Genomic DNA, 227632 nt, shown 5'->3' on the forward strand with positions numbered 1-227632 from the left:
TTGCAGATGCTGAAGGAGCACGCTTCAAAGTTTGGATGTTCCAAATGAGATGTAAGATGTAGAGGTAATTCAATTGCCAAAAACTACAAGCCAAATAAATCTGTCAATGATCCCTATGGGAAAAGGGTGGGTGAGTGTATATCTGGGTGATGGGGAAAATATTTTCAATACAGATCAGAGCCTGGAAGAATTATGTTCTGCAACAAATGTTCATTCCATCTCAGATCCAAATATTTTGGGGGTGGGGGAGAAACGCTTGAGAAATAACTTCTAGTTCAACTGTATTTGAACAAAAACAGATTAGGTGTTTTATTTAGGTTGCTGTTTCATTTATGCCCGGTGGCCCCATTTAATCCACAAATAATGTCTGTGTGAATAAGGGCAGCATTAATTAATTTGAAATTTTCTCTGCAATGGTTTCCAGTCGTGGAGATGCAAAGTATGTTGAAAACTAAAACCACACATTTAACCTTTTATTAAGCAAAAGCAAACTGCAATAAGTTTTAACAGATATTTTAAAATATCAAACATTCTGTAAAAGTCTCTAAGTTGCATTCAATGGGTTTTGCATTTTGTTTTCCACTGTCATTTTCACAGGACATGCTCCTTTTAGAAGATGTAAACTGCTGTTGGTTTCCAATATGGATGTGCTTAAGTCCTAAGATTCTCAGTGCAATCCTAAACAGAGTTCCAGTCTAATCCCATGGAAAACAATGGATTTAGAGTGGAGTAACTGTTTAGGATTGCACTGTCGCTGAAGTGCGAGCAGGCTTTGTTCTTTTTCTGATTCTGTCAGAGGAAACAAATTTTAATATAGAGAGCGTGGAAGTGGTTATGTAAGTAACGCTCAGTTTCAGAGGAGGGCAGATTTGCATAGGAAACAAGAATACACTATTCCCTTCCAGGATTGTTCCTAGATGGAAACAATTTCCTAAGGAAGCCTTAAGGATATTCTTTTACTGAAGTATGTTCTATGAAAGCAGCCTACCCCTTCCTGCAGCAAGCCACAAGCTTCTGCAGAAAGAGTTGAGTTTTGGATTTTATGCACCGGTGCCCTGCTGGATGTCTAGTTTCTGGCTGCCTTTCCTCCGTGGGTGGGATTGGGTTTTTTAAAAACCTTTCCTGCTGGGCTTCATTCAGTCTGCAGTTGGGAAGTCCTCTTTTTCCGTATCCTGGCTTTCCACTAAACCAGCTTCGACCGTCTGGCTCTCCGAAGTCTGGGAGGGCTTCTTCATACTTGTAACGCTCGGGGGTTCGGCGCCTCCCTGCCTCGGCTCTTCCTGCTCAGCCTCCTCCCGCCCCTGCTTCCTTGTCTGCGTTTTGGGCAGCGCGAGTCCTTGCAGAATGCCTGTGCGCGGCAAGTGCTCGGGCTCGCAGTGCTGCTCCGTGGCTCTCCCCTCTTCCGCTCGGAGAGCGCTTTGCTGCGGGGACGGCTGCCTCCTCCACAGGCGCTCCTTCGGGGGTCTCTGCGCCAGGTCCCGCTTGAGGTAGTTGTACCATCCCGCTCCCCCAAAGCGCTCGTCGTCGCTGCTCTCGAAGTCCAGAGAGCCGCCAAAGCGGTCGTCTTGCCAGGGGAAGTACTCGGCAGAGGTGGCGGGAGACTCTTCGCTGTCCGTCTGGCTGGGGGTGCGCCGCCGGGAAGGCCGCCCCAGGTCCCGCGAGGAGCGCGCCGGCGCCACCAGGGCTGGCGAGGAGCAGCTCAAGCCGGTGGCGGTGGAGGCCAAGGCGCAGGCCAGGAAAGACAAGAAGAGGCTCTGCCCGGGGGAGGCGGTGAAGCCCAGCGGCAGCAGCTCCGGCACGATCCGGGTCCGGCCGCGCACCAGCCCCAGGAGGCTGGACCCCAACGCCGCCGTGCAGGTGATGAGCAGCGCCGTGAGGCAGTGGAGCAGCGGGCCCAGCGCCCGGCACTGCCGCCGCCCCAGGAAATCCCACCCGATGGCCGACGAGCCGGTCACTACGCTGCAGAGGCAGCAGAAGGCGATGGCCAGCATGAGGGGGCCCCCGGTCGGGCCCAGCAGCGGCGAGTCCCGAGGGGGGTCGGCCTGGTTGATGGCCCATGAGGCGCCCAGCACCACCTGCCGCCGCGAGTTGGTCACCAGCACCCAGCTGGGATAGGCGCCCGCCGTGCTGATCACCGCCAGCGCCATGCTCTGGACCAGGGCCGCCGCCAGGCTCCCCTCTCGCCGGTTGACGTTGTGCCTCAGCAGGAGGAGACGGAGGTTCTTGTTCTCCAGAAGGCCGGCCGGCGCCTGCCGGACAAACTTCGGGCTTCTCGTCTGGTCCATCGGAGCGGCAGCTTAGGCCTGGCCTCTCGACAGCTTCAGCTCTCTGAGGGAACTCGGCCCCGAGAGTCTTGAAGCCGAACAGGATTGTGGACCCCTCGAGCGACAGGGGGCGAAGGCGTGAAACGGGCGCCTCGCTTCTCCCGCCCCCCCCCCCCAACAGAGCGGGAGTCGCTGTCTTTGTCACCGTAAAATGATGTTTCCATTAATAGTAAAAGTGTCCTAGAAACGGACTTCGTTTTAGATGGGAAATGGATTTTCTTAATTCATTTTATATTTACTAAAATATTAATTTATTAAAGTTTATTAAAATATTTTACCCCTCCTCTCAACTTGGCTCAAGGTAGCTTTATATTAAATATTATATTAAATAACTGAAACCCAAAAACAGCAGACCTCGTGATAACAGTAATGCACAGACTCTGACCAATGCAGTTAAAGACGACTCTAGTGTCCAACATTAAAGAAATGGGCAGTGTCTCATTTTAAACTTATTTAAGCAGATGTACAAAATGATGGCCTCTGTGACATATTGGTTTAATTTTTGGAGGGCCTAGGAAAGGTGAGCCATAAGATAACATACTAAAGGGAAAAAATGAAGCTTCTTTATAGATTTAATATAAATATTTGCATTTTGTTGACAATATAACAATTTAGGTACAATACTTTGCTTCTGCTTTATGTTTGGGGAGGGGAGAGACCTCAGGTATAATGCCATAGCATTCACCCTTCAGAGCAGCCAGTTTCTCCAGGGGAATTGGTCTCTTGCTTGAAGATCAGTTGCAATTCGGGAGAACTCCAGCTACCACCTGCAGGCTGGCAACCCTATCTATGTCACACCATTGTCCCTGACTTTGTCACAGAAGGGATACATTTTACAGGAGGTCTTTTGCTTATACCGATACGTCAATTACTAGCTTTTTTTAAAAGCCTCCAGTAGGATGGGGGACATAGAAGACTGAAGAGGCTGTAGTACGGAGGGGCATTGGGCAAGATTATGGCAATTTCTGCCCCAGATTCAATGCTACCAGGAAGCAGTTCTTTCTCCTCTGCTTCTCCTCAGCATTGTTGTTCTTTTGTGCACATCCTAGGGTTTTTCCTGGCTTTTCTCTGATCTTTCTCAAACCTGCTTTGCTCTGAAATTTTGGGAATGATTGTAGTAAAGCCTGGATGGCTACTGTGTGGATTTTCTGCCCAAATCTGTGGCAGCCATTTCCTCCCTCTGCCCTGGGTGTGTGTGTGTTAATTTTTAATCAGTACCATACTATTATCTCAATATACAGGTAACAATAGGCGTAACGTTCTAGGCATTCTCAGCTTTCTTTGTTTTTTAAAGTAAGGTTCTAGCACCTTTTAAAAAACGAGCTTGGAATTCACAGAATACATATTATGCTTTTTTAAACCACAAATACCCCAGAGGCCTAAGGGGGCACTGCTTGGGGATTGGGCCAGGGAAACTGCATAGAAATCTGCTGTGTTGAAGCCCCGTTGCAGCTGTGCTTTAACTGCAGCTATATCAACTGGGGAAACCACCTGTGTTTAAAAGGTAGCTGGATCCAGGTGAAAAATGGCAACTGACAGCATAGTAGAATTAGAATCAAACTTTTACACATTTATCAATAGATGCGGATCCTGTCCAAGACTTTATTAAGGACTGCATAGTAATTCCACTGGCAGTGGTGACTAGATAAAGAAATAATCTTTTCTGAACTTCACAGGGGATCTATGTGCTATGCAATGACAAGCCCATTTTTAGTACATTATGAGAACAGCAGTTATGAATAGCTGGGCTCCAAACAGCCAAATCACACCAACTCCACCTGCCAATTTTAAACAGAATTCAAATGAAGATAGTTTCAGCCATTATATACAGTTTTAGATTTTGTCCTTTTATGGTCTACTTGCACTGCTGGTAAGTGTTGAATAAATAATTCATTTAAAACCAGAAGGAAAAAAAACATGCTTAGGAATAAAAAAATACACAACTATTGTAGTGTATAAATAAAACTACAATTTGTGAGAACAAATACATGTAACAGTGGTTATTTTAATGTTACAAACCTTGTGTTAGGACCACCTAAAATATTGGTTAAACTAAAGCTAATGGGCAAGCTTTTTGAGTTTCATAAAAACTTAGTAAAAAAATATATAGAGTGCAGAAAGTGTAATGTGGATGTGACCCCTATGAGGTAATTGGTTTAGCCCTGCAGGGCGAAGTCAGTAGTTAGAGCCAGGCAGCTGAGGAAGAAACTAGTTGCTGGGGAGCTGAATAATAATTCCTATGCTATTATCCCCTTGAATGAGGTAATCAAATGTTGTATGTGAACAATATGATAAAGTGTTTGTGTATTGTGTTTGGATGGTGTTGCTGGGATTATATTATTTTTGCAGGGCTGTAATTTCCCAAGAAGACAGAAGCCTGGGCTACAGTTGCTTCGAATTGGAAGGATAGTGCAAAAAGGACTCTTACCATTTGTCTAATTCCACTAAGTTGAACTGTTTACCTTTTCAAAGTTGTATGGTTGCACTTAAGAGTTAAAGAAAAAACAGTCGTATTGTATTAATTGTTAAAAGGGTTTTAAAAGATTTTTTCCCTTAAATTTGTATGAAAGTTTGCTTCCTAAGCCCCATAGAAACCATACCAGGAGAAGTTACACAGACACAGGCTGCAATCCTACAAACATTTTCCCTGAAGGAAGCCCCACTGAATAAAATGGCACTTCCTTCCAAGCAGACCTGCTTAACATAGCCCTTCCTTAAGTTAAGCCATGGCCTGTGGGAGAAAAAAACCCCTCTCAGGTTGCATCGCAGAGATCATGCTTTACTCAAGGCCCTCAACTAATTTCAAGGCCACAGCCCCTTGTATGGTTACCAACTGCCTGGAGTCCTGCCACTCTTAACCACTACACCAAACAGGCTCTCAGTTCAAGCCTTCTCATCTCTTGCTACAAAAAAATAAGGTATTTGGGAGGGTTCTGTGTCAAGAACAATGAGTTACCTGAATGTGAAGTCTGCAAACACTGCACATATACAGAGTACTTTTTCTTCATTACACAATAACCACAATCATCTACCTACCAAAGACGTGCTACACATTGAAGAATAAACACATAAATATTGGCGTGTCTAGGTTGGAGAAAGTGATTTGCAGGCAGATGTAACTTTAAAATCTCCCATTTTAGTAATTAAGGCACTGATTAACTGCCTTCTTCTCCACCCACCCCCAGCCTTTGACTCTTAACCCACAGTCTTATACATTACAATATCCCTTGAGAATTACATCAACAAAGGACTCCTAGTAAGTAAATCATTTTTCCTTGGAGAGCTGGTGGTGTCTTACATTGCAGATAGAGAACGGCTTTGTAATGACTTAAGTGTGTCCGTGTCTTTAAATGCTTGATGTGATACAGATGGAGAATGGGAGTATAAAAGAGGGATGAGTGAGTGATAGGGGTGCCAGACCCCTGGTGGGGGCGGGGGATCCCCCGCCCTCACCCCCACACCTCGTCCCAACTTACCTGGCCAGCGGGGGGGGGGGGGCGCACCCTCCGTGTGTGCTCCCGTGGATTGGGCCCGTTTTGAGGCGCTTTGGATCTCCTGCGCTCTGCAGCGCCTTAAAAACGGCCCCGTATCCACACAACAACCTAATGAGGTAGATTAATAACATTAATAATAATAACAGATGAGTTCATGCCTCTCATTGCTATGGGCTGGGGCTGCTTGGCTTGGCTTGCTCCTGTCATAACACATTATCATCCAGGGCTTTTTTGTGACAGCACTCACTGGCACTGAGTACTGGCATTTTTGGGAGGGCTCTCCTAAGTCCTGAAGGGGAAATTGGTGCAACCTTATATATGAGAACTGTCAACTTTAAAAAAACACTGTTATAATCTAAACTGGGACACCCATAAAATTCTTGCGTCTAAAATTAATTCACAACACCACTGTAATCACTAACTGCTGTGAGATGGATATTTTATGAAGACACTGCAACAATTGGTATTAAATATTAGAGAAAAGTTAAAATAGAGTAGGAGCCAAAACCCTATTCTTTTTTTCTACAGAGGTGTACTTAGTTATTTACAATGTGATTCACAATCCTCTTAAAGAGGTTAACATTTTAGTGCCAATGTTTGACTATATGTAGATCGGGGTCCCCAACACAATGCCTGCCAACACTTTTCCTGCTGCCCACCAAATGTTTTTAGAAAATCACTGGGACTTTTGCCCAGAAGGGCTTCTGAATGGCTGTACAATGTTAATTTTTAAAGGCATCCTGTTAAAGAAAGCTTCTACCTGAAATGTTGAAGAGTTACTATTAGAGTTATGCATGACCTCACTCCTTGCATTTTTTATTGGCTCTGCTTCTTGTAGCAGCCATTTTGTGGTTGAGTCTGCCACTCTGTGTCAGAATTTCAAAGGTGCCCAAAAGCTCGAAAAGACTGAGGGCCTCTGATGTAGGTAGTTTGTGAAACAACCTTGTAGTTTACCTTATCCAAGGATTCAGGACAAATAACAGTATTGTACAATTCTATAAATATGCTATCACTAGAAAGAACAGCATAGTAGAGCCAGTGCAGTGTACTTGGTAGAATGCTGGACTTGGAAAAATAGGTTCAGATCCCTAGTTTATCCTGTTGATCTCATCTTCAGCCTAGCCCACAGCTGTTGTGATGATTAAATAGGATAATTTCATGTACAGGTTCCTCGGAAAGAGGGCAGAACACAAATATGACAAATATATTTGTTTTTAAGTCTGAAAGTGCAATCCTAAACATTCTAAGCCCATTCACTAAGATAGGTATAATTCTGCTTTAGGATTGTACTGTAGTAGAGGAAATGGCATGTGGAACCACAGCAAACTGTAAGCAAGATGCTTTGAACATAAGAATAAAGCAGGTCCCAAAATTTTAGACTGAATTAAAATTAAATTAAAGATCATCCTGTTTTGTAGAAAACAAAAAACAAATTGAATATGCAAACTTTTTCCATTTAAAGATAAAACTCAGATTATACAGTGTCAGACAACAACACCAGATAGAGGAAACATGGGTTTATACTGTTAACATTTTCATACGGATTTTATCTTTCCAGACATAATTCCAGACATTTCCCAGATGTTTACATGACAGGCTTTAAAATATAAATTTAATTTTATCAGGATAGACAGATGCTTATGTCTTCTGGAAGATAAGCATATGTTATTTATGGCACAGTGGCAAATTTATATCATTATTTGCTTGTTTAAGATTACTTCACCAGACATCTCTCAGTAAGTTAGAATTTTTTCTTGTGTTTGATTCAATAAATTAAAAATAATCTTGTTCATATGATACACATGAAAATATACACGAGATCTTTTACTTATGAAATCTTGAGGATTACCTTGTAACAGATGGTAGGTCACATTGTCAGTGAATGAAAGCTATATAATTTATCTTCTGCTTTTTCTGAGACATATTTTCCCTAATATGTCCAGGAGGGGGTGTACTCTGCATTCTTTACTTTCATCTTCCTTTCAGGACAGTGGAACTGATAGGAACCCTTGTAAAGATAGAAGGGGAAACGTGCATCCTTCTCAATGGAAGGGACTAGAGATGTTTTTTAAAAAACGAGCTCACAGAATACATATTATACTTTTTTAAACCACAAATACCCCAGAGGCCTAAGGGGGCACTGCTTGGGGATTGGGCCAGGGAAACTGCATAGAAATCTGCTGTGTTGAAGCCCCGTTGCAGCTGTGCTTTAACTGCAGCTATATCAACTGGGGAAACCACCTGTGTTTAAAAGGTAGCTGGATCCAGGTGAAAAATGGCAACTGACAGCATAGTAGAATTAGAATCAAACTTTTACACATTTATCAATAGATGCGGATCCTGTCCAAGACTTTATTAAGGACTGCATAGTAATTCCACTGGCAGTGGTGACTAGATAAAGAAATAATCTTTTCTGAACTTCACAGGGGATCTATGTGCTATGCAATGACAAGCCCATTTTTAGTACATTATGAGAACAGCAGTTATGAATAGCTGGGCTCCAAACAGCCAAATCACACCAACTCCACCTGCCAATTTTAAACAGAATTCAAATGAAGATAGTTTCAGCCATTATATACAGTTTTAGATTTTGTCCTTTTATGGTCTACTTGCACTGCTGGTAAGTGTTGAATAAATAATTCATTTAAAACTAATATGTCCAGGAGGGGGTGTACTCTGCATTCTTTACTTTCATCTTCCTATCAGGACAGTGGAACTGAACAGATTCAGAGTTATATTGTCGAAGGCTTTCACTGCTGGATTCAGGGTTGCTTGTGAGAACTCAACCGAGAATCTCTATAGCCACTTGAAAAGAGTGACAACTGGTTAAGCATATATGATATGGTTAGTCTGTACTGAGGTGGAACCACAGACTGAGACCCAATGTATGCTTACTTGGGAGCAGGTCCTGTTGTGGTTTTTTTTCCAGTGAGATGTACTATCAAGTTATTTATTACATTTCTATTTCATGTTCCTCCCATTATGGCACTCAAGGGGACATGGGGTTCTCATCCAAATAGTGATTGAACCCCACCCTGCTAGCTTCAGCAAGTTTGCTGTTTTGTGTGCCTTTATATCATACATACCAGATAGGTAATAGAACACTGGATAACATTAAATAATAGAGCATGGTGTGACAGACTCAGCTTAAAATGCTGGGATTGCTGGACACTGAAACTGCAGAAAAGAGAGGAGGAAGACTGACATGCCCCCTCCCGCTTCTGTGGCTAGCCTGATATGGCAGTTGTTGTTAGAATTTTGAGATGACAGTTGGTGCTACCAAAGGGAGGGGTTGACAGTTGGAGTAAACTGAAGAGTGAGGAGAGTTGAAGTCTGGCTTCTGACCAGAGAGGGTCAGCCAGAGAGTCCTCGGTGTGAGGAAGGAAGGGGAATGTGTACCCTTAAAGGAAAAAAAAATTACGTTCATGAAGCACCTTTAGTCCTTGGACTGAAATGGGAAAGACAGCACTAACTTCTGCGTAGACACAAGATCTGGGAATTATAGTGGGCCAAGGAAGTGGCTAGAAAGGAGTCTCCCCTTTGGCCAAAGGAATAAGGTTATAGCTTGGGCCTAACTATAACTCCTGCCCAGTATCTAGAAAGGTTGTTGACTCAGTGGAGTACCCTAAAGTCTGCAGAAGAGGGTCGTGCTGTGTGTGCGTTAAAAGTGGATCACTTAACTTGTGAAGGAGTGCCAACCTCAGAAAGAACTCACTTTCTGAAAACACCAGTCTAAAAACACCAACATCTCTCATCCAAGCCAGCAACTTAAGAACTATACCAAGTATTTTGTGCCTCACACCAGTGTTCAGTTCAAAAACCTCTAAGTTACGTCAGTTTTAAATACCTACCTGCATGCCTATTTATCCAACCTACTTGTAAAATAAATCTTGTTTCCATTTGAATCTCCATAAGGCTTGTGTGTCAGTTTCTTTCTCATGGAAGCGCAAACCCCTGATCTTTCCCTCTGCTTAGACTTGGCTGGGTAACTACACCACTTATAGGTTTCTTAAGGGTGGGACAAGAAAGAAAGTTGAGCTAAACCTCAACCACGCTACTAAAGACTTCCCAGCCCAGTATTCAGCTTCATACGCTTGGTGAGAGGAGAAATTTTCTCAGGGTACAGGAAGGTCAGCCCAAGCCTGACATATAACCTACAGAACTTTGTTTTTCCTGTTCTGTTTAAACAAATACTGTCTGTTCTGCGGAAGGCTACAAAAGGGGGCTCACTGCACGCAGGTATATCCTCCACTATGTGCCAATGTTTAATAATACACACTTAAAGGTCCCATCCCTTGGTCAAGAATGAAACAGATCTTGCCTTTTGCAGTGTAGAGCCCTTTGTTTAGCCTCTTGTACAATATCCGCTGGATATTCTCGATTAATTACTGCTTTAATTAAACTGTGAGCATTAGTTAAAAAAATCTTCCTGCTTGGTGGAATTTCTCTCCAGCCTGAGAAATTGCTATAGGGGAGATTCCTCCTAATGTGCCCTGGGCGGAATGAACAAAAGTGCAAATAAGAATTGTGATCAGTTGGCTTTTTAAAAAGGCGGACTGCCAGTTGATTGTTCTGTGTTCTAAAGACTGTAACGCCCAAAAAATTTATTTCCCTACTGCTGACCTGTCAGGTAAATTTTATGTTCGCTAATTCCATTTAACCAGTGGCAAAAATGTTCTGTCTGCGCTGGAGTTTTAAAGACAAAGATCAGATAATAAAGGGTCTGAAGGCAAGGATTTTATTGAAAAGGGGATTATTGATTGGACGGTTAATAAAATCCTTTTCTAACTTGCTCATATAGAGGTTTGCTATGCTGGGCGCCACAGTGCAGCTCCTAGCTACTCCTTTTACTCTGGTTAAAATAAAAGTCTGTACAACATATTGGTCAAGCTGTATGCTAATTGTTTAAAAAACTAATACAACAAGGCCTGGATCCACTGGGTATTTCCAAAGATGGAAATGATTTCTGCCCTGGGAGCACCATTTTGTCTCCTCCTCTCCTGTTTGCTTCTCAACACACGCAGGCATTCCTGCTTCTACGGGACAGGGACTTCCCATGAACAGCATCGGGAGGGAGTTGCAGTGCCGGAATAAAGAATTGATGCAAATCCCTTCAGTCTATGGAAATCCCCAGTGTTTAGGGGGAAACGTCTGGAGCTGGAACATCCCAGACGGGAAGTTACCAATATGCACATACCCTGCCGCAGATTTCGCTCAGGACTTGTGTGCAATCACTGGGCTTCATTGGTTTTATTGAACCCTCCTCATGAAAAAGGGCACACAGTATCAGCGCAATCCTAAAGATACTTTCCTGGGAATAAGCTCCGCTGAGTAGGATTCTGAGTAGATCTGCTTGAGATTGTACTGCAGTAGACAAGAAATTAGTGATCAAACTGAAACAATGCCATGATCAGATGGTATGTTTAAATTTGACTACCTATCTTCCCAAAGGAGTTGGACCAGTTAGGATAAGTCAGCAATCTGGAAATGTTGGGTCCTTCAGCATTACACAATATGGAAACTTGTCTGTGAAATTTATTGAGAACACCAAACCCCGCTCCGTAGTGGGCTGCTTGGTATTCTACTCTGAAAAACGTTGGTGTTAGAGGCACGTAAGGGGAGGGAAGGGGCTGGGCGACAAACCAAACGGCCACCCCGCCGAAGCAGTTTGCAGCGGTTTGACTAACCCTCCTCCCCCACACCGTTCCGTTTACTTTTGAACAAAAACGTTCGGTTGCTTCTGATTGGTTCGAGGCTGATCGGGTCGCCGTGCGCGCATGCGCAGCACAGAGGTTCCGCAAGCTCCTTTTCTTTCTCTTCCACAGCAGCTCTGATTGGAGGAGGGAAGAAGCTCGCCGCCGGAGCTGAGGGGTTGAGGGGGGGGGGAGGAGTTGGTGTTGCCTCAACGCGACGGTTGTCTGAGGTGAGCCAGGAATGGGAGAGGCGGGTGCCTTGGAGGGATGGGGTCAAGGGGGGCGGTGAGAGGTGAGAGGCTGTGGGGAAGGGACTTGTTGCCTCGTTTTAATGTGTACCCTAGCCCTTGTGACAGGTTGTTCGGTGTTATGTTTCATTCTTACCCTTCCACCCCCACCCCCACCCCCCCAATATGTACCCCTTTCCTAGTGAGTATTGTGGTTCATTATCTTTCACCTGATTATGTAACATCAGTCCGATTGATCACTCGGGGAGCAACTGACCAGAGAAATTATTTAAGGAAAATTTATTATATTCCACCTTTCCGCCCTCACAAGGGCCACCATCAAGGAAAAGCGGCTAACGATTTTTAAACATATAATAAAATCATATTTTAAAAACACCCCAAAAGAACAACAAAGGATTATTAAAACAACTAAAACCAGAATTGTGCTAGGGGCCATTCATACTAATGCTTGTCCTTCACAGGTTTAATCAGACCCCTTCGTTTTGAGGTGGAAACCCAATTCAGCATAAGTGGGTCACATAGGTAGCTCTTACTTGTTTTCTTTATAGCCTGCTTTTCTCTAAGAGACGGCAACGAGTGGTGTTGATTACTGTTAAAAAGGCTTCTTTAAGGTTGCTTGAAAATTTTAAAATAGTTAAAACTAGCCTCATCTAGAATTTGGTTTTGTATTTCCTCTTGTGCATCTGGTAATGTTTCTTGATATTTATAAGCAGTTCTACTGGACTGAACATTTGCCATATGCCAGTTCATTAAAATACAATCTAAGTTTGTTTTGTTAACTTAAGCCTTGGCATGCATTACTTCAGCTTATAGTTGCAGCACTTCGTGAAATGGAAGAGGATGAGTACTTGAGAAGAAGGCTTATTCTTTGTACAAAGGGTACAGGAATTGTGACTATGGGCACAATCCCCAGGGGAACATAGACAGTAAAATACTCCTTCACAGGCATCTTCTAAACATTTAGTTCTAGGATACTTTCTAACAAACATCCATGAGCCAAAATCGTGTTTTTAAGTTTCACTGAAATTGGAATTCATAATAATGAACAAATGATACCCCCTCCCCCATTCTACCTGCAGAGGGAGATAACTAGTTAACAGTAAGGCAGAAGAAGAAGGAATCAGTTTTTCTTCTACATAATTACTTCCATCAACTGAGTGGCAAATTGATGAAAGTTTAGAAGCAAACCTTTCTTGTAATACCAACTTCTTTCACCCAAGCTGGATCAGCCTGTTTGTGAATAAATAAGGGTTCTCAAAACCTATAGATAAGAAAATGAGCCCTACTTCTCATGGCTTCTGCTTTAAATACCTTATCTCAGAAAATTGAGATTCATGTCTAATTCTTCGTCTTTTTTTCCAGATAAATAGAGATCCTTTATTTGTGTAAGATACTTGATCCTTTAGCTGATCCTTTACAAATTCACTGTCTTTTCAGTGGTGAGTGTCCAAAGTCTTGTTACTTGTTTTATTACATGTCTTCTCAATTATTTAAAGTAGATTTTTCATCAGGGCTCAGCTACCATTTGTGTTTTGTTTTTAATGTACGTTTTGTTGCTTGTGTAGTTGTGCATCTTGAAAATCTAGATGCTGTATTATAATAGCAATTTTTGGGCATAATTACCAAAGCATCGTGTCTCCTCAGAAGTTAGAAATTACAAATATATTGTATTGTCGAAGGCTTTCACAGCCGGAAAACGATGGTTGTTGTGGGTTTTCCGGGCTGTATTGCCGTGGTCTTGGCATTGTAGGTTATGCTTTTTCATAAGCTTTCTCAATGAGCCGCACTTTCTCAATGAGGAAATTAATCATCTAAACCACGCACTTCAGGCAAATGGCTACTCCAGAAATGAAATCCGAAGAGCAATCAAACCCAGGATGAATCAAACAACCAAGGAAAAACAAGTCTCCTACAGGAAAAGTGTTTTTGCCATATATCAAAGGAATTACTGATCAGATGGGAAAGCTTATGAAAAAGCATAACCTTCAAGCAGTATTCAGACCCACCCGAAAAATACAACAGATGCTACGATCAGCAAAAGACAGTAGAGACCCCCTCACCTCTGCAGGAGTATACCGTATACCCTGCAGCTGTGGACAAGTTTACATCGGGACCACAAAGCGTAGCATCCAGACAAGAATAAAAAAACATGAAAGACACTGCAGACTTGGACAACCTGAAAAATCAGCAGTGGCTGAACATAGCCTAACTCAAACAGGGCACAGTATCTTATTCCAGGACAACAAAATACTGGACAACACTTCCAACTACTTTGTCAGACTGCACTGGGAAGCCATTGAAATTCACAAGCATAAGCAAAACTTCAACAGGAAAGAAAAAACCTTAAGAATGAACAGAGCATGGTTTCCAGTTCTGAAAAACACCAGGCTAACAAAACACTCTACACCCGACAATAGCCCTGCAGAGAAGATTAGCACATCAAGCACCAATCCATATGCAAAAGAACCTCCTCAGGATACAGTGAAGCCTCCCGCCATTAGCATTCCACACCCTGGGAAACTCTTACAGGATGACTCAGCTCAACCCCACCCCTCCTGAGTAGATATAAATGACCTGCCAACACCTTTTCCACACTGTGACACTGAGAGATCTGTCTTTTGGTGCTACACCTCTGAAGATGCCAGCCACAGCTGCTGGCGAAACGTCAGGAACTACAATGCCAAGACCACGGCAATACAGCCCGGAAAACCCACAACAACCATACAAATATATTGTTGTAAACAGTATATTACAAACAATATACATTGTAAACCTTCATGAGAGCTTTGACAGAAAAGTGGTACATAGTGAATTTGATAAACAAGTAACTGTCTTGCTTCAAGAAATTAAATGTGGTGCTAAAAGAAACTCTTTAAGTATACAATATTTTGAAAGTGTCAGACTCTAGAACTATAAAGCATATGGTTGAATCTGAAGATAATTTTCCACCAATGGAAATGGGGATAGTTTTTATTGATCTGCTCTCCATCTTTGGAGTCCTATTTTGTTCTTTAAAATTTTCTGTCCTCCATAGGCTACAGCAGCCAGGTAGAGGTGAGTGTTTTGTTGGCAGAAGTAGCTTTGGATTCAATTTATACATTGTAATGCTGTTGTTGTGGCAAATATCACACATTTGAAAATGCAGCTTTTCTTTGGGGGATGCAGATTGAATCAAGATTTTATTATATGTAGAAAAGTAGAGATAGTGTTTTTTTTTTAATACTGGTTTTTTTATACTTTCTGGAATGGGCTTAGTTAACTGAAAAAATTAGTTACCATGCATTCTATTCATACATCTTGGCTGCAGCATTCTGTACCAATTTATTGTTATTGTTATTTATAGTCTACCTTCTTCACTGAGATCCAAGGCGGATTACATATTGCAAGTGAATACAATATAATCAGTAACTAGGACACTCAGAGCAAAAATACACTATGATCAGCATTTGGGATTTTCTGTGACAAACAGAATACGATAGGGTATGGTAGCTGAAATTTTAGAAGTAGCATAAATCCAAAGCTGCTGTGGCACAGTGGTTAAATGGTTTGGCTGTGAATCAGCACTCTACTGGTTCAAATCCCACTACTGCCATGAGCTCAGTTAGGTTGCCTTGGGTAAGTCACTCCTCTCAGCTCCAGCTCCCCAGCTGTATTGTGGGGATGATAATAACACTAACTTGTTCACTGCTCTGGGTGAGGCACTAATTTGTCTAGAAGAGCAGTATATATGCGCAGTTGTTATTGTTGTTATTGATGTTATTATTAAAACACTTATATGAAACCTTGCCAAATTAAAGCATAAGTGATTAACGTGACATCTTTGGCAACATCAAATTACCTAGTAAGAGAGTGTCTACATCAGCAGATAGTACCCAGTGTGTGATAGTGTACAGTCCCTGTCCCTTACAAAGTATCTCTGAGCTGTTTCTTATGACACAGCCCTAAAATCTGGGTAGAAAGCCCTCCTGAATAATTCAGACTTGCATAGTTTGTGGAAAGCCAGGAGAGTGGGAGCTTTTCTGATCTCCTCAGGCAAGCCATTACACAAGGTTGGGGCTACCACAGAGAAAGTGCATATACAGGCAGTTGTTGATTGAGCCTAGCTGTGTGGGGTGATGTCTGCAGATGGCCCTGTTCAGATGAGTGAAGCTGCTCTGGCAGAACATAAGGAGAGAAGCAGTTCTGCAGATATGAGAGGACTAGGCCATGAAGGGTTTTGAATATAATAGTCGTGACATTGAATTGAGCCCTGTAACTGACGGGAAGCCAAAGAGTTAATTACAGAATGGGAGTGATATGCATGCAGTGCCTAGCTCCTGAAAGTAAACAAGCTGCAGCATTTTGCACCAGCTGGAGTCTCTGAATTGACTTTGAGGGGAGACCTATGCAGAGCTACATACAGTAGTCTAGTCTTGATGTTACTGTGGCTTGAATCCAGGTGGTCAGATTAGCTGTTCAGGGTAGGGGGGCATTGGCCAGGCTAGTCTAAGTTGGGAGAAGGCCTTTTTTGTCACTGCATTTACTTGCTTCTCTAGCAGCAGTGTTGGATCCAATATAACCCCTAGGCTTTTCACTGAGTCAGCTAATTGAAGTTTTATCAGGTTATTTCACTAAAATGTACTACCTTATCATTTTCACATCCCTTATTTCTGAAGCCAGCATCTCTGATTCAGCATCTCTGAATCTTAAAAGAATGATAAATCTTCAACATGTGTGATGGGATTTTTTTCTTAATGGGTTATGGAATTAGCAATGGGTTTATTTCCATCCTGGAAATTGGCTTATTTTCTGTTAATCCCTTTTCTAGCAGGGTATTCTTTTGTTTGCCTATTCATTTTTAATTGGAGCTATAATTATCTTAATCCTTTCCCCTTTATTAATTCTGCTGAGCCAGGAAATTGGAACACTGGGTGGAATCTAGTGGAAGAGTTCACAGAAGTTGGTGGAATTCCTGTTTTCCCACCTTCCATAAGCAGCCTCAAACTGAGAATTGGGAAACAAGCAAAATGCACAACAGGATGGGGCACTGCAGTGATAAGTGGGAATTGGGTTATTTGCTGTTGCTTCAGCAGAAACGCAAGAAAAGCAATTTTACCTCATTGCCCCTCGTTTCTGTAGCACCTGAAGTGGATTTTGCTTGGGAGTTCCCCAGTCCTCAGAGGAATTTCTAGACAAATGGCAGGGTGCTTTGGGAAAGCAGGAAAAGTTCGAAGCACCAGACAAGTAGTTGAAAAGTTGCAGATGTGCAGATTTGAAACTTGACATGGCGTTAAGTGGAGCCATTTACATGTATGAATGTTTTTAGAAGTAAGACACACCAAACAAGATTGGCTTGAGGGGTGGTTTCATATAACCAAGGAGTATATATTTTTTTCATTCCTGCCAAGTGAATGAACCCTTGGGTTTCTTAACACTGCTGCCAAGGAATCTCTGTGCTACTGGTGGAACTAAGAGCAATGTTAATGGTTGTGCAGTAGAAAAGAGTAAGTCCAGTAGCACCTATAAGACTAACAAAATTTGTGGTGAGGTATGAGCTCTTGTGAGCCACAGCTCACTTCTTCAAATACAGCTAGAATGTCAATGGTTGTGCAAAAGATAAGAAAAACAGTGAGTTAGAGCCAATGTATCTGTTGATGTGTGGAAGGCTCTTCCACTTACGCAAGGAGTTCTGCTTTTTCTGTGGATTTCCCTCTCAAGCTGCAGCCCCTGTGTTGCATTCCATATTGTTTCTGAGAGTCCACCAATCTTCATGAATGACTTTTCTAATGATGAAGGGGGCGTTAAAGTTTCATTCCACAGAGGCAAGCTTTTCTTATGGTTCACTGGATCAGTCACTGGAAACTCAGGAACCAAACCCATACAAGTGTTGAGTTGTTTGTCTGAAGACACAACATGGAGTTTCCTCTTAGGCAAGTAATTCTGCTGTATCTCAATCAGAATTGAGTGAATGAGGCAGTCATTTCCAGTACAGAAGAGACTGATTTTTTGTGGGCATCTTTGTACTTTGGACCAGAGCCTGTAATTATTTAACATCTTAGGGCATACTTGTCAGGCTATGGATGACAGGGTATGGTAGACACATCCCTGGAGCATTGCAGCAAGACACAGGTTCTTGGTTAAATGGCTTTTACTCAGAAATCAGATCATTTCCATATATATGTCCATAGAACTACTCAGAAGCAAGGTAAGCATCTAAGCAGCAAGAGTAAAAGTTGACAGGAATGACATCATGTGAGAGAGACTTCTCTTTTAACATTCAAGTCTGCTCCTTTCCCCCTCCCAATCATAAACAAAATTTTAGTGCTCTTCTTGTGTGAGAACGTTCCACATATTTGTAATACCAAGTTGAGTCACTAGAAAACAAAACAGCAAAGTCTGAGAGGGAGTAGCATACAAGGTCAGAAACACTGGAAGCTGTTGCAGTTCGTTAGATAAACACCTGTGAAAGAAATCGTTATGGCATTGGTAAAATGACTTCAAGTTACAGCAGGATACATTGGTTCAGAACAAAAAGATCATTAAAATTGGCATGGATGGGGCTCAGACATGACAATACTAGCAGTTATTGTTTTTATATTATTGTTGTTATTATTTCACAGATTATCTTTGGGAATGGGTATGCAAAGCAAAAATAAAAGTAAAACGTACTCGTTTGATCTCTCTGCATCACATTAGGGTTTGCACCTTGTGCTTGCTTCAGTTTGGAGACTTTTAGAACTAGCTTTTAGGTGCAGAAAAATCCTACCCTTCAGAGGCATAACACCACCAACTGTACATGCTCAAGATGAAGGAATCATGACTTCCTGCTCAGCAGCATTTTGTGAACACTCCTCTGTGAGCTGGTTTTCCTCTGTATCTTGCATTCACACCAACACAGTTCATTGTCTGTTTCTTCTTCTCTTGAATGCTGGCAGCAGAATCTGCTCAGTATTAGTGCTCCCCTTTTGCCTTTTTGCTGTTAAGACCACACTTGGGGGCGGGGGGGGGGAGCCATCCACAGGGTAGTAATGGTGCCACTCAATTTTCCTTTGATGTTCCCTGGGATGAGGTTTGGCAGGTCACTGTGACAGCTGGCTAAGTGTCAAATCAAGGATGTTTGGTTCAGCTAAGATCCTGCATATAGCATGACACCCCCCTCCCATAAAATGTCTTCATAATACTCTTAAGACTTTACACTTCAGTCTTAATGGTTAAAATGAGTTTAAATACACTTTTATATGCCCCATTACTATTACTAATAATTTATTTGTTTAGTTTTTGCTTTAAAAATCATACCAGAGCATATGTAGACATACCATGTTACTAAATGACAACAACATTTAATTTATATACTGCCCTTCAGGACAACTTAATGCCCATTCAGAGTGGTTTACAAAGTGTTGTTATTACCCTCATTACAATCACTTTGTGAGGTGGGTGGGGCTGAGAGAGCTCTGAGAGAGTTGTGACTGACCCAAGGTCACCCAGCTGGCTTTAAGGAGCAGGGAACCAAACCTGGTTCTCCTGATTTGAGTCCTGCTGCTCTTAAACATTATACCAAACTGGCTCTCTGATTTTCTTTAAATGATTTACGATAATACCTCTCTATAAATGAACCATTTTTTTTCTCCTTAGGAAATGCACCATTTTGAAGAGGAACTCACTTGTTCCATTTGTTATAGTATATATGAAGATCCCCGTGTATTGCCCTGTTCACATACATTTTGTAGAAACTGTTTGGAAAGTGTTATTCAATTATCAAGCAACTTTTCCATATGGAGACCTTTACGACTTCCGCTGAAGTGTCCCAACTGTAGAAGCATTGTTGAAATCCCTCCGTCTGGTACAGACTCGTTACCTATAAACTTCGCACTAAAGGCTATCATCGAAAAGTACCAGCAAGAAGATTGTCCAGATGTGGCTACATGTAGTGAACATTATAGGCAGCCGTTAAATGTTTATTGTCTTTTAGACAAAAAATTGGTGTGTGGCCATTGCCTTACAATAGGAAAACATCATGGCCATCCTATAGATGACCTTCAGAGTGCCTACCTGAAAGAAAAGGAAACTCCAAGCAAACTCCTTGAGCAGTTGACTGATAAACATTGGAGTAAAGTATGTTTGCTTATTGAAAACTTAGAGGAGCAGAAAGCCCAATGTGAAATCATTGTTCAGGAGGATAAGAAAACTGTGCTGCAGTATTTTAAGAGACTGAACGATGCGCTAGATCATAAAAAACAAGCTTTGCTTACAGCGTTAGATGGTCTGAACACACAGATTGCTGAAGAATATGAGCCACTCATTGAAAGGATGAAGGGAATACGAGAAGAACAGCTTGAATTAATGTCTCTGAATACATCAGTTCAGGAGGAAGAGTCTCCCCTTCTTTTTCTAGAAAAGATTGAGGATGTTCGTCAGCGTGTCAAAACTTTGAAGGAAAAGCCATTACCAAGTATTAAGCCTGTTGAAATCTATCCTCGAATAGGGCAGGTGTTAAAAGATGTATGGACTAAAACTGAAATTAGTCAAATTAATAAGATTGTCACTCCTCAGATAAAGCTGATTCCAAAAGGAAAAGTGTGTCATGGCTGTGAAAAGGAAAACAGTCAGCATAAAGAATTCTGGCCCTTAAACATTCTAGCACTTATAATAATTTCATTGGTTTTCGCCATTTGTTTCTTTTTTAACACACACTTCTTTTCAGTTGTAAATAATGTTACTTTTTCCTGTGTTCTGGATGCCTTACAAAATGTTTATCAAGGCTCAAGTAATAGGCTACAGGCTGCGGTGGAAGTTGTGTGCCACAGCTGTAACCTGTTTGAATACCTATGTAAAGTAGTTTCTTCTTCCATATGAATATTTCTCATCACAACAGCTGCTTTGTGAAGATCAGGACAAGAAATGGCATGGATTATACTAAAGGTTTTTGCAGATTCTTACAGCCTAAGACTAACGTTATTTTCATAGGAAATAAAGACATAGATTGCATTGGCAGCTAGGTCACAAACTACCCCAGCATTTCTAAACAGATACACCAGCAACAATGGTTTTTGTTGGGGTGAATGTTCTACTAAAAATTAAATTAGTTCCTCAGATTTGCTGTTACAATACATGTACAGGATGCTACCTCTTCCAGAGATGCTTACACAGAGAAATTAGACATGTAAGGGCAGGCCAGGAAGCGAGAAACTTTGCTAATGAGACTCCTGTTGTTTCTAAACTGCATAGTTTTTATAAGTATTACATCTTGCTGAGCAGCATTCCACACATATGGAACTGGAATGGAAATTCTAGCATTTTAGAGTATATAATCTTTTTACTAAATTCCTTAGATTTTCTTTAGTTATTGGTGCTTAATGGAGAAAAAGACCAAAGATTGCAAAATGGAATTTTCAACAAAAAAAACCTTGAACCACTTTTTTAAAAAAGAGTGGACAGTGAATCTTAAAACTTCATTTAGGGATAAGGAATTGTTTAGTTTTAGACTTAGTGACTTCTTTTATAAAAATTAAACCTTAGAAATCTTATCTGATGTATTCTCATGATTGCATTAAGCATATTTGCAGAAGGCTTCTAAGTTTAGTCTTTTCAGAATTTCATCTTGACTGCTTGAGATTGGTAGATTGTTTTGTTTGAATGTTTTCACATGTTCACTGTATATGTTAGTGTAAGTTGTCCAAATCAGATATTGTTGTATGCTGTACTAAACAGACCTACCAATGTACAGACCATGTAGCTTTTCTCACAGACTTCACAATTCTAACCACCTATAATGAATCACTGCCATGGAGCTTAACTGCTGCATGTTAGGGACTGCAGCCTGATCTTTGTAGCAATCATTTAGGTTAGGAACTTTATGGAATTTGAACCTGCCATTTCTAATATATTTGGAAATACAATTTTCCCAGTGCTTGTGTCATAAGAGCCTTCTGTATCTGCCCATTGGGTTCACTGTATCTTGCATTTTTGAGATTGGGGAGTAATAACTAGTAACAAGGGAGATGATTAAGGATATGTCTGTAATCACACTGACAATTCTGACTCTTGGCATGACAGTTCATCTAAAGTTTTTGTTATATGCTTCAGGGAGGAAACTTGTCTTCTTTTGAACTAGTGGACATTGATTATGGTTAGCACTGTACTGGAAGTTGTCATTGCAAAGTAGATGTGCCCTATGTGTGCTGAAATTGGCACTGCTACTGTAGATGCATCTTAATTTACCAGATGCCACTCCCTTAAAATCTCATTCAATGCTAGATCTGATTTGTTTCCATTTTGTACTGGAAGGAACATCTACCAGGTGCCCAGCTGTCAGATAAAATAGCAGAATGGGTTGTGCTAAGTATATCTTTTGCATGAGTTAATTCAGTGTCATATCTTTTTCTAACACCGCTGTCCCATTACTATTAGCCTCCACCCAGCTGATGTGAAATCTAAAGTGGGCCAGATGGTTTGTCACCTATGGTGAAATCTGCTTGGCGGGCAGCTTGCCAAGTAAAATAGCTTCCATAATATTTGGGTTGCAGTTGGCTACCATGCAGTTAATTGTGTGGCTGTGGTCCTTAGTGTAAGCCCTCAGGTGTGGGGGCTCCCTCCTCCTTTCTAGCAGTGCACTTGGCTTCATGGCATAAATTTGAAAAACTTATAACAAGTTGGTTTTATAAGATTTGTTGTTTTTGAAAGCTATTCCAAAATTTTTGAATTTGTAATTTTTAATAAACTTTTAGCTAGTTTCTGTGAACTACTGTGTTGTTTACCTTTATTCTAGAATTCCTCTTAAAAGTATTTTCTTAAAAGTGACATCTTTTTTTAAGGATGGCTAATTGATGTTTTCTTGAGGGACACTTTATTTTCCAGACTGGGGTTTATTAGTTTTATCACTGAGTTTAAACAGAACACAAGAACTTCAGAACTGAAAACCTTGTACATTTCAGGTTTCTTCAAACCACTCCTCCCAAACCACAGTTGACTAGAAGTAGACAAACATACAACTAGTATAACTTGTGCAAGAGCAAGATGTAAATGATCCACCCAGTGACAGATATAAGCAAAGATCTTCAAAGAAATTTGTCTTTGGTGTTTTCATGTACATTTATGGTAGCTGTCTGTGAGAGATGCAGAGTTTTGTGTCTAACATCACATGGATTCAAGGACAACTTTGAAGTAAGCAGTCTTGCTATATGAGTGGCTCTGAAGCTCAGTGTGAGATCAGCTAACACCCCGCTTAGCTCTCCTTCAGCATATGTAATGGCAAGGGCAAGCCAGTTCCCCAAATGGAGATTTTATTTAAAGGCCCACTGAATTTCAGGTACGCTCAAGCAATAAGACTGCTCACTTCAAAGTGTCTCTGAAGCACAGAACAAAATGAGAAGGTTTGGTACTAAGCTACAAAGTGATGGCTCCCTGGACAGAGAGGTTTTGAGAGGTTATCCTGCTCATGGTATGGTGGTCTTTCTTGGACAGAACTTCAGCCAAGGCAGTTTTGTCTGGTAACAGCAGAAGCCTGTGATGGCTGTTGATCTAACTTAGCGTCCTTGTCTGGGAATGATGGTGTAAAAGGGTGTGTGCGTGTGCGGGGGGTATGACTGTTCTCCCTCTGAGGTGGAGGACATCTTGATGGGTGATTCCCACCCTCTAGTCAGGGAGGCAGGAACAAGTTTTCTACTTTCTGCATTCCTAGTGGGAGTCACCCTTTCAGTGTCATTCCTGCCTCAACAGGGAGAGCAGCTTCATCCGTGCGCTGCCTTGCCTTTCTACTGTTTTTCTTCCTTCGCTTCTGCTTTTCAGAACCTGATTCTTGCCTTGTTTACTCCTTTCTACTCTACCTCCTTGCTATTCTCTTTCTTCCTGCGCGCCTGGTAGAAGGCCTGCAGGGGAAGCTTTCTCCTTCCTTCTTTTTGCTGTGGCAGCCATTTCATGGCAAGACAGAATCAGAAGCCCCCCTCACAGCTGCTTCCTGGCAACCTGAGACAGTGGGGCAAACCATGATGAAGCCGCAGCTGTGGCCGCTCAGATCGCAAAGAGACCAGAAGCGCAAAAGGTGCTATTCCTCCCTGGGCAAAGGAAACATGGCAGCCATTTCTAGCCTCGCAAATGAGAGCAACATTGCCCACCAACTGGGAGGCGGCTATGGAGTGGATTTCTCCACATCCGTAAGCCAGTCTAATGGCGTAAGACCCAGTGCAGGGCAGCCAAGCTGGTCTGTGATACAGAGTTTATAGAACAACCTTTAATTTTTGTTCCTCACATGTATTTCTCATTTCGTCACACAAAGCTGGCAACCTTGCCAACAGACCAGGAGGGGGCTGTGGAGTGGTTTCCCACATCCAAAGCAGTCAATAGGCGCAAGACCCAGTGAGAGCACCAAATAGCAATGGCCCAGTGCTGCTGATGGTCTATTTGTGAGTAAAGCAATTGGGTCAGGCACTGCAATGCTATTCCCAGATTTCCTAAACTTGATTACATAAAGTGAGACTGCCAATTTTTGTCAGAGTGCTGAGGGAAGAGACAGGCCTCCCTCTGGTCCTTCCTCCAGGCCTTCCACCCTGCCCCCAAATAGAACTGTGGAAGAGGCCATTTTTGACAAAGAGAATCCTAGCAGGCCCTCTGAGGCAGCTAGAAAGGAAACCTGTACCAGAAAAAGAAAGGGAAGTGAAACTTACGCAGAGAGTGAAGTCCCCCCCCCCCCGGCGTTGGTTCCATATATGCCTACACGCCCTTTTTTCCTCCAGGGAATGGGGCCTGCTCTCCCCAGGGTTCCCAATCTCTTAATCATCACAGAGTAACTTTATTCTGTAGAAACAAAGAAAAGAGCACAAGGCCTAGCTGGCCTTCAGCCAGCTAATGCAGACAAGAGTAAACCCTGGACTGGAGTGAAACTGCTCGTTTTTAGTATCCTGGGACCAACATAAAACATGAAACAGACTCCACAGCATTTCAATTGGCTATGCTGAGAGAATTCTTGCTGCAATTGTGTTCATCCTGTCTCTGGCATCTTCCTGTATGACATCATTTTCAACAAGAGACAGTTTGGTGTTATAGCTGGAGTGTTGGGCTGGGATCTAGGAGATCCAGATTCTCATGCCATTCTCCTTGGAAGATCTGCCTGTGGCCTTGGGCCTGTGGCATTCTCTAGGCCTGGCTCACCTTTGGGTTTCTTGTGTGGCTAGAATGGAAAGATATGAAATGTTGTATACACCTTGGAGCCCCCACTGGGGCTGAAAGCTGGGATTAGATAAACACAACCATCTTTATACTCAGAAAGGTGCCCCAGGGCAAGAAGTCCTTGATGAATAAACTTTCATTGAATTGGCTACTGGCAGGGCCTTTGCTGTAACCCTTAGCAAATATATTCTTAGTTCCAGTGGTCATTATTATTATTGGTGACGATCTACAGATTAAACCGCACCTCATCTCTTATTTCACTCTGTAGACAGCAAATGCTATAAACTGTTAGTCTGTGTGAGAACCAGAATTCTCTGTTGCAATTTTTCCTTTAAGCTACTGATGAACAGGCCATCATGATCTCTCTGCCATCCCCTTGAAGGGAGCATGAAACGTGTTTAATCCTATCCTAGGGCATAAAGGGTATGGGCCAAAGTGCTTTGAATTGAAGCCATTGATCATCTCTAATAGCAGATTGCATCCTTGTAGGAAAAGATAAAAGCCCAGTGGCTCCCTAAGAACGAATGTTTATTTGCTATGTGTTTTTGTGAGTTCAGTTTACCTTTTCAGATATCTGCGTGTTTCATAGTGACTGTTGCTGTGACCTTACAGAGACTCTGAATTCTTTGGTCCAAATAGACAGCACTCTTGTTACAGGTAAGTGCATCTCTCCTTTCTCACACCTCCACTCCTCCAGGACAAGAGGAAAGGGTGTGTATACTGTATTCTTCATAGTGCCAAAAAAGACCGGAGATTGGAGGGTGATAACTAGGCTTAAAATATTCAACAAGTTCATAAGACTTAGGCATCTCAGTTTGGAGACAATGAGATCCATCACAGAATCCTTACCCATAGTACAGTGGCAGATCACCTGCCTTGCATACAGAAGGACCCAGGTTCAGATCCTGGCGTTAGTTGTTCATGGATCTCAGGGCCGAACTACACCAAAGGACTAGATCTAATGGATCTTGTCCAGACACCAAAGACTCCTCCATTTCTGCACAACGGGGCTCCATCTACAGTTCAGAGTACTTCCATTTGGCCTCTCTAGGGCACCGAGGGCCTTCACAAAGAATTTGATCAATGCGGTGTAAAGCTAAGGGAGGAAAAGCATTAATCTACACACTTACCTGGATGACTTGCTGATCAGGTTAAGCTCTGCATGCCTACAAGCTTACAGTTCCTGATCAATTTACAGACAAGTTCTTTATAATCCAAACAGTGACTAGAATATCTCGAAGCCCTATTAGAACAACACACAATTGTTTGTTCCTAATTGAAGCAGTGGCAAAGAAGAGATAGGAGATGTCACAAGGGATCGCCAAGGCCAGGTATTTATCAATGACATTTGCAAAACTGATGGGTCTACTGATTACGAGTATCGACACCATCCAGTGAGGTCGACTACATACAAGATTCTTACAGACTTCTGAGACCCTTCCAACTACAAATTATGAACAAGAAAGGTCTTTGCATTCAGTTCTTCACAGTAAAAATAAATATAGTAGTAATAATAATGTAATAAATAAATAAATAAAGCTTCGTATGGTGGATGACTATGACCAGCCTTCTACAAAGAAAGCAACACTGCATTCCAGTAATGGAACAGATTCCACAGACGCCAGCCTGTCCGGATGGGGAGCTGCACTAGAAGATCCACCACTGCAAGGTTGGTAGTCCAGCAGTGAGATGAGACCATCTACCAACCTACTGGAACTTTGGGCAATTTATCTAGACCTACTACACTTCAGACCACAAATACTAGACAAACACATTCTAATCAGAACAGAGGGCATGTCGACCAATTTCACCAGGTGTTTCCATCCCAAGGTCAAAGTAACCGAAGCGTTGACATCGCAGTGGCCAAGCATTCTGCTGTTTGCCTTCCAACCACTCCGATTCTCTTGAAGCCAATAGGAAGATAAGCGAACAAAAACAAACAAAAGGCAGAAATCATATTGGTAGCACCCTACTGCCCTCAGATTCCACAGCTCTCTGCTCTTCAACAGCTGTCAACACTTCCACCACTGACTTCTCCAATATCTCTGGATATGCTCCAGCGATGCCAAGTTCCACGTCCACATCTGGAATAGCTACATTTAACTGCATGGAGAGTGAGCGAGACTCTCTCGGCTAGGTTACTCTCAAGAAGTAACCAACATGCGACTGGCCTGTAGGAGACAGTCCACTAACAGGATATATATAAAGCATCATAAAAAACTTTCAGAGGAGATGCAAAAGAAAAAGAGGTTAATGTCATGAAACCCAAAACCAGATCCATTCTATACTTCCTACAGTTGGTCATGCAAGCAGTCTCAGAGCCTCATTCTTAAGATGTCAGGTCACAGTTTTAACAACAGTACTGCCACGGTACTAGAGTCTGTCCATCCTACAATAAAGTTGGTTAGTCTTAAAGGTGCTACTGGACTGTTTTTGATTTTGCTACTACAGACTAACACGGCTAACTCCTCTGGATCTATGAGTCTGTCCAGACACCTCATGTATGTAGCTCCCTCTAGTGTGATACTTTGAAGGATCCGCCACAGGTTCACCAATTTCTGACTTGGAAAATGCATATGGTTCTGTATGCTGTTACTGGACACCTCTTTGAGAGCCTGTCAGGGAAACTCCTCTTATGTGCTTGAGGACCTTATCCTTCTCCGCAGTTACATCTGCAAGAAGGGTATTGGAACTGGGTACCCTGTTAATTAGCTTGAGCTACGTATCTTACACAAGGACAAAGTGATCCTGAGAACAGATCCTACCTTCATACCAAAAGTGATCTCTCCCACAGATCACTGGAATTATGTCTACTATCAGTTGACCAAATCCTTTTCATCCCAAAGAAGAAATATGGCATACTCTGGACATAAGACTTATTCTAAAAGCATTTCTTTATAGAACAGAGCAAATCTGGAAAACCACTTCCTTATTTATCTCTATATCTTCACCAAATAAAGGAATGAGGATGTCTAAATCTGCCATTAGCAGTAACTTCAAGGCATGCATTATCGAAGCAAATAAAATTCAAAAACTAGACACACCAGCTATGATTAGTACTCACTCAATATGAAGTGCTGCACCAGTGCAGCATTTGTCAGACATGCTACCGTTAAGAGATTTGCAAGGCAGCTACTTGGTCATCTGTATCTACCTTTGTATTGTCGAAGGCTTTCACGGCCGGAGAACGATGGTTGTTGTGGGTTTTCCAGGCTGTCTTGCCGTGGTCTTGGCATTGTAGTTCCTGACGTTTTGCCAGCGATCTCCGTCTTTTGGTGCTACACCTCTGAAGATGCCAGTCACAGCTGCTGGCGAAACGTCAGGAACTACAATGCCAAGACCACGGCAATACAGCCCGGAAAACCCACAACAACCATCGTTCTCTGGCCGTGAAAGCCTTCAACAATATACTACAAGGTTGATAAATTGCTGCCTGGAGATCTCAAGATACCTTTATATCCCTTTGCCAAAGAGCTGTTGTAATTTCCTATGTTGCAATGGGGGTGGGGGGAGGACGAAAGTGCGAGGAGGAAAACGGAGAAGTTGATCCATAATGAGTTAATTTTATTACACATGTAAATAAAAACACAGTATAAAATGTAAAAAACAATCTACCATGATACCCCCTCAAATAAATCTACTGCTATTGAACTGAATTGTGATTCTTAAACCACAAGAATTATTTTCATGCAGTTACATTTTAAGCAATAAATCAGAGTTGAAGGATTTATCTTTACAGAACAGCAGTTTTTCACGAAGATTTTACACTTTAAAACATTTAAAAATACGGAAATGGTGAAAGTTGTGTAGTGGAAAATGTCTGTAGAAAAACCTACTTATTAAAACAGAAGCGGTTTCCACTTTCACGAGCAGCCAACAGAACCAAGTTCATCAAGTCCTTTCAGTGCAATTACTTTTGGATTAGTTGCAACACTTTTTGTTGTGTTGTAAGTCTTGTAGATGCCTATTAATCTATCTGCAATTTCAAACATATTGTTCCTCAGAGAAATAATGATGAATTGTGCATTTTTTGTTTGTTCCTGGAAGATGAAATATATTGTGTTAGTTTTGATTATCATACATTGAGACATAAAAACTTCATCTACTGGCTTATAAGTAAAAGGCAGAAGCTCTCAACTGACTTCTCCCTAGAGGGAAGGATGAGAAGAGCTATACTGTCTATGTTGGTTAGCAGCTCCTCACCTCAGCCCAGAAGATACAAGCAAAATAGGACCTAGATAAATTTTATCACTTGGTGCAAACACTGTCCATTTCAAGTGATATGATTCTGGGAGGAGACCCAGTTTGGTGTAGTGGTTTAGAGCGTGGGACTCTAATCTGGAGAACCAGGTTTGATTCCCCATGCCTCCACTTGAAGCCAGCTGGGTGACCTTGGGTCAGTCACAGCTTTTTCAGAGCTCTCTCAGCCCCATCCACCTCACAGGTTGATTGTTGTAGGGATAATAACAACATACTTTGTAAACTGCTCTGAGTGGGCATTAAGTTGTCCTGAAGGCTGGTATATAAATTGAATGTTGTTGTTATTAATTTAACGATAAATTAATTTAACAATAAATCTGGATACAACCAGTTTTTCAGTTTCAGAAAATGGGAGGAGTCCTCTTTGACCATCAAAAAGGCTATGCTGGAGATGACTGGAACTGCATAGATGGGGTTTTAGTAAGGAGAGGAATTGGGCAGTATTGAGAGAAAAAGCTGGCTGGATCTAACCCACTGTATTCCCCAGGTTATTAAATGCTTGGGAAATGTCACTACACTACAATCATAACACCACCTTTTTTTGGAGTAATACCATAAAATTATACATCAATGGAAAGATAATTTAATCAAGAATATAATGTAACAAAGTTTGTTCACTTATCTGTATTCTGTCAAATGTTATAGCCAAATAACCAGGAAAAGGAAGCACAACTTGCTTAGGTTGATATGAAGTAGCTTTCCTTCATTTGAATGTAGCCAATGAGCATGAGTCTTTAGAGAGCCAATCAGGTGTCATCTTGTTTTGGCAATGAGCCAATCAGGTCACAGTAGGATTCAGCTATTGATGTCATGTATTGGAGCTGAGAGGAGGTCATTTGTCAGTGTGTTATATGATTGCTATCAAGTTGGTTGGTTTGCTTTGTGTTCTTTCATTTAGTGAGCTTGTAAAACGTAATAAAATTAAAGAAATGGCACAAAGAGTTGACTGGTCACCCAGAAAGCGATGTAAAATAGTACTATTACGTGAACAAGGCTACAGTTATGAAGAAATTAGAAGAAAAATTGGTGGAAACTTAACCAAAGGTAGCATTTCTAAATTTTTGAAGAGGTATAAGGCAACTCAGTCACTACAAAACCAGACTGGTAAAGGCAGGAAAAGGTGCACACAAGCAAGGAGTGATAGAAGAACTGAGAGACTGAGCCTAGGTGACAGAAGAAAATCATCGGGGTGTATACAGAAAGAAATAGTGCAATTCAACGTGAAGTTGAGTGCAAGGACTGTTCGGCGCAGACTGGAGGAATTTGGTCTTAATGCTAGAATTCCACGAAAAAAACCATTGTTATCTCTCAAACAAAGGTTGAAAAGATTAAACTGGGCTAAAACCCATGTTAACTGGACAGTGGAACAATGGGACAGTGTTATTTGGAGTGATGAGACCCAAATCTCCCTGTTTGGTAGCGATGGCATAAAATACGTGAGAAGAAGAATCGTAAAAGATTTGCATCCTGATTGCATTACACCTACCGTGAAACTCCCAGTTAGTGTTATGATATGGGGTTGTATGACATCAAAAGGTGTGGGCAGAATTTGCGTGATAAATGGCAATATAAATGCCCAAAAATACATAAATGAAATACTTGAGCCCAAATTGAAGCCTTCCACATGTGATCTTTTCCAAGATAATGAAGCATTTATATTTCAACAAGATTCAGCTCCATGTCATGTTGCTGCTGTGTGCAAAAAGTGGTTTCAAGATCATCATATTCCCTAACCGTAACCCATCGAAAATCTATGGAGCCGATCTTGGTTTCGTTTTCCCGGCCATGTCGGACGCTCCTCTCCGCAGGTCCGGGAGGAAACGTCCGAGCAGCCTGACTGGGTGGTTGACCTGCGAGGGTTAACCCCCAGGACTCCCAGTGAGGGGGTCAGGGTCCGGAGCGCTGCGAGAAGAACCCCCTGAAAGCAATGCGGGTGGCAAACAGTTCACTTGCTCCTACGGAGGCCGGCAGACTTGCGCAGCACATCGTGTGCCGCCGGGCCATGGAGAACTGCAATAAGCAGATTTAAGGTGAAAACCTGTAAGTAAGCGAATCCCCTCTAATTTCTAAGCGTATGCGAAGGATTGGTGGGAGTTGAAGCTAAGAAGGCGCGGATTTCTTCCCCTTCAGGGAGTTTCGGAACTTAGCTGGCGCCCCCCCCCCCCAAGATGGCGACGAAAAAACAGAGCCCTGTGATGAGTAAACCGGTGATGGCGATGTTACAGGGGAAGGGGGAAACTCTGGAAGAGATGGTCAGACGAGCGGTCTTTGAAGCTATGCAGCCCTTTGTAGCGAAGTTAAATGAAATGGGGCAAAAGGTTGATTTAGTGGAAAGCGAAGTGAAAACCATTAAAGAAACAGCGTCTGGAGCAGAGCAGTCTGCATGCGAAAACGTAGTACTCATGAAAGCAACAAGCAAAGAAGTAAAATTTTTGGAGAATCAAATAATAGGATTACAAGTGGACCGTGCCCAAACGGTACTGCGTCTTCAGAATGTAAAAGAGGAGCAAAGCGAAAATTTAAAGGATTTGGTGTTGGATCTTTTGGCGTCATTCGCAAAGGCAACTAAAGAAGAGTTAAAGAGCGATATTCTGGAAGTCCGTCGGACATCTTCAAAATATGCAACGAAGCGTCAGCTGCCTCGTGAGATTATTATTGACTTTTCATCTAAGAAGACTCGGGACACCATCTTATATAATTCGTATAATGTGGACTTGGACTATCTGGGCAACAAGGTTAAGATATTGAAGGATGTTCCATTTTTGGCTCGTAAAAGAAGATTTAAATATAAAAGACTTGCGGCTTTCCTGAGGAAATGTGAAGTAAAATATAAATGGTTGTTTCCGGAAGGCATCTGGTTCAGATACAAGGATCAAACCTACAGGATTACATCGGAAGTACAGCTGAGGGACTTTTTGCTTAACCATCAGGAGTTTCAGCAAGAAGAAAGTCCAAAGTCTGAAGGGGAGAGTGGGGGGGGGGGGAGGAGGGAACGAGCACAGCTATTGTAGCTGCACAGAGAGAACTGAGACTGAGACGCAGGGGGGGGGGGAGAAGATCTGATCCTGAATGTAGTCTGTATTTTATAAGATCTACCAATCTGATAGCACATTAGAAAGTTAACTTTAAAGAAAAATTGCAGTATGAAGGGAATACAAGACATGTAGATGTACTGTGCGTTTTCTGTTTATATGTTGTTCTTTCCCTTTGCCCCAGTCCCCTTTTTTCCTTTATATTTTTGTAGTTTTTTGTAGTTTTCTATGTTAGAAATATATATATATATATATATATATATATATATATATATAAAGAAAATCTATGGAGCCAACTAAAGAAACTGGTTAGTGAGAAGCAACCCAGCAATAAACCGCAATTAATAGAAGCAATAACTCAGTCGTGGTTTCACATTATAACAGCTGCAGAACTAAAAAACTTGGTTCACTCCATGGGAAGGCATTGTAAGGCCATAATTAAAGCAAAAGGTTACCCAACTAAGTATTAACCATGGTGAGAATTGTTGTATAACTCATTTTTTCTGTGTTTCAATTTTTTTTCTTTATAACTACTGTTCTAAAAAAATTTCCTTCATAAAAGTTATTGCATTACATTCTTGATTAAATTATCTTTCCATTGATATATAATTTTATGGTATTACTCCAAAAAAAGTGGTGTTATGAGCCATCAAACCTCAAAAATATACTTTTCCCAAAAGGTTTCCACAATTTTGGCCACTAGTGTATATTTAATAGTAAACTGACTTCTAATGTAGTATTTGCCCAAATATTTGACAGATCTATTTTTAAATGTATTTTGATTTTACTCTACTTTTCTCCCCAATGGGGACTCAAAGTGGCTTTGGCTTACATCATTGTCCTCCTCCATTTTATTCTTACAACAACCTTGAGGGGTGGGTTAGGCTAAGAGTTTGTAACTCTTAGCCTAACCTAGCAAGCTTCATGGCAAAGTAGGCATTTGAACCTGGGTCTCTGTCTCTATTACACCACACTGGCTCTCAAGGATCTCCTTGGATCACTTTTTCCCCATATGAATCCTACCAATTTCTCACAGGGTTAAACTGTTCTTTCAAAAGGTTCAACTTATATCAGTCTAATTATCAACATGGCCAAATCTGTGGATACTTAAATCCAGAGACTGGAGCTGTTAACTAAGATGATGGATGCATCTACAAACGTTTAAAAAAGTCCCAGGTTTGCAGAAAAACCAATAATCTTAAAAGAAAAATAGGGAGATTAACACCCTCGCCTCCCCAGTGATAGAAACAGCAACTGTAGCATTACAAAAGAAAATGCCGTCAGTGGCCATTGTCTAAGCAACCACAGCATTATTGTAAACCTTGAAGCATTCGTTTCTATCAGTAAAATGGAAGGGAAGGGGCAGGGCCCTTTCCAGGGCTGCTTTGGCCTTTGAGGGAGTACTCAGAGGAACCAGTCCTAGCAAGAACCATGGGGAACTTGCACTATGCAACTTCCATGATTTACTGAAGCCTGGTTGCTTGTTATTATTCAACAATGTAGTGGTTAGAGTTTCAGATTAGAATCTGGGAGATCCAGGTTCAAATCCTCACTCTGCTGCTTAAGGTCACAGGTGACTTCGCGCCAGTCACACATTCTCAGCCTAATCTACCTCACAAGGTTGCTGTGAGGATAAAATGGAGGAGAAATATGTAAAGGATTATTAGGATAGGGATTATTAGGATAGGGATTATAAAGCAAGGTGGGAATATAAAATGACCAAAACTGCAATGCTTTTATATATTCTATAATATAATTGTATGTGGAATATTGTGTACAGTTTTCATTCTCCCAATTCAAAAATCATACTGTAGGGCTGGAAAATGAAGCACCTTCCCTCACAAAAAGGTAATACATTTAGGGCTTTTGACAAAGTGGTTATTGTTTTTAATTGCTCATAATACAGGTTTTTAAACTTATGCCCATTCCATCCCATCCAGAAGAGAGAAAATTTTTCATATAGCACTAAAACATGGCATTACTCACTGAAACTGATTGTCAAAAGATTAATGACAGCCAAAAGAAAATCTTCACCCAATGCATAATTAACATATGGGATTTAAAAAGAGTAAGAAATACCTATTGGTTTAGACAATTTTAAAAGGGGATTAGACAATCCCATGGTCTCTCAACAGCTTTTAAGTCATGAGAGCTAAATGGAACCTTGGAAGATACAAAGTGGGCAAAGAATAGTAAGACTGTTGCCTTCTTGTGGCATGCTAGACTATATGAGACCTCATAACCCTTCTGCTCTTTCCATAAAAGTATCTACAACAAAGAAGGATAACTGGTGAGTAAAGCATGAAAAGGTTTTTGAATCTTTACAGAGGGGTGGATCCAACCTTCTTCAAGGAGTCTTTCTCCAACTTAAGTAGCCCTTCTGTTGGGAAAAGAACTACTTAAGGTGGAAGAAGACTTCAAACTTGAGCCAAAAGGAGAGCTTGGGTATAAATATTTCAATATGCTGTGTAATCCATCTTGAATCTCCACAAGAAAGACAGACTTTAAGGAACATAAATTTTTTAAAAAATCAATAAACTTTGATCAATGGACTGGTAGGATGGAGTAAGATCCATTCCAATCTTTAGATCTTTTCTTATGCCAAACTAGCACTAGTTTAATATTAATCAACAGATCAGAATGGGTGATCCAGATTTCTAAACAGTACTTACATATATGTAAAATGCTATAATTGATACATTCTTAAAGTCAAGGGCTGCATCAATTTCATCCATAAAATACAAAGGAGTTGGCTTGTAATGATGAAGAGCAAAAACCAGAGCCAGTGAGCTAAGTGTCTTCTCTCCACCAGACAAGTTAAATATTTTCTTCCAGCTTTTCTTTGGTGGCCGAACACTGAAAGAAAAAAAAAAGGAAAATATTGATGAGTATAACTGTTTCCCTTTATTAATCATGACAACGAAAACTACAACTAGTATTTACACCAATTTCTAATTTTTTATCTTGTCCTTCCTCTAAGGAGCTCAGGGCAATGAACATGACCCTCATCCTTAGTTTATATCCCACAACAGCCTTGTGAAGTAGGTTAGGGAAAGAGTGTTACTGGCCCAGAGTTTCAGGTAGGTGGCCGTGTTGATCTGCAGTAGAACAGTAGGATTTGAGACCAGTGGCACCTTGGAGACCAATAAGATTTTCAGGGTATAAGCTTTTGAGAGTCCTACCCAAGGTCACCCAGTGAGCTTCATGGTGGAAGCTTTCAAAATGTGAAAAAAGCCACTCCAAACATTTTGTAGATTTGGAGGGGAGGTTGATTTTTGGTGTGGGTTTTTTTAGGTCTCTTTGCAGATTTATTATGTTGCTGCTTCAGCACCACTGTTAATTGTTTTGTTCTTCTTTGCAATATTCAGCTGGGACATTTATAGGGAGATGAGAAAAGGAGACCGAGGTGGGGGTGCAGATTCTTCTTTCCCTACAAGACAAATAAAACATCAACAATTCTAACTGATGGGGTCTAACTCCTCACAAGCCCTATTCTCTATGCCTTCAATGGTGAGGTGGATAGTGACAGACGCAGGGTGCTTTTTGGAGGGGGCACCTCATCTGTGGAATGACCTGACACTTGCCCTCCTTCTCTTATGGGCCAAAATACTTACTTTTATCCAGGGTTTTAATTTTGGGCTAATCTTTGATTGTAATAAAGAATGATGCCGATAAGGATTTTAATCAAGGGGTTGATCTCTTAATAATAACAGCAATAACAACTGCGCTTATATACCGCTCTTCTAGACAGATTAGTGCCTCACCCAGAGTGGTGAACAAGTTAGTGTTATTATCTCCACAATACAGCTGGGGCTGAAAGGAGTGGCTTACCCAAGGCCACCTGCTGAGCTCATGGCAGCAGTAGGATTCAAACCAGTAGTGCTGATTTGCAGCCAAACCATTTAACCACTGTACTACAACAACTCTTAAAATGGTTTTTGCAGTCTATCTCTAGACTGAAAACTGTTGCCTGCTAAGTGTTTTATGTAGTTTTTATGCTCTGGCTGTTTTAACAGTTTGCTAGTTTTAAAAGTCTTTTTATGCTGTGTTATGATTTTATCATGTAAGCCACCTCAAGCAGGTTCTCTGGAGAGACAGATTATAAAATATCAAAAGAACTTTTAGCAAGGTGCACTTCCCATACACTCAAAAATCTGTTTTGTAAAGTATGACACCACCATACTACATATTGGGAGCAGAGGCTCAGTGAGTGACAGAGGCTACCTAGCTAGCCACAACAGAACCCAGGAATTATAGGCTTGCTGTCGTGGTTCACTTTACTGCACTAGTTCTCACTTTAAATATAGCTGAACATAAGAAGCTGCCTTTGATCTATCTAGCCCTGTCTATTCATTCTTATTGTCAGCAGTTCTCCAAGGTCTCAAACAGAGGTCTTTCCCAGTGCTTCTACCCAAAGCCTTCATCAGGAACGGAGACTGGAACTTTCTGCATGCAAACCTTGTGCTCTACCACTTGCGCTGTAGATCCCAGTGAATGTGCAATGATGAAAAGTAAATCATCAAAATTCAATTTTAAATATTGATAATTTCACTTTGGAACACTGCTGTCAGATCTATGATTCTGAGTTCGGTTGGCAGTATGAAAGAGCACTCAAATTTCAGACACCAGATACGTATGCCCTGTAAAGCTACTATCTAGTATTAACATTTTATAACAGGATTGCAAATGAAAGGGAGAGCTAGTAGAAGTCTCCAGACACGAGACTTCTGTACCCACACTAGCAGAAACTATTTTAGATGCCAACTCAGTGAACATACTCATAAGAAGGAAGTACCTCAGTGCGGCACAGCTATGCCAAGACACTAATAAAAGGCTCGTCTTTGATCTTCTGCCATTAACAGCAAAAGACAGTAGGGTTTGTTCTGCAGTAAACGTTTAATGAATGCATTACATAGAGGATGTAAAAGAGGAGAGTCCTTTAAAATGGCTTCAGTTTAAGTTGAGAAAGTTATAGGCAACACCAACCTGAACATGATTCCTTCAGAGAAAGGATCCAGACTGTCTACAAGCTCCAGCTCTGCATCTCCTCCCAATGTAAGCATTTGATAGTTTTCCTTCAGTTTATTTGTTATTATATTAAATCCTGCCATAAACTCATTAAGCCTTTGCTTTCTAAGATCTTCATAAGCTTGTCTAAAATTGTCTCTCTCACTGGTAATTTCATCCAGCTCAGCAACACGTTTCAAGTATAACTCTTCCTGGAAATGTAAAAAAGCAAAATATGAAACTAAGCATGTATCTTTATTTGTTACTTGCTGGGAATTTTGTTTAAATATTCCTATGTAACCTTTTTTTAAACCAAGGTGATTTACACAAGAAATAACCATATAAACACTTACAATACAGCCCCAAAATTCCAATAGTCCTATGCTTTGAAAGTCAATAAAAAGCTAACCACCTAAAACCAGCACATTAACAAACATCAAATTATAGCAAGGCAATATCATTGCAAACAGCAATTACTACTACTTATTTTAAAATTTATACATTTTCTGTTGGCAAATATTATACTTATAAAATTCAGTAATTTGATGTTATATTTAATTATCAATGACAGAGGTAAATATTACCATAAATGAAAGCACTATTCCTTTCCAATACATTTTTATTTTTAATAGCTTGTATACCATCTGTAGGACCTTCCCCTTTCATACAATGAAACTCCTGATTCTCCTTCCTGTTAGAGCTCATTGAACATGCCAAAATTTTGTTCTTGGTCAGCAGACCATTGACATGGAAATCAGTGGAACTCACTGTCTCCTCTTTTGAGATGGAAGTCCCTTCCTGTCTTTGGAATTGAGAAGCTGGCTACAAGTCATTGTGTCCGTACTCTGTAGGACTCTTAAGTGTTCCCATTAAGGTTCAGATTGAGCTTTTTTGACATTTGAGTAAGATTTACTAATAAATATTCAAGTTACAAGTAACAAACACAAACAACAGGAACTCAAAAACAGTTCTTATACATACAGAGATCTGATAGGTCAAAAAAGTTTCTATCCCTCATAACAGTCTGAAGCACTCTTAATCCTTTAATTATTGTATCTTTACAAGGCTAGCAGAACTATATTACCTCAGTTCTACAAATAATCATTAAAAAAAAATAAACTTTCACTAGAATGCAATACTTTGCAATGTTAGAAACAAAAATACTAGCTTCAGAGTACATAATACTTGAAAAGTCGCATGATCCTAATATCATAGACCAATAGACCACTTTCTTCATCAATGGTTCTGAATTCCAGTTGCCCCATAACATTTTTTCCCACAGTCATTATCAAAACGGTCAACTAATGCTGTGATGTCACATATATCTGAGCTCTAGATGTTTTGCTTCTTTCTTTTATTTGGGGAGTCTTGAAGCATAGCAAGATAACTAATTCTCTTTTAGCTGTGACCTCTAAGAATCACTTTGAAAGGACCAGTTAAAGCATAAAAGGCTTCCATGTGACCTGAAAAACATTTCTGTATAATGGCATTCCACTGATAAATTGTCTACAGTTCACTTCCTGTGGATATGGTATAGATAACAGTATGGATATACTTAATCGAATTCACCCCAAGTTCATGACAAGTTAACAAATATTATGTCTTCATTAGGAATTTGGTGCCTCACAAACTGTCTCTGAGGAGACTCAGCATCAAGCAGCAAACATGAAAAACATAAAAAGACTAATCTTGACATATTTGATTTTAAATATGCTGTGCCAACTGCAGTATATAATCAATGCTTACCTTTTTATTAAATTCCGCAATAGCACCTAAATTTGGTTTCATTTCATGACACTGAGCTTCCAAAAGAGCTATCTGACTAGTTATGATATTTGGGTTATTAATTGCCGCAAGCTCTTCTTGGCTGAGCACTGGAAGTTCTTCTACTTGGTCATCTTCCACAGAATGCAGAGCAATTTTTGATATCTAAAATACATTTTAAGCAGTGAGTACACAAGTCCTGTCCACATATGCATAGTTATAATCCTGGGTGGTGAACAGGTTATGTGAGAACAAATTAGGAATCTTACAATGCAATCCTATGCAGCTGAAAATAATGGACCCAAGAGTACAGTAGGTCTGCGTAAGGTTGCACTGTTCATCACTCCCTTCTACTGCTGCTATTCAACATGTACAGAATTCAACAAATTTTGTCAGGCACTAGTAAGTTTTAACCCTAAGAAAGCCAGAAACAGGATAATAAAATACTTGATAATGTGGGATTTGATTACATTGAATGGACATTGCAGTGACCCATCAGACAAAAGACTCCCTTCCCTAAAGTTAACAGAAGCCTTTCCAGAGCGACAAGAGAGATATTTTTAGAGATATCTTTAGACATAGGAACATTGGCAGCAAGAGTATTCATTCTTTTCAGTGGAAAGAACACACTAAACTGGGAACATCCACTTTCAATACGGTTAAAATTCTAACCAAAAATTCCTGTGGTATAAGGAAAATGTCACAGTTTCAGGAAAAACCACAGAAAGAGCTAGTCTTGTATAGTGGTTAAAGCACTGGACTAGGTTCTGGGAGGTTTGAATCCTGACTAGGGCTGGTTGCTTTGGGTTTCGCTTCGGGTAAAGTTACCCGGAGCTACCCGCTTCGTGTAGCTTTGGAATTTCCCGAAGTGGGGCCAGCAAGATGGCCTCGCTTCGGAAATACCGAAGGTAAGCAACCCGAAGCGATTTGTATCGCTTGGGCTCTGAGCGCCATTTTTTTTTTAGCACGGAAAGCTTTTTGCTTGCTGCTGCTGATCTCTATTGCCGGCTGCTTGCAATTGCAAGCAGCCGGCAATGGAGATCAGCAGCAGCAAGCAAAAAGCTTCCCCTGCTTTAAAAAAAAAAAAAGGCAACATTTTGAAGCCTATTCAAGGCTTCCAGCTCCGGCTTTGGAGAGGGGAGGGGGAGGAGTAGTGAGTGACTCACTCTAACCTCCTCCTTCCCCCTCCCATCCCTGAAAAAGTGGCGGGAGTTTTTGCTTGCTGCTTGATCTCCATTGCCAACGCAAGCAGCAAGCAAAGTCTGCAAACATTGCAAACCTGCACATTTGGAGAGATTCTTTGCACTGTTTGCAGACTTTGCAATGAGTGCAAGGGGGAGGAGGGGTTAGGAGTGGCCAATCCTGCAGTAGCATTCTCCTTCCAGCCCAGCCAATGGGGATTCTCTGAAAGTAGAGTGCCTTTTTTAAAATGCTGCAGCGCAGGGCTATAAATTGGAGGCTTCCCTTTAGGAATCTTCCAATTTACCCTGACATTGACAGAGCGGCTTGCCTGGACAGAAATTGGAAGAGGAGGACCCTGCTGCGGAGCGCTGCTGACTGGCCCTGCATCTCACTGGTAAGTGAGTCCCACTGACTCACAAGATTCTTTGATCTTTGGGGGAGGGGGTGGTTGGGGGGCAATGGGTTTGGGAAAGGATTTGTATTAAGTTTGCATTTTATTTTTTAAATTTAACAGTGGCTTCCCAGGGGCAGACTCATGCCAAGTCCTGGTGTGTGCCAAGGCTTTGGCCTAGGTGGTGGTGGTGGTGGGGGGTTAACTTGAAGCTGGCCCACTGCTGCTCTGTTTAAAGTTTTTTTTAGTATGCCCACCTTTCATTTCTACAGTTGGTGGCTTCCCTGGTGTGTGCCAAGGCTTTGGCCTAGTTTTTTACTCTGGCTTCCACACTTTGGGACTGAGGGGTTAGAATTTAGAAGTAGTTTTTAAAGAGTTAATATACTTATTTAATAACCAGTTTCCATTCTGCTCTTTCCTAGACTGAGAGACTTGAGAGACTTCCGCTGCTGCTGTGGCTGGTCGAGCATCTCGTCTCTGCAGTCTTGCTGTGGAGGACTTTCCCTGTTGAATTCCTGCCTGTTGCCTGACCATCACTGGACTGCAGGAGTGGTGAGCGAGTCAGTGACTCACAGGGTTTTCTCAGAGGGGTCGTCTTTGTGGGTGTGGGGAGGGGAGGATTAAGGACTTGACTGGGTGGGAGTGAATTTTTTTTAAAAAAAAATCTACATTTTTTTCAGAATTTTTTCTTGATTCATTTTTACTGTTGTTGGTTGGGGGAGGGGGTTTGTACCTGTTTAAAGTATTTTAAGTTTTATTGGGGGGTTGTCTTGGTGGGTGTGGGAAGGGGAGGATTAGGGGCTTGACTGGGTGGGAGTGAATTTTTTAAAAAAAAATTAATTTTTTTTCTACATTTGGTGTGTGTGTGGTTAGAGGGGGGAGGAGTGTTTCCTGGTGTGTGTGTGTGTGTGTGTGTCTGCCCCAAGCTAAGATTTTAAAGGGTTGGGGGGGGGGAAGAGGAGTGTTTCCTGGTGTGTGTGTGTGTGTGTGTGTGTCTGCCCCAAGCTAAGATTTTAAAGGGTTGGGAGGGGGAGAAGGAGTGTTTCCTGGTGTGTGTGTGTGTGTGTCTGCCCCAAGCTAAAATTTTTGAGGGTTGGAGGGGAGGAGGGGTGTTTCCTGGTGTGTGTGTGTGTCTGCCCCAAGCTAAGATTTTAAAGGGTTAGGGGGGGGGGCGGGGAGGAGTGTTTTCTGGTGTGTGTGTGAGTGTCTGTATGTCTGCCCCAAGCTAAGATTTTAAAGGGTTGGGAGGGGAAGGACGGGTGTTTCCTGGTGTGTGTGTGTGTCTGTGTGTCTGCCCCAAGCTAAGATTTTAAAGGGTTGGGAGGGGGAGGATGGGTGTTTCCTGGTGTGTATTGAGTTGTGTTCCTTTGGGGTGGGGGTGGGGCGGCTGCAATGCCCTTGGTGTTGTGTTCTTGCTGCGTAACTTGAATCACAACAGGAAATAAAGATTTTTTTGCATGCAACTGTGTTTTTCAGATTCTCTGGTGTGTAGTGAGTTGTGTTCCTTTGGGGTGGCGGAGCGGCTGTGATGCCCTCGGTGTTGTGTTCTTGCTGTGTAACTTGAATCACAACAGGAAATATTTTTTGCATGTAACTGTGTTTTTCAGATTCTCTGGTGTGTAGTGAGTTGTGTTCCCTTGGGGTGAGGTGGGGGAATGGTGTGCTGTGTCACACTACTGTGCCTTTTTTCTGTATCTGAAGGTTGAAAAATAAAGATTTTAAACTATTCAGTGTGTGTTTGTGGTTTTGTTCTTTGGTATTAGGTTAGTTCCCCTCATAGGGAACAATGGGGTGGGCTGGCCAGCCCTCTCTTTATGTGGTGAGGGAATTTTGGGGAGGGTGTCTGTGGTTCAGGTGTGCTTTCACAGGGACAAGCTTGCACTCAGGAGTGTGCCCTCCATTATAGCACCCCTGGGATGTGCATAATTGCCCTGGGAAAGAGTTTAAAAGTTCCCATCATAGGAAACAATGTGAAATGGATGGCCAGCCTACTCTTGGGGTAGGGGGAAAGTGTAGGAATGTTGGGGAGGGTGTCTTTGGGGCTGTTGGGGGTTTTGGGTTAGCCCCCCCCCAATGGCCCTCCAAAGTCGGAGCAGGTTGAGCCTTGGTGCGGGGTGGGAGGACAGGTAGGAGGAGGTCCCCTCAGGGCTGGGGGCATTTTGCATGCAAAATGCCACCCCTAGCCTGACAAGCCTCTTCATTTTTTCCTCATAGGATATAATGGAGAAGGCGAGGATAGGGGCACCTTCTTTGAGGGGCCGTAAAATGGCCCCCCAAAGTGGGAGCAGGTTGAGCCTTGGTGGGGGGTGGGAGGAAAGGTAGGAGAAGGGCCTCTGAAAGTTCGGCGCATTTTGCTTGCAAAATGCCACCCCCTAGCAACCTAGAAAGGTCGCCTGTTTTTCCCATAGGGAATAATGGCGAATGGAGGAGGATGGGGGTACAGTCTGGCCCCCCAAAGTCCAACTTTCCGAAACTTGGGGGGTTGTTAGAGAAGAGGTAGGAGAAGGTCTCCACCAAGTTTGGTTTGCCTCGGAAAGAAATTCCCCCCCTCCAGGGCACCCGAAAGGCAGAAGTGAAATTGACACCCGAATCTTTCCGAGGCAAACCCGAAGCTATACGAAGCTGTACATCCGAAGCAGCTTTACCCGAAACTGTTTCCTGGTTCGGTAAACTCGAAGCTGGAAACCCGAAGCGACCAGGGCTTGCACAGCCCTGATCCTGACTCTGTCGTGGAAGCTTGTTAGGTAACCTTGGGTCAGTCACACACTCTCAGCATAATGTTCCTCACATGGTTATTGTGAAGATAAAACAGAAGAGAGGAGGAACACTGCAAGCAGCTTTGAGTCCTCATTGGAAAGACAGGCAAGTTATAAATGAAGTAAATACAATGAATGCTGCTGTTCAAAAGACACTAGAACTAACAACATGGCACAGCAACATTACTAAAAAAAATGTGGTATGGAGGCTCTAATCCAGATAGCTAATCCCAAGGCTGTGTTCAAAAGGCATTCAGTGGAATAGAATGTGCCCTGGCCACTGAGAATGTTCACAGTAATTACTAATGCCCCCCCTCTTCCTCGTGACAAAGACAGCTGAAATCACCATGTTGAAAAGGCTGCACCCAAATACCAGATGGGACCTCAACAAGGAAAGAGCCAAAGTTCTAGAGAACCCTTTGAAGTATCCCTCATCCAAAATTTGGTCAATCCTATACATCCTGCCAAAGGTAGAAATGGATACCCAAGTGGCAGAGCTCACAATATGCTCAGTTGTGAAACAAATGGACAACACAGCTGCCCCTAACTGAATGGGCACTGATGCCTGGAAGGAACGGAAAGAGGCTCTGATTAAAAAAATTCCCTGATCCAAGGAAGATTTAAAAGCCTTTCTCAGAAAAATCTCTCAATGGAGTCCATTTATTAAGGTCTCCTTGTCTACTTGATGTAAATTCTGGGTACCCCATAAAAAGAATGTGTGCCAATCCTCTTTCCTAAAATGGCTCAGTCTGGGCCAGGAGGAAGGCAACAGAGCAGCAGCTCCTGACCCCTCTGAAAACTAGAATTCATTTTAGGTCTGTTAATAAACACTACCCTATCATCATGAATGATGTATAACTCATCTCTGACAAATGGAGTACCTAGTTCTAATACCCTTCTGAGTGAGTGAGGGCCTGTGGCTTCATGGCAAAGAGCATACTTTAGAAGTAGAACATTTTCAGCTCAAATTTTGGACCATCTCCAAATAAAATATCTTAGGTAGCAGGACTAAGAAATGTTGTTCTCTGTTGAAACTTTGGAGAGCCATTGCTTGTCAAAAGATACAACACTGAGGTAAACAGGACCAATCGCATAACTTGGTGCAAAGCAGCTTCAGGTTGGTTGGGAATCCTTCTGCAGCCAGAAACGTTTTTTGCTAAAAATGTCCTGAAGAGGCTTAGAGACGCTTGGCAAAGAACTGGGGAGGGTTCCAGCATTGGACATTGTGAACTGTTGCAAACATGCAACACACATTCCCCTACTTTGACATATAATATGCAGGAGAGTTATTATTGAGGCTCCAAACACAATCAATAATATCACAAGATGTTTGGTGCAGATCCTGATGCAGACTGCAGGAAACTTTATACTGAGTCAGACCACTGGTCCCTCTAGTTTTGTCTGACTCTTCAAGGTGCCAGGCAAGGAAAGATCCTTTCACTTAAGGCAACAGGAACCAAACTTGAGAGCTTTGGCATTCAAAGCATGAGCTCGACCACTGAGCCACAGTCCCTCCATACTGGAGAGATACAGTCAGTGGAGGACTGATATATGACAGAAAGGTAGCTTAAACTTTAGCAGTACAGCCTCCCTCTCTCTAGTATCTATCATCAGGTTCCATATGGCAAGATGGAGCTGCGGGAGGCCTGCCAGGATGGGAGGATAAAAGATCTGTAACTGTTGACTGACTCAGGGTCCGTCTGATCAAATCATTAGGTCTAAAAGCAACAACGTTCTGATCTAATGCAGCATACTTAATAAGTACGCTATCTCCTATTCTAGCCTCATCTTTCTTACTGGCTATTTGTGCCATTGAATAAAAGACAGGAAATCATCTAAACAATAGGCTGAAACATTTGAGAAAAACCAGCCAAGGCTGAGAGATAAAGCAGTCTTCACAGCATGAACTGGCCAAACTCCTGATTGGCTAACAGTCATCCAATCTGCATTTTGAGACAATAAAAGGCACACTAATTATTGCTCAGTATGTGTGTAAAGCTTTTTTGAATGCAGGCAAGAAAACCCACCAAAGTCACAGCAGAACAACAACATTCAATTTATATACCCCCCTTCAGGAAAACTTATCACCCACTCAAACCGGTTTATAAAGTATGTTATCATTATCCCCACTACAATCATCCTGCAAGGTGGGTAGGGCTGAGAGAGCTCCAAGAAGCTGTGACTGACTCAAGGTCACTCAGTTGGCTTAAAGTGAAAGAGTCGAGAATCAAACCCAGTTCCCCAGATTAGAGTCCTGCTGCTCTCAACCATTTAATTGAGAATTCATAAAACAGGAAGCATGCCATAGCAGAAAAAATATCGTGGAAATGTAACCTGAAAGAGAGAGAATGCCCAGACCTGAACAATCCTATTTCAGGATTTGAATAGAATGTTCTCAAGAGCTTGTTGAGATAGGCAGTATCCTTTTTCGAGGACATTAGGGTTGATCACACACACATAATCAAATCTGGTGTAACGTTTGAAATACATAATGATAGTACTGGGGGAAACAGTTATCTAATCAAGCCTTCCTAAAACAAAGATTTACCTTATTTTTAAAAACATTTATATACAAAGAAGTGTTTATTACCTCCTTTTGCCAATACTTAATCTTTGACGCATGCTCAGCAACGTGACTATCAAGCTGTTCAATTTTAAGCCTAATACTCAGAGCTTCTTTTTGAAGTGAATGCTCTTCTTCTTGGATAACTTTGATCTCTTGAAGTACAGATTTGTGATCCTGCTGAATCTCTGGTAAGGAGTCCTAAATAAAGATCATAAATCAATTGCAGCCTTTACTCATAGCTGATCAGAGGGGGCTTGAATTTCTAGTGCTTCCTTTCAACACTGAATTCTAAATTAATACTAACAATACATACATGCAGACAGTGTACATAATCATAGCTATTACTTAGAATTAAGTAACTGCAAAGGTTTGAAACACACCAGTAAACACAACAAAACACAATGCCAGTAAAAACCTTAAAAGGTTTTCAATACTAAGATCTTGTTCCGCTCAGTAAATATGTAACTTATTAACATTAATTTGTTTCACTATCATTGTATCAAAGTGATCAATCATAAGACTTTAAAATTAATCTTGATCACAAATGTGTCATTAATTCATAACCTTTCCAAATCAGTCAACTGATGTGCAGTGTTCCATTCTCTCCCCACAAGAACCTCTTGCATTTTTTCCATCTAGAGTCCACTGTGGCTTCTCTCCCTTTCCTAGTAGAGAAGGTTATTTTCATCTAAAAGAAGGTCTCAAGCTCCACCACAACCATGTGTAAGATCAAAGAATTTGTTTACTTAGTGAATTCTTTTTCTATTTATTCACCTGATAATGGTACAGACAGTTGAGTGCTTTCCTCTCTGTCTACTAGGAGGAAGGTTCTTCATATAAGAAGTGGCTAGCATTGGACTAGAAGGCATCTCCTACTTCCTTCCCAGAACAGTCACTGCTACCTCAGCAATAAGAAAAGGACAACCATGATCCAATGAATGCTGATTATTGTATGTGTCCTGAATCACTGTAAGGTGAAAGAGGAAGAAAATTCACTGGGCAAGCAAGTTCTCCATATGCTTTATTCAGTCATCCAATGGTCCAGACAAATGGGTCTTTTCAGAGCAGTGACAGCAGCCCTGGCAGGGAAGGTAGGCAGAGAAAACCAGACACAAGGCAAACCAACAGACTGGAGCACCTTTCTGAAATTATGTCAGACTCTGTTGATGAACTTGTCTAGCAATCACACTGTACGAAACCTACACAAAATAATGCAAACTTCCTAATCTAGGCCTTTCACCCTTCAGGCATAACACTGAGAAGTTCCAGCTTGGGGCAGAATGGGCCCTAGCTGAGGAGACCAGGATGAATTTCACAGATTCTGCCCTTTAGAAGTTTCTGAAATTCCAGTCAAGCCAGCCGTGTCATCCTCAGCTACAAAAGGTTGATGTTGTAGGAATTTTCTTGGATTGACCACCATACCTCAATCATTAAGTTCAGCAAAAACAGGGTTTCTCACCTGTAACTGTTGATCGTCAAGTCTCTTCTGTGCAGACACACATTGGGACTGCGCAGGCGCAGGCCAGCCGCGGAATAGATTTTTCTAGCTTTTAGAGATGTGAAGGGGACGCTCGGATCCACCGCGCATGAGCGCCAGTGTTCCCACCAATTTTGAATGTATATATATACGAACGTCCCCGGCATTCCCTCAGTTCACCTGAGCCGCCGGAGAACCAACTTAGATAACCAAGCACTCACAGCGGGGTAGGTGGGATGGAATGTGTGTCTGCACAGAAGAGACTCGACGATCAACAGTTACAGGTGAGAAACCCTGTTTATCGTCGTCGTCCTTCTGTGCAGCCCCACATTGGCAGAATAACTAGCATCTCACCAATGGGGGCAGGTGTGAGTGTCTACTTGAACGAAGAATGCAGGACAGCCGTGCCAACAGCTGATTCACGCCGTGCATTCAGGTCCACAGAATAATGTTTGATGAAAGTGTCTGCAGTGGACCACGTTGCAGCTTGCCAGACGTCCCGGAGCGGCACTCCTCGCAGGAAGGCAGCAGAAGCAGCTTGCGCTCAAGTAGAATGAGCGGTAACCAACAAGGGGCACTGGACTCCAGCTTGCTGATAACAAAGTTTGCTGATAACAAAGTTTAATTGTAGACACAATCCAACAAGAGATGGATTGGGCAGAAGCAGGCGAGCCCTTGCAAGGGCCAGAGTAACACAAAAACAGGGCAGGAGATTTCCTAAAACCTTTGGTGTGATGTAAATAAAACAATAAAGCACGTTTCACATCCAATGTGTGTAGCGTCCGTTCCCCTGGGGACGAGGGTGTCGGAAAAAAGGGAGGACCACCTTCTGCTGTAGGTGAAATTTGGAGACTACCTTGGGCAGAAATTCCATGCTAGTGTGGAACATGACCATACCAGGGAAAAACTGCAGGAAGGGAGGGTCACACCTCAGAGCAGACAGCTCCCCTACCCGTCTAGAAGACGTGACTGCCACCAGAAAAGCTACCTTTTGCGTGAGTAAAGGCAAGGGGCAGGTGGACAGGGGCTCAAAGGGCCGGAGCATCAGTTGGGAGAGTACCAGGGACAGACTCCACTGAGGAATTGGAGGGGCCCTAGGAGTGAAGGTCTTGAACAGGCCCTTCAAGAATTGCTTGGAAAGCCAGTGTGTAAAAACGGTCTTCCCATCAATCTGCTCATGGAAAGCAGAGATCGCAGCCATGTGTACCTTAATGCTTGAGAAGGCAAGACCATGCGAGCACAAGTCCAGGAGGTAGTCCAGAATGATAGGTAAGGGACAATCAAAGGGAGAAGTCCCCCTGGGGGCCAACCACCTGGAAAAACGGGACAACTTCCTCTGGTAGGACAATCTGGTGGATAGTTTCCGGGCATTCAGAATAACCTTAAGAACCTTTGAGGAGAGGCCTACTCCGGGGCGCACAGGAGCCAGGCAGCCAGGCTCAAAACCGCCACATTGTGGTGCCTGACCCCGTCCTTGATCAATAGGTCCGGGGCAGGAGGCAGCGCTAGGTATTGTCCCTGTGAAAGGGAGAGTAAGAGAGGAAACCAATCTTGGCGAGGCCACCAAGGGGCAATCAGGATACAGTGTGTGTTGAAGGCCCTGACCCTGGAGAGGACCTTGTGTATGAGCGGGAAGGGCAGGAAGGCATAAAAGAGCCCCGGGGACCAGGGTATCTGAAAGGCATCCCCTAGTGAGCGATGGCCAATCCCGGCCCAGGAGCAGAACAGTGGAGCCTGCTTGTTGTGGGCCGTGGCGAAGAGGTCGATGAGTGGAGTACCCTATGTGTGGAAGACTTGGTGGAGGTAAGCCCTGTTGAGGGACCACTCGTGCTGAGGCAAAAACACCCTGCTCAGAGTGTCTGCTGCGGTGTTGAGCTCCCCGGCAATGTGAACGGCCCTGGGAAGGACATTGTTGACAATGGCCCATTTCCAGAGAGTCGCAGCTTCTCTGCAAAGCTTGAGTGAGACCGTTCCTCCCTGCTTGTTGAGGTAATAGTAGGCCGTGGTATTGTCTGACAGGACCTGAACCCTCTTGTTCCGAATGACATCTGCAAAAGAAGCAAGGGAGTAACGGATCGCTCTAAGCGGTTAATATGCACGTTTGCTTCAGTCGGAGACCAGATGCCCTGGGCTGACAGCTGCCCACAGCGCCCCCCCCCATCCCAAGTTGGAGGCGTCACTAAAGACGGTGACCTCTGCCAGGAAGGGGCCAAAAGGACAACTTTTGGACAAGTTCTCAGGGACAGTCCACCAGGCCAAGGACCGCTGTATCACCCTGGGGATGGAGAACTTCTGATACTGACCCATAGCGAGGGGGTTCAACCTCTGGATGAACCAGTTTTGCAGAGGCCTCATGCGCAGGCGTGTGAAAAAACCACCCCTGTGGAGGAGGCCATAAGGCCTAGCAATGTTTGAATTAAGAGGGCAGTTTGGAACCGGTTGTGCATGAAATGACGGGCTAGGGAAGAAAGCCTGTTCAACCGATCTGGGGGTAAGTAGGCCCTTCCCCGTGGCGAGTCAAAATGGAACCATATAAATCTAATGGCTGAGCCCGGAGATAAGACAGACTTGTCCCAATTAACCACCAAGCCCAACCTAGCTAGTACGGACAAGGTGAGGGCAATATGGTCCCGGAGAGAGTCAGCTGAGGGTCCCACCAGGAGCCAGTCATCCAAGTAGGGGTAGATAAAGCATCCCCTGGATCGTAGATACGCCACCACAGTGGCCATGCTCTTTGTGAAAACCCTGGGTGCCGAGGCCAGCTGATTCTTCTTCATCAGTGAGAGGGACTCATCAGTCTTTTCTGAGAAGAGCTGGGGCCCCTCAAATGGGAAATCCTCCACCTTTGCCTTTTTCTCTGGTGGCAGGGCCGTGGACTGTAGCCAGGCATGCCAACGCAAGACCACCGAAGTTGCCATTGCTCGCGCTGCAGAGTCGGCGGCGTCCTTGCCCGCTGTCATCTGCTGCTTCGACAGCTTCATAGCCTCAGCCTGGAGGGCCTTGACCAGGTGGCGACGATCCTCCGGGAGGTCGCAAAGATAAGAGGACAGCCTTTTCCACAAGAACAAATAGTAGGACCCCATTATAGCTTGGAAATCTGCTATGCGGAATCCCAAGGAAGCGGATGAGTAAAGCTTTCTGCCCATGCCATCCAGTTTCCTGCCCTCCCAGTCTGCCGGAGCCGAAGAGGAACCGTATCGGAACCGAGCCTGATCTTCCTCCGCCACGATGGAAGAGGGCTTAAGGTGAGTGAAAAGGTACGGGCAGTCCTCCTGTTTCAGGCGATAGTACCTTTCGACCTTCTTTGCCGTTGGTGGCAGGGATGCTGGGGTCTGCCAGAGCGCAAGAGCATTATCTACAAAGTCCTCCACAGGAGGGAACGCCACCGAGGCGGGGGATCCCGAATACAACGCCTCCAGCAGCTTGCTTTTAGGCTTGGAGGTCGTGGAGGCAACATCTATCTCCAGCGCCGTGGCCATCCGGACGATCTGCTCGGCGAACATTCTGTAGTCGTCATTTGGGGACGACGAACGGTGTCATCTGGGGAAGGATCAGAAGCCACGTCCGAGGAGTAATTGGACGGGGATGCTAGGCCTTCTTCATCCTCGGATTCTGAAAATTCCGCCGGGGTCTGCATCGGAACCGAAGCCGGGCGTCTGGCTGGAGCCGATGGGCAAGGCCTGGGAACCGAGGGATGCAGTTGCACTCTAGCCGCAGGACAAGCAGGTGCAGGTTGCATGGCTGACTGAGCCGGGGTGGAAGATAGTGGAGCCGATGGATGTTTCAGGAAGGGAACGGATTGCTGAAACCAAGCCACAAAATCCTGCCAGGAGGTCATGTTTCCTAGTCCAGGGACAGGTTGCCAAGAAGGTAGAGGAGCGGGTATCTGAGCAGGCCAGTGGAACGGCGCCGGAACCGATAGGGTAGGCTGCATCGGAACGGAGACCTCAGACGGAGCTGGAGAGGATGGCAGGGAACGCTCAAACGACTGATACGGATCCGAGAGTGGTGGGAACGGAACGTAGTCCTCCGATAGTGCCGGAGGAGGCGTACAGGGAGGCGACGGGGTATGGAGACTCACCACGTCGTCAATCAGAACCAGCCTGGATAGCGAACCGGGTCGCACAGTCGGGGTCGGAGATGGTCTTCGACTTGGACTTGGCATTTTTAGATGGGGGCTCCAAAGAAGCCTCGGCGGCCGAAGTCTTTGACGATGGCTTCGAAGACGATTTCAACGAGGAGCGCTTCTTAGCCTTCCGGCTAGAAGGTCAGTCCATGGAACCGGAGTCAGATCGGCCTTCCGGAACGGGTTGCCCCGTCAGTTCCGAGGGGAGCGGCTCCGGCGATTTCTGAGATGGTGCCGGCGAAGGAGCGGCGGAGCGGGGCTTGTCTCCCGATGAACCCGATGGCTTGGGGGGGAGAAGGTTGGCATCCCACAGGAAAGCCCGTAGCCTGGCCTTCCGATCGCTTCTCGCTTTCGGGGTAAAGGCCATACACACCGCACAACGCTCCACAATATGCCCCTCGCCCAGGCAGATGAGACAGAGCTCATGGCCATCTGAATGGGTCATCTTTGTGCTGCACTTCAGACATTTCTTAAATAAAGCTGTCTGAGACATCCCGGAATGATATTTTCCACAATATGGAACACAGGAAAGCACCGTACAGCACAACCCACGACGAACAAACTCCGAAGAGACACTGAGAGAAACAAGTAACACTAGAATAAGAACCTTTCCGAACGGCGGTGAAAAAGGAACTGAGGGAATGCCGGGGACGTTCGGATATATATACATTCAAAATTGGCGGGAACACCGGCGCGCATGCGCGGTGGATCCGAACGTCCCCTTCACATCTCTAAAAGCTAGAAAAATCTTTTCCGCGGCTGGCCTGCGCTTGCGCAGTCCCAATGTGGGGCTGCACAGAAGGACGACGACGATCTGTTGTTACCATAACCATCTGTGGCTCACATAACTACATTCCAGTCTGAAACCTCCCTTTATTTAGGTACCAGGCTAGGCAGGATCAAAGGCTGTTGCCAGGGTAATGATACCCCCCTCCTGTCCCACTTTGGCTGAGATGAGGTTGATGGAAAGGTCAAGGGAGCCCTTAAAGAATCATTGCAGACATAAGAGTAACAGGTGAGACAGAAAGCTGAAACATATGGGAACTCTGGCTGAGGTATCAGCAACAGGAACCTGAGTCCTCATTCTGCAGTCTCACTTGGGCAGCATCAACAAACATCCCAGATGTTGGATTTGGTGTTACTGGGAGCTATGTGACTTCTCTCAGTTGATAACGAGCTTGTGCTCTTAGAGAGAACCGTTAGATGTGCGTGTCTTCCTGTGTTTCAGCCTGAACCAGAATATCAAGATGGGTCATAACTCCTTTTAAGTGCAGATCTGCATTCACTGCTATCATTGCCTTAAGACAAAGTTTTGGACAATGTGACAGACCCAAATAATAGCATGTAGTACTGATAGCGCTTGCTGCAATATGCACATCTCAGGAACTTGTAGCAGAGGTCCTAACTATTCTGAAGATCAATGGAAGTCATGATCTTCTCAGCAGAGACAGTTGTAAGGATGGGTGCTGTGGTTTTCATCTTAAAGTAACAGACATGGAATCTGTTGATTCTCTGAAAGATAAGACTGGCTCTCACCTGTCCACCCCTTTGGAATCAGGGATAAGACTATTTATCCTGCTATTGTTGGATTGGAAAGTACAGGCCCTACAGCACCAACTTGGAGCAACCTCTGGACTGCATCAGCTATCAGTACATACTTTGGAGTGCTTTTGCCAATCAGGATGAGAACTGAAATCTGTTTCTGTGCACTCTCTGGAACTTCAGACAGTACCCGAGACAGGAGGACCCACTGATTTGATGCTATCAGGCTCCAGACATAAGGAAATTCCTGCAACCAGCCCCCAATTCTGATAGGCAACATCTGCTCTAAAGAAGTCTGGAAGATTTTTTTAGAACTTTCTTTAGATAGGAATGAATTGGAATGTCTGCCAGAAGTCTGTATTTTTGAGTTTAAAAAAATGCCTAGAGGTCTTGAAAGGCCAGAAAGTTCTGGATGTATGTCTATGCAACTGGGATCCATTGGATGCCTGGTGATGGAAGAAACAAAAATGCTCAGATCCTCCTGCTCTGAAGGATGTGGTTGACTGCGAAAAGGAAAAAACATGCCACCATAACTGCCTTATCTAATTATTTACCAAAGTAGTAGTTGTCTTCACATTTCAGAGGCAATGAGGTACTTTTCCTTTTCCCTCCTGTGTTTTGGGTTAGTGCAAAAGGATGGCAAAATTATGTCTTATCCCCCATGGTATGTGGAATTTATCTTAGGTATAAATGAGGGATCTGGCCTTAGTACTACCTTATCATTATGGAATAAACAGAGTTCCTTGTCTACGGATAGGGCCCTATTTCAGATACCCTTCTTGCCGAGGTGATGCCTACTAAGAAGATGGTCTTGAGCGTCAGCTCCTTTGATAGGCATGACGCCATGGGTTTGAAAGGCTCCTTTGTAAGTGCTGATAGTACGACATTAAGAGTCCACATTGGGAACCTGTATATCTGAGGAGGATTTATCAAGGTTGTTGCTCTCAGGAGGCCTTTTTAGTGTCTGGATGTTGAGAAAGGGACACTCCCTTTCTTACTCCTCTTATGGCAGAGACTGCCACTACCTGTCATTTTAATGGGCTAGTACTGAGCCCCTTATCTAGCCCACCCTGGAGAAACAGGAGTATCTCTTTCACCAATGTTAGAGGGATAGCCCCTTTATCCTCACACCAGTCTTGGAATGTCTGCCATGTGTTGTCATAGCTCTTGTTGGTTGAGCGTTTTCTCGATGCCAGCATAGTGCGGATCACTCCCTCTGTGTAACCTAACTCGTTCAACTGCTGGCACTCAGTCTCCAGGTTGTGAGACTTAGTGCTGCTGGATTTGGATACTTTTAACAGAATATCATCAAGGTAGGGGAAAAAGGATATCCCCTGGAGCCTGAAGTATGTGATTAGTGTCACAAGCATCTTGGTGAACACCCCTGGAGATGACTTCACTCCAAAGGGAAGGGCCTTGTATTCATAGTGGGTACCGTTGCATGCAAAGTGGAGATACTTTTGTTGAGTTTTCTTTATGGGAACATGCAAGTAGGCCTCTGATAGATCTATGGAGGCTAGGTAGTCCCCTTTTTGAATAGACCCTATAATAGACTTCATCGTTTCCATCCTGAATTTGCAAGTCTTGATGTAATGATTCAGCCATTTTAGATCCAGAACGGCTCTGATGTCCCCATTCTTCTTCGGTACGATGAAAAACACTGAATACACACCTCTTTTTGTGTATTGTGAGGGAGCCGGTTCTATAAACTTTTATTTCTAATAGTTGCTGAAAGGCTTTCTTTATCATCAGATATTTTTGTTTCACTGGGTTTCTTGGGAGCTGGATGAGTCGAACTCCAGGGAGAACCATTTGTCTGTGATTGTCTGATGCCACTTTGTTGCGTAATCTTGTAAGCAGCCCCAATTTGTACAATCCTTGTGTGATGGTTGTAATCATGCTGAACTTTCTTTCTTCTGTCCCTTGGTTTGCAGGCCTTTCCGAAATGAGAAAGATCTGTTCTCTGTTTGGTTTCTGGGTTGCCAGTGTCCTTTAAATGGTCTGGATACGCTTGAAAGTGGTGGTCACTTGGGATCCTGAAAGGACTGCAGGCTGTGACTGTTTTTTTGATTCTCTCCTTTTTGAGGGTAGGATCTTTTTCTTCTCTTTATCCTCCACCAAGAACTTATCTAGGGTCTCTCCGAATAGTCTGGCTCCTGCAAAAGGTATAGCCACAACCTTGGATTGAGCAGAGGGGTCTACATCCCAGCTTCTCAACCAGGTGTTGCATCTCACTGTGACATTGAAACTCATGGCTCTAGACAACATCTGGAAGGCATCTAGGGTGGCGTCAACTGCAAAGGCCATAGCCAGGGCTATCTTTTAAACCTGGTCTTTAAATTCTTTTGACACCTTGCTGCCTGGTCTGAGGCCCACATATAGGCTGCTCTGGCAAATAGGGAATCTGCAGCTCAGAGAAGCTGCTGAGGCCTCGAAGCCTCCATGCAAGGTTTGTTCAATCTTCTTGTTGGATGGATCCTTGGGAAGCCCTTCTGCTTCCATAGGTAGAACTGAGTTGGTTGCTAGGCTAGTAACTGGGTCGTCCACTGTTGGCAGCTTCATCTTTTTTGCTGCTTCTGGCACTAGAGAATAGAGCTTGTTAAAGACAGATTGATTTGCCTTCTGTTTGGCTGGGTTCTCCCATTTTGCTTTTAACATGCTATGGAACATTGCTAGTAGAGGGATGCCTTTATGGGTGGCTTCCAGCTTGGGTAGAGCTCTCCAAGCCTTAGGGAAAGGCTGGGTCTGTTTCTACCTTCCCTGTGGATGTTAAAGGGATTTCCAATAGCGTTAGTACTTTTGGGAGCAACCGGGAGTAGACCTCATATGGGAAGAGGCTTGCTTGTATTGGGCCTGATGTTTCCTTCTCCTTGTCTGGTAATTCCCCTTCACTAACAGAAGAGATATCTGAGATCTCATAGTCATCTTGAAGGTCCTCTGAGAGGCTAGAATCCCCCTGGTTCCGATTTTCCTCCACCTTCCTTCTTTTAGGTTTAGTGAGAGGGAGGGATTTCTTAGGCCTTTCATTCTTAGAGCCTGTCTGTCTGTTGCCCCCTTTGGTTACTATCCCCTGTTCTTTGATTCCCTTAACAAACTCCTTAAATTCCTTCCTCATTTCTGCTTTAAGTCAAGAGAGAAGATTTGACTTGGCATCCTGGTTACTAAGGTTCAGGTCGTTAGTCATCTGGTTTTCCCTATCTGGGAACTGCAGTGACTGGTTGGAAGCTGGGGAACTTGGTAAATCTAGTTCGCACAGGGCTCCCCCTGCCGCTCTAGAGGCATCCAGGCCTGCCTTTGCTGCCATTCCCGCCAAAAGAGGCTTTCCCCCGTTTGCAAGAATACAAAGAGAAGGGGGGGAGGAGGATTAACAACCCTTACTGATAATGAGCCTAGTGGGGGGGGGGGCAGGGAGGGAAGGAAGAGGCTGTGAGTTTGGCTTCTAGGCTCTCTCTCACTCACAGGGAGTCCCTGCTCCGGTTTTGGCGCCCTTTAAAGGACTGCTTACCCGAGATCAATGATCAGCGTGCTGCTGCCTTGCCTCCATGCTGCTGTGGTCATGAAGGCGGGTTGAGCTCCAGTACGTTGACTGTGCCTCGGTGTCACTCTTGCCTGCTGGAGAGGACTCGACTGCAACCCCAGTGCTGCTCATCTGGTTGGGGTCAGTGGGACTCCCAACTTGTTGGGAGTCTTCACAGAGGCAGGGGCCTAGGAAAACCTAGGACCATCGCTCGCACTGGCACTTTCCACAGTCGTAGGAGGAAAATTCCTTCCTTTTCCCGCAAGCTCCAAAGGTCTGTGCCTTGTAGCAGTCGACATTTTTCTTCCTTGTTTGCCCGGGATTGCTGCTCTCAAGGAGCAGCACCTACCGACGTTCTGCTCAGCTGCAGGACCGGAAAAAACTGGCAAGCTGAGGATGAGCCCCTTCCCTCCCGGATCAAACAACCGACCCTGCTTGAGAGAGGGGGAGCTATTCCCAGACAGTGCCGGACTGTCACACTCCCTTGGACCACCAGAGAATGAACTTTTCTTAATTGTGACTGTGAGAAAGAAGAGGGGGAAAAGAACTGAACAAGAGAGAGACCTATCACCAAGAGGTGAAGGAAACAAAGAGTAATGGTGAAGGGCACCATCTCTAAGTTTTATGCTTCCAGAAGGAAATTAATTCAGGGAAGCAGAGCCTCTTCTTCTTTTGCTTATTTTCTGAAGTGCCAAATTACTCCAAAACCCTTTTTGCCTCACTTATATTTATAGTTTTTTAGTTTTTATTGTGGCTGAACTGGTCTCTGGAGAGGCAGCATATACATTTCCAACAAATATATAATAAAGACGAGCTAAAATAGCACTTAAAATTATTCTCTGCTGCCCCCTTGAGGTGAGCCACATGGCTGCAATTGAAGAGACAAAAAAGTAACTGAGGAATGTCTAATTCTGAGTGAAGGAAAAAAGTCAGCAAGCCCAATGGCAGGCAATGCCTGCCAGGACAGCTGAGGACGGGGGCTGCAAGGCGACCTAAAATACCTAGCCAATAATCCTCCTTTTAAACGTACCATCAAGAGAAACTTCCCCAAAGCTGGAGAGGGAGCAGAGGACATGCCTGTGTACAACATACAAAGGCACTAGCAACAAAGCAACTATCAAAAGCAACTGGTGCCTAGCCCTTAAAAATGGAGGGAGGGGGAGAGGGTCAGCTATTCAGTAGAGCTAGGTGGCTGCCCCAAACCCTTTTCTCAAATGTTAGACTGAGAGGGAAAAGGGAGGTGAAATACAGGTCTGAGGCTGGCGTAGTGTCCTTGCAGCCAACTCTGAACGGCAAAAAACCCTTCTTCCTCTTCTTTCTATAAATATTTCTTTCTTCTTTGACATTCTAGTTTGCAGGCTGATATGCTCTGCCAACTGGCTAAACCAGAGCACATTAGAGGAAACCTGTAGTGATTCATTGTGGAGAGAAGAGAAAGGCTGTCTCTGGAGAGAAATCTCCTAGTCCAGGCTCTAAGAACCTGCTTCTAGTGTACGGAGAGGAAAGTGCTGTCTGAACCACTCAAAGGTGACCTATACAGGCAATAATGTTTTCAGCAAGGACTTAAGAATCTGCTGGCAAGCTTTCAGCACTTCAACACTCCCCAAGGCCTAGTGAATGAAGGACAAGCTACCATTTGACCCAGTGGTACTTTTACAGTGCCAAGATGCGTACAATATGGTTATGCCTGTTTCCACAGGCAAACTGTACTGAACCCCCAGTATTTTAACAAGCAGGAGCATGCTCAAAGACTACTGCTACTCATTCTAAGCAACTCATTCTAAACAAGCAAGTAAATTATATAACCTTGGGGTACCTGATGAGTAGTGTATGGATACTGGCACTCCTGCACTATGTAAGAGCTCTTCTAGCATTAAACACAAACTACAGCCTGAAACGTGGGGAATACTGCTTCTCTATATGCCTGAAAATATTAACATTATGGGCTATGGATAAGTGAATCAAAGCTTCAGTTTTACTTAACAGAATCACCACTTTAACAGACTATGGTTTAAGTTGACTACATGGTACCCAGTATTCTTTTCACAAAGATGTTTTTTACTAATGCTGGAGACTTGCCAACAATCTTGTAACTGCTTGCAGAAAAGCACTAATCTTATACATAACAAGCACATTTAGTGTTTATATACTGTTTTGAATCTCTTAACCCATGTTCCAGTTGAAGAATAGAAGTCAGTAGCGTACATACTTCAGCTTTTTTGCAGCTATTCATAACTTCAGCAGCTATGTTCTCCAGTGTACTCAGTTGTTCCATTAAATCTTGCATTTCCTTTTTATTCTCTTCAACTTCCTTCTCAATGCAAATGACAGCCGACTCAGATTTTTTCAGATTTCTATATGAAGTGCGTATAATATAGTTATGAAAGCTCTTTTCTAACAGCATTATTATAAATTTACTTCATTTATACCTCACCTTTCTCCCCAATAGGGTCTCAAAGTGGCTTACATTATCCTCCTCTCTTCCATTTTATTCTCACAACAACCCTATAAGGTTATTCAGTAAGCTTTCATGGCAGAGCAGGAATTTGAACCTGGGTCTCCCAAATCCTAGCCAGGCACTCACAACTACACCACACTGGCCCTCAGAATAAATAAAATTTTCTCGAGAAAATAACTGAAAATGTGCCAGCATACACATGTCAGCATCCATATTTGATGTCTGACTTATTAAAATCTGGAGAATAATATCAGGTACAAATTTAGGCGATTGAGTACATTTAATGATTTTATTTTCAGACATAAAGGACTGAAATGTAGGCACTTTCTGGAGGAAAAGAGAAAAGCTACAGGTCTAGATTTTTACTTTGTATTATTATATTCTCCATAATTTTCTCTCTCAGTGGATTTATTTCCAGTCCCTTGGGTATTTAAAAATAACACCTCATAAGCATTTAATCTGTTTTTACACACAGAATTAAATCAGTTTGAGTCTTCATTTAAAAAAAAAAACCCTCTTATCTGGCCATAGGAAAACGTTTGCTATAAACCATGTTCCAAAGCCATCAATTCTAGTACTCATTTTGTTTACCAGTATAACATGAAGTGCCATTTTTATGTTCTTATGATGTTGGCACAATAAAGAACATAAAACATTTGCCATACCTGTCTGCCGTCTTGATTGCCACCTGAGCTTTAGTAACAGCAGAAGCACACTGATCTAGTTCCTTATTTATCTTATCAAGATTGTCTTGTGGAGCTTTCAGTTTATTATTATTGATTTCAATTATGAGATTATGTACGCTCTTCACTTCTGTTTCCAATTTAACAGCCTTTGCAGCAACTTTCTCATAATCTGTCAAAAACAAAAGCAGAAAAATGGGGTTGAAGGCTTTGTTTACTAATGAGAAGCTATGGTTTATAAATAGAAATCCAGTTAAGATCCAGAATGGATAAAATTACTAAATTTGTTAGAGGTTCTGGGAGCAGCTATCCAAGGAGAGAAATAACCAGATTTCAACAGCTGTAGTAAACTGGGCAGTAACAAATGTTGAACAGCTGCTTCATCACCCTGGACTTATTGAAACCATCTGTGTTACAAAAACCACCATCCTCTTGTGTTGTGTAGCAAGCTTCTGACGTTCCCCTCCCCAGGTCAATATTCTCCTAAGATGTCCTCTACTCATCTGTAAGTATTAAAAAGATAGACAACAGTTTTCAAGGAGAGGTTTTAAGGCCTACATAACAGTACCATCTAAAGGATCACATCTGCAAACTGCGTGTTAACAATACATTAAGAAAAAATTGTGATGCAAGAAGCAGCAGGCAGATTACAGCAGAAGCAGCAAACCACTTGTTTCTACCATAGCCATCTACAGGATCAGGACCTTTGCTCCAGTCCAGAACTGGGAAGGCTGCAGTGCTGGGGTGTTGTGAGAAGATAACATATCGGAACGCTCATATTTAATCTTGCAGCAATCAAGGTAAGCTGCTAGTGGGTTGATAAGTGCATGTGTACCCAAGCAACCAGTATTAAACAAGCACGGAGGCTCGAAAGGTGAAAAGCACACTTTTTTCCAAGGAGGTTCTGGAATAAAACTGCACTCTTCTACATAAATCAGAATACACAGAAGAATTGAAATACCAAGTGACAGAGGCTGTGAAGAACTCCAAGAACCAGCATTATCTGAAGGCTTTGGGGACATATGAAACTTAGAGGGGTTTTGAGCGGTATGTAGTTGAAAAATTGGGGGGCTAATAAATTACGAATTTAGGAATATTCTCAGGACTGAATGTTAGCAGAAATTAATAGAGCTAAATTGTACTGAATGAAGAATTAGAAGTTAAGATGGCAAATTTTATAGGCTATTGAAATCTGGACTTACTATTAATTGGATGATAGATTTAAAGGAGATTGATATAAGGTCTGAGACTCAGTCCGGAAAAGTTAGAAAGGGAAATAAAACACAATTAGTAAAAAAAAACTATAACAAATTAAAATAATCTTTAAAAGATTCAGTAATTATTGCAGGGGATTGAATAAGTATTTGAAGTTTAGAAAAGGTAAATTTAGAAGCAAGCAAAAAAAGTTTCAAGAACAAGGAATGATAAGTACATTAATATAAATATAAAGCTAAAGGGCTCCAGGAGGAAAATTATGAGAATTCTGAGCTATAGTTGAAGAAAAGAAATCGAACTTCATGCACAATATGCTGATGGAACAAGGCAAGTACTTAGGATAAATACAGCACAAATGGGAAAAGGTTGGACCTTGCATACCTGGTAAAGCCCCTCAGGGTCAGGTAAGATTTTTCAACTTTTATATTGAAGTTTTAAACAGAGTTACAAACTTTTAAGTCCACTGATGTCAATGGGTTTAGGAAAAGTACAGCTCAATTTAGGATTATATTGATATTTGAGTATCTTAAAAAAAAACCAGCAACTTGAACAGTAACTCATAATGCTAGATATTCTCATGAATCAAGTACACTAATCTGAAACAAGTTTAGAAGTTAGAAAATAATTTTTGAAAAGCAGCAGTTTACTACAGCATGTTCATAAATACTATTTTTCAAGTACTAATTTGAAATAAAAAGATGGAATGCACATCATCACGTTGTAGAATGTACATTTCTTATTTAAAGAACATGTGTGCTTCTGTTACTGAAAGAAAAAACACAGTGTATCTGAGGTGGCACACAGTCTTCTAAAATCTTTTTTAAAGGCAAATGTCACAAACAAGCAAAAGATCATAAGATGTCAGAACACTGCTTGAAATTTCAGGTGTGTAGCAGTTGATCTACAATCGAAGAGCAAGATCCAGTCCAATGGTCTTTAAGGTGCTATTGGACCCAGATCTTACTTGAAGGTAGAGAGGATTGATTTTATTGCTTTCACAAGGAAGCTGAAGACAACAGATAATAAGTTAATTTGTGCCTTCAGTGACACACTTCTCAACAATGGAGCACAAAAAAAAGCACCAGTGGCTAATTTAAAGTAATTCTCCATGAAATTCTGCACTTGCTAGAACCCTTTTACTCAAACTAATTGGAAGCCATGCTTGAACAATTTTTTTAACCATGTAATTATCTGTTTTATAACTCTGCAAAACCTTCTTGATATTGTAAACAGGCTACCTCATCAGATATTAAGCCAACATCACTGGTGTACACATGTTAATTGTGAATTCCTCCCATTTCACAGGAGATTTGGCCTACCTTGTTTGTAGCTGTTACATTTTTTCTCCAGGTCTTTCTGCTTTGTTTTATCTGGAGCAGCAGCAATTACATTGGTTTCAGATTCTTTAACCTGGACTTTTAAACGAACTTCTTGTTCCGATAAACTCTAAACCATACAAACAGGCTTGTTAGTTGACTACACAGAATATTTGATTTTTTAAAAGCCCAATCCAAAGTGCTGTAGTGACGTCCCATAAGTGTAGAGGAGCCTTTTAGCCTCAACCTGCAGCAGCAGCAGCCCACAGAAAAGCCTTCCTCCTAAGGTCAAGGAACCTTCTGAAATAGTGCCCCATGAACTGTGAGGGTTGCTATTGTCCTTTGCCTCTCTTCATTGTACACAAGTGGGATACCAATTCTAATTCCTGAATCACCTGCCTATTACCTTTACAGAACAATAATCAGTATCTAGTTTTTACATTATGAAATTAGTTTTCTTGGAAATCACCATAACTGTTTATAGCCTCACAGAAGTGTCCCAGAAGCTTCAGCTGGTACAAAGATGTAACACAGCATCTCTAGATTGGTACTGAGAAACAAACGAAGTCTATAGAAATTGCACTAGCTGTTGATTAGTATCCAGTCCTATTAAACTGTGCATGTGACATTACTGTACAAGATGGGTTGGGAGATAGGCTTTTAAGAACTCTTCTAAAAAAAAAATAAAAAATTAAAGACATTTTAGGGCAGGAAACAAGATGCATATCAAGTACAAGCTCAAACATTAATCACACGATGCTGCTCATTCCTGAAGCACAGTTTATAACACTCTTATAAAGGAAATCCCCTCTGCCTATATAAGAGGACCTGCTCTTTTCTCCAGCGTTTCAAACATTCCAAGTAGAATTCAAATACTAGATGAAAAGAAGCTGACCAGTTGTGTCAATTCTTCCTAGGAGGAAAGTCTCTTTTGTTCACTGTAAGCCCCAGGGTTTACTTCTCTAGAATAAAAAAGCTATAATTCGGTTTTGCATTGTTTGCAGAAAGCCAGGAGAATAGGGGCTTTCCTGACGTCCTCAGGCAGGCTGTTCCACAGGGTAGGGGCCACCACAGAGAAAAACTGTGTACAGGTTGTAAAGGTAATAGGCAGGTGATTCAGGAATTAGGATTGGTATCCAACTTGTGTACAATGAAAAGAGGCAAAGGACAATAGCAACCTACACAGAGATAGCTACTTACAGCTTTTTTATTCAAAAAGGCTTTTTACTCAGATAGGGCTGTATTGTAGGGAAGGGGTCTCGGATGCTTCATTGATGAGTTAGAGTTGGGACTTTAGACTTTACCACTATGTGGCCTTACATATCATCTGTTGCTTTAAATATGCCCTCCTAAGTACTACCTGTGCTTCATGTTGTCTAATGTCAGTACTAAAATTGATTATGTTCTGTTTCAGCATTCAACCCTGTATTGGATCCTTGCTAATGCTGTCTTTATGAACTTGTATTTATTTACCCTATGTCATTGTTTATGGAAATGTCTTTGACACTGTATGGTAATGTCCTGGATACTGATTGTACTAATCTCACACTATGCAAATCCGCCTTGAGCCTCCATGAGAAAGGTGGACTATAAATGGCATAAATAATAAGCCCCTTCCTAATGTGCCATAAGCAAATGGCACTGCCTGGCCAGACAGAACAGATGCCAACCCCAGCTGGACTTGAAATTACCAGGTCAAGCTGACTAATTGCCCCTCCATGCCTCAGAGAAGCACTTAAGTAAAACAAAAGAGGTCTTCCAGGAGTTCCTGCTTATCTCATCAATGTCCTTCTGTACTTTCCTTATCCCTCCTTCCTAATCTGGGTGATGCAGAGACCTGATAGCTCCTGCTATTCGGCCATTGCAGTTTACCAGGCACTTTTTTCACCTATCCTTTCTCCTAGATATGATCCTTTCCCAATTTATTGATACACCTCTGGACAAGCCATCAAGCTATTGTTTCAGGGGCAAGAGACTTAATTCTGCCCCAGGCTAAGTTTTACACTATAATTGGGCTGCCCCCTGCTCTGTGCTGTGTGCGTGTCCTGGGATACTATGCACACACTCTGACATGTGTCTGAGCCTTTTTCTTCCTGCAACAAAGTGCTGGTTGCTCAAGCTCCTACTCTATGGATGTCCTCTATCTTCTAGAAAGGTAAATATCAACCAACCCTGAATCTCTTCCCCCTCTTCCTTTCTTCTCCTTGTGGGGAGGGTGGGTAAGAAATCTAATACATTAAATTTTCTAGTTAGCCTTGAGCAGGGCTTTTTTTTTTTGAGAGGGAACGCTCTGGAACAGTGTTCCAGCAGCTCTAAAATCTGCTGATGTGATTCCTTCCTCCTTTGGCTCTGCAGAGGAGGCTAAGTGGCTTTGAATTCATTCTGCTTTCCTGAGTAAATGAGAGAAAAGCAGACGCTATTTAGGCCTGGCACGGGCTCTGCAGAGGAGGCTAAGCAGCTTTGAGTTCATTCTGCTTTTTTTTAATTCCTCTGTGAGTGACTGAGTGAGTGAGAGAGAGCAAGGTGGGACCCAGCGCAAGCTCTGCAGAGGAGGCTTAGCTGCTTTGAGTTCATTCTGCTTTTTTTCATTCCTCTGTATGTGTGTGTGTGAGAGAGAGAGAGAGAGAGAGAGAGGGAGGGGGGACCAGGACGGTCTCTGCAGAGGAGGTTAAGCTGCTTTGAGTTCATTCTACTTTCATTCAGGGGGTTCTGTGTATGTGTGTGCTGCTTTGAGTTCATTCTGTTTTATTTTCATTGGGGGAGTGGGGCTGTGTGTGTGTGTGCTGCTTTGAGTTCATTCAGCTTTCTTTTCATGGAGGGGTAGGAGCTGTCAGTGTGTGTGCTGCTTTGAGTTCGTTCTGCTTTCTTTTCATGGGGGTGTGGGGGCTATGTGTGCGCGCACTGCTTTGAGTTCATTCTGCTTTCTTTTCATGAGGGTGGGTGGGGCTGTGTGTTGCTTGCATTCTTTTGTTGACTGAAGTTGACACTGTTATGGTTCCCACAGCTTTTGAATGCAGATTGGTTCTGTGTTAGTTAAATATATCAGTTATGGTTATTTGTATTAGTTAAAATATCAGTTAAGGTTATTCCAGTTTTATGCTAGGAATGGATAGCTGTGTCCAAGTCACAGAAGGCTTTCATCAATATATTCATTAGCATATAGGTGTTCTTATGTCTTAATAGCTGTAACTCAAATGGTTCTCCCCACCCTCAGCTGATTAACATCACTAAAATTACAGTGGACATACGGGTGTTAAGGAAGTTTTTATTAATATTGTTTGTCTGGGACACTGGAATATTTATGAGCATTTCACAATGTCACAACAGTTTAGCCATTGGTAAGGTAGAGTTGGCAGGCAACAAAAAAAAGCCATTTTAAACTAAGTATAAATCTAATGCAGCTAAAGTTGAGTATCTAATTTTGAATTTCTCCAGTAAAGCAAAACCTTCCCTGAAAATGTGAAAATTCAGTATTATTAGATTTGGAATTCCAGACCCTGGAATTTTGAGAAAATTTTGTAATTTTTTTTCTATGTTGGCAGAGGGCATCTGTTAGAATTTAGATTTGTGAGATGAGTTTTGGATTTTTAGAGGCCCCCTTCCTTCTTGCATATTTCACAAAAATGATTCCAAAGAAATGAAATGTTTGGGAAAGGGAATGGAAGATTTCAGTTTCTGTAGAGGATAGAGAAAGGAAAACAACCCTTTCTCATAATAGTGTAATTTTCCAAGCTTACTAGCATTTATCTCGTCGTAATGCATTGTGCTGGGTTCCTGAAAGTGGCGTCACTTCCAGGAAGCAGTGTCACTTCCGGAAGTGATGTCATCACGCATTTCCGGGAGTGCACGCGCACTTTGCATGCATACATGTGATAATAAAGAATTCTACCACCTCTTTTCCCAGAAAAAAACTCCTGGCCTTGAGTATATGCTGTGTGTGATTTCCTGTGTGTTTGCCTTTAGTGTTCCTTTAATAAAAACCATTGCATTTGAACACCTGCCTGGTTCTTGCAGAGAATTCTCTACGGGAAAGATCCTGGTATACATTGTTGAAGACATCTTGGTTATCTGCTTCTCCTTGTAGGCTAATTCAAGCCCCCCCCCCGCCATTTAGGGCAACAGTATACCATCTTTACATTCTTCAGTGATTCCTACAATTCAAAGTAAATCAAAAGCAAAGTTGTTTCACCATACATTTTTGCGAACTGTTTGGACAGTCTGGAGTTCACAACCTTATTTTTTCAGCAACTAGCAAACAAATCTTGAAGTCCCCCATAGTGTCTGAATATTGTAGTCACCCTCAAATTTATATTAAGAATGGCTGGGCTTTCTACAGCTGAGGATAGGGGGCCGGGGAGGCAGGTATTTTCAGCCTTACATAAAATTACCTGAATACTTGCACTGTACTTTTCTAATGTGTTTCTCATTTCTCTGACACACTGTCTCAGTTTTGCTACTGTTTCCTCAAGCTCTGCTCTTTGTTCTTGACACTGCATTGCTCTTTGGGAATCATTTTCCAGCTGAGATTCCATTTTAGAGAGCTATAAAAATGAAGTTATACATGTAAGAGTTATAGACAAGTGTGTCTGTGTATGTACACGTATGAGAGAAAGACAAACATACAAAGATGAATAAACCAATCCAGCAAAATATATTTTAGCATTTACATTTTCAAGATGAAAAAGAATAGTTTACTGAAATAGAGGATATGAAGGCAATTTCTGTTTGTAACAGAAAGAACTAAGAGATGAGAAGAAACATGAGGAAGAGAAGCTACAAAAAGTGTTTAGGAACAAAGAAACTAGAAGATAATCTGGTAGCTACAGAGTATTCTGAACTGTGCATTTTTTAGGGGGGAGGGAGTTATCAAAAATAGCAGCAGTATTTAAACAACACAATCTATATCAACATCCCTTCTAGAAACTGAGACTGAGGCATAAACTCCAGTCTAGAGGATCTAAGAAACCCAAGACATCTGGGTAAAGGCCAAAGCCTCCATGTATTTAACCCCCAAGGAACTACGAACTGATGATTGCTGGCTACTGACAAAACTCGTAACAACAACAACAACAACAACAACAACAACAACAACATTCTAGACAGATTAGTGCCCCACCCAGAGTGGTGAGCAAGTTAGTGCTATTATCCCTATAATAGAGCTGGGGAGCTGGGGCTGAGAGGAGTGACTTATCCAAGGCCACCTACTTCGCTCACGGTAGTAATGGTATTTGAACCATTAGAGTGCTGATTCACAGCCGAACCACTTAACCACAGTGCTACAGCAGCTATGCTATAGCAGTATAATAATAATAACATTCAATTTATAAACTGCCCTTCAGGACAACTTAATGCCCACTAAGAGCAGTTGACAAAGTATGTTATTATTTATCCCCACAACAAAACACCCTGTCAGGTGGGTGGGGCTGAGAGAGCTCCAGAGAGCCGTGACTAGCCCAAGGCCACCCAGCTGGCTTCAGCGGAGGAGTGAGGAATCAAACCCAGCTCTCCAGATTAGAGTCCCGCGCTCTTAACCACTACACCAAACTGGCTCTCACCATGGTATAACACCATGCCTATATAAGAATCTCAATTTAATCAATTTCTACCTGGTGCTGACAGACAGGACAGTCATATGCATGCCTACTTGTATGTCCAAGTGAACAGAACGGGAAATGTCCAATAAGTATGCTTAGGTTTAAAGCCCAAAATATCAACAATTATGCTGTATAGCAAATATTTTTCAGTATCTTGATGAAAAATGATACTTGAAGAAAAAACCCTATAAAGGCATATAATTTTTCTACACATTCATATACCAACCTCATCTTCTGATGTTTCAACTACAACAGAGGATCCCATTCTTCCCTTCACTACTTTTCTTCCTCCGCCTGTCATTGTTCCTTTGAAAAAGAAAAAAAAGTAGAATTGCTAGCTTCATAGTCAAATAAAAATTTTAAGTACAATTTTGTATTTTTAAATACCTGACTGTTCTATTATTTGCCCTTGCAGTGTAACTACTCTCCATCTCTTGTCTTTTTGGAATGCAACTCTGGTAGCCTGATCCAAGTTATTTGCTACTAAAGTATCACGCAAGGCAAAATAGAACGCTTGACGAATCTTCTCATCTTTAACCTTTATCATGTCAAACAAACGTGGCACATGTTCAGGAGTCTGTATTGTATTCATGCTTTTCTCCCATACTGCCATCTAGATGAAAGCCAACAGAAAAGCAATAATATTCACAAAGAACATCTGCATAAAAACAATATACACTCATAGTTTTATTTTTGTAGTTAATGTTTAAATTTTTCTTCAAACAAGTGTTTAAATACTTTGACTTTGCTTTACCCTGACATTACACATGGTATGCTCCTACACCATGGTTTGCATTTGCACTAGTTGTAGTTCAGAACACAAAACACTGTCTGAGCTTTCATCAAATAGGCAAACCACAGCTGAGAGCTACTTTTCATTTTCTACTTGGTCAGTCCTCCTGTTTCTATGGTATGGGAATCTCCAAATGTGGAGCAGTGACATACTGTAGTTTGCCAAATCATATCAGACCAGTTAGCACAACTCAGTATGCAAACCATGGTTTTTAATGTTGCGCCTTTGCTGACAGCCATGGTTTGAAAATCCAGACATCATATTTTTATCCTCTCTCTCTCTCCATACAACTCACAGTGGTGTACATAGTTCTTTCCCACTCCATTTTATCTAAGCTGTACAGGGCAGATTAGACTAGGCAGAGTGTGCGAGTGCCTGGCCCAAAGTAAACTAATGAGTTTCACAGTTGTGGGCAGTTGAACCTGGGGTCTTCCTGGTCTTTGTCAGATACCCTAAGTACTAAACTACACCAGCTCAAATCAAACAACAGTTAAGAAACAGTTATGTATGAATGGAACCTACATAATCAGCCGTTAACTATAAAAATCAATAATTCTTAGTATTTGTAAAAAGACCAAAGAGTTGCTAACAGGGCTATTTTGATATATCAGGATAAGATGTTATTTACAAGGGGGCAGGGATTTGCTAAACTAGCTGCACTAAGGATTTGGAGCTGTGATTTTATTTGTAACTCAAATTTCACAGGTTTATGCCATTTATGAAAGGTACACATCCAGTTAGATCACCCCATACCATAAAAATGGAACAACAAAAAGTATAATCTGAGCTAGCTCAGCATTTAGAAGCTGCTACAAAAAGGAAAATGTTATTTGTGACAGGATCGGTGGAAATACTGTAGGTGAACCTTGGAGGCAAGATCTCTCTACTTGGCAATGGTACACTGTATTCAACTATTGTCATTTTCACACACAGAAATTATCATGACTTAGAAATCCACCGAAATAAGTTGTTGACAGCCATATGGATCTCGAAGTAAAATCCAAAAACCAAATCATATAATACTTTCATTAGGACCAAGACATAATAGTATGTGAATTTCTTATCTTGACACCGCCGACCTGGATCCATGCTATGGTAACATCAAAACTTGACTATTGTAATGCACTATATATTGGTCTTCCATCTAAGTTAACTAGGAGGCTCCAATTGGTGCAAAATGCTGCAGCTCGACTGTTAGCAGGAGCAAGCAGGAATAAGAACATCACTCCCATCCTGCAGTCACTCCATTGGCTACCTATCAGCTACCGTGCTCAATTCAAGGTCCTGGTTATTACATACAAAGCTCTTCATGGCCTTGGCCCGACATACCTACGGGACTGTCTTCCTCCCTATGTCCCTCCACGGCAGCTTTGCTCATCTGAACAGTCAAAATAAACTGCAGCCTGTACACGGGCCTTCTCTGTGGTGGCCCCTAGCCTATGGAACAGCCTGCCTGGGGAGGTCAGAAGAGCTCTCACACTCTTGGCTTTCCGCAAACAATGCAAAACTTAATTATTCAAAAAGGCTTTTTTACTCAGATAGGAGGGCGGTCTTATAGGGAGGGGGTCTCGGATGTTTCGCTAATAGGAGGGCGGTATTGTGGGGAGGGGATCTTGGATGTTTCACCAATGAGTTGAGAACCATGGGCTCCATCATTAGGTTGCTTTATATATTATCTGTTGCTTTGGATATGTACTCATATATACTGCTTGTGCTTCGTGTTGTCTAATGTCAGTCCTAGAACGGATTATTTTGTGCTTCAGCAATCCTTCAACCCTGTATTGGATCCTTGCTAATGCTATGTCTCTGTAAACTTGTATTCATCTACCCTATGACATTGTTTTATGGAAATGTCTTTGACACTGTATGGAAATGCCTACCCTTTTCCTTGCTACTGATTGTACTGATCTCACACTATGTAATCTGCCTTGAGTCTCAGTGAGAAAGGTGGACTATAAATGAATGACATAAAATAAATAAAAAAAAAATAAACTCATCATCAGGCTGGAGATTATAAAAATGGGTGTGGAGGCTGGGTTTAGATGTCTTTTAAAGCTTTTTAAAAAAATGTAACATGCCATCTAATGAAGAGTTCCAGGAAGCTTAAAAGCTCACACATTGTTATGTGTCATTCGGTTGGTTCTAATAAAGGTATTATGCGAGTTAGGTTCTGTTTTTAAGCAATCCATGACAGTAAATGATCAAGAAATCAGGCATGTATTATCTCAGAAAAGCTCTATGAGAGTTTTGCCAATAACTAGAGTTCTGCCATCAAAATGAATGAAGTCTTACTGATGCATGGCTCTGGACAAGACAACCTTGAAACACCTTTGAATGGTGTCACAGCAAAACCTTAACAAATTCTAAAGCTGTGCATATGATGTGCAATAATGCTAGAACAAAAACAACCAATGAATATTTGTTTTCGTAGCATTAGCATCTTAATTCACTGATTTCAGACCCTAATAGAAAAAAAAATTGCTGAAAGTAAACAAAAACAACAGATATGAGCAACATGGACGATGTGACATTTACAGAGCTAACCTATAGGAAGCAATACTTCACCTATTAGGAAGCTTCCTATATTATGCAAAACACTCAGACATCTTAAATCCCAGTGGAAAAACAGGACTCAAAAGCATTTCTGCCCACGTGTAAGTGAGAGAGCTATAGAGACCTATGCAGCCATTCTAATTCTCCTGCCCAATGAAGAGGCTTCTCTTTCTCCTCCCAGGCTCAACTACTGCGTCCTCCCCCTTCTATGTTTGGTATATGTCACTGAACAGGACTTAAGGTAGATTACAGAGATAAGGCTAACCACATTCAAAATAAATAGTTTAATAAGAAAATAAAAAGTGCACACATATGTAGACAGAACAGACTGAGCAAGGTCAAAAGGCAATAAAACCATAATCCTCTTACAGTAACTCTTACATACATTAAATTACAGAAAATTAACAAAGCCTGTTGATTTGTGGAGTTGTAAAGTATTTAGGAATCATCCATTATCTTATTCCAGTGGTTTGAATGGCTTATTCCCTCATGGCCAAAATTCTGAAGACTTAAGAGAGTTTATTCCTCATGCCCAAGGGTTTTATTATCTCCCCTTCTGCCTATTCCCTGCAAATTCTCTGTCTTTGGGCCAAGCTAAACACTACCCCCCACCACTGTGGCTGTTTCAGCACTTAGAGTCTATGGGGTGGGGGAGCTCTGCACCATAACAGTAGTTTAAAATCATGTTAAAATGGCGACTGCAAAGCCCCGACAGCCACAAGTTTGCCATCACATTTACTTTACATTTCTCAGACTGAAAAAGGTGTCTTCTAAATTTTCCAGTATACTAATACAAACCTTGTCAAGTCCAATAAAAGTTGCAACACCAATATTCTGTTTCTTCAAGAAATTAACACATTTTTGAGCTGTATCAATGGTATCAACAACAATGTGATCTAAAGCTCCACATGATGATGAAATTGCAACATCGTATTTTTCATCTATAGCTCCCAGGTCTCCCTATTAGAAAAAAGAGGAGGGGGAAGAAAAAGCAAGGCATTTGAACACTTAAGTCAGCTGACAGTAGAACCCATCTTAAAAATGGAGAAGTAAGGAACACAGTTATTTATTACCACTAGCCTCTTAGTATGCTCCTAAAATATATCAGGATGTGTAAATGAGGAAGTGGAGCAATAGTGAACACGATCCAAAGCAGTTACATAGTTAAGCACCACAAACTGCATCAGGTATGATGCTGGCAGTTTTTATTCCAACATGCCATTAGTTAGCCTCTACCTAAGAGGTCTTCAGTCCCACACCCTTTCAATATCAAGGTAATGCCAACTCTTTTTCCTCAGTAGTAGGCTGATTTAAGAATAAGGTACTCTGAAAGTGTAGGAGTTGTTAACTTTATGGAAAGAGCATAAATTGCTATCGAATTATGTGAAGGGGAGCGGGTGGGCAGAAGACAGGCCCCAAGCTTCACATCCCTTTCTGGCTAATATAGCTACCTCTAAAAACAAAGTTTGGACTGAATTATATTTGGGTACAATTTTCAAAACCTTGTTCAGTTTCTAGTTTGGGGTAAGGGCACAGTGGGTTGCTTCCAGACTAGATTAGCAGTTTCCACTGATTTTCCCTTCCTGCTTTAGACTCCTCCTGTAATTCCTCAGGGCCCCTATGCAGCATTTCGTAGAGATCAGTGGGCTGCAGTGGGGGAGGGGGGAGACATGAAAGTTCTATCCTAATGATGAAAAATTCAGTCTAGATCCAACACAATGTGTGTGTTGTGTATGTAAGTATTTGTGGGCTTCCCCTGCTTGCAGAAAAAAAATCTGACATGAACAAAAATGAATAAAGCCAGATATAAAAAATGTCAGTGTTGTGTTCAGTGTTTGTATCATGTTCGCCTTATGACTCATGAAGGGACACTACTAAGAATTATGTCTTTCACCTTTTTCATTGTGGAGATATACTTTCCTCCTTACATGTCCAAAATGAAAGGGGCTAGACTTATTTATAAAGAAAACGAAAGCTGGGAATTCAAAGAATCTGTTCCAAAAATTGTTATAATATTCAATTGCTGATTTTTTAAGAAGCCTCCACTATAGCATGTAGAGATGGCCATTGAAGGGACAGGGGAAAATGCACCTGTATGGGAATGATTGGGAAAATCTAAACTGTTAGCGCTAGCCGTTGCTGCTGCTGGGCGGGGCGCCGGCTGGGCCGGCCCAGACATCAGAAGAGTGCTAGGGGTGCTGCAGGACCCTGCTCTGTGGAAGGAGGGGCGGTATACCTCACCCAGACTCCCTCTCAGTCCACTCACTGGCCTGCTCAACCTGGCCTGCTCACCCTCTGCAACCTCCGCCATCTCCTCCTCCAAGAACTCTCCTCCAAGCCTCCGTTCTCGCACTGCTCCGCTCCACCTCCACACCATCGCTTACTCACACCCACCACCTCAGTGCTCTGCCGAGCCATCCTTTATAGGGCCTTCTCTCCTCGCCCCGCCTTCCTTGCCTCCCAGCACTGGCCTGGGCTGTGTTAAGCTGCCACAGCTGGGGTAACTGGCTTGGCTGCGTAGGTCAGCAACAGCTGCGTCTTGTTGGCTGGCTGCCAGGTCTCTCTGGCTGAGCTGATTGCTGAAGGCGGGTCGAGCTGTGGCCCCTTGAATGGTTGCCCAGCTTTTCCAGTAGAGTGCCTTCAGCAGCTCTACCTGGAGAGGCTTGGCTCTTAGCATCTCCTGAGCCAGGTTACTGTTCTCTAGCTGGGCATAGGCTTGGGCATGGTCCTGAGCTGTTGGGGCTGCTGCTCCTTCTCTTCAGGTAAGAGCTCTGTTTGGACAACTGATGGGTCCCTAATCCCGCTGTCCTTGCCTCCTTCCTCTGCTTTGCCTAGCCTCCTGTTCTCTCCCTGGAGGGTGGGACTAGCTGGCCTCCCCTTGCCCCCTCTAGCCTTCTGAGGCTTTGGAACTCCGCCCCTTCCCCCTGGCACAGGCAGGTTCTGGCTGTTTGCCAGCCAGGGCGGTTGAACTGCTGTCTCACGGCTGCCCCCCGCCGCTGCCTCCCAGCAAGTCCGGGGGCTGGGCTGCTGACCCCGGACACAAACTTTCCCACCCACACAGCAGCCATCCAGTCTTTGCTTCAAATCTTTCCCAACGCTTTGCAAGAGAAAAGCTATGGAAACCACAGGAGGTGCAGAAATGGATCATGATACTGTAGAGAAGCAGAGAAAAAATACAGACTTCTCAACAGCATCAAACTTGGGCAAATAACCTTGTGGAAATGGCTTAAGCCTCAGGGGAACTGCCTGGATCTGTATAATAAATAAAAGCAACTTTTTTCCTACTGCCTGATCTTGCATTGATTGTTTAAACTGCTAACTATTTGTGATAATTTAATGTTTATTGTAAACTTATTACTGCAGTGAGCCACTTAGGACATGTATTGCTGAGACTACAGAGGACACATTTTTAAAAGCGTGCAATACAATAAAATGTATACAACCTGAGTGCCATATTAAGTTCAGAAACAGAATGAACACCCATCACAACATCTCTTCCAGGCAACTAGATTTTTGCAAAACACATTAGCAAAATGAAGATTTCAGAATGCTGAGGTTGGTTAATTACCATCTTCCAGCAAATAGACTCCAAAGTGCAATGACTAGAGGTAGATAGAGGTCTTGCACCTACAAAGACCTCTATGTTATGATTTTTAGATTAACAACACTGAAGGCTTAGGGGAAAAAATAAGTCTTTTAAAGATGGTTGGTCAGTCTTCTTTTGAGGGGACTTACATCTTAAAAGCAGATTTTATAGTTTCTTTGTCTTTATGTTTACTAGGACTTACTTCAAGTAAGTGCCATAATTCAAAGAAAAGGTTACAAGGGAACTTGTACTTCAAAGGTGATGCTATAGTCTTCCATGAACATTCTCACCCTCAAAGGAGAAGGTGGAATGACTCATGGAGCTAGGTCAACTGAAAAAAGTGATTAACTCTCCCTACCAAATATTCCCACTCAGTTCCCCCTCCCGATACACAGTTCTTCCTTCACTTCTGAAAGCCCACTCAGAAAGGAAAAAATAACCGAAAGGAGAGGGAGGAAATGGAGACAATGGCAAGAAAAACAATGCAAAAGGTTTAAGATATCTGGTGCTCACAAAAGTACAATGAACCTAACAGTGTAGAGGAAGAGATACCTCTAGAAAGAAGGACTGTATCCCTCTCACAAACAAGATTTTCTTTGACCCACCAGCCCACTTTTAAAACATCTTTATAAAGGACGAATAGAAAGAAATTTTGCATCAACTCTTTGAATAGAATGGTCTTAAAAATACAAAACTGGAAAGGTCAGAAGTACTATACTTAAACTTGTTAAAGTGCTCAAGTTTAAATTAATCCTAAATTCAATTGAATGTAAAACTGAAGCACATATACACTAAAATCAACAAAATTATATTTTCTTATATTTTTTCCCCTGGTGTCTTTGCACCTAATCCAAGTCCTGTACTGCCAAAGGGGAATGCTTAATAGGAGGTAGATTTTTTCCCTTCTGGTGCCAATGTTCAAGGAAAGCTTAAAGACATATTTTTATGATTTACTTCAGGATTGATATGACCCACACACCAGATTAGCAAAATACACTTTTTATTCAGGCAAGGGTAACTTACTAATCTTCCATATATACCAGGAATTTGTCCAGCTTTCTTCTGCTGAATTAAAGCTTCAAGAACTTTTCCTCGGCTTTTATTGATTGCCAGGGAACTTCTTGCTTCTTCCACTTTCTGACGCAAGTCTTGAGTATATTTTTTTATGTCTGCTTCTTCTTTTATAAGTTTGTCAAGTTCATTCTCTCTCTTTAAAAAAATTCAGTTATTTATAATGATTGAAAATCCTACAAAGCGTTTAACAAATTTAAGCTTTAGGCTTAAAGCTTAGAATATATCAACTGAAATATTATTTGGCTATATGAAATTAAAAATAATCATGATTATTTTTAATCTATCTAAAGGATGGAAAAAGTATACTTTTTGAATTTTTTCTTAAGGAAATATGTTCTTCCACTGACAAATTCCATTGTGGAATTATAATATTATTTCTTTAAATTGCTGCAGTCTTAAATTTGTAATCATAATAATCAATGAACGTTAAAAAACAATTTTTACACTGATGAATAAAAAACATTGTCCCACTGAGTGGTGTCGTCATGCAGTGGGAGCTCATTGTAGGACAAAATTTGAGGGGATCTAATGTGTGACTGGCTATATTGTTACAACATAATGATTTGAAAACATGACTGTGCACTGGTAAATTTGCCCCTTACCTTAAATTTTCCCCTTACTTTCAAATAAATGTACTCAGGGTCAAAATATACGGCAGCATGGCAAATTTCAGATCTAGTTTAATCAAGAGAAGACATGCATGATAAGATCTTATGTCATGTTTTCTCAGATGATAAGAGCTGGTCCTCCTAGGGCCTGTGAGGTCTTAGTGATAGGCCGGGGTTTCCTGCATCCCAGAACTGGCTAGTACTTCCCGTTGCCCAGCATTGGCCAAGTTCAGCCAGCACCTCCCACAACCCAGCACTGGCTGAGCATGGTGCTGCTTGGGGGGGGAGGGGGGGAAGCTTTCTGCCACCATGCCTGAGACAGGGAAAAATAGGGGCCAGCAGGTGGGATACTTTCTGCTTCTTCAGCCATGGCAAGGCATTGTGCATATGCAGCCAACAGGCAAGTGGTTTGGGGAGGGGGGGGGGGTTAAACTCCCCAATTGTTTATTTTCTTGTTCCAGATTTTTCTGCAGCCCGAAAAGGGGGGGGGGTGTCCCATTGTTGCAAAAGCATCTAGTTTCTAGCCTAGTGGCCCCCATCCATGGATGTAAGTATCTGGGGGTATATAAAATTACCGTATAATCTAAGATTACCGTATAATCTATATATAATTCAAAGTTTTGGAGCCAATTACAAAAACAGGTCCCCAGTGCAAATCTGTCATTTCTAGTTAATTTATTAATCCTGTTTTGGAATCTGGTGATCAATTTCCCTTTAGAGACAAATTTAAACATTCTAACTGCAAGCAGACAAGTTTCATTTCTATCCTACCAAATGTTTCAATTTAGATTGGATGAAATTATTTGTTTTAAAATAATAGGGAAAGTTCCAGTCAGGGCTATGAAACTTGGTCATAGTTTCTGCTATCTAGTAAGGACCACTGTAAATTAAAACTCGGCTAAAAGCATAAAGAGACATACTGTCAAACTGGTAACACCACAATCAGGTACCAAGCCCTGACCTAAGCTCCATGTGACCAATGAACATTATTTCTTTTAAAAAAAATAGTTTTTTAGTTAGTTCATATATTAGAATAACAGTTAACATACCAGTGAACATTATTTCTTAAGCATTATACTGCCTTTTAAGGGAGTGGGCAAGGCATAAGGAACAGGCCCTGCCCTGTTGCAGCTGCAAAGGCTAGTATGTTGTGGGAGTGAGTATGTGTTACGTGCTGTCAAGTTGCCTCTGACCTATGGCTAACCTATGAATGAAAGTCCTCCAGGATGCCCCATCATTAACAGATTTGCTCAGATATTGCAAACTGAAGGTTGTGGCTTCTTTTATTGAGTCAAGCCATCTCATTTTAGGTCTTCCTCTTTTCCTACTGCCTTACACTTTTCCTAGCATTATTGACTTTTCCAGATAATTTTGTCTTCTCATGATGTAACCAAAGTACAATAGCCTCAGTTTTGTCATTTTAGCTTCTAGGGGGAATTCAGGCTTGATCTGATTCTTTTTAAGAAGCTGGTAATACAAGGTATTCCCTAAGTTATGACAAAGGTGAAAGGGTGCCTCTAATTCTCCCTCTGCTATTTATTTAATGAAGATCTCCACTTTCCCATATAGTCCTTGGTTATGAGAGCCTAAAATTAAAATTAAGAGTGTGAAACACTCTTAAAGATAGATAAAGGCTAACCTTCTTGAGATCATGTTCAGCTTGCGGTAATTTTGATTCCAGCTCTTTGATAGCAGCTAACCGTTCCTTAAGAGTTTCTGAGGCAGTCTGAAGAGCTTCTTTTGATTTGTTTAACTGAGATACTGCAGCATTATGACAACTAAGGTAGAGATCAAGTTCTGACTGAGCCAGATCCAAGTTTGAACGTGCTTCATTAACAGTCTTGCTGAATTCCATCAATTCTTTTTCTTTATCCTATAAAAATATGACACGTTTTTTAAAAAGCACTCTACAAAGATTTTGCTCAGAATGGAAATTAACATAGCAATGGCTTCCAGCTAACTCAACAAATACATAACACCAGTCTTTCACTGTCTGCACTATTCTTGTTCATACCAATATTTCTTACAGCTGAAACAATGCTTGCTTTGTTTAGCCAAATGCAACACCAGGCCTAGAATGACAGGGTATATATGGACGCATTACCCCCTTTGAAATAGATAGTACCCCCAAGACTTCCTCTCATTTTTAAACACCCTTTTCATTATGCAGATTTAAGGGGAAATATGCAAGCAGTTTTACCCCAATTGCCTGGGAAGGAATTGTGGGGAGGGTGTCAAGTTGTCTGGAGCAGAGTCAGTTAATCTCTATTGACCAAATTCTCATTTGCTATGTATTTCTCCTGGGGTCAGTTGCTTCTTTCTTGTTTCTTTCTTTACTCTTTAATGAACATAGTGACAAATAGGCAGAAAACTTGAGATTTACACTATTTGGGGGAATATATGGGGCCACGGGAAGAAGGGAGGAACACAAAAATGAATGCTCAGTTTCACTCAGACTATTTGTTTTTAACCATTAATTGCAAATCACCTTGCTGTAGTGTGCCACATACACCTCTGAACATGTGCCTTTTACTTACTAATTAATAATCACTGTTAAGCTCCTGTCTTCACCTCCCAGAAAGTATGAGAGTTGAACCAAAGAATATATAATACTCAGCAGGCATAAACTGCAGAACCTTTCACAGCAGCAAAATAAAGGTATCACTGCAAAAAGCTAGCACAGCATTATTTGACAAACTATCTGAGGTGACACAATACCCAGACTATCTAAAGACCCACTACCAGGGCTTTCTGGGGGAGTAGACGTTCTCTTCTTACAAAGAAAAATAAAAATTGTTTATATACTCCAGACAAAATAATCAAATACATTAGAAGAGTTGACACAAACCTCCTTCTCTTTCTGCAACCCCTGTGTTTCCTGATTAAAGCTGTCCATAACTTCTTTTAGCTTTGCCTCTGCTCTTTCCTTTTCTTTTTCTAGAACTTCTCTCTTAGCTGTTGCCTCTTTGATGGTAGCTTCACTATTGGCAGGAACACTTTTCAAGTCTTCAACCTATGTGAAAAAGCTAGCATAGCATTATTTGACAAATAATGTAAAAAAAATGGAAAACTTTCCTATATTTAAAATTGTAGTTTCATGAGAGTTTAAAAGCTAATAAGTATCTAGAAAACTAGACATTCAATAACTCTCAATAACACTGAAATAGCTAGCTTTTAAAAGTGATATATTTTAACACTTGCCAGTGAAAAGTCTCAATGAAATGTATTGTTCTTACACATAATTTATTTCAACACACTGTTCATGGCGCTGTGTTGCACTTCTGGACACCATGATTCATGACTGAACTTCCATTTCCTACTTACTCATGTTCAGATTCTCTGCCATTAACTGGTTTGCCCTACAGTCAAATCCAACTTTTTCACTCCTGCAACCCACCCTCAAGGCCAAAGAGAACAGACAACTTAAGCAATAGCCATAGCACATCATTACATATTAATGCCCAAGAAAAACAGAGGCTATAGAGACAAGAGATATAGAAAGCTGATGCTTTCCCCCAGAAATACAAATGCTCTGGAGAGCTGAGGCTGATCCAGGTATGAGCACTGAAACCTTTTTATTTATTTCAAATAATCCAATGATGCAAAGGTCTCAGACAACTTAAAGTGTATTAATACTGTCATTCTACCCTCATGCTGAAGCCACTGCAGCTAAAAATTTCGCCACAGCCAGCATTTTAATAAAAATCAGTATTAGCTAGCAAAAAAGCTAGGGAAGTGAAAGAAACACCAGAAGCAACCATTGGCTGAATCCAGAGATCTCTCAAAGGAGCCATCAGCATACAAGCTAACCAGATCCGTACCAACACTTCAGTTGCATCAGATTCAAAAGGACACAGTCTATCTGAATAAGCTATTCCCTGGACTCTACCAGGCAGAACAGTGGAAAGAAAAGCATTTAACCTAACCAAAAGAAAAGACCTGATATTTAAGGGTGGTCAATCAAGAAAAATAAGAGGGAAGTGTAAAAGGAGGCACAATACCAAAAAAACAACATTGAGCGCACTCTGCAAGCCCTAGCAAAGGCCAATCTAAGGCCTCTAATGCTCTATCAAGAGATAACCTTGAGACATGATAACCTTGAGAAATGCAACGGATAGGCACGAAATATGGAGTTTACATTCGAGATTGAGTCTCCATTGTGAAATGTAGTAATCAGAATAATAAAAAAGAATGGAAACTGGAAACTTCTCTAAGAAACGGGACCTTCAGGTAAACATGGAAAGCCAACTTCCAAGCATGGCATTCCATTGATCCAAAACTCAATTCCAATTGGAGGACCACAGAGGCTGCGCATGAAGCTCCATGAATTTTCTAAAAGCTTCAAATAGTCGATCAACAGAGTTATCAACTGTGATGATTCAAATAGCCACCCCATACAAAAGTTGTGACAATTCTTTAGGTATAAGCATTGAGCCAATACAGATGAAACACTGACTTTGTTAAGTGTCATCTTAAAATAATGTTGTGGTTGTACTAACCAGAGCTGACTCTGCTTAGCTTCTGAGATCTGACAAAATCTAGCTAACCTGGGCTAGCCAGGGTAGGGGGATTTAACTACATATCAACTGCAGAGATGCATGGCAGAATGTGCTATTGGATGATTCTCTTTTCTCTTTGTGGGCTCTTTCAGGCAGGAAAAAGAGAACAGATGTGTATTTAAAAGTGAACATACATGATCTTACCAGGAGGTGCCCCTTTGAAATCAGGAAGGTGTACTTCAAGCAAAAATGTTTAGGCATAGATACCAGGTTTTATACACCTGCTCACATACTCTTAATTTTTAATAGTGTATCACATTTAGAACATCTTTTCAGATATTTAGCATAATGAAACAATTTCTCTTTTGCAAGTTTCATTATGTGTCTGAATGGATTTTTTTTCTGGAAACGTCATAATGCAAGGTTGGAAATTTACAGGTGTACCTTTTCTTTATCCTTCTGAAGCTGCTTCTCCAGTTTTTTTGACTTGCTTTTTGCATGTTTTAGTTTTTCCCTTAATTGGACATCCTCCAAGTCCAGCTGTGTAAATTTCTTTTTATTTTCTTCGATAAATGCAGTGATTTTATTGAGCTTTCTAGAGAAGGAAAATGCCAGTTACCTTTGCGATCAATTAAAATAGCATGATCACACTAAGCTAGTTTTCTTTACCTTTACAAAAGATGAAAATGTCATGCTTTTTATTCAAACAGCAAAGGAGTACATACAACAGTCTTTCAAATCTTGTTAATGCCTGCAAAGTAATAGTAAGTTATGCTTACTTTTCAACTTCTTTTAGAGCCTTATTTTTATCTTTCATTTCATCTGCCAGCTTGCTGCTTCTTTCATTAACTTCTTTAGTGTCTTCAAGTATTTTTTCTTTTTGTGTTTCCAGTTCAGTTATCCGTTTCTGCAACTCATAACTAAATAAATTGTAGAAAGATTTTACATATCACAATTGCAGAAAAATGGTTCCTATCTTAAATATTGTTCCATCAGTAAAATGCACCCCATCCACTAGAGTAAGACTCAACCAGATTAATTTCAAAATGTGTCACCACTAATTTTATGGCTTGAGTGTTTTGCAGTATTAATACCACACTATGCAGTTGACAGTTTTAGGGGAAAGCCCAACATGATTATAAATTATAATGCAGTACGATATTTTCTGGATAGATGGTAAGGGTTGAAGCAACATCTGCACTACCAATGGCCTCTAGGACAACAATCTAAGAGCCGTGTCCTTCTATTGCTGGCCTAAAGACATAGCAAAGTGGCTATGAGGAAAGTTTAAGAGGAAAGTAGAACACTGTAAGAGCTCCGTCAGCTTGTTTACTTCAGTTGCTGAGACACAAGCGCAATGTAATTACTAAAGTCCAGCATAGGCTCTCATTGCACAACACAATTAAAGAGATGTTATTTAATAAACAATGCAAGTTTCCACAGTATTAGCCACAACACAACAAAGCCAATGACTTGCTTGAACTCCAAAATAATTTGTTTACTATGCTGTGGAGAAGGAACAGTATGATGAACTGATCCTAGCAGGATTCAACCACTATAATGTACCTCACAGAGGGAAGTAAATTTAGTTTTAACAAGTGGAGGACTCACAACAACTTGCATGGGGCATCTCATTTTCCTGTAATGTCTCCCTCACTATTTACTTTTTCCCTTCCTTGACAGCTCCCATAGTCTCCCCTTTTTCCTGCTTCCTTGTCCAATTCCCACTGACCCCACCTTTATCTTCTTCCTTCTCTTCAGCTTTTTCTCCTGCCATCCCCTGGCAGCACGCTCCTCAAAGAGTCTGTCCCAGTTTCACAACAGGTGCTGGGGCAGTGGGTGTCTCCCTGGTGTTCACAGGCAGGCCTGTCCCTACCAAGTTACCCTCCATCAGGGGGCATGACAGTGAAAGGGGATGGGATATTTCAAGGATCATGCTGCATTATAACTCCTCCAGAATTACTTTACAGAAAACAAAAAGGTTGGATGGCTCAACAGTATATTTGCAGCTGTGGGTCAACCCCCAAGATGGCCACTGAGAACCCAGTGACCATTCTTCTCTTAAAGCTACAGACATTGTTTCTATTATTTTGAAGCGTTTTAATCATCCCTTTTTTCTAAGATTTCAGATTTTTCTACAAGCTTAAGACTTCTTTTGGCTTTATAGAAAATTTCCCCCTATCTATCACTAGCTCAGTTTTGCTGATATATTAAACCATACTGTATGGCCCTCTTCAAAATTAGATATATGACCTTTCTTGAATCCTTACCCAATTCAGACCCTTAAACTTAACCACAGGGAAAACACAGACCACTATTTATGAGTTATTTTTATTGGCCATGTAACAGTTCACCCCTTGCAAAGACAATCCTACTCACATGTAATATTGATTTATCTTATTCTTCTCCTTGAACATTCTATTTTCCAAAGTGAGAAATTCAAGTGCTTTGTTCCGCTCTCCTTCCAATGCATCTTTTTCTTTTTCCACCATTTTAACTCTGTTTAACTGACAGAATAAATATACACGATTGGTCAGCTTTAATACTACAACAGCTTATCTATATGCTTGTTAAGAACATTTTATGTACAAGAAAGATAAGAACTATATGACTGTCAATGTATCTATTACCATGTGCACAAACATTCCAAATCAGAAAAGTAAACTATGCACTTAAATGTGCAGCCTTTTCTTCCTTGAAAGCTTCAGTTCAAGAACACCTTAAGAGTTCCCTCCCTACATATATGCATAACATAACCCAAAACCAAATTAAAAGACAGGATTTAAAGTTATAGCTCTTATTTACACTCAATCTTAAATAATGCAATGTCTTACCTTCTCACCCCTCTGTTCATTTAATATTTCAACTCTTCGACATAATATTTGAATGGGCTCTTTGAATCGTTCTGATCCTATGATATCTTCTAAGTATTCAAGCATGCCTTCATTGTGGTCATTTTGCCCTTTAGGCTTCATCATTGCTATTTGTTCAACTTCCCCCTAAAAAAATAATTTAATAAAAATTCCACAAGACAAATTTTACTGCTCTAAGCTACAGGTGCAATTACATGAGGGAATGTTTCAGATTAAAGTTACAAAGTCATCAGAAATTTTAGGTCAGTGATAATCATGCAGTGGCTCCGGAGCCACAAGTGGATCTTTGACCTGCCCTTTGGGGCTCTTCTGAGGACTGTTCCCCAACATGGCACTTGCCCCATATTTCAGGAAAGTGGACAAGGCCCTTATCCAGTTGGGTTTCAACCATGAAACAACTACCACTTGAGGAATAGGTGGTAAGCTGTGAGCCTCCTTGAGGTGTGGGCCTCATTTCAAGGATGGAAGTAAACATGGCTCTTTTGGTTGATGGTAATTGTGAATGGATCTCTGCAAGCTGTGGAGTGAGTACCATTTGCTTTGGTAGAACAAATTCACAAGCCAATTTGATCAATGAACTATCTATGATGGCTTTTTGCCGGTCCAGATCCTAAATAATTTAAAATTTTTACACTGCCCCCCCTCGACAGTATATAGGTAAAAAGCAAACATTGTATAACCACACTACCCAAGTCAAATCACAGTAATACATGGGGATGCTTTTAGGGTAAAGAATGAGGGAAAACTCATCGTACAATTATTAGATCTGAATAAGGAGACAGCCCATTTTAAAAAAAACCTTGAACAAAGCATCTTTCAAAAGTCTTTTAAGAAAATTAGTCCTAAAAAAAGACAAGAGGCAGGCAATGGGAATAGATAATTTTCAAAAATGACAGAAGTACCCAAAAGAGAAATACAGGAAACAGGACCGTTAAGCCCTACCACATTACAGAGTCAAGAACAGTAACTGGATGTAGTGCTGGTCTACACATTGGGTGGGATTCACAGCAAAATTTCTGCTTGCGGTAAAGCTCTTGCACAGGTGGAAATACAAGACAGACTAGAGTAGCCAGCCACTTGTACTAAGTCAAACTTCTTGTATTTGCACTTGCATTTTTGCTTGCACAAAATTTTGTGCAACCAATTTCTAGGCACTATAATATATAGGGAGCAAAGTGCTTGATGTTGCACAAGATCTTGTGTAAGTGGAACTGTGCTAAATTCATTTATGTTCTTGTTAACACACTGTTGGATCCAAACCACTATGTTACTTGTGCAGCAGCATTCTACACAGATCTTCTCCGACCATTACAGGCACATAGAAGTACCAAATCAATTAAATCTGAAAAACCCACAAAAAAAGACCAAATGAACCTGCTATATGGAAGTTATCACCCCACACAAAGTAATATTAGGGCCCTTCTACACATTGCCCAAATGGAAGCTCATAACAGACGGTAACTGCAGATTAAATTGCCATGGAATTATACAATCAGGTATGTCCTAAAACTGAAATGTGAACAAGTTCAATCCAAGACTCTGAAGAACAGCTTCCTTGTCAGATAACTATGCATTCAGACAGGTGGCACCAAATTTGGCCAAAAAGTTTAAAGCTCTTAAACTGACAAGAGATGTGGCTGAGGGCTATTGAATTGATAAAGAAATGCTAGAATCCAATATGCTTTTTAAAACCATGAACTCACAATTGATGTAGATGTCAGATCTTGCAGGGACAAGGTTCACGGGCTCTTTGTCATTCTTATTTTATTGCAGGGCTGCTATAGCCTTGCCCACCAGTCATCATTGGCCTTATAAGTAGGGTGTGCGCTTCGGGAATCCGATTCGGGTAAAATACCTGAGTTGGGCCCAATCCAGAAAGCTTCGGGATTTCCAAATGGGGCCAGCATGCTGGCCCCAATTCGGAAATCCCAAAGCAAAGCTTCCCGAAGCATTTGTAATACTTCGGGAAGCTTTGGGGGGCCCGGGGATTAGGTTTAAAGGGGGTTAGGTTTAAAGGGCCCTTTCGCAAGCTGCAGGGACTTTTAAACGTAAACATTCCCTCCCACCCCCCACTTACCTGGCACCGGCAGGGAAGGCCCTCTCTGCTGGCCATCTGCGCCGGCACAAGGGAAGGCCCTCTCTGCTGGCCAGCCACGCCAGCGCAGCACCAGCAGGAGGCAAGGCCCTCTCTGCCAGCCAGCTGCACCGGCCATGGCAGGAGGGAAGGCCCTCTCTGCCGGCCGGCCGTGCCGGCCACGGCGGCAACAGGGAAGGCCCTGGCTGCACAAGGTAAGTGGTGTGGGGGTTGGGGTTTAAGGGTGGGGGCGGCCTCCCCCTCTGTCATTTCAGTATGCTACGAATCTTTATGGAGCATACCAAAATGACTTAGAAACCCAAATATGAATAGGCTTACCCAGCCTGCCCACACCAACCCCAGATTCACAAGCTTCTTTTCAATATGGGGGCCACTGGAGCAGGCCTTTGGCAGTGCCCTCAGCCTCCCAATCTTTCTGATGGTGCAGGCCTTTTTGTATTTATTTCTAGTTAGGCAAGCCATGCTCCAGTATAGATGCACAGCAGCTCCTCTTGCCCATGCTAATCAAACAGGAAATGATGAACATACAGGACTCTAGGCATCACCAGCAAAATGCACTGAACAACTTCCTATACACACAACCATACCCCTTTCTCAGCAGCCACCTGTGAGCCCCAAAAAGGAGACGCCAAAGATTAGCAGTCTTATATGGATGAGGAACATATCACAGGGGGCTGCACGAAGAGGAGAAAGGCAGATCATCAGATTATCCAGAGTGCTGCTAGTGGAACAGGCAAAAAAGGAAATTTTACCTTCTTTCCTATGTTGTATGGATTTTTATTACCATGATTTCCCACTCCTTGGTGTTACCATTCATAAGTGAGTGTTAGTGAAAAGATAATGCAGAAAAAAAAATCTGCTTCCTTCAGCACTTTCCTGTGGCACTGTGTAGAACCAATCTAGTACAGACCTTAAATTCTCTGGGGCAAGAAACATTTTTCATTCTTCAGGGTTGTTTTTTTAATGACGAAATTTTCTAATTGTTGCTGCCACAGAACCTAATCCCATACTCTTCAGTTCCTCATCATTTTATTAAAGCTGTGATAAAACTGTATTAATATGTAAATAAATATAGGCGTAACCATGATTGTCATCACCACAACAAAAAAGTAATCCTGAATCATAGTCTAACTTCTCTCCAATTTCTCATAATTCCATTATTGCTTTAAAAAGTGCCATTTAATTGAATGCTGGACCCAGGATACAAAGCAACTGGTTAAGAAATAAATTCATCCACTACCACAAAACAGTGTTAAGTCAAGTTTACATACAAACAAGCAATGACAAAACATCATGCACTCATTTTTGTAATACAACAACAACAACAACAACAACAAAAAGGATACAAAATGATAAATAAACTTTGGGAGGGATCCAGCTTTTTTGCTCCATCTCAAGCCAATTCTTTTCGTTATTATACCTGTCCTCCCATTCCAAATGGCATAGTCGTTTGTTGGTAAAAGGCAACTCATTCCTTTTTTCAACAGTGAAAAAACTAGTTGGAACTAAGAAAACTTTGTACTTCTACTAAGAATTGTCAAGAGATGCTACAATAAAATCAGTGCTGCAATTTCTAGGCACCATGGCAAGCCGGCGCTTGGATTTGTTGAGCTCTGATACAGCCCACAATTGTGAATGTTGTAAGAGTTAATATCATCTTATCAACAGTCATTATGTGATTGTTTATGCCTTTTCTATTTCCCTGTTCAAGACAATAGTGTAAACTATCACAACTGCATTTAGTCTACGCCAACAGTGTACACAAGCTAACATCAAGGCTCAGGGCTAGTAAAATTTTAATAAAAGCACATTTAAAGATAGCTATTATACATTCTATAAACTCATTTAAATAAGCTCAACCAACTCTGAGCCAAACTATATGTCTTGATAACCATGATAGTGGGAGTAGCATATTAAATGCCTCAAGGCACTAAACTGTCATCATGACTAGCCAAGCTACGGATGTGTGTACTCTTTTTACATATTAGTATCAGTTCATACATTTCAGAGGAATAGCCATGCCAGGCTGCTGTAACAAATCCTGTAAAGGCACCTTTAAAAAATAATGGTGACATAATAGGCCAGAATTCACTTCATCCTGTACATGGAGCGTACCCAGGAAAGCTTATGCCACAATAAACTTGTAAGATTAGCAAACCAGTGCTAATCCCACATCAGACAAAAGCAACTCTTTGTTGAAATTGCAAATTTGTATTATTGTACTTCATTCTAAAGGGAGATTAGAACTGGTTTGTTACATGAAGACTGATTATGTAATTTGAGATCTTGGTATATGCATAATGTTAAGCAACAGACTAGGAACTAAAGAGAGTCAATGAAGTGCAAGATGAGTTAAACTGCCTAATTTTAGTCTGTCTATAATCTAGTGAAATTCCAAGAGTGTTTTTTGTATTTGAATACTGCAGATCAATTCACCCCATGTAAAACAGTATTTCAGACTTTTCAGAAAATAATTGCAAAACAGCAACAGTAGGCATCCACCCCTGAATGAAAACCATAGCCTCTCAATTTAAATCCATGCTACAGATCTGGATTGAAAACACCAATTTTTAAAAATCGTACAAATTATTATCTTATTAAAAACAGTCCATTTTAAGATAGCTATCTTTAATTAAAGCATGCTAAAATCTTGACAAATTTTATTTTATTATAGGTTTGAGAAAATGAGCATGGTATTTACACATCACCACAAGCACTGGAACTCAGGAGGTGGCTCAGTGGATGATTCTATTGTGTGTGTGTGCTAACCAAGCCTAACTAACTAACCAAACTCTACGAATATCTGTTCTCAAATTAGATATTTACAACTACCTACCATCTGAAATTTACATTCTACTTTGGAAAGATTTCAACCCAGAACCACTATAATTTGCTTTTAGAAAATTCTAAGTACTTAGTTTACAAGCAGTGATCAAAACATAGGCCTAGATTTTAAAAATAAAATATTACTTGTGATTCTATTTCCCATCCTAACACGGAATAATTGATTGAACCAGATGTAGTATGGGAATTCTTGATCACAGAAAAAACCCAGCAGTTAGAGGAATGCTCATGTGAGTATTTTTTTGGGACAGCTAGCATTTTTAGGGCAAGGTAATTTCAATCTGGAACAATGTAAGGAAGGATTAAACAACAGTTTACCCAGTGCACCAACTGAATCTGCAGCTTCCCAGCTGCTTTGAAATTTTAAAAAAACCCTAAAAATATTTATTCTGAGAGACAAACTGGGTTATTTGTTAAATGAAGCACCGTATTGTGTATCCATTTTCTATCACTGAGACAGTTGCTGCAATACAGCAGAGGGCTCAGTTTAGCTGCAAAATAACATTTTAATGCTTATATGAAACACATTGTATGTACTTTTCCACAAAGATATATGTATAAATGAGAACTATTTTAACATCAATACCCTTTTTGTGGGTAGGTGTGATACATATCAATCTATTCTGCTACAGAATCTTCAAAATGGGCATTCTCATCTCAAATTCATCTGTAGTTTTTCATTAAGTGTGACATATCCTCTTTCACTAGCTTTCTGACTAGTATGTATCAGTTTCAACCACCAAAGCAACCCATTTTTTTGGGTATATTGCATGTATAAACTGTAGGGCAATGCACCAAGACACCTAAAACTAGTTAAAATTAATAGCTATGTTTCATTCATGTTTTACTTATTTAATTTTTTTAAATTATTAGGTTTTTTGAAATGCAATTCTACAAATCCTCTAGTTATTCCTATTATACAACTGAAGATATAGAAACACTGGAAATAAAGGGCAAGAGACATTTAACTTTGGGCATAACACTTTACTGGGGCTGGATCTTGCTTTAATTTACCAACTCACAATATTCTCAAGTAAAATTTTTCATAGGCCATTAAAGTAATTTTGAAAAGAAACTAACATCACTGAAACTATTAAGACACATTAATAGAGTTAGTAAGTAGTATATATAGTTTTATATGCTAATCCGATTAAAAGTATAACAGTCCTCAGGAATAAATTTTTACTAAATTATATTTATTTAAGATAAGATTAGACTAACTGCATATAACAAAATATGACTTATACTAAAAGTTATTTTGCAACTGTTGACTATAGCAGATTATTACTTCAAAAGCTTTGGGCTACTGAGAAAGAAATTTGTATTATATGTGAAAATGCAAGTCCATAATTTCCAAACAAAAAACTTTAAAGAACTTTCACTTATTTAATTATACTATGAACATGCAGTCTTATTAAGATAAACTCACACCCACACCCTTCAAACTTTATCAGAATAAGAAATTCTATTTTGTTGCTAAAAACTACAGCATGTTCAAAGTAAATTCTAGTTAATTTTACATTTAAAAATAACTTAAACTTGAAGTGTGATTAATATTATATTTTAACATTATATTTAAGCACACCACTAGATTAGCAGTGCAATCCTATGGAGAGTTACTCCAATCTAAGCCCATTGAAGTCAATGGGCTTAGACTGGAGTAACTCTCCATAGGATTGCACTGTAAAAGTATGAACTGCAGGTATTGTAGGAAGGGCACATAGGAGTTAATATAAAATTTGTAGTTATGTTCAGAAATATATTTGGACATTAAAAAATATAAATTAAGCACTTACTTAGTTGACTGGGAGAAAATTAAAAATGTGCTTAGCTCTCCTACCTGAAAATTGTGGGGACGTGAAATGCTCAGTTTAGATAAATCATACGACAATTTTAAGCAGTTACTTTTCCAATTTAAAAAGCCACATGAATTGAAGTTTTTCAAATACTTAAGGACAGAATTATTCAAGAACAGGAACTAATTTCAAATTATTTAACATTACTTTTGACATCTGATTAAAAAATTAATTTAACAGGACTTGAAAATTGCTGGTTTAAATTTCTTTTCAAAGCAGGTTCATAAAAGTCCATTTGAAAATTTTTGAAAAAAATTGATTTTTCAAAAAATAACCCAGTAAACGAACTCCAAATACAAACATGTTACAGTAAAGCACAGAATTATAACTTCTGACAATGTACCCAATGACGAACACTCATAACACAATATGTTAAAAGCTGCTCTTCTATGTGATAAGGGAATCATAGGAAAAACACTCAAAATGCTGTTAACATACTGTAAATATGTTATAAAACAGCAGATGCAGTACTTGGAGCTGGGATTCAAGGATTGCACATACATGGGAGTTTTCTTCTTCGTTTATTCTCTCACAATCCTCACCATGACCCCTTAGAAGACTATCTGATGAAGACTAAGGGGTATTCCAGCATGAGATTCAGCCTAGCCATACAAAGGGCTGCAGCTGGAAAGAGGTTGGCAGCTCTTCCAGCCACAAAAAGCTCTTTCCCTTTACACCTCTTTGAATTCCAGTCAAAATTTATTATGGTCTTGATGTTGGGTGCCCAACAACTAGAAAGTCATAACAAGTTTAAGCAATCAGTCACAAGTTTCAAGATATGTCATCTCATATCTTATAAGGATATTCCATAGAACAATCTCTTTGTAGTCATTAAACAGATCTACAATATTGTGCATCCAGTGGGTTACATCTGAGAAAGATTTTCCTACTACATTCCCCATGACCCACAAAAAACTGTCGCCAAAGGTCAGGGAACCCTCTAAAGCAGCATTCTAATAGGCATGAGTACTTGCCATAAGATATAAATGAGCAGAGGGTGTTTAGTTTGAAAGTAAGTGGTCTTGCTCAGTTCTGTTGCAGTTGTTCAGAAACAGAGGCATGTACATAAAGTCCAGTTATTCAATAAAAATACACTCAAAATAATTTGGGTTCCATTATTGTTCAAGCAACCACATTAATACAGCTTGCAATAGATCATGAGCAAAGAGTTAATTCTTAAACAAACAATGTATGATGTCTAGTTCCTTAAAATAATATTACTAGTAGACTTTTAAAAGAAGTAAGTGCAGCCTTCTAGGTAGCATAAAACCACTACTTAATTGTAAATTAAGTTATTTTTAACTGTTACATAAAGCACTTAGTATGGATATTTGTTTAGGAAGCATTTGATGTACAAGTCGGAAGCCTGATTTAAAATAGGTTCTCTCTTTCTTGGTGATTTAAACTGCTTTGATTAAAATCAATCCACCTGACTTCCAGTGTACTAAATGACACCATAAAGCAAGTTTCATAGAGAATCGATCTAGTTTATTCTTGTACTTAGCTATACCACGTTTAAACTTTGAGTAGCGAAACCTAGCTACTCTAGAACAATAGAGAATAGCTTGGAAACAGCAAGGTTGAAATAGTGATATTATCTGAGTTACCAAACTAAATATAATATTTCAGTGAGTTTGTTGCTCAGGAAAAATACAATTCCTTCTAGGGAAGTGGCTTGCCAATCCCATTATGTGAGATGCCATACATCACACAGGTATATGCTAGTTAAAAATGGGACTGGTGCTTTAAAGATTATATTTCAGTTCTGCATAAACGTTGGCATTATTCACAAGACAACAATGTATTATTTAATTTGGGGCATTTTTCATGGAACTTTTCCCAGTATACCGCATACTCTTCTCATTAAGAAAATTGATATTTATGCAATTAGTATGAAGTATGAAGTAGATTGTTATAAATTTATTGTCTTAAAATTTGAGCATCAATATCATCTGTTCACTATATTTTGAAGATTCTGAGAAGTTGTGTGTGTTATACTTGCACTATTACTGCAAGTTATATTATCATCACTGCCATTATTTAAATGGATAAATGACCAAGGAAGTGAAATGCATTTTTTAAAAATAAAGAACCTTGTGTTGTGCAACATTGCAAATATTAGCACCTCTGTATTCAGATACTACCCATATTCTCAATACTTCCAGTAGTCCAATGAAGTTAAAGAAATCTGATACCTTGCACACCATTTGGTCAAGAATAGGAAGCATCACTAACAAAACAAAGCCTTGCAGTATTTGAGTATGTATGAGTCTATTCCACTTAAATACATGATTCTCGGTAAGAGTGCTTGCAGGTCAGAGCTATAAGCCTCAATTCAAAGGGCACATATCTACATAAGTAGTTCTGCACATGCCCTCTCCTTACAGCTTGTTATGCTTTCTCAGATGGCATTTCCAAAGCCTTCCTATGTTTCAGGACCAGCTTTTGGGGTTGACAAGTGTCGTTCACCACACAGCACTGTTACTAGCAAATCCTCAACACTTCCTTGTGACTGTATAACATCCTATAGGTTCTAACATAAGCGAATTCCAGGATTATAAGAAAAGCCAGGTATTTTACTTAAAAAAAAACATTTTGAAAATAGTACCTCTGAATAGTTACCATGCATGGCTTAAAGTAATGATTATTTTATAGTATGTCAGAATTAAAGATTTAATGAAATAATTCCTATTGAGTTTAAAAAACATTTTCCCCACAATGATTCTTTTGTAGGTGATTAGGGTGGTATTTTGGCCATCATGATGAAACAAAGTTAAAATTAGTATATATCAAATTACGTTAAGTTTTCCTCCAGGAAAGAGAATTGTTTGTATCACATATAAAACTTGATTTAATCAGTATGACCTATGAAAATTTGTTGTTGAACATGGCCTAAAATTTTAGACCCTGACTTCTACTGTGAAAATGTTACACAATACAATACAAGGGGGAAATTTGTTGCCTTAATTGTGCATTAGTAACTAATTCCAGATCTATCTGTACTTCTGAAGCAAGAGAAGATGCCAAAAGAGCAAGGCAATGTTTATTACAATCATTTACTTAATTCTAGTGTAGACATTACCACCATCTATATAACAGGAAAGTAACAGTGTTGCTTAATGCCTGCCACGCTTAAGCAGCACAATAATATTGGTGTTAAGATTATCTTTACTACACCAATATTTACGTGCTGCTAGGGCGGAACAAGTATAACAATGGTTCTACTCACTTCCCTATCCACAATACAACACCAGTTACCATACTAAAAACTTCAAGTGATTCTCTTCCTTAAAATTCTAAAGCAGCAAATAATGACTTGCATATTTACCATGACATACAATTCATGATGTGCTGCTAGGGTACCTTAAGGCTTCTAAGCTCAAGGGTCACCACAATACCTGGACAGATGTAATAAGAAAAACTGTATTTAGTAACAAAACAAAGCACAATTCAAAGGATTACCTGTAAAATTAAGAATCTGTTATGGTCTAGGTCAATCCCATGACTTCGGAGCAGAATCCCAACATCTTTAAACGTTGCTTTCTTCCCACTTATATGGTATGCTGAAGAATTATCTTTGTAGGCTGTTCTGGAGACACAGAAATTGCTGTTGGGAATGACTTCATAATCATCCCCTTCCTGTTTTGAAGGAAAACAAAACCAGAAAAATATTAAGCCACAGAGCTCCCCAGTTTTTAAATGCAGTTGTTTCAGCCTCACAAATGCTATTATATCCTAGTTCACACTTCTTCAGAAATCTATAGTAAGTTTGGTAACATATGTACTTTATTAATTAAGCCAGTATTTCTGTTGTTAGATATACAGAAAATACAGAACACCTCCCCATATTGTCTAAACTTTGTGGGGAAAGACTAGAATTGCCCAAAATGCAGCCTCATCCTATGCATGTACACTTGGAAGTAAATCTATTGGAGTTTAATGGGATTTACTCTCAAGCAGGTTATGCACACAATTGCAATCTTGGTCTTTTCCTACCACCGTGTGGTAGAACAGAAAACCAATAACATGAATATTTGTGTTTAAGTATTTTGAAAAGTTGAAAACGTGGGATCTTATATAGTTAATTGAAAAACAATTCAATTTAAAAAATATATTTACTAAGCCTGGTCTTAAGCAACTTTTTGCCAAACTGCACACTACATTTTGATATCCCTCCCACAAAAATAAAACACTATTTTCCCCTCAAAATCTTAAGACAAATCAGCGAAAGTGATTTATTCCAAGCATATTTTAAGAGTTTAATTTGTTCCAATAAATGTCCTATGAAAGTCAATTTTAAAAATATTAAATTATTTAAAAGTTGAAATATTAGGTATTTGACTGTACCTGTCTTACAAAAATTTATATTTTAGATTCACACAAGTTTAGTAAAATTTCAGTGATTTTTTTAAAAAAAATCAACAAACTTTTTTCCACTCAGAAGGCACCACTGCATTGGTAACAGAGAGGACACATCTAACAACCATCTCATTTCTGTTCACAAAATTTCTCCTTTCCTCCTAAAGTATATGGTCAAAAGATTTTTATCCAGCCTTTGAACTGTTCATTCCATATTGATTTACTTAAATTATTTTATTTAGTCCAGTACATTTGAATCCACCCTGTACCTCATTGACGCTTTACCAAAGCAGTCTTATTAGAAAATAAAAGAGAAATGGTTTTGAACATAATTTCAAATAGGATAGCCAATAAGGCCTGTAAATCACGTATCTCTAAATATGATATAGTGTCTGTAGGTTTATAATTTATATTAAAACCACACCAAAACATTTTTAAAGTTACCTTAATGTATATTGATACTGGAAGAATAATTTTAAAAGGCCTTTCACAGCAGTTTTATAAGTTACATATAGTTATAGCCATCTAGCTAGCTTGAACCATAAAAAAAACTTTATTTCAACAGTAATCTTGTAATAATTATATGCATATCTTGTTCAAATCTTTCTGAAGGCAAAAAAAAGTTTTACGGTGGTCCAAGTTAAAATATATCAATCTTAAATTAAAATATGAGTATTATATTCTCTTCCGTTATCAACATTTTGAAATAGATTAGAAATATTAAATATTTTTTTCATTTTACATCTACCTGAAGTCTCTCAGGAACTTAAAATATAGTAATTCATAGGACATCAAGGTTGGCGAAGCATCCCCCAACTTTAACATACCTTGTCAATGATCTTTTGAAAATGAACTTCTACAGTGCAACTCTGGATATCTTTATGTTCATCAGAATAATGAATCAGTACTGAAAGCTTTTTTGATCTTATTTTTTGTGCCCGATAACCAAACACAAAGAGCATGGAATCAATCACATTAGACTTTCCACTGCCATTTGGTCCAATAATGCATGAAAAACGCTGCATAGCAGAAAAAAATTCACTCAGATTTAAGTTATAAGAAATCATGCTTCATTACTTTGCAGACAGTTTTAAATACTGTTACACCTAGGGCAGGAAATTGTGAACTACTAGAAAGCTTAGTTTTTACAGCCAAGGGTAAAAGTACAAGCTATTCAAAGGCACATACAGTTAGCTCAAATTTCTGAAGTGTTATTCTGTGAATTATACAAAACAAAATGTATCCAGTGGACAAAATTTGACAGAGAAGTATGTTTATAGTTAGTATCACAAGCATCAAAATGTTTCAAATTATGTAAACTTTTAATATAATGTAATTCAGTCATCAATTATAATTGAGCTGATCAAATACGCAATAGAAAAAGATTTTATCCTAGCTTCATGAACACCACAGAAAGCAATATCTTGAAAAGGAAACTACAGACAATAGTGACTCTAACTCATTTCATTTTCTCCCATGTCAGTTCACAATACGTAGTTTCACTTACTTTAAGCAGCAAAGTCAGAAGAATCTTACCTCAGCTTAGAAGTAACTAAAAATACAAAGATACCTTATGAAAGGGTCCTAGAATTTGCTCCCCAGCATAAGATTTGAAGTTCTGGTTTACAATGTGAGTTATCATGAGACGAGGAGCTCCAGCTTCATTGGTCATTGCTGGAGGTGGGGGAGGAGAGATGCTACTCAAAATCTCTTCTAAACTTCGATTGTCAGCTACTCCGTCTGACACTGCTAGAGATATCCAAACACAAACAGAATCACTCACTTAATGACCTCAAACAATCTTAAATGTCTAAGTTAAGATCAAAACTGGCAGAACCTAAGAATCTTTTCTTATACAAGCACTACTATACAAGAACAATTTCATTTCTACTCATAGGCTGAAATATCCTGAAAAAAGTCTAGAATACACCTTTTCTATTTAGTAGTGGACAGTCTACCCTAAATGAGCTGTACTCTAAGACCAGCCCAACACTTTTCAAAATGATATGCTGCTCAAATAGACTCTATCAACAAATCCAAGAAAACAGGCAAACCTTCATGCGATCTTGCTTTCTCAGGCATGCTCAGAGCTTACGTACACTGTTAAGGAGGTGGTCTGGGGATCGCTGCACAATGCCCTGCAAGCTCTGACAGCAGGAGCACTATTTCTCAAAGACAGGAAGTTTGTCACACAAAAAAAAGGCTACCCACTTAAATTTCAACTAGAGTTAGAACCGTTTTTTTTCTTTTTAACTCCTTGAGACAAGTTCTTTGAACAATGTCTGTTATCACTTTCCAGAAATTAATCCTCTCACCAATAAAAATCTACATTTCTTCTTGTTAACTGTATCATGCTTCCTATTGCCTATTTATGCAGACATTTTCAGTACAAACTGTACAGCTCACACATGCTTAAGATATAAGCAGTAATTGCCAAAAAAACTCACAAACCACAAGTAGCTACTTTCACACCACCTCAAAATTATTTCTGTTTAAATTATTGGTTGGTGTTCTGGCATAATGTAAGACGTATGGACTGAACACCAGGAATAAGTAACATTGGCTTGGTTTGAAATAAAGACACAGTCTTTGACGCCATTTTCACACAAAACATTTCCAATAAACAAGTCAACCTTTGCCAAGTAAATACGTAAAATAGGGCTTGTGTTGGTATGAAATGAAGACACTACTTTTGAAATCATTTTCACAGAAAAACTTTACAATTAATAATGAAATCTTCATAGAGTACAGCTAAGCTGCCTTAACTTTAGGCACCTCTGCAGCCAAGTTTTTAAGCCAAATATATCAGGATGATAAGAGACTGACCTTGCTGAAGTACTTCAGTGATGTGTGCTCTGGCTTCTTTTTCAGCTTCCCCATCATTGGAGGACTCCTCCAAGGACTCATTGCCTCCGTGATGGGCTGCCGTAGATATTTTAGTTCTTTTCTTTGGCATGATTTCTGTTGGCTGTTCCAATTCCAAAAAACCAAACTACAAAAGAACTTATCTTCTCTGCTAACACAAATAAGAAAACCCCATGACCCAAATATTGGGCATAGTGCTGTTTGCCCAATGTCTAATAAGCTAAAATTTAGATGATACTTTGCAATTTGGCAAAGTATCATCATGACAAATATGCATTATACTGTCTCCCCTAACAGACTCGAACACTCTATTTTTCAATTTAAAAACAAATACCTCCATTACACTTGTCCTAGTGTATTAAAAACTAGCAAAATTAAGCACCTCAGTAATTAACTAGTAGTGTCAGGTGCAAACTGCTTATGGAAACTACGGGAATACATAAGTGTTTCATCTGAATTTTGAAAAATAATTTCCTTTATGCTTAAGATCCTGAAACAGTCCAAATACTTTTTCTCATCAGTGTGCATGCCCATTATCTTATTTTTGAAAAGTAACTGTAACTGATTAAGGTAGCTTATTTTTTTAAATTAATGCCTGATTAGAAAATAATTCAGCATGAAGTCCCACAACTTGGTACATAAAAATACTACTAAGAATAAAAGATGAAAAGCAAACAGGGTATAAGGAGCTAGAACCTAAACTGTGAGATCTGAGCAGATAATGATCTTGATGTTAGCCAATTTCTCCTGATCAAGATTTTTAAAATATTACTGTTAGAACTCTTTGAATGACTGATGCCAGATTTTTAAATAAGTCTGACTCTATGTCCAGTAATCTGAAAATTTTGTATTAGTCTCCCTCATTGGGAGCAGGGAAGGCTTATTAACAGAACTTTTTAAAAAAGCCTATGGTACAGTTCCAAATGTATTGGAAAGATTCTGACATTTATAGTCTCCAGAGTCCAAAGGAATCTAAAGAAGAGGTCCAAAAGAAGTCCAAATGAGAGGACCAGTTTGATTTTTAAAATTAAAAGCAGTTAGGCAACAATCATTTTGCTTTTGTGTACATTATCTGAGAATTATAGGAAAAAATTAAGCTTCCTCATAGATGAATCAGACTTTTACTTAATGACTATACATCTATCACCTCCTCTCCACTCCCTTCCCTTTCATAGTTGACATCTAAGTCAAGGGGGTCAAATTAGTGATGTTTTGCTAAAAGCCCTTACAGACCTACTGCCAAATATCACTCATCAGGTCAGGGTCGCGAAACCAAGCCTCTGTTGTAAACTGAATACCCAAGATTTTTTTTAAAAAATCAAGAACGTATTAGAAACCGCCTCCCCTAAACTTTGACGTGAGCATGCTTTTCCATCGTTCTTAACTGCCACAGCAAAAACAGCGAACGTTACGTTTTAAAAGCAGTACTTCACCGCTTCAACGGCTAAGAATATCAAGAAAAGGTCACACCACTTATTTTTTAGAGGGGGGGAAATAAACAACGTAATCTTGACAGCCTGCCCCGTTAAAAATTGTGCAGACATCAAAATGAGGGGGCTGAGTTGGCATTTCGTCGCTTGCAACGGAAATCGCCTCCCACCCTACCCTACCCCCTCAAAGGAAAGGGGGGGAAAGGAAAGGCGGCCAGCTGAAGATGAAATTAAGACTGCCGCCTCTCCCCGACCCCGGGGTAAATAGTGGGGATTTTCCCCCTTCCTTGTGACCCCAATGAATTTATTACTCTCACCACAGAGAAGGACATAATGGGAAAGGAGGAGTCTCATCCACCGGTCTAAAGCTTCCCAAATCTCTCCTCAGGCAAAAGCAGGAGCGAGCAATCCACAGATCTGCTTACCAGGCAATGTACACTTCTCCCAACAAGGAACAACTCTCTAGTGCGCGCGGCAAGGCAAGTCTCGGAGCGGCAGCAGCGGCCAGATCGCTAGAAATCCCCGCTTCCTGCCTGCAGCCTTGGCGGCTTCTACACTCGAAAATGGCGCCCAAACGCCAAACTCGAAATGAAATTCGTTAGAAACGCGCAAAGCATGCTGGGGGAATAAAGGGGCCGGCCTCCCACAGGTTTGAAAGGAGAGAGAGAAAAAAATCTCTCGTGCCGCCATCTTGTTTTCCGTTATTTAGCGGAAAGATTTTCTGAGAATATTTTCAAGTTCCTCAGCGGTTTTTTTTTTTTTAAAGTGACGTTAATGATTACGAGAATGAAGTATCATGTTTGAAAATACAAAAAAAACCACTCGAGAGGACGAAGCGGGAGCGGGCGGGGAGACGGAGCGCCCTTTGGTGGGTGCGCGGGCAGGTTGCGTTGCCTAGCAACAGGCTTAAGAAGAAACAGGGTAGCAAAAAGAAGAAACTAGTTTTTTAAAAAAAATTATTTGTTTACTAAAAAGAGAACAAATGTTAAAAGTGGGTATTTCGGTATGACAAGTTTGACAGAACAGCTGCTTGACGTCAGGGCTGGCGTCACGGGCTTGGGAGGTGTCTGTGAGCTGGAAAGAAAAGTAATGAAACCTCGCGGAGGAGGAGGAGGAGGAAGAAGAAGAAGGTGGCTTGGGGTTAGAAATAGGAAATCTCGCGGGAAGTAGCTATAGAGACGGAACGGCTTCCCTCTTACGGTTGACAACAGAGCGGAGGAGTAAAACGCCGCGAGCGAGTTTCTTATGTGGCGAATGGGGGAGTCGCCTGGAATACCTGACCCTTAGTCCGACCCTCCTGCTCGGAGCAAGTCCTGCTCTCTGCCCGGCGCCCCCAAATTTCAGAAGGTAAAGACTGTGCTCTTCTAGTTGGGCGCTCGCCTGAGGAAGGTAAAATAAAGCAGGGAATAGCTGAGGGAATAGCTGTAATTTAATGAGGAGGGGTGCCTGAGATTGAAGAGGGTTCTACATTTGCAAACCAGAGTAAAACAGAAGTTTAGGACCACCTTAAAATAAAGCTGCCAACATCACATTCCAGTACTTTGCTTCTGTTTTATTTTGTTTCAAGTAGATAGTTGTGTTCGTCTGCAGTAGAACAGCGTGATGTGAGTCCAGCGGCAGAGATCAACAAGATTTTCAGGGTATGAGCTTTCGAGAGTCAAAGCTGCCTTCTTCAGATATCCTGAAAATCTTGATTTGGGTCCAGTAGCACCTTAAATGACCAACTAGATTTCCAAGGTATGGGCTTTTGAGAGTCAAAGTTGTCTTTGTCAGATAAAATCTTCTTGGTCTCTAATGTGCCACTGTTTGCATATTATATATTGATGCAACAGACTAACACTGCTTCCCTTCTGGTGTAAGTGCTGAACCAGAACAGCTTTGCTGCATTTGTGCAAGTCTGCTGGGCTGAATCTGCCAAATCTGAGACTGAGAAAGTTGAAAGTAGTATGAGAGTAGCATCCTTGCCTTTTGTGTGTCTGCAAGAAAGGTGGGATGGTGATAACGTAAACAAATGTACACAGAGATTACTGTCATTTCTACTGTGTTTGAAGCATGGCCTCTCCCAACAATCTGTTTTTCAGAAATAAGAGAGGATGGGGCTGCAAACAACAGCCAAGACTGCCTCTACCATGAAAGTTTCTTTATGAACCTGTGGTCCTATTTAACATAATGTGATCCTATGTAGAGTTATTCCTGACTAATCCCTCTTATTGCAATGAATTTAGACTGTAGTAACCACACGTAGAATTATGTTCTTAGTTGGGAAATAAGATCCATTGAATTAAGTAGGTTTCACTGCGGCGTAAACATGTGCCATAGAAAAGGAATACCATCTCCTTTCAGACTAAAACATCTCTTCAGTGCATTTAGGAAAATTTCTTCACATAATCAGAGTAGCTTCCAAAGCCCTGGACTGTATTGGCAGTTTGTGCTATGGTGCTTGTTGAGTTCAGGATTATGATAAATAGAATTCCATGATACATATGGACCTAATCCTGTTGACAGAAAGTCGAACGAGGGGACATGTCAAGTATCTATATTGTTTGTGCTTACAAATCGGACATTGGTGTTCCAGACTGTTCCTGGATTGTTGTGCATATAGGTATCTGACTTGCAAGTAGTCATAGCTGATGCAAATGTGCAGGTGTGCTCTTTTGAACAAAAACCACACCTGAGGAGTTGTGCAGTTAGTGCTAAAATGTTTCCTGAAGATGCATTAGAATCAAATAAGAAATTAGGAGCTGCAAATAGGTACTGGGAACTATCTACTACCTCCTGCATTTATGTGATTCTTATATCCAAAAGGCCTTAAATCATTGTTTGTAGCAGAGAAAGCAGGGCATTTCAAAAGGCAGATCCCAACAGCAGGTCTTAACATACAATTTAATATTATATCATAAAATGAGATACTGTACTTTATGTCAGGACAGATTCAACAGCCTGTAATCACATGTTTGCTCAAGGCTATAATCAGGAATGCCAACTATGGTTTAGTTAAATTTCATTATGCACTAGTAGACATGGTTTTGTGATCACAGTAGCAGTGGTCTGGGTCTTGATGAGGCAGACTCCCTCCACACACACACATTTGCAGTAGTTTTTGTTTCTAAAATGGGGATCATATTCATCTTAGTGTTTATGTCAGTTACCAATATCAACAAGAACAACATCATTATCATTTTTGCTGGTTATTCTTGATTAATCTGAAATGACAGAAGGAATGACATGCTCTTTAGCTGTGCACACAAATTGTTCAGCAGTAGAAGTGAGCAAAAATAAACAACTGAACACTGGCTAGTTTCTGGTGGATATTTCGTGTGTACTGCTAGCTGTGATTTCTCCGAAGACTACTGTACAGGATGGCTCTTCTTCTGCTCTAGCAAGGCATTGTTTTTCTTAAAGCGTATATATTCAAGATCATGATGCAGATTAATTATACTGTAATAAGTAAGAGAACCTTAGTATGCACTCTTGCTTTACAAAATTAAAACACACCAATCAGCCTTGTGGATTCTGGCCAAGGGAGGGAGAGTAGGCAACACAAGTCTGAAATTTCTCTTTAACACTACTTTTATAGATATATGCTACATAATCAAGATCAGTTGACAGATTTACTCCTTAAAAAACTATGACCCATTTTTATACTTGCAATAAAGATTTTTAATACAATAAGGTTAAATGATGCAGCCCCACCTCCTTACTTCCAATGTATGCCTAGAAAAGGATTGTGGATTCCCCTTCACATTGGTGGTTGTGATTATGTAACAAAAATGTAATTATTCCAGATTAATATGAGTGATTAATTGTTGTATATGTATCTAGCATTAAAAGGTTCTTTAGGGCCAGTTCTGTATCAAAAATATCCGCAGATACCTGTTGTTCTGTGTGTTGATATTCTGCATGCCCATTTCCATGTTCTTCAGAGACGATTTAATTAAACTACTATGATTATTTCACACTGTGGACATTATTCTGATGTGTTTACATCAACAGAAATTTTGCCCCTTATTTCTGAAAAAATGTCTATTGCACTTGAGGAATTTCCAACAAAATAAACAGAAAAATAATGCTAATAGCAACATAATTTTAAAATTAGTCATATAGATAATAAATAACAAAAGGCACTTTCATAGTACCCATACTAGAAGATCCCATAAACAACTTCATAAAATGAGAAAGCCAGAATTGTGGTGAAAATGAAGCCTTATCTGACTAACCAATTCTTAAAATAGTTTTATTTCTAAACAATGGGTTATGTAAAGCTTGTAGATGGTCCATAGGATTGCTGGCATGGGGCCACTGACACAAAATGCTACAGGTGAATGATTTGAACTTGATGAATGAACAGCTGGTTGCTTTTAAAATATGTTTTAGAGAACTTATTAAAATTGATGCCTGCTGGCACGTGTGGTAAGAAGATAGATGCTGGCTGCATGCTTTGCAAAAGGAGGAGAATGGACTCTGTTGCCTGCCAAGGAGAGGAAAATCTCAAAGGCCAGCATCCCAAACATAACCCTGTGTGTACTTACAGTCCTCACATTCACATGGACAACCTGGATGTTCCTATAGGGAAGAAGTTTAACTTAGCAAGACTTGTAAATATGACAGTAATTGGAACTCATTTTATTTTAAAGAGGAAGAAAAAAAATCCATTCGTGTAAATGTATGATCTCTTTTTCACGGCTCCTGAAAGAATGAAATAACCTTTTTTCTGTTGATATGAAGATGATTTTTCAAGAAAAGGAAACTTCTAAGCTACTTTGGATTCCTATTGGAGAGAGAGGCTGGGTATACATTTTATTTATTTATTTAAATTTTTTAAATTGAGGTTAAATAAATTGATATAATTTGTCTAAATGTAAACAATGTAATATTTAAGTGAATATGTATCTTTCTGATCTAATTCATAAATAATAAAATATCTAAATGCATTAGCCTGCACCTGAGCAAACTGCTGATTATCCTTTTATTAATGTAAATGCATTTGGTGTACTTTATATCAGACTGAAGCATACTGTTTTTGAACAATGCAATATCCAAAATCAGGTTTTTATAGATACTCGTCTCTTCACAGAATAGGATTGAAAACAATTCTATTATTCCCAAAGTAGAGATCATTTGAATGTTTAAAAAGAAATCTTGCCTCATTGTGGGGGCAGAGGGGGAGGCAGGGAGTTCACAGAATATACAATTAGTACCCTGGGGCAAAGTTCTGTGAGTGTAAAGGTTATATCTACTTAAGACCTTGAATGAACCTCTACATAGTAACTATTTAGCGGGTTGTAGTATCTGTGTTGCAGGAATCTCAAAAGGCTAAAGGGCATATGTTGTGAATAATGGAATATTCTCTCATGAATACACAAGTGTCCATTAATGAACATTAATGGGAGTTATGGCTATTGAAGAAGTATTCTGAAGTCCATTATTTCTGCAGAATCTTTTAAAAACTTTTTATTTCCTGCAGGTAGTGCATGTTTTACTTGCTATTTTGCATTTAATGGCAAAGGGTCAATCCTAAATTGTCAGTCTTTGTTGAGGAAGTCGTTTTCTTATCCATTTTATGAAAGAATGTATGTGCATATTGCATCGCAAGTTTGAATACTAATTAAAATGCGGGTATTGACATTTCTTTTCTAATACAGATTATACTTTTAATATTACAGGTGTAACCTGTGCAGCACAAGAAAAATCTTTTCTTTTTAAATCAGTGTGTCAAGCTGGATTATCAGCAGCAGAAAATTTAATCATCATGAGATTAAAGACATCTCTCTTGAAGGAACCAAAACATATCCTTTGTCTTGTAAACAACTTTGTAAGTGTAGCTGATAATATTCTAATGTTGCTCAATGTTTGTAGCAGAGTACGTATTTTCTTTTTCACAAAGTATCAAATATTCATCTGTATAAGCAATTCATATGAAAAAATAGGTTCTCCACACACTTTTAAAAATTGAGATTTTTGCTTTTTTCTAGAACGTTAACAACTCAAGTCCTGCCAGTCACAATGTACATAATACACTGGGTTTATTATTTTTCTACAAGCCACTCAAAAGGCAGTATCATTGGACCATTAGACAAGGATATTGATGCTGCCGTGTCACAGACCCTGCAATAGTACATTTGTGTCTCCAGGAGTTAGCAATTTAAAAGTTTTAATGGCAATTTTGGAACCTAACTGGCAAACCAAAAATTGTAGTTTGCGTAACCGCAGCTAAATAAAGTTGTCAGATTGTGTTGATCCATCTAATTTAATGAGAGTGATTTTTAAGGAGAAGCATTACAGCCAAAATCCAATATGCAGGGCACATTTGAACCCAATGCACCTTTATGCAGCCTCAGTATCAAAAATAGGCTTCAAGCCTCATATTCTGAAGTAATCCTAATTTCATGTACTCTACTTTGTTTAAGGTAGTTTGAAGATTGTTGTGTTATATTCTTATACTGTGAAGCAGAACTACTTCAGAAGGCACTTCCAGTTGTTGGAGGAGAAAGGGATCATATCTTATATCCAGTTGTATTAATTTGCCCACATTAGGTATTTATACTAAGGGTGTGTGATCCAAATCCAGGAACTGGGTAAACAGAATGGATTTTTGCTGATCCAGCTAAATCTGACTTTCCTGGATCAAATTATAGAATCCCAGATCTGATCCGTGCCCTGGTTCAAAACTTCCAGATAATAATAGCAATAGTAATAATGATAACAACAACAGTGTGCTTATATACTTCCCTTCTGGACAGATTAGTGCCACATTCAGAGCAGTGAACAAAGTCAGTGTTATTATCCGCACAATACAGCTGGGGAGCTGGGGCTGAGAGGAGTGGCCACCTGAAGAGTTCATGGCAATAGTGGAAGCTGAACAAGCAGAATGCCGATCTGCTGTCTAGCGACTATGCTACTCTATGCTGACCATTGTGCTACAGCAGGTAACTCTGGGTTAATCCCAATAATTCCAGGAAACACAGCTTTAGCCTTGACTGGCCGTTTCCCTGTCTTCTCTGTGTTTTTTTCCAAGAAAGGAGGGGCAGGAGGGAGTGGCCAATCTACACAGGAGCTCTCTTTGTCTACCTGCCTTCTCTGAGTGACACTCAGTTGGGCTAAGTTACAACAATGCATCTTGCTTCAGTTTGGTTTGGGTAGAATTCTCTTTTTTGGCATGACTCTCTGGTTTGATGTTGGTCCCTTTGCTTCAGTTTGGTTTTGGGGGGATTCCATTCCCTTTCTTCAGTTTGGCTCTATTGGGCTTTCTCTGGTTGAGCTTGCATTTGGGAGTGTGCCTTTACCAGTGGCTGTCTTGCTTCTGTGTGTTTTGGCCTGAGAGCCAGTTTGGAAATTTTCCCACAGTAGGAAACAATGGGGGCAGCTTGTTCAGGGGGCACTTTGGGTTTGGAGGGACTTTAATTTGGTTCTGTTGAGCTTCCTCCTGTATTTGGGATTGTGCCTTTGGCTCCTTGCAGCCTTGTCCCTGTGTGTTTCTTCCTGAGAGCCTACTTGGAAATGTTTCCCCCATAGGAAACAATGGAGAGTGGCTGAGCAGCTTGTCCAGGGGGTACTTGGCTTTCTCTGGGTTGAGCTTGCATTTGGGAGTGTGCCAGTGGCAGTCTTGCCTGTGTGTTTCTGCTTCAGAGCTTCCTTTGAAATGTTTCCCTCATAGGAAACAATGGAGAGTGGCTGGGGTGCTTTCTTCAGGGGTCCATAGAAACTTCTGGAAACTTTAGTGGACAATCGGGAGTCGGTTCCCTGAAAATTTGGTGAAGTTTGCTTGATAGCCCCCAGATATTTTTCCCCATATGGAATAATGGCTTGATAAATTTTGGATTATCTAATCTTTCTGAACCAGATTAGAGATTTTTCAGGGCTCCCTCAAATCCTGATCTAGACTTCCTGGATTTTTTTGTGCACACCCATAATTTATTGTATCTTCTTCTTTACAGGCTATTTGGGCCTACAATTTTTTATTAATCTTGCTATCCCAAGATTGAACTGAGCCACCCATGTGATACCATGTATGTTAATAAGTTCCCTTTAGTAGTATTATATTATACTACATGCTGTTATGGATTTTATGGATTTAAAGATCTTGATGGAGTTTTGTCAATTTTGGTTTAAATTTTATGATGTAGTAATTTGTATTAATAATATTGTACTTTTCTTGTTATTTGCTATGGCTGTGCTGAAGCAAAAAAGTATTGATTGATACCATGTATGTTTACAAGGAGTAGTCCCTGTTGACCAAAGAGGGATTACTTATAAGTATTCATGCATGGAATTGCACTGATCGGGTTTTTTGTTTGTATTATTTTGCTTAAATTAGGAAGGCTAACTTAAAAAATTTCAGACGGATGTAATAGTGGAAAAAGAATTTACCCACGCTTTGATTTCCTTTCTTTTTACATGTACTCATGGCACTGGCCCTGCAGCTTTTTTGTTCACAAAGAAAAGTTTCTGATGATAAAATTAACTGATATTTCTCAAATGCAGTTTCTCAATTGCTCTGGCTCTGAAATCTAAACTTGTCACTACCTTTATATAAGCATCCCTTCTCCCCTGCTTTTCTGTTCTCCTGTCTTTTGAACAGGTATGCATCTGAATGTTTTTTTCAGGCTTTTGATTGATGTGGGGAGTTTTTTACTAAGCGATTTTTTTTCTGAATACCAAGGGAGTCCCTCAAGTACTCATTTACTTCAGCTTTTCCTAGGTTGTGCCAAGCCTTCTGCCACCTCTGTGATAGGTTAAAAACCCCTTTTGTGTCTGTCTAAGGCTAGAAAATCTTGGGGTCATAGATATCAGTTCATCATAATTCACTCTAATAGCAAGCTTCATGGTTGTTATTTGCGTGAATTATGATGAGAGTCTCATATTAAGCACCTCTTTTGTTCATCAGCTCCATTTGTGATATGCCTTGAGTCTCAGTGAGAAAGGCGGACTATAAATAACGTTGTTGCTCTTGTTGTTATATTAAATGAGAGGCTTTGTTTAGCCACCATGTTGTGAGGGCTGGTGTGGTGTAATGGTTAGAGTGCTGGACTGAGATGTGGGACAACCAGGTTTGAATCCTTTGCTCAACCATGGAAGCTTGTCAGATGACCTTGGGCCTGTCATAATCTCTTGTCCTAACCTATCCTCACAAGGTTGTTGTGAGTATTAAGTGCAGGAGGTGGATACAATGTGAAAACCTGCTTTGGAAAATAAAGAAAATCTAACTATGTTTTATAGATCAAGAGCTTTCCATGAGCTCACAGACTTGCTCTTTCTTCTTTCTTGTGGATTCCCTCCCTTCTTCCTTTTTTTGTTTGTTTTTGGTGAAGATTATACTTTGCTTTGATGTCCAGAATGAGAAGCTGCTGTTAGTACTAACTATGACCGTCTTGAGACAGTGAGGTGCAAGCCCACTTTCAGTCATGTTTCAAATCCTGTTTTGAAAGCAGTTCCATGTTTGCCCATTTTAGGCATTGTAGCAAACCCATTGGCATCCTAAGCACTGTTTCATCCTTCTGAGTCCACTGAAGTCAATGAGCTTAAAAGGATGTAGCTTAGGATTCCACTGCTTGGTTGCTGAAAGCAGGGAAAGAGAAGATGGAGTCCCCACAAGATGGAATGTGAATCCATTGTGTGTGTCGGGGTCAGAATGTGACATTTGAAATGAATATATCTTCCTTTCTGGCATCTTGATTTTCTGTATGTTAGAAATATGTATCCAAGGCTGTGCAAATGCATTTCAGGTAGCTAAGAGCCCTTTAGAAGTTCAGAGGCAGCATTGTTTCACTCCTTGTTAAAGGCCAAGGAGTTAGATCTTTGTTACCATGTTTCCTCTTAATTAGTGCAAAGATAGAATGTCTGTTGAATTTGATTTGGCAGTTTGTCCCTAGTCATAATATTACTTTTAAAAATGAGCAGTTTGTTTCAAAAGAGCCAATGTAGTATATTGATTAGAATATTCTACTAGAATTGAGAAATCTGAAGTTGAAATTACTGCTCTGTAATCAAACTCACTGGGCGACTTTGGGCTGGTCACTCTTGGTCTAACCTAACTCAGAGGTTTTGTTGTAGGGACAAAATGGAGGAGGAGAATACTTTGAAACAGATCAGTATAAATATGTATGACATCCCTCTGGGAAAAAGTTGGGTGACAAAACGACACTCATAAAACCTGTGCCACAAAAATAAGGAAGTACATTGGGGTGGTGGGGGGAAAGAGGGAAAAGATGGATATAGGGCAGGAGACAACATAGGAGCTGTGAGTGGGGGAAACAGACCTGGCAAGAAGGGGAAGGGAGAAATGAACAAGCAGGTGAAGTGAGCACCAAGACAGAGGAAAGAACTGGCAGGTGGCTGGCTGAGGGCATGGGAAGGAACAATTGAGAGGGTCAATGACCAGGGTGGGAGGAAGGAATCTAAGAATGTGAGGGGGATGAGAACAAGTGAAGCCATAGCAGAGGGAGGGAACAAGGTCAGGCAAGTGCGATGTTGCAAGTGGGGACTCGTAGATTCAGTGGGTGTAAGGCTGATTAAGAATGGGATTTCCCTTGACTCATGCATCACCTAGTTTATAAAAGCAAATTTTAAAAGTGATTTTAATATCTTTTTGTCATTGTGTATGATTCAACTGCTTCAGCATGATATTCCTTAATTCTGTTAAAACATAAGGAATTGGTTAGTTGTGTAGGCTGGACAACAGCAGATGAACTTTATTCATGCAGTGAAGACCACCAGATTATAAAATGGAATTTGTTAACTTGTGAGGCAACACAAGTAGCGAAGTTACCTGATGATATCTACCCCATAGATCTTCACTGGTTTCCCAAAAGTGTGGGTGGAAAGAGGCAAACCCAAGCTGAAAACTTTGTACTTACAAGTTCTGATGGTAAGTCATCTTGAAAATGCATATTGTTAATTTTATAGCACAGTGTTTGCAGCAGCATTATATTCAGTCAGAGATTTTTGTGTGTGTATTTTAGATTTTGTTGTGAAACAATGTATCTACCCATGATCTTGATATTAATATTAACAGAAATGGTATTAACCCCTCCCCCGATTACTGTTCTAAAAGAAAGTCAGGTGTCTATCTAATACAGTTCATGTTTTAATCTTCAGCTTCAGATGAACATCTCTCATCATTCTAACTGATTCAAAATAATGTAGACGACTACTTTTTTAAAAATTGAGACTTATGCAATAAACATGACAAATGTAACTTTGGAGAACTGTACTGATATACATTCACCACTTGTTTTATAAATCCAGAGGAGTTAGCCATGTTAGTCTGCAGTAGCAAAATAGCAGAGTAGCACCTTTAAGCTAACCAACTTTATTGTAAAATAGAAGAGAGTCCAGTAGCACCTTAAAGACTAACCAACTTTACCATAGCATAAGCGTTCAAGAATCACAGTCCTCTTCATCAGATGCAGCTGATGAAGAAAACTGTGATTCTCGAAAGCTTATGCTACAGTAAAGTTGGTTTAAAGTCTTTCAGGTGCTACTGGACTCTTTTCTATTTCGCTACTACAGACTAACATGGCTAACTCCTCTGGATCTACAACTTTATTGTAGCATAAGCTTTCGAGATGAAACTCTCATCTGATAAAGAGAGCTGTGGCTCTCAAAAGCTTGGTTAGTCTTAAAGGTGCTACTGGACTCTTTGCTATTTTGCACTTGTTTTATACATATCATGTGGTCTTTTTTTTTTTTTGGCTTGGGGACTCAAAAGCTGGAAGTGTCCCAGGCCTCTCTGAACCTCTGAGAGGGCCTTCCCCTGCCTGTAGGAAAACTTTTTTAAAAAAGTGTTTTCAGGTGGGAAACCATACAAGGTTCATGTCCCTCTCTATATTGTGATCGTATTACACTTTAAATTGGCCAGTCCCCTCCCTCTTCATGAGGAATTGGGTATTGGCATATCTGCTTGCACCTTTAGCTTGAAATTGCAAGCATGCTTAAGTACCGCTGAAATTAATATGATTTATTTCCAAATGCACATATGATAGGACTGTCTGGTATTTGTTGCAAATGATTGCCAATTTTTGCCCAGATTAAACAGCTGTATAAATGGAAAAAGTATTTCCCAAGAAGTATTGTCATAATTTGTTCAAGTTTACATTAAAAATATTTTAGAGCCTAAAAACATGCTTTGGTGAGGACTTAAACCTATGAAGTCAGAGACCGAAGCACAAAAGAACAAGCTAGCAGTGTTTTTATCCTGCATTTCAATTTCTTAAGATGCAGAACCTGACATTATTGGGCCTTGGTGTTTTTTTAAAAAATATCCCTTTGTCTACAACTTGAGGATGGATAAAGCTATCTTTTTGCAAACCAGTTGATACCTCTGAAAATAGAACAATGCTACAGTGATACCCATACAGGCATTATAAGGCCACTAATGTGTTTTTCAGAACACTATTGTGCTGTCAATCAAAAGTCTACAAATTGGTTCTGTATGTAGATAACCAAGAGAATCACTCTTAGATGATAGTACACCAATTTTAATCTTATTTATGGTATTAATATTCCAACCAGAACTCCCCAGAGTACAGCATATTTTATGACTGCATTTTAGATTTTTTTAAAGTGAGTAAAAAGCAGAAATTGTCCACCGAGGCCCTTGCTTTACCACATATGTAATAGAGGAACCATTATATCTTGAAGCATATCTAAGTAGACAGCTGCTATAATTCATAGATTAACAGCAGTAACACATCTCCTGAAACACAAAGCAGTAGTATAGAATTCTTGGGTTTGTTGAGTTAATCATCTGTGATTGTCACATTTAAGACCAACCACGCTGGCAAACTATACACCATATAGAATTTCATAGAAAGCCTTTCATGGTGCTTAGTGCCGTAATAGTGAGCTAAATTATTCTTAGAATTGCACTGCTTCACAATGGTAAGTATTAGCCTTATTTATTGTTATATATAAAAGATTCCTCATGTATTTCTTCAGTAAAACAAACATTTTTTAAAAACTCAACAACACTGTATGAAACAAAGATTTATCCTTTGTAGCCTGATCTTATTCCAAGGGCACAGTATGGATACCTTTTTTAAAAATGTGTTCTAAGCTAATGGTTCTCAATCAGTGGTACACATATCACCAGTGCAGTAGTCTACACACTGGGTGCAGGGTTTTCATAACAATTACTAAGCATTTGTTTCCCTTAAATCCCGATGTCCACCTGCAAGTGTGACATGTTATTTTCTACCAACCATACCTGTGGTCGATTATCCATTGGTGACCTTTTGGCATGCTAATAATAACTTTGGGATCTTGTGTTTCTGCTAATTTCCTGTTGCCTCTGCCCACCAACAAGTGTCTTTAATGTGCCACTTCAAGGAATTATGCACTGTGCATCTGCCTCATCCTCATCCTCATTCCCCTTGCCCATCATTTCAAGTTACAGAATTATCCTAATCATCACAGCAGCTTAAAAACATTATGTGTAAGATGCCAAAATATATTTTTAGTTGATAAAATACACCTACAATTTCCAGATTGTGGCTATATGTGATTTCCATCAGTGGCGAGTTAGAAGCACCACCCACTTTTCCTGTTATCAGAACTCATGCTGTCTGCAATAATACTACTGCATTTTTTATTATCATTGTATTTTACAGTTACTGTAGCAGTAAAGTTTTCAACTACTAATGGAATTATTATTTTTGATTGTGTCTTAAACCTATAGCAATAAACTTTACTGCCAATGATACTTCTGCAATTTTTGTGTTCTTAATACTTACTGTAAATAGTAAATATAATAATATAACAGAATGCCTGTGAATATATAAATGTCCTTTTCAAGAAAAGTAGGCTTTTTGTTTCCATTATGGTCAGAAGATTGGTGGAATGTAAGATGCAAAAACTGGAAACCACTAGCTAACTTGCTAATGTTCTTGTCCAATGACAAAGCACCAATTGTGATGGAAAGGAAAAAGGACACTCCATGAACAGTATGCAAGCCTTTACATATTCAAGATTGCCCTGAGGAAGGGAAAGAATCCTACCAAGTAGCTTCATGGAAATTGACTGTCAGTCTCTTCCCAGAAGTAACAAGTATTACAAGTAATACTTGTAGTACACACTGAGTGCTAGTGTGGTGTAATGGTTAGTATGTCTGACTAGGAACAGGGAGACCTGGGCTCAAATACCTACTCACTATTACACTCACTGGTTCATCTTGAGCAAGTCACTCGCTCAGGCTAACCTACCCCACAGGCTTGTGAACATAAGATGAAGATAATTAGATGGATAATTGTGAAAGCAGAAGTTTCGTAGGAAACCTGAGCTCGGATTGCCCCTTGATGACATCTGCCTCCTATAATCTTGAGAGATGGTCCAAAGTGGTACAATTTCCACTGTGCTCCTTCCTGAGATCCAGAAAAACACACTACTGAAATCGGCCCAGAAGGGTTACAGCTACAAGTAGGTGAGGTACTGGATATTAACAGTTCATTAAGCCATTATGGGTATTGGGAAGAGCCTGTCCGGGGTCAGCAGCCCAGCTCCCGGACTTGCCGGGAGGCAGCGGTGGGGGGCAGCCGGGAGACAGCAGTTCAACCACTCTGACTGGCAAACAGAGCCAGAACCTGCCTGTGCCAGGGGGAAGGGGCGAGGCCCCAAGGCCTCGGAAGGTGAGAGGAGACAAAGGGAGCCCAGCTAGTCCCACCCCCCTGGGGGAGGAAAGGGGGCTAAGCAGAGCACAGGAAGGGGGCAAGGACAGTGGGTTTGGGGACCCAGCAGTCGTCCACACAGAGCCCTTACCTGAAGAGAAGGAGCAGCAGCCCCAACAGCCCAGAGCCATGCCCCAGCTAGAGGATAGTAGCCTGGCCCAGGAGATGCCAAGAGCCAAGCCCCTCCAGGTGGAGCTGCTGGAGGCACTCTGCTGGAGGAGCTGGGCAGCCAGCCAAGGGGCCACAGCTGGGCCTGCCTTCAGCAATCGGCTCAGCCAGGGAGGCCTGGCAGCCAGCCAGGGGGCTGCAGCTGGACCTGCCTTTGGCAATCAGCAGAGGCAGGGAGGCTTGGCAGCCAGAGAACAAGGCACAGCTGGTGCTGGTCAGTGGAGCCAGATCAGCTACCCCAGCTGCAACTACTTGGGGCAGCCCAAGACCAGGCTGGAAGGCGGGCGGAGCAGAGAGAGGAAGCCCTATAAAGGATGGCTGGGAAGAGCTCTGGGGTGGTGGGTTTGAGTAGGAGTGATGGAGTGGAGCTGAGCAAGAGCAAAGACCAGGAGGAGAGTGGATGGAGGAGGTGAGGCCAGAGGGGGTGAGTGGCACAGGTTGAGCAGACCAGCAAGTGGAATGAGAGGGAGTCTGGGTGATGTATACTGCCCCTCCTTTCACAGAGCAGGGTCCTGCAGCATCCCTGGCACCCCTCTGATGTCAGGAGCAGACCGCCCGGCGCCCTACCCAGTGGCGGCCGCGGCAAGCCCTGACAGAGCCCACCTGCGTTTTCTGCCTTTTTTCCATATGAGCATGGACAAGATCCCATTTTTGATGGTGACAGCAGCAGTTCTCTGCAATACTAGCATAACATTTTACCCTTCAATATTTAACCAGTGTAGATTTATGTCCCCATCTAACCTGTTCTTTGTGCTTCTTCAGTGCCCCAATATTCTAGCCAAAAATTGCAAATGTTATCTGTCCTGCTCGATCAATTGGATGTCACAAAGCTTTATTCAGAAGTCATGTATGCTGCTATAAATGGTGGGGTTTGATTTTGTAAAAGATGCCCATTGAACTTGGAATCCAGATGCTAAATGCACAGGACAGCTAAGCCAGTGATACTCTTTTTATTCCCCTGCGAATAGAGGCCCACTTGTAACATCAGAATGATTTGCCATTGGCAACAAGAGAGGCGCAGCATACACAGAGAAGTTAAAGATTCTCTGAAAAATAACATTCATGATGATCCATTGACAAGCTTTTTGCTACTGTGTCTATAAATATTTAGCTTTCCAAAATGCCTTTTGATCCAGTCACATGACACTTTGTTTTTATGCATAATTGGTTGAAAGTCCATGTTCTGGAACCCAGCATTTCAATACACACAGTACTGCAATTTAAGTTGGGCTTCAGTTTGATCTGATATATTAAATAGCCTCTCTTCGGTATGTAAAGTTTTTTCTAAGTAGTTTGGTACTTTGATTATTTGTATATTTAAGTGATGTCACATTCTTTTTTTTTTAACAAAGTGAATTTGGGTAAATATTAGTCTGTTTTATTGTTTGAAATAATTTTATGTTACCACTTTAATGATTACTTTAATACTGTATGCACTGGTTCTTTAAAACTTATGTTCTTGTTCTACTAGTTTTTGTTATATGTGTAACTAACCATTAAAATTACAGCAGAAAATTTAAGAGTTCTGTGGTAGCAAATGAATATAACAGACATGGGTTCTGTACACACTGTACTTGAATAGGCTGCTAATCTCTTATTTGAATGCTTTCCAGAACTGCAAAACTGTTTCAAGTTTGAGACCAGTTTATGGTTTCATTAAATAATAAAAACAGGAAGAAAGGAGCAGTATTTTATAACACCGAGAGTTAATGTAAGGCTGAAACTGAGTCCCTTCACATTCTGTTCCAAACTGTATTATGAATAAAGCATATGGTCAAACATTTTACTTTTTAAATCTGGCTGAGAGAAGTGAAAGTAGAAAGCCTGCAGTCACCAAATGAGCTTTTGAACACTGCCATTTATTTTAAAGTATCTTCCTGAACAAACTCCAGTAGTCAAGGGGCACATACGACTTCATAGATGCAAGATATGACTGTTCAAGCAGTCTCTGTTTCTTCTGTTTATCAACGAAAGTGGGTTTGTAGGAAGACCATTTTCCTGGCTATCACAAGTTGAATACTTCTGTATCGGTCACTGTTGGTCTGTTGTCCAGTGAGCTTTGAACCTGGAACTTTATGGCACTGTTCCCTAACAGAAAGCTGTAATTTCATTTTTCCCGTAATTAATAATATTGCCAATTAAAGAAATAAAAGGCAGATAACATAGGCCCCAATCTGGCTAAAATCAATTTATTTCAATGGATCTATGTTAGATAGTTAATTTGTCTCATTGATTTTAACAAGATTTAAACATGAATGACTTCATTTCATCTGATCCATACTGTTGTGTAAATCTGGAAAGTGTTTTATGTTTTGGTGTACATGAGATTAATGGGAACAGTTATGAACTGAAAAACTTTCTTAGTGATCAACATATAGGTTTTGCTATGAACCAGCTACGCAAGGAGTTTAAAAAAAGAAGAATGAAACAGTTTCAGGCGGGTAGCCATGCTGGTCTGCACTGCACTAGAAGAGTAAGATTAGAGTCTAGTTGCAGCTTAGAGACCAACTAGATTTCCAGGATATGAGCTTTCAAGATTAAATTAATTACAACATATATTATAGCTAACTTTTTGACACTCTTAATTTGCACTACCTCTCCCACCTTCTCCCTGGAGTATAAAGACTCCTGCCTTTTCCCACTCCTTGTATCTGGCAAAGGGAGTTTTGACTCTTGAAATCTCATCATCTGGAAATCTAGTGGTCTCTAAGGTGCTACTGGACTCAAACTCTTGCTGTACAGCATTGTTCAGATAATTGTTTTTATTTTACCTGTGTTCTTAAATTTCCAAGAACATGAAGTAAATAGCCTTCCCAGTGCAGACTGGGTATCTAATATAGCAACTTCAAATTTGTGTAGGCAAGTTCCATTTGATTTCCAAGTCAGGAAGAGTGGAAAAAAGCGTTGAAGCTCATTGTGGAGCTGTACTAGCAGGAAGATGGAATTATGATGGAACAGCACTTGTTACAGGTAAGAGGGTATTTTTTGGTGGCTGTTTAGGTTTTTTGTAAAAACAAAGGAAAGAATGCCTTCAGAAGTACAATGGCCTCATTTTTAAAGCTTAGTGTTTGTAGCAAAGAACGAAAACAAAGAACACGTAGTTAACTGAAACAAAGTAAAGCCATTAACATGATTGAAAACAAGTAAGATGCCCACTGAATGGTGAGAATGTGTATGGAAATATGGTCTAGGGATGGGTGAGAAGAGTTAAGGATTTTTTTTTCTTCTTGTTTGGCTAGAATCCCGAAGAATATGTACTTACTTCCCAGAGTCCTGCACAGTCAGGGTGACTGTAGTGATTGTTGCTTGTCACTACTTAGAGCTAAGCTACAAGAGACGAATTACACAAGGAGGAGCATGTGAAGGAAGTCGCAATGTTAGCTGGGAAGCTGAGTTTTAAAAAAGATCGAAGGCTTTGTCAGTTTCCCTTCTCTACAGAGCCAGGGAGATCACTGCTCAGAAGGTTTGTTTATTGCTTCTTTGCCTCTTAAAGGGCGAAGTGAAACTGACACAGCCTTCTGGAGGCTCTTGCTCACACTAGCACTTATCTATTTCATTCATTTCCATGTCCATTATGAATTGCAGTCATTGCCTCTTTGTTCAGAGATCCTCTAGTCATGCTTGTTTCTCTGTGTTTTTTTTTTTAACCTTCACTTTTCAATATGTTCAGCAGCAACCTGCAGAATTGGCCAAAAGATGCATCACCTGAGTAGTTTAAGCTGATGTAGCTTAATGGGATATACAAAGCAGGCGCTTGTTAAGGAATATCTGGGTTTATAAAAAAATTAATGTGACAAGTGGGATAGCTGCCAGTATCACAAAGGTGGTGGTAGCTTCACACATACAGTGTCTTATCTCGTCCCTGTGAAGAGGCATATAACAGACTTTTTATGATAAAAACCCAAAGACAGATCAAACCTAGGCTATTAATCTTTCCTTTTTAGACTCCCAAGATTCTCCCATCTGAGACCTGGAAGGAGTCCAAGAAAGGAAAGTAGATAAAATCACAAATATTAACTATTATATGGAATATATACAGGGTATAATGCAGAACTCCTCTGCTTTTCCCTCCCTCCCAGAAGCTATTTCCAGACCTAGGAAAACTAATGCCAAGAGATGCGAGTTGTGACAGATTGCACATTTTTAAAAAGCCTGGAAGGGCTGCAGGACTGTTAAGGTTATAATCCATCACCGAATCAGAGAGCTTTGAGTGACAAGTTACTCCAAGAGATCTGATTGGGTAGCATGAGCTGGAAAGAGGAGGGTCTGTCTTCAGTGCTACCAGAAAGGGATCCAGTGGGAAGAGTTGGGAGATGGAGTCCTAACAGAGAGCAGTTTTAACACTGGCAGGAGAACTGGGGAAAGTGGGTAAGGAGGTTTGGGAAGTAGGAGCAGACTCCCAAACGGGCCAAAGAAAGGGGATAGATCTTCTAAGGAGAGGAGATTTTCTCTATCCACTCAAACAGGGCGGTAGCTCTGGAGAGTGGAGAGATCCCTGGTCAGGTGTGATTGGAAACTGCCTGTGGAGACCTTCAGATTCAGTTAAGGAGTGAAGGAAGGCACTGGTGTGTTAAGAAAAGGGGTTTGGGGTACTAGAAAGTGGGCACCAGCATTCCAAACTCCAGAAAAGAGAATACTAAAAGAGAGTATCCTAAAGTGGTTGTGGAGAAACAAGAGAACCAAAGCCTCAAAACAGAAGCAACAGTAACCGTGAGGAACATAAGTACTGAAGTCTCTGATTTTATGTTGAATTACCTCAGAAATTTTCAACCACTGATTTCACCTGACCATCCCCCTCTAAAGTAAATAATCTAGTTAGTTATATGTGGCATATTAAGAATATCTCTGGTGCCATTTCTGTTGTTTAAGGACAAGGGAACATCATACATGTATATTGATAACCACGCTCCCTGAGGGACAGGTTGCAGTGAATAATAATAACATTCCATTTATATACAGCCCTTCAGGACAACTTAACATCCACTGAGAGTGGTTTACAAAGTATGTTGTTATTATCCCCACAACAAAACACCCTGTGAGGTGGGAGGGTCTGAGAGAGTTCCTAGAAGCTGAGACCAACCCAGGGCTTCAAGTGGAGTGGGGAATCAAACCTGGTTCTCCAGATTAAAGTCCCGCTCTCTTAACCATTACACCAAATGAGTGAGAAGCGGATGAAATTGCTCCATCCTTTCCCATCAGCTGGACTCTGTTGACGAAAGAGGCAGGAAGGGAGATAAGATGCTTTTCTCACTGCAGCCCACTGCCCCACATGGTTGTTATTCCATACAGGTCCTGCTTCCTCAGGAATCAGTTTTCCTGGGATAAGAAATTACTGTTGAGGGGAGGAAAAGTAGGTAAGACCTGCATCTGTCAGTATCTTCTGCTGGATCCAGACTACCTTGTAGGCATTCACATAATCATGCTTCAGGTAATTGTCATAGAACCAAAGTGAGGAAAGCCAGAAGATACTTCAGGTGACTGACACTTTCCTGAGAGTAAGTCCTTTTGTATAGATCTGGATTCTGAGTAGACCTGTTCAGGATTGCACTGTGAGCAGTAGAAAATGTTTTAAATCTGGAGGCAAAATTATGATGTAGATTATAAACCACAATGTGTCTTGATAAAGCTTGAAAATTTAACATGTAAGTTGAGCATAGCATGCTGAATATCTGTAAGGATAACCCAACACAGAGGCTAGCTACTAACGTAATTCTAAAATTCCATAGTTGACTGCTGTGGTTATGTAAAGAGAGAGAGTGCATCTCTGCCTATGCTTGTGGAGGAGGTACACAAAGTCAACTTGGCAGCTGACTGATACTTTCTGCATCTTTTCCATCTACTTAATGGCAAGGCAAGGCTGCTCACTTTCACTTTGTAGGGTAAATTGCTATAAATCAAAGGAATGGTAAAAGGTTGGATTTATTCACTTTTCTAAATGTGAAGCAGGGACTTGAATGTATGTTTTTGAGGATTCCCAGGAATCTGAAGTTAAGTGCTATGTAGTACAATATTGTGGTATTAACATTAAAAATAAACATAAGTATTCTTACCTTGATCATTTAATATGGATATAAGGCAGCTCTGAACAACTTTTGTTTCATCACTATCAAATCTTTTGCATATAGTACCACAAAAGGTTTTTATGTCAGAAGAAATTTTCTCCTGATACTTTCTCCCTCATATGCAGTGTGTTGATCTTGACTTTTCTCCTAGCTGTGCTAAACGTAGTACTAGCAGATTTAAATAACCTTTAAGCTCACACCACCATTACCATTTAATTTCAGTAACGTGACGTATCAGTATCGTTACAAAAGCATAGCTTTGTATGCTATAGAACATATCTGCTACCATCTAATACATTCCCAAGTTGGTGGAAGCAAATAGAATGAAACTAAGCCTGTCACTTTTCACATGAGAGTCACTAGCTCAGTGATACTCAGTGGCTTGGGAACCCCGGTGGCTGCTCTGAGCATTGTTCTCCAATGTGGCACCTATCCTATGTTCCAGGAAAGTGGGCAAGACCACTGCCTGTTAAGACTTGAGATGGCAGGTGGTTTGTGCTTTGAAACAGCTGCCACTGGAGGGACTGGAGGACAGATAGATTGCGAGCCACCATGAGCCTTGTGCTAGGGAAGGAAGTAGAACCCATTCTCTTCAGCATGCCTTGCCCTGTAGCAACCTCTGTACTCTCAGACAGGAATCAGAAGAAGAGCAAGCTAGCCCCAGAGAAAAGAAACTATAACCACCACTCTTCTTCCAAGGTTGCAACTCAGGAAAAGAACATGCTGGCCACAGTGGGGTGGTATTGATTTTACTCCAGTGGACCCTCCTCCCAGCATCTCAGTAACCAGACTCTCTCACCACTCTTCTCATGATGAGGAGAGAGCAGGAAGACAATGAAGCCTCTTCCCTCATTTCTGGTACAAAAGGCTTACCTAAGCTTCAGTAGTAGAGACATGCACAGAGGTACTCTGGTAATTTAAAGGATTGTGGGTATATGTTCAATATTAATACTTCTCGTTGTATGTCTGTATTTGTTGAGGAGGTGCACTGGTCATACAATACTTTTGGCTCTTTCGTTAATGGTAATTGTGAATGTGGCTCTCCACAAGTTGTGGAGTGAGTACCATTGTGCTAGCTAATAAATCACTTTTAGCCAACATAACCCTGTTCTGGTGCACTTCCAGCCATTGCCATACCATGTCCATGGTGCATTACAGTAATTTTAGAGTAGCATAGGAATCCCAGGTAAATGAGAAAGTTTGGCACTTGATTTGCCACACAAAAGTTAAATATAATTATTCGTCAATTTGAATTCAGAATATAAAGTTAATACAACTTTAAATGTCCAGTGTTAAGACTGTTCATTCTATAATATGCACTGGTATTGTTAAACATTCCTTTGTTATAGTTGGTGAAGATGGACAAATAAAAATATGGTCTAAGAGTGGGATGCTGAGGTCCACGCTTGCACAGCAAGGTAAGTTATTTTATTTCCTTAAAAGCAACTTCAGTAGATTTAGTTAACATGGTTATTGAGTTATGTTGTCATTCCATGTTTTTTATTGAAGAAACAACTAATTATTCAGTACAGAGCATGAAATGATAACGTATCAGAATTGAAATATGTTTCCAGTATTATTTTTTCAGAATACCTGGGGCTCAGTATGAGTGCAGAAATTAGTTAACTGTAGCATGCATGTCTAGTTTACAACAGGAAGGTTGACAATTTGTGTGTTCCATAAATACCAGAAACCACTTCACCCAACATGTCTTTGCATTGAAGTTTACTTAATGTTTAACATCTTTAAAGAGGATCTCATTACTAGAAGTAACTGCCTTCAGGCATTCCATTCAGATTCAGCAATGATGGGAAGGGGTCACAGTCAGCCTGGATTGTGCACTCCACCACTTTCATAACTTTTGCAACTGATTTACATTTACATGGTCCTCACTCCTTGTAACCTCTCCCCTCTCCCCCTATATATCTCTGGCCAGTTTCTTCATACCCTCCATGCATCTGATGAAGAGAGCTGTGTTTCTCAAAAGCTTGTGCTACAATAAAGTTGGTTAGTCTTAAAGGTGTTACTGGACTCTACAATTTTGATAAAGTTTCATGTAAGAGGAACATAAAAAGAATTTGTTGTTCTGAGCATTCTTCAAGGCCAGGTCTACCACCTGCCTGTCAGCCATGGTGCCACTGCACTTTCTGGTCTCTTTCTCCCAGGTCCTGCTCCCAGCTGCCTTGTCAGCAGTTGCTACTGTGAGCGCCCTTGCTGGAGCTCTCCCAGGGCCTCAGAAGTAGCAGGCAAGGTGCCAGGGTTGTAGATCTCTCAAAAGCTCCTTTCTGCCCAAGAGGCCGCCCCTTCAGCACAGGGACAGACCCCCCCCCATCCTTTTCCTCCCTGGCCAGAGTTCCAAGTACTCCTTAAATCCCCCTCTCACCTTGCACCACCCCACCCTGCTCCCCCATATTCCCACCCCTAAGATAAGGCCCAACACCTGGCTTCTTTACCCCACCCCCACTCTTGCTGCTTTCCAGCCCTGCCTCCGGCTTCCCTCAGGTCTTGGCCTTGTCAGCAGAGGCTTGTTGTGGGCCAGGAGTAGAGATGGGCACGAACAGCAGTACGAACAAAAAAAAGCCATGACCAGCTCTGGTTTTCAGTTTCAGCAAACAGACAGTGGAGTGGGAGAGAGCTGTTGCTGGCATTTGAGAGAGAGAGAAAGAGAGCGCACATTGGAGCCCAAAGCAGCACTGGAAAGGCCTATGTTGCCTGCTTTTACTGACAGAAACCAGGACTTGAACTGGCAATAATGGTGTGTTTGGTTAGCAATGGCCGCTGTCTGTGCATGATTCTAGTCTCTGGATTTAAGTATCCATAGATGGGGCCATGTTGAAAATTAGATATATAATTATTGTGATTCTCCTCGTAAGAAGGGGAGAGGTCAAGGTGCACATGAACCCACTAACAAGATAATTTTTTATCCATTTTCACTTAACCACTGTTAAATGTCTGAATACATCCTTAATTTATATCTTCAGGAGATTTTGATCATACAATGTTTATGTAATAACTTTTAAAATTCATATACAGATCGATAGCGTATGTGGATTATCTGTCTATCTACCTCCATCGTACAACTCTCATGTTCAGTGTGTCACAGAATTTTTTTCCAAATTTAGCGGCTATGCCATTAACCATGGTAGACAGTTTTGTGTGGTGATATGTTCTTATATACAGAGTATTTACAGTACAGTTATGAGCAGAGTTATACTCTTAAGCCCATTTACTTCAATGGATTTAGAAGAGCGCAAATGCACAGGAAATATCCCTAAGCAAGAGTTTTAAAACACAGTTCAGAATGTGCTTTCAAGGCTTGCACGTAAAGCCATTTAATTAAGCACATTTTTATACTTTTTAAAATTGCAAAACAATGTTTGAACTGTTGTATATTCATTTTCCGTTTCAGAAAAGGCACATATTTCTGCTTTGCCTTAGTGCACTGAGATCATGCAACCTTTTGACATTCAGAAGCTGTATGTAGGTGGGTTGGGTGAAATTTTAGGTTCTTATCGCTTTCTTTCTCTAACAAATTATCTTAGTTCTTTTAGCCTATGGACAGCATTTCCAACCACAGGAATAAGATATATATTTTTTAACTGTTTTAAGGAAGTTCCTGTCTTAAAGACAATGTTTTTCTCATTTGAAGCATAAAAAAATAAAATGAGCCAACTGAAGGTACCTGTTGACGTTTATTTTCTATAAATATAGTTCGTTAGTAGCATGTTCCTACCTTTTGGGGGGCAAGTCTCACTGTCCACTGGAATTACACAGGAAGAATCATGTGTTCAAACTGTTTGGCAGTACTGGATTCATCTTACTCACCTCTTAAAATATAAAAATATCAGGTGAGTATGTGTTTTGAAAGTGAAAAAAAAACACTTCTAGTAGAGGTTCTTATATGTATTCAGAATTATTTTAATTGCCAAAATAGTCTTATTTTTAGAGGCCTGAAATTAATATTACAGTCTTTGTCCTGACTGAAGATATCTGAAGAAGGATGCTTTGGCTCTCAAAAGCTTACACCCTGAAAATCTTGTTGGTCTTTAAGGTGCCACTGGACTCAAATCTTGCAGTGGATTTTGTTCTTCAGCAAGAATATTATTTTGCTGTTTTTTTCAGCCTTCTTAATTCTGTTGTGTACTACAATTCTGATTCTCAAAAGCTCATACTCTGAAAATCTTGTTGGCTTTTAACGTGCTACTAGTCTCGAACCTTGATACTCTACTGCATACCAACACAACTACCCATCTGAAACTATGAAGTGGTTACTGTGTCAGGTTGGGATTTGTGAGATGTGTTGAAATCTCCAATATGTCATGAAGCTTGATGCGTGACCTTGAACCCGTGACTCTTCTTGCCTAACTTCCCCCACAGTGTACCTGTGAGGATGGATAGAAGAACCATGTACAGTGTCCTAAATGCTCTGGAAGAAGGCTGAGGTTATATATTAGATAGACTTTGGCTAGCAAGTGTTAGAATCATGCTGCTAGAAAGAGTTCCAGGCAACATTGCAGCATCTTGCTTTTATGACAAAGCTACCTGATGTTTGCATGCAGCCCTCCTTCTTGACCCCTTCATCATTTCTTCCTTAACCCTTTTAAAGTTTCCTCCTTCTTTGCCCTCCTTTGCCATGTTCACATTTCCTTCTTTTCTCCTACTCCTATTTCTCCTATGTGTCACCTTTCATATTCTTGTCTTGCCTTTTTCTGCCCATTTCCCTTGAGTCTCCTCGTCATTAACTTTGGCTCCTTCATCAGCCAGCTTTACAGTATGCTAAAGGCAATGGAAGAATAGAGAAGTTGTGATGGCAATGAAATTGGTAGTGTGTGTCTGGGGGCAATCTCCAAATGCCTCCTTAAAGTATGGGCAGCTTCAAAGGCGTGGGTGCTTCCCCCGGCAGTGACCCGATCCTGGCCATTTTGGCCCCAATCCTTGCAGAAATGGGCCTAAAATGGCCCAAAGTGGCCATTTTGGGGGCGGATCAGGGCCAAAATGGCCCAGATCGGGTCAGTGCCAGGTGGGGGCCCGACCCAGTCTCGCCTGTTTCAGCCCTGATCTGGGCTGTTTTGGCCCCAAAACTGGCCAATTGGGGCCTGGATTGGGGCTGAAACGGCTGGGATCGTGTCGGTGCTGGGCAGGGGAGAGTTCCCCCACCCAGCACCGACCTGATATGGGCCATTTCGGCCCCAGTCAAGGCCGAAATGGTCCAAAATGGCCAAAAGTCGGGTGGGCAGGGCCACCTGACACGTGACCTGTTGGAGGAACTGCCAGAATGGTGTTCCGGCATGTTCCCCCTCAAAATGAGCCCTGCTTTTATCTCAATATACTACTTTCCAAACATTAATAACACACAGGAAGACAACCCTGAGAACTGTACAGAAAGTGCTAGTGCTTAAGATAGATCATCTATTCATAATTCCTATGTATTATACCTTGAAAGTGTCAATATTCAATAGAAACAATATTGCAAATACTCGTTCAAAGTGCTAGTATTCATCAGTTACAATGTTACAATTGCTCATACAAAGAGAAGCACCATTTCATCAGTGGTATAGTACAAGGCATACATCTTCAAAGTCAAGCACATTAAGCTAAAAAGTCCAAGGAAGATTGTCCGTTATGCACAGTTCATCAAAGGGTAGTGTGAGGGGCACCAATTGTATTGCCTGGCAAATAGTGACCATCTGGTTCTCCTTTTTGGTCCCATTTCTGATATTTATCAAAGATGGCACAGGCTGGCACGCTGGTACTGATGTCTATTGCATTCATAAATTCATATCCTTAATAAAAGAACATACAAAATGTACTATTCTACAGCATAAGAGATTAATACAATCCATTTAAAAGATTCCAATATATATTCACATACTATTCCTGCATTAATCATCTAGACGTTGATTCCCGCTCCTTCAAATGGCTGCGTGCAAGATAAGTGTTTGATAGCCATTTATACTAATCATTTACACCTGGCTGCCATGTATCAAAAATACTTAAAGAGATATTACTTAAGTCGAATGCCCCCATAACTGGTTAAAGGAAACAAGTGTAATCATTGTTGATATTCATGCCCCCGGAGTCAAACTTTTCAACTTATAAATCCAATAAGCCTCCTTTCTATGAATATCTGTATTGATTGCCTCCAGACATTTTTCTCTGGACACATATAGCACTGTGTATTTCAAGTCAGTTTCACTGTGACCCACTTCCACAAAATGGGAAACCATAGGTGCTTCTGCTACCTGGTTTCTTATACAAGATTGATGTTCAAACACGCGTTGTTTCACCTGACGTGTGGTGCTGCCAACATACAAAATATCACATTTACACTTGATCAAATACACCACATTCTCTGTATTGCAAATTTAAAATCTTTGTTTTCCTTCATTTAGTGCTAGGAGCTCCTTTACATTCACTACTAAAGGGCAGATTTTACAATTGCCGCAACTATAATGTCCCCTGGGGAGACCCCTAGAATCTATCTTTGGGGTGCTCACAAATTCAGATCTAATCAGCATGTCCTTGATGTTCGTGGTCCTGAGAAATGCTATTGTGGGTGGAGCATGGCAGCAAGGGATATCTTCCACCAAATGCCAGTACTCAATGATGGCCTTTTTAATGGCAAATGTTAGTGGGGTATAGTCCAACACACACTTCAGTCTATACCCCGAATTGGTCCTACGTGTTGTCATAAGATCCTGTCTATTATACTGTTCTGCCCATTGCTGTACTCTATCTACAGTACTCTCAGGATACCATCTCCATTTAAACTCCTGAACATGTGCCTGCTGCTATTTGCAGAACTGATTTGTTGGGTTGAATTCCTTTTGACGCTCAAAAACTGGCCGAATATTATTTCTAATGTGGCACAAATGAAAGCACCAATAGTGCAGATAAGAGTTGCGGTCTGTCATTTTCTTAAAGGGGCATACCGCGAGCCGATCATCACTTTCTTGGTAAATAGTAATACTGGCTCCCAGTGGAGTTCTGGATCCAGTTCAAAGTGTTAACTTTGGTGTTTAAAACCCTTCACGGACTGGGACTGGCATTCCTGTGGGACCACCTCTCCCATTACGTCCCATGCAGGGCGCTGCGCTCTGAGGACAAACAACTCCTGGTGGTCCCCGGCCCGAGGGACATCCATCTGGCCTCCACCAGGGCCAGGGCTTTTTCTGCCCTGGCCCCAGCCTGGTGGAACACTCTCCTAGTGGAGATCCGGGCCCTGCAGAACCTATTATAGGTCTACAGGGCCTGTAAAATGGAGATGTTCCAATGAGCCTTTGGGTGAGGACCAGCGGGTGTCCCCCCTCTTATTCCATCTAAGATCATCACCTCTTCTATGACTGCCCTTAGCTATGCATTCTGCCCACAGCTATGACCTATGTAGGTTTTTAATCAGTACCTAAAGTAGCCTATATATAATGGTGCCTGGAGTATTTTAGTGTAAGTTTTAAGTGTGTTTCTAAAGTTGACTATTAACTCTATATCTTGGTAATATTGGCTGACATGCTGCGCCAGAGAGAGTGGAGGGGTTCCTTGCACCAAGGGCTGCTATCCTAAGAACACTTTCCTGGCAGTAATCCCTATTAAATAAAATGTGGCATACTTTTGATAGATCTGCTTAGGATTGTTCAACAGACATACTGCGAGTACTCACAAAAAACTGAATGGAACAATGAAATATGGTGTATGGTGCTTGGATTGCATACCCAGACATGAAGCATCGCTGTCTTTGCCTGTACATGTGCAATGGAGGGCAGCTCTCTCAGGATGATTATGACATTATTGGAGGTCAGCAGCATGACCTGATTCAGGCCATGAAGACAGTGACAGTAGGAGAGACCAAACTGAGCTGGTCTCCCTTGCAGTAATATTAGTGCAGGCAAAGAATATTCAGCTCTAATTATAAAGCTTAGGTGAGCACCATAAGACATTATTTGAAGGATGAAGGGGAAATTCCTTAGACCAGGACCTTGGGGTTGGAGTACCGCTCAGGAAATGGAGACAGGAAACTCTTGAGGCTCCATTATCCTTGAACCAAAGACCTTTCAGCTAGGCAGAAGGGATTTGGCCCCCCTCCTTTGAGCATCAGTAAATATTTGGCAAGGAGAAGCCTGGGTGGTATGTAATTTGATTGCTTAGGGTTCGGAGCCAGGTTGACCTTGGTGGAATCAGGGATGTGCGGACAGATGAGATCTGACTTCTTCATCCCATCACTTGCTTGCACTGTTGTTAAGCATGGAGTGAGTTCTGCTTTTGGCTCCTACAGTTCCTTATCTTGCTGATTAAGTTGGTCCTTGAGTATCATAACTAAAAGTATCGGCTCCTTATATTCCATTTTCATCTGCAGTATCCCACAGTAAACATTTTAGAAGGTGAAATTGTATACACAGACAAGAAAGAGAGCTAGTAGACACATAGGCCAAGGCAGTCGGGAGAGAATAATGAAGCAGGGGAGGCAGGCAGGACAAAGGAAACTGTAATATTTAAAATTAAGTTAAAATACATTTGCATTTATTTGTCTAATGGATTTTAATCCAGAAAATGCTTGCCACCAGAAGAGGTCAACCTGAGAGCCAGACTTCTCTATATCTTGGTAATAAAAAGTTCACTTGAAATCTACTGAAAATTTCACAATAGAAAAACCCAACAACCTGTGACATTCTTTGATGATCCTAGCATCTCGCTTTATTGAGTTGGGTAGTTGAGATAACTGCAAGCAGCACTCTTATAGGATGCAAATATATAATACAGTGATCCATACAAAGTTTAAGCAACACGGATGATATCACTGGAATGCAGATAAGATGCATGCTAATATTTTTTACTTTAAATCAGTAAGAATATACAGAATTGAAAAAAATGCCAGATATATGTACTCTCTGTTTTTACAGCGTGTGAAAGGAAGCAAGGTTTCATGGATAAAGTTAGTATGTTAAACCACATTTGATCAAAAGGATTATGTTCTGCTTTGGTTATTTTTTTAATGAAGTAATTTAATTCATTTAATCAGGCCTAGGCATTGCTACAGTTTTCCTAGTCCAAGTCTGTAATTATAGCTAAAAAACGTCAAAAGCAGCTCTTACAATCATGAGGAATGCTAGCAAGACTATGACAGTCAACCTTTATTCCTTATCTTTTCCTGTCTCTCTTGGAGGCAGCAGCAACTTCTACAGAGTCTCTTCTAATCTTCAAACTTAGTTGGCTGCTGTTAAATCATGATTTTTAGAGGAGGCTCCCACCATCGCTCTTCTGTTTTATAGCTTCACTATTGGTGGTATGAGCAGTGAGAGATTATCAGAAACTATTTCTGTGGGGGAAAGCTTCATATTATGCCGATTCGTTTTCGTTTTCCTGGCTATGTCGGACGCTGCTTTCCGCAAGTCCGGGAGGAAGTGGCCGAGCAGCCTGACCGGGTGGTTGACCTGCAAGGGTTAACCCCCAGGACTCCCAGTGAGGGGGTCAGGGTCCGGAGTGCTGCGGGAAGAGCCCCCTGAAGTCAATGCAGGGGGTAAATGGCCCGTTTGCTCCTACGGAGGCCGGCAGACTTGCGCAGCACATCGCGTGCTGCCGGGCCATGGAGAATGGCAACAAGCAGATTTAAGGTGAAAACCTGTAAGTAAGCGAATCCCTTCTGTTATTCCAAGTGTATGCGAAGGATTGGTGGGAGTTGAAGCTAAGAAGGTCCGGATATCTTCCCCTTCACTGAGTTTCGGAACTTAGTTGGCAGACTCCCCCCCCCTAAGATGGCGACGAAAAAGCAGAGCCCTGCTGTGAGCAAATACGTTTTGGCGACACTACAGGGGAAGGGAGAAACTCTTGAAGAGGTGGTTAAATGGTCGGCCGTTGAAGTTATGAAGCCCTTTGTTGATAAGCTAAATGAAATCAGACAAAGGGTTGGCTCAGTTGAGAATGAAGTGAAAACCATTAAAGATGCAGCGTCTGGGGCAGAGCAGTCTGCTCGGGAAAATGCAGTACTCATGAAAGCAACAAACAAAGAAGTAAAGCTTTTGGAGAATCAATTGATAGGATTACAAGTGGATCGTGCTCAGACGGTATTGCGTCTTCAGAATGTGAAGGAGGAGGAAAGTGAAAACTTAAAGGATTTGGTGTCGGAACTTTTGGCGTCATCCGCAAAGGCAACTAAAGAAGAGTTAAAAAGCGATATTCTGGAAGTCCGTCGGACATTTTCAAAATATGCAATAAAGCGTCAGCTGCCTCGCGAGATTATTATTGATTTTTCATCTAAGAAGACTCGGGACACCATCTTATATAATTCGTACAATGTGGACTTGATTAAGATATTGAAGGACGTTCCATTTTTAGCTCGGAAAAGAAGATTCAAATATAAAAGGTTTGCAGCTCTTCTGAGGAAGCGTGAAATAAAATACAAATGGTTACTTCCGAAAGGTATCTGGTTCAGATATAAAGACAAAGCCTACAAGATAATATCGGAAGTACAGCTGAGGGACTTTGTGTTTAATCATCAAGAGTTCCAGCAAGAAGAAGATTTAGAATCTGAAGGGGGGAGTGGGGAGGAGGGAGTGAGTGCAGCTACTGTAGCTGTTCAAAGAGAACTGAGACCGAGACGCGGGGAGGGGGGGAGAAGACCTGATCCTGACTGTACGTATTTTATAAGATCTACCAATCTAATAGCATATTAGAAAGTTTAACTTTAAATAATTGTATTATGAAGGGAATGCAATACTTGTAGATGTAGTGTGTGTGTTTTTATGTTGTTTTTTCCCTCTCCCCCTGTTCCCTTTTCCCCTTTTTTTTGTAGTTTTTGATGTTAGCAATTAAAAATAAAAAAATTTATAAAAAAAATGTTATGCCATGAAATATGCACCAGTTATCATCCTCAAGCCAAAGAGAGATGATTGGAGATGATGATGATATACAGTAATAGTTCTGCATGAATCGCTGCCAATAACAAACCCAAGACTTTGGGAGCCTGGTGGAGATGCAGCTTCTGTTCCACCATTGCTCTTTGACCAACACTCTCATGTCCTGCAGAAGGTCATTCTTATAACAACAACATTTGATTTATATATCGCCTTTCAGGACAACTTAACACCCACTCAGAGCAGTTTACAAAATATGTAATTATTATTTCCCACAACAATCACCCTTTCAGGTGAGTAGGGCTGAGAGAGCTCTGGGAAGCTGTGACTGACCCAAGCCCACTCTGATACAGCTATCCTGTAAGAGTAGATTTAACATTTCTACTGTCTAGAGCGCCGATGCTGCTTCAGAAGATTCTTGTGTTTAGCCTTGTGCATGCAGGACATTCAGCCTGTACTATCTAAGCAGCACCAAACAGGAAAGCAGGCTGTGTGTTAATTCTTATTCTCAAGAATTTTCAGGTCCTTATCTGGTTTTTAGATCTCAGCAACTGTGGAATTGCTTGCTGCTGTTGTCCTCCATTTTTCTATTTCCTTAGTTCTGTTTCTTTTTGCCCTTCCTGATCTACCTGGATGGAATTCAATATTCCAGAAGTTTTATGTATGTTGAAACCGAGGGATTCTTTTCTCCCTCACCATGCTATTCCAGTAACCTTGTTCATACTGCAGTCTAAAATGTCACGGCAAATACTGACATTGCTGCTGACATGGGCATAGAGTGACTGCTAAAGTGGTCCAGAAAGTTTTCTCATGTATTGTAGCTCAAACATCAACAACAAAAGGGACATGAAGTTCCTTAGGAGGAGGTGCCAGTGTCCATGCCTACTGACTTGTCTACTACAAATGAGAGTCAGCTTTGTGATTCATGTAAATGTTTGGACCCAGAAAGTGAGAACAAGTTGATCTTTAAAACCTTATGTTGCTTGGGCCAACTATACCTTAAGAGCTGCTTACTCGCATATGACCCTATCTGATAACTCCCGTCATTATCAGAGGCTCTGCTCAGGTGTCCCCATCATTTGAGGCTAGATGGGTGGCCATCCAAGAACAGGTCTTCTCAGTCTGTGGAATTCCCTCCCCCGAGAGATTCATTTGTCCACTTCTATCATTTTCTTCCACTAGTAGGTGAAGACTTTTCTGATTTGTTTGGCATTCCCTCATTAACTTTCAGTGGCCCTCCTTCCTATTCATGCCTGTGTTTCATTGTTTTAAATTTTATTAGTTTTATTTTAAAGATTGTTTTCATGTTGTGCTGGTTCATCACTTTGGGGATCCTAAATTGGAAAGAAAGTCAGCATACAGGTGTTATACATAAATAAAAGTGCAGAGATAGAAATAACGGCATAACAAATGGCCTTGGGTTTTCCATTTGATTTGGCAAATCCATTGCTGTCTGTCTGATCTGTATGCTGAATGGTACTAGTCTTGCTTCCTGTAGCAGTAGCAGAACAAGTGGCCCAGTATGGTGGACAGGGCCAGCCATGATTGATAGTGCATGGTCTATACTTGGTAGTGCAAGGTAGTTCACTTTTGATGCTGTACATACGCTGCAGGCTGGCGTGCTGATGCTAATTCAGCAGGTCCTTATGTCTGTACCTATGCATTGTACCCATTACTTATTAGGTCCACTGATGAAAAATTACCTACATAAACTTTATGATAACTTAAACATAAGACTGGGATTTCATATTCTACTAAAGGCCAACAAAAGCCAGCCCAGATAGTAAAGTCCTATTTTTCCAAAGAGTTGCTCATTCTCCCTCTGAGGTGGAGGACATCTTGGGTGTTTCCCACCGTCCAATCGGGGAGGCAGGAAGTTAAAACTTCTTCCTCTTCCTTTGGTGTGTGTGGGACCACCCTCTCTCCTCAGTTCTTTTCCTGCCTCAGGGGAGAGCAGTGCTCTTTAGGATAGCTTAGCTACCCTGTTCAATCTATTCGTCTGTATTTTCGTGACCCAGTGTCTTAGTCTCCTTGTCTATACCTCCCTTTGTCTGTCCTCTCCTGTTTGTTCTCTCCAGTCTTGTCTGTTAAAAAGAGAGAGAGAGAGAGAGAAAGAAAGGGTAAAGGCTTCTTCAAAGAGCCTGAAGAAGAATGGAGGGACAAGCGCACGAGTCATCCGACTCTGAAGACTCCTTCCTGGAAAGGGCTGAGGGCTGTTCCCCGGAGGCTGTCCTTCCAACGGCGGGAACATGCCCGGCCGGGTCCGACTCGCCTCAGAGGCTTGCTCGGCCCCCCGTCAGAAGAGTGCCTGAGGAGAGGAAACAGCCCGCCAAAAAACGGCCCCGTCTGTCGCAGATGGTGCCGGGAGCAGCCGCACAGCAACTTCAAGATACAGGAACGGGTGCAGCTGCTAGGAGCCCTGTTTCGGCGGGAAGAGCCGCAGCGGCTGCTTTCCTGCCAAACCGCACCGCTGCAGTTGCCAACCTCCCGACTGGAGAGATGCGGCCTTCTTCATCACTCCAGATGCAGGGCTCCGATACTGGCACTCTGGAGGGACATGTAAGTGATTCTCCTCCTAATCTTCCCCCGGATTTTTTGGCAGCAATCAGATGGTCACTCAGGAAAGAGCTCTGGTCCATCTGCCAAGCTGGGAGCCCGGGTCCCCCCCCCCGCCACTCCGGCCGCAATCCCAGGCACCTCCCAGGGACTGGACGATCGGCCCGCAGCCTGGCCAACTAAGGCAGCCAAAAAACCAGCAGGGAAAAACACCCGGATGGGTTGAGGGGGATTCCTCATTTGGCGAGGACTCTGAGGAGGGGGAGTTTCTCTCAGAGGAGGAACAAGAGCTAGCCTCGGCATCCTCTGATCAATCCATTATGCTATTCCAGATGGAAGATTACAATTATTTATTGTCCAAAACGCTTTCAGCATTGGACCTGAACAAGTCTGAAAAAAGAGAGGAGGAGGAGACTGCCCCACAGGGGGCCAAGTCTAGACCTAAGGGGAACAAGGAATTTTTTTCCAGGGCTGATAACAACCCCAGAGTTTTTCCCTTCCCCGATTTCTTTGAAAGGCAGCTTAAAGCAGAATGGTCACTGCCAGCAGCCACCAAGCAGGTCCCCAATATCATGAAAAAGCTGTATGCATTGCCTAATTTTGCTGACGAGCTCTTGCAGGTGCCGGTCATAGATGCTCCAGTGGCAGCACTCCAGTCTCAAGGACTCCTCTCCGAGGATGGACAGGGCATGATTAAAGACGGTCTCAACAAGAAAGGTGAGGCAATTTTAAAGCGTGCACATGAGGCCATGGCCACTTCCATAAAGGCCTCCGCCATAGCCTCTGTGGTCTCTAGGGCAGCTGTAGTGTGGACCAGGAGGCTGATCCAGTTGCTGCCTCAGAACAACAGTAGACTGTTGGAAGGAGCCAACAGAATACTTAAGGCCTGCACTTTTACGGCGGACGCTACATTAGATTCACTGTCTATGACGTCCAGAGCAATGGCGTCTTCCTCAGCCATGCAGCGCATGTTATGGCTTCGGGTTTGGCAAGCTGACCTTCAAGCCAAACTGATCCTGATGTCCTACCCTATCCAGGGCGGCAAGCTCTTTGGGGATCAGCTAGAAAAAATCCTAGTCGAAACTAAGGACAAAAAGAAGGCGCTCCCAAAATCCATCAAAAGACCGGAGAGAAGGTCCTTCGGCTATCATTCTTTTAGATCTCATCACACATTGCCTAGAAGCCGACAGGATCAAAAGCGCAACTGGACGCTTCCCCGAACCCAATCACGCAGGGGTCCTTTTCACTCCAAATTCAACAAACAGCAGGGACATCGTGGTGGCAGGCAGGACTCCGAGGACAAAGGGCAGAGACCCTGACTCGCAAGACGCTCCGGTGGGGGGACGATTGCTCAGGTTCCAGCAAACCTGGGTAGAGTCCAAGGTGGATGCCTGGGCATTAGAGATTGTCTCCAAAGGCTATGCGATAGAATTTTCTACCTTTCCTCCGGAGCGATTCCTCATCTCGCCACTCAAGAAAGACCCTCACAAGAGGGGCATCACAGTTCAGGCCATGCAACATCTACTCAAAATAGGAGCCGTCGAACCGGTCCCCGAGGAGGAAAGGGGGCAGGGAGTTTATTCAATCTTCTTTACGGTTCCCAAAAGAAATGGCGACTGGAGGTCCATTCTGGATCTCAAGTACGTGAACAAGTTCATCAAGTTGAGAAGGTTCTGCATGGAAACTCTTTGGTCCATCGCAGAAGCTCTTCAACAAGACGAATTTCTAACATCAATAGACTTGATGGAGGCTTACCTACACGTACCAATTACCCCAGCTCATCGGAGATTTCTACGATTCTGTATACAAGACATTCACCTCCAGTTCAGAGCGATGCCCTTCGGGCTGGCAACAGCACCCAGGGTATTTACCAAGCTGTTAGTAACACCTATAGTCTGGCTCAGGGAGAGGGGCTACCAGCTGCATCCCTACCTGGACGACATTCTAATAAGATCTCCTTCACGAGAAGCCTCAGTCAAGGAAACAACATTCGTCATTCAAGTTTTGGAGAGGCACGGCTTCCTAATCAACAGAACCAAATGCTCTCTAAATCCGTCGCAACGACAAGAGCACCTGGGGCTTATACTCGACACCAAGGAGGGCTCTCTGTTCCTTCCGAAGGAGAAGCGGACAAAGCTCATCCGTTTAGCTTCGGATGTAATCAGGCAACCATCGTCATCGCTTATGGACCTATCCAAATTGATGGGGCTGCTGGTAGCCCACTCAGAAGCCATCTACTGGGGACGATATCATCTCCGGCCTCTGCAATCAGTGCTCCGACCTTTTCAATTTCAAATAGCACACAAATCCAACCTCAAAATACAGCTCCCTCTGCCAGTCAGGGAGAGCATGCGATGGTGGACCATAGAGGGCAACTTACGCCAAGGCAAGAGTTTCCTATCTCCTTGATTTGTTCAGATCTTCACGGACGCCAGCCTGCTCGGTTGGGGAGCGACGCTGGAGGGCCATCCAGCCCATGGGGAATGGTCCGACACAGAAAGGAAACTGCCAATCAATGTACTGGAGATGAGGGCGATCCTTCTAGCCTTGAAGTATTTCAGAGACCGGATAGCCCATAGCCATGTCCTGATATGAGCGGACAATATTTCTGCAAAGGCGTATATCAACAAACAAGGGGGAACCAAGTCCTCACGTCTACAACGAGAAGCCAACAAGATCATCGGCTGGGCAGAACTCAACCTCCGGTCACTACAGGCAGAACACATCAGGGGAATCCTCAACGTCCAAGCAGACTGGCTGAGCAGGGAAGCTCTCCATCCGGGGGAGTGGGCCCTGAAGAGAGAGGTCTTCCTACTGGTGTCAGAATGCTTCGGCCAGCTGAAGGTGGATCTGTTCGCCTCTCATCTAAACAACCAACTACCGAGATTCCTATCCCGGTACTACCATCCTCGAGCAGAGGGGACGGACGCACTCCACTCTCAGTGGCCAACAGGTCTCCTGTACGCCTTTCCACCACTACCTATGATTCCGAAAATTCTAAGAAAGTTGAGGGAACAGCGAGCGACAATAATTTTGATCGCACCCTGGTGGCCAAGAAGACCATGGTTTTGCCACTCTACACCGCATGTCCATAGCACCTCCTCTCAAACTCCCAATTCAACCGGATTTGCTCCAGCAGGGACCCATATGGCACCCCAAGCCGGAGTGGTGGTCGCTGACCGGCTGGAAATTGAGCAGAGACACTTCCTGCTAGAAGGCTACCCTACAGAGATAGTTTCTACTCTATTGGCATCCAGAAAGAGTTCTACTATCAGAATCTATAATTCGGCATGGAAAGCTTTTGTTCGCTGGTGTCAGCGCAAGAAATTCAACCCTACTCAACCCTCCAAAACTACGGTGTTGGGTTTCCTACAGGAAGGGCTAGACAGGGGACTGCGTCCCGCTACGCTGAAGAAGCAGGTTGCTGCCATAGGTACGGTACTACCGGCGTTAGGAGGGACTCCACTGGCCTCACATCCTCATGTCCAAAGGTTTCTCAGAGGGGCTACTCTGCTGAATCCGCCAACAGTACACAGGTTCCCGACTTGGCAACTGAACGTGGTGTTGTCCGCTCTCACGCGACCTCCATTTGAACCCATTAGAGATATTCAGCTGCGTTGGCTAAAGCTGAAGACCATTTTCCTTGTGGCCATTACCTCGGCGCGCCGTATCTCAGAGTTGAGTGCCCTATCAATTCGGCCAGAACTGTGTATTTTTCATAAGGACAAGGTGGTCCTCCGAACGGATCCAACCTTCTTGCCCAAGACCCACTCAAGATTCCACAGATCTCAGGAGATTAATCTCCCATCCTTCTGTCCGAATCCCACACATGCAAAGGAGAGGGAATGGCATAACCTTGACGTGAAACAGGCTCTCAAGGCATACATAATCAGGACTGAGTCGATACGCCAATCCGACTCTCTTTTCATTAACATCTCTCATCCTAAGTTGGGCCACCGCATGTCTTCTGCTGCTATTGCCTACAGTATAAAGTCATGCATTCAGGAGGCTTATAAAGCCATGAAGATGGAAGTTCCGTCGGGGATCACGGCACATTCGGCAAGGAGCGCAGCTACTAACGCAGCTCTCAGGAAAAATGCTTCAATAGAGGACATATGTAAGGCCGCTACGTGGTCTTCGTCTTCTACCTTTATCAAACATTACTACCTGCACACGTATGCTTCGGCAGATGCGGCCTTTGGCCGCAGAGTACTTCAACACGTAATAGAGGACGAAGGATCCATCCCACCCAGGACATAGGGAACTGCTTTGGGAGCACCCAAGATGTCCTCCGCCTCAGAGGGAGAACGGCCCCTTGGATACTCACCGAGAAGGGTCCTTCTCCTCTGAGGAAAGGAGGACATCTTGCCCTCCCAGGATCCTCGTACGTTCTGTGTCAGTATCGTGTTATGTACTCTATATGTTCTTTTTTACGGTTCAGTTGTGTAAAACACTGTTGTGTCCTTCTTGTTCGACTAATTACGACTATTGATGTCGTCAGTTGATGGTGTTCTTGTATTTTTTACTTAATTGTGTTTTCCTCTTCATCTCAAGAGTGACAATTTATTCCGACAGCTTAGGAATAGACAGAAGGAATACTACTGAGGGGAATCACCCGAACTGAGGAGAGAGGGTGGTCCCACACACACCAAAGGAAGAGGAAGAAGTTTTAACTTCTTGCCTCCCCGATTGGACGGTGGGAAACACCCAAGATGTCCTCCTTTCCTCAGAGAAGAAGGACCCTTCTCGGTGAGTATCCAAGGGGCCAATCTCTGGAGAACCTATCGAAGAAGAGAAGTCCCTTGCTGCAGGACAGCGACCAGAAAAGCCTATGTATCCTTGCTTTCAGACAAAAGTTTTCTTGATCAAAGTTGTCATGCCCTGACAGAATAGGAAGTAGTCACCTATGTATGCAGCCATGTCATATTCAAACTCTTTTCCTTCTTCTGATGCAAGTTTCCTGACATTTGTTGCATTATCTTTTCTCTTGCCATTACTTTCTTTACCCTGCTTTTCTTCTTAGTGGGGATTCATGTAGTTTACAGAATACAATTTAAATTTTTAAAAAAAGAAAAAATTGCACAATATACCACATTCTGGCATAGTCCTACAGAATTTTAGTCTGGTGGCACCTTAGAGACCAGCAAGATTTTCAGAGTGTAAACTTTCAAGGATCAGAACTCCTTTCTTTTGACAGAAGAAGGGAGCTTTGACTCTCAAAATCTTACACTCTGAAAATCTTGTTGGTTTCAAAGGTGCCACCAGACTAAAATCCTGCTGTTCTACTTCAGATCCCTTGTGGGATAGTCCTAGATATGTCAGGTTCTGCCTTGGCTGTCGCCCGGTGAGGCGCCAGCCTGCCAGACTTCAGCCTTAAAGGACCTTCAGGGAATCTGCGGGAGCCCACTCTGTGGAAGGAGGGGGGTATACCTCACCCTCACACCCTCTCAGTCCACTCACAGGTTTCTTCAACCTGACATTGTCTCGGCTGCCTTGCATGACAGGTCCCCACCCAGCTGCCGGTCCCAGTCTCTACTGTTCTCTCATTCCTTCTTCCTACACAACCCACCACACTCTGTGGGTTGACTTCCCTTATATCCTGTCCCGCATTCCAGGCTCCACCTGCCAGGCCACAACCCTCATTTGCCTCCTAGCATTGGCCTGGGCTGCCTCAAGCAGTTGCACCTGGGGTAGCTAGTTTGACTGCGCTGGACAGCTACAGCTGTGATCTCTTGGCTGGCTGCCAAGCTTCCTCTGCTCTGAGCTTCCAGCAGCCTCAGCTGGTCTCTATTACTCCCTTCCCCCCTGTTTGCACCTTGGGGCGTGGCCCTGTGCTGCTTCTGCTGTCCTGCCGGTAAGGTAGCTGTCTGGTTGGCTGATGGCTGGCTGTCCCTATTTCTTGTGCCTTCTCCCTCTGTCCTGGCCCCCTCCTGGCTGTCCATACTTCCCCTGTCAGGGCTCTTAGTCTCCCGCTGGAGGGTGGGGCTGGCTTCCACCTGCTCCTTCTGATCCTCTGGGGCTTGGTAGCTGCTCCACTTTCCTGTGGCTGGGTTGCCTCTTTCTCCCCCTATATTGTTGGTCCGTGCTGGCCAGGGTGTCTGTTGGGGTGGCTGGGTAGTGGTCCTCCAACTGTCTCCCACCCCCACTTCTTGGTAAGTCTGGGGGATGAGCCTCAGACTCCGGACAAGATACACCAGCTTGACTCACGCATGGCCACAAGTGACAAGCTGTAGGTTAACCACCTAAGGCCACGAGCCCTTTGGCTTGTGCTTCTGGCCATATCAAGGCTAATTGCCTGCAGTAGAGGAAGAATAGAAGCTAAGCCCAGATCTCAACTGACAAATAGATGTTCCCAACCTTCCTCTCCTTGCTGCTGCTTCCCTTCCCTTCTTTGTTTGGTGTAGTGGTTAAGAGTGTGGGACTCTAATCTGGAGAACTGGGTTTGATTCCCCACTCCTCCAGTTGAAGCCAGCTGGGTGACCTTGGGTCAGTCACAGCTTCTAGGAGCTCTCTCAGCCCCACCCACCTCACAGGGTGGTTATTGTTGTGGGGATAATAATAACATACTTTGTAAACCGCTATGAATGGGCATTAAGTTGTCCTGAAGGGCGATATATAAATCAAATGTTGTTGTTGTCTTTTAACTGAAGTATACATTATGTGAACTACTGGCCGTCCTCTAAGAACATATATCCTCATCACAGTATATTTTGATCATCTCTAGTGTCTCTTTCCTTTTTTGACTAACTTTTAGGACCAAGTTGCTTCACTGTGATACTGTGCTTCAAGATACAGTGCTCCGCTTCTTCTGTTAGCAGGGAGTTAACTCGTGTCATTTAAATCCGGAAGCAGGCACAGTGCCAACCATGATATAAAGATTAAGCATTTGTTTTAGACATAAAAGTCTCCATGATTATTAAAGTAGACTACAAATTAAGTCTTTAACATTGGTGAAGTCTTGACTGATGTAACTTTCGTTATCACTGTTGATTGAATGAAGAGTTTGACTCATGTTGAGTAGAGCTCTGACTTCTTAATTTGTTTATTTTATAACACAGTTTTTGTGGAATTTTAGAAAGTAGAAGAACAAAAAAAATTACAGTTCACTAAAGACTGGAATTATAGAAAGAAGGGGCAGTTTTTTGTCCTTGTGACTTAGCTGGAGTTTATAAATTTTATTTAACTAGAGCTGTACATTCAGTGGCTTACATTACCACAGCTAAATCAGCACCCCAACTTCGAGTTGACCTTTAGCCACTAGGTAGAAATGTACAGACTAGTGTCGATAGACCATCCCAGATAATGCTTTATATGCCTCTGTGCAGTCCAGACTGTAACAATATGCAACACAGTTTATCTTATCCTTGCTTCTACTACCATCCATTTTGTTTAGATTTTAAAATAGACCATATGTCACTGTTAATAATTAGACCTATCTCTGCTTATTAACTAAAGATTTTCTGATATTTCAGCACCCCCACCCCCACCCCGTCTATCAATTTCTGTTGTATTTTTACAGGAACACCAATATATTCAGTAGCGTGGGGTCCAGATTCAGAAAAGATTCTTTACACATCAGGAAAACAACTGATTATCAAACCTCTTCAAGCAAATGCTAAGATTTTGCAGGTAGCATTAATATGAAATGGCATGTAGCATTGCATGTGTTTGCTGTATATCAGACAGTCCTAAATGTATTAGCCTTGATTTGCAGCTCTGCTCTAGTCTTTGATATGCACGTGAACCTAAAAGTTAGACAGAGCTGTTACCATTCATTTTTCAACAATAATCTGAATGTGAGGAAAAGTGCCAGTTTATGTAGTCTTGGATCATAAGTCTTGTTTCCACCTGTGCAGGACACTTTTCTATTGCAGAGGCAGTATTCCTCTGTGGAGCACATTCTCTGGCATTAGGCACTTCTCATGCAAGACTGTTGTCTTTCAGTGGGCCAATAAATGCCAGACACCCGAAAAAGTAGTCTGCTGTGGAGGATTGCCTCCTCAACAGTTGAAGAGGACTTAGAAGCCAAGACATAGTATTCCATGTTTGAATTGGAGCCCTAGCTTTACACATTGGAGCAGATGAAGGCAGTTATTGCTCATTAAAACAGGAAACATTCTGACCATGTTATGTTGAGATTCTAATTAAGCTTCTTAAAAGATGATATAACTATTTAGTTAAATGTCTATTTTAGGGACCATGTAATAATATAAGCCTCTGGATTATTTAGGCAATTAGGAGTTGACAAACACTATTTTTAAACATAGTTAAACATTCCATTGGGACAACAGATAAGGATAACTTGAATTAGACAAAATTTGAACGGAAGGCTTGGCTTTCTACCAGTGGAACAGAACTTCCTTGCCCCTCCCCCCTTCCTTTCTACTACAGCTCCAAACAATCCCTGAAATCTTGTTCCTGGGGGACAGAGGACCCCCCCCCCCCGGGAGTAGTATGAGGGAAGAGTCAATAAAAATCACCCTACGTTATCTTGGTGGAAATTTTCTCTGGGATTCAGCACCAATTTAGAAAATACAATTAATTTTGGTACCAATATAAAGTTTAACTGTGGTTAAGAATGTCAAGGGAAGTGGGTGTGGAGGGGGTATACCCAGTCTTGCAGCCCTCTGCTGATTGTTTAACCATTATTAAGCAATTGGGAGTGATGTGAATACAAAAAGGCTGAAAAATCGGAACTAAACTGATAAAACAATGTTGCACCTATGTTGCAGGATGTAAATATGAATTTTATATTGTAAGATTTATTCCATTTTAATTGTTCAAAATTGATAAAAGTATAGAAAGGTTGTGGAATTTCTAACTTTTAGTTAATGAACTAGGCAGTTAACTAACATGTTGAGGATCCTGCAAATGCAGAGGTTTGCCCATTGGTGGCTGAGCTTCCACATGTAGGAGTTCCATGTGCACATCCTTCTGGACTTGTGTTCTTTCCAAAAGGATCAGGATAAAGCAGATTTGGGAAAGAGTGTATTGAGGATGAGTAGATTGCATGATCCATGATCCATCAGCAAAAGGCTCACAGATCTGGTCACAGATCTGCCTGGTTTTCTCCTATCAACCTTCCTTTCCAACTACAGGAACGTTTCTTTCCATGGTTGCTAGACTCACATAAAGTAACAGCCAGACAGGTTAGTAAACTTCAGTGGGAAGGGGAAATTGTTCCCTTCTGCATCTTCCATGAGCAACGCTGCACTGATGGAGGAGGAAGAAGGGACTATAAAAACAAATAAATACATTAGCAACAGGTAGTGCCCAGTAGTATACTACAGAAAGTACAAAGTAGGATCCCTTTACCATCACATCTCTCTAAACCATTTCCTCAGCCATGTTACCTGTGTAAGAAGGCCTCCCTGAATAATATGGGTTTGCACAGTTTTATGGAAAGCCAGAAGAATGTGGGGCTTTCCTGACTTCTTCAGGCCATTCCATAAGTGGAGGCCACTACCAAGAAAACGTGTATGGGCAGATGTTGATTTTGCCCAGCTGCAGGATGGTACCTGCAGAAGGCTCTGTTCGGATGAGCAAAGCTGTCATGGTGGAGCATAGGGAGAGAGGCGATGCCATAGATATGCAGGACCAAGGCCATGAAGGGCTTTGTATGTGATAGCCAAAACCTTGAATTGAGCCTGGTAACTGATGGGTAGCCAATGGAGTGCCTGCAGAATGGGAATAATATGTATGCTCCGTCTAGCTCCTGATAATAACCAATCTCTGGCATTCAACTGGAGTTTTCAAGTTAACTTTCTGGGGAGACCAGAGTAGAGTGCATTACAGTAGTCAAGTCTCGATGTTACCATGTCATGGATCCAGGTGGCCATATCATCTGTGTCGAGGTAGGGGGCCATCTTCTGGGCTAGACTGAGTTTGCATATTTTGCAGCTGTGTTAACTTTTTTTTTAGTAGCGGTACTGGATCCAGTATAGCCTCTAGGCTTTTAACCAAGTCTGCAAGAGTCAGCTGAACTGCATCTAAAGTGGGGAGCACAATGCTCTTCAATATCTCCACCTTCCCAAGGAGCATCATTTCTGTCATATCTGGGTTCAGTTTCAATTTGTTTGCTTTCAGCCAGTTGATCATAGCTATAAGGCAGGACTGAGAGTTTCTACTGTATCACTAGGGGATTTGGATAGTGAGATACAGAGCTGGGTGTCATCTGCTTATTGATGACATCCAATTCTATAGCTAAGAATTATTTCTTCTAAAGGCTTTATATAGAAGTTGAAGAACATGGGGGAATAAGATTGCACCCTCTGGAACCCTGCAAGATAATTACCATCCTACAGATAGCTGGTCTCCAGCAGTAACCTTTTGAGTCCTTTTCATGAGCAATGATTTAAACCAGTCCAAGACAGATCCCCAGTTACCCGCTTCTGCCTCCTAACGCCCCAACAAGTTGGCATGATCTACTGTGTCAAAGGCTGCAGATAGATCCAGGAAGAACAAGAGAGAAACATGACGTTTGTCTACATTCAGATGGAAGTCATCCACTAAAGCCACAAGAGCCATCTTCATCTCATAGCCCAGCCTAAAGCCAGATTTAAAAGTATCCAGAGCACCAGAGTTATTCAAGAAGAACTGCAGTTCATCTGCTGCTCTCTCAGTCACTTTACAAAGGGGCAGATTAGAGGCTGGGCAGTAACTAGCCACAACATTGTTGTCTAGGGAAGTTCTTCGAAGTAGTGGCTATATAACTGCTTCTTTGAGTGGCTGAGGGAAGGTGCCTTGAGTTAGTGGCTTATTTATGACAGATATCAAGAGATCATTTATTCAATATCTACATGATGTTAGCAGTCATGATGGGCAAAGATCCAGAGAATAAGTAGCGGCCTTCACAGATGCTAGTCCTGTCAGTATCTTTCACTGTAATGGGGTCAAAATAAGTGAATTAACTGGCAATGGTACTATTTAATTTTTTGAGGCAAGTGTTGTATACAAAGAATAGTTTCTTTTAATTGAAGTTCTTCATAATATGCAAGTAATAAAAATATCTCCTAGACTGTTTGTTGTATCTCCTTTTGCCTAGTGGAAAGCCCATGATGGAATTATTTTAAAAGTTGATTGGAATTCTGTGAATGATCTTATCCTATCAGCTGGAGAAGACTGTAAATATAAGGTGCGTGTTTTTATTTAATTACTATATCTTAAATTATTTCAGTACAATCAAATAGACAGTATGTCACCAACCATCACAGAAGCATGCAAATAAGTAACAGAAGCTTCGTATATTTTTTAGAATATGGCAGCAATCTTCCTTTTTGGCTAAATTCGTATGCCTTTCCCCAATTTTGCTAAGACAAAAATAGATTTGAACAAGCAAAGAGACAAAGTACTTTCATGATAAAAATAGTTAAATAAATAGAAAAATTAAAAGTGTAAATGTTAAAGCTATAAAATTAATTACAAATGGCCACTTATATATGGGGTAAAACCTCCTTCTCAAGGCGTACAGACTGTTGTCTGTTTGGGGAGATGGCAAGTGTGGGTTTAGAAAAGTATACCTGTCCTCACTCTTTCCTCATTCCATGGTACTGACCTTAGGTATGGATGGATGATTGATTGATTGATTGACTACCTTTTTTCTGAAGACTCAAATAGCTTACAAATGCAACATCTGAAAAATTACAAATGCAATCAAGCCCAATACTTCCAGCATCATACATAGAAAGCTTAAGCAGCCTGAAATACATAAGAATCCACAATCAGCTATCCACCAAAGATCCACTTTCAGCCTCCAACACAGGTTCTGTGAAACAGGATGTTCTTCCATGCTGTACAAAAACAGGGAGTGTTTGCACACTCTGCACATCCTTGAGCAGATTGTTCCCTAACGTTGACTCTCTAAGCAAGGTCCTTGCTGGAGGTGATGAGGATTGGACTAATGTGTAGGAGGGTGCAGCTGGAGGCCGAGGTCATGGAATTGGTGCACAGGAGTATAACCTGTGAGATGATATAGGTGAAGGAATGATTCTGTGCCATACCTCCTTTCTATCAATCACTGAGACTTCTACCATATAAGTGGTTGGAGCAAGAAATGAAATTGTGTCTTCTCCATTTGCACATTGTGTATTGTAACTAGACAGGACTGAAAGTCACCATTGCTTCCCCTTAATGTACAATATTGTAGCATGCCTCTGAATTTTTAAAATAGATTTATACTTGTAATTATTTGCCTTTGAACCTCTAGTTCAGCTTCTCCTTACTTTACCATATACGGATTCCTTAGGAGGGCTCTGGTCACAACCAACACTCTTTATTTCCACTCATCTAGCCCCCCTCCTTCTTTCCTAAGAGGCCTGCATTTAAACCCAGGGTAACAAATATTTTTTAAGAAACCATGAGCAAGCAGAAATAAAATGCAAAACATTACAATGCTCATAAACTTGTTACATGTCTTTGAAACTGAGAAACTATTTCTAAATATCTTTAGAAGTGATTTGTTTTCATTTATGTTTAATTTTTTAGGTGTGGGATAGTTATGGTCGGCTGTTGTATAGCTCTCAGTCACATGAGTACCCTATCACTTCCGTTGCTTGGGCTCTGGATGGGGAGTTATTTGCTGTGGGGTCCTTTCATACGTTGCGTCTATGTGATAAAACAGGGGTAAGTAAAAACCTTCACAAGGTCTAAATATCAAAATGGACTAATAAACTAGAAAATCATTCAGAAAATATACCTTGATTATAAGAGAACACTGCTAGTTTTTTTTTGGTGTCTGCAATTTATTTCTGAATGAATGATTCCTTGCAACTCTCCTGTGGCGACTCAGGAACAGCATGAGATGCATCTCATTAAGGGAGAAATCTCCTAATATCACAGATACCCCATCTTGAGTATTCCAAGTGCTTTCTGCTCACACGCAGGCTATTCTGGATCCAATCCATTGTGCCCTAAGCAAGTATGTTTGTTGTTAGAATCATGTATTTTGTAGTTCTGAAAGTTGATGGCTCATTCATTACTACCAATTTAGAATACGTTATGTGATGTGGGAAGCTATCTCCTTTGACTGATGATGATGGAAGTCAAATTAATTGTTTAAAAATCTCTACAAATCAAACATGTCTGATGAGACTTTCATCCGTTCTGTTGGAAATGCTGATGGTGACAGTCCATATTGAAGAGTATGTGTTTCTCTGTGGGCACACATGCGCTAGGTTGACCAAGATTAGTAGGGCCTGTCACATGATCAAACCACATCTCAGAGACTGTTAGAGAGTTGAAAAGGATTTGGGTTGCTAACTTGGAGAACTGCTGCACAGATGATGTACCCAAACCACTACCAACACCTTCAAAGCCACAGAACGTTGCCAGTAATATGAAGCCCTTTTTTCCACATAGTGAATAGTGTAGGTCATGTAGTTTTACACATGAGCCTCTTATCTCAGCATGGAAGTAGTGAATCAAGCTCTGAGACGGAGAAAACATTTTTTTGTTTCACTCTTGTTTATGAGAGTAATTTTATCTATATTTTTGTAAGTATTGTTACCCCGGCACCCCCTTCACCCAGAACTCAAAATGGGACAAAGCTACAGTAAAACATAAGCCATAAATTATAATTCACAAACAATAATGTATGTAACATATTAGACATTAGGTACAAATAATTTTTCCATGTTTCTATACCTTACATTGTTCAAAAAGTATTATTCAGCTCACATATACACCCTCCAATATTGGAAAAAAAACTTCAAGCTTGTTTGCCATTTATTTGTTTTACTTTTAAACATATTTTATTTTAAAAGGTTGGCATATGTAGTTTTATATTTTAAAACTTAACATTTTCAATAACAGTCTTTTATTTGTGACCAGAACTGTAAAAAGGCAAATGGCTATTTCTTCCTCAGATTGACTAAACCTCTTGGTAAAATCATTTGATTTCGAGCAGGAGTCCCCAACTTTTTTGACCCTGCAGGAACTTTCGGAATTTAGAACAGGGTGGTGGGCATAACTACAAAACAGCCGCTGCGGGAGGTGAGACAACCACAAAATGTCATGGAGTGGTGTTATGCATAATTTTAAAGTAGTTCCTCAACTTTTCAGGCAGAAAGTCTGTTTAACAGGATGCTTTTTAAATGAACATATTGTCTAAAATATTTTCTTGCATACACACACAGTAATGTAATGAAGATCTTTGTGCAATGGTGGCAGCCATTGCCGAAGCAACTTTTAAATAAACTGCACAGCCAATCAGATGCCTTGCCGAGCAAAAGCCCCAGTTTCTAAAAACACTTCAAGGGTGCCAGGGAAGGTGTTGACAGGAGCCATGGTTTAGAGACAAAAATGTGTACTTTCTTAAAAACAAATAGCACTTTTGTACTTGAACAACTGGAATTCCAAAGATATGGTTTGTATTTGAGCCATTAAAGCAGATATATGTAAAAATCCAGAATATTGGTAATAAAACACAAGGCCCATTTTTGTTTCCCTGTCTCACCTTCCACTGTACATTTTATTTGAACATAATTTAAGCATACTTTACTGTAAACAAGTGAAATGTAGGGTTTCTGGGGGCAATGGTACAAGAAGCTGCAGAATGGTAACTTCATAAGAGTACCACTGCCATCCCTTTCTACCAGTATCCTATTGCATGAAATGGCTATTCTGGGTATAGGAATGTAAAATACCTTGTCATCTTAAAATGCATGGCATAAATAAGATTTTTATTCCCATTAGCCTCTCACCTCTCATTTCAGCTACTAATGTATCGCTCTCTTTCCCGTTCTTCTCCCCCTCTCCTTGAATGCTCTGTTGCGTGTCTCCCATTCCCAACAGTCTCTCTCATCTCCATCTTGCTGTCTCATACTGTCTCCCTCTCTCACACATCTCCCTCCCGTATGCATCCTTGTCATCCCACTTGTCCCTGGCACATGCTGTCTCATGTCCCAGTTTCATTTTTGTGCTAGATTCAAGTGATTGCTTCCTTTCAATTTTTATTCACTTTTCAATTATTTCCTATTAATTTCAATGGGCAAATTTTAATTGACTGTTACATTTAAATTTCTTTTCAGAATCTGATGATATTTGGTGGGATGGAAGCCCTCCATGAGGGAACAACACCTGCTGAACTTTATCCATGTGTGTCAGCACTTTTGTTGTGGGAACAATTGAATTTTGATAATTTTAAAATTATTCTTCTCCCTCTGAGGCAGAGGAAATCTTGAAATGGGTGATTTCCACCCGCTATTCAAGGAGGCAGGAACTAAAAACTGAACTTCCTGCCTTTCAGTGGATGTCACCCAGTTCCTCAGTTTTGTTCCTGCCTCAGTAGGAAGAGCAGCTACGCAGGTATCTAAGTATTGCCTACTTTCACTTTTCTAATTATTCCTTTTTCTCTATACCTCTAAAGCTTCTCTGGCCCTTTTCACACTCACGGTCAAAATCATGATTTCTCAGCAGTTGACCCAATCGCAGTGGCTTCTGATTTGTACCTGCACGTTTTACACTGTCCACTGTCTATTTAAGTGTGCATCTGTTTTTTCATTTTACACTTGTTAATGGGTCCAGTTGCGGGCTTTGTGGGTGTTGGATGTAACGTCACTCTTTTTTTAAAGTTTGAGAATGATGTGACGATGTGACGTTGCTTCTTCATTTTACTACAAAATCCTGCCCCTCCCTGTGTTCTTTATTAGTTCATTGGCCCTGTATCTGCCCCAAAAGTATTTCCTTGCAGGGAGCAGTCTGTTTGGGGATGCAAAAAGTCCCAGGTTCAATCCTTGGCTCACGGCCTCTTCCCAACCCCTCCCCCCCACCCAGCCCCACAGAGCAAGCGCACCCAGCCTCTCCAGGGTGGCAGGTGGGTGGGCTGGAGCATCGCTGCCTCTTCCCCCCTCCCAGCCTCGCAGAGCGAGCGCACCCAGCTTCTCCAGGGTGGCAGGTGGGTGGGCTGGAGCATCGCTGCCTCTTCCCCACTCCCAGCCTCACAGAGCGAGCGCACCCAGCTTCTCTGGGGTGGGCGGGCTGGAGCACCCAGCAGGTGGGCGGACGGGCTGGAGCATCACTGCCTCTTCCTCACACCCAGCCTCGCAGAGTGAGCACACCCACCTTCTCCGGGGCAGTGTGACGGTGGGCGGGTGGGCTGGAGCATCGCTACCTCTCCCTCCACACCCGGCCAGCCCCACAGAGCGATGCGGTTCCAGGCCATGGCCCAGCCTCACAGCGCATGTGTGCCAGGCTCCTCCATTATGTGTGATTATGGAGGAAGGATAAACAATGCAGAAACATTACTGCGTTTTTGATCTATTTAAAAATAAATGTAATCGCACAAATGCATGCAGGGTTGAGCTGAAGATGGGAGCGACTTTGGGGTCCACACTGACAAATCAAAAGGCAAGAAAGAGGAGAGGTGGGAGAAAAGCAAGAGAGGCATTCATACTGACATTAATCACAATGAGCGCGAATGGACAGTGGATTCAAAATTAACATCGCATTATGTGTGCAGGGAGAAAAAGCGGACAGAGCGTGGTGACGTCCTGTAACTACCTCGATAGTCTGAAACCGCTGAAAACATGGGATGCAAACGAAGTACTGAGACGATGGAAAGACCAAGTGTGAAAGAGCCCTCTGAGTCTTCTTGCTACCCCCTCCCTTCCAGTGCAGGAAGCTGCGGCTAGCCTTTCTGTGGCTCCCCCCCCCCCGTCTTCTCCATTTTTAAAAAAACTTTTTTCCTTCCTCTTCTCTGCCTTACCCTCTTTCTTTTGCCTACTAACGGCAGCACTTTTTCCCAGTTTTTGCAGCCAGTTTTTGCAGCCAGCCTTTGTTCCTTCCTGCTTTTTTTCTTGCTGCGCCAGCAGTGGCCTTTTTGGAAGTCCTTTAGCCTGAATGGCAGGTTGCTAGGGCATGGAAGCTACAGTGGCAGACAGCTTTCTTTCGGAGGGGGAGTTAGCAGCTCCTCTCACTGCTGTTCCCTCTGAATCCAGCACTTTATCCAACCTGATTGAGGTGCCTTGCAGCCCTACTCACAAGGAGTCCAGATGCTGCACCTCATGCTCTCCTTGCCACCTGGAAGCCCAGAAAGCCCTAAACAGCACCATACGGGCAGGAGTGGCGCAGCAGCCACTGAGGGCCCCTCCAGGACCAAAGCCTATAAGATCTGCTTAGCTGTCACTCATGGCCTAGCCAGCGCACCTCTACTAGCACTTCAACCACTGAAGGCCTAGCTAGCACTTCTCCAATATCCAGCCAGAAAACAAGGGAAAGTGAGGCCAGATCCACTGCCCACTCCAAGAGGCCAAGAACCTCCAAGGATAAGGATGGCTACTCAGAGGCACGACAAGCATCTCCTGACCAAGGAACTGTGAGTAATGCATCTAACCCGAGTTCCCTGGCCTTGCCCAGTGACATCATAGAAGTCCTCAGGCAGGTGGTAAGGGAGGAAATAGCTGGCTTCCAGCATAAGTTGAGCAAGGATGAAGGGTCAGTAACACAGTTATCCTCTGAGTCTTCCCCCATCAAGAGGAAACAGGGAGGCCACTGCCATGGGAGAGCCTATTTGTTATGAGGATGACCACTCTGCTTGGGCTCCCCCCCTTACGATGATGGTGACTCTGTAGACAGGGAAGACAAGGATTTCCTCTCTGATGAGGAACAGGAGGATACGAGCCAGTGATCAATCTGTGAGATTTTTCAAGATGGAGGATTAGTATTACTTACTGTGTAAAACCATGGCTGCCCTTGACCTACAGGAGGCCTTGGCCAAAGATGAGCCCACTACCTCTCCCTCTAAGCCCAAGTCCAGACCCAAAGGGAATAACGAATTTTACCCCAGATCTCACACCTCAGAAAAAGTCTTCTCTTTCCCTGAATGTTTGAGAAGCAGCTAAAGGCAGAATGGGCCAAGCCCATGTCTAACAAATTCCTCCAGGGCTGGTCAGAAAGTTATATTCCTTACCCTCTTTTACAAACCCGTTTTTACAGGTACCACTTGTTGATGCCGCAGTGACAGCCTTACAATCTTCCGGCCTTCTCTCTGCTAATGGGGAAGGTTCGATTTGCAACAACCTGGACAAGAAGGCAGACTTCGCCCTGAAAAAGACACAGAAAGCAACAGCTACGGCCATATGGACATCTATCATTGCATTCACTGTCGTCAGAGCATCCATTGTGTGGTCAAGGAAGATGTTGCAACTCATTCCTCCCAACAACCGACACCTCACAGAAAGAGCCAACAGGTTCTCAAGGCCACTTCTTTCATCGCTGACACAACTCTAGACACAATGTGGCTATCCTCCAGAGCCGACTATCACTCCAAGGCCATTGTCCGTGCTTATCCCATGGTAATAAGCTGTTTGAAAAGTAACTGGACCAGATCCTAATAGAGACAAAGAACAAAAAGAAGGCACTTCCCAAGATGTTGTATCTTGGGAATGACAGGAGGTCCATGTCAAGTCATTCCTTTCGTTCCCAGAGCGTACTACCCAGATTCTCTAGAAGCAACAGGGGATCCACGTGATCTTCCTTTCATCAGTCTTCAAGAAGAGGAGGTTTTGTCACCAATCACTTCGGCTGGCAATTCCAGCAGAGGAATGACAGAGTGTCCCGAGATGTCAAATCCATCAAGGCATGACTGCCAGCAGATTCCAGTAGGGGGCCATCTTCTCCTATTTCAAAGACGTGTGACTCAAGACTCTAGCAGACAATTGGTCCTTAGAAATTGTCTCCACAGGCTATTTAGTTCTTAAAAACCCCGCCAGACCGTTTTATCCTGTCTCCCCCTTCACCTAGGATCAGAAAAATGTCAGAGAATACAAGATGCTATTTGACACCTTCATGAAATAAGTGTCATAGAACCTGTCCCAAGGGCAGAGCAGGGGACCAGAGTGTATTCCATCTTCTTCACCATCCCCAAGTGAACCGGAGACTGGAGGGCAATCCTGGATCTGAAGTGCCTCAACAGGTTCATGAGACTGAGGCACTTCAAAATGGAGTCTGTTTGATCCATAACAGAGGCACTGTTGCTGGGAGACTACCGCACATCCCTTGACTTTCAGGAGGCCTATCTTCATGTACTCATTTCATTGTCTCACAGGAAGTTTCTGCAGTTCTGCCTGCAAGGGGATCATCTTCAGTTTGCCCCCCCACTTCAGTTTGTCCACAGCCCCAAGGGTGTTCTCAAAGATTTTAATCCATTTGATGGTCAAGCTACGAGAACTAGGCATCCACATACACCCTTATCTGGACAATCTCCTTATCCATTCCAGCTCTCAGCTGCAAGCTCAAGGGGATCTGCAAACAACCATCAATTATCTGCAGCGGTTCGGCTTTCAGCTCAGTCTTCAAAAAAGCTCCCTCAAGCCCTTTCAGAGATTCAAGCACCTTGGGGTAATCATAAACACCAAATATCAATGTGTATTCATGACCAAGGCCAAGGCGTCAAAGATCAAAGAAAGGGCCTTGGCCATAATCAAGTCCAGATACTCCTCCCTGATGACCCTAGCCAAGCTTATAGGGCTTCTCATCTCCAGCCTGGATGCCATTCAGTGGGCTTGGGTACGTTCAAGAAATTTACAACTGCTTTATCCCTTCCAGTCTTTTATCATGACCAAGACAGACTTAAACATCCAGGTACCACCCTCGGTAAAGACCAGCTTAAAGTGGTGGACCAAGATGCCAAATCTACTACAAGGAAAACATTTCAACATTGCCACACCTATGCAGCTGTCAACAGACGCCAGCCTTCTAGGCTGGGGAGCCATTTTGGAAAGGTCGCCAGCCCAAGGCCTATGGTCAGAAACAGAGAAAAAGCTTCCCATCAACATGCTTGAACTCAGGGCTATTTATCATGCCCTCATTCACTTCATCTCTCAATTGGCTGGCCGTCACGTACTTATAAGTATGGACAACGTGTTGGCCAAGGCATACATCAACCACCAGAGGGGGGGGGGGTCCCAATCGACTTCGCTTCACGAAGAAGCCTTGCAGATCCTATCATGGTCAGAAATTCATGTTGCTTCCATCAGGGCCAAGCACATCAAGGGCACCTCAGATGTACAGGCAGACTGGCTAAGAATGGTCACTGAAGCCATTTCTCTTCCTCCTCATCACCAGACACCTCGGCTTCCTCCAGGTGGACCTGTTAGCCTCTCTGATGAACTGCCAGGTAGACAGATTTTTTTATCCACAGTACTTCCACCCGGAGACAGAAGCAACAGATGCTCTGACTTTTCAGTGGCCTCATACCCTGCTGTATGCCTTTCCTTCCACTCTGGTTATCCTGAAACTTCTGAGAAAGACCAGTGAGCAGAGCGCAGACATCATAGTCGTGGCCCCATACTGGCCCAGACACCTGTGCTTCTTGATTCTTCTTCAGTGGTCGACACTTCCACCGTTGAAGCTCCCACTCTCCCCAGATGCTTCATCAGGGACCAGTGTGGCACCCACACCTGGAATAGTTCCACTTGACTGCATGGAGGTTGAATGGAAGCACTTCACGCAACTGGGATATTCACAGCAGGTGATCAATACCCTGCTAGCATCTAGACAATCGTCTACCATCAGGATCTATAACACTACATAGAGGGCCTTATTTCAGTGGTGCCAAAGAAAAGGCGTAAACGTGTCTGAACCCAAACTGAAATCCGTGCTCTTTCTCCAGAATGGCCACCCCAGTGGGTGCCCACCTGTGATGCCAAACAGCTGTCCTGGTCAAGGTACTACCATCTTACCAAGGTTTCAGCATCTCCAAATACCCACATGTGTCCAGGTTTCTTAAGGGAGTAGCACTCATCGATCCCTTGTAGACTCACAGGATTCCAACTTGAAGACTACATACTGTCCTATCTTCCCTTACTGGCCCTCCTTTCGAGCCCATTAATGAGATCCCACTCAAGTGGCTGCAGATGAAGACCCTGTTCCCTCCACAGTCATATCAGCGAGAAGAATATCAGAATTGGGAGCCCTGTCAGTTAACCCCACCCTCTGTACCTTCCACAAGGATAAAGTGGTCTTGTGGCCAGATTCTACATTCATACTCAAGGCAAACACCGCCTTTCATCGGTGCCAGGAAATATTCTTACCCACCTTCTGCCCCAACCCCTGGCACACCCATGGCACACCCTGGATGTTAGACGTGCCTTAAAAGTCTTTATATCCTGAACTGAAAAAATCAGGATACCCTACATGTTTATATCTCTGACATCAAACAACAATGGAAAGAAGTTATCCAGAACAACCATCAGTTGGACTCTCAGAGCATGCATCGCAGAAGCATATAAGTCACAGGGACTCAAGGTCCCCATTGGGATCATGGCACACTCAGTTCACAGTGCCGCAACTAATGCAGCGTTTTCCAAGGATGCCACGGTTGAGGAGGTCTGCAGGGAAGCTACTTGGTCTACCATCTCCATCTTCATTAAACATTACAGACTCAATAGCTACAACTCTGCAGATGCAGCATTCAGAATACAAGTCCTCCAACACGTACTACAGCCAGAGGACGATGACCCACACAAATGATAGGATACTGCTATGGGAGGTCCCATCTCAAGATGTTCTCCACCTCAGAGGGAGAACAGATCATTGGTTACTCACTGTGAAGGGTCCTTCTCCTCTGAGGACAGAAGGACATCTTGCCGCTCCCTGCTTCGTCATCGTCATCCTAAAACCTTTTCATATGCTTACTTACTGCACTTCTTAAATAACCTTACTGTTCTTCCGAGTTTGAGCTGTTCTTACTAACCTGTTGTTAACTTTTTTCCATCTTTCAGAATTCCTAAATAGTTTTTATAGTATAGCTTTCTACTGCTCTTGGGGTTTCCAAACTGAGGAACTGGGTGACACCCACTGGAGGACAGGAAATTCAGTTTTTAGTTCCTGCCTCCCTAAACGGAGGGTGGGAATTACCCATCTCAAGATGACCTCCTGTCCTCAGAGGAGAAGGACTCTTCACAGTGAGTAACCAATGTTTTGTTCTGGTCCAATCACATGCTTTTGTGGACAATTTATATGAAACTCACATGGAGGCACAATTTCACAGACACTGATATATTAATTACAAACCATAGGATGTTACTTCTTAAAAGAATCCCTACACATTTTTATTCCAAAGGAGTATTCACTTAGAGCTGAAACAGACGAGACGAGTTCCCTCAATTCAACCTGGGTTGAATTGCTCAAGGTTTGACGGGAAATGTAGGCATTTCTCCTTCCCGTCGCTCAGAGGAGGAGGGCTCCTCTCGCCCAGCCACCGCCGTTCCCAAGCGTGAGGGACTCAAGGAGCCTGGAAAGTGGCGGGAGGATGCTCTTAGGCTGGGGCACGGTGGCGGCGGCGCTCTTGCTGCTGCCGCTCGCCACCGCCACCGCCTCTCTCGCCACTGGAGAAGGAAGCTGAGAGGAAGGAGGATGAGAGGAAGAGGCTGGGGTGGGGGGGCAGCTGCAGCAAGAGTGCCGCCATCGCCGCGCCCCAGCCTAAGAGCATCCCCCCGCCACTTTCCAGGCTCCTCGAGTCCCTCGCGCTTGGGAACGGCGGTGGCCGGGTGAGAGGAGCCCTCCTCCTCCCCCCTCCTCCTCTGAGTGACGGGAAGGAGAAATGCCTACACTTCCCGTCAAACCTTGAGGCAATTCAACCCAGGTTGAATTGAGGGAACTCGTCTCGTCTGTTTCGGCTCTTAGTCAGTTGGCCTAAGATGTAAATAGGTCTTTATGTCTTTGCAGTTCCCTTCCCTCCTGCCTTTCAAAATAGAAGCAAAGGAATGACCATTTAGCACCTTTTATGCAGTGGTTATGCATATAATTGCTAGCTCAGAACTCTCTTGCCTGACCTCCCCCTCCTCTACCTGTAGGTATTTCAGAGTCACCTTCCATTTTGTAGAAGAACAGCATCCTGGCAGTTAGAAACAAACAGGAAAGAAAGGGGAAGGTGGGAAAAGCCAATGAAGCATCTATACAAGATGGCTCAAAATACACTTTATTATTATTATTTTATTGTTTTCATTATTTATAGACTGCCTTTCTCACTGAGAATCAAGGCAGATTACAGTGTGAGTTAGTACGATCAATTTCAGAGAATTTCAATAAACAATGTAATAGGGGTGAATGGCTTTGCTTTGGTTCAGAATACTTAGGGTCAGGAACCCTCTTCATCTGGGTATCCTTTTAAAGTGGCTCCAAAGTGAGATGATTCTTTTTGAAGCACACTCCATTCGTCACAATCTGGGTGTTAGACTTTTTCAGTGTTTAGTGGCAAGGGATGAGAATTTTTATCCATGTAAGTGTTTGTGTGTATTGTGCAAGTGTATCATCTTTTGCATGTACTATAAGAATAGTAAAGAGAAGAAAAATAAACATTTATTAGGCTACTTAACCACAGCTGACAACATTTTTGTTAGTCATTTCTTAGAGACCAACAAACTGGAGTTTTATTTATTACAAATTAGGCAATATTTCTAATGAACATGCACAACACTATAATCTACTTAAGCCTATTTACAGAGAAATATTTTTAAAAGGCTATGCACAAAAGAATTTTTAGTGGAAAAAGCCAAAACATTCACAGTAGCTGAAGCCAGATTTTATCTATTCCTTTGCAGCTGTCGGGAATAATTTATGAGATTTGCTTCCATACGTTTTTGCTGCTTCATGCAAGATTTTTTTCCCCCCTTGACTTAAATATAAATAGCTGCGAAAGAATTAGCCATGCTGGTGCTGAGAAAGAAGAGAGAATGAGTCACATAACCAGTGTGATAGTGTTTGAAGAGAACCAGACCTGGCTTTCTGGTCAGCACAGACATTTTTATTGTGTCTGATGTAATGGAGCTGAATCAGCGAATTGCTCCCTCGAGAGCCATCAGGAGATATACATATCATTAACCCTTATGCAGCATATGCAACTAGTTACGAAGCATAATTTAATTAAACTTACTAACATATATAGTGTTTTGCTTCCATCGTTCTTTGGCTCTCTTTCTTTGTTCTAGTATTATGTATGCATCTTTTTAAAACATCAAACAAATCGCTTGCCTGTTGCCTCTCTTGTAATAGTAGCCTCTGCTCTTTGTAATGTGCCCATTCACATTTGGGGAAAACAAAATTAATATTAAAATTAGCTTTAGTGTTTACTTATGCCTGGCACAAATGTTAAAAGCAATGTTGAAACTCAAACACATACACACACAGATGCACACATGAACTCTACAAAAATGCTTTTTATTTTAAAAAATCACTCCTTGTTTTATAGATTCTAGCTCTTTATAAAAAGACCTGAGTTTGTAGCCTGTGACTATTCATACATACCTTGTGGGTGATTTCCTGTGGGTTTGCATGCTTGCTTTGACACTGTTGGTCATGTTGCAATACTCTTACACAGAAATAGAAATCAGGAAGGACTGAAGTCGTCTAATATTCCCCCACCCCCGCAGTTACAGAAAACAAATCAAGATGCCTAGGACTGTGTGAGAGGAATCCTTTCTCAGTGCTCCAAAGAATGAAAGAAGATTATATATAAAACATGAAAAGTAGCATTATAAGCCACACAGTCAGCTCACTTAACATTATTAACATCAGTTAATATATGTGACAGACATGATTTTGTTGTTGTAATAATTTTGTCAAACATATCCTCTTTATAAATGATGTTGTAGCTATTCTGCTCTTTCCCAAGGGGTTAACTGAGCCTTATTAGACATTTTTTTTGTGAAGTGTTTATTGTAGCTGTGATATTCTTTTGCAGGTTTTAAGAGGGTTTTTTTAAACCTGCCTAGAACTGCAAAGTAATCTAACATAGTTGTTTAGTCTAAGTATTGATACAGTATCTGTGTAATTTTGTTACTTACAGCTAAAAGCACTTTCCTACTGGATATGTTGTAGAAATCCTGTAGAATTCCATTGTATATACCTTCTCAATCTCATCACTCTGTGGAATAAGACATTTCCCATATATTTTATTATATTAGTCCACAGGAACATCTTGTTAAAGACTTCGCAGGTTAATAAATTTGCCCTTCATTGAAGAAGCAATTGAGAACTCTTTAGTTTGATATTGCTGTGTGTTGCTAGATTGCTGGGTCTGTATGGAAGACAGAGACTGTATGGAAGACTGTATGGAAGGCAGAGACTGTATTTTATAGGCCCAGTTGGGAGGGCATTCAGTGAATTTCCATATCCTCTCTGTGAATCTTGGCAGTGAGGCTGTGCCAGGATCACAAAATGAAGTGCTGTACTCCTCCCCATGGAAATAAATGGCAACCACTATCTTATGTGAGAAAATAGTTGGATACAACACATAGATAGGGGATAAACATACTCCCTGTCCCTGTTGACTCTGGGCCAGACTAGCTGGGGCTGTCGCCATTTAACTCTGGAATTTCCTCAGTTTTCAAACACTATAGGGGCTTCTGTCACACACACACACACACACACACACACACACACACAATCGTTTTCAGGATCCCAAATGCCCAGGCAAAAATTCCAGAGGTTCTTAGTCTTCAAGAGTAGGAGCATTAGCTATTCCTAGATTGTGTTTCTTAGTTAAACTGATGTGTTGTGATCTAACTATTATATAGACATATAACTTTATCTTAAAATACTTGTGTAATGCTTTTCTGAAGGAGCAAACTTCTTCCACCATAGTACAAACCAACTCACTCATTCAGCAGCTAATTGTAGTTTTGTGAAATCTTTATTAACCGGTTTGCTTTATAATCTCAGATTATTTTCTTGTTGCCTTTCTGTTGATTTATGTTGAAAGGCATGCTAATGTTAATTTTTTTAAACTATACACCATCCATGTTGGTAGATGAATTCAATTCTTAACTATCTGCTTTCTATGGTGGCTCCAATATTCAGTTTAGTGGACCTTTTCAAAGCAATGATGAGATTATGGTAAATTGGTTGCTATAACTCTATAACTTCATAAAAATCTATTGATATAATCTACTCATTTTCAGGTTTAATTTTTTAAAAAGGTATATTTTATCCTTTTTCACTGCAGAATTATAAAAGAAACGTGCAGCCTGTACCTTTTTGCTTAATTCTACAATGAAAGGCATAAAAGCCACATTTGTTGAAAACTGGGAACATAAAAAAACTCTATAACATGGTAATGCTATTGTGATTCATTCTTGAATTTTTTTTTAAAAAAAAGCTCACTGGAAGGGGGTGGGGTGGGAACTAAGAGAACTGAGGCAAGAAAAACCGTGCTGATATAGGTGGTCGCTTAAAAAATGCACATGGCACCCTAAAGTGCTTTGACTGTGATCTTTCCAAAAAGATCATACCAAACAGGTTTAGGAAAGATCACAACAAAGTGGGGAAAAACACAGAAGCAGGACAAATGCAGGATGATGTCATGTGGATGCTCCTGAAAACAGCACTTCTCTAAGGAAGCCAAGATGGAGCAAAATATCCATGTAAAAACACAGTAAAACATACAACATAATATATATATATAAAACCTCTTTAATCCCAACCCAGACTATAAAACCTTGCAGATGAACATAAATTACAGGTGAGTACAGTACTCAGCAAATCAACTATGCCTCACAACAACAAATATTAATAGCTAAAAGCACATCAAAATAGTTCCGCCTTACAGTCTCCAATTTTGGTCCCAAATCCCAGTGTGAAGCCAGACAGTAATGCTTCTAGATAATAGGTTTCATTTAAGAGAACCAGATGTTATGTCAATATCTACTCCATAACCTTATCCAAGTATGGTAAGTTTTAGCCTAACTAATAATTGAAGAAGGCCATTCACTATTCGGGAGAGCTCCATTGGACAGTATTTTGTGGGCAAAGTGGTGGCAATGAAGTAAACAGAGCCTTGTTGTCAACCCCCCCCCCCCAGAAGTAAGTTTTAACACTGGTTCTAGGTTGTGATTGGTCCTATTCATTATGAGTTTTTGTCCACGTATGCTCTCTTGGAATTTCATTGCTTATAATTCAAAGTTGTATCCAGATGCTGTCTAGGCTGTAGTCCAGCGGCCCACAACATGGAACCCATGGCAACTGCCAACATCTTTTCTGGCACCCACCTTATGTTTTTAGAAAATTAATAGACCAGGTGGAGCTTTTGCTCAGCAGGACTTCTGAATGGCCATTGGAGATCTGATTGGCTGGGCAGTTTTTTTTTAAGTTGCATTAGCAACAGCTGCCACCACAGCATAAGGAGCTTCTTGGCATTACTATGTATGCAAGAAAATATTTATAAAGAATATGCTTAAACATATTTTCTTCCTGAAATGTTGAGGAGTTACTTTTAGAGTTATGCATAACCTCACCCCTTGGCATTTTGTGGTTGGCTCTACCTCCTGTGACGGCCATTTTGAAGTTGGCTTCCTCTCCTGCATCAGCTGTTTTGTGGTCACACACCCCACCCCTATGCCAGGATTCCAAATGTGCCTGCAGGCTTGAAAAAGTTGGGGACCCTTGCTCTAGTCTATGGTGCACGGCATTTGGAATAGATTGTGTCAGTAGTCTACATCATTTCCAGATTTCAGAGTTTGGCCAAAGTTGACAACACAGCTGTATCAGCAGAAAACTCCAGTGGCATTGCAAAAACTATCAACTTCTAAAAGCATAACGTCAGAACTGGTTTGTCATGGACCAACCTGGCCCAGCAGAGCAGAGAGACTCGGAGGACTCTTCTGAGGAAGAGGCAGCTGGTGAACCGACCCAGATCCACAGCCAGTGGCAGAGGCACTGCAGGAGGAGGCAGGCCCTGAAGGCTCAGATACTGATCCACAGCCAGGTCCCAGCACATCGATTCCTCAGCTTCCGAGCCCTGGGCTGGCAACAGAAAGCCAGGTGCAGGCCAGCTCTCCCCCTTCCTCACCAGAGCCTCGGGAGCGCTGCCAGAGGAGGGCTAGAAGAGCCCTCCAAGCCAGAAGGCACAGTGCCAGGCTAGCAGCACAGCACCGGCCCAGCATCGTTAGTGATGATGAGTGCTCGCAGGAGCAGGACTGAGACAGCCAGCAGGTGCTTGCTGTAGCACAGGCAGCTGAGCACTGTGAGGGTGAAAAGCAGCCAAAGAGGGAGTGGCTGCGTGGAAGCAACGAGTCCGCTTACTACTGACCTTGCTGCTGTGTTTTGAACTGATTCACTTGTCCCTGACCTTGGCCTGTTCCTGTGGATGTGTTTCTGGAAGCCCCCTTTGGACTTGAAGCCATGAGTGTGCCCAATTGGTGCCTGAACCTTGGAACTGGGTGCTGCCCTGCTCGGACAACTTGGGAGTTTTCCCTTGCCTGCTGCCAGTGTGAGTCTGCATCGGGACATGGTTCTCCAGCTCTGCAGGAAATGTGAACAGGTTGAATTAAGCTATTTCCTCAATACTTGCTTATATGGGGCTTCCAATAGTAATAGTACATAGGAATCAAGAGTAGTTTATAGTACAGATTAACTAACTTGTGTCTGAAGAAGGGAGCTCTGACTCTCGAATGCTTACACTCTGAGCATCTTGTTGTTCTCTAAGGTGCTACTGGACTCAAATCCTGCAGACTAACTAACATGCAGCTTAGTGGTGTAATAGCTAAATTAGTAAAATGAAACTAAGAGAGTCAGTAACCCTGTTGGTTCTTGATAATTTAATGTGTTTTCAAATAAGAAACAAATGCTGGGCTTCCCCTGAACCTGATCTGGCGGTTACAGCTGGCACAGAATGCAGTGGTGGCAGCGCGGGTCATCACCGGAACACCGATATAGAGGCATATAACACCGGTATTGTGCCAGCTGCACTGGTTACCGGTGGAGTACCGAATCAGGTTCAAGGTTTTGGTACTAACCTATAAAGCCCTATGTGGACTGGGACCAACATATCTACGGGACCACGTCTCCCCACATGAGCCCCAGAGGACTCTTCGCTCGAGAGATAAACATCTATTAAAGATCCCTGGCCCTAGGGAGGCCCGCCTGGCATCGACTAGGGCCAGGGCTTTTTCAGTCCCAGCCTGGTGGAATGCTCTGTCTTATGAGACTAGGGCCCGGCATGATTTGTTAGCATTTCGCCGGGCCTGTAAGATGGAGCTGTTCCGCCAGGCATATGGTTGATGCTAGGTCCCCCCCCCAGTTGGGGGACATAAAGTATATGCCCTCCTGTCCAATGACATCTTCCATCTCCCACATATTTTTCTGGTAAAAATGCTTTGGAGATGGTGAAAAGGTGATCATCCAGATTATGTGCTGTTATGTTTTCTTGTTTCTATATTTATATAGATGTGGTATTTTAAACTGTGGTATGTAGTATTTTATGCTTTTAATGGTATTAATGGTTTGAACTGTGTAATGTGTTTTAGGCCTTGTTGTGGTCTGCCCTGAGCCTGCTGGTGTGGGGAGGGCGGAGTATACATTGAATAAATTAAATTAAATTAAATTAAATATATTTGGGAATTGTGGACAAAATTTTTAATTTCATTAGGGCAGCAAAAGTGTTGAATACAGACTAATTTTTTTGCTAACAGAAGTGGAGATTATTTTCCACCACTTTACCCTTCCTGCTGTAGACTCCCAGTTTGCTCCTTGTGCCATACTTGAGGGTCCCCTGTTACTTAGGAGCAGCATTTTGGGGGGATCAATGGACTGCAGTAGGAGGGACAAAAATTCTGTTCCACTGATAGACGTGGGTTCTGTTAGTGGAAAATTTAATGTGGATCCAACAAAACGTTGCCAGCCAGGGTGTAGGGGCATAGAGAGTGCCTCCAGGTGACTTTGTGATGCTACTTTCAGGGGAAATTTCAGGTTTCCCCTGAAAGTGATGTCACACTGTTGCCTCACAATAATTTTTTTACATTGTTTTTCTTCTGTAGGAGCAGCAGCAGGAGCTTGGGGGGATCTCCCACATCTGGTGGTAAACTGGCAAGCCTAATTCAACCCCTTGAGTTTACAATAATTGTTCCAAAACTGGGTCAACTTCAAAAGCTGTCATATCTCAGGGAAGAAATTGCCTTTGTTGCATTGTTTAACATGCAGACAAAGTTGACAGCCAAGGAAAGGAATGGTGGGGCAAGCATGGATCAAATAAATGGAATCCAGAGGCAAACTAGGGAACGTTCGAATCAGTACTTATTATAGCAGAAAGAAGCACTAGTAGATTGAAGAAGTGGGTAGTAGTTTAGTGGGACCAAAGGGCTAAGCAAAAAGCACTGGAGAAAGAAACAAAAGCAAGGTGAGCAAAGCCAACTCGGAGCATATAAAAGATGCTGGGGCAGCCAGTTCATTCAAATAAAACCCATGTTTCTGCCCATGTATATCGACATAATTTGGTAGACATCTTACTAGTGAAATAATGTATACAGTATATATGGGGAGGGAGAAATACAAAGTATGTGTATATTTATGCAGTTTTCCTATTACAAAGTGGAATACAAATGTGTACATTTCTGATCAAATGTCTCTAAAGTTTGGCATCCTTCAAAGGGAACTTGACACTCCAAAGGTTATACCCTGGAAATTTTGTTGGTCTTTAAAGTGCTATTCTACTGCAGACCAACACAGCTACCCACCTGAAACTAAAGTTTAGCTGTAATAATATTCTTAAATGTTCCCTTTTAAGGAACGTTTAACTCTATTTTCCATATTTCTTTTTCTTTACAATAATTTGGTGACAAAGGACTTTATTTCACATTGCTTACAGAGGTGCTGACAACATTTTCTAACTGGAAGAAATATACATGTTGCCACTTTTGGTTTTCATAAAACCATTTTCCTCTCTAGGGAAAAATCAAAAGGCTCAAGTATATATTTTGTAGAAACGTGTTTAAAATTCATTTTAACAGAGCTGTAGTTTTACTGTTAGTGCTTTTAATATTCTCTGGAGAAATCGAGTATACATTTTAATTTTCTGCGCAGATCCCAATACCAAGTTTAGGTTGGTTAATTCATATATGCTGATTTACAGTATTTGAAGCAAGATCTGATTTTGGGTTTCCTTTTCCTAAGAAATAAAGGCCCTTTCTATAGCGTTTGGTTTAAAATCATTCTTCAAGAGAAGTAGAGGCAGTCTTGTACCTGTTATAATACCATCTTAAAATTTTCTATTTGCCACATGTACCCAGGTTTCCATTAGGTTAGATTTCAGCTTTTAAAACACTGGATTAGATTCTGCCACCTTTCCCACTCCTTCTCACCCAATTCGCCTCCTTCATATGGTTCCTGTCCTACATGGCCTTAGACCATGCTTGGCCCATGAATCCCAGCATAGCGATTTTTGTGTGCAAATGGGAGTCCCTCCTCCCTTTTCCATCGCTGGAAAAAAATGTTGGATGCAGCCCTTTGTAGTCTTTGTCTCTGAAGAAATGAGCTGTGACTCATGAAAGCTCATATCCTACCTCAAATTTTGTTAGTTTTATAGGTGCTACTAGACTTTTGCTCTTTTCTACTGCTACAGACAGACACAGCTACCCAGCTTGATTTAACTCCAGCGAAGATATGAGATTTATAGAGAGATGGTCACAAACTGGGGGGGGGGAGAACTCTGCAGTTCGTGGTTCGTTGCATTTCATGAACTACAAACTTTCATGAACCTGCCCTGGTTCGCGAACCAGTTCATCTGGTTCGTGAAAATGTTACTTCCGGGTCAACAGAAAATCATTTCCGGGTCAGCAGAAGGTAACTTCTGGGGCAGCAGAAGGTTTGCAGAAAGCCCATCCCCCTTTGCCTAGGAAACTGATTGATCGGCGCCAGGCTATCTGCAGTGACGAACCAAAAAATGAACCAAACGAACCAGTCTAAAGTTCGTTGGCAGTTCGTCAGAAATGGGCTCTGACGAACTGCAGGTTCGAGAACCACGAACCAGCCTGGTTTGTGCTGAACTTTGGTTCATATTTCAGTTCGTGCCCATCTCTATTATAGAGTTATACGCAGTGTGTTGGAAAAGTTAATAGAGATACATTGTTCCTTCTCTCCCAAAAACTCTTGAACTTGATCCAATGTTGCAATAGATTTTAAAATATTTTTAAAGAAATAAGAAAAAAACAAGCTATGGTTTACTGTTACATATGCAGCAGCATTCATTACAAGTAGTGCTGCTAACCAATATTCATTTGCTGAATGCACTATCTAAAACTAAAGCTGATATAAGTTCATGGTTTAAACAGGGACACTGGATTTCTAAACACAGTTAACATGGCTGGAAATGTGATGGATAGCTAGCTAGGGAGAGATTTGCACTCCAGAATGGAGAGTGAAAAAAAGGAAAACATCGTCCATAGGCTTCACTATTAACAAAAAATCAAGAATACTTGTCTGAAACTTCCTACGCCATCAATTTGCCACTCTGCACAGTCTGTGGAGGTCACAAATTGCTATAGAGATATAATTGAAGATCTGTTGGCCAAGAACACGTTTGTACTATATAGATACCTAGATGGCTTCAGCTTTTTTGTTAAGTAGATTTTGTGAGGCTATAATTTACAGAAAAGATGGCTTGTTTGCCATATGGTCTGCAAACACATCTGCTCAATAGTTGCACCAAATTCTTGGTAGGACAATTTAATAGCTGTTTGGCCCTTTTATTAGTTTCCTGCATCGTACTGCAGATCTTAGCTCAAATTCATTGTAAGAAGTTCCTGCTTTCCATGCTTGTTAGAACCCATATTACAAAACCTAATAATTAAACCCCAAACAGACAGACACAAAACAGGAAAATGAAATACCAGAAAGTATGTCAAGACTATTGTATCACTGAGGATTTTTTCCTCATTATATCTTTGAAGATTTTCCATCATTTGCCATATAAATCTGTTGCCTGGAAAAGAGCCACAGAGATATTCCCATCTGAGGAAATTTGTATGAAAAAAGCATATTATCAGAAAGTTGTGTTGTTTATTAAATTTTTAAATGTATTCGTTTTCTGTTCTCTGTTTTTGATACATACTTTATTGATAGATCAGTGCCTGTTTAAATAGTGTATGTTGTGGCATACACAGCAATTGCTGGAAAAAAACTAATTTTAATAGCAAACAGTAGAACTGCCTCTGTAGTTCAACTATTTCATTACCTTTTTCAAAAGGAAAAGGAGATTCCAGCCGATACATTCCAAGGTTTTAGTCTCGATCTATGATCTTACTGATCTCTTCAGAGAGGCTGGCTGGTTCACCCAATGGACTGCTCTGTGCACAGGATCACTGTGTGTTTCTGTGCACAAATGTAACTGGGCAATCAGAGATACGGCCATTAACAATTCCTGTAATAAATTGGTTAGTCTTAAAGGTGCTACTGGACTCTTTTTGATTTTGCTACCACAGACTTTACACGGCTAACTCCTCTGCATGTAATAAAAGGAATCTTGAAAAAGTGAACACTATTAGGGGTGCACACCAAAAAAATAAATAAACAAAATTCAGGAAATCTGGATTTGGGATTCCCAAAATTGAAGCCAATTCTCTGTTTCAGTTTGGGTATATCAGAGAAACTCAGGTTAATTTGGGCATTATTCCCTATAGAGAAATGAAGTTCAAAGATTGGATCCTGGGGTCCAGTTCTATGAGCCCTCAAAGAAGGTGCCCTAGCCACTTTCCTTATTCTCTATGGGGAAAACTATCTGCGTCCCATCCAGTGGGCTGGAGATGGCATTTTCTAAGTAAACCTACTCCTGACTGCCCTCTAAAGGCCATTCAAGTTTCAGGAAGATTGGATCCCAGGGACCAATTCTATGGTCCCCAAGAAGGTGCTCCCAGCCACTCCATTTGTTGCTATTATGGGTGAAAAGTCAAAACTGACTCCTGCTGCTGAAACACACCGGTGCAAGGCTGCCAAGGCACACTTCCAAATACAAGCTCCACACAAAAAAGCCCAACAGAAACAAACTGACCCCCTCATAAACCAAATTGCCTCCTGAGCAAGCTGCCCCAACCACTCTCCAGTCTTCTCCTATGATGAGAATATTTCTAAGCTGGTTCTCAGGGCACAAATACACAAGGGCAAGGATGCTGGTGACCAGAAGCACACTTCCAATGCAAGCTCCTCCCTGGGAAAGCACAACAGAACCAAACTGAAGCAAGGGGATAGAATCCCCCCAGAACCATAGTAAAGCAAGGTGACCAACATCAAACCAGAGACTCATACCCATTCCACCTGGCCCTGAATTGCACACTCTTAAATGCTGTTGCAATTGTGGAAACTTTGTTTTCAAAATGGTCGTAGAAAAGAGAGGGCTCCTCCATTACTTCCATTGTACCTAGTATTCATCCCCACAAGTGTTTGAGACACTTTTTACAATAGAGTTAACTTGTAGCTCTGGAAGGAAATCTCTCATTCCTTACATGTCTCTGCTTATTGTCCATGTTTAATTCAGGCTATCCTCTTGGAATTTGTAATTTTGGAGAATGAGTAGTTAACGCACAGATCGGCATCACAGGAGACTGTTGTGGCTGAAATGGCACTTGCATGTGTATTTCACAGAAGTTGTAATGCAGAAAGGCCACAGGAATGCCAAGACGACTATTGTAATGCGTTATACATAGGTTTCCCATCTAAATTAACTAGGAGGCTCCAAGTGATGCTAAACACTGCAGCTCGACTCTTTATCAGGAGCGAGCAGGAGCATGAACATCACTCCCGTCTTGCAGTCACTCCATTGGCTACCTATTAGTTACCATGCTCAGTTCAAGGTATTGGTTATCACTTACAAAGCTCTTCATGGCCTTGGTCCGACATTCCTATGGGACCACCTCCCTCTCTATGCTCTTCCACAGCAGCGCCACTCTTCTGAACAGGGTTTCCTGCAGGAGCTACCCTGGGTGAAATCAACAGCAGCCCATACACGAGTTTTCTCTGTGGTGGCCCCTACCCTGTAGAACAGCCTGCCTGAGGTCAGGAGAGCCCCCACTCTCCTGGCTTTCAGCAAACAATGCAAAACTGAATATGCTCATGAACAATAAACCTCTCAGTCTCTAAAACATCACATGTTAAAATCTCTCACTGCAATAGATTTAACATGGCTGGCTACTCCTCCAGAATAGTCTCTTGCTGCCAGACTAACACAGTTGCTTGTCTAGCTGGAGAATGAAAAAATTAACCACGAAAGGGAAAGCACCCTTTCCCTGCATGTGGTTCAAATATGATTCATAAAGGCTGCATCTTTTGTTCTCACCCAATGAGCGTAGGGGGGGAGTAAATGTGTGTGCAAGTATGCATACATGTGTTAGTTGTTCAGTGGCATTCTTTGAGAAGGAGACACCTGCAGAGGAACCACAAAGACAACTTTTCCTATGTTCTTCCCCACCCTCTTGTAGTTTTCAAAGATGTTTTGCAAGAGTATGCAGCCTCTCATAGCAAGAGTTCAATGTTGTTTAAAAATTTAGATGAGAGGTGGCAAATGAGTTCCTTAAACCCATTTATCTATTTTCAAATACATTATCAGTGTCTAACATTGAGTTATATATGTTCATGTTTTGGATTATATATATGTAAGTTTATGTGTAAATGTGCTACTTTCCTTTGCATTTATTCAGTTCTCCATACAACACCCAGAAGCATTATACTGCTGTAAAATCAAAGCTTAATTTCTTTGCTTCAAAAAAATATTCAACATTTATTTTGTGTTCTTAATGTTATTGAGCAAAATATGTGAGATTATCTCTGTCCAGAGGGTTTTAAATGTGGATCAGAATTATAATCTGGGACAAAGTAAGTCATTTTACAGTAGACAGTAATTTTTATAGTAGTAATTTTTAATTTAAACATATTTTTACAGTGGTCGTATGCTTTAGAGAAACCAAACACTGGCAGCCTATTTAATATTGCTTGGTCTATTGATGGCACGCAAATAGCTGGAGCTTGTGGAAATGGACATGTGATTTTTGCCCATGTTGTGGAACAGCGCTGGGTGTGGAAAAACTATGAAATAACGTTAACTAAAAGAAGAACCATGGAGGTACGTGTTGGAAATTTGAAGCTTTCTGAACAGCAGAACTTTTCTTACTGCAAAAGGAACAGAGTTCATGGATGGAATCTTTACTAATTCCTTCTTCACTTCTGTAATTCCCAGTTTCCCCCCCAAAGCTGTTCCTGAAGTGTAAAGGGACCCTTCGGAATATTGAGGAGTTCAGCACAAGAAACTATAGTGGGAGGGGGAAATTGTTGAAATTTCAGTCTCCTCTATCTTGCTCAGCCTTTTGTACGAATAGATTTTAAAAGTTTGTACAAGAGCTGAGACCAAGCTCCCAGGCAAGTGGAGTCCCCATACCACATTCCGTACTGTTCTTGTGGTTCCTTTGACCTTCCAGAGCAGCTTTTTGAAGGGAAGAAGAGATCCATCCATTCAGGTCATGGTAAGTTTAGATTCAAGCTATGGCTCACATTTGTGATCTTGTAGAAAATAATGTGTCTGAATACATTTTGAATTATAAATGAATTGAATGGATGAGTAACATCAGTCTGTTAGGTCAGGTAAAACATCCAAGAGGAGACTTATTCGACAATCAGCTAGGTTTAATGGTTTTCAGAATGTTCCTTCCTTGTGAGATGAATATGTGTTCTAATGTGTTTGTGAACTCATGTCACGGCTCACAGTCTGCTGTGATCTTGTTGACGTGAGGAAGACTACTCTGAAAGAAGTGTTCTATGAATTGCACTGGAAATTCAAAATCACAAGTCTTATTTGTAGTAGAAATTATTTCAAAGTAGCTGGCAACAAAGGCACAGCTGCAGAAGGAAGGCACAATAGCCTGTGTATAGATAGCCTGGGTTTCTTGGCTTCTTTTTCAAACATACCTTGTATATAGCTGTGGTTTACCATCACAACAGCTGCAGCGTTGTTGTTTGTTACTGTAGTACACATTTTTCAGTCAGGAGTTGGGATAACAAACGTATCCGTTTTCTTTGATCTCAAAATTCGTGCAATAGTTGGGGACAGATGACAAAGAAGCATAATCTAACTGAATTCTTATGTAGAATATTTCAGTCTCAGGGTAATTTGTTTCTAGCTATGTAAAAATACCTATTGTGAGTACCACTAGATACTTTGCTTCATCTCTCTTGACTAGGAAAATTATAGACTTTTAAATCTTATGTGCCTATGATCCGATTTCTAACAGCAGAATTTAAAATGCCTGATATAGAGTCGTAGTTGTTGTTTGTTTGAAAACCTTATTACTGAAAGTGAAGCAAGAGGCCAAAACGTACTGTAATTTCAAATGTAACCCCTTTTAACATATCGTGGCCTGAGTTTAAAACCTAAAAGAGCCCTTTTGAACTAAATGCATAAATGGGTATTTTTACCTGCTAAATGTTCTGATCGACCAGACACTGACTCATAAGATCCCACCCAGAGGACAGAGAGATAATATACAATTTCTGTTGTTACAAGTTTTCCCAATTATACAGTCAGTATTAGAGTTCAAGTCAAACTTCTCAGTGTTGGGTGCCCAACATTAGGCTCTCAAATCTATAATTAGGCACCTAAATATCTTTTGGCCTGAAATGAAGTTTTCTTTGATGTGAATATATAATTGGGAAAACTTGCAACAACAGAAATTCTATATTACCCATCTGTCCACTGGGTAGGATGTTATGAGTCAGTGTCTGGGAATATAGAAGACAAATTGGCAGGTAAAAATTCATATTTTTGCATTCATTCCCAGACATTGAATCGTAACTGATGATTCTGTCTAGTAAACTCTTAGGCTATGTTTATATTTAGCTTGTAGAGCTTCATGAGATAGGTATACAATTAAGTCTTCACTAGCTCTATATGTGAATGACTTATGGATGCTGACAGTGATGAGTATATATACATTCTTGGGTTGGGGTTGTCTGAGAACATGAACAGAACCAGCTTACATCTTTAGTTTGGAAGCAAGAAAAATGCAAGGTTAGCATGGCATTTCCCCCCAACTGTAAAGCAGCTCTAGCTCATTCCTTTTATATGGTTCTGTAAGTAGAACACCAGAGCTGACTGGACCCCTAGTGGCCCTGCCCTGGTTTACTGCTAATAAACAGTTTAGCAAAGTTCCACCCATGAATGATCAATCCTCACGTGTATTTCCTTGTCCAGGAAGGTGGGGGGGGAATCTTTCCCCTTTTTATGGCTTCAATTTTCCAGATGTTAATTTTCCATGAATATATCTCACAAACTGGGTTGGTGGCCCAGGTTCTCTTATTAAAAATTATGCATATTGTACCCAAAAAATTCTCCTGGAAAACTAGTGTGAACAATATCTGGACTTAGGCACACGTAGTAGCAATGCATGTTGTAGTTTTATATCTGCTCATTCTCATTGTTCGGTTTTAATTACTGTTAATTTCATCTTACTGTTATTGACAAAGATAAATGCAGTGGGTTAGAAGCCTTCCAATTTTTCTGCTAGTGTAAGAAGAACTGTCTTGCCCGAGTGAATTCAACATGGTTATTATTCATATCGTTTTAATGATCCTTAGTACAGCCTTTTCAGAGGTCAAAATGGGCCCCTTCTCCCTTTTGTGCCAACAGAAAAGCTAGTAGAATCTGACCTTGGAGTATCCCTGGCTTTTGATCCTGGGAGACTTCAGTGTTCATGCCGATGATGCCGCCTCCTCACGGGCCATGGACCTGATAGCTTCCATGGCGGCGTTAGGGCTTTCTCAGTTTGTATCGGCACTCACACTTAGAGCAGGACACACGCTGGACCTAATCTTTGGGGTTGGGATACAGGTGTATCTGGATGAACCTATAGTAATGCCATGGTCAGACCACCTCGTCCTGAGGGCTCTTCTGGGCACTGCAGCCCCCCTGCTTGGGCAACAAGCTGATCTATGCTCGCCCGCTGAGTCAAATGGATCCAATTGGATTCCAGAACGCTCTGCGGGATCCAGTGCCCCCTGGCAGCTCGTTGGCTGAGCTGATAGAGAACTGGAATGCCCGTCTCTCTGATGCCATTGACGAGATTGCTCCCTGTTGCCCTCTCTGCCCCCGAACTAGAATAGCTCCCTGGTATACTGAAGAGCTATGACAGATGAAACGGGAGCTGAGACGGCTAGAGCGAGTGTGGCGGCGACTCCGTGATGAAGTGACAAGAACATCTTATAGGATGTTTATGAAGGCCTATGAGGTGGCAGAGAAAGCTGCAAAGAGAGATTACTATCCAGCCTCCATTGTGTTTGCTAGTTTTCGCACAGCACAGCTTTCCAGAGTGATTCAGGCTTTAACGTCCCTTACACATGGGACAAAAAATGTGAATTCGACAATAAGCTGTGAGGCTTTGGGAGACTATTTTGTAGATAAGATCTTGTCACTCCGCTGGGACCTGTCCACCATGGTTGATGCAGTATGTGAACTGCAGGCCCCTTCGCCATCTTCAGGGTTGACATTAGATCAGTTCAGACCGCTCTCCCAGGAAGAGGTAGACAGGGTCCTGCATGCTGTGAAACCTACTACATGCCCACTGGACCCATGCCCATCATGGCTGGTGAAAACTGGTGGTGCTGGGATTCAGATCGTGCTAGCTGACCTTATTAATCTTTCCCTGAGTTCTGGGCTTTTCCTAGACTCATTGAAGGAAGCAGTGGTGCAGCCCTTATTAAAGAAACCATCATTGGATCCTGTTGATCCAGCCAATTACCACTCAGTTTCAAATCTTCCATTCCTGGGTAAGGTAATTGAGAGAGCGGTAGCAGAACAGTTACAGGTATACTTGGATGATGCCTCTATCTTGGACCCATTCCAGTCCAGCTTCAGGCCTGGCCATGGTATGGAGACAGCTCTGGTCGCCCTCACAGATGACCTGCGGTGGCACTTGGATCGGGGCGGATTGGCACTGCTTATACTTTTAGATCTTACAGCAGCGTTCGACACAGTCGATCATGGTCTCTCAACCCACCACCTCGCCGATGTGGGGATTTGTGGGACAGTCCTTCAATGGCTGAGCTCCTTCCTCCATGGTTGGGGACAGAGGGTGGCACTTGGGGAACAGATGACCGCTTGCCATTCCTTGATGTGTGGCGTCCCTCGGGGCAATTCTTTCCCCGATGCTATTTAACATCTATATGCTCCCCCTCACCCAGGTAGTCCGCAATTTGAGGCTGGGATGTCACCAGTATGCAGATGACATCCAGCTCTATCTGTTGATGGACGACCAGTTTGACTGTGCTCTGGATTCCTTGGCCAAGGGTCTTGAGGCTGTGACAGTATGGTTACATCAGAGTCACCTGAAATTGAATCCCCTGAAGATGGAGGTTCTGTGTCTGGGTCGTAGAGCAATGGGGTTGGGGACCCGGCTTCCAGCCTTCAGCGGGGTACAACTGAAGCCTTTGTTGATGGTGAGAAGCCTGGATGTGACTTTGGACGCCACACTTTCAGTGGAGGCCCAGGTCACGACCGTTGCCAGGTCTGCCTTTTTTCACCTTAGACAGGCCAGGCAACTGGCACCCTATCTCTCATCTTGGGATCTGGCCACAGTAATCCATGCAACGGTCACCTCCAGGCTAGATTACTGCAACTCACTCTACGCTGGGCTGCCCTTGGGCCTGACCCTGAAGCTGCAGCTGGTCCAGAACACAGCGGCACGCGTTCTTACAGGAACACCTGTTAGAGTGCATATCCATCTTGTGCTGTGCCAGCTGCACTGGCTTCCAGTGGAGTTCCGGATCCAGTTCAGGGTGTTAATTTTGGTGTTTAAAGCCCTCCATGGACTGGGACCGGCATACCTGCGGGACCGCCTCTCCCATTACGCCCCTTGCAGGGCGCTACGCTCCACAGATAACTCCTGGTGGTCCCCGGCCTGAGGGACATCCTGCTGGCCTCCACCAGGGCCGGGGCTTTTTCTGCCCTGGCCCCAGCCTGGTGGAACACTCTCCCGCTGGAGATCCGGGCCCTGCGGGACCTATTACAGTTCCGCAGGGCCTGTAAAATGGAGATGTTCCGCCAGGCCTTTGGTTGAGGACCAGCAGGTATCCCCCCTTATCCTATCTAAGATAGCTACCTCTTCTATGACTGCCCTCGGCTATGCGTTTTACCCACAGCTATGACCTATGCAGGTCTTTTATTAGTATCCAAAGTAGCCTATATATAATGGCACCAGAGCATTTTAATATAAGTTTTTAAATCTGTTTTTAAAGTTGACTATTAATTTATTGTGTTTTAATTATAATGTGAGCCACCCTGAGCCCATTCGTGGATAGGGCGGGATATAAGTCAAATAAAATAAATAAATAATATATAAATAACCTAAAGCTTTAAAAGTTTTAGTTATACTATGTATAGTCAATTAGAAAGGCATTAATCACAAACATTAGGATATTGCAGTGCATAAGTATGATGGGTACAAATATCAGAACATTTCTTATTTCTTTTTTTAAGTAGTCTGTGTAAAGTTCTAGACTTGAGAATAAATCTAATATTTTGCTCTGCGTCTGTTTTGTTAATAATTTAAATTTTATTAACTATAGTCTCTTGTTTCTATTAGGTTCGTAATGTACTTAATGATGCGGTGGATTTACTGGAATTCCGTGACAGAGTCATTAAGGCCTCTTTGAACTATGAGCATTTAGTAGTTTCAACATCTCTACAGTGTTACATATTCTCGTAAGCAAATTGATTTAATGAGACATTTGAGTCATCTGATATGTGTGATAAATGGCAAAAATCTTACTTTTACACATAATAGATTCTACATTATTTGATTTTGGAAAAAAATTCTTCAGTGATATGTATTCCATAAATCTAAATGAAATATCATGAACTTTTGATAATTTCACATGGAATTGGTTGTGTACATTTGTTTTAGCACGAGAGAGAAACCTTCAGAGTAAAGCTATATGTTATTGTTGAATAAGATTCTGTTTTTTGGTGCATTATTAGCTGTGCACTGTTTTGGTTTCTCTTTAATCATCACTGGTGCTGAACCCCTGAACTACTTTTTAAACTCGAGGATTTTTAAACACTGTCTTTGTGCTACAGTTGAGAAAGTTATTTTTTCAATGGAACCTCACCAAATATTTAGTAGGCATGCTGATTCTGAGCACTCGTCTATGCTTCTGAATCATCCCAATTGTAACTAGCCTTTATAGGGATTTTGGGAAATGTGAAATAATGGGCTAATCCAACCAGTTTTTCAGCTGGTGAAGAAGGAAGGAAATATCTCCTTCAACCACCAAGAAAGACTCTGCTTGGGATCATGGGACCTACAGGGAATGAAACCATGTGGGGCTGTAGTAAGGAAAGGAATTGTGACAAAAGTTGACAGGATCCGTTGCAATATACAAATAATCTAACTGGAAGATATATATTAATCTGCTTTCTGTATCTTTTGAAATCTTAACATACTTTTCCCCCAGCCGTTTCAGTTTGAAAAAAATTATAATCTATAGGTACTAAACTAATAGTGCAGTTCTAGGAAGAGTTACTCCCTTCAGTGGGCTTAGAAATATGTAACTCTTGTTTTAATGGCATTTTAATATATATTGTCTCTGCCTTTTTTTTTTTAGAACTAAAAATTGGAATACTCCATTAATCTTTGACCTCAAAGAAGGAACTGTCAGTTTAATTTTGCAAGCGGAAAGGTAACTTGTTTATTACAATACTTGACACAGCTTGATTTTTATTAAATAATGTTTGTTTAAGCATTGTAAGGCTGTAGAATTATATTTTAGACTATATATATATAGTGTGTGGGGGGTGTGTGGGTGTGTGTGTGAGAGAGAATTCTTGTTCCCAATGATGTTGACTGGGGAGGAACTTCCTAAGGAGGTCTGATTAAGGAACTGTTGCCTTTTTCTATAAGCATATTATTTGGCTCCCTTGCTTAAATCAGTTGGAACTTCTTAGGCTGCTTGCAGTATTATGTGGTATACCTGTAGAGCTTGTTCACTTTTGGGTAGCAATGTATGTGAACAAGATCTTGGGATACGGGTGGATGGAAAGTTAAGTGTGAGCAGTCAGTGTGATGCTTCAGCAAAAAAGGCGAACACAGTCTGAGGGTATATCAACGAAGGCATAACATCCAAATCACAGGATGTCATTGTCCCGCTGTATACTGTGTTGGTCAGGCCCCACCTGGAGTATTGTGTGCAGTACTGGAGGCCTCATTTAAAAAATGATGTGGACAAATTGGAATGGGTGCAGAGGAGAGCAACCAGGATGATTAGGGCCCTGGAGACCAAGCCCTACGAGGAAAGACCGAGGGACTTGGGAATGTTCATTTTAGAGAAGAGGAGGTTGAGGGGAGTCATGAATGCTCCCCTCAACCTTTAAAATGTATTTTAAAAGCTGTCACTTGGGGGGATGGGTAGGGAACTGTTTCTGTTGGCAACAGTGGGTTTAAACTACAGCAGGGAAGGTACCGGCTGAACATTAGGAAAAACTTCATGTTAAAAGTAGTTCAGAGTGGAATCAGTTACCTAGAGATGTGGTAGTTTCCCCCTCATTGGCAGTCTTCAAGGAGTGGCTGGACGAATGCTTGTCAGAGATGCTTTAGGCTGTTCCTGCATTGGGCAGAGGGTTGGACTAGATGGTTTGTAAGGCCCGTTCCAGCTCTAGGATTCTATGATTATGCTATTATGTTAATAGCATTCCCTACACATTGTTAATCAGTTAGTTTTGTTTGCTTATTTTTAGGCATTTTCTTCTTGTAGATGGTGGAGGAATCTATCTATATTCCTATGAAGGACGTTTAATTTCCTCTCCAAAGTTTCCAGGAATGAGAACAGATATACTAAATGCTCAAACCATATCATTGAGCAATGATACCTTAGCAGTAAGAGACAAATCTGATGAAAAAGGTATGTCTGTAGTCATTAACAATTAGCATTTTAAATACCGTTTCTTTTCTTCTAAGTAAATACTTGTTGAACATAATACAGAGCAAGCCCATTATTTCTATAAAGCTAGAATAAGATTTTAAAACTAAATTGGAATGAATGCCATTGCACAATAGTGGTTATTGGGAAAAGACAGCTCATCCCCAGCATATATTTATTCATTTAACGCATTTATATTCAGCCTTTCTGTTAAAAATACTCAAGGTGTCTACAACAATTTTAAATAAAAAAAACACAATAAAATATCCATGTACAAAAACCATTTTAAAATAAGCGATACCATAGTGGGAAATTAAATAAGATGCTTTCCTGAACATTAACTGGTGCTAAAAGGCCTACAGCAAGAGGCAGGGGGAGGAAAGTTCCAAAGAGCCAGGGTTGTCGCCAAGAAAGCCTTTATGGGGGTTCTCACTAGATGAACCCATTGTGGGTTCCTGCAACAGGCTGGAAGCCAATTTGGTTTACATCACACAGGTATAATATAGTCTTCTCAACAGGCATTTACTAACATCCTAGTCATCACATTCTGAACCAGCTGAAATTGCTGAGTTTTCTGCAAAGGCAGCCCCAAATAGAGTGTGTACAGTAGCCTAGTCTGGACGTTACCAAGTTATGTTTGAGTGTGGTCAGGTCTGCTTTTTCCAGAAGCATTTGCACTTGATAAACCCGCCAAAGCTGAAAAAATGGCCTTCTAGCCATCTGCATCACTTGGACATCCAGGGTTGTGAGTTCAGTCAGGTTCTACTGAGAACCAGTACGTTATATAACCCCATATATATAAGACAGTGGTATCCACCACTTACAAGACCTCACAGTTCCAGAGTTGTGCTAACTTAGGATGGAACTATCAGTCAGCTCCATCGTTGTCCAGGGGAGGATCATAGTAACTGGAGAGTAATCATAGAAAGCTACTTTATATTGAGGCCAGCCATTGGTCCATCTAGTCAACGACTGTCTGAGCAGACTAGCGATATCTCTCCAAAACTCAGACAATGTGATTTAGATTCAGCCTGAAATAGCAGGAATTGAATCCAAGATCTTCTACATATAAAGCATGTGCCTTAACACTGAGCTTTGGCCACTCCTTTAAAACGGTGAAGCGTATGCATACGTTGTGCCATTTCAGAATTTATGACAGACCAAAAGGTTACACCTCCACCAGTCATGCTTTCAAAGGCACAGCACCTGTGAGAACAAAAACAGTGGCAACCCCAGGCCTCTGTCAAAGCTTACTCTACAACTGATGGGGATCAGTAAAAGCCATTGCCGTTTTAGTTGGTCTCTTTTCCTATGGCAGTTAGGTGATAGAAAACACCTCTCCTGCATGTTATTAATCTCAGCTCTCTTTACAATGAGAAACACAGTGGGGAAGGCGCAGGCAGAGTGTTTGGCAAATATACCTCCAGGCATACAGTTTGCGTCTTCTTGACACATCAGGTAAAACCATAACCATCCAGAATCTTTTTATTCATTTTCTCCCTTTTTATTAAATAAAATAGAAGATGCTGTTCTTATATTTTCTTTTTAAAAGCATTATCTTATTTCATTCATGAGAGCCAGTTTGATGTAGTGGTTAAGAGTTTGATTGTCCACTCCTCCATTTGAAGCCAGCTGGGTGACCTTGGGTTAGTCACAGCTTCCCGGAGCTCTCTCAGCCCTACCCACCTCACACGGTGTTTGTTGTGGGGATAATAATGACATACTTTGTAAACCACTCTGAGTGGGTGTTAAGTTGCTCTGAAAGGTGGTATATAAATTGAATGTTGTTATTATTATTATTCAAATTTTAACAGCCTTTCACAAGAAGCTAATTTACATAATCTAGTAGTCATTAATTGACGCATACTAAATTTGGAGTTTGTAAATAGTACTGATGCCTGCACTCCATTAGTAATATTCTCAAGTTAATATCATTGACTCAGAGTCAAAATTACCAAAAATGCATATATTGTATATCTGAGAGTGAAAATTCTCCTGGTGGCCAACGTTTACTAAATCTGACTTCCCTGGTGGCAATGAGGAGATAAGTGAATTTAATTTCTTCTTGTTTTTAAACAGGGATTGGACAATTTGAGAAGGAATTAATTTATATTTCAACACATTCTTGAGTTCATTCTTATTAAGTCATAGTAAAGATCCTAAGGGAACTAAAATATGTTCTTGCTCTAAATCCAACTCACATGATTTCTCTTGAGAAAGTAGTTGACCCATCTACTAAAGATATGTAGCTTCATAATATCTTTAAGAATCATATATGCTGCACCCCCTTCTTATGAGTTGGATATTCAAAGTATTAATTTGTGCTTTTTTCATCACCCATTATCCAATTAGGATTTTCTCCCAGCTCTTTACGTCTTAATAATATTTTAACATTGGTATAAACATAAATAAAAATTTAGGAAGGACCATCATTTTAATAGTTGCTAGGAAATTTTAGTTGTGCTCATCCTGCTATGTCCTTGTTTACTTCTTGCATCAATACACTGTAATTTAGCTTATATATTTGCTTCAGATCTCCAGAAAACTAACCGCTAAATAAATAATTTGATCCTCTGTTCTCTTACCAATCTACAGTTGATATGCTGGGTTAATGTTTAATTCAATAATGTTGGGTTTAATTTTATGAATTTTATACCAATAATTAAGCTGATATTCTGAATTACCTGAAGAATCCTTGTACCCAGCACCCTGCCCAGATTCAGCACCACCACCCCACTGAGCTCATGACCCCCAGACTGGGGGATAAAAACTGGCAGCTTCTATGCCCACTCACTGGCCAACAACAGTACAGGAGCCTCCAAGCTTGTGGAACATTTGCAGGATGCTCGGGAAGGCGGCAGCAGGCGGCCAAAAGCAGCAACACTCTCCCCAGCCACTGGAGAGGCAGCACTAGTTGACAATGTCATCACCTGGTGCCCCTGCAGAAGCAGCAGCCCCATTCTGGGATCAGCCTCAGGGCCACACAGTAACAACCGAGGCAACAGCTAGTACCAGCCCACTAGCCTTGAGGACGAACCCCACCCTGGATGACCAGGCCAAGCAGGGCCATGGGAGGGACCAGGAGCAGGGGGAGCCGCAAGGACCAGTCGGCAAGTAACAAGAGGGCCAGAGTGATGGTTTGTGGGGGTAAAGCCCTGATTTCCAAAACATGGTGCTCCAGACCTTGGTATGGGTGGTGGCTCAGGCTGTTAGGGTGGGGTGTGGGATGGGGCTTGGGAAGACCAGGGGTAGAAGGTAGGGATAAAAGGGAAGCTCCAAACCAGACTAAAAATTAGGAAGATGCGGCTGCCCAAGGCACTAGCCAGGGCAGTAACACTCTGAAGAAGGAAAAGGAGGACTCAGGTGACTGTAACCCCCTCCAGCTTCCAGTCTACAGCCTGGGAAGCCCCCCTTGCAGGTAGGAGGCTAGGAGGCAGGCCCACATCAGGAAGAGCCCCACACATAGTTGTTTACTGTCCACTCCATAGAGCTCCATAGATGTTGCAAACACAAAGGGAGAAAAGGATCGACTGTCCAGCTTCTTTTAATACAATACTTTCTGTTAATTCAGCATCTACCCCAAGTGTCTGTCTTGAATTGCAGTAGTCATTTCCTTGCAGCCCATCCCCATTTTTTATTAAACACTTCTGTGACTTGCAACCAATAACCCTGTTCAAAAGGTTCATAAGCTTAGTGGCATCCAAAAATAAGATTTATATACAGATTCCTGTGCTGTTGGTATTATTATATTGATTGTTTTTCTCAAGTTAATTTCCTTCTGTGTTAATTTCATGTTAATTTTCCTTGTTTGATCCATCCAAATATTACTTGCGGAGGTCTTATTTGTTTGTTAATTTATAATTACCATTGAACCAAGTGATTAATCTATATAAATCTACTTTAGGTAGATCCTTGCTTTCTTTCAAAATATAATCTTATTTTTATTTCCATTCCAAGCACCAATCTCTGGAACTACTTTATGATCAGTACAAAAATTAGAAAGATTACTCAAAACAGAATAGGTATGATAAAATTCAGATGAAAAGTCATCTAGCCCTGGAGGTTTAAAATTTAAAATCTGTGAGGCAATAGTGACTTCAAGTTCAAAACTTCCTCATCTGAAACTCTAGCAAGCTCTAGTCTGATCTGCATAACACCCATATCCAATATTTTCAAAGTTTCCATGCAACATCCAGAATCTATCTTGCATTGGAATAAGTGCTTGATTGTTATGAATTCATATATTACTGTAAATCAAAGACATTTACCTTGTTCTTCATTTTTTTCCTCTGTATTTTGCTTTTCTGGAGAAAGGAACATAGATAATATAAAATATCTGTATTATATTTATTTATACCCCATCTTTCTCCCCAATGAGGACTCAAAACCACTTTCATCATCATCCCCTCCTCTATTTTATCCTCACAACAACCCTGTGAGGTGGGTTAGGTTGAGACTGTGTGACTGACCCCAGGTCACCCAGCAAGCTCCCATGGCCGAACAGAGATTCAAACCTGGTATCTCTGTTCCTAGTCCAGTATACTTAAGTACTACACCTCACTGGCTCTCTTCTCATCTTTGTTTGGCTGCTTTAGGTTCTCTTATCAGATGTTTTAAATCTATGAAAATTACTATTAAAACTTACCTTTGAGGATAAATATTTCAGAACTGGGTTCATATACGGTCTGCATTGGAAAATTAGGGAAATTTGTCCTCATAATTCATTATAAAAATTTCTGTCAGTTGTGATGTCCTTCCAAAGAACCATTTTGAAAACCCATACTATAGATTGTGTGAACCAGTTCTGTTTTTATATTTGTTATTGACTTGTAGTAGTTTGTCAAGTATGCATCAAGATAAACCTCCTGAAGAGATAGATGACTCCACAGTGGAACCATGCAGTAGCCACTTCAGTTATCAGTGAAGAAAGTTTAACTCCTAGTAGGAAGTAATCTTGGTGCTTTCTGGCACAGAAATACATTTAATCCAAGTCCCAGTAGATAATGAGTTATATCATTGAAGTCTGCTTTTCCTCTTAAGGTCTGTTCTGGAGAAGATCTCCTTTCCTTCCTCAAAGTATACAATAGCCCTTGCAAAAGTTTATATCATTTTCAGGGACATTTAGATGTATATCTCTTAAACCAGGGTCTGCAGTGTGGTGTCCATGGACATTATGGTGCCTGCTGACACTTTTCCTGGGGCATACCAACAGTTTTTAGAAAGTGGGCAGAACCAAGTGGGTTTTTGCCCAGCAGAGCTTCTGATTTGCTATTGGAAATCTGATTAGCTGTGCACATTTTTTTAAAAAAATTGTATCAGCAGCTGCTGCTACCACAGCACAAGCATCTTCACTGCATGACTGAAGGTAAACTGTGCATATGCAAGAAAATGTTTTTAAACAATATGTTCATTTAAAAGGCATCCTGTTAACACAGCTTCTGCCTGAAATGTTGAGGGTTTACTATGAGAGTTATGCATGACTTCACTCCCTGTCATTTTGTGGTTGGCTTCACCTCCTATGGCAGCCATTTTTATGGTTGTGCCCACCACCTTGGGTCAAAACTCCAAAAGTGACTGCAGGCTCAAATCAGTCGGGGACCCCTTCTCTAAACATTTCCTGCATGGTTAATTTGTAAGTCCTTCTTTCAAGCCCAGTTCCCACACACATGTTGAACAAAGAAGAAACTTTTCTTGGAACCAGAGGCATTGTCTTCTGCCAGTAAACATGTTTGTCCAGGAAAACTGAATGTCTTAGGACTTGCTTTTTCTGGTCCCTCATGGTACGTTACGTGTGGACTGCCTATGTCAGTTTCTAGCTATTCATTGTGCAGTATGATAAACTCTAGCCTGGACTAAAGAGACACTCAACTTAGTTGGTAAAATAGTTTATTAAAAATTTGCACCTAATGGGAATCATTTTTAAGTGTTGCATGAAGGTTCAAAAGGTAAACATATTTTTCCTTTTTTCTCCACTTTCTCTTTCTCCACTTTCTTTTTCTTTTCTGCACTTCAGTAATTACATGAATGCAAAGGATGACAAGACAAGTCTCTTTTTTAACCTCTGATCATATATGCTCCACTTTGTTAGAAATTGTAAAGGTTTATATAAATTCTTCATTTTGTTTACTCCCCCACCCCCCAAAACCTTACCAAAACATTGTGATAGTTAATTGTTGGTTTTAGTTAAAACATAAGCAACAACAGTGACAAGGGAAACCTTGCATCAAAAAGGGAGCAGAACGCTATCTCAAGTCGCAAGTTATTTTCCTGTGTTTACACAGCTGGCTCAAACCAGCACTGGACGTAACCCTTCTTTTTCCTTTTCATATGCAACCAACAACATCAGAACAGCACCTGTTCTCATAACATCGTTTTTTCCTGCCAATATAACCAGTGACCGCAAACCAATATCCTGTATCCTTCTGAAAGAAGCTCATGACACTATACTGAAATGCAAATGGAAGAGTTTTAAATTTAAACGTGCATGCCACATGGAAGATAAATGACATATAAGCTGGATTTTGCATGTAATGTCAAAAATATGTTTGAAATTAACCACTACTTTACAAATCTATGTTTCTTGAATTTATACAACATTTATTATTTTACATGCTGTTACATTATTTTCTCCCACATATATATTTACCAAATGGTTAAATTTTAGTTTTAATCAGAGGTACTGCTGAAGTTCACACTTCTTTGACTCAGAAAACAAGCTCACTATTAGTATAAGACAATCATCACAGTGCAACAAATTCTTCTATGGAGAATTCTTCTCTCCCCCCCTTCTCCTCTTTCTTCCTCTCTTCAGTTTACCTGTTTCCACAGAGACGGGCTATGGAAGGTGGCCGGTCAGCTGGCTCCTCCCCCAGGGAAGAAGCTCTACCTTCTTTCTTTTTCTCTTCTCCTCTCTCCCCCCTCCCCAAAACTCGGGGCCAAATCACATGTAACAAAGTCCAAATGAACATGTGGACTGTCAACAGTGGTGATCACTTATAAGTTCCCTTATAAGATGGTTGTTGTGGATTTTCTGGGCTGTATCACTGTGGTCTTGGCATTGTAGTTCCTGACGTTTCGCCAGCAGCTGTGACTGGCATTTTCAGAGATGTAGCACCGAAAGACAGTGATCTCTCAGTGTCAAACTGGAGAAAATGTATGCAGATAATTTATATCTACTCAGGAAGGTGGGTTTGGGTTGCATCATCCTGTAAGAGTTTTCCAGGGTGTGGACTGCTAATGGAATGCTAATGCTTCACTGTCACCTGAGGAGGTTCTTTTGCATATGGATTGGTGCTTGATATGCTAATCTTATCTGCAGGGCTATTGTAAGATGTAGAGTATTTTGTTAGCCTGGTGTTTTTCAGGACTGGAAACCATGCTCTATTCATTCTTAAAGTCTCTTCTTTCCTGTTGAAGTTGTGCTTATGCTTATGAATTTCAATGGCTTCCCTGTGCAATCTGACAAAGTAGTTGGAAGTGTTGTCCAGTATTTTAGTGTCCTGGAATAAGATACTGTGTCCTGTTTGAGTTAGGCTATGCTCAGCCACTGCTGATTTTTCAGATTGTCCAAGTCTGCAGTGTCTTTCATGTTCTTTTATTCTTGTCTGGATGCTATGCTGTGTGGTCCCGATGTAAACTTGTCCACAGCTGCAGGGTATGTGGTATACTCCTGCAGAGGTGAGGGAGTCTCTACTGTCTTTTGCTGATCGTAGCATCTGTTGTATTTTTCTGGTGGGTCTGAATACTGTTTGTAGGTTGTGCTTTTTCATAAGCTTTCCCATCTGATCAGTGATTCCTTTGATATATGGCAAAAACACTTTTCCTGTGGGAGACTGTTTTTCCTTAGTTGTTTGATTTATCCTTGGTTTAATCGCTCTTCTGATTTCGTGAGTGCCATTGTGAGTGCCATTGGTTCACTGACATATGAATTAGGTAAACATCTGGCCAATCTTCTACAGGACCACATCGGAAAAACCATGTCTTACTTCAAAGATTCAGCACATTTCATCAACAAAATCAGTTCTCTGAAACTCAATCCACAGGGCATACTTGTCAGTTTTGATGTTGTATCCCTGTTTGCTAAGGTTCCGGTAAAAGACACAATCACACTTATTAATCAGATTTTTCCAGAGGATATAACAGCCCTATTCCACCATTGTCTGACAACCAGTTACTTCCAATGGGATAACGAATTCTATGAACAGATGGATGGGGTGGCCATAGGAAGCCCTCTCGGCCCAGTTATAGCAAACTTCTACATGAAACATTTTGAAAAAACACCTCTAGAATCAGCACCCCACAAACCTACTGTCTGGTTCCGGTTTGTGGATGATACCTTTATCATTTGGAGCCATGGTGAGGAAGAATTGATGGAGTTTTTAAACCACCTCAACAATATCCACCTGAACATACAATTCACCATGGAGAAAGAAATTGAGGGTAAACTCCCATTTCTAGATACCTTGGTCCATCCGCAAAGCAAACTTTCAGTTAGGTCACAAGGTCTACAGGAAACCAACTCACACGGATCGGTACTTACACAAAAACTCCAATCACTACCCTCGACAGAAAAGAAGCATAATAAAAACATTAGTAGACCGTGCAAGACGGGTATATGAACCACACTTTCTCAACGAGGAAGTTAATCATGTAAACCATGCACTTCAAGCAAATGGCTACTCCAGAAATGAAATCAGAAGAGCGATTAAACCAAGGATAAATCAAACAACTAAGGAAAAACAGTCTCCCACAGGAAAAGTGTTTTTGCCATATATCAAAGGAATCACTGATCAGATGGGAAAGCTTATGAAAAAGCACAACCTACAAACAGTATTCAGACCCACCAGAAAAATACAACAGATGCTACGATCTCTGATCTCTGCTGAAACATTTCCTCCTTTTTAATTGCAGGTTTCTGAGTGTTTTCACTTTTAATGTCTAATTTGTGACCATTTGTTCTCTTATATCCTCTCTCCTAAAGACCTCCCACCCCAAGAGTGGGGCTCATAGAACAACCCCCTCTACCAGGAAGAGGAAGGCTCATAGAACAACCCCCTCTTTCCCCAGTGAGACCAGCTGGCCGAACAAACAAGAGCCAGCCGCAAGCTGCAGCGCCATGGCTCACCACTGGCCTCCACAGAGGAGCCTTTCAAGAATCTCCTTCACTCCCAAAGACCAGGGCAGGGAGGCTGAGGGAAGTGGCTGCCTGCCCCATTAACCCCGACAAGGTTCAGCCTAGGTGGCTGCCTCACCTGCCCTGCGCAGGTAGTGAAAGAAGCACCGAGACTCACATTCGCTCCCACCTCGCTCCATGCGGCTGCTTTCGGCTTGCCGCTACCAGGCGCTGCTGCCTCACCTGCTGTGGCTCCTGCTGCTGGGCTCTTTGTCTGGCTCCGCTGGGGGTGGCAGCAGTGGTTGTCCCTCCCTCGCGCTCCTCCTTCTCTCCCTTGGCAGGTGCCTCCACCAGCACCACCGTGAAGTTGGTGGGCAGGACAAGGGGCTCTTTCCCTGTAGGGCAGCTGAAGGGGGAGCGCCCCACTGTGCTGCTCCTTTGCCGCTACCTCCAGCCAGCCGTGCGCCTCCTTCCTTCTCTCTCCCCTTGATTAGTGCAGCAGTGGCAGGAAGAGCAACAGGAGGGCAGCTTTCTCTTCCTTTCTTCTCCCTCCTGGCCTGCCTATCAGCCAGCCAGATGGTGGTGCCTCAGGAAGGAAGGTAAAGAAAGAGAAGAAGAAAAAGGGGGAAGGCAAAGGCCGAGGAAGAGGCTGGGGAAGCAGGCAGCCTGGGAGAAGCTCCACCCGGGGAGACGGCCTGCAGGTCTTTGGGCGCTGGGGGCAGGGCCACCAGTCACATGATCTTTTTTAGATGTGCCAGATCTCAGATCTGGGGAGATCCTGCTGAAAAAAAGCTGTGCTTAGTACCATATACCTTGGAAACTACATTCCAAAGAGTGCAGCAGCAGGTACCCATCCTTCCAAGTGATGTTGTAATGTAATTGTTTACCCATATTCGAATTTTTGTGGAAGTAGTGTTACAGCAGTCACACATTTATTTCTAATTCGTTCTCTTTTTCATAAAAGTTATTTACCTGTTTGAAACCTCATCTGGCAAGCCATTAGGAGATGGAAAGCCTCTCAGTCATAAGGTAACTACAATTACATCATCTTGTAATCATGTAGGAAGGTTTATTAATTTATATTAGCATAATGCTTGATGAGCTCAGATATGAGATGGCACATATTAAACAGGACTTTGGGTCTGTAATGATTTTCTAGGTTGACAGCGTGTTCCAGATTTCTAGCCTGCAGCATGTTATCAGTCAGAAATCAGATCAATCAATCAGACTGAATTTGAATTTTATAACTTTATCAATAAATAAGCATCAATAACAAGAACAAAAAGGGAAAATCTCTTTCCAACAAAGTTACTATTTATAGGAGCTGATTCACAAGACAGCATCACAAAAACAAGACAGCATCACAAAAAAGAAGTAATTTTGTATCAAATTATGATGAAGACATAGAGCCAAAACACACAAGAAGAAATACCCAGGTTCAGCACGTGTTCTCTTACCTCAAGGTTTGCCGGGATCTGTAGGCGTCCTGGAAGCTTACAGTTTAGCATTTACAGAGCAGCAGGAAGGGAAATACAGGCGCCTGAATTTCCCTTCCCCTTCCTGCTGTTCTGTAAATGCTAAACTTGTTCTCTTACCTCAAGGTTTGTTGGGAAGTGTAGGTGTCTTGGAAGCTTAAAGTATAGCATTTACAGAGCAGCAGGAAGGGGAAGGGAAATACAGGCGCCTGTATTTCCCTTCCTGCTGCTCTGTAAATGCTAAACTGTAAGCTTCCAGGACACCTACAGATCCCGGCAAACCTTGAGGTAAGAGAACACGTGCTGAACCTGGGTATTTCTTCTCGTGTGTTTTGGCTCGTAATGACTAAACCTGAAAACAGTCGTAATTTGGTAACCGTTACAACCACTGTAGATATAAGTCAGCACACAATTGTTTAGAAATTAAAATTAATGAGACAAATGTTTCTAATTTTATTTAGTAAGTTTCCTCCGCCCTTCTATGTGGCACTTAAGGTGACGTGTTGTTCTCCCTTTTTCCACTTTATCCTCACAACAACCCTGTGAGGTAAGTTAAGCTGAGGGAGAGTGACGTGCCTAAAGTTACACAGTGATCATCATAGTACAGAGAGGATTTGAACCTGGAGGTCCCAGATTGAGGGTGCATATTATTTTAAAAATCACTAATATGCAGAGATATGCAAAAAATTTGGAAAAGGGAAAATACGTTAATAAAAGTGGAGATTCCTAACTGAAAGCAAGCAAAATCAGATCAAAGAAATGTAAAAATAGATTACATAAAGATGGAAGGTGTGAAAGATTGAGCAAATAACAATGTGGAAGTGAAAGCCCCCCAATCTTTTTGATGTGGAATGGCTGATCCAAATGCACATAAGGAAGTGAAAGTAAAAACTGGCATTAAGTTTGCAAAGTACTAGGCTGAATCCACATTACCTCAGCGCATCCCGGTGTTGCACTAAATGTTCGCTAAACACCCGGAAGTATAGCGTCTTTCAAGCGCGATTTCTGAATTGCACTAGAAAGACGCTATATTTCCGGGTGTTTAGCGAACATTTAGTGCAACACCGGAACGCGCCAAGGTAATGTGGATTCAGCCCTAGTTTTTAGGGAGGTGTGGCTGAAAACGTATATTGAAATAGAACATGAGAATACATCTACAATTAACATGTGGCTTGTATAATCCACACCTGTGTGTTATGGTAAAAAGAACCCTTTACTTCCAGCTACACTTGCTTAAAAAGTGGCCAATGCAGGTGTGATAGCCAGGTAGGGTGACATTGCATTTTCCTTTGATTGGGACTAGTGTTCTTAAAGATGAATTGCAGGATTTCTGAGTAAGAATCCTCTTATCTCTGACTTTTTAAAAGCAAAACTAATCATAGCTGTTCTAATTATCAATGCAATGTCATCCAAAGGTAGAATACACTGACTTCTATTTGGTGTTCCTTACTAAATTGCTGGAGATTTTTCTCTCTGATCTGAAACACGTTAGTTCCCTTGCAATAGCCTTCTTATGTGGAGCATTTTATATCCATTTTTATTTTCTGCTGCCATAAAGACAACATAATTTCAGCAGTAGACTTTTATCTGAAGCCCTGCCTATCAGTCTAAATTATTACTGTTTCCGGAGGTAGCATTTTTAAAAAATGTACATTTTTAATATGTTTAAATTAGGGTGGAGCTGTATATTTCAAGTGAACACAGAGCTCTTAACCTCATATTTGTTTCATAATGCTAATGTAGAAAAGCAGAATTTTGACCTTTCCCACTTGTTTCTTTTGCTGGTTTAACCCAGTGGTCCCCCCCAGCTAGAATCTAATAATGCAAATCCCCACCCATGGTGGGAGAACTTGTATGGGGACAAGGTTTGGGAAGACTTAACCACCAGCCCATCCGACAATATTTCACAAAAAAACCCTAACTTCACTCTGACATTTACATTAAGCACAAAACATATCTGCTAAGGTGCTGAGTAGTTTCAATTTTATGAAGTAGTGAAAGTCACAAACGACCAATAAAGTCTACTAATGGGTTTTTTAAATTGATTTTAGTTATTGATATTGTCAGTACTGATGTTTACATAAAAGAGGACATTTTTAATTATGCAAAGAAGGCACAGTATTCTTCACCATATTCAGAACAGCACTTGTAATTTTAAAATGCTCCCCTTAATAAAAAACTATGGATTTTCTCCTAGATTTTACATATCCAAACATAACAAAGATAAAGGGGTAGCCCAAAATAATAAGAGATAGTTACTAGTTACGTAAAAATAAAGAGAGAAAAGGCAAAAAAACAGAATATACATTCATATTGGAAAAATATACTGATTAAAATATACGGTTCTACCAATTGACTATGAGCATACTGGTTCAAGACCTGCTTAAGGTGATTTTTAAAGATTGCACAGAGTATGCAAATGAGTTTCTGAGTTTGTAATAAAGTGGATAAGCTCCCTGCTTTTGGGCCAAGTTACTTACTGTCTTTCAGCTCCATCTATTTTAATGATATTGCTATAAGGAAAGAAGAAATAGAACAAAGTTACATTGTGACTGTCTCTTAATTCAAGACAAGAAAATAATAACACCTATATTCTGCAATATATCATCATGTTTTTATTTAAAAATTCATTTCTGATGAAAAACGTTATGATTTATATTATAGACAGAAATCCTGGAAATTGCTTTAGACCAGAAAGGACTTACAAATGAAAGGAAAATTGTTTTTATTGACAAGAACAGAGACCTTTATATTACTTCAGTTAAGAGGTTTGGGAAAGAACAGAAAATAATCAAAATAGGTAAGAATTTGCTTAAGCAACATTAATCAGCTTCTTGCAACAGTTTTTTTCTTGTTCATTACTGACAAAAGAGAAGCAATTCTTCGTTTCACAATTCCTATGACTGATGCCAGATTTCTTTGAAATTGTGTAGAAATTGTGAATTTCCTTAAAACTGTGTTGAAAGATTGACTCATGTAGCACAGAATACTAAATTTCAAGGTGTAAGCTTTCAAGAGTCAGAGCTCTTCAGACACTCTCAGAAGCTTACACCCTGAATACCTTGTTGGTCTCTAAGGTGCCACTGGACTCAAATCCTGCTGTTCTACTGAAGACCAACACAGCTATCCACCTAAAATTAGCTTAGCTGCTGTTCATAGCATCTTTTTTGCCTCTCCACTAACGGAAGACTCCCAAGGTCATGTTGGAAGAACAGGCAATATGACTGCTTCCCATATCTTGTTCATGTACCACACAGAAAAATCAAAATATGAAAAAGGATCAGACTAAAGGCCTATATGGTACAATATTTTATTTAGGATTGCCTGGCCTGGCCTGGCCTGGCAACCTGCAGGAAAACAGAGGGAAGGGACATGGTAGGATGGCCATCATCAATGCCATAACATCACTTCTGGGAAAACCCTGAAATGATGTTATGTTTCTCTAGGAATTGCCAGAAACTGTTTATGTGAGTTTCTGGTGATTCCTAGAAAGGTGTGGTATCATGGAAGGGATGTCATGCTATCACTGACAGCAATTTCTTTTTAATTTTTTTTCTCCCACTAGTTGCCGAAGTACCAGCACACAAGGCCTGCTGGGGACAGGAGATTTACCAGCCCCAGCAGGCATATGGCAATGCTAATTCTATTTCAAACAGGGGCTATAAACAGAAAATACAGGCAAGATCCCTCTCATTTTTGCAAATTCATCTGGGATTCCATTTATCTATTTTGACTAAGCTATTGATAGTTTTTGCTCCATGAATTTCTCCAATTTCCTTTTTTTTAAGACCACCACATCTTGTGACCCATAAGCATAAACTTCTGTAGCAAGTAGCCATGTTTGAGGCCTCTCCCATGTGACTTCATTTCCGTATTAGCCATATGAGCATGGAAAAAGCCATGCTAACAAGGCTCCCATGCTCAGAGGTAGCACTGAAAACAGCCCTTAGTGACTAGTATAGACAGGTTAACACCATGCAAAGATAAAATTCCAGTAGTTTACTTGGCAAACATTTTTTGGAAGCACAGATGTAAGACGTATGCCTGCAGTACAGCCAATGGCAGATGTAATTTCTAACATCTGTGAATCTCTTCATAGTTGATAAATGAACAAGCATAGTGCCTTTTATAAAACAATCGGCAATAAAACAGTGTTGACATTTAAACTGATGTCACTTCATTTTACAGAGAACGGCCCTAAAATCTGAATGTAGTAATGTCATAACTCTGTGTTTCGTTGTATGTTTGAGAATGGTTTCTTAGAAAAGCAATAACATATGAAGGTTTAATTTTCAAAGTGCAAAGAGTTTTAACAAATTTGGAACATGACATTTTAGTTTACACAGCACAAGTAAACTAAGTAAAGAGCAGATACCCAGATGTTGTATATATTTCTTATAATGAGAACTGACAGATTAAAATAGTAGACAAACTATTTAGCATCATGGCTACATGGACATTGGATACGTTCAGAGGACATTTCCTCTGAAAGGAAAGAGTTTACATGATAATTATCTGGAAGGTAATAAGGAACTACCCCTTGTGAACAGATACAACAGAGTTAATAGCTTTAAAGTACAGACCCTGAAGATTTGCCCCAAATATTTCACTGTGTTGAAGATAAAATTTGCATAGCATTGTCAAAAAGTAAGTTAAAAAGAAGTCAACGATACAATGATCAGAGTACTGTTTACAGTGAAAGAAACGTTGATGAGTATTATTTCTTTATGGCCCTCAAAGTGATGCATAACATAAAAGTACACAATAAATACCAAAAATGATTAAAACCAATAAAACAACAAAACCAGTCACACTGTAAAGAACATAGTGTTTCTAGTATCTAAACAACTCTGGTGGCATGGTGTTTTCATAAACTATTCACTGAAGAAGCCAGGGTGAGATTGTGTAGGCTAGAGCACGCTGCCGACAGTGTGGCATAAAGCCCAAGTAGGAGGGCTCCAGGCATCCCAAGAGTCCTTAGGGGTGAGTAGGTCACCAGTGAATGACACTTCTCGTGAGAGGACATTTCAGCAAACACACCCCAAGAGAGGGCTGAAACTAAGACCTGTCAATGAAGTCTTCCAGGCTTATGCTGGTTAGTTGTATTTTAATCTTCCAAGACACAAATTATACTTTATGAGAATTCAAATAGGAATGTTGTTTCGCATAGAATAAAAAACTGTGCTAATATTTACATTGAGAGAGGCTGGAGATCCTGATGCCTACACTGTACTGCAGTGCACTAAAGCAAGTTATTGTGCTTACCTTCTGTTAAGGAACAATGGTACATACTTTGGCATGGAATGACACGTGCAACATACTTGGTGGAGTTCAAGATGAACGATTTACAGTCTGGTACTATCCCAATGCAGTGTATGTGGACAAAGAACTCTTGCCAAAAACCCTCTTTGAAAAAGATGCAAGGTATTGTCTATTTTTATTACCTTATTAATTATTACCTTCCACTAGCAAAATATTTCCTAATAATTCCTTAGTATAGAATTCATAAGAAGAGAATGGAATGGAGGGTGGTTTTTTCTTTAATCTAGCTTGGATTACTCAGAGCATGAACTCCACTTCCCAACTCTTAGCCTCAAGGTATCAACCACCAGTTTTTCTCCAGGTATCTGAAGAAGCCATGTCCTCCAGTTTGCAGGATCTGAGCAAGTCTGTTAATGATAGGATGTTTGGGAGGTCGTTCCTTCATAGGGTCATCATAGGTTGGAGGGGACTTGATGGCACATAACACACACACACATCTGAAGTTCACTGTTCGAGTAAGTTCCCTCCCCTCACCCCCATTATTTAATGTTGGGTCAGGCTGCAGTCCTAAGAATACTTTCCCTGGAGTAGCCCCAAATGAATAAAATGGGGCTTAGTTCTAAGTAGACCTGTTTAGAATTGTTCTTTTAGAGGAGTAAATATAGGCTGGCTGGCGATAGGCTAGCTATTAATATGAAGGTCCACCTTGTAGTCATTTGTTGAGCTACTTTGATGTAGATAAAGCTCAGAAAATGAGCAGGGGATGCTTATTGGTAAGAAACATCAGTATGCTCCAACTGATGACCAATGAATGCTAAGAAATGGAACACAATTAATGCTTTAGAAAACATACCTTAATATGGAAATGTTTGTTCATCTTCGTTCTTCTGTGCAGCCCCACATGGGACTGCGTGTGCGCAGGCCTGCCGATGGAGGATTTTAACAACGCCTTTTAGAGCTCCAAAGGGGCCGTAGTTCATGAGCCACAGCAACCGTTCCTGCTCGAATGGTCACATGACTCATCGGCGAGCAACGGCCCCTTCCCTCAGTTCTCTTCTTGCCGCCGCTTGAGGAGCAACTTCACTCTTGAGCTCCAGTTTTTGATCATTATTCCTCATGATTTACTGGCATTGAATTTTTGTACTGTTCTTCTGACCACGTTTTCGTCTGCTGATTTGGATTTGGAAGTATTTAAAGACTGTGTATGACCCGGACTGTGTTGACGACGCCCTTTAGCCTAATCCTGCCGAATTTGTCGGCCCCATTATGTCATCGGAGGCACTATTCAAGCATTGTACTCAGTGCAATATGAAGATGACGCATACTGATGCTCATGACTTTTGTCTATTCTGCTTGGGTGAGGGGCACAATGTAACGGCGTGTAAAATCTGCCAGAATTTTACACCGAAGGCTAGGCATGATAGAAGTCAGCGTTTACGGGCTTCTTTGTGGAACAAAGTGCTGGAAGGAGGTGAGGTGCTTAGATCTCCTTCGGCTAAGGAGCAGGCACCGTGACCGGCATCGAAGGCAAGATCAGATGTGGAAGATGCTGGTCGTCATTCCAGGGCCAGTTTGGTAGCCTCCTCAAGATCGGTTCGGGCATTGGATCCGACAATTAGGGCACCAAGTTCCTCAAGAATGGTTCTGACATCGGATCCAGCAGGCAAGCCCCCAAGCTCTACAAAGTTGGTTCCAGAATTGGATCCGATGAGCAAGGCGTTGAAACACAGTTCAAAATTAAGGTCTGCATCGGAACCACCAGCTAAAAGAGTGAAGAAGTCTAAACACTTTTCTTAGGACACTTCATCTTTGTCCCACCGCCATCAATCCCCAGTGCAGGCCGTTGCCGATGATGTGATACTGGTGACACCTCGGACGCCATCGCCTCATCTAAACTCTCCAAACCATTCGATTTCGGAGGGAGAGATCCTGGATCCAAAGGGGCCAGAGTTGACACAGAGACCAGAGGTTGATGAAACTGAAACTAAACGGTCTCCACTACAGGGCCGAGGGGACTTTGAAACGTTGCCGTATCGGATCCATCACTGTTCTACTTCGTCGATCCGATCTCATCGGAGCCGGCATGCTTCAGTGGAGAGAATGCCCTCCCTCCTGCCCCACTGTGAACTCCCTGGTGGTTATAATGAGAAGTCGCAGCGGCTGAGGAGTAACTGAGAGAAGGGGCCATTGCTCGCCGTTGAGTCACGTGACCGTTTGAGCGGGAACGGTTGCCATGGCACTTGAGCAACGGCCCCTTTGGAGCTCTAAAAAGCGTTGTAAAATCCTCCATTGGCAGGCCTGCGCACGCGCAGTCCCATTGTGTCTGCACAGAAGAACTCGATGAACAGAAGTTACAGGTGAGTGCAACCCTGTTTTTCATCAAATTTAAATTAGATTATGCTGCTTCTATAGCTAAAGAAGCTCACCTGGTGGGTAGAAAAGAGAGGCCCTTTTCAGTGGTAGTCCCACAACTATGGAATAAGCATCCCCAGGAAGGTGCACTTGGCTCTCTCACTGCTGATATTCAGGAGGCAGTTGAAGACGTTTTTCTTTAGGACTGCTTTACTTATCTTAGTTTTTGTGTTTAATGACAGTCTTAAGCTGTGCTTTTAAACTTTGTTTTCATTCATTTTATGGTTGTTATTTTGTTTATATTGCCTTGAAATCCTGCAAGGTAGGACTAAAACTAAAAACAATTTTCTTATCTCTAATAATTATATTTTCAACAGTGAATTTAGTAAAAATCCTCAGATTGTGAGTTTTGTTGGAAGTCAAATAACTATCAGAAGAGCTGATGGCTCACTCATTCACATGAATATTTCACCTTATCCAGCCATTCTTCATGAATATGTGAGCAGTTCAAAATGGGAAGATGCCATCAGACTGTGTCGCTTTGTTAAGGTAAATTCAGCATTCTGCAGCAGTTAGTTTTTGTGATTTTTTTATATATATAGCAGCTGCAATCTAGTGATTTCAGTTTTGAAAGAACATTTCTACCTTTTGGTGGATTTTTATGTCTTTCCTCCACCCACACCTCTGCAAACAGCAAAGGCAACACTGCCACAAAATACTCTTGAAATCTCCTCTTGAAAACTGCTTGTGATTATCCTATTTATTTATTTAGTATTTTGTTTACACTCTGCCTTTCTCACTGAGAATCATGATGATTACAGAATATGAAATGATGCAATCAGACATCATAAAACAGTCAATAACCAATGCAATAGGTCTAGGATTACAGAGTTAGAAAACAATGCAAACAACATATTGCAGAAAGCAGAATTACAAAAGTAGAACACAATGTTGTAAAAGCATTGTCTGTCCCCGCTCCCTTTCCTGGGCATCAAACACTTTCCTGTGTATTTTCCAAACATTCCAATTATTAACAAATAATAGAGTGGAATTTTTCATGCAAAAATCCCCATTTGTAAAGAATGAATGGGGTTACAGGACTGAGTTCCTCCAGAGAACTTATTTTCTCTGTCTTTCCAACTATCTATCCACCCCATTTATGTGGATTTTACTGATGCAGCATGCTATTAGTCTGATAGCAACTGCCCTCTTCTCCATATGAACTCTGTCTGGCTGCCTATATATTACACAAGCTCTATCCTAGGTGCCTGTCTTGGCTCTTTAAATGCTGGTTTGGCAGCCACCATAATACTGCGCATCCTGTTTTTGCTTGGCCAGTAGCGTTTTAGGCACACAGGAGAGAGGGCTCATGCAACACTATGTTGCCTGCTTTTCTTGGCTTCGTTCTGGAATATGAGCATAGCCTCATGAGATCATTACATGGCTATAAAGTAGCAAGTAGCCTTGCTGCAGGTGGGAAGGAGGAATGGAGGGCAAGCAAAGCAGGGGGTGGTGACTGGCCTTTGAGTAATTATTTACAGGGCAGCCTTATTGAGTTATTTTTTAACATCTTTAAATCTCCCTTCCCCCCTGCCAGTTTCTCTCTGATAATGTAGGCAATGACAGCAGATGATGATCTCTTAAAATATTTCTTCTCCTGCTTAACACAATTTAAAGGATTCTTACATTATTAATATTGTCTGGTGTGTGTGCGTCTGTGTATGCACAAGTGCATGTGTGTGTGGTAATTCTATAAAAATAACATGTGCATGGGGCCACAATCCCCATACTCTTAATCATGAGTAGTGACATTGAAATTAGCAGTACAAACATAGTTTAATTTGGTTCCTGCCAGGGGCCATTATAACACTGGCCAAAATTCTGGTGGTTCAATGGTTTGTCCTCCCCTGGGGCTGGTGCAGCCTGAAGCAGAAGGACATCAGCTAGCTCAGTCAAGCCTCACACAGCCTAGAGAAGGCAGAGACTAGATGGCTGTGCCCAGTCCGGGCAAACCATGGTGGATGAAGGCACCCAGTAGAGCCATGGGATGTGCCAAGCCATGCGAGGTTTGTGTCTAGACAGCTAGCAGGCTGCCTCATTCTCTCTTCTTCTGGCGGGGGGAGGGGGCTTCTCCCCAGACCATTTTTTCCTCCCCATGTACCCCAATTCATGCTCACAAATTCTAAAAGGATAGCCACATTAAGTCTGTTGCAGCCAAAGAAAAGGCTAACTGTGGAGTTGTCCTGAACTCAGGGAGCCTTTCACCAGCACAAGGAGCCTCGTCCCAGTGTAAGGGGCGTGGTCTGCCAGCAGAAGGCTTCTTGTGTCAGTAGAGCCTCCACCATTAGTGAAACAGAAACTTTGAAATGAAAGAATCTTTTGGCACATTAAAGATATAATAAATGTATTGTTGCATGAAGTTTTGAGACCCACAGCCTATTTTGTCAGGTGCATATACTGCCATGTGCCGTTTATTAATCTAATGAAGTTGGCTCTGCCTCACAAAAGCCCATTCCAGGTTTATAGTGCTACTTCAGTTTGGTTCAATATATATATGAATTCTTCTGTCCTTCACAGAGAAGGAAAATATAAATGTAAATTTATAAATTTGTTTACTGTTCTGTAAAATGTATTGCTGTTAGACAAATTAGATTATACTTATATTGTTACACCAATGTTACATAAAGTACTTTTGCTATAACTAAATTTAAATTTAATTACTGCTTAACAAGTGTTTGAAATTTCTGTACAAATAACACTGTGATAGTACTTACTGAATACCTTTGTCACATTACTAATAGTAATTTTCTCTCCAGTATTTGCAGCTATTTATCTTTAATGAGGTGATTTAGCATTAATTCTTTTTCCTGCTTATTTGTTAAAATAGTGTCTAGTGTGTGTAGTCTTATAGTCCAAGCTTAGAGGAGTGTGCCTAAGACAGTATGGTGTAGTGATAAAATGTTGGCCAAGAACTGGGAGGCCTGCGTTCAAATCCCTGATTGGCATTGAAACTCACTGGATGGTATGGTCAAATCACTGTCTCTCAGCCCAACCCACCTTATAGGTCGTTGTGAGGTTATAATTCAATAACTTGAGTTTCTTTGAGGAAAGGCAGGATACAAATAAATACTGCAATTTTGTTTCAAAAATTCCAAAGCTTCCTTTATTCCTAATTTTCTGTCCCCGTTGGCTGTCTTCTAGTCTCACAGACTTTTCCTGCTTGCGTTGTAGAAGTGTTCCTTCCCTCCCCTCTCTAAATGGTTAAAATTAGAGCAAAGCGCACATTTTGTTAAGTTGTTAGATAATGAAACAACACATCACAACTTGTTACATTCTGGAAAACCTTTCAGAAATAGTTTGGATGAGAACATGGAAAATGATGATCTGGAGAAATGCTGAAATAATCATAACTCTCAGTGGTGAAGTAGAGAAAATTAGCTCCTGTTGTTCATACTATTTCAAAAATTAATTGAAAGTCTATACAACTAGCTAGCAAAGATTTGAAGGAGAGGGCTGTTACGTGGTCGTTTTGGTTTGTTACTGGATATCTGGCCTTGAACTGTAATGTACAGGTAACTCACAGACCCATCAGAATGCTGTGCCAGGGTGTACTCATTTAAGGAAACAAAACTGTACAGGAAAGACAGGACTGGGAATGCAGATTCCGTTTTAGTGACTGTGACTGTATACGTGTATAAATCCTTGCATAATAGTATGAAGTGCTCTTGAACAGTAAATGATTAATTTTTTTAATTAATCACCCTGGCCCAGCCTATAAATCTTTAAAACTTGTATATCTCTAGGTTAAGTTTTTGCTGACTTTGCTTATTGAAAGTCCCTGCACTTTTGACAAAAGGAGACTTTCATCCAGAATATCTGTATATGTTCCGTTAATATTAACAGCATATTCCATATACAGATATTCTGAATGAAAGTATCCAAGGAATCTGAGCCCTACCAATCTTAAACACAGTGATATCCCCCCAAAGCTAATCCATTTTAAGGCCTGCTCGTTGGGAGAGTTAAGTGCATCTTTCATGTTCACTTCATTAAAACAATGTATTTGTAAGTGCTTACTTTTCACTCGATAATGGCCATAATGTGGAAGCAAATGGTCGGGTGGGAAGCCACTGTTGAAACTGAACACATGAAGTTGCCTTACATGGAATCAGACCATTGGACCATCAAGGTTAGGATTGTGTACTCAGGCTGGCAGCGACTCTCTAGGGCCCCAGGTAGAGATCATTCACATCACTTGTTACATTATCCTTTTAACAGAAGATGCCAGGGATTGCATGCACCTGAGACTTTCTGCTTGCCAAGCAGATACTCTGCTATTGAGCCATGGCCCTTTAAAAGACTAAGGTCTTTTGAAAAGCTGGTTTGAAAAAACAGGAAAGACTGCTGTTCAGAGAGAAGGGAAAATGCCTTTGGGAATGTTCAAGACTGAATGTTTTTAAAGCAGGTTGGAACCAAGAATGTTTAGCATCTGAATAGACATTAATAAATATAATGGGTAGGACAGCAATGGAGGACAGTAGCTTAAGATGGGCTTTAACTTCCATAATAATAGTAAAAGTCTACTCATCTTTATTCTGAAAATGAATACTTGTAGTATGTAAGAGGATATGTCGCCTTTATTGTAATATATTGATTTCATTTTTAGGATCAAACTTTGTGGGCATGTTTAGCTGCTATGGCAGTTGCCAGTAAGGATATGGATACAGCCGAAATTGCCTATGCATCCATTGGTGAAGTAAGGAAATCAGGCTTAATGTGTTTTTTTTTAACCAAACCAGATTTGTTACATTAGACAACTGATTTCCTTGCAACATTTGCATATTTTTGAAAACAGATAGACAAAGTTAAGTACATTGGTTCCATCAAAGATCTTCCATCAAAAGAATCAAAATTGGCTCATATCCTGCTTTTCAGTGGAAACATACAGGATGCTGAAATGCTGCTTCTTCAAGCTGGCCTTATTTACCAAGCTATTCAAGTCAACATTAACCTTTACAATTGGGAAAGGTAAAGTATTTCTTATAGATGTTACTGTTGTGAGAGATTCTTGTAATGTGACTTTTTCTTTTAATTTTAGAATTGAATTACCAGTGTTGGCAATTTTTCCTTTCATTTAGCTTTGAAGAAGGACTGACTGGGATTCAACAAGCTACTTTAGGTTGAATCCATTGGCTGGTTGATACCAAACTGAGATTATTTTACTGTATTTTGAATAGCAAATACCCATGCCATTTTCCATACTGCTTCCAAAGCTGTTCTTAGTTTCAAAAATGGTACTAATTGTACCGTCGTGTGATTCTGCTATCTCTTAATACCTCTTCAGATTCCTGGCCTACTGCATCTTTCTTCAGCCCTCATATTCCTAATTTTAAAAAGATTTTTGTTATTTGTTATTTATTGATATTTTAAAGACAGGTTCATCTTCGTTCTTCTGTGCCTCCACACATGGGGACTGCGCAGGCCAGCTGTTGGAGAATTCTTTACAGCTTCTATAGCTCCGAAGGGGCCGTTTGTCGTGCGCCTCAGCGACCGTTTTCCCCACCCAAACGGTTACATGCTCCTCCAGCGACCAACGGCCCCTTCCCTCAGTTCTCTTCTTGCCGCCGCTTGGAGAGAACGTGAGCTTCGTTGCTCTGTCACCGTTGGTGTACTTTTGGATCTTCTGGATCATCTTGACTTGTTGGATCTCTTGGCATTGACTTCGGAACTCCTCTTGACTACGAACTGTTGATTGATTTGGACTTTGTTGGAAACCGGTAATTACGACTCGGACTGTTTGACCCTTCTGTTTGCCTGCCCCCAAAGATGGCCTCAAAGGCACTCTTTAAACATTGCGTGAAGTGCCACACGAAGATGGCTCAAACTGATGGCCATGAGCTATGCCTCTTCTGTCTGGGGGAGACCCATAACATGACCACATGTAAGGTCTGTCAAGGGTTCACCCATAAGGCCCGGCAAGATCGCCAAGCCCGGCTGAACTCCGCCTTGTGGAAGTCTGTTATGTCGGAGGCCACCCCGATGCCCTCATCCAAAACCGGCCCTGGCCCCTCTGCCGAACGGCGATCTAGAGCGGGTTCAGTAGCCTCAGCGAGGTCGGGGTCGAAATCGCGGCCCCCAAGTGCCTCAGCGTCGAGAGTGGCCTCACCGGCGCAGCGTTCGGCAAGGCCGCCCCGAAGCGCGTCTTCTACCCGCTCGGAACTGAAAGCGCCCACTTCGGAACCGAGGATCGTGGTGCCGAGCCCCCAGTCAGAGCCGACGTCCGGTTCGATTCCGATTAGTGCAAAGGGGTCGAAGCCGAGGTCCGCTTCAAGAACGAAGAGCCCTTTGGTTCCGAGGTCCTCGTCGGAGCCACCGGCCAAGAAGAAGAAAACTAAACATCGCCACCGATCACTGCGTCCTGTTCCAGAGGACGTCATTATAATTCCTCGCACGCCTTCTCCTCACCTGGGTTCCCCAGAACCAGAGGAGGTCCCGGAACCGATACCGGAACCGATGGCTTTTGAGGTCGTGCCGGGCGAGTTTTCTCCAGGGCCGGAACCGAGCCCCTTGGCGAGTAGGAGCCGACCATCACCTGCCCGTCGTTCCCCAGCTGCTTCCGACCGTGATCGACGTCAGTCTGAGGAGAGTGTCGGTTCCGACCGTCCCCTCGCTTCCCATCATCGCCAGGCTTCCTATCTTCCCCCGACATACCACTGCCAGTGGGAAGGGGCACCTGCCGGTTTCTCCTACTCGGAACCGAGGCCTTCCACATCAAGGCAAGCGTGGCTCCCTCCGCCGATCCAGGGAGAGGAATCACAGCACTGTTCTGAAGGGGAAGAAGTGGAGAGCATGGGGGACTACCGTTCCGAGTCCTGGTCCGAGCCGTCACCGGATGACAACGTGGCGCCGAGCTCCAGCTCTCCATACGAGGATCTGAGAATCTACTCAGACCAGATGGCCCGGATGGCTCAGGCGCTGGAGATGGACATCTCATCGGCGACCCCCCAGACCAAGGACAAGCTTCTGAAAAGAATTTACGGGGACAACCCAGCATCCATCGGCTTCCCCATGTTGGAATGAATTGAGGAGATTGTGGAGAGGGTCTGGAAGGTGCCCTGTGACCAGCCTGCGACTTCCAAGAGGATCGAGCAGCTTTATAAGATCAAACAGGGCACCTGGCAAGCACTGGCGAAACACCCTCCACCCTCCTCACTGGTCACAGAGGAATTCCATCCTCGACGTTCAGGCCCGCCTTCGGCACCACCTGACAAGGAGGGCAGGAGGCTTGACACACTTGGCAGACGCCATTACTCGATCGCATCTCTGGGCCTCAGGATTGCCAACTAGCTGACAATCATGGCTGGTTATCAACTTTATCTCTGGGAAAAGTTGGCATCCTATGTTGGGGACCTCCCACCTGACAAGAAGGCTGTGGTGTCCCTTCTACAAACCGAGGCTGTGCGGCTCTCCAAGCAGCAGATGAACACGGGGAGCCACGCTGCCGACACTGCTGCGCGGGGAATGGCTTCAGCAGTGGTCCTCAGGCGCCACTCCTGGTTAAGATTGACCGCCCTCTCACCGGAGGTGAGGTCCAGGGTTGAGGGCCTGCCCTTCGAAGGGGACTCGCTATTTTCCACTTCTACCGACGAGGCCCTGAAGAAAAAGAAGGAGGACAGGCAGACGGCGCGGTCCTTGGGGCTGGCCCCGGCGGACAAGCCCACCTCCAAGCCACGGTACGCTCCCCGGTACGGCCCGTACCACTACCAGGGCAGGTACCAGCATCAGCGGCCGGGCTTCCAGCAATACCCCGCAGCGGCACTACCCTCCCGCACAACAACCAAGGAGGCGTAGACCCTTCAAGCCTCGCCCATCACAGCCGCCGGCCCAGCAGAGGGATCAGCAGGGTCCCGGGAGGCAGTACTGACGGGACACGCCAGCCGTATCCACAAATTTTTCGGACAGACTGAGGCCTTTCCTCTTCGAGTGGGAGTCAATAACATCTGACTCATGGGTCTTAACTATTGTTGATAAGGGATACGGGCTGGAATTCATTGAGCTGCCTAGGTGCAGTTCTCCCCTGACAGCTGTAAATAACACTATGGCCGAGCTGGATGCGGAGATCGTGTCGCTCTTGGCCAAGGGTGCTGTGGAAGAGGTGGCCTATGAGGAATCTCTGAAAGGGTTCTTCTCTAGGTTCTTCCTGGTACCCAAGAAGGATGGGGGTTTACGTCCCATTTTAGATTTGAGGGGCCTTAATGCCTTTCTCAAGGTTACCAAATTCAGGATGGTCACGCTGGCAACTGTGATCACCTTGCTGAAGAACGGGGATTGGTTTGCAGTCCTTGACTTGAAGGACGCCTATTTCCACGTAGGGATACGGGGGGAGCACAGGAAATACCTGTGCTTCGTTTACCGGCAAAGGGTTTTCCGGTATAAGGTGCTGCCCTTCGGCTTATCCACGGCGCCACGAGTGTTCACCAAATGTGTGGCTCCTGTGGTCTCCTTCCTTCGAGAGGAGGGCTGTACTATCTTTCCCTACCTCGATGACTGGCTCATCGTGGCTGGTTCGGAGGCTAAGCTGGTACTGGACATTGACTTAGTCCTTCGCACTTGTGAGCGCGTGGGGCTCCTCGTGAATTTTGATAAGTCCAAACTAGTGCCCAACCGCATGGTCTCCTACATCGGTGCACTGTTAGACTCTGTGGAGGGTAAGGCTCTGCTCCCCCTGGAGAGGGCTAGGTCCCTAAGGGGTCTTGTGTCCATGTTTAAGAGGAACCGTTTTCAATCTGTGCGCACTATCCAGTGCTTATTAGGTCATATGGCAGCGGCCACCTCTGTGGTCCCCTTCGCTAGGCTGCATATGCGCCCTCTCCAAAACTGGTTTGTACGGAGGTACAATACCATGCAGCACCCTCCGTCCCTCAAGCTCTCCATCCCAAGGGTCATCCTTTCCTCCTTGGACTGGTGGTTGTCTGATGACAATTTATTTAAAGGGACCCCTTTTGGCTATCAGCATCCTGACATCACAGTGACCACTGACGCCTCTCTGCTCGGATGGGGGGCTTATTGTGGTGATGAATGTGTGCAAGATGTCTGGTCTGAGAGGGAAAAGACCCTCCATATTAATGTGCTTGAACTAAGAGCCATTCGTTTCGCACTTGTGTCCCTTGCAGCATTGCTACAAAAGCGCCAGGTGTTGGTACAGACGGACAACACGACAGCCATGTACTACATAAATCAGCAAGGGGGTACAGCGTCCATGGCTCTCTGCCGGGAAGCCACGCTCACTTGGCAGTGGGCAGTCAGGAATGGTGTGATGCTTCGAGCTATACACGTGGCAGGTTCAGACAACACTCGGGCAGATGCACTGAGCAGGGTCCTCTTGTTGAACCACGAGTGGAAACTGCACGCAGAGTGCATTGGGCCAATCTTTCAGATGTGGGGCCATCCGGACATAGATGTGTTCGCAACTGCGGCCAACACCAAGGCCCAGAGGTTCTGTTCAAGGGCTGGGAGCGACCCCCTCTCTATCGGGGATGCCTTCCAATTTATGTGGACCCAGGGGTTGCATTATATGTTTCTGCCGTTCCCCTTGATTCCCAAGGTCCTGTGCAAAATAGAGGAGGACAGGACAGACTGCATCCTTGTGGCCCCCTTTTGGCCCAGGCAGATTTGGTTTCCCAAGCTCCTGCAAATGTCCCAGCGGACGTACGTGAGTCTGCCTCCACGGCAGGATCACCTGCGGAGCGGGAGCCTGTTCCATCACGACCCCGGGAAGCTGTACCTGTCGGCCTGGCGGATCTTTCCCCACCAATAGCATTTTCAGAGCAGGTGGAAAGGGTCTTAGTGAATGCTAGGAAGCCGTCCACTAGGCGCTCCTATGCTGCTAAGTGGCATAGATTCGAGGCGTGGGCGCTTGCTAAAGGAGTGGTGCCTGCCAGTAGCCTCCTCGGGCTCATATTTGATTACCTGTGCCAGCTGAGGGACCAAGGGTTGAAAGTCACCTCCCTCAAGGTCCATCTCGCAGCTTTCTCTGCATTCCATTCTCGAGTAGAGGGTGGCACAGTGTTTTCTCACCCTAAGTCCCGCCAGTTCCTGAAAGGGATGTTTAACCTCTACCCGCCAGTGTCACCTCCTGTACCTCTGTGGTCTCTATCCCTGGTGCTTTCACGACTGATGTTGCCTCCATTCGAGCCTCTGGCAACCTGCCCCTTGGATCTATTGTCATACAAGGTGGCTTTCCTGGTGGCCGTAACTTCTGCCAGGAGGGTTAGTGAGCTGTCAGCCCTGAGGTTTGACCCCCCCTTTCCTCCTGTTCCACTCTAATAGGGTGGTACTGCGTCCCTGCCTGGGATTCTTACCTAAGGTGGTGTCCGCTTTTCACCTTTCGCAGGAGATTACGCTGCCTGCGTTTTTTCCCCAACCTTCATCAAAGGGGGAAAGGGCCCTTCATACGTTGGACCTGAAAAGAGCCCAAGCATTCTACTTAGACAGGACTAGGGACTTCCGTGCTAGTCCTCACTTGTTTGTGTGTTTTGGGGCCAAGGATAAGGGTAACAGGGCATCTTCACAGACCCTGTCACGATGGATCGTGTCGGCCATTGCTAAGGCCTATGCTCTGGCTGAGGTGGCTTGTCCGCTTCAGGTCAGGGCCCATTCCACGAGATCTCAGGCTGCCTTTCGGCGCTCCTCAGGGGTGTGTCGCTCGTTAACATTTGTAAAGAGGCCACTTGGTCCTCTGCTGACACTTTTGTGAGGCATTATGCCGTTGATGTCAATGCAGAGCAGGATGTTTCTGTGGCCAAGGCTGTCCTACATTCCCTTTTTTCCTAAGGGAGTCTTGGATGGTATGTGGGTATTGCCAGACCCCTTGTGTTTGTATATATGTATATATGTGTATATGTATTTATTGGGCATATTTATTGCACATGTTGTGTATATATGTTGATATTCATATATGGTTGTTGTTTACATTTGTTGCACATGCTGATTGTTACTGTGTTATATAATAAAATTGAGTTGGACTTCACCCCACCTTCCTTATTGTGTGAAGCTTGGTACTCTCCCATGTGTGGAGGCACAGAAGAACGAAGATGAAAACAGGGTTGACATACCTGTAACTTATGTTCATCAAGTTCTTCTGTGCTGACACACAACCCTTCCTCCTACCCCACTGTGAATTCCAATGCAAGATAAGGTGATGGCTGTAACGAAATTTGGTGTTTTTAAAGGGTTATGGCTATGTGTATTGGTCAAGCGGCGGCAAGGGAGAACTGAGGGAAGGGGCCGTTGGTCGCTGGAGGAGCATGTGACCGTTTGGGCGGGAAAACGGTCGCTGAGGCGCGCGACAAACGGCCCCTTCGGAGCTATAGAAGCTGTAAAGAGTTCTCCGGCGGCTGGCCTGCGCCTGCGCAGTCCCCATGTGTGTCAGCACAGAAGAACTCGATGAACATAAGTTACAGGTATGTCAACCCTGTTTTGCCTTCCATTTTATTACAATTGGTAGAGAAGGGAAGGGTTAAGTAACTTCCTTGGCTTACTTCTACTTTCACTGAAATTGTCCCCTCCCTAGGGTTGCCAGCCCTTTGCTTACAACCCGTGGGAAGGTTGAGGGGGGTGGGGCACAGACAAACAGGATCAGCATTGTGTGATGCTGCTATGTCATTTCTGGCCAAAAAACTGAAAGTAGTATCACTTCTAGTTTTTTTACTGGAAATGACATCATGTAACTCCACCCCTCCATTTCCCCTCCACTGCCCAAGTGCATACCAGCAGGGGTGCGAGGAGTGCCATTGGGGGTCCCACCACTGGCAACTGTCAAACCTCCCCCACCCAGTGGAGAAGCAATACCTGGGAAATAGAAATGTGATTTGGTTATGTGGTACCAGACTAACAGTGCAATCTTAAGTACACTTTCCTGGGTGCAAGTCCCACTGAACAAACTAAAGCAGGGTTTTGACTAGACCTGCTTAGGATTGTTCTCTAAGACAATGAGTTGGGAAGTTATTGTTTCAAATGTCATTTCTTCCACAAAATCACAGATCAGGTGAGCCACTCAACTACCCTTCTCTCAGCTTCAGTCCTCTGCTCTACATGTTGTGGTTGTTTTTAGAAAGCGCTGAAGTTTAACACAGGGATTTGCTAAACATTCCCAGTCCAGAGTTTCATGGATAGGGAGTTCCAAATGAGTTGGTGTTCCCTGTTCATGTTGGAGTTGGAGAAAGCTTTATATGCCTGTCCCTGTTACATACACAGAGCCTTCCCCAATAATGAACGAAATGGTTCAGACTGTGCTCAAGCAAAGCTGCTTTATATATATTGGAGCCATCAGATTGATTCTCATAGTGGATCCCAGATATCACAAATTAAATCTAATACTTTCCCAGTGGGACCATAGTAGTCCATTGCATGTTATAACAGATTCTATCCCACAGATACATTAAATTTTCTTTAAACTTGATGATAGTAATGTTGCTTTAAAATGATGGCATGGTCTTTCTGAGATTACTATAGTCAAAGGAGAAAATTATGGAATACATAAATTTCAGGGTTTTTTTCATAGCACTCTAAGGTCAGTAAAAACATAACTGATTCTCATGACATACTTCATAAAAATTTGTCTACCCCATCAGCTTTGCCAGCAGTAATGCTAGGTTTCTTGTTGCTTTATGTCAGGAAAACTTTCCACCAGTGCAGTCACTCGTACAGCATGTTTTTTTAAAAAACCAAAGCATTTGTAATAAGGCCAGTTTCTGAGTTCAGCCTGATGAGCTCATTATTATTTTCTTCTAGAGCGCTAGAACTTGCTATGAAACACAAGACACACGTTGACACGGTTCTGGCTTATAGACAGAAGTTCTTGGATGACTTTGGTAAAAAAGAAACGAATCAGCGATTTTTGCAAAACGCAGAAGGGGCAAGTATTCTGTAGAACTTGAATCTCACAATTTATTATCTTTCACTTTTCAGGGCACTTTGAGGCATAATTTCTAATGTTATACAGAGCTGAGCCAAAGTATGTCAGGGTATGTCCCCTGACAGTCTTGACAACCATGTTGTATATCTATTATACAACTGAGTAATATTAAAGCAGAATTATTTAGTGAGATTATAGTGAGCCTTTTTTAATTGCTGAAGTTTTCAAGCTTGTGGTTTCACCAGATCCAGTAGAAGATGCTGTCTTAACCTGCTCCGGTGCTGACATCCTGAGGGACCAGCACTGCAACAGCATCAGTACTGTTCAAAAAGGGGCAACCTTTGGTAAGGTATAATGACTATTATCTGAAAATCATATGCAACTTTTGGCAATCCACATCATAATTCTTATACTTCCTCTGTATAACAGAGATAGAGACTTAGAAAAGCAGCCTGAAGGACTTAGCTTGGCTAGTAGTATCTGGCAAATTAACTGTAACAGATCTCAGCAGCCTCTGAAACAACATAAAATCACTGTGGCAGAGGGAGGCCTCAATTGGCTGTGAAGTTACAGATGTTATTTATGCCCTCTTTGATGGAAATACAGACTTAGCACACAACAAGCAAGGGAAGTTCAAATCCAGAGTACGATTTAGGCACGTGCAAAGGACTTAGTATATACTCCACTGGCAATGTTTGACTTTAAAAAAAAAACCCTGCTGGTTCCCATAACATGTCAGGTTCAAAAGTTTCACCATTATTTGAATCCTGGCCATTTATAATTTTATTAGAATGAGTGGATTTTGGTAGTGAAACTCTACCTCAGATTGTGGTGAAGATGGGCTTCTATTCTATCCATTCCATAAATTTCACTGGTAAATATGTGATACTCTTCAACAGTTAATTGTGGTGGTGACCTCAGAGATTAGATTTTACAATGCATGCTACTATATTAGTAGTGTCTTCTGAAGTTAAACATAAAAATCTGGTTGAGTTATGAAAAATAATGGAAATAAAGATGGAAGTACATCATCAAATTCATAAAAATGTTTAAAGAACCAATACCTGGCACAAAACTAGATCTCTTTATTAGCTGTGTTCAGAAATCACTGTAAATTAGCTAGCTTAAAGCAGTTTGCTGCACAAATTCTGGTTAGTTTACCAGATGTATACATAACAGACCACACTTTCCCACAAAGTCCCATTTAATCTACTGTTTGTTACCCTGTCCACTTCTGAGAAGAACCCCCAGGTGATAGCTGGGGTGATAGCTCCAGCCCCAGGTGATAGCTCAAGCTCTGTCACCTTCAATAATTGGTGGGTGGAGGGCTGAGGAAGGTTGGTCACCTAAAGCAAGCTAAACTGCCTCTGCCTGTCTCTTGAGATTATTATTATTTCCCCTTCCCCTCCTCTCTTTCTGTCTAGCTGCTTCACTGAATTCTTGAACTTTTAAACTCTGAATCAAAATAAGTCTTTGAACCCTCCTCTCTCTCTTGCCCTTTTACTGCTTTTTAAAATTTCTCCTCAGAGGAGGTTGAAGTTGCTAAAACGCACGGTCTCTTAGTGACTTATCCCTAGCAGGGACAGAATGTGTGGAGAGAAGGTAGAGGGAAGGGAGCATTCTTAGAAAGCACTATGAAGAGCTGAAATTTTTCTATTGGTTAGTGTTTCTCTATCAGTATACAGGTAGCTAGCAGGGGCACTACTACAGAATAGGGTTGCCAGGGCCCCTCACCCTCCGGGCAGTGCAATAATGTCACTTCCAGGAAGTGACATTATTGCTCAGGGCCTAGTGCCACCCCTGGGAGCGCTCCTGAGCTGTGCAGCAGCCTGATTTCGGCCCGTTTGATGCTGAATTGAGGCCTAAATTGTTTGGGGCCCAAATTGGCCCGCTGTGCAGCACAGGAGCTCTCCAGGACCTTCCTGACAGCGCTCCCACATTCAGCAGTGGGCCAAATTGGGCCTGTTTGGGGCTGAAATTGGCCCACTGCAGAGCATGGGAGTGCTGCCAGGGCACCACAAGAGGCCCTGGAATGCTCCTGCGCTTCAAAAATTAAATGAGATTTGGGGGGGAAGTGTGGTCTGTTATGTATACACCTGGTAAATTAACCAGGGTTGTGCAACAAACTGGTTTAAGCTAGCTAGTTTACATTGGTTTCTGAACACAGAGACTGTGGCACAGATGCCACACAGGCAGCTGCCCTGGAGGCCACAGAAGCAGACACTGGCAGGAATGGGCACATGTACCCAACGGACGCCTCAGCAAAGGACTGGAGGGGCAGGAGACCCAGAGGAGGGCTGTGAAGGCAAGGGGCTCGTCTCTCCTGGAGGGGGAGGGTTTGTTTCCTTCCGTAACTGTCAGACCACCCATGGTGGCTATAACTGAAAGGGAAGAGCATGTCAAGGGACAGAGGCAGGCAGACCACGGATGAAGAGGCTGTTGGCAGCTACAACCCTCCAGTGGCAGGTCCACAGCTGGGAGGCCAAGAAGGAGCCAATAGGTTCCCTCCTACTGTGAAGGAGATGCGGCCCCTGGTCTGAGGCCTGGGAAACCACGACAGTAGATAAGAAAAGACTCACTATTTTGGAAAGGTTTTCAAGACCATTTTCTTTATGCAGGTTTTGTTATTTCCTGAAAGAAGACATCTCAGGATGAAAAAATGTTAAAACAAAGCTGAAGTGTTGATCATAACAAATGGCAATTTTATTCATATGAAATTACTGTGGCTGGTGTTTTGAACAACCTTCTGTGCCACTAGTACAGTAAAACAAAGTTGCTCCAAGTATTCTTCATAAGTAGCTACTTTCTGACTAATAGGACGAATATATTTGACTTTTATGCTTGTTAAGAGGACAGAGAGCTTATTTGTGCCTGTTTACCTCTTTGAGCATTCTGTCTTCAGTGCATGTTTAAATCACATGCGGTAGATGAAATCTATACCTTTTACTGGACCAATCTGTTTCAAATATTTCAGACTGCTGAACTGGCACATTGCTATTCAGGCCAGTATTAAGAGGTAAAACAGATCTTGTTTTGTGTTTAAAGTCACAGTCACCAGTTCTAGAATAATGGAGACAGGGACAAGCTCTATTAATTAGAATACAGGTAATTAGGTATTGTTCAGAGAAGCGATTGGCAGTTCTCTCAGAACCTATGTAAAATATGTTGCAAGTTAAAACATATAAGGAGACAAGCCAGTATTTCTCAGATGTAAGTTAAAGAGCAAAGTAAATTATTTGACAGTCATTGTCTTATAATGGTTCTGAAATATGTGACTCACTGACGAGCCAGATTAGGGTACCCTGTAGTGTGGCATGACAGAAGGTGTGTGTCAGGGCGGGGGAGGGTGCCACCAAAAATAAAAATTGGCTGGCCATCCATGTGCATGCTGAAAGGTTTGTCTCCCGCACACAGGCGTCTCTGGGTCCCAGCTATAGTAACCAGGATTGGTTTTTTAAAAAATTTGACTATCATGCTGGAGAAAGCTTTCCCAGATACAATAGGCCAAAAAATAAAAATATTATGAAAATATATCTCACAAAGTAAAGACTTGCCAGGTTAATTTATATGGACCTATTTTAATTAGGATTAATGGATACTTTCCTTCCCCCACTCTCTCTTCTGCAGCTTGAAGTCAACTGGGATAAAATCAAAGCCAAAATAGAGCTGGAAATTGCAAAAGAGAGAGAACGAGCCGCAGCCACTCCAGCAGTGAGAGCAAGCATAACCATACAGCACTAAGTGCCATGCTGATTGTATTACAAAGTGATTTTATCATTCTTTGCTCCTTCAACATGCTGTGTGAGAACAACATCTGGCTCCTGAAATTTGTATGAGTCTTCTTTATTGTTTACAAGAATGAATTCTGAATATATGGTTCTGATACTCATGAGAAGTTTCAGAATAGTAAATGTAGCAGATATTTGAAGGGTCAGATACTCTGTTACTGGAGTATTGTGACTTTGGCCTTCTTAAGTCTTCAGGGGGGATTGTCTGAATTGGTAGAACAGTTGAAGTATTTTCTTATATAAGTAAATGATCAGCTGTTCACCTTTTGCCCAGACAAGGACACAATTCTTTTTAAAAGCAGACCATTAGTTACCTTAAAACTTGTATGCTTAATATAAGAAACTTTTATTCATATACAAGCTGCAAGGTAATCGCAACCTCAAAACTAAGATAACATTACACCAAGTACACAGATTGCTGTTCTGAAACTACTTACTAATGAACGACATTAAAGAACTTTTAATTTCTAGTGTAAATGTTTTTTCAGACTTTAGTGTTAACTTTAGAATGAGAAACATAATGAACAGTTCCAGTCTTTTGGCTTATACAAAACAAACGTATAATGATGAAAAAATACCCCCCCAAAAGGTGAGGTAATAGAAGATCCTTGAATGGACTAACTTCTATTGACACAACTGTACAAGCTTAAACTTTGTATCTTGAAAGCCTGCATGCTTGTAGAAACTGATTAGAGATGCTGACCTTTTAAACCTCTCTCCTCTGGATTCAGTGAAATCCATCCAACACTCAGAATCTTGTTTTGTAATGTACAGTTTTAAATAACAATTGGATTTCCTGAAAATGTTCAATGTATGGTAATAAGAGCTTTGTTTTAAAAGGTTTACATATCCAGCTACTTAAAAGGAAAATATTTTGTGATTGCAAGCTTGTGTTTATTTCTGTTAAACATATTAGATTTCACCACTGCTACCAAAAATGATTCTCAAATAGAAGGAGAGGCAAGGGTGCGAGGGTAGTAGAATAGGATTCAGTCCAGGGATCTTTTACATCAGAGGTCTCCCCTTTTCCTTCTCCTCCCCCACCCCCCATCATATCAGGACTGCATCACAAATAAAATCAGTGTCGGCCCAAGCTGTGTAGTCGCAATATACAACAAAAGTGGTGACAACTGAGCTATAGGAAGAACTGAGAGCATTTACAGTACAGAGACAGTCAGAATGTCTTTTTAGTTTGGAATGTGTTGTTTCTGAATATTGTTATTGAAATATAGAAAGTCCAAGAAAGACAACTTTAAACCAAATGCACATTCTGGATTGCAGCCACAGCTACAAATTGACCATCAAAACTATTGCAAGTATTCACAGAGCAATAGCATCTAACGTATTTAATTACAGAGAAGTTACCTTTAAATGCTGAGGTCTATCAAATGATGAAAAATTATGACAGTAAATCAAATGTTTTATTGGGAGGGCAAATGGCAAAAATCATAACATTGATATGCACGTCAACAGAATGATGCCATGCAGCATCCATTGAAAATATTTGCCAAATCATGATATCTGAAAGCTTGTGTCTTCTAGCCATGTGAAAAATTCACAGCTTTCAGAATGAATTTTTTGCATTCTTTTCATCTTTATTGTGGTTTCTCCATGGCTGTGTCAGAAAAATCAGTCTCCATTTTGCATGTGAAAGAGCCATCCATACTATGCAGCAATTGTTGAAGAGGATTGATTTATCATAGTACAGTCAACTTTTAAAGCTTTTAAGGAGGTTTAGCATATTACAAGAAGCACGTGCAGAATTTATCCTGAGCACTTTGTTTTAGAAGTTTTTATACATTTCAACTACAATTCTCAGAGGCCTGTTTTCTATTCACTTAAAATGCTTTACTACTGTGACCTGTATGGACTCATTCAGATGGGAGAGGGGAAATTTTGATTGATTCCATACTTTATCTTTTGAGGCACATCAGCTGTTATATTTATAACTATCCAGAGCTATTCATCTTCTGCGCTTAAGTGTGCATAATGGCACCTTGTTGAGTGCAGAATTTGGATGCTTGCACATTTCAACTTTTGTTTATTTAGCCCCCTTGCTATAATGAAATATATATTTGAGGATATGTAATAAATAAAGTGGCACAGAAAATTGCTGCAGGTCGCCAGAGTACAAAATATAGAAGGAAGAGAAAGGATTATGCTGCCAAGATTACCTGCACCCTACCTCTGTGTAGAAAATGGCAAGTAAGAGAGGACTGCACCCCTCCTTACCCTTCCATACATTTGCTTAAATCTTTGTTTAAAGACATTTAACTACATAAGTAGTTTTGCCACAAGTCAGGAGAACCATCAGAACCCTTAATGCATGGAGAGGACTTAATCCTCCCCCGTTCCATCCCCCGCAAATGGCCCCACAAAGTGTCATTGGCCTTCTTGGGGGGCACTGCATGGGCATATACTACATATACAGTCCCCCCCACCACCACCACCAAAAAATTCCTCCTCTGCAGCAGTTTTGGGATGTAAAAATGGTGCAAGGAAAGCTGAAGCACCTTCCTGCTCTGCAATTCTGATCCAAATTGGTCCCTGCAGAACTTCAGAAATAAGTTCCCTGCAGCTGTTGTCCAGCCACATGGAATGAAAGTTGGGTTGGGAGAACCTTGACCCGACTAGTGGCAAAATCTCTCTTGTAGTTCAGCCCCAAGACAGCTGCCCAAACTACTTTGTGTGGGAGCAAGTTCAATGAATAAATTATGCACTGCAGAATGTAATTCCTTTTGTCGACTGCCCATCAATTTCATTTGGAGCCCCAACTTCTAGTATTATGGGAAAAGATGTTTTCTCTACTTTTTCCTCATCATAAGTAAGAAACAAACCCACTATAATGTTTTCCCGTCCTCACACCCCACTGTTTTTAAAAAAAAACCCTGAAAAGCCCCATTTTATGTCAGCAGTTATTGCACGACTAAAGTTCTGTGTATTAGCCTGAAGATACAATTCTCAGCATCCCAGACCTTCAGAAAAGCCTATTAGTTTCCAGTGAGCCCGACTGTTGGATATTAAAGTGCATATATTTTATACTCTTGCTATTATATTTTTTTCTCACAACGAAAATTCACTAATGCACAATACTCAAACTGCTTCTGAGGTTTTTCACCTGTGATGTTCCTGGAGAAAGCAGTTGTGAATTCTAATAGATAAACGGGGAAAATATAGAGTTAAGATGTAATAAAACTGCAGTGTTTGCATTTTTTTAATTCAAAAGAAGCAAAAATATATGTCCCTAAAACTTATGTCCCACTGTCAGAACTTTAGGTATATGCCAAGCCATTACACACCCCTGCAAGATTTTTAAAGTACTAAAACACTCCAGGCCCTGTTTCAAATGGGAATAATGCCAATTTAAAATGCTTTTTCAAAGCATAAGGCAAATCTGAAAAGTAATATGATCCTGGGATATTTGCTTTGGCCTTCATCACAGCAATGTTAAATGATTCCCATAATATAATTTGCAGCACTGAAGTAATTTGGGCATTGTCTCATTTATATTTAATAAATGTACAATTTTTATCAAAATTTGAGATAAGTAGAAACAATACATTCTCCTTTCTGTCTCTCTCTCTCTCTCCCATATGAGGATTTTGTGGGCGACTAAAGTGTGCTTGGATCTTCATGTTAAAGTGCTCAAAAGGTAAAAATAAAAGGATTGCCTTAAAGGGTCAGCTCAAAGGTCTGTTTGGTCCAGCAGTCTGTCTCTGACAGTAACCAGCCAGAGGCTCCTGGGAAGCTTGTAATGAAAGTATAGTCATCCCACATTGCTTATGCGCAATGTCTGTTAATGAGTATACCAATTTTGAACAGAGGATCGTCTTCGTCCTTCTGTGCAGCCCCACATTGGGACTGCGCAGGCGCAGGCCAGCCGCGGAAAAGATTTTTCTAGCTTCCAGAGATGTGAAGGGGACGTTCGGATCCACCGCGCATGCGCGCCGGTGTTCCCGCCAATTTTGAATGCATATATATCCGAACGTCCCCGGCATTCCCTCAGTTCCTTTTTCGCCGCCGTACGAAAAGGTTCTATTGTCTAGCATTTATCCTCTCAGCGTCTCTTCGGAGTTTTGGATTGTGATCTTCTGGTCGGTATTTTTTCCCCTTGTCGGTGGGAGATACCGTTCATTATGTCCCAAACTTCTTTGTTTAAGAAGTGTCTTAAGTGCGGCACTAAAATGACGCACTCGAACGGCCATGAGCTCTGCCTCATCTGCCTGGGCGAGGGGCATGTTGTCGAGCGCTGCTCCATCTGTATGTCCTTCACCCCGAAGGCAAGGAGTGATCGGAAGGCCAGGCTCCGTGCCTTTTTGTGGGATGCTAACCTTCTCCCCCCCAAGCCATCCGGCTCTTCGGGAGATAGACCCCGCTCCGCCGCTCCGTCGCCGGCGCCGTCTCGTAAGTCGCCAGAGCAGCTCCCCACGGAACCGACGGGGCAACCCGTTCCGGAGGCCCGACCTGACTCCGGTTCCGGGGATCGTCCTTCCGACCGGAAGGCCAAGAAGCGTTCCGCTTCCAAGCCGAAGTCCTCCTCCAAGCCCTCGGCCGCAGAGGCTGCTTCGGAACCCCAGCCCAAGAAGGCCAAGGCGAAATCGAGGGCCAAGGGCCGTGCTTTATCCCCGGCTCCGACAGTGCGCCCTGGTACTCCATCTGGACCGGTCCTGATCCCTGACGATGTGGTGAGTCTCCACACCCCGTCTCCTCCCTGCACGCCTCCTCCGTCGGTTCCCGAGGAATTCGTGTCGTTCCCATCTTTCACGGAACCGTTCCAGTCATTCGAACGCTCCCTGCCTTCCGCCCCGGCGCCTTCGGAGGCCTCCGTTCCATTACCGTCTACCTCGTCGGTTCCGATGCCTCTTCGCTGGCCCGCCCCGGTGCCTGCTCCTCTGCCCCCTTGCCAGCCTGTCGCGGGGATTGGGAACATGACCTCCTGGCAGGATTTTGTGGCGTGGTTCCAGCAGTCGCTGCCCTTCCTGCAGCACCCTTCGGTTCCGGTGGTTTCCGTTCCGGCTCAGCCAGTCGGGCTCCCGGCATCCGCTCCTCCACCTCCTGGCTTGCCTCTGCGACCGTCGGTTCCGGCGACTTGTCCGTCGGCCCCGAGCGCTCACCGGCCCTCGGTTCCGACACAAACCTCGCCGGAGTTTTCGGATTCCGAGGATGAGGAAGGTCTGGCGTCCCCGTCGGAGTGTTCTTCAGATGCGGCCTCTGATCCTTCCCCGGATGACACCGTGGGTGGGCCCCGTTCATCGTCTCCGAATGACGACTACAGGCTGTTCTCCGAGCAGATGGTGCGGATGGCTGCCGCGCTGGAGATAGACGTCTCCTCCACGACCTCCAAGCCCAAGAGTAAGCTACTGGAGGCTCTGTATTCCGGGTCCCCCGCGTCGGTGGCGTTTCCCCCTGTGGAGGATTTTGTTGACAGCGTTCTCGCGCTCTGGCAAACACCGGCGTCCGTGTCCGCGACGGCAAAGAAGGTAGAGAGGTACTACCGTTTAAAGCAGGATGATTGCCCGTACCTCTTCAGTCATCCGAAACCCTCCTCAATCGTGGCTGAGGAGGGTCAGGCTCGGTTCCGTTCCGGTTCCTCGTCGGCGCCGGCGGACCGAGAAGGCAGGAAGCTGGATGGCATGGGCAGGAAACTCTACTCGTCCGCGTCTTTGGGGTTCCGTATTGCCAACTTCCAGGCCATTATGGGGTCCTACAATCTGTTCCTCTGGAAACGGCTGTCCTCTTACCTTTCCGATCTCCCCGAGGATCGCCGCCACTTGGTGAAGGCCCTTCAAGCAGAGGCCATACGGCTGTCAAAACAGCAGATGACAGCGGGCAAGGATGCTGCCGACTCCGCGGCGCGCTCGATGGCGACTTCGGTGGTCCTGCGTCGACACGCCTGGCTCCGGTCCACTGCCCTGCCGCCTGAAAAGAAGGCGAAAGTGGATTTCCCCTTCGAGGGGCCCCAGCTCTTCTCGGAGAAGACGGATGAATCCCTCTCCCTGATGAAAAAGAATCAGCAGACGGCCAAGTCCCTCGGAGTCGCCCCCTCGGTTCAGTCATCGGGTCCGAGGTATCGTTATGGTCGGTTCCGATCCTACCAGGCCCCTTACCAACCTTACCAGCAGCGTCAAGGGCGCTTCTTCTCGGGCCAGTCCTACGGTCACCGATCCTATTCAGCCCAGCAGCGTCATTCTTCCCGGCGCTCCGGCCGGTCCAAGGGCAGGCAACAGCCTTCTTCACCCAAGCCTTCGACCTCGGTGCAGAAGCCCTCGGTCTTCTGACTACGCCTGAACGCTCCCCTGTTGGCCTCCAAGGACGCCTCCTCTGCTGCCCAGTTTCTGGACAGGCTTCGGCCTTTTTTGCCCTGTTGGCAACGTGTTACTTCTGACACTTGGGTCCTGTCCATTGTGGCCCATGGTTACAAGTTAATGTTTACAGATGCACCTCCTCTCTCTCTCCCTCCCCGTTGTTCTCCATGTTGTGATGTTATGTTGCACAATAATGTTATAGAGTTGGTTAACAAAGGTGCTGTCCGGGTGGTCAATGTCGCTGCTTCCCCGTGGGGATTTTACTCGAGGTACTTCCTTGTGGATAAGAAGGATGGAGGTTCCCGGCCCATTTTGGACCTTAGGGGCCTCAACAGCTATTTAAAGGTTGAGAAGTTTCGGATGCTGACCCTGGCACGGGTCATGGAGCTCCTAGAGTTGGGCGTCTGGTTAGCTATTCTAGACTTGAAAGACGCCTACTTCCACATCTCCATCTTTGAGGGCCACAGGAAGTATCTGCGGTTTGCCTATGGGGATTCTGTATATGAATATACGGTGTTGCCTTTTGGGCTGGCCTCTGCGCCCAGGGTCTTTACAAAATGCATGGCCACTGTGGTGGCATACCTACGGTCCAGGGGGTGCTTTATCTACCCGTACCTGGATGATTGGCTCCTAGTGGGACCCTCAGCTGACTCTCTCCAGGACCATATTGCCCTCACTTTGTCTGTACTGGCTGAGTTGGGCTTGGTGGTTAATAGGGATAAGTCCATCCTTACTCCGGGCACAGCCATTAGGTTTATTGGGGTTCATCTAGACTCACCACGGGGCAGAGCCTACCTGCCTCCAGATCGCCTGACCAGGCTTTCTTCCTTAGCCCGTCATTTCCTGCATAACCGTTACCAAACTGCCCTTTTGATCCAAACGTTATTGGGCCTTATGGCCTCCTCCACTGGGGTGGTTTTCTTTGCACGCCTGCATATGAGGCCTCTGCAAAACTGGTTCGTCCGGAGGTACAACCCCCTCACTATGGGCCAGCATCAGAAGTTCTCCATTCCCAGGGTGGTGCTGCGCTCTCTGGCCTGGTGGACTGTCCCTGGAAACCTGTCTGAGGGTTGTCCTTTTGGCCCCTTCCTAGCTGAGGTCACAGTTTATACCGATGCCTCCAACTTGGGATGGGGGGGGGCGCTGTGGACAGCTTTCGGCTCAGGGCATCTGGTCCCCATCTGAGGCATCCATGCATATCAACCTTCTTGAGCTTCGGGCGATCCGTTACTCCCTCGCTTCTTTTGCAGATGCCGTTCGGAACAGGAAGATTCAGGTCCTGTCGGACAATACCACGGCCTGCTACTATCTCAACAAGCAGGGGGGAACGGTCTCGCTCAAGCTCTGCAAGGAGGCAACGACTCTATGGAATTGGGCCGTGGCCAACAACGTCCTTCCCAGGGCCGTGCACATTGCCGGGGAGCTCAACACCTCGGCAGATGCGCTGAGCAGGGTGTTTCTGCCTCAGCACGAGTGGTCCCTAAACAGGGTCTACCTCGACCAGGTTTTCCGCACATGGGGCACGCCTTTGGTCGACCTCTTCGCCACTGCCCGCAACAAACAGGCCCCGCTGTTCTGCTCCCGGGCCGGCATTGCCCGCCACTCCCTAGGGGATGCCTTCCAAATACCTTGGTCCCCAGGGCTCTTTTATGCCTTCCCGCCCTTTCCGCTCCTGTACAAGGTTCTTTCCAGGGTCAGGGCCTACTGAACCCGCTGTATCCTCGTTGCCCCTCGGTGGCCTCGCCAGGATTGGTTCCCCCTTTTGCTCTCCCTGTCCCAGGGGCGATGCCTCCCCCTGCCTCACGCCCCGGACCTCTTAACCAGGGACGGGGTGTGGCATCACGATGTGGCTGTACTGAATCTGGCTGCCTGGCTTCTGGGCAACCGGGAATGAACCTCTCTTCTGGGGTGCTTGGGGTGATCTTGAATGCCCGGAAACCGTCCACCAGGTTGTCCTACCAGAGGAAGTGGTCACGTTTTTCCCGGTGGTTGGCCCCAAAGGGGGTTTCTCCCTTTAGTTGCCCGCTCCCTGTCATCCTGGACTACCTCCTGGATCTCTGCTCCCAGGGCCTTGCGTTTTCCAGTGTTAAGGTCCACATGGCTGCAATCTCTGCCTTCCATGAGCAGATTGATGGGAAGACCGTTTTTACTCACTGGCTTTCCAAGCAGTTTCTGAAGGGCCTGTTCAAGACCTTCCCTCCTAGGGCCCATCCCATTCCACAATGGAGTCTCTCCCTGGTTCTCTCCCAACTGATGCTCCAGCCCTTTGAGCCTCTATCTTCCTGCCCCCTGCCTTTGCTCACTCAGAAGGTGGCTTTCCTGGTGGCAATCACGTCCTCTAGGCGTGTGGGGGAACTGTCTGCCCTGCGGTGTGACCCTCCCTTTCTGCAGTTTTTCCCTGGTACTGTCATGCTCCACACTAGCATGGAGTTTCTGCCTAAGGTAGTCTCAAGGTTTCACCTACAGCAAAAGGTGTTCCTCCCTTCCTTTTTTCCAACGCCCTCATCCCCAGGGGAACGAGCACTACACACATTGGATGTAAAGCGTGCTTTATTGTTTTATTTGCACCGCACCAAATGTTTCAGGAAGTCTCCTGCCCTGTTTGTGTGTTACTCTGGCCCTCGCAAGGGCTCTCCTGCTTCTGCCCAGTCCATCTCTCGCTGGATTGTGTCTACGATTAAACTTTGCTATCAGCATGCTGGAGTCCAGTGTCCCTTGTTGGTTACCGCTCATTCCACTCGAGCCCAAGCTGCTTCTGCTGCCTTCCTGCGAGGAGTGCCGCTCCAGGACGTCTGCCAAGCTGCGACATGGTCCTCTGCGGACACTTTCATCCGGCATTACTCTGTGGATGTGCATGCACGACGTGACTCGGCTGTTGGCACAGCTGTCCTGCAGTCCTTGTTCAAGTAGACACTCACACCCGCCCCCATTGGTGAGATGCTAGTTACTCTCCCAATGTGGGGCTGCACAGAAGGACGAAGACGATAAACAGGGTTTCTCACCTGTAACTGTTGATCGTCGAGTCTCTTCTGTGCAGACACACATTCCCTCCCGCCTGCCCCGCTGTGAGTGTTTCGTTAACTTAGTTTCTCCGGCGGCTCAGGTGAACTGAGGGAATGCCGGGGACGTTCGGATATATATGCATTCAAAATTGGCGGGAACACCGGCGCGCATGCGCGGTGGATCCGAACGTCCCCTTCACATCTCTGGAAGCTAGAAAAATCTTTTCCGCGGCTGGCCTGCGCCTGCGCAGTCCCAATGTGTGTCTGCACAGAAGAGACTCGACGATCAACAGTTACAGGTGAGAAACCCTGTTTTTCCTGCTTTCACTGCTGTGATTTATGTCATCTCTGGACAATATGTTTCTACAGGGGCATGCATTTGTTTTAATGTGCTCTGTGCAGTCATGTGGTAGTTGTGGGGAGCTGCTTTTTCAAAAAGGAGACCTCAAACAGGCTTCAAACACTGAGAGTGGATCAAGTGCTCCTGTCTTCCCCCCCAAGCCATTTTTGTGTGTGAAAACAGCACATTTTTGCCACTCCATGTGGAGAATTATTCTTGTGGTCCTTGCTACCTGTCCTAAATACAAATTTCACAGCTCGTTGTTCACTGAATATTTACTTTGTCTGTTCTGAACTTATTTCCCAGCAATTTCATTGGGAGTCGCAAGTTCTAGTATTATGGGAGAGGAAGAAAAAGCTCCTTCTATCCACTTTCTCCACCTCATGCATAATTTTATAAACCTCTAGAACGTCTCTCCTCAGTTTCCCTGCCCCAGACTCTCCAGCTTTCTATTCCAAACCCCTAATCAGTTTGGTTGCCCTCCTTTGTACCTTTCCAGTTCTGCATTGTTCTTTTTGAGATAGTTACCAATACTGCATATAATATTCCAAATGAGACTCCACCGTAGCTTTATACAAGGGCATTACAATATTGGCCATTTTTATCTTCAGTTCCTTTTTTCCAAGGCTGCAGCCCCCACGCTTAGACTCACCGATGCTCCAGAGGGTGGCAGAGGAAGCGGCTGAAATGTCGGAGCCACCCCCAGCGAAGGAGAAGCAGCCCTGCTAAGGCTCAGTGCCACAGTTGTGGTCGAGTTCTCCAGAACCCCAACAGCTAGGCAGCAGACAGCCCCACCCACCAGCACAATGATGGCAGCAGTGGCAGGGTCAGGCATGACAGGAGGAACATCAGGGCTGAACATGGCCTACCAAAGGCAGCTGTCACAATGGCTGATGCTGATGATCCCAAAAGGAGCCCCTGCCTCCACAAAAGAGCCAATGCTTTCATGGCATTTCCGAATGAGGGCCTGGGAAAGACTGGCACCCATGAGCAGCGTCCAACTGGCCTCTTGCAACCCCACCGAAATGGGGGGGGGGAGGCCCACATAAGTTCTTGGGCAGGCTTTTCTCACCCCCAGGGAGGGGAAGGAGGAGGAGCCCAGGGTTGACACGTCCTCAGGAGCACCCTCAAAAGGGGAATCCAAAGCGAGCTGGGGAGGGAAGAGTCAGGGTGCTCCCACAGCACACCTGGGAGAGCTAGCTAAAGGAGTGAGAGAAGGACCAGGGTGTGGGTGCAACCCCCATCCTCCCCGTTCTGAGGCTCCCTTGTTGGGGTGACACTGGATGAGGAGCCCCTACAGGTGGCTGCAACCCCAGACTCCACCCCTGCAGAGGAGGACTCATCCACTTTCCTAATTATTCCAAGCATGGAGTTTTATTTTTTTCACCACTGCCACACACTGCTCTCTCCAGAACAACCCCAAGATTTCTTTCAGTCTCAGGCAGTTCAGACTCCATCAGCATGTATTTGAAGTAAGGATTTTTTGTTCAAATACACATCACTTTACAGTTATCCGCTTCCTCTGCCATGTGGTTGCTCTTGCCCAATTTAGAGAGCCTCACGTAGCTCTTTACAATTCACTTTGGTTTTCACCATCCTGCATAACGTGTATCACTGCTCAGCCCCAATTCCAAACCACTTATGAACAACTTAAATAGCACCAATCCCAGTACCGATACTTCTGGGCCTCCACTAGTACTACTCATTTCCCTCCATTGCAAAAACAGCCTCATTTATTCCTATTCTCTACTTCCTGCTATTTTAAGCAACTTTTAATCTACGAGAGGACTGGTCCCCTTACCTCATGACTGCAAAGCTTACTCAGGAGTTTTTGTTAAGGTACCTTGTCAAAAGCCTTTTGGAAGTCGAAATAGTATGACGTCTACTACATTGCCCTTATCCACATGATTATTAACCTGCTCAAAGGACTCCCAAGAGGTTGGTAAGGCAGGACTACCCTTTGCAGAAGCCATTATGATTTTCCCTCAGCTGACTTTGTTCCTCAGTATGCTTAATAATTCTCTAATAAGCATCCGTTAATTGACCTGGAACAGATTTTAAGCTAACTGGCCTGCAATTGCCGGGATCCCTTCTGGACCCCTTTTTACAAATTGGGGTGGCATTTACTATTTTCCTGTCATTCAACACAGAGGCCAGTTTTAGTAACAAGTTATATATACTTGTCAATAAATCAACAATTTCATTTTTGAGTTCTGCAAGAACCATCGTATGTATGCCATCAGGACATCCAAGCTTACTGGTTTTCCGTTTGTCTAGTAGTTCTAGAACTTCATCTCTCATCACCTCGATTTGACTCAGTTCTTCAAACGCCTTTTCCAAAAATAGTGGTTCCAGCATGGTTATGTACCTCATATTTTCCATAGCGAAAACAATTGCAAAGAATTAATTCCATTTGTCTGCCATCTCCCCATCTTCCTTAAGCAATACTTTTTTCCTTTGTCATCCAAAGGTCCAACTGCTTCCCTAACCAGTTTTCTGCTCCTGATATATTTGTAGAAATACTTGAAGTTTATCTTAATATTTTTGGCCATCTACTGTTCAAATTCTCTTTTTTCTTGCCATATTGTCAACTCACACTTGTTCTGCCAGAACTTGTGATCCTCTCTGTTCACCTTGATCAGGAAAATCTTCAATTTTTTAAAAGAAGGCTTTTTGCCTTTTATGACTTCCTTGACAACTTTCTTGAGTCATTAACCATGCAGGCATCCTTTCAGACTTCTTGGTACCTTTCCTGATTTGACATATGCATTCTATCTGGGCCTCAATCTTGTAGTTTTAAATAGTTTCCAGGCTTCTTGGAGGGATTTAAGTTGTGTAATTCTATGTTTAACTTTCTTCTGACTAGTCCCTCTCATTTTATGATTAACTGATTTCCAGTCTTGTTTGAAATGTCCATAATAATGTGCATGTTAGACTTGCCAGGACTTTCACACACTCACATACTTCATTCAGATTATCTCTTTCCATTGTGTTTATGACTCACTGCTCAAAAAGTTGAACAAAGGCAACCATTAAAATAAATGCCTGTAAGCAGAAACCTTACTCATTTCAGCCATTCACCTTATGAGTTGGAACTGGCTGAGTGCTAATTACCCATTAGCTGGTACTATTTGGCCCTTTATATGTCAACATTTGAGGGGAATTTATACTCCTCCTCCTGATCTTGAGGTTACTTGTTACACTGCCCACAGTTACTGTACAGACAAGAAAACGAGGCTAGATTAATATTCGTAATTCAGTTTACATCATATTCTGACATGCATAGTAAAAGTAAAGCATTATGGAATCAATCTAAAATTGGTTGTATTTTCCTCCCAAGTAGGGAAGAGCTGATTGGTCCAGAGAGATGCATGCAAACCCTTTGACAAAAATATTAGACACGAGAAAAGGGAAGAGGGCCACTCATTCTTCCAGTAAAACTTGCTCAGGTATCAAATTCTTCTGTGAGCTAGCAAATATCCTCTTGCTGGTTGTCTGCCTGTAAACCATTGGTTGAGCTGCCTTGATGTCAGAGGGTTGCAGGACCCAGAATTTCATTTATCTGAGAGGAAATGGCATGCTCAAACAAGAGTGTTAACAAACAGGCAACAGAAAGTAGTAGTGTAGGAAAGAAATAGTGCAGAAAGCAATGGGCTACGGGAAGAAGGGGTAGAGAAAGCTGTGCCTGAGAAAAGTGTGGAATCAGGTGGCTGGAAACTTACCCTTTGAGTGTTCATTAGTAAGATGTGTGCTAAGCTGGCAGGAAACTTGGAAGTCTGATGATGTCAAAGAGTGGTGACAAGAAAGCAGACAGGTGTCAAGATCTGTCAACACATGAGGAAGACTCCTCAGAAGGTCTCCTTCACAAGAGAACAGCTCCCCCCACCCCATGGTCCCCACTACATCCAAAGCTTCTTGCACCCTGGAAGCTGCATAGGGAGACCCCTCCCCCTCTCCAACAGCACGCTCACATTCAAGTTCAGGCTTCAGAATCAAGACACGGACATCTTTTGAAACTCAGCAGAAATTCCAATGGCTTCATTATGCTATAGGTGCTCGAGTTAGTAGCCCTTTATTCCCTCTTAGTTTATTAAACACTGTGGAACAATATGGCCAATACTGTTGTTTTAAAAGGGAAGAGCAGCCCAAAGTGAGAACAGAGATCATCCCTAGCTGACTGTTGTGATACCTTGTTTGTGTGTGTGTGTGGTGTGGGGGGGGGGGGGTTAGAAATTATTTCTTGGTGGTAAGTTGCAAATGGGAAACGATATTCTTTTCAAATGGGCACATCTCCACAGCAGCTGTTTTGGATACAGATGAGACATGACAGCAAATTTGTTCAAGGCCCGAAATACTATTCGACTGTTCCCGTCACTGTGTATTACCCAACCAAACTGTCTCCTAAAACAAACTTTCCTGGGCTGCAATCCTAAGACCTTTTTCCTCAGAGTAAGACCCATTGAATAACATGGGACTTACTTCTGAGTAGATCTGTTTAAGATTACTCCCCTAAGGACCAAGCTACATGTTACCTTAGCAAACACCTGGCCCAAACCTCATTTGTCAAAACAATGGAAAATGTGGGGGAAAGGTTTGAAGAAATGGAGAGCTGGCAGGTGGGCAGGATGTTTTATTCCATTTATGCCTCCTGATTCTCCCTTGTAGATGATTTCAGGCTGTTTCTACCCTCCCCACAAGCTACTTTCCATTGTCTGAGCCTCCCCCCATTAAAATCATATTGCAAACCAGGGCTTTTTTTCAGGGGGAACGCAGGGGAACGGAGTTCCGGAACCTCTTGAAAATGGTCACATGGCCGGTGGCCCCGCCCCCTGATCTCCAGACAGGGGGGAGTTGAGATTGCCCTCCGCGCCGCTGAGTGGCATGGAGGGCAATCTAAACTCCCCTCTGTCTGGAGATCAGGGGGCGGGGCCACTGGCCATGTGACCATTTTCTCCGAGGGCAACCCACTGAGTTCCGCCACCTCCTTTCCCAGAAAAAAAGCCCTGTTGCAAACAATTGTCAGGTGTCTTGCATCCACTGGTTTTTCCACTGCACCCCCCCCCCCCCAATCCTCTAATTTTGGTATTCTGTGTAGAAAATGGGACCCCTGTCACTCATAGTAGCTATTTGAACCAAAAAGCCTGGATGGGAATGAAGTATCTTTGTCGATCGTTTTTAACCATTCTAGTATTTAAATTTTGTTTACACCATCCACTTTAAACTATAGGCACTGAAACAATTTGGGTGGTGATATTTTTCTGTTTTGCCTCTTCTGGTTTCGTTATGATTAGAAAAGGATGCCTTTTGCAACCATGAATTGGCTCTCCTGTTGGTGCATTTTAATTGCAGTAAAGTGACTAATGAATCAGTAATGGGGGCCATTTCAGGTCTCTGCGTGGATTTACACGCTCTCTGTACGTTATAATTGATTTCAAATGCTCTATATCTTTATTTTCAAAGAGCATAGTTCTCCTAAAACGCTTTCATCTAATAAGGGCAATAATTTGTACAAAGAACAGAAGACTAATGTTCAGGATACCGTAATGTATTGCTGCATCTAACCACAAGCTAAAAGAAGCGCCTAGAAAGGTTACATTTGAGAAAGCTAAGGAAGACGCAATGGCAACTGCAGGCCATTTATAATGTTCAAAAATATCTCTTATGGACTGTTGAGTAGACTCACTCTATAGAATCATTAGGGTGAAGAGAGATTTTGAGGAGAGTCCCAGTAGGTTCTCCACTTGCAGCATGAATCCAACTTTACCACTTGTATTACAGGAAGGTATGTCTCAGCAAGCGAAACGCAGGGTCAATATATTGCTTCTCCATAGCAATAAGGTATATTAGCAACACAATGTTGCCTCACCCATTATGCAACAGGTGGACTCTCCACTTTTAAAACAATTATAAG

The 227632-nt window shown here is 42.2% G+C and overlaps 3 protein-coding genes across 15 annotated transcripts; 2 read left to right on the forward strand and 1 right to left on the reverse strand.

The window, feature by feature from the left end:
- The first annotated feature begins 11711 nt into the window (after positions 1 to 11711).
- Positions 11712 to 22469, forward strand: TRIM59 (tripartite motif containing 59). 2 transcript variants are annotated; one of them, XM_054983081.1, is made up of 3 exons: positions 11712 to 11741; positions 13122 to 13198; positions 19374 to 22469. In XM_054983081.1, the coding sequence occupies exon 3, from the start codon at positions 19377 to 19379 to the stop codon at positions 20592 to 20594; it is 1218 nt and encodes a 405-aa protein (XP_054839056.1). In that variant the 5' UTR covers positions 11712 to 11741; positions 13122 to 13198; positions 19374 to 19376; the 3' UTR covers positions 20595 to 22469. The 2 variants fall into 2 exon arrangements, with proteins under 2 accessions (XP_054839056.1, XP_054839058.1); XM_054983083.1 differs by lacking the exon at positions 13122 to 13198 and having other exon boundaries at positions 11715 to 11741.
- Positions 22470 to 28445: 5976 nt separating this feature from the next.
- SMC4 (structural maintenance of chromosomes 4) lies at positions 28446 to 99782 on the reverse strand. 5 transcript variants are annotated; one of them, XM_054983624.1, is made up of 24 exons: positions 99649 to 99782; positions 97755 to 97896; positions 96499 to 96677; positions 95756 to 95947; positions 94032 to 94208; positions 83736 to 83900; positions 83281 to 83408; positions 81681 to 81821; positions 81346 to 81496; positions 79251 to 79415; positions 78042 to 78275; positions 75744 to 75929; positions 71933 to 72094; positions 68176 to 68401; positions 68015 to 68094; positions 66583 to 66735; positions 62198 to 62324; positions 59646 to 59835; positions 58732 to 58876; positions 45885 to 46058; positions 38948 to 39130; positions 37181 to 37413; positions 34867 to 35050; positions 28446 to 28942 (listed from the first exon to the last, which is right to left on the reverse strand). In XM_054983624.1, exons 2-24 carry the CDS (start codon positions 97882 to 97884, stop codon positions 28766 to 28768), a joined length of 3882 nt encoding a protein of 1293 aa, XP_054839599.1. In that variant the 5' UTR covers positions 97885 to 97896; positions 99649 to 99782; the 3' UTR covers positions 28446 to 28765. The 5 variants fall into 5 exon arrangements, with proteins under 5 accessions (XP_054839599.1, XP_054839597.1, XP_054839598.1 ...); XM_054983622.1 differs by having other exon boundaries at positions 97755 to 97941; XM_054983623.1 differs by having other exon boundaries at positions 97755 to 97944.
- Positions 99783 to 100370: 588 nt separating this feature from the next.
- Positions 100371 to 212954, forward strand: IFT80 (intraflagellar transport 80). Of its 8 annotated transcripts, none has more exons than XM_054982590.1 (21): positions 100371 to 100570; positions 103858 to 104011; positions 104887 to 105004; positions 109861 to 110087; positions 116911 to 117021; positions 121463 to 121531; positions 141033 to 141142; positions 144558 to 144647; positions 145997 to 146134; positions 169152 to 169331; positions 174838 to 174956; positions 175859 to 175933; positions 176988 to 177151; positions 187246 to 187310; positions 190421 to 190556; positions 193033 to 193180; positions 195748 to 195919; positions 200037 to 200126; positions 200226 to 200398; positions 208163 to 208286; positions 211914 to 212954. In XM_054982590.1, exons 3-21 carry the CDS (start codon positions 104973 to 104975, stop codon positions 212025 to 212027), a joined length of 2337 nt encoding a protein of 778 aa, XP_054838565.1. In that variant the 5' UTR covers positions 100371 to 100570; positions 103858 to 104011; positions 104887 to 104972; the 3' UTR covers positions 212028 to 212954. The 8 variants fall into 8 exon arrangements, with proteins under 8 accessions (XP_054838565.1, XP_054838568.1, XP_054838566.1 ...); XM_054982593.1 differs by having other exon boundaries at positions 103949 to 104011; XM_054982591.1 differs by lacking the exon at positions 103858 to 104011.
- The last annotated feature ends 14678 nt before the right edge of the window (positions 212955 to 227632 follow it).

Source organism: Eublepharis macularius, chromosome 6, assembly GCF_028583425.1.
Source record: "Eublepharis macularius isolate TG4126 chromosome 6, MPM_Emac_v1.0, whole genome shotgun sequence".
Lineage (NCBI taxonomy): Eukaryota > Metazoa > Chordata > Lepidosauria > Squamata > Eublepharidae > Eublepharis > Eublepharis macularius.

What these genes read in the sequence shown, in the direction of transcription:
- TRIM59 (XM_054983081.1), top strand. Translation starts at nt 19,377, where the DNA reads ATGCACCATTTTGAAGAGGAACTCACTTGTTCCATTTGTTATAGTATA.
- SMC4 (XM_054983624.1), bottom strand. Translation starts at nt 97,884, where the DNA reads ATGCCAAAGAAAAGAACTAAAATATCTACGGCAGCCCATCACGGAGGC. An exon ending in CTTTTATTGGACTTGACAAG is followed by an intron (nt 68,402 to 71,932) that starts GTTTGTATTAGT and finishes GCTTTCATCTAG; the next exon opens with ATGGCAGTATGGGAGAAAAG. An exon ending in TTAAGTATTGGCAAAAGGAG is followed by an intron (nt 39,131 to 45,884) that starts GTAATAAACACT and finishes AATGTATTTTAG; the next exon opens with ATATCAAAAATTGCTCTGCA.
- IFT80 (XM_054982590.1), top strand. Translation starts at nt 104,973, where the DNA reads ATGAGATTAAAGACATCTCTCTTGAAGGAACC. An exon ending in TGGAACAGCACTTGTTACAG is followed by an intron (nt 117,022 to 121,462) that starts GTAAGAGGGTAT and finishes CCTTTGTTATAG; the next exon opens with TTGGTGAAGATGGACAAATA. An exon ending in GAAAGCCTCTCAGTCATAAG is followed by an intron (nt 187,311 to 190,420) that starts GTAACTACAATT and finishes TTTATATTATAG; the next exon opens with ACAGAAATCCTGGAAATTGC.